Source organism: Colossoma macropomum, unplaced genomic scaffold (genome assembly GCF_904425465.1).
Source record: "Colossoma macropomum unplaced genomic scaffold, Colossoma_macropomum, whole genome shotgun sequence".
Taxonomy (NCBI): domain Eukaryota; kingdom Metazoa; phylum Chordata; class Actinopteri; order Characiformes; family Serrasalmidae; genus Colossoma; species Colossoma macropomum.
This window is the reverse complement of record NW_023494787.1, coordinates 18741506-19029863: the sequence shown is the minus strand read 5'-3', so window position 1 is coordinate 19029863 and position 288358 is coordinate 18741506. Positions and strand designations below refer to the sequence as shown.

Below are 288358 nucleotides of genomic sequence, written 5' to 3'. Positions count from 1 at the left end.
TAATTTATAACACCTTTCTAGGTGCCTAAGAATTTAAAGAGGAAAAACAAAGAACATTAAAATAATGGTAACACTTTTTATGAATGCCCTGTATGTAACACACATTTGTAACACATTATAATGCATTCATAAGGTATTATAAACGTGGCTAGAAGTGTTTATAGAAATTACAATTTCTAGCCATTTATTAAGCATTTTGAATTGTTAACATAATGTATTGTAAATGGTTTTCATGACATTATTTTGTCAGTGCAAAATAAACTCAGTGCCAGGCTATATAGTGCATTATGGCCTGCCTTCTTTTAAATAAACTTCAGTTTATTATTTCTATTTTTTTAATGTTGCGTGAAAAAAAACATTCTATCTATGAATTTGCGTCTTTTTTACTTAGAACTTACAAATACAACATAATTTGACTATAATGCCATCTGTCTGTCAATAATAATCTGCACCAATAAAGACAAGTATACAAATGCTGTCACTTTACTTGAAGCTTGCAAAGACATATTAGAACACAATAAAAATGACCATATGCTGATATTCTATTTCAGATCATCAGGAATCATGTTTGTGCTCATGATTAAGTAGGTCATAATGCGCTATGCAAGCTGGGACTGAGTTTCTTTGTCTCTGACAAAATAATGAGTTATGAACACTACTTGTAATGCATGTTAACAATTTATGATGCATTATAAACATGGCTACAATGCAAACTGCATTCTATAAAAATTTGTAGCCACATTTCTAATGCCTTATAAATGCATTATGATATATTGAGAATGTTCCTAAATTCTTATTGATATAGTATCCATATAATACTATGTACTATGCTATAATAATATTTTATAAAACAATTATATAACTTATAAATTAGTTTCATAGTACTTACCAAATAATTCATACTATTTACAGAATATTTTGTTTTTATTGTCTTATGCCTTAGAATTGCCTAAATGCATTTGATTACACTGCAGCCATATGTGTAACATAACAACTTGAACTGAATTCAGTTGGATTTAATTATAAATCTGAAAATGAATAACTGGATAAGCCTGCAGTGTGAGGGGTTAATACAACCTTTATCCTCATCCTGTCATTTATTCACCCTAAAATACCTGCAGTCTTCAGGCTAAAATAACCAACTCTCCCTAAAATAGACCCCTATCTGCCCTGGGCAGAGACACACATTGGTGGGGGTGGTCACCAGCTTGGAGTCTAGACCCGTTCGGACCGTTTTAGGCAGCAGCTTAATCATCACCGAGAGACACAAATACAGAGTGAGCTGTCGAGTCAGGGAAAGGAGGCAGGGCCTGGGGCCAGCGGGCTGCCAGGAGCCATGCATCAGCACATTATTGGCCAGGTGGAAATAGCCTAGCCACCTGATGCTAGCCCCCTGCAGCGCCAGTCAGGATATTGGGCCACTGCTTGTGCAGTGCTCGAGGAGAAAAACACCCAGAAGTGTTAAGAGGGTCACGGAGACTCCTCTGAAAGTGTGGCCTGAAGCTTAAGCTTAAGCAACGAGCTGCTGAGGCTCTGCTGCCAGCGGAGCGTGTGAGATGAGGTGTTGTGCGTGCTTTTACGTGAGGGCCAAGTAAAGTGAACAAGTGCGAGGACGACTGAGTGCTGCGCTAGCAGAGCTCTATTACAGAAAGCTCATAAATCTGCCCTGCACACAGAAACCTACATACACAAGCATTGACATTACTCAGAGTCCTCTCATATGGAGGCAGTGGTGGTTTAGGAGTGGTTGGGGGGCATACGTGCCAAAACAACTCCTTCTCGAAAGTGTCTTCACACACACACCTACTCTCACATGCAGCCATAGAGCGGCATTGGGTTTCCCTGATGCAGTTCTAGCAAGCATATGTTGCTAGGAGACTCAATTAATCCAGTAAACATTGTGTACAGTTGGTTACTCTATATCATTAACAACTTTACCAACTATTTAGACACCCGCATGCCATGTCATAGCCGTATTACTGTTAAATACTGTACAGTATACAGCTCAACTGAAACTTGAGTTGACTGATTGGAATGAATTTCCTTTTTTGCAGGTGAAAGTGTGGTTCCAGAACAGAAGGATGAAGTGGAAACGAGTGAAAGGGGGGCAGCAGGGAGCCGCAGCACGAGAGAAAGAACTGGTGAATGTGAAGAAAGGAACTCTCTTGCCATCAGAGTTTGCAGGCATGGTGGGACTGCACCACTCCGTCGGCTCCCCAGGCAATGAGGATGACAGTCACGACAGTGACCAGAGCTCTGAGCACGCTCACTTATGACCTTCTGGAAACTTCAAAAGCAAAAACTGAACCCTAGTTTTCCTCAGGAATCACCGTCCTTAGTACGCCAGGGCCCTTAAAAACTAGTCCAGGCCCAACGGTTAAGATTTGTTGTGTTAAACAGATGGTGAGAGAGTCCACTAAACAGAGCTCGATCTCTGCAACATCTCAGCATACAGATTTAACTAAAATAGAGTGGCAAGACTGGGAAACTGGATGAGAACAAAAGACTGTGACATGTTTTCACTTGTGAGCCATAGCTCTGAATTTGGATTTTTTTTGAGGAGATTTTGTAAATAAAATGAAAGAATGTTGTGAACATTCCATAAAAGTGCCTTGAGAAGAAATTTTGCACTGTTTTAATTATTGCCCTAATTAATTGCTACTGTATGTACTCAGAATTACATTGTTGCCGTTGAACATTAACAACATTGAGGATGCAATATGTTACCTGTTGACAACCAAAGAAAGGTCTGTCTGAATCGCAGTGTTGATAAATCCCCCTGCTCATTAAATATAATTATGCAGGTTGTGCTCTTTACACTGAGCTAATTGTGCAGTTTGGTTTGGCTATAAGTGCAATATTATAATTTGACTAAATATCCCAGCTTATCAGAAAGAAACATTTCCACAATAAGCTGAAATTTCTACATTGCATTGCTTAAGGCCTGCCTGCTAACATAAGGGCTGTTTGGGAGAAGAATTGTGGCAAATATGCATAATATGAGAACAGTGGGTTTTATACCAACATTTCTGATCTGTCCCTTTAGATGTGTAGTTCATTTCTTCTTTTCAATCTTATATGTTTACCTTTCGAATAAACAGGTATTGCAGCTCTAACTGTTTCATGTCTCGTACCAGTGACACTAACACATTTACCATCGAAAGAAAAAAAAGTTCATTTTCTTCCTTGTATAGTTCTCTTTCTTGGAAATATTATTAACTCCAAAGAGGATAATATGATGGAAATGTGATGGAAAGCCATGTTGAAAAACTAATATTATGGTTTGGCATTTCTAGGACTACTGTGTGAGTGTGCATCCTAATTTTTGGAGTGGCATTTTGGCAAGCGGCCTGACTTTTCAAAAACGTCCTCAGTCGTATGTGAGCAGCTGGCGATTCGATACCTCCAGAAGTTCTGGACTTATTTGATTTGTGGCTGCGCCGTTCCCCCCGACACACAGGCGAAACCCAGGCTAAGTGGATTTGTTTTCAGTTGTGGTCAAAGCCAGCTATGCATTTTCCTCTGCGCAAGACGTTTTTGATTAGCCGTCCGATTTAGATGTTTGTATATGATATAGTGTGATCAAAGCAAGACACAAAGCCATTCCCTGGAGGAAACAATTCGTGGCTGTAAGAAGTGAATGGGGAAATATATTTATGACCTCTCAAACCTTGCCAAGCACCCAGCTGCAGTGATCATAGCTATGTCTAAACAAAGACATGATGAATATGGGCTGGCAGATGCCGTTCTACACGGACACATCAATAAAAACCTGTGTGAATAAACACAAATCAGGGCAAACATGACTTGGGTATGAGGAATCTACCACAGATCACAAACTACAGCACTAATGCATATAAAAATAAGCGGTGAACAATTTTATGATGTTGTCCGCTGGGAATTTCTTGTTTTACGGAATGTTTCCTAATTGGAAGCAATTAACAGGGATTCCTTTTATAACTTTTACAAAGCAATAAACCTTCTAGTTTTGTTCTCAAGTAGAATATCAATAATGTATAGTGAGACTATGAAAAGTAGAGCAAAAGCACGTTCTCCTTGAACTTGATCGCATTACTGACAAATATTACCCAAGGTGATTATCTTAAAGCAATAAGTTTCAGGGCTTAGTTTTATTTGCGCTATGGTGCTAGGTAATCCCATTTCTTTTCCTATTTCATCTGAGTGATCGTCCAATTTTATACAGTCCCCTCATGCATTTGCAAGCTCTGACTTATCCAAGTTCAGTCGGCCCGTGCCATGCGAGAGGAAGATGAAGCTGCTGTTGTTTTGGAATGCCTCTGGCCCATGTTACTTTTGATCTTGGACGAACCTTCTACCTTGACCCTGGTGGGAACAGCTTTCCTTTAACAGGAAGGGAAATGTTGTCATTTCTCTGTGCCATGCCAAGAACAACAGAGCCAACTGAAGACTTTTCCACATTGAATTTGGGTGTCTGCTTGGCCTCCCGAAGAAATGATTTAAGATAATTTTCAGCGTAGCTGTAGGTGTTGATGGATGGTGTTCGCTGAACTGAGGGACCCAGTGCCACAGCGACTGTTTTGATTTTGGCTGTGGTAGCCCACTGTGCCCCAACACTTTTGAATCCAATGGCTCAGCGCAAGAACAGATCTTTCTTATGTCTTTCATCAACATGGTGCAGATAATGAAACACTGGCGTTTCCAAAATAGACTCAACCCCTTTTGCTCCAGTGAAAGACATGTCTTGAGAATAAAAACGGCCTCAGATATGTCTGCGTAGAGTTTCTCACAGTTTCTACAGACAGTCTGGACCAAGGCCAAGGCATTGTGCATCTGGGAGAAATTACAAAAATGGCTGTCTGTGAGAAATCAACAACTGCTGCATGTTTGTTCAAATAATTGAGCATAACCTGGATATCAGATCACATCACAGGTTCTCAAGCTCAATCACATTCCAGGGCCTTTTTTGAGTAAACGCTACATGTCATGCCTTCAGACAAAACAAATCTTTTGCTGTTTAAGAACCAGTGGCTCTGATACAATAATAAAATGGTTTACCAAGCAACGTTTTTTCAATGTCATAGAATTCTGTTAGATTGCCCTACAAGTGCCTGAGTAAGAGTTTGAATTCATTACGCTCTGGCAGGGATTATTATAGCAACCCAAACAAATCCTACATCCAGCATCCAGTGCGGTTTAATACTGCGGTATCCAAGATTCAGGAATCGTCTAGAGCTCAGGAAATTGTTCCGAATCTTAAGATTATGGCCGGATGATATCGTATGACGAAATGCAGGAAACCACAACCCCTCCAATAAACTGGCAGGGGACCATGAGTGACAGCTGTTTTGTCCATTTAGAGGCTTATTTATTGGTACAACAGCGACTTTTACTACAGTAGATCTGGGCCAAGGATCGAAAGAAAAAGAGCAAAATGTGACTTCACACCTGGAGCACTAAAAAACTAAGTCACGCATATGACCTCTGGAACAAAGGAGAGATGAACGCATTGAAATTAAAATGAAAGTTATAAAATAATTAAGGGATAAAGTACAAGGTTATAAGATTTATCACACTCATACAGCCATGTCAGCAAAACTGTCCAAGCACAGTAACAGTAACCCTATTAAGCAAAGCAAAGTTATTACTTGTGTTGAACATATGTTTATTATTTGAGATAAGGTTTTAATAAGAGCACATAAAAACAGTTATTTGAAGGGCAATTACAAATAAGACAAACTCTCAATGTGCGCCAGACCTTAAGTGTCTGCTTGCATTTTATTTGTGTTTATTGTGTGCGTGTGTGTGTGTGTGTGTGTGTGTGTGTGTGGGTGTGTGTGTGTGTGTGTGTGTTTGGATTTAGAGATATTACAAATCACTCAGCAAAATTAAGACAAATGAGTTAAATACAGCTTTCTCTAAAAATATCAATCACAGTATAGGCTGGGTCTAAACAGATGGAAGCAATTATAAAGGGTTGAAATTAAAGACATAATCTCTGTTTTTGAAAAAAAAAATGCTCATTTATTTTTTTAACATTACTGTGAGCCAGAAATGCAGCGCACCTACTCTATTCAGCTTTTTATCTTAAATCTCAGGGAAGGTATTCGGGACACAGTTGACCACAATAAGGCCTGTGTACAGACCTGTGTAGGGGGTGATGCACTACAGAGTAACACGTTGCAGTAATGTGATTATCTTGTAACACAGTAGTGTAACGCATTACAGTATAACTTTTTATAATCACATTACAGTTACTGACTTATGCTAAGAATTATGCTGCTTGTATTACTCATATGTCTCTAACAAAACAATTCATTTTGCACAATGTGTTTGAAACATAAATTTCCTCTATATAAATTATCAGTGCCTGCCCTTGTATGTAATATGCAGGCATGTGTTACCTGCGTCAGCTGCGTGACATTATTGTGAATGTGGTGAACAATCTGTCAAAGTGTACAATCATGCTAACATGAAACTATAAAGATCCCTGAGCTGAAGGAGACAGATTCCCAGACTGGATTTTCATTCAAAAAGCGCTGTAAGCACTTTACTTTTTTTTTTTTAAGGTGTTACTTTGAGGCAGCTGTTTTTTGGACCATTTATAGAGGCCAGTTTCTAGGTTTTCAAACATCATTAGCCAAATTCATAATTTTATTAAAGCAAATCTGGCTGTGTTTTGTTTTGAGGGAGGAAAAAATGACATTTTTAATGTATGTTTACTTATCTTTCTTATTTATTTCTTTTAAAATATAGAAATGACTTATAAATGTTTCCCTGTACTTTACAGTTGATACAGTTTAGTGTGGGTCTTACAAAGTAACACAGGAAAATAATGAGTAGTGAAAATACTTCCAGAAAGCAATAAGTAAAGTAATCACATTCCAGTTAACGTAAGTGACTAGTAATATGGACTGGGCCAACACTGGCACAGACAGACCCCAGAGAGGGCTTGAGGCCCTGTCATTTTGGTCAGCATGTATAATAACAGTATATTACATTGTCCGAAATCAGCTTTGGCTCAGCTCTGCCGTTCCTCAGTAATACTGTAGTAAGTGGGTTGATCTGGGGTCCAAGAACTTCATTACTCTTGGGTGCCTCCTCTGATGCAGCACTGGCCACATTCAGAGATTTTGCTTTCAATCAACTCTGACCTGCCACAGATGCACACATCACCACAGTGCTGAAAATCCCGCTGATAAAACACAGACAATGGCTTATATTTATCAAACTTCTAACAGTAAGAATGCAGATGCGGGGTCAGAGCACACCTTTTACACACTATTGTTAAAAGGTTTGGAATCCCTTGTCATATTATTCATTGTTGTTACTTTATTTATAATAACATTCATAATGTCAATTTAATTATAATAAAATACACTATAATAGGTATTTTATTTTTTTTATTTAATATGTTGAATAGTTTAGAACATATTAAATGATACAAAATAAAAAAAAATGGAATTCTCTGCTTGCAATCACTTTTGGCAGGTTTTCTGATCATTACTGTTCCTTCATTAGTATTTCTTCTGAATACTAATTTTCTTCCACCTTCCGACTTCTTATAACCTTCTACTGCTCTGTTCATTATTCTGGATTATTCTGGATCTAAAATGCCTCAACAAACATTTTTACAGCTTTGTAGTTTCTTACTAATAATTTGAAATGTGAAGTTGCACAGACTAACATGAACTGACAAGACCTAAACTTAGATCAGCGTTTTTACTCTGAGATGCTTGGTAAATATGAGCCATTATCACTTTAATAAAACCACATTCAGAAATGTGGTGCTAGTTTGGGAAACAATCACATTTAACATCAGCAGTTAGGGATGCTAATAACTGTCTAAGTCAATAAAGAAAAGTGTTTCATTATTGTATGCAAGGCTTGGATTTGACTGCTAGTTGGAGAGTGTAGTAGAAAACAACACTGATTACATTTCATTCACACTGCCCTTTTGTTCTCCTTGAGCTCAACCCCCCAAAATGTCTCTCCATGGGCCCGACCACCAGACTTGGAATGCATGCAACAGCATTATGTAACCAGAACACAAAGAAAGGTGACAGTATTCTGATATATTATTATAGTATATAATTTGTTTATAGAAACAGTATAAAAATAGGATGATAACTAGCAGAACTACATTCAAAGCATTCTTAGACAGCACTCCAATGGTCATCACCACAACCCAAATCTTCACTTTTGTAAGTAGGCTTTGTTTTTCTACCACTTTTATTGGGTTTGCAATGTAATGTTAGTGCCAAAGTGACAATGGCATACATTTACCCTACCATTATGGCAGCTGTGGCTTTTGAAGGCATTTGAAGCTTGTATGAAACTCAAGCACCGTATTCTTTAATTTGTGTGTTGCAGCTTTATAGTATGTTGAATATTGAAGTCTAAGCCTACCTTTATTTAAGGAGCTTGTTTCCTCTCTTTCAGTGATGCACACAAAACCTGTTTCAGTCATTTGGGATTTACCATACTACCAGTTGATCTATGCTATGATAACATGCACAACTTACACTGTACAAACTTTTTATCCATATTTTGCTCCACTTAGGCCATTTCTAGTCAAAGATCAATGATCCTTTGTATGTGACACAATATAAGTTGCTTATGTCTATACTTCTCCGAAGTTCTACGTCACACACTTGGTAAAGAAAAATAACAGGACAGTGCGTAATTTGTTTTATTTTCATTCCAAACTACATAAGCCTTATTTAAACACCTGATTAACTCAATAACAAAATATTTAGTGAAATTTTTAATGGACATAGCACATATGAAGTGTGGACAATGTCACCTTTATTATTGTGTTTTATAAATGCAGTTTTCTTGCTTGTCTTGTGTCGTTGAACTTATTTTTCTCTTTATTCAATTATATGACTTTAAAAAGATAAAAAATCCTAAGATAAAGGAAAGTAATCTAGTTATATTACTTTGAAATAACAATCCTTTATAGATAACATTTTTAATGCTGACCACAACACAAAAATGGTTTTGGGAACCATTGGAACGTGTCCTTTGTTGCTTGTTGTTGAATTTCAAAATCAGCATTTGGTGAATTCCTGTTAAACAGTACTGTTCACAGCAGTCATACAGAATGTTGCCAGAAATTCAAGCTTGACAGAAAACACAAACATCTGTTCTACAAACGCTGTCATTTTCCTCACAGGATCGCAGTCCAAGAGCTGTAGTCTGGATGTGAGAGCACATTAGTCTAAACTATCTGGCACCAGTTGAGTGCTTAATGTTTGAGGATCAAGAGGACAACTTATCATAATCTTTGCTGATTAATCTTATGAGACATAAATCATAGAACTTGAAGCAGAGCATGTTCATTAATCTCTGCAGAGGATGAAGAAACACAAAAGTATGAATGTTCGGCAGGTTTTTCCCCTAACACTGTGCAGATTTTGGTTGTTATCACTCTTGTCCAAATGATTGTCATGTGCAGACTAAGTAAGCTTGTGGCCAAAACCTTCTGTTGCCTTTTCCCCCAGATTTTTCTATGGTCTGATTGAGATGCAGAGCATGTGTAGTCGTTGTTTTTTTGGATTTCCCAATTAACTGTCTGATCCAATTCTATCCTATTTCCCAGCCCACCTGTGTACACATACTGTGGCATTCCTGTCATTCCAAGGCACTCCCAAACACTCCCTATCTCTAGTGTAAGACCACCAGTTTAGCTTAGAGAATTAAAGAGCATTATACAAATTTACTGACACTGATTTAATTCTGGAAGTGTAGCTCAAGTGCAAAGAGAAGTTTCCTACATGTTCTTCATAGAAAAAAAGTTGTGTATTATATAATCATCACATTTTCATTTATATGCACTCCCAAAATGTTGTTCAAGGTCAGAACCTGATTAGCTGCATGATGTAGCTGCAGAAATATTAGCTAAGCTAATATGACGAGTTGTTCTTTGCTGTGTTTCCTCACATTATTCCAAGGTGGGGGAACTCTATACATCTTCACTTATTCTGAACCCTGTTCATTTAACCCTAAGGTCGACTCCAAGTCAAACAGCTGTGGCTACTGTGAGAGCTACAGAAAATATAAGTTACCATGCAATGAGAAATAACAAGTCCAGCTCCTCTGTCTCTGCAGGCGAGGAAATTCATGTGGAAAGGGGAGATCTGTTTTAAGTTGTGCATGGATGGTCTCAGATCCAAAAACACCCCCACTCCCAATAGGCAATAACACCCACATCCTCGCCGGACTGGTGTGGCCATAAGGCTCATGCTTGTGAATTTGCCAATTCAGAGATCAACTGGGCGATGACATTGGTTCCCTGTCCAGTGATGATGAAGTTTGTTCAGAGTTTTCCATAGACTCATTCAAGATGAACTCTCTGCTCAGTGAAGAACATTTTATCAACATTCTGACAACATTGTGTCCTTAGACAGGCCTCTGTCAGAAAGCGTGGCTGGGTTCTGGGATGGATGCCGAGCTGCACACCTGCAGGAGACAGTGGGGGGGGCGGGGGAGCCTCCCAAACTGTACACGCCTGATAGGGGTTTAAAAATGTAATGATAATCTGAAGGTGGTGATCCAAGTGCATTTTCCATTTTGGAATGATAGACTATATAACAGACTATAATAATATTCAATGTAGCCACTTTTGACTATTTTAATAATTATTTTTTTGGACATTTAGGCCAATTTAACTTGAACTTGCTTTTTTTTAAGTCACGTTTTTGTTTCTTGAATAAGGGCATTGAAAAATATTGGCAATAACATAATATTACATAATAACAATTAATTTGATGCCACAGCTATTCACAAATAGGAGTCCAAGAGTAGAAAATGCCTTGTGGGTTGTGCAATGGAAAGAGTCCCAGTTAGTGGGTAAATGGTATATAAAAAAATAAAAAGATGTTATGTATTATGTTCTTAACTGATCTGCAAAACCAAGTTTTCACCAAAAAAGACAAAAATGAAAAAAATACCTTAAGACAGAAGAGGACATATCTGAGCATGTAAGCAGTGAGAAATACTGACCTTACATGGGACCATCTGGGCTTTTCTGTTTTCTCCCTCTTCTTTAGAGTGTTACGTAGTTTTTTTGGGCATGTGAACAGGCTGCAAAGTTACAAAGCCCAAAATACATGCCAAAAGGAGTAACCCTCTCCCACAGAAATCACTTTTCTCAGCTCCCTGAAATGCCTTGCTGGAATTCCAGCCCTTTTCCTGTTACAAGATTGTGCAATCTCATAACACAATCCTCATTTCTTATAAATTGAGCTGATTTTTTATTTTTACAGTATATCTTTGAAGGCAGCTTCTTTGATAAACCTATATCCTCTTGGATCTATATTTGGGCATGGGTCAGATATGTTGAGAATGATCCACAGGGCAGCACATTCTCTCATCAATTTCATAAGCATTACATTTAATACAAATGAAAGTCATAGATGTAATTTGTTCTCCTTTAGTACACAGAGCATGTTTTAATAAATCTGGAGTCAATGTGATGCCGTTTGGTGAGATACTGTACAGAATGCCTGAGAAAGAGTCTGCACAGCATGTTGCCTGGTTTACATAAGCTCCCATCCATGTGGCCTTTCTGAAATTATAGGCCAACAGAAATACAATGTTGACGTCTATTAGTTTCTTGGGGGCTCCAGATTGGAACATACAATGGAGATCTATTTGGCAGCAACCACTAATTTTTCCTTCTCTAAAATGGAAAGACATACAAATAAGGCAGGCATCTAACACCAAGGTCAATGATGAAAAGTTATAATATCTTCGAAAATTACAAAGCAATGTATCTTCTTGGTCTTTCAGTACAGTTAACCTTAGCTGAACTTGGCTTAATTTAATTTAGGGAATCTGGCTAAGCAGCCTCAGTTAAACTACTCTACTAAAAAAAACGTACCATTTTGGGGCTCTTCAGTAAGGAGTGGGTCTGCCTAGCATCAAAGACTTTCCACAATGTAAAGTAGGCATTTTTATATCATCTTACAAATAGATGCACTACAGTGTAATGTCAGGGATATTAAAACTTATGTTTCTCTGACTTGATCCTTCTCTTTGTTTCAGTTGCCCTCTGGATTTCTTGTATAACCAGAAAGAAAAGTCTAGCAACAAGTTCTCTCCAGCTACTTCCCTTCATCACTGAACCACGATCTGAGAAACCCTCAAGATGAAAATGCCCTACAAACATTTTAGATGAATGACTAAAGGAAACCATGATTTATGGAGCCATCCAGATGTTTTAAGGCCAACAGATGTTCAGCTGTGAGCTTTCACAGTGCAGGTCATCCTACCTGTGCCATTGAACAGAAACATCGTAAAAAGCTCAGATGTTAATGATATCACAGTAGGAGGCTGTTCTGGAAGAATGCACTATAGCCCTTTGTTAGTAAGTTCTTGTGTCTGCCTGCATTTAAATGTCTGAAAATCAGATTACTACACCTGGACAACATTGAGTTTATGCCAGAACATGTAAAATTGAGTTTTTCCATTTTCTAGGTTTTTTTTTTTGTTGTTTTACCTTTGTCTAGTTGCATGTTTCATCAAAGGTTGGCTTCTGGATATTTTCTTCTCTTGCTGTTAAGCATTCTAAACCAAATGCATTCTCTAATTTCACAATTTACTACAAATGTACAGCATATAATGCTAAATGCAATGGACACTCACAAAGAGGTTTGAATCTCTGAATGTTAAGCTAATAAATACAAATGTAGGCTTTCCTATAGATAACAAAATATTATAGAAATCTACAGAAAACAGAAATGTTTTTCCTTCATAACTTGACATTCTTAAACTTTGTAAAAAATAAACATATTTTAAAGTACTTCATACCATCATAACTGACTGGTAATCAGATTCTTCCTCTTAGTGTCTTTTTTTTTTCCTGGCACCCAGGTGGTGGAACTTCCTCACTAGTAGGAGTCCCTCTCTGTCTTCAAACACCAACTGAAGATCTATCTTTTTGTCAAGATTTGACATGCTAGCACCAATCTAGCACTTACTAAAATGTCTTGTTGAAATGTCTTGTTAAAATGTCTTGTATACTCTCTTTCTAGGTTTCAGCATCACTTCTTGCAATGCCGGAGTGGGTAATTAGAAGAGTCGTGAGTATTCCTGGCAGTATTTTGGGCCAGTTACTGTGAGTTAATGTATAAATTTAAGCACAAGAATGTTCAGACAAACTATATATGTTACATCCATTTATATGTATATGTGTAGTAATTTAGGAGTTAAACCAGCAGCCCCAATCTCAATTGGTCTTGTACAGTGGATAGAGATTAGATGCAGAAGCAGAAGTTAGCATCTTATTCTCATTTCCCATTCCACCTTAAATTATGTAGCAGTTACATTTAGATATTTGTATGGGCACTGGCATGTATCTGCTGTACTATTTAACTTGGAACAGAAATTCGAATAAGAAGCTAACATCAGCCTCCAGAATATCAAATTTGGTGCACATTTGGTACTGACACAATAGACGGCTCTACAGAGTTGATTATTTATTTATTTATTTATTTTGCATAACCGATGCAGCAATTTTCACATGAATCACATGAGGATGGACAGTAGTGGCAAGAACTGCAAAAGACCAAGGTGTCACCGAGAAGACAAAAATTAAAAAGAAACTTAAGGAGGATGAGGACATATCTGAGCAGATGAACAGTGAGAAATGCTGACCTTAATTATGCTTTTCTGTTTTTTTCCTTTCCTTTAGTGTGCCATATAGTTTTTGGGCAGTTGAACGGTCTGCAAAGAGCCCAAAGTACATGTCAGAGGGAGTATCTCCCACAGAAATCACTTTTTTCAGCTTCCTGAAATGCCTTGCTGGAATTCCAGCCCTTTACCTGTTATGAGAGCAATGTAACACAATCCTTATTGGGTGCCTACCAACAAGCTTGGCACACCTTCACACAATGCACAGTGACTACTGGAGGCCAAGAAGACTTTGTTCAGTTGTTTTTCAGTTTGTTCAGATTTGACTCTGGCTCATACTGATATGGCAGAACTGACGTCATTGTAAGAATAGCCACAGTGGTGTTTACAGCTGCTCAGGAGAGAAAGATCTGACTGCAGACTGCAAGACAGGGGAGGAACGTGCAGCAAGATGCTGCTACTGCTTTTAATCACTCAAACAGTTGACCAATCAGTACAAAGTGAGTGAGCTGACCAATCAGAGCATGCTGGGCTCATCAGGAGGGGGGCTCAAAGACACAGGGCTCTAACACAGCGTGAATACAGATGTACATTATGAGAAACTTAATGTGTCTTTGGAACATTGAAGCATGTAAGTGTAATCTAGTAGACCCCAAAAATAAAATTATGAACATAGAAAATGAGCATAATAGATCCTCTTTAACTTAATTAGCCATAGCATTAGTTTGTAGGATACTGACTGTCATGATTGTGTCATATTTAAGATATGAAGGCAGTGCTGTGTATGTGCATGTTTGGGTTGGGTTTTTCTGTATCATGTAACTCTCAGCCAGAAAAAAGTCCCTGATTTGGACTGTCCACTGAGTGGACAACAAAGCACTTTTGTAAGCATCTGCTAAATGCTGAAAATGTAATTGGATTCCTTCCCACTTCATTTCCATCTTGTCTATTTCTTATTAAAATAACATCCTTTCTGTGTGGTGCAGGTATAACAGAAAGTTTAGTATTACTCTGTGATGTTGTTAGTTTTGCCATTTTACTTTCTTTCTTTGTTAGATCGAGTTATTCATTCTGTTCTGCAGTATTGCAACAGCAAACCCAAGAGGAATTCCCTTCAGGCTTTATTTGTCGTATCGATTCCATGCTTCTGCATAATTTTCCAACTATTTTTGCCCATCATCAGTACAACGTGTCACACAATGGCCTTGGCCTCCTGCTTTTTTCCAACCACTGTGTTCTGACTGTAAATCAACTGCCAGCTGTCAAGCTTGCAAGTACCTTTTTAGATCAGCCAAGAGGAAAGAGATTGTTGTATCAATGCTTTATTGCATTCAGTTTGTTCAATAATAGAGTGCTGTGCAAAAGTCCCCCTTTATTTATTTATTTTTTGGTCAAAATACCCATCATTACAAGTTATGTTACAATATGTTTTAGATTGGGTAGAAGATAATCCACTCGCATAAGAAAGGGGAAAGCAAAAGGAAAATAAGTAAAAGACATTTCAGAGCTGAGTGAATAATATAAATATATATTAAAACCATGAAAGACCTAATACACCATCAAAACTGTCAGCATCAGATATACAGCTCTTAAAGCTTCATTTATTCTTGATTCAGGTCTGAAAAAATCCATGAGCTAGAGTCTCTTACTGTACTATAGCAACATGTACAAACAACATAGATGCATCTAGTTAACGTTTAGCTCCATACCGAACCTTGGATGCAAAGTACTGTGGCATATTAAATGGTTATATTTCAGTAATAAAACTCTAACATATTGGTTGAAGAAACTTTCTTTAGGAGGTTTAGCTGAGGATTTTACCATGCATGAAGGAGAACAGTTTAACAGCATGCAAGCTTGAAGAACTGAAGTGTTTTGAGGGCAGGGGGATGGAGTGGAAAGCGTTAAGTTCAGCTGAACTATAAACAAAGACCATGGTGGATAGAAGCTGAGTGACTGACTCTTTTTTCAAGCTTGCTGCTGGCCCTTTAAGCAGCAGAATGGGGTGGTGGAGCCCCTGGTATGCATCTCTCAGGGCCCAAACTGTAACACATATCAAGAGTGATGACCAGAGAGGCTGTGTTCTAGTGAAATAGTACACAATTGGATTTATTCTTAACTCAATTGTGTACTGTTTCACTGGATGCAAAAGCAAAATTTTTAGTTACTTTTACCAGGAGTTTCTGTAATGTTAATTGCAAAGTGCTGACATGCCAGTTTCTATAGAAAGTACATTATGCAACAGGTGCTAAACTCAATAACAACACACTACTCAGCCATTCCTCTTAGCTCTTAGTTCAACAAATTACAGAAGGTAAATCACTCTGAAATAATTACCAAAAAACTACTGACATTGAAGATTCGTGCTGGATTGAAATCACAGATCTTAATTTACGGTACCTCCCCAGCTAATACAGTTTGAACAGAGCTCAAGATGCAAACAAGTGTACATAACAAAAGTATCAGTAATTTATTAATCAAAGACGCTAACATTTACAAACAAGCAAACACTTCTTAGTGTGCGGTCTTGGTAAAAATCACACAGTCAGATGTGATGGCCTGATCCCTTCTACTCAGAAACACAGGGCACTTTGTCTTCACAAGTGGCGTAATAAAGGAAACCGGAGAGTGGTTTGGCCCCATAAGTCTTAGGTCATGCTGAACCTCATACAGCGCACTCATTCACTCATGTAATAATCCTGTAACACGTCTTCCTGTGGAAGAGGACGAGTGACCCTTAGCCTTGAGACCTGAGGTTCGTTGAAACAAATCATGTTCACAGCCATGGAGAAAAGCTCCATCCCTGCTTTATCAAGAACATGTGGGAATGATAGTGGTCCTCACACCTGTGTGTCTTTGTTTAGTATTGATCTTCTTCTATATAAAAATAAGCAGCCAAGTAGATGCGCCTCATCCACCTTAATCACCCCAAATGCACAAGACTCTCAGTCCGTTTGCATTATTAGACTCAGGAGGAAGCCACATGTGCTAATGGCAGCTCCCCGCACATGTTTTGACTGGTCTTTCATCACCCCTGCTTCCTCCACACACACTGCTGCCGAGGTCTGGCATGTGTTAAACTGTCCGGAACAGAATAGGGGGAAAGTGGGAGACGAAGAATGAAAGAGGGCCAGATAGAGTGGGAGGCAAATGAGGAAAAGAGAAAGTGGAATTACTGGGACCATTTGAATGAAGTGAAAAGCATAAATGGTGTAGGACGAAAGTCACATTCCATATCCTTTCTCCTGGTAATCACCAGTTCATGAAGTTTGATGGAATTTCAGAGAGATTTTCACTTTTTATGTTCTGTGTGGCAGTCAGTGTAGTCAATAACATGACCAAACATGAGATATGTCTTAGTATTTAAATGTTAAGTATTGGCCACTCCTAATCCAATCTGATCGTTGCATTTTCATGACACACACACATGATTTAGGTAAGATATGTTAGGCTGTCCATTAATGTTAAAATAAAATTCTTCATTATTAGTATGTGCATAATATGACATTCTATATGTTTTGCTTTTTGGAATTTTTAATGACCATGTTCAAAATTGGCTTATGATATAATTTGATTGACCTACCTGACATCATATGTTAGAAAAATATATGTACATATATTTGCTCATCTTAAAATATATGAGCAACGTATATGCAATACAAGTAATGCTATAAAATATATCTGTTAAATATATTCAACAGTGCCATTTTCAAATATTTAGGGGTGCAATGATACACAAATTTTATGATATGATAAATACTGCTGTTTTAGCATAATGATTTAATAAATTTTCTATACAGAATAAGAAAAGAATGCTAATATAATGAATGTATCTATTTATTTATTTTTTATTAATACCACCATTTTTTTGATTGATTGATTCTTTTGTTTGTCATATGACATGTCAATGGTAATTATATCAGGTGCATCAAGGTGTAATTCAATTCTGTTGTAGCACAATACATATAAACATATGATATAATAATATACCATAAATGATATACAATACAATATGCAATACACAAATTTGGTATAAGACAATCATGGAAAACTACACAGTATTTTAATCTGGAAACATTATGGACAGACTGTAATGATATGCACTACAACAGACAGCACTGCTTGTTGAAGGGATAACTGGCACAAGTCATTTTCTTAGTAAAGTGAAATTAACAAAAGTGCAAGTTATATTACATGTTGCACACAATGCATTTGGTATGTGTATTATGATAACTTGAAAAATAAAAGTAAACAAAAATTGTGGACTATAAGACTACATCTTAAAATCAAACACACATTCCAAGTTTATTTACGGTCAGATCTTGTGCTTCTGTATAACATGTGGGTCTTGCCTTCTGCCTAATATAAGTGAGAGGGGGGTTTCTAGTCTGGCAAATAGAGGTGGACTCCACAGCTGACTAGCTATTAGAAGCAATAAGCGTCACAGTTACTTGTTTGGCCTGTTCAGAATTGGCACTTGACGGCTGTTTGATTCCTCTGTGGAGTAGCAGCTGCTCAGACTTACATTTTCTCCTCGCACCGTTAACCAACATATTTGAGTGAGTCCTCACAAAAGAGTTAGCTTAGATGAGGGATCAGCAGGGGGTGTTTGATACTTGCACAATACCAGCGCACTGTCACCATTCAGTCTACCTCATTGCCTGTCATTATTGTAAAGTGCAGACATTCATATTTGAGAACTGACAAAATATGAGTGTTGGCCTGTACACAGTTGAACTAAGGCAATAGTTTAGTCACTTGAAGCTGCCCCATCAGATGGGCTAATGCTAAAGCTAACACTGGAGCTACTCAGAGCAATTTAGTATGCTAAGGAGGACTGATCATCTTTCATACAAAGTCTTTTAGCAAACTTTAAAGAAACAGAACAAAGAATGGCATATATTTGAGTTCAAAACTTTTCAGCATCAGGAATTAAATAAAAAACCACACCAGATGTGTATTCCAGGCATTCTATGTTCCTCAGTAACATCTTTCCACCATTTCTTAGCCTAATAATTCTGACTAATTTACTGCCATGGCAGATTTTACTGCAGGATGATGATTTTTTCTTTACTTGATGAAGGAAGTAGTGTTTAGAAACAATTGTGAATGACTGAGAAGATTGTCAATTATAATTTTGCCAACAGTCAATTGACCATGCTCTGCCCACAAATGTGTTATTTCATAGTGACTATTGTGAAGTTGGACAAGTTTTAAAGAATACTGACCAAAATCAAATTTTATCCAATGAATTTAGGTGGGAGTTTTAATACTTTCCTGTTTTAGTTTAAACCAAGGTGGACTATGTTATAGCTAATCCATACTTAGGAAATTAGGAAACAAACAAATTCACCCCATGCTAAAAACTATGCCCAATCTGTCCTCACTGTGTGATCTTTCAGATGCATAGAAAATAAAGAAATAGTTTGAAAGGAGTAACACAGTCTTTGTCCATAAATTGTATGCTAAAATGATTATTTATCATGGGATTTTTGGCAACATTCTGTGATGTTTATCTAACCCTAGTTGCCAGAACACTTGCTCCACAGTCTGCAGAGCATGGATAGACCAATTTGATCATGCTTCATGTAGAATTTTGATCAGGCAGGCTTAACTTTCCAGGTTAAGACAGACAGTCAGAAATGATCCCTTTTTGTGAGAGAAGAAGAATTAGAGCTGGAAGACGAAAGAGTGAAAGAAAATCAGGGAGAGTGTAAGCCTTCCCGTGCAGTTGGATGTTATTGTTTGAAGAACAAACCTGGTGTGGCTGCAGTGGGGCGAGCCCCTGGCGGAGCACAGCTTCATAAATCTGGCCTGTGACTGGAAGTTCCTGGCTGTGCAGGTTGGAGGGCGGACAAAAGCAGCCGAGCGCTCAGGATGTGGAGAGACTGCACTGCAGCCGGACCCAAGGGGCCGTGAAATAACATCAACAGCGGCCCAGGCTCCACACTCTGCAAAGAGTCAGAGAGGTCGTCTGACGTGTGGGCATGTTTGTGTGAAAATGTAAATGACATAGTTATGGTTTATATTGTAGAGAGAATAACAGCAATTTTATTTGATTGCAAAAAATATAATGGATGAATATATATTTGTAGTTTTTCCCATTATGGCAATGTTCTTAATAGCTTAGTATAATTTTGTCACTATAATGTAATTGAATCAAGCAAATAAACAAAATTTTGAAGAACTCTTAGGATCAATGCTCAAAGAAGGAAAATAAGTTTTTAAAGATTCACTTTAACTTAAAAAAAGAAAGTTCCTCTAAACTTCAACAAGTCCTTACCACAAGTGATGGATGGAAGTACTGTTCATATCAGTGGTGTAGCCAGATTTTTATGGTTATAGGATGGGAGGGCCTGACCTGCAGCCGTGCAAATGCTGCCATCAGTGAAATTGTTTTTTAAGGAACATCAAGAATTGGTCATGATAGATAACCTTATGCAATCACTTTTATTGGTTTAAGGTGGAAAAAGGCACAATGATGCAAAAATTTAGCACCTTTGGCTTCATCCTGAACTGCATGATGAATTACATTTTGTGACATCGTCATTGGCTTTTTTCTTTTGGGCAGGCAGAAATCCACAGACCGCCCCACAGCTAAACTCCTGATTCATACTGACTTTTATGTATTATAGTGGTATTATAATAAGAGTCAGGTGGACCAAAATTCAGTGAAAATTAGACCCAGCATACAAAACAGAAAATATTATAAATTATTGTAGACGTTTAGTGAAAATTAGTGTTTTCATAGATTAGTACTTGACACACTTTAAGTTGCATTAGTTATTCATAGCTTTCTCTCTAGGAGAATGTTTTTGCCATGTGAAAACATCCTCTCACAGTCATTTGCAAAAGTTTAACCCCTTAACATTCCAGGCTTACTACATTCTAAGGCTTAGTATTCATTAACTACAGGGACTTCAGTGCAAACTTATAGAGCTTTTCTTAGGTTATAGAAGTGTGTAATAAAACTTTGGGCCCCCCTGACAGGATAATGGCTTGGTAAGAGGTTAAACAACCCCAGGCAAATAATGTTTTGTTAATTTTCTAAGTGAAAATAAATTAATGCATCCACTAAGAGGAACACACTGAAATAAAAAAAATGTCTGCAATTTTCTTTTTGTTACTTATTTTGTAAAATAAATAAATAAATAAATAAACTCAATCATTTTGCACAGGCCACATTTTATGCTTTATTTTATTTTTTTTTACAATATGTTAAATTCAACAAATACAGAGTAATTGTTCACCAAAATGTTCTGAAGTGTGCTTTCTGCAGAGGCTGTGTGTATTTTTATTTTTACAGTAAGACTACCAGTATAAAGGGTTTATAAATGGTTTAAAACTATTTTAGGTCATAAACACCTTAAAACCATTACAATGACTTGTTCTATCTGATGAATATGAAAATGAAGCTGATGGTTTAATGCTAACTTATGGAGAAGATAAAGTAAATAAGAGGTTTGTCAGTATAGATGGACATCGGCTCACTATTTGGCAAGCAACAAGTCACTGTTGCCCTTTGTATTTCTGTTATAACTGCTTATTAATGATGTTGAAGATGGTTATGCCCTGTTTAATAACCATTATTACATGCATTTTAAACCATTTATAAACCCTTTATAAGGGTCTTATTATGAAGAAGTAGCTTTGTGTGTGTACAACTGTATATGGTGGATTATATGGATCAGTAATTGCTTTAATTGCACTACTTTCTGGTTGTTTTCATGTCTGCTTTGGCATTAAAACTGAATCAGATCTGTGACTGGCAGTGCTCTATGCCTGCCTGCTTTGCCACAGAGTAGCAGACTAGACTGCCCTTGTGCTGTTATAGTTTTTCTGCTACTCCTCCAAAACTCGTTGGCAAGTTTAGTAAGGTAAGTGAAACCACGGAATGATCTGAAACTCACCAAGTGAGCGTGCACAGTAAGAACATGATTGTGTTTATTGCAGTAAACTAAACAAAACGATGGTGTGAAAATGTAAGTGCACCATTTTTCTTCTGCCCTCCAGCTGTGGGCTCCATGCCAAAAGCTACAGAGAACCAAATGCAGCTTAGCACCTCACTATTCATCCTATATACAAATGCTGGGTTTATTTATTTTTTAAGCTCTGTGTTATGAGAGCTTTTGATGGGCCATTATACATATTAATAAAGCAAATCTTGATATGCTTTATTCTGGTAATGTGGTAAAACACAGTTTTTTTAGGAGTGCTTTTCTGACTTCCTTTATTCAGGCTTTCCCTGATTTCTCTTTTATAAAAAAGCTTATTCTGTATTTTTGGCGGTGGAGTGGTGGAGACAGCGTGAAGTATTGCGATGACAGAGAACGGTTTGTCCAGTGTCCTGGGGCTTAAGCTGCTGTTTAAGTTGGCACCCAGCATGAAGAGGCTCATGTGCCAAATACCAAAAGCCTTCACACCCCATTGATAACGTGACTGACGGGGCATCCAGTTACTCAGCAGATTGCAAATCAATGGTTCATTTGATACCACTGGTGACTAAATTCTTTATGTGGCACCATGTGATTCCAGTCTTTCCCGCTTGTGAATAGCAATGAGGATTTTGGACATTTGCTGATGTGTAATTCTATACAAGATACCTTCTTCTTCTGACATCCGTCTTGCTTGATGTGGCGGCTGCCCAGCATCCTGAGAGGCAAACATAGCCTGTGTGTTTGGTAATTCAGATTTGCAGGCTTCAGCATTCCTCGCTTGGAGAATCAGCTTCCGTGGCATTCCCTGTGTCCCACTCAGAGTACGGGCTGGAAAACCGGCTGCCAGACGGTGCAGCCACCCGCTGTGCTGGACACGCACTCCACTGAAGCCTAGCCACTCCCACTTCCCTCCAGTGACACCTCACATCAATCTTTCCCCACCATCCCATCCAGAAAGGAGGGGGGAAAAATGTAGAGGATTGACATCAGGCTCAGCGGCCTGCCATTAATGTTAAGACCTTGGCAGCCACATTATTTATATGGCCTATCTAATTAAGGCAATTGTTTAAAAAATTCTGACTTCTGAGGTTTGATTGATGGATGCCGACCTTGCATGATGCTTCTACTACTGAAAAAAAATACACTTCAACAACAGAAAATAATAACACCATTGGGGTTTTGGCTCCATTCATTTTCAAGGCCGGCCAATACATGTATGGCACAGTAAACACATCTGAGAGTTGTTTATCTCCTACAACGCTGATCCTCTCTTTTGGCCTATTCCAGTATCGTTTCTTATGTGTATTTCATTTGGCACATGTTCTGCCTTTGCAGCGATGGTGAAATATTCAATGTCGAAAAGCAAAATTGCTCTACCTCCTATAAACCCAACAGCAATAAATTGCCCCATCCCCCTCTTTTTTAATACATCTTAGCAGTTTGCTTAACTTGTGAATGAGATGACCTTGGAGGTAGTAGCTCTGTATAAAACTAAAGACCTGCCCCTTCTTTGTGGTGGCCAATGCAGCATGATGTGCCAAAACCCATTTGCACAGACAGATGGGTGGTCCGTCATTAGGTCTAGGCCCCACTAAACTTTACAAGCATGTAATTAGTCCCAAGTATGAAGCGAGATGCCAAGGTAATGCATCTTTTACCTCAGCATATGAGCGTGGAGGAAGCAAACTGAAGGCGTTAGGCTGTCTGTGGACCAGCTGTGGGCGACCTATTCTCACAGTAATCCCATCATTCCCTACCGTAATAAAACTCAGTCAGAATAAAGAAAGAGTCTATAAAAAAAGCCTGCATTCACAGCTTCTCCTCCACCCCTCTCAGTAGTTTGGGTTTCCATACAGACGCCACTTTTCTCTTCAAAGAACATGGTGATAAACAAAGGGATGGATTAATCTGAGCTCTAAATTAAGAGCCGTGTTTATGTCCAGTACATAATTAATCAACAGCATCTTTAGTGAGGTTTGAAGGAGTACAAACTGTCTTACAAAGGCCTATGATTTCTTTTCTGAACAAAGATTTATTTGAGTGACAAGAATTACTGAAACATTACCCTCCATATGTCAAGAAGTAGTTCAAATGACCACATATTTGCGAGAGAATCCCTTATATAACCTTAGTTTCAAAATACCTGGGACAGTATGCACAGAAAGCAGTGATTTGTGTGTATATATATATATATATATATATATATATAATTAACCCATGGCCAAAGTTTTATTACACATGAAACACATTCTATGACCTAAGCAACTCAGACAATTTGCACTGTAGTCCATGTAGTTACTGAATAAGCATTAGTATGTAATAAGTCTGGGATTTGAAGCGATTAAGACTGTTCTATGCACAGTGGAAGTCATACATCATCAATATTCAGAAATGCTGCTGACTTCTATAGACAGTGGGCTGATACACAGGGGAAACGTGTATTGTGGTCTGATGAGTCAAACTTTCAGGTTGTTTAAGCAATGAACATCATATTCTTTGGGCCAAAAAAAAACAAAAAAACATCCAGATTGTTGCCAAAAGTCAGGGTCTGTCATGGTAAGAGGGGGATGTATTAGTGCCTATGGCATGAGTAACTTGCACATCTGTGAAGGTATCATTATGCTGAAAGATACACACACATTTTGGGGCAAAATTTTTTGCTTTCCAGACATCCATGCCTATTTAAATATGACAACAGCAAACCACATTCTGCATGTTACAGCATGGCTGAGGAATCAGAGAGTGCGGGTGCTAGACTGGCCTGCATGCAGTCCAGAACTGTCTCCCATTTAAAACACGTGGAGCATTAAGAAGCGCAAAATAACACAATGAAAGCCCTGTATGACTGCACAGCTAAAGACTTGTATAACGGAAGAATGGCAAAAAAATTTTGCTTTTAAACCTGAAAACTGGATCAATTAATAATTTTCCAAATGATTATTAATTGTTGTTAAAAGGAAAGGCAATGTGACACAGTGGTAAACAAACTCCTTTGGACTGTGTTGCAGACATCAACTGGAATGAGCATATATTTACAAAAAAGTAAAACATCAAAAGGTGAAACACCAAATATAAAAGTTTTTTTTTACTGTTTTCAATACAGGTCAAAAAAGAATGTACTAATCACCACTTTCTGTTTCTATTACTATGTCACTGCCCCAACCTTTTTGAAATTGAGGTTTGTAAATCCTGAAAATGAATACCTTCAGGTTTTTAATAGTATTAATCAAGACATTCTTTTTTCACCAGCACATTTATCATTGAATTATTGTAGTTTGTTGAAAATCCCTCTTAAGCCCTAATATGGGGCCTGATGTCCAGCAGACATTCTCCTAACCGCCCAGAGAGGACTTGGGTTTCAGAGAGAGGAGCTGTGATCTCCATAAGCAGCTCAGGAGAAGCCTTAATGGCCGCAGGGATACAATCAGACCTGTGTCTGCTACCCAAACTCAAACAATAAGCCTTTATTGTTACTCTGGGTTGCACAAGTGTACTCTTTCACTTTATGTGGGTGTGCGTGTATTACATGTATCTGTTTTTGCAGTTTACTCCAGTGCCCAGGGAACGAGCCAAAATTTACAGCCATAGGATATTTTTCATCAAATTTATCATAACTCCACTAGCTGAGTGGCTTTATTACTCACAATTTATTCTTTCCTGCCAGTTTGGAGGTGTTTAGGAGTAATGATACCAATGAAAGTGAGATGGTGACACTTTTGTTCCAGTGTCCAGCAAAGGCAAGAACGTTTTTAGACATATTTATACTCAGGCAAAATATCTGGAATTTTTTAGAGGCCATAAACAATTCCTGCTCTAAGAGCAAACCCATACATAGAGTACTGTGCAAAAGGTTAGCCATCTGAGAACATAGAATGAATACAAATAAACAATACATTGTGATTTCATTTGTGTTAGTGTGTTCGCGTAACCATTTCCTCTCCCTTAAGGCCAGTATTTGTGGTTGGGTCTTTCTATCATTGCTGTGGCTAACAGTGTCCCATAACTTCGAAAATCAGCTTAGAATAAGAATAAACCACATAAAGCTAACTTCTGGTTATTCTTTGTTCTTTTCCTAAATTACCAACAAAACTATGATAGATTTTTATTTTAGCGACATTCATGTTGTCCATGAAAAACAGTATCTAATAGCAGTGGCTTAAAGCTGCACTATGTAATATTTTTTGTTAAAAATGAAAGAGTTTGGAGAAAAAAGAACACAATAAAATACAGTATTCATGAGCCACTGCGAATCACTCTGTAAAACCTGAAATAAGCATTTAAAAGTCAGAGGTACCAGGAAGGATTTTGCAGAAGTTTTTCAGACCACACCATATGTATTAACGTCACATGCACAGGCTCAAAAAGAAGGTTCGACTCAATGTTTAGGTCTCAAAATCAACATTATACTGAGGAAGATTTGATGACACTAGTAGATGATTCACTCACATCCTCAGAACACACGTCCTTCACCAAGTTTTGACTGAGTTCGCTTCGAATGCTTTTCAGTCTGATTCAACCAGTTGTTTAACTCTGCTTTTACACATCACCAGATTCTGATCTGACTGACTGATCTGATCTGGAAGTAAACTATTTTATTCTCTTTTGTTGCTATATGAAATTCTACAGTTGGACTAGTTATAAATGTAACTTTTGTTAACGTTAACTTGCCAGAAGTTAACTAACATTGCTAACATTACTAACATCTGAAAAGAGAGCAAAGTATTATGAGCAGCAAAGTTAGTTTAGTTTTCGCAAGTGTTATTTCTTCATTCAATAGTTTTTGAATGAAGAAATGTTAATATGTGTAAATGATCATTATCTGTAACTAAGACGATCAGCTTCCTCTCAGTTTTCGTGTGAAATTAATGCGTTTTAAACTCATAGTACATGTTGATCTGTTTAAACTGAAACCACTGAGAGCTGATTAGAGAGTGTCTGCAAATTACCATTATCAAAGTCCCAACATGACGGACTGGCAATAGAATGGCATCTATTTGTAAATACTGTTGATGAAGGCTCTCGCAATAAGATTGATCTTTTGACTTTAGTATGCTGAGCAACAGAATTTTTAAATATAAGGCAAATCACAGTTTAAAAGTATATTGCATTTGCATGTTGAACTCAGTGAACTGGATCACTCTTCAGTGATTATCTGTGTTTTTTGTTTTTTTTTCCTGGGGAGCTCGATGCTTGATTTCTGAGCTTTGCACCTTTTTCACTGCTCACAAGTGTACGTGTACAAATTTGTCATCTTTATGTTAATGTAAATATTTCCTTAGGTTTCTCCATATAGATTTGGCCATTTTGCTAAATGTGAGATCAGTGATTGTTTTTGTGAGGCACAGTATGTAAATCAAGTATAATCTATTATTCTTCTTCATGAAACAGTGCAGTTTTGCATTTGCAAGTTGAATTGTTAGTTGTAAGTGAAGTTAAATTCTTGGTAAAAACAAATAAAAAGTCTTGTTGAAATAACTTTTAATGATTTTTATCTTGTCTCTATTTGACTATACAAGTTTAAAAAGACAATTAATCCAGAATTCATGGAAAGCAAGCAGATTACATTACTTTACTACATTAATCCAGTATTACAGTAATCCTTTGGGTTAGGTTAAAATTACAATTATGCTCTCACTTTATGTTGATTGTCCACAATAGACCCCTATAGATTATCTACAGATGTTCAAACTGCTAACAAACTATCTGTTGAAACTAAACAGTGTTGGGGTTAGTGTTAGGATTTGGACCAGGGTTAGGGCTAAGACCAGGGTGAGGGTTAGGTTTAGGTATTGGTTTAGGTTGAGGTTAGAGTTAGGATTAGAGCTAGGTTTAGAGTTAAAGATGGTCAGTTTAGTAAATATTTAATTGAAAGTAACTTGAAAGTAAATTAAGGATCTACAAAGCATCTAAAATGGACTATCCAAATAAAATGTTACTATTTTCTAAAAGGTATTTTAATTTAATTTTAAAAGGTATTTTTAAAGTAACCCTCCCAACCCTGTTCAAGTCTCTTCAAAAGGTTCTCCACACTCAAAACAATTTTAAGAACCATCCATTAAAAAGTTCTTTAGGTGCTTCTTCTATGGCATTCATATGGCAAGGTAGAAAACCTTTAGATCCCATTAGGAAACCATCAAACACATTTAGAATCGGCCATTGGTCGCCTGTTAAACCATTAGGATCCTTTATATTGTGATAGGAACCCATTAAAAAGCCAAAACACATCACAAAACCATCAAGAACCAACAGAAACACTTAATGGTTTCTCTGGGTTTTTTTTCAGCAGGGATTTGAAGTGATTGACAGCTGTGGCATTATCTTAAATGGATTACAGGATGTTTAAACACACATATCTTGAGTGTGGTTTCATCACAGAGTCAGGTCTTTTGTATTTGTCATGTTGTTCAGATACTGAATGTATTGCTTCCTCAATCCATGTGACTGATCCAGGTCTTTGCTCAGGAGAGCGTTTGCTTCTTCCTCTTCCTGTCTGCGAGGATTCTCCCTGCACCTCCTGGGGATAGGGAGCTAGTGCTGGTGGTCCAAGAGGACAAGGAAAATATTTGTGTGGTAAGATCAACCATTTCCTGTCTGAATTATCCTCAAGTCTCATCAATCACCATGGCTTTCCAGGCAAAATAACCCCAGTTATAGTCCACACGACTATTGCGTGTGCTTAAAGCAGGTTTATGGCTTTTTGGTGGTCTGGCATGTTGAATTGAACATTCCAGAAGAATTGTGCCGCTGTGCTATAAAAAGATATATATGTTAGGTAATGCATGCAGTGTTTGGATGACATCAGTGTGGTAGCTCTCTGCTACTGACACAATTAGGTGGCATAATCTTAAATTTAATTAAATATGAGGTATGGTATGATAATAAGAACTTGCAACTGCTGTGATTTTCCATTCTAATCTACCTCAAATGAAATGGCACTGGCTTTAATTTTGTTTGTCGCAAGTGAAATTTCACTGTAACCAAGGCTACACTGTGAGAAAATGGTCAAACATAGTTTAGTCAGTACATAATAAAGGCCCCCTAATATTTACTGGAGACAGAGAGGCAGATTTTATTCACATGCATGTATAAATATAAGTGACATTGGCAGCTCTTGGACACAGTAGCTTTTGAGGGAAGCTGTGGGGTGTTTTTCTCACACAAAAGGAAGATAGCTGTAATCCAGCACGATGAAAGCCTGAGAGAGCTTTCAGCAACAGGTTTCTGTTCCAGCGCATTGCTGATGTGTCCTTGACGGAGTGGAAATACCACTGTAAAAACACAGTGCTGGAGAATAGGCAGTCTTCTGAGGTATTAAAATTAGAGCGCTGCTTCCAGACAGTAATTGACTCTCGCGAGTCTGTGCTGCTCTTTGAAAGGGAGAGGTGACTTATTGCTATGCTGTGGTGAACTAAAATAGAATAGAGCTCAAACGACTCGCCTTTGAGGACTTTTTGAAGAGATGGAGTTGACTTTGGGGTGCACGGGTCTCTTTTATGTGTCTCTGTGTGTGTGTCGGTCTGTTGGTGTGTGTGTGTGTGTGTGTGTGTGTGTGTGTGTGTGTGTGTGTGTGTGCGTGTTTTTATACAATTAAAGGACAGAAATGTCCAGACTTTGTAGGAAAATCTGTGAAAAACAGGGTTAACCTACCTTGACATGACCAAGAAAATTGTCCTCACTTTGCAAAATGCTTTTAACAAAAGCTATGCATTTCATTGTTTTAAAACTGAAAGGGCGAAACCATTTCTTTTTGGTTTCTAAGGTTAAGGTAAGGGTTCGGCTTAGAAAACGTTTATTACAGTACTGTGCAAAAGGTTAGACACCATCCCTCATTAATTAAATTTCCAGTATTAAAGTTATCCAATTTTCAGCCATTTCTAAGGATTAGATATAAGATTATTCACTTGCATGAGGAAGGGACAATCAGAGGAAAAAAAGTCAGAAAAGCAGGACTTTCCAAAACTGCACTCTCAGAAAAAAAAAGGTATGAAACTAACACTGGGGCAGTGCCCCTCTTATCACTGGGGTGGTACCCTCAAGGGAACATCTCAGTACCTTTAGTCAGGGAACATAATTGTACCATAATCCTTTGAAATTATATTTTCTAAGTTGTATTGACTCCACACACTCTGTCTCATCTGCAGACTCTTTGTTTTATTGTTCAGTTTTAAAACATTGGGTTACAAATATGTACTTTTCCACTTGGACAAACAAAAATTTTGGACCTTAAAACCACTGTTGTACTTTTGAGGGAACATTTACATTGTTTGAACTTTGATGAATAAAAAAATGTACCTGCACAGAACCTTTATTTCTAACTGTGTGGAAATAAAAATTATATATAAGATTTTGGGACTGCTAACAACCATGCAAGACCTGGTAGATCGTCAAAACTGTGTCAATCAGATAAACAGCATTTGAAACTTTCATTTTTAAGAAAGGAAACTGTCAAGGTTGCTTCAGATTTGAAAAAAATCTATCTTTACACTGTGAGAAGTCAATGCTATGATTCTGAAAGGATGTGTAGCTGATACTGAGAAAAGGACATGGAGAAATAGAAGAAAATTTGCAAATTAAACAAAGAATCTAAAATATCCCTGCAGATTTCTTAAAATTAAAAAGAAGTCACTCAAAAAGAATGGAAGCTGTAATAAAGGCAGGGGGTGGACACACTAAACACTCAAAAAAATCTGATATATTGTGATGTTGAGGCTTTTGTGTATTTTTTGTTACATATACTTGTTATGTTTTCTGCTTTTGTGATAATGAAAAATAAATAACTGGTACTTGTTGCCATTTTAACTGGAAATGTAATAAATGAATGGTGGCTAATAAATGAAGAGCTGCTAATGTGTATTGAGATAACTAAAACAGAAGCCTTATCTCCAAAATTGTAGCTGATCAGGAGAAGGAAAACCCCTTCTTAACTTGTAAGTAACTTGTACACACAACGTGCAAGGAAACTAGTGTTTTGAAATGATGTAAAACATGGAAAAAATTAAGAAGTGTGATTTTAATCAGACAGAAGCAACACATAAAATACACATTAGACACGTGTATGTGTGTGGATAAGCGTGCATCCCTTTCTCTTGTGAAGCCCATTTGACAGTAAAATCTGTTTTTTACTTCACGATTTGTCCCTCCAGCTGCACTCGAGCATTAAGCTGCGTGTTTTACTCGTGTCGTGTGGCAGCGGCTGGACCCGGCTACAGTGACCCCTCATTACTCGTCATTCTCCCTGGCCTACCCATCCACATCTGGAATCAATTACACATGTCTGGCGCTAACGAGATAGGGAGTGCTGATGCGATTCACACGTGAGGCCTGATGCGCCTTTTATTGTTTCAGCCCATCTGTTGCTCGCTCCGTCTCAGGTGATAAAACCCACTGAGAGTTCCTCCCCAAAGGATTTATATGACACTGACGCCCATATACTCATCAAATAATCTTAAGAATATAAAAGATGAATCAAAGATTTAGGATACAGTTTATTGGCACTGATGCCTTTCCCGAAATTACACAGTTTCAGTTCAGGATAATAGCTGTTACTTTATAACAAATGAGCTATATATCAGCGGCCTGAGTAATATGTCAAATTTTCAGACAATGATGATTAAAGGCATGAAACGGGCTTATGACTGTGAAAAAAAATTCTGCACATAGATATAACATTTCTATTTTTTTCAGTTCATACAGCAAATTAAAACCAAAAATGCCCAAAAAGCCAATTAGCAAACCACTGTGTGCCTTTTTTTCAGAGAGGGGCTACTTTGCTTGTTCAGAATCCCAATTCTGCATGCTACGTCACTATGTCACATTCTATAATCATTCTGAAGACAATTCAGTGCATGGACAAGATATAAAGTGTTCAACCAGCTGTGTGGTTTCCCTGTAGTTCTACTCATATTTGTATTTGTTTTATGGTTTGTACTATTAAAATTCAGGAGTTTCCTTAGTTTTTGTCACTCTGCTGTACAATGCTGTAGCTTCAGTTCACATCACACTGATTATAAACTGATTAGCAAAGCTTTTAGCTTACAGTAGCGATGCCCAATGTCCAACAGAAACACTTGCATGTCAGCATACTTATATTAAACGTATGATATTAAGTGATTACAAAACTGAAATGAAAAAATAAATCATTGTTTCAGGAAATGTAGTCAATATAGTCTGAAACTGAATGAATACTAATTAATTTCAGAACAGAAATCATGTTGTTTTTTGAAACTTATCAGTATTTTTTAGTTTCAGGCTTTCAGCCAATTTTTTGGGGGGTGTTTCAATTTTCTCTCCAATTTAGTCAAATCCAATTGCACACACTAAATAGGACTTCCCCAATTACGCGATACTACCAGCACTAGAAGGGTGAAGGCAAACACAAGCTTCCTCAGTGTCATGTGAAGCGCCACTGCATCTTTTTGAACTGCAGCTAACGCAATGTCATTGGACAGCTGAACGCACTTGGAGGAGAACACTAACTATACAGCTAACAGACAACTAGGCTGGCTACTATCACACTTAAGAACTTTTCATCGTGTCCTTACAATGAAAAGCAAGAAAACTTTTTAAATATCAAAAAAATATGTGCTTTCAAATGGAAGTAAATAAATATTTTTTGACCTTGAATTTTGCCCCATTTCCAAAATCAAAGATGTAAGAGGAGAGGTGTAGAATGGGGATTAAACAGTGTGAAACTGTTACAACCCAAAAATCATACAGAACTCCCATCTGCTCCATGGAAACTGCACACTTAAAAATAATGGTTCTTTAAGGGTTCTTTAGTACAGAATTTGATTCTATATAGAACCACGAACACTCAAAGAACCCTTTGCTTGAAAAGGGTTCTATATAGCACCAAAAAGCATTCTTCTATTGTTACGATGTCAAGCTTGTAATAAAAGAAGAACCCTTTTTGGTGCTATATAGAACCCTTTTCAAAAAGGTTCTATATAGAACCTTGTACAGCACATTCTTCATCAATCTGAAGAACACTTTAATCATGCAAAGAACCCTTGATCATGCAAAGGGGTCTTTGAGTGTTCATGTTTTATATAGGACCATTTTCTTTACTGAAGAACCCTGGAAGGAGTATAATTTTAAGTGTGTACTCTGCAAAGTTAGCTGCCAAAGTTATGATGAGGTTTCTATATGTGTATATGTGTGTTTAGCCTATCTATATTCTTTTAGCACTTTTAGCACACTGTTGTGCAGGCTCTGTGACCATCAGTTGTAGATTGGAGACAAAAATGTTCATCTAAAGTGCTAAGCTGTAGCTAAAATGTTTGCTTTTGATACTTAAGTACTTTTCAAAGATGATGCATTTGTATTTTAATTTCCACTTTTATTTGAGTGATATTTTGCCAAGAGAATCTCTATTTCATTCTTGTACAGACGTTGTGCCATTTGTCCACCACTGGAATATAGTGATATAAATGTCCTAATTCCATTCATTTGAACAGTTTTACTCATGTTTGAAACAGGTGAGCAGATAATCTTTTCATATGGTACATATATTTAAATTATTGCTATATATATATATATATATATATATATATATATATATATATATATTGTTCTATAAAGATGTAACATGCCAGATAATTCCTTTTGTTTAGAATTCACACAGTAATATAGTTGGTCACATAAAAAGCCATTTCTATCATTTAAATATTTAAGGTTTTTGCTTAGGAGCACTCAGCCTGAAAGGCAGAGCTTAGTTTGTCAATGGCTTTTCTCAAAGGCACCTCCTATGGCAGTAATGATTTTTCACCCAGCAGCAGTGGAGATTATGTGGGAACCCATTACTTAGAGTGAAAAAATATGTTAACAATATAATATCTGGTCTCTTGATGTGAATGGCCATGGCTTTAGCTTCAAGGAGGGGTTTTTGAAGTTGCTCCAGTCGATTAACTGTGGGTAAGACCAAGGACTTGGAATGGCAGAATGGGACAGCGTTTAATTGCATTCGTTATAAAAGAGCTCAAGTAAAACAGTCTATGGCTATGGCAGCACCTTAAAGCCAGGCCTATATGATATATGTCTGTGGTGTCGCCACTGCTAGGCAGGAGAGTTTTCTCAGTAAAATACCACCAGGTCTGGACCATAAACCTGGGTGACAGACATCTGCTCTGCTTTCTGCTTTCACCCAGTGAGTGGCAGCACTCACAAAGCCCTCACATGAGTATATGTGCTTTAAGAACGTGTGTGTGTATGTGAGTGTGGTGATTGCTCTCTAATGATGTAACACTTGGCCCTGGCTGGGTGGTTTTGAAGGCTGTTCTTGGTATTTCCCTCAGTAATTACCCATTCTCCCCAAGCCCTGATGGAGGCTGGCCCTGACCCACCAGTGAAGTCATTTGAAGCCATTTCAGAGGAAAGCTAATAAAAACCCACCTGCCCAGCAGTCCAAATACTTACTGGGATAGTGACACTGTAGGCTGTTCTGCATTACTAAGGAAATTGATTCTGATTTAGCCGATTTCTTCTATCTGCCTGCCACCCTCCGCTCTGTTCTGTTCACGGCTCAGTTGTTAGATCTGAGGGTTCCAGAGTGAGGGTTCATTCATAATAACTTAACACTGCTTTATGAGGATTTTTCAAGATCTCTAGGGATATTCTGACTAGACTATTCATCATGACTCTTCATTAGATCATCAGTAGCCATTAAGTATTTTTAAAGGTTTAACTGACCCAATGTTTTTGCATAATTGTGAATGTTTGAAATGCAAATTTTATTTGTCTGTCTCTTTCATGTATGTATATATTTACTATATTTCATAGTTTTAACCCTTGTGTGCAGTTGATGTTGTTGTTACTCAGTGGTCTGGTGGACCCACCGCATTAATGTGTTTTTTTTAAATCAATACGGCCATAGAAATTTTAGTAAAAATACCAGATATTTAGAATATCACAAGTGGCCAGTGTAGTGTTCTCCTTTAGCAGCTGTAGCCAGTCAGCAGCCTGTCCATGTTGTCCACCCTCACATACACGCATACATATACAAACACATACACACAGACACACACACACTAACAGCAGGCCATATAGGAGGAGAACAGAGTGAAGGACACAGCACCTCCACACTTTTATTCCTTGCGGGTTCACCCCAACACCACATGTGTAATATAAATGTGTAGGGGGTGTGAAGTCATTGAAAGCGTGTCATTTATATGCTCTTCTCAGAAAATGAGTAAAGGCCAAGCAATCTGGGGTTGAAATAATAATAAATCGCATCATTTTTTCCTTTGATAAACATTGAAAATGGGTCCCACAGACCTGAACACAACACAAGGATTAAATAATTTTTTTTTATTTATTTATTTATTTATTTATTTATTTATTTATTTATTTTCCTTATTATTACTCTTCAATCCCCTTCCTCTCTGTTGTATTTTTTGTGTGATTTTCATTTTGTACCAGGGTACCTCTTAAAGTTAAGCTTTAGGTCTTCCTTATAAATAGATAGATAGATAGATAGATAGATAGATAGATAGATAGATAGATAGATAGATAGATAGACATACTGTTATGCTGTTATCTAATGGTCTACATTGCACTATGCTATGCTACTAGTACAGCTTTACATATAATGTGCACAGTTAATTCACTCAGATCTGTGCTTTTTCACACCACTCACATTTTTATACATTACACTGTCTCTGTCTCGCACTGTTTTGTCCAGCATATGTACTGTATTTTATTTGTTTTTTGGGGCTTTGAGCTTAATTTGCACTTCTATGTACCTATTGCATAGAAATTTAATGTATTGGAATCCAATTTGTGGATTGGTTGACTTTATTTCACCTACCTAACTACATAGGCTTTTATATAAATTACTTGTTTGAGGTCATTTATTAAAAGGTATCAGGAAACACCGTGTAAAACATTGCAAATATTTCTATGATGATAAAGTTAAGCATTACATTACATTTGAATGGAAAAACAAAACAATTAAAATAATGCTTAAAACTGTTTATCAGACATATCTGAGAACTGTCTGGTGGATGGTAGAATAAACGAATAGAAGGACAGATGGACGACAGGCAGACAGATGAGCTAGTTTTCTAAGCTAGCTTTCGGTCAGTTGTTAGCTTTCACTGATGCAAACAGAGAGAGACTGTGGGGGGAAACAGTTTTGTTAATGTTGTTGGTGGGATAAGCCACATCAGCCTTTAGATTGGTAAGAATACTGCTTATGTAAGTGCCACTCAAATTATGACTGCCCATTTTTCACTGACAGAGGAGCATTTTGACAGAATATATTGGCTATTAAGTGAACACTAGTAAGTTATTCACAGCACATACTTTGTTCATGTATACTGTGTTCCCTTAAGATTATCCCTTAAGATTGACCTACGCAGAAAGAGGAACTCAGTTTAGGTAAGGAGCTTTAATATATATTTAGCTTACAAAGAATGTGAAAAAATACATAAAATTGAAACACAGGAAAGTACATGGGAAAAAAATAAACTATTGATAATGAGCTTGTTTTCACACAAAATTATTTCCAGACTTCACATAAATTGGCAGTTGTAAAATTATGATGTTAGTTTAACAAAAAATGCAACTTATTTGTTGCCAAAATACACAGATTGCTCAATATCTCTTCCCACTTCTGCAGTATAAGTGTCATCATGATGGCACAGATCTGTAAGCGAAATCATTCCACTTTTCAGAGTTCGTGCAATATTTATTTGCTTTTGAAATTCAGACTTCTTCCAGTACTGCTCAGGGTCAGTCAATGCTGTCCTCTCATTCACCCTCTGAGCTTAAGTGTGCATTTTTCTCTGGCCATGACCAGGCCTGTTTGCCCTCCAGTAGGTCTCAGGCCTAGCTGTGGGCTCTTACTGCAAGGGGGCATTAAGTGGAGAGGATGTGGTCATGGACAGTCGACTGTGTCGGTGTTGATGTATTAGTCTCTTTAAGCACTAGCAGAAAGTCAAAGGTGAGAGAATGGGGCTTCCTCCTGTGGCCTGCTGGTGGGAGATTCCTCTGTTGCTTGTATGAGTGGCTTCTCTGTGCTAAAGAGCCTTTTCCATATAGTCTTACCTAAAGTCATCCATTACTAGAGAACAGACTAAAGGTCATGGTACACTCACCCAACATTCTCCAATAAACATCAACAATCTAATGCTGGCAGTCAACTTTATACTATTCCAGAAGAAGAACTGACAAGCCAAATAAACCAGTGTGAATAGGGAGAACATTTTATATTAGAGTGAATGAGGAGAACATTGTGGGGGAGAACATTCTAAAACAACATAAATGGGAATGTGATGATGGAAAACAAGAACATGTGATAATATAAAACGAGAACAGCGCGATTAGCAAAAACATTCTAGATTAGTGTAAATAGAATAACATTCTAGAACATTTTAGAACTTTGTAAATAGGATAACATTCTAGAACAGTGTTAATGGGTAGAACACTGAAGAACTATGTTAATGGAGAGGACATTCAAGGCCAGTGCAGATGACAAGAATGGTGTGGATGTGGAAAACATTCTAGAACTGTATAAATGAGGGAGAACATTTTAGAACACTGTGAATGGGAAGAACATTGAGGAACCATGTAAATGAAGAGGACATTCAAGGCCAATGCAGACAACAAGAACATAGTGAATGGGGAAAACATTCTAGAAGTGTGTAAATGGGGGGAAACATTTTAGAACAGTGTGAGTGGAGAAGAACATCCTAGAACAATGAGGGAGAACATTCAAGAGCAGGGGTCTCAAACTATGAGAGGGTCTCATATAGTACATCACATATTTACACAGATTTATCCCTAAATCAGGCCTGAGAACCATTTAAAATTTTTCTGCAGCTTAATATTTACATATTTACACCTGACAGATAGATTTGTATCACCTACCACTGTGGCTGTTTACCTAACACATACAAAAATCAGCTTAGGTTGATATTTACAGTGTTAAAAGCAAAAACAGAGCACTACATACAAGAGGAACCATTCAAAAACCAAAATCTGGAATTTGTATTTCTATTTTTCTGCATCATTTGAAGTTGGCAGCTGTTCTTAACATTGTGCCAAAAACAATACAAATGCTCCAAAATTGACTGGAATAAATCTCTTTATATTAACTTACATTAAAGGTAAATAATATATTTACATTCTCGTGTAAAGTGACCGTTTTGGAGATATTTGTGGTTTTTTTTGTTTTAGTTTTTTGGACAGCGATGATAGATTAAAATTTATACTTTAAATGGGACACTTTTTCCCCTCACATTTTTTCAACGCCCCCGCGCCCCCCCCCACCCCCCAGAGAAGACCACCTAGCTAGAGGCCCCCAGGTAATTTGATTTTAAGACCCTTGTTCTAGAGACTCCGAGTCACACAAATGTACAGCACATAAAACCAATGTTTGTGTTTGCTGGTGTTAGTCAGTAAACATTGGATTGGTGCGCTCTTGTCTTCGCTGATCTAGGAGAAGCTTTCCAAGACTGAGGTGTCTAACCTTTCCCACATGTGCGTGGGCTGTGAATGAACCTCGATCTTCAAGACAGGTCAGGAAGAGCTTTTTTACAGTTCCTTTTCTGATAAATTCACACTGACATTTACTCAGAGTAGCTCTTCCGAAGTGACTAAACCGGATATGGCAAACTGAAAGAGCCGCGTTGTGATTTCCCAGAGAATTTTGGAGAGTTGTCAGGATAGTGAGACAAACAGCTGCACAGTGTGAGGAGTTGCTGCAGGGGGCTCAGGCACAGTGCGCTGGAGAACATGGCTGCTGGGGTGACATGTTGGATGCAGATGCGGACGTCACCAAGTGCGATTTAGAGTGCAAGGCGTGCAATGAAATGGCCTGGTCTTATTCAGAAGTTGTTATATTCAAAGTAAGGGTGTAAATATGTATCATGGGCTGAATTAGCTACTGTTCTGAAACAGTACAATTTGTACGCTGTTTTCTTTATTTTTTCTTTCTTTCTTTTTTTATAGGGAGAAATTTATGGTGAAACATTCTCTTTTCACCCAGTTAGACTACTGTTACTGTGCTTAGCTTCAGTTGCTTTTTAACATAGCCAAGTAGCTTAATACAGTGCTATGTGGACTCATAATTTCTTATTTTGCGTGGTTTCAGTTACAGAATCAGTTTTTTTATTTGTAGTTTTATTTGTTGAGCTTGTGCTGTTCCCAGGTGCATCACTCAGTATTCAAGAAAAAACTGTAGCGATGTGGACTTTTACTGTTTACTATAAAATCAGCGACTGTTTTTACTCTTACTTATTCATAGAGGTATTTACACTTTCACTGAAGTCAATTAAACTGTAATTTCACTTAAGCAGCATTGTTTCCATTCCTGCATCGTTGATTGAATAGCATTTCATTATCTAAGATAAAATCCAGAAAATTTTCTTAAAAACAAAGTGTGTATGTGTAGGTATGTGTGTGTGTACATGCATGTGTGTCTGCCTGTGGGCCAGATGTAGCTCTGTGCTCTCGCTGGCTCTGTAGGCGGTGGGTGTTTCTGAACGTGTCGGCAGCCATATGGACAGAGGAGGTCTGGAAACATCCCATTACAAATCGTACATCAGAGCCTGACAGGCCCCCGCTCGGCCCTGTTTTCTTTTCACTCACGACTGCAGCTGCTCGAGGCCTCTGGACCCTGGCCTCCACCTTAACCCCTCACTGCCCACTAGGGGTGGGAGAAAAGATCGATACAACATCATTTTGTTCAGGTCTGGACAAAGCACACTTCTGTAGTTGAATAAGAATATAAATGCTCTGGGTTAAATATTACTTGAGTAAAATCGCAAGTCTTAGATCTACATTTCTACAGTGCAAAGGTTCTTGCTTGTGAATGTACTTATGATTGTGTGCAAAGGTTTGGGCACCACTGATCAAATGATAAAAAAACTATGAAATATAAAATGTGGCCTGTGTAAAAGTTATGGCACGCTTTATATTATGTTAATTTTTTCCAGTATGTTAAATGTGCCAAATTAATAAAAAATTTGCGCTAAAATTTTAAGAAAAAGGCCATATAAAAGTGTTAAAAGTGTTATTCCTTATAACATGCTTCTTCTCATGTTCTATTGCTTAAATTTATAATATTGCAATAGCTAGTATAACATTGACCATTGGGTTCAACTGTAACATGCAATGTTGCGGATAACAGCACTAAATCAATACTTTCACCAACAACAACATGGCATGGATAAAAGTGTAACAGAGGGTCCAAGATGGATACTTCAACTGTCCATGCTAGGTATGTATTTCCATTTTTATAGATAACATTATCTCATATAATCTCAGAAACCACATAATGTAAGTCCATTTGAGGTATATTGACTCAGTTTGAGGCGATTTAGCCATGCAATTGTGGTGATTCAGCCCTGCAATTCAATGCAAACCCAGTGGCTAAAAGCTTCCATTGTTAGGTAACTCTGGCTAAAACTAAAGACCTCATAACTCTAGCTGCAAAAATAAAGAAGCAAATTTCAGACACCAAACATATCTTGGCTGATCGATTACATTTGAGGTAAAAAGGAAATTGTCTAAACTTGATTTCTTGACTCAGAAGAAAGGAAACCAGTCAGTAAGCAGCATTTCCATTTTCAATTGAGCAGCTTAGTCAGCTCAACTGAGCTTTAATTTATGTCGATTCCATTTTATCCCCTAAGTATATCTACATTTAGCTTTCCTCTTTAGCCTCCTCTTTCCCAACATGAGCTTCCTGTGTTCATCCCGTTCTCCTCCATCACTCCAATAGTCTATGACAAGAATAGTTTTATTGCAAACCTGGGACGCTTTTATAGAATGTAGCCATGTGAAAAAGTATCGCTCTGAAAGACCTGCTCAGTCCTACTTGTTTATTTTTAATACAGGAGGAGCAAAAGTGTTAAATGAATTATGAACAGAGTTGAACGGGAGAGGGAGAATGTGTGGGAACGCTCCGGAGCTCGACGGCCATTGTGGATTAAAGGATCACCACTTTCTGCAAACCACACGGAGCTCCAACCTTAACAGTATCACAATGCTTCTAGAAGCAAAACACAACTAATCCCCTAAAGATGATTCTTCTGGTTCCTGCGTTTAGTCAGCAGAGGCGCGTGAGGTGAAATTCAGACAAACAGCACGGATCATAAAAGATGTCAAATTATTCTGAAGGTGAGCATGCTGAGTTGAGCTTATCTCTCACAGGGGACAGCTTCAGTCCCAGCCAGGAAACAGCAATCTGAACATTTCTGTTTTACCCAAACATAAAGAGATGAAAACTCACCTAGTTCACATAAATGGCTGAACATTATATGGTTTTGAGTTTCTAAGGACAGCATTGTTGAATCTACTTTTGAGACTCTACCACCAAATGCAAACCTTAAAAGAAATAATTTAGCCTATGTAATAAGCCTACTGAACTGCTGAAATCCCAGGTGGAGTTAGTTTTAATTTTCAGTAAGGCTTTGAATGAAACAATCTAAGAATGTGTTGAGGTAGATGTTCTGCAGTTCTCCTAGTCAGGTGACACAGCCAATCAGACTCTCTCTGCAGTGAATGAGAAGCACTGAATCCAGAGGCCTTTACCAAAGACTTGACAACTGGGCTCATTAACCCCTTTTGCATTTAAGTCCCTTGAAGTTTGCATTGAAGTCCCTGTTGTTACTGATTAATAAGCCATAGCATGTAATAAGCCTGGGATTTTAAGGGATTAACAACAGCTGAAGAAATGATGGAATTAAAGGGTGTAAATTTCTGACATCAAAATGATTCATTTTGACTGCATTTATTTATGGAACTATTCTGTGCATCATGAAATCTCAAATTGTATGGTTTGTTATGATTATTTTACAACTCAGTATGGGGGGACATTTTAATGCCTTTGCAAAGCCCTAATTAAGCATTATCAAGCCAGCAGCTGGTAATTAACTAGCTATTCATTATTACTTTGTCAAGCAGTAACCAGGCTGATTAAGCATTTTTATTTGTATAAAGACCCAATTTCAAATATATTGGGACAGTAACAAGTTTACAGGAAAACATGTAAGTGAAAACAGACAGCAATTATTTGCAAATCTTTTGTGATGTGTATTCAATTCAAAACACTACACGGATAAGATATGTAATGTTTCAACTAATTAACTTTATTGTTTTGTGTGTATATATGCTTATTTCTGAATTTGATGCCTGCAACATGTGCCAAAAAAGTTGGGACAGGAGCGGTTTTCCACTGTGTTACATTCTTTATCCTTTTAACAGTGTTCAGTAATTATTTGGAACTGAAGACACCAGTTGTTGTAGTTATGAAAGTGGATTTTTCCCCATTTTTGCTTGATATAACACTTCAGCTGCTCAGCAGTCCAGGTTTCCGTTGCCAAATATTGTGCTTCATAATGAGCCATGCATCAAAAGGGGACAAAACTGAAATTAATGCTCATGTGTCCATTGTTGCAGTGAATGCATGCACTTCAATTTACACATGTGTGTTGTTAAGGAAAATACAAGGACATACAATATTGTGCAAAAGATTGGAATACTTTAACCCTATATAAAACACAAATGAAAGTGTTACAGAAAATTCTTAATTCATCATAGTCATTGCTTAACAATGCAGTATATATATACAGGATGAATCAAGATTCATCGGATTTCAAAGTGATTTATTTCACTTGTAAATCATTACAGAACAATGCAGTAAATTGTAAATGGTTTAAGTGAGCATAAAGTTTATTATGTATTTTTACAACTGGTCACTATGAACCTCCTCCAGCTGTACGGACAACATCAACGCCATAGTCAAATTCATCCCATGCTTGAATGAGCATGTCGGGCGTCACTGTACTTACGGCTCTTTCAATGCGATTTCGGAGATCATCCAGTGTTGTGGAACCAAAGACGAACACTCTGAGCTGTTGGAGGTTCACTGTGGGTCAAAAATCACAGTGCACAGTTATGCCGCATTCACTCTTATTGAAGTGGAAAACACTTAAATAATCTTTTTGAATCACCCTGTATATATATATATATATATATATATATATATATATATATTGATAGATAGCAAGAAATTATGTTTAAGAAGAAAACCCAGAAAAGTTTGTTATGGTGAGAAATGAATCTGTGCTTTATTGTGTAGAAATATAACATTCCAAAAGTAATGCAACTGAATCCCACTTTCAGATTCATTTTTGACAAAGCACCAATGCATTTTACTCTCTGGTTTATATTCTGGATCCCAAAAGCCTCTCAGTTTAAAACTGGTCCAAGATCTGTACCTAGACTGGCAGTTTGATCTCCTTCTTTATCTCCTTCATTATCTCATTTCCTTTCTAGACTATCCTCACAGTTCTGATCTTCACCACTGGAAAGCCATCAGCACTAGCATGAGTTTTATCAGTAGTTCCACCTGCAACGCTGGTGATGTTGGACAGATTCTCCACGATCTCAGTTCCAGCCATTCCAAAGGTTCTGCAATGACATCTGGATCTGATACACTTTTACAATGGAAGTAAAAAGAAGGAATCTGACTATTTGCATGCACACTTCATGGTGGGAGAACGCTTGACTGTAGTAGATTTAGCCTTGTCACGGTCATTCAATAGAAGAAAATATCTCACATGCTTCCCCAAAAATGCGTGATTCTAGATGACAGGTACCACATTCAAATGTACTACCATATTTTGAAAACTTTGAAAAACAAGGTGCCTGAGTGTTTCTCGGAGCAATGCTACAGAGGAACAACTTTTGGTTCCCTTATGAACTTTTTAAGGAAAATTAAAAATTCTAAAGGAATCATATGTAAAAAGCGTGAAGAACCTTTACATTTAAAAGTGTTCATGCTCCCTTGCCTTGGAATCAATCATTTGCAATGAAATGCGGATCTCAGAACAGTTCACGCAAAGATTTGGGTCATCCGAAAATGAGTTCCTGTGCTATCTCCTGCCACACTGCGCACCCTCTGAGATTATGGTAAAACGCAGCCTGCAGCTCATGACAGACGGAGGTTGGAGAGCACCACCATGATAAAAGCCAGAGAGGAGAACTGCACTTCATCTGAGCGAAAGAGGCATGACTTCATGCACAGCCTGTCCCACCACACAACTTCTTATGTTTTTCTATGTAGTTACTTTGTCCCTGCATTACAGCCAACAGTAATATGATTACACTGGCATCAGTGCTATTTACAATGTGTATGTATGACTGAAATCGTCCTTGCAAGTCAGACAAAAAAAGCAAAACAAGAAAATATCCTCCAGACCTACTGCCACCCCTGGTAGGGATGTGCAAAAAGGCTATTAAAATCATTATCTGATATAAAGAAATCTAACTTTTCAGTATGATAAAATATTAAAAGAAAATAGTAATGTCTCATAATTATTGGCACACATAGAAATTCTTATGAACAAAATATAATTGATAAATATTTCCATGGAAACAGAGTAAAGATCAGAGAATACTCCAATGAAATGAGACAAAACACTCTTCATTAATCAGATAATGTCAACAGAAAGTAGAAATACACTTAATTAAACCCAACACCAAAGTCTATGTGGAAGAGGATGCAAACGTATTTCACTCCCACAGGGGATAGTTTAAAAAGCAAAACAGGAGCTGGTTGCATTTTAAGCTCAACGTGCCTCCAAACATGCAATTAGATTCTGCTCTGTCAGAAGGAATCCTCTGCTGTTGTTAAACCACAAATTTAAGCCTCTGGATTTTACCAGATATCACTGAAAATGTGATCGGAATTGGATTCTTTTCACATCAAACCCACCTAGTGATTAGTTATGGTGGTCTGGTGTGTTTGACCATATATGAAGCCTTTTGACAACCAAGAGCAGAGGTGGGTTTGGCATGAAAAGAGGCAAAATCATGCAAAAAATAACCTAATCCCAATAGTGAGGTATGGTAGCATGTTGTTTTGGCAAAGGGAAGGTGCACAAAGTAGTAAATGCAGGGGTGCCAATAATTCTGGCATATTTGCTTTTGAGATTCTTTTTACCTCAGTAAAATGTTAGATTTCTCTCATATATTCTTTGAGAGATTATCTTAATAAATAATAAAAAAAGCATTTTGTCATAATATATTTTTTATAGTTTTTTTTCTTCATCAGTTTATAATTAACACAACAGCTCACTTTTCACACTGTATTATAGTTTTAGTATTTCACAGAGCTGCACAGAATTCTGTAAATAGACACATCCTTAAGTCCAGCAGTATTTAGAAAGTGTAACAGCGCCCCTTTGTGGTCTTTTTTTGTAGTTGTAAGGAGATATTCATAAAGATACAGAGGATCAAAGCTGTAATGAAAATCCCTTCACCTGTTTTAATATATAGGTAAATGCAGCTGCTATGGCAACTGCAACGGTCATTTTCCATCTTACTATGAACCTGTAATTGTGAATGGACATTTTTTTGTTTCATGTTGGCTCTGTTGCTACCACTAGATGGCAGCATTGCATTCCAGTGCAATTGCCTCCTCTCAAACCATAATGGTCAAACTTAGGGCTAGGTAAGGACAGCTAATTCCAAATAAATCTATTCTAGGCATTCACTAATCTGTTATCTCTAGGCAGACATCCACTCTGAGGAGTTGTCACCCTCTCTGCTGTTATCTTGATCAGAACTAAAAAGTTGACCCCTGAAGGCATCGAGAACTGCCACTTTCACTCTAAATCCGGTTTCTTCTTTTCAGAATGGCAGGCCTATTTTTCCACTCCGTAGGCTCTTTGCCCTCTCTACTGAGATTATGCAACCGAAAACTTCTTCAGAGTAGCATGTAAAAATGCACTGTATTGGGAACAAAAACACATTCATTTAGTATTTATGTGCTGGTAGGGCTAAGTGCTTTTTGCATGCTGGGCTGTCCTGGATCAGTACAGAGAGGGGCCCTACATGTGTGCTCCCTGAGGCAAAACTGCATCTTAGAGTTTTCAACCTGCTTCACTGGACACTCATAGCCCTATCAGTGCTTCTGCATTGTGTTTCATTCTGTGGTCAGCTACTGTGTGGGAATGTACAGGATAACAGCCTGGTCTCAGAGGAAAGGGGGTGCTTTATAAGGGTGCATTATAAGTGAGAGAAAGAGAGCAATTTCAGCCCACAGGGAGCCAAGCAACAGTCCGAGCGTGAGAGGCATGGTCAGTGGAGATGGAGGAAATATGTCAATGAAACTGGCATATTGGAGTGATTGCTCATGTTCTGACCTGTGAACATCTTTCATCTTTGACATTGATTTGGACAAAAATCCTTATACCTGACTTTATCCTCAGTTCAAGATATGTTTAGTGTCTAAACTTGCTTCTTTAGTCTTGCACTAGAGCTATGAGGCTAATTTAGCAAACAAGTAGACCAAATGTTTGTTTATAGGCACCAGTTACCATTGCACAAGCTACATTTACCTTTACTCATGTAGCAGGCACTTATCCAGAGCGACTTACAAAATGTGCAAACAGCAAAAGCCAAATTTATACAGTATCTCGACATCCTACAAGAATCTATAATCTAAAAGACAAGAGCCCTATCACAGCTTGATCTAATTAAATAAATAATACAAGACCTTGAGGAGGATAAATTAGGTGCAGCTTGCTTTATGCGTACCTACTAGCCTAAATCATCTCACATATTGTGAGTTGTTAAGTAACTTATAATAGACTTGAATATGTGGCTTCTACCACTATACTGTTAACCCCTTAATAGGCCATGGGCCCACTGGTAGGCCCAAAGTTTTCATTACACAAAACCAGTTTGCATTGAAGTCCATGTAGTTACTGAATAACAAGACTTAGTATGTAATAAGGCTGTGATTTTAAGGGGTTAAACTGAAAAAGGTGCCTTGCACTGCTAAAACAGTTAGCAATCTTGACATCTGAATTTTGTTAGTTTGTCCATTTTTATAGGTAACATTATGTCATACAGTGTTAGAAACCACATAAACAGTGGTCATGATTTCTACAACACAAATATAGCCATTTGTTTATAATCTAAAATGAGCAGGGAACCCACGTGTGTCTTCTGGGTTTTTACCTGTAACACTGACAATGGAAAAAAAGCAGTAAATCTGAAAAACAAAAACTCTTAAAACTATTATAAAACAATGTTTAGACATCAGGCAACATATTTGTAACCATTTCATGCAGTAGCTTTCTGTTAGTTATCTTTTAGAGGCATTTAACTCCTTAGACATCTTGTTCCCATCAGTAGCACTGTGTACAATTTGACTTGATAAGTTTCTCTGGAACAGAGCATTTCATATCACACCCCTCTTAATGACTTTGTTGATATTTTAATGATTTATTCATGCAGATATTTTTAAAAACATGAACTGAACTCAATCTGAGTGTGATGATTTAGGTATGCAGTTATGATAAACGATGCTAAACTGGTGGCTGTAGGCTTCTGTTACTTATTAGCTATGCTTTCTTTGTTTTTCTATTCCTGTTGCATCCACATTAAGCCTGAAGTGCCAGCAACTCCTTTTATTTCCATTTTGGTCCTTCTGGATGATATCATTCACATTTTCTTGGGCACCAAACTCAACTTGGCTAATAAACCGCATTAGAGGTAAGAGGAAAGTTGTGTAAATTTTTGGCCAAATCATCTCCTTAAAACTCCCAGTAGATAAAGTAGTTGGTGGTGATTCTGATATGGCTGGAGCTTGGATTGAACTCAACTCTGCAAGAACCAAGAACTCATTAATTTTGTGATGAACATGCTGAATAATTTAACAGGCTGGCTCTTCTCAGCCCATATTGATTAAAAAAGGGGGTGTTTCTTTCTGCCAATCTATGTTTGTTTTACATGTATTGAAGAATGAGAAATTATTAGATTAGAAAGAATTTGCAAGTATGGGAATTTCTTCTCTTCTCTTCTCTTCTCTTCTCTTCTCTTCTCAGTGCCTGTCTCTGAACCTGAGGCCCTCTGATTTATTTAGACCTTGTATGGGAGGCCACAGCAGGGTGCCTTGCAGGATGGAGCTGGGAAGACAGCCTGAAGTGGGCAGAAAGTGGGAGAGGGGGAAAAAGAGAGGAATTTTGGTCTTAAAGGGCCGCTACCATGGAAAACCAATGTTTCTCCACTTGTCTACTTGTTGAAGTAAAGGAGTTTGATGAACTATGCAAACACTGTAAAACATATATTGAAACTAAGCTGCAAAACATCTCATTTTAAATGCACTGGTTTTGTGATGTCATGGAAACCAACAGATTTACAAAATAATAATAATAATAATAATAATAATAATAATAATAATAACAATATTAATATTAATAATATTAATATTAATAATAATATGTATGTAGTACTTTATTTTTGTTAACCTTACAATGCTTTGGAGAGACATGTAAGCAACACAATGGACAGATAAAAAAACACTATGCTCTAAATGAAAATAACGTCACAATTACAAACAGCAGAAAATGACCCACAGTACTTCAAGGCATATGCTAGCCTAAATAAATTTGTTTTAGATCTGGATTTTAAAGTGCCTAAAAAGCATACACTTAAATCTGTATATTCTTTAGATGCTGTTTCAGAGTTAAAAGCTATATAAGAAAATGATTTTCCACCAACTGAGCCGTAAGTGATCCTAACTGTTTGCAATAAGCCTTTCTCAGCTGAGCGAAGTGGACTGGATGGGCTATAACACTTCAACAGATCAGTAAGATATGCTAGCCATTAACAGCTTTAAACGTCAGAAACAAGACCTTGTAATGACCAGTATATGCGGAACATAACAGGAAGCCAGTGTATACTGAATAAGATGTAGTAATACGCTCAAACTTTCTTTTCTGGCTGAGCACACAGACTATCCTATACAGTTGGAGCCTATTTAAAGAGACAGCCAGTAACATGTTGTGGTAGTCTAATCTAGTAGGTATGAAAGCATGACCAAATGTTTCAGCATGTTGTAGGGTTAGCATGTGTCTTACTTTGGAAGTGTTTCTCAAAGAATAAAACACAGTCTGAGAGATATTACTGGTATGGGACTTCAATGGTAAACTAGCATTCAGTGCAATACCAAGATCCTTATCTGTAGCCTACAAGGCCTACAGCAGTTTAGCTCTGCCCCTTCATGCTGAAGTTGTAAGGAATGTTTCAGGATGGACTGCTTTTTGAATGAGGTACACTACAGGGCAGCCAGTCAGAACAGAAGTCACATACATATATCAGCCTTTAAGGTACAGTAACAAAAGCAGCCTGTTGATTTCTAATTTCTAACTTACTAGCTGCATTTGGCTTACTAGAACCAGCAAAACCAGCCGGGCACAATATGGCTCTCCTAAACCCACTACAAGAGTGAAAAAGCACAAGTAAAGATTTTTGAGATATGTTTGGATCTCCTGAAGGACGAGCCTGCTGGACATATATTTCAGCTTCAAAGAAAGGAATATGCTCTACTGTACTGTTAGAAGTATGTTGGGAGATCATAAGAGTGATGTTGAGAATGTTCTGGCACAGTTGCAGCTAGGACAGAGAGTAAAAGCACAGCTCAAATTGTGGTCCCTTCAGACATTAAAAGTGCTAAAGGTGCACCTAAAAAAGAACAAGCGTCCACACGGGCGATTGCTATTCACTTTACATGCCTCAATTTTCAGAAGGGAGAGAGTAAAAGAGAAGAAGCAGCTTTGATGTCTGTTCTTACTAACACAGAGTGTGCAAGAGCGCTAGGCACATAATGTATTCTCCAAGAAATAGTCTGGGTAAATTTCACCAGAGAGAGAGGAGAGAGACAGAGAGAGAGAGAGAGAGAGAGAGAGAGAGAGAGAGAGAGAGAGAGAGATGTGCTTTGAAATGTGATTCAGTGAGAGTTGGAAGTGCGTGAGGCAGGCATTTTAGAAGAAAACTAATTCCGAGATTTGCAGATTCTCATGGGTGCCTCCAGGGGTTCCCATGATGCATGGTGTTGCACAGTGCACCACAATCTCCCAGTCTTTCTGTGTTCGGCGCACAGTGTGTGCAGAGCTGACTGACAGGAGTTCCCCTGGTGGAGCTCCACTCCGTCTCTGCTCTTCTGCATGCTCAAGCACACATCCAGCAGCCCCCCTCAGTTTGTCTGGGAACGCTCCACCATGTCCTCCACCAACACTCTTTATACTCCATTCCACAGTCCTACAACACCGTACTTGCCAAAAGCCAAAATAGGAATGTGGCAAATGAAGGGAAAAAAGAGAAACAAATCAAATGAACACAATTTTCTCCTTATATCAGTTGAAGTCATTGTGAAATATAAAATCTCAGCCATTTTGGTGTACTTTTCTTTTACAGAAGTGATGTTCACATCGAAAAAACATCCCACCCCACTAAATAATCACGCCCAGCCATACCTTCTCCATCGCAGCTACAGTTTCACAATTTCTCTGATGAACAGGAGTGTGTAAACGAGCGATGTGATGTCACATATCACACAAAGTTTTGTGTTAGTGACTGATTCAGCAATATCTTTTTACTTTTACAGGCTTTCTGTTGGATAACTAGACCCCTATTCTGTCAGCACTGGAGTAAGTTGGCTGTATAGCTCAGCTAACAGACCCCAATAATATTCAGAGAAAAGCTTTAAATCCTTACTGGAGGATCCAAAGGGAAACATCCAAAGAATATGCTACTTAAATGTCTGTTACAAGCTTCAAATGTCATTTATTCTAAAATAATAATTATTAATTACACAATTTAATATTGTGTAATACACAATTACACAATATTAAATGTTACTACCTTGATGCTAACATAGCATTGAAAACCCCAATGTCAGGCTCATGGAAATTAGCCTTATCTTAGTGATGGTAGAATCAAAAGTCAAACATGTATGGTGTCTTTATACGGCTTCACTGTAGCCATTGTTAAGCTCTTCAACATGGCACAGTGACCACACCCTTTACTCATTAATATACAAAATCAACAACCAGGAAATGGTCTTTTTTCACAGAGAAGCAAATGACAGATAAAAAGAATGAAATTATTTCCATTATCAACAGAGCTTCAAGGCTTGTAGCTAACAAGAAACAAATGGAAGCTTGTGACCACCAATTAGATTTGTACAAGCTGTCTCATATGTGAAATAATCTGAAGTAGATGTCCTAATGAGGTTTCTAATACTGAATGACGTACGGTTATTTACATACTGTTAGCCTAGCAGTAGATCACAGATGTCACACAGTGTCAGAAGCCAAATAAGCCAGTTTATTTGACATACATAATGACATGACACAGTCTGAGGCAAGCGCGGGATGATTTAGATACGTAATGTGTACAATGCTAATCGGTGGGGTATAGGATTCTATTATTTCTTAGCAACATTAGCCTTGTAGCTCCAGTGCAAAACTAAAGAAAAACATTTCAGACACCAAACATGTCTTGGCTGATAGACTGCATTCAGTGTAAGAGAAAAATGGTGAAAATTTGATTTTTTTTTTTTGTCCAACTATTGGTTTGTAGACATTCACACTGCAAAGAATATCTGCACAGTGGCAGAATGACCAGTGGACAAAGCTCCAATCTGCTTGTTTTCTACACATTTGGTCACTGTGAGCCTGCAGATTGTTTATGTTATGATGAAAAGATAAGTGTCCATCTAGGGAATCTCTGCTATCGTCCACAGGAATCTTTATAAGCTCCCCTCCATACAAATTCCACTGAGGTACGCACACACATATCCACCTCTGATGGTACCAAGCAGTGCAGATTACTGCTCCATTTGATCCATGGTCAGGGCCAGATTAGTGTCCACTCAGTCAGGCTCGCTGCTGGAGAGTGTTGAAAACCGATACTGGCACGTTCAGAGGGGTTTAACCTCCCGGTCATAAATATGTCATACATTACAGGTCCATAAGCATGATGAAGGGTTATGCAACCTTTAAAGCTTTAAGTGAGCTTTTCATGTCAGGGTAGTAAGAATATTACAGCTTCTAACATGTAATACATAACATAACATATTGTAGTCTGTAGCTAAAGTGCTCGTAACCCAGGACTTTCTAATGTTAGCAGAATATATATATCAAATATACATACATCATGATAGAAAGGGCTTTGCTCAAATCAAAAAAGTGTTTTCAGCATAATGATGATAACCATGCTTCACTTGATGTTGCTCTGTGTTTACTCTCTGTCTGACAGTTGTGTTTATCTTGTTGTTGTACTGAAGCATGAAGCAGTTAGAGCTGAATAATGGTAGAGATTATGGGGTTAAGTGTCTAGGTCAGTGTGCCTGGTTAGAGTCTGAGGAAACACAGGCAGCTGAAAACACCACAGTATTTTCGGTAACACTTTCTATGAATGTCACCTTTGTAAGTATCTATAAACACATTCATAACATGTTATAATGCATTCATAAGACATTATAAACATAGCTATAAATATTTATAAAAATGCATTACACATTATAGCCATGCTTATTATGCATTATGAATTGTTAACATAATACATTATAAGTACTGATCATAACAAATTATAAGAGCTCATAAGTCATATTTGTCCGCTCTAAGTGAAGCGTACTGTACTAAAGCCTCCTCCAGTGTTAAGAGTGAGGCTTCAAGTTGAAGTATTTACTGAAGAATTTACTGGAACACTAAAACATGCACAGTAAAGCACATTACAGGCTTCAAATGTCAGAGTTTAAACTAGTGCTGCCATCAGTGTTTTAACTAATGTGAGAAAGTCAATGTACACCACTGTTAGCTTGGTATTTGTCTTTACTTTACGCTCTCCAAGCTGGGACTGACTTCTTTGGCACTGACATTATAACATGTTATTAACACTATTTATAATGCATTATATTAACGATTCAAAATGTATAATAATGTTTCTGTTGAGTTTTCTCTCAGCTACACAGTGACATCTGACTAAGCATACACTACTGTTCAAAAGTGTGAAATCATGTGAAAATATACATTTAAACACAAAGAAACAAAAGGTGATTTTTTTATATTTTACTCAATATTTCAAGTATTTTAGGAAAAACAAAAAGTTATCAATGGGCCCATATCCTAAATTTAATTTTATTTGTATTTTATTTTCTTCCTTGGGGTCCACTTATAACATTTGGGTGGTTTCAATCACAAAAAATGCTCAAAATTAATTTTTACATGACCATTTTACAACAGGCTATTTTTGTCACTGTGCCATTAAGACAGATTTTTTTTAAAAAAATTTAGATATTGGGGTAAAGACATAAAATGTGGCACGTTCCAATATGTTAAACTTAGCAAATAAATAGAAATTATGCACTAATTTCAGTTTGTTCCCTGTAGAGAGTGTTTTGACTTGTTTTCAATCAACAAAACACATCAGTTGACCAGGGGTGTTTAAACTTTTGCATTCAGCTGCATCTATTATTATACAGTCAAGCTTGACACATACTTTTAAGAAAAATTTGATAGTGTGTCTCTTTAATTTTTCTACCATTTTCATTTATTGTTATAAATGTTTCTATGTTGCTGTCTCCGTTTAGATTAATTAGTAGTCTTAACTTTCATTCACTCATTTTTTTCTTTTATTAGTTACTGACCTTTATCACTTGTCTGTAAAACACTTTGAAAATGGCTCTATAACATTATTATTATTATTATTATTATTAATAATAATAATAATAATAATAATAATAATAATAATAACAATCATAATAACATTGAAGCTTAATATAATTTAAAATTTCTTGGGAACATCAAGAAGGCGTTAAATTATAAGTAATATATTATTATTGTCTATTTATATTTATCTGCCGCATGACTTAATCACCACTTTCAAACGCAAGCTATTCTGGGTTTTATTTTATTAACTTCATCTTTGATGTCGTTCAGCTTTCTCAGTCATTTTAGAATCATCTAAAGCTTCTTATATTCTGGACTCATTCTTTTCATTTTTCCACTTGCACAGAACTACAATAGTGAAATCTATACATACATTTTTCTGTAGATTTTTGTATCAGAGAAAACACTGATTCCAAACTTTTGAACTGCACTTCCAAACCACTGAATAGTAGTGTCCACAGGCAAAGGTTCTGTACACTGAACTCAAACTGACCTTTGCCATTTGCCGAATAAGTCACTGATATCTCAGAACATCAGCAGCAGTATCAGTGTTCCCCATCTAAAGACCAACCAGAGATAAAGGAAAAGTAGCTTTTAGCATTAATGCTTTACATATCAATGCCCTGTTGCAGTATATTTGCATATGGTGTTGACACAGGCATTTAATCACACTGCATACATCTCCATGAATTTACTCTCTATATTTACAGCAGTGTAGAATAACTGGCACAAACTTTGGTTATCAGTGACATTTCTTATGAGACTGCTGTGATGCTATGTGTTAGCTTGTTGCTAATGTCCAATAGAACACTAATGTCCTGCAGTTCATTCTGGGATGAAAGCAGAATGGATATCTGAGTTGGGAAATTATGTAAATTGACTGTACAGGCATTTGTAAAAGTTTGTCTGCCCCTGTTACAATTACTTTTTGTTGATTTTCTAAGTGAAAAAAGAAGACATATTTGTGCACATCTCAATCATAATCATTATTTATTTGATGAATTACACACATTGGTAAACAAACAAACAAACAAATATATAAATAAATAATACTACTGTTTTGCTTACTGTACTATTTTTTGTTCAGTTATACATCAAGACAGAAAAGGTGGTGGACTGTTATAAATGACTTATGCTCTTGCGTGCAATTACACATTTCCACCAGAGAGGTCTCCAAATCCCCAAAACTTACATACTGTAGCGTTAACTGTGTGAAACGGCCCTAAGTGAGGTCATATATGATATGATCTTGCTACCCCTCATTTAAGCACAGTATGGGTCATAAGTGTTGGGATATCTGCATGTAGTGTGAATCTGGACTCTAATAAAGAGTGTTCTCTGTTCCATCTCCTGCTAAAGAGGAGTGAACTAGAACTGTGCAATATATTGTTTGTTAATTTTTATCACAATAGAGGCATTATAAAGGCTAGAATATTAATAAAATACAATATTTCATTGTGTGCTCCTGTGAACAGCCTCAGACATTCCAGATAAGTTACTGTGGGTGTTCTAATTAATCAAGGCGAATCAAGGATTTTTTTACAGCCAAATGATCCAACAAACATACAAAATAGTCAACATAATGCAGGCTACTCTTTGGCTCTGCTGCGACAAGATGCTTTTAATATATTTCAGAGTATGTACATATTTGTTATATCTGTACATTGCAATTGCAGTATGTATTAAGACAATAACACCACAGTATTTTGCCCATATTGTGCATCACCAGACTTCACCATGGGTAACTGGCTAACTGCAGACTATGGCTACTATTACTTCACTGAAAATGATACAGGGCTGCAGCCAGCATGGGTGGCCCTGCAGACGGAGCCTGCTGAGCCCAGTGGGGAGAGTATTTACACACAGTGGTGTAGGCCTGTGGTCTGACGAAAATGTGTTTACACACAATTTAGTCCAGACAAGAGATGCACAACCACACACACCAACACATTCTGATGACTTTCTGTTACAAAGATGTCTCTGGTGTCTGAGTCAGTGATGACATTCCATTTATTATGCTTATCTGAGTCAATAATGACACAGAAGCCTTTCTGTACAGTTATCCGAAGATGAATCAGCATTGTACCATAAATGTTTATATACACATTGTTAAGGATCAAAAGAAGACAGCTACTGCTGTGTTTAAACACAAAGGTTAGTGTTGCTATTTCACCTCACCTCAAAAGCCTTGCCCCTGTATTTTTTATGTGTAGAAAAGAATTTGGTATTCGGTAGAATAGGAGTTGTTGAAGGTTATAAAAGAAGCAATAGCGGTGTTGTTATGACAGAACTAGGTTACTGCTGGAGAAATCCTCCACGCCTTTCCCATTCCCACATTTCCCACAGGAGGGTGGAAGTTGCTGGAAATACTACATGACCGGCAGTAGAGTGATGCTTCAAGAGGGATAACAAAAAGCAGGTTGTTTGGAAGAAAATTCTTCCCACTCAAATTTTTGGTTACTTGAGGCTATTTTCTAACCACACTGTTATTAAGATGAATCAAAGGTGTTGAGTTAGGTAACTGAGTCACTGTTTCCTGGACACAGATTATGCCTGGCTGTAACCTGTCAATGAAATCAATGACGTTTTGATATGCCTGAATTGGGAAATTGCTGGCATATGAAGTAAAAGGTCTGAAATCATTCTATACTTTATGATACAATGTGAACACCAACTCAGCTGATTGATAGACAAACCCATTGATATGCTAGCATTATGCAAAGTGAACATTCCTACATGAAACCCTGCTCGTTAAGGAAATGTTCATGATTATCTGACAAAAAATAGTCATGAATGTCTTCGTGAATTCCTGAATACTCAGTGCTTTATGCAAGTATAAGTTGTCTCAGTGGCTTGTGGCAGGAAAAAAGCCCCAGGGCTGCTAATGGAAGAATGGTGCTTTCATTAATGGCACAATATAAAATAGTTTCTTGCTGGGATGCTCCTGTTTAACAATTCAAATATTTTAATAGCACTGGTTAAAATGTTATTTCGAATTGTGTTATTTATTAATTTTTTTATCAGCCAAAGAAGCAACAGTTGAATGAGTAAATAAATAAATGCACCTGTGCTTAGCTGACTCACATTATGTATGTCATAAAATCACAAAACAGACCGGTTTGTATCACAAAACAGACCGGTTTATATTACATGCTAGAAGCAAAAAATGGTTGATTCAGATTCTGGCAGATTCCAATGCCGCAATCCTATCATTTATACAGCGAGTTAAATAATTAAGTACATTTACATTTAACTGGCATTTGGCATCAACAGCTTCAAGTCTGTACTTTTGACTTTTTCCATTTGTTTCAATATCAAGAAGTGAAAAAAAGGAAAATTGTTTCTGGAAAACATTTTTTTTTTTTGGAGTCATAATAAAATATCACAAATCAACTTCTAATGGTTCAGTTCAGTCTCCATCATCTGAAGTGATCAGCAAACTTAAGCTGCACATTTACCCCCTGCAGGAGAACAGTGACTCATATTGCACTGGGCCATCAGTTAGAGGCCCTTTATTAATACACATATGGCTTCCAGCACTGACAGCAGTAAAACTAAATTCCATGCAGCAGCCTGTGGGGGAGGTACAGGAGGAGGCTTAGGCCACACTTATGGCCGTTCTTCCTGACATCAGGCAGTCTCCAGTGAACGCCCTCACGCTGATCACAGTGGCCTTTGACCTTTAGGCTAATGGACACTGCAGGAGGTCATGGCCCGTGGGGGTATCCTGCCCTATTCTAGTTTATATGAAGGTGGAGCCACTGACACACCTGCCCTCAAGCCATAAGAAAAGATCTAACAGAAAAGGGACGTGACCTTCTGTCACTCTGTCTTCTAATGACTGTAGCGTCATAATTTCCTTTGCTTTTATTGAAAATGCTCTGCAATGCTTATGGGTTTCAAAAGTAGAAGGAAAATCATTTAAACTTCAATAAGAGTACTTTGCTCAGCTGTTTTTGGTTATGTTTACTACAGTGTGCAAAGAATAGAAAGAGACGTATGTTCCTAAACTTCAGCCACAATGTTGGAAACATGATCTTGGTGTACAGCTAGAGTCAAGAGTGTTTTGTTCAAGAGTGGCCTTGTTTAATCTTTTGGCTGTTCACACACAGTGTACTGTACACAAAGTATTTCAATACAGAGACTTCTTCTGGAAAACATTGTTAATCTCTGCTAGAATTAGCAGTTTGTTGTGAGTTTGCTACAGTATCGTACGGTGCACTCACACAAGCAAGAAGTTCAGTTTCATAAAGGAGAGATCCACCAATTTTCAAAATTTCTGAATTATTCAATCATTGAAATGTGAAGTAGCTTATTGTAGAGAAACCTACTGACTTGAATTTCTTGGAAATGGTGGTGATAGGAACCAAGGGTCGCAGCACAAATATAGCCAAATATAACCACTTTCTGTATATGTTTTTAAAAGTAAGGTTAAATTTAATGTTAAAATCTTTTAAAAAGTTTACTATTTTATCTTAAAATGCCCTGCATCTGCAGCTTCGCCAAGAATGCTAAAGGTTGTCTCAAAACAATGTTTCAGGCAACTGGTAGTGTATTCAAAGTCATGTCATGGAATAACTTTCCGTGATGTAGCTTTTAGAGCCATTCAGTTCTTTGGCTGTCTGCTTGCTCTCATCACCTGATTTTGTAAACTTACAATGATTTTATGATTTCACATCAAACCACGATTAACTTTGTTAAAAATTTAATTATGTAGCAACTTTGAAAACTTACTGAAACTCCCCTTTAAATGAAAAGGTTACCTAAAATGGGCCTCCAAGAGCAGGAAATGCAACAATCTAGCCTAGGATCAGACAACGCCTCCAGCTAAGACTGAGCTATTTCAATAACACAAGGACAGAGTTTTCCTTTGATCTGACAAGCAATGTCCCATCAACTATTGTTTTTTCTCCTGTTCTAATGCACTGTTTTTACTTGTTACAGATGTATTGTTTCTTCTCCATCTCTGGTTCGTTGCCTCCTTCTGTTGTTCTTTGTTCCTTTGTTTCCCCTTTTTCATTCCCTGCACCTACAGGCAGTAGGCAGATGTTGAAAACGATGACACATCTTTCTTATCATACCCAAAAGACTGAAGCACTCACAGTTGTGAAAAGTAAGAAACTTGTTGCAACTGAAAAATAAGTCAAGGATAGCTGTGAATCGTCCCAACATACCAAAAGTCTGTGGAACAAGACCTGAATAAATAACCCTGAGAATACCGACGTGTTTCTTCATCAATTGGTTTGATGCTGCCAACCTCATACTTCAAGAACAAACTACAGTATAATGTTAAATCTGCTGAGAAAGTCATCGCCTTTCCTCCACTGAAAATCTGTACAAACCCCGCATAAATAATGATCTAAACAAGATCACTGCCAAGATTTCCTACTGCAGTCAACACTTCCCTGTGGGAAGCCATCACCTGAACAGGCTCCTTGCCTCCTAAGGTAAACCAGTGATATATCAGCAGCCCAAGCTGCCAACTATAACTCCCTGTACTTTCCAGCAGATACTAGAGATGGCACTGATCTGGTATCAGACCATTACAGGGCAGAAAATACTGGACCAGAGATCAAAGCAACAAAAGAATGAAATTGTACTCAGTTTTAATCAGTAACACTTTATTGGTTCCCTGCAGCTTATCCTGCAGTCCTCCTCAAAGACCGCATATAGCTAAAGTCAACGTGCAGTTTTGGGGGCAGTCGTGGGTTGGAGGTTAGGGAACCAGCCTTGTGGCTGGAAGGTCGCTCATTTAATCCCCTGAGTTGACAGGACATGACTGAAGTGCCCTTGAGCAAGGCACCTAACCCTCTCACTGCTCCCCGGGTGGTCTGGATAGGGCTGCCCACCGCTCTGGGCAAGTGTTCTTACTACCCAGTAGTGTGTGTGCATTCACCATTGTGTATATGGGTGTTTCACTGCACAGATGGGTTAAATGCAGAGATGAATTTCCCCGTTGTGGGATCAATAAAGAGTAACTTATTTACTTAGATTTGTGGATGCATTTTAACTCATGCCTGAATATTTTCTTCTCCTCCATGTTAGCCAGACAACTGTAAAACATTCACTCTGATTGATCTTCACTTGTATTTTAAGGATTTTTAGGTAAGAATCTGCTGCTGAGTTCATGCCAGTGCTGTCCTTGCTGAAGGCCATACCAAGGGTTACACAGAGGGCACTTGTGAGTACCCTTGTGAATGGCAAAATGAGAATCAGGAGACCCTACGTGGTCCTCATCAGCATGGACAAATGAGGACAGAAGGACTGAAAATGTGCCATTTGAGACAGGGCTAAACTTTGGGTGATACTAGCGATGGCATTAGCGATCCTGTAGCGTAGTGTTTGAGCAGTTTGAGCATGCTACTTTTAGGTAGCTGAAGTGAAATAGCAAATTTTAAAGTATTTCATAGGTTTTAAAGAAAGAAAATAAATGACCATTGACATGACCATACCATAAACATAACCATACATAACCCTGCCATAAATGCCATGACAGATGTCATACACTGTCATGAGTTATCCATTAATATAACAGTATCAGGTTACTGTTATCATTAATTGTCATGACAGATACTACAGATTTGATGTCATGAATTTGTCACATGCTAATTTAAAGACACATGCCATTATGGCATCTGTCATGACAACTACTGGTAAAAGCAACATGACACTGTTGTATTAATGTACATCATCTGTTACAACAACTCATGACAGCATAGTAAAATGTTACTGAAAAAATCAGATCGGTATTGGTATTGGTAACTATGTTAGTATTGGAAAAGAAACAGTATCATGCATCTACGCAACTCCTAGCATAATCTCAATGGCTCTTTAGACGTGATCTGTAGACAAATCATGATGTTACATAACTGCACATAATTACATACATAAACTACAAAATGCACATTATATTGTACACAATCTAGTCTAGAGCATGCTCTTTAAATTGGATAGACAGCATTATTTTGTATTTTAAGTAAACTCCTTTACAAATTCGATGTAAATGACAAGTACTGGTGAATAAAAGGGCTTTTGATAGTGATAAGCGGATACTTCTGTGATGATGTCAGCAGCTGCCAAGCTGGCGATTGGTCTGAACACACACAAACAGAAGCCTTGAACTGCTCTGCTACACGCAGGCAATAGTGTTTCCATGACAACTGAGGAGGACCACGGATGCAGAGTAGAGCTGCTGGTCCTTTCACTGGTCATCTGCTCTTACTGTATCATGCACACACACTCGCATGCACACACACACACATGTACACACACATATGCACACACACACACGCACACACATACACACTCACACACAAAGTTATTATATGGCCATGGCCCTGCTCACAGACTCTCAAACCAGCTTATCGGGGCTGTACAGCGAAAAGGGGTGGAAGGTGGGGTGGGGAGGGGGTTCCAGAGGCACAATCAGAGGAAGCATGGCTGTGTACTGATTATCTCCCTCTCTGAGCCAGCAGGCTGCTCAGAGCAGAGAGAGGGGGACAGACGTGAGCTCATTACTGCAGCCAGCAGTGAGAAACTGCCTCTAAACTCTTCATCACCTCATCTGCTCCCTCTGCTACTGAAAGGCTAATAAAGAGATCAAAGTGACCTCTGCCACTAGGCATTTATAATGTTTATCAATTGGACTATTAAGCTTGAATTAGACATGCACACAAGAAAATTTAGAATTTTCAAATCAATCACTAGTACTAGCTGCTGTAAGAAAACAAACATCAAAAAATTAAGCAAGGGGGTTGTTAGACTTACAAATTAAAATGTCTGCATTAACTGTAATTTTATGTTGAGAAAGAAATATGCACAGAAAACATCAGCAGCAAGAGGTGCTAATAATTTACTAAACCAAATTTTTTGTTTTGGTTTAAAAAAAAATAGGATTGAAGTGAGACTCAGTGGAGCTCCTAAATACACTTCTAACTCGGGGGCTAATAGTGATTAGACAGCACAGTGGATAATGTTATATAGCTTTGTATGCTAGAAATGAGAGCTCAAATCCCTGCTCAGGCAGTAATGTCAATATTTTAGAGTGTTCTGTGAAAAACTCTTACCAGTACATTTGATTTCCCCTGAACCATGATTAAATTGTTTATGTTGAAAAGAATGTATGTAATATGCTGTGAAATGTATTTTAATTCATGTTTAGGCTCACTCTTTTTCCATTGAGCCCCTTCCCCTCAGAATGTCTGTGCACAGGCCTGGGTTACAAACTACATATGGAATGGAAACGTGTGAAATAATCAAATGATTTCAATCATTAGTTGTTATAAATATTAAAGTATCTCAAAAACCTTAAAACGTTTGGCTTTTCTATTGATCTAATTCTATCGGTCCATTAGTCCATACATGTATAGTTAATAAATCCTCTACAGAGAACGAACCTAAATATGGCATTTTTCTGCTTATTTTTGTGCAGTTTCTATTTATTTATTCCAGTTTATTATTTCTATTTATTTTCTGTAGTCCATCTGTTTCTCTGCATACTTTGTTAGCCCCCTTTGGCCCTGTTCTTCAGTGGTCAGTACCCCCATGGACCCTCTCAGAGCAGGTACTATTTGGGTGGTGGATCATTCACAGCACTGGCACTGCAGTAACACTAACGTGGGGGTGGTGTGTTAGTGTGTGTTGCACTGGTCTGAGTGGATCAGACACAGCAGTGCTGCTGGAGTTTTAAACACCTCAGTGTCACTGCTGGACTGAGAATAGTCCACCAACCAAAATTATCCAGCCAACAGCGTCCTGTGGGCAGTGTCCTGTGACCACTGATGAAGGACTAGAGGATGACCAACACAAACTGTGCAGCAACAGATGAGCTATTGTCTCTCACTTTATATCTAAAAGGTGGACCAACAAGGTAGGAGTGTCTAATAAAATGTACAGTGAGGGGACACAGTGTTTAAAAATTCCAGCAGCACTGCTGTGTCTGATCCACTCGTATCAGTGCAACACATGCTAACTCACCACCACCACGTCAGTGTCACTGCAGTGCTGAGAATGATCCACCTTCCAAATAATATCTGCTCTGTGGTGTTCCTGTAGGGGTCCCGACCATTGAAGAAGGGTAAAAGGGGGCTAACAAAGTATCCAGAGAAACAGATGGACTACAGTCTGTTAATATAGAGCTACAAAGTGCTCCTGTTTGGTTAGTGGAGCTGATCAAATGGACAATGAGTGAAGATACAGAAAGGGTGTTCCTAATAAAGTGCTCAGCGAGTGTCCTGTATTGCTTATAAATAGTGTTGACGTGTTGTCCTTTCACTATGATGTCTGAACACGTTCAAAACGTGACAGCTGTGGAGATACATAGGCTAATGGTGCATGATGACTATTGTAATTCCTTCAGCACTATTTACTCTACTACCATTCTGATACCACCAGTTCTGTTCAACTCAAAGGGAAAAATTGTCACTTGTGCACTTCCTTGTCTACTGGGAAGATTGTTTTTCCCTATACAGATTTGACCTACTTCCAAAGCTCTCCTGCCCACACATCTTTGAGAGGGAGATAAGGAAGAAGAAAGATGGGAAAGAGAGAGAGGGAGAAAGAGAGGGAGAGAGAGAGAGAGGGAGAGAGAGAGATGGAATGGTTCAGTTTTCTCCCCTTCAGCTGTCTCTCAGCAGGAGTTCTAGAGTAGAGGATTCTCTGCCCCACACCCCCTCCCACACCTCACTCACTCACTTGCCCGCTCCCTTCCTCCTTTATTCTTGCTCTTTCAAATACCAGCTTTAAAAACACACACACACACACACACACACACACGCACACGCTCACACACACACACACACACACACACACATGCCCAGAAAAGGGCAGATAAATTATGAATTTACATATTATGAAAGGCTATGACATTAACAGTGGCTGGTGCCTAATTTGTCATATTACTAGACAGAGTATTACACTGCAGTTCAGATCAGCTCTGTCACGTGCTTATTTTAGGCTCTGCTTTTGACCTGTATTTATTATCTGGATGATTTGATGTAGTTTGAAAAGCTAAGTGTGAATTCTCAAATGTGATCAATTGCACGTAGTTGTGCCAAATATGTTTGTGTCTGATATTAGGAGTACATTCATGTAGGTCATGTACTGTAAGCATGTGGACCATACAGTATCTCATCATGTCATATTAAAACCTCCCTTTAACCATTTGAAAACGCCAGCTGTCATTTGCATTCTGTTCACATTTTATGACAAATGGACCAATATAATGGTCCATAATGGGTTCTAAGACAGCTTTAGAATGGCTTAAATCATATTTGGCAAATGCACAGTTTCTTGTTGCTTTAGGAAATTATCTTCTAAAGGTTTTAGGGTTTCCTTTGGAGTTCCACAAGGTCCCATTTTAGGGCTGCTGCTTTTCTCACTGTACATGTTACATCTAGGAAATATGATCAGGAAACATTAGATCATTTATCATGATGGTACTCAATTATACATTTCCGTTCCTTTTGTCATCTTGTGCCTCACTGCATGTCATTCTGTTTATGTTACAACACGTGATCCTACCTTTCAGTATTAGGCCATCAAGTTTTGTACACACTTTTAACCCCCCTAATCTTATTATATACTAAGACTTGTTATTCAGCAGCTACAGGGACTTCAATGCAAACTGGCTGAGCTATTCTTAGGCTATAGAAGTGTGTAATAAAACTTTGGGCCCACCTGTGGTTCCTGGCCATATAAGGTGTTAAGAAACATTTGAAAACACATTAAATGCTTTTACTCAAAAAAGTAGTGCTCACCAACTTTATATTTTCACTCTGGTTAAATTCTAGCAAAGAAAAAAAAAATTGCTTCTCCTATTAAGTTACTGTTTTCAAGGTATGAGGTTTTGTTACAACAAAATTCATAATGAAATCATAGCTATTTTATCACTAGGCAGGTTTTCTCCAGCTCAGTTACACATAAGGCTGTAGGGTTCATATCATCTCAGTCTCTACATAATCTCATGCCAAGTGCACATGCACACACACACATGTGCATACACACACTCACATACAGGCACACACTTCTGGGCCATTTAAGCTCTCTCGCACCCACACAGTCTCACTTTGGCAAAAAGTAGAGCCTTCTTGAAGCAGTTGCTCTAAACACACACACGCCTCAGTATGAAGCTACGACGATCCCTCTTGATCCTCATGCTGTTTGATATCAAGCCTTTCCAATCTCTCCTAGTGTGCATACCAACTTTAACAAACTAGCAATGACACGAGATAAAAGTCATGAAAGACATGTTTGAAAAAGTGAAATTCATGCAGTTTTAACCACAAGCTCTTGGAATCAAAGATACTAATGTACTGTAATGTACTGCACATAGTTTAATGAGTGTGGACTCCTTTAGATAAATGTCAATCAGCTTGGCTACGAGCATTTAATATCATGCGTTTTTGATCTCAAAGCTGCCCTTTTTGTTGTCTAGTCAGCTGTTCTTGTGCACACAATGAACCCTGCACTGATGGACCTTGTTTATCTGTGCCAGTGGAATGTAAATGAGTGTGTATCAGGTGCTGAGCTTTATAGCATGGGTCATAGTCCACTTGTTGCTATTTATAGGATTAAATGTGACATGTTTCTGAAGAGAGCAGTGTGTCAGTGGTATGTGTGAGCTCCTCTCTGGCACTCTGCTGATGAGAGTGAAACAGAGATCCATGGGCATAAGCCATGACCCATATCTGCTGCCCATATTAGAAGAGCCTGGATCGCTGCTCATAAATCTCTGCTTCAGAAGCCTATCTACAGAAATGGGGTAACAGTTCAAATTAGTTGGCTATTAGATTTAGGGTCAGATTTCTGTTAAATGTTGGACTCATGTACTTTATTTACTCTACTTTCTCATCATAACTAGTTTTTTTAAATTTGCTTTGAGTCAATTTGGTTATTGTCATGAGAAAAAAATGAGAAACATTTTAGTATAAGGGAACACTGTAATGATCTCATAATGCTCTTATTAGATTTTATCAAACCACTAGCTGCTAAATAACTGGCTGCCTAATATTATGTTATTAGGGTCATTGACATGACCATTTTTTTCCCAAGTCCATTTTCTTCCCAAAAACTAATTTAATAAATACATGACATGTATAAAACTATTCAATAATATCTATTTTATGTGAAATAATTTTCAGTCCATCCATATAAAATTTATTTTAGTTTTTTTTTGCCTCAAAAGTTAAACACATACTCCATAAAAAATGTCAGGTGGTACAACCGTCCAACTGTACATGTCGATTAAATAAACTAGATAAAAAAGGTAATTTACTTACAAAAATGTCTAAATAAAATAGTTCAGCATGATTTTATGCTCGAAAAATCAAAAACAATAGACTTTTATTTTGACATGCTTTTACGAAAGCAGCACCCATGTACTCTATCATAAAGAAGAGCCTAAGTGCTCTTTAAGTGTTGATGTCATTTTTGAGTCATGTTTAGAATTGTTCGGTTTACTAAGTCAGGTGGTGTGACCTCAGTATAACAACGAACATGTGTAATTATTATGATAATGTTTATTTATTTGAAAAAATGTAAATACAAATTCATGTTCAAGGACATAGGTCTATACAGGTGTGTACATAGATGCCTGTTCAATTTGAAATTAGTCTGAAAAGTCAGGTGGCACAACCAGTCAAACTTAAATGGTGCAACCCGACCAGTACAGTTTTAAATAACTCAAATAGGCAATGAAAAGCTTTGATAACGCTAACTCTATTTAAGATATATGCACATAGACATGAATGTAAACACATATGCATGCATAAAAATGCACATCATGCCCTTTTTTATTAAGTGAAACCCTTATTTATCATAGATCCATTAAGCAATAATTTGAGTGGATTAAACATTTTCCAAAGCACTTTTTAGTTTGTTTATTATACATCATAATATTTTGCATAGCATTTTAAGGGTCAATTTTTATGCACCTATTAAGCCTTATTAAGTGAATATCTGGAATTAACTCATGGTGTCAGTTACTTTTAAATAACTGGCTGCTCATTGCATTGAATGAATTAAGAGCACTTTATTTGTGTTTCATACATTATAATGTGTAATACATTATTATCTTGGTTTTCAGCGTCCCTCGAAAATCTTCCTTTGGCCTCAGCTTTGCCAATAGGAGAGCAGTTTGCATGTCTGGTAGCTTCCTCCAACATGGACAAAAAGCTTTCTATGACCCTGCATGTCTGACACAGAACACTCTGTTTTAAGCTGTGTTCACCACTGAATTCTTTGCAGCCAAAATCTTCACCTACGCTATACATTGCATTGAAAATAATATGTTTGAAAGTGTGACTGTGACTTTTACGCTTTCAATGTGAAAGAAGCTGCATTCAGATGCAGTAGCATATTCCTGTGACAAGAGGGAGTGGAGTGGACCTTTATGAACAGTGCTGTTCATCACACATTACATTAAAAGGGTGGACTAAAGAAACTAGCACTTATTATGCTTCAATCTTGAGGAGAAAAAGTCCACCAGTTTTAATTCTTCATTCTCAGTCCATTTAAACATTAGTAACATTAGTGAGTGCCCTGTACAGTAAAAACAACTTTCTAAGAGACACAGCATCTTATTTCTACATTAAAGTAAACTACTCACCAATCTCCAGTGCTGAGAGGTACCAGTGATAACAACTTTCAGGATGGTACATACATCATTGAATTAACATTTACCTTCAAGCTGTTTTACTCGCATTTCATCATAAAAGCGAATAAAATTATCCTACTGTTCATCCCTGTGTTGACACTTTGATTCAAATTTACCTGCCCTCTTTTTCAGTTAGCTGGTTACCCCGTTAAAAGTAACATGTGACGAGGGGAGCTTTTCTACTAAAACTGAACATTGTTTCATCTTGATCAGGTGGTAAGGCTGTTTGATTGAAATATCGGTGCGTTTAGGAACGCAGCAACGATTCTGGGCGATAGTTTCAGCTATTGTTTACAACACAACTGGAGGTCGTTTAACACTATTATTTATATTTCTACATTAATGAACATGGAAGTGAGAGAATGATCTATTAACCCTAGATTAAGACAGACTGACCTTCTATTCTGAAGTGAAGCTAATATGTATGACCAATCTTTAACATGGAGTCCAAATTGTGCTCCTAGTCACCACCTAACCTGTCTCATCAAACCGTCTTAGCAAAGCACTGGTTGGGATGTCTTTATATCAATAAATGATGTGCAAGAGATTATGATGTACAACACACAAATAAATAATTTTAAAGGGTTTAATTCAGCCTACTTAATAACATGCTCATGAGCAGCCAGTTATTTGGCAGTTTTTGGCATGATAAGGCTTAATAAGAACATACTAATGAACACCTAAAATAGTCTCTTGAGTCTTGAGATAACCAGAACTAACAAGATAACATACACATAGAAGTAGGCATACGTTAAGTTGGTGTTCAGGGCATGTTTCTAGCCGTAGGGTTATGAGATGTTAAGCATGACTTATCAGTACATCACAGTTGGCCTCTACACATTCCAGTCATTATTTTGAGAAAATGTTATTTTTGCAAAATCTCAAATGAATTATGTCATTATCTTAGAAAAACAAAGTTTGTTATCTAAGATCTTGAGAAAATTAGCCTGTTATCTCAGGAAAACAACATTTAATACCATGTGATATTGGCACAAATAGCAGGAGATCATAAAAAAACAAATACAATTAATTTGTTCTCAAGGAAGAACAGAATACATTAAATACATTGTTTCATGGTCGTTTAGGACTTTCTTCTTTCTCTGTGATTTTCAAATTTCGTTGAATATAGTAGAAACTATTAGAAATATTAACTTTTTTTCACAGTAGCCACAAAATGAAATTTCTGCCCCTTTTAGAGGTCACACAGCTGAACTATGCCTTTTTTTCTATAATAACATGGACGGAAATATAGATATAATCACATGGATGGAATATATGATATACAAACTGAAGCAAATTCAATTTTCATCTTCATGGGTGAGTAAGCAAGTCAACATTATAAAAGTGTTTTATTTTTTAAATGTTTGTGTGTGTGTGTGTGTGTGTGTGTGTGTGTGTGTGTGTGTGTGTGTGTGTGTGTGCAACAGTTGTATGATTTTTGATTTGAAAAAGTCCAGTTGTTGTATGATTTTTGATGTGAAAAAGTCCAGTTGTGCTGTCCATTTTGTCTCAGCGCAGCTGCCTTTTCCACCCCTCATTGCTCACTAGCAGCTCAACACGGTAACAGCATTTCACACACAGACATACAACAGTAATCTGATAACAGAGTTTATAGTAAACTAATTCATTTGAATATATTAATGAGAAATATCCTGGTTAATTTTCACACCCTAGCCAGAAGGGCCACTAGGAGGGGCTGCAGTAAGAGGCTACAGCAACATGTTCCTGACTCAGTACATTACAGTAAGTGGTTTCCTGATGTTTTTTTTTTAAAACCTCATGGGACACTGAACACATCTGATAGTAATAAGATCTACATACCCCACCATTATTCATTTACTGCTAGAGGTCATTCAGCTATTGTCCTGCATTCACTCTAGACAGTTGCAGCGAGTTTACTGTGTCCACCTGTCTTTCCTGTCTTCTCCACTGCAGCTCTGTTGACTGTGTGGCCTGGTGGCTTCTGTCTGTTGGCTCTGACCTCGTTTCTACTCAGCTCGTGTTTTCCAAGTGACCTTCAATAAAGGCTCGGTGCTGTCAGTGAGATTTTTGCCTGTGTGCCCGCAGCCATGCGTTGCTTTGACATGTCCACTCCTCTCTGCACACACAAACACACACATATACACATATTTCTGCATCAGTGCAGCCTGCCAACACTCACAGACACACACTCCATCTGTCAGCACAGGAGTTGCATGGCTGTATGCTAGGCCTAGAGCTGCTCCTCAACTGTTTCTTCTTTCTCTCTCTCTCTGTCTTTCTCTCTCTGTTTCTCTCTCTCTCTTTCTCTCTGTCTTTGTAAACACACCCACAAAACAGACAGAGGATGCCCATGAGACACCACTGGGCCTCAATTTAGAACCTACTGCACAACATCCTTCTGCTTACATTTATGTCTTCCCATATGAAAAAGTAATCTCCATTTTAGAGCCTTTCTATTGGTCACTTCATCACTTGAGCACAACAGCTGTCCTTTACATTAATTTGAAAACTTCATGATGAATGGACCAATGCTCCAGAAATGCTCCAAAATGCTATTTTGCAGATATATGTTTTTCGTTTTTGTTTTTGTTTTGTTTTTTTTGGACAGCAATGACATTAAAATATCTTACAATACTTTATTTCTAATTTGGACGATACTGACCACTAGTGCTATCACTTTACTCAATTAAACTCAAACCTCTTTCTTTTTTTAATCACTAAATGTACCTTGTTGATGAATTGGCAATGATTAGTTGGCATGATAATGCATAATTGAAATTCTCCTACTGATCATTTTTAAAATAAGAAATATAGCCTGATGAATATACTCATTTGTAGGCCTTTCTGCCTCATAGTTTATATATATTTTAAGAAATATTCCTAGTTTATCTTTCTTACAATATTATGTGGTCTTTGACAGGCTGTACAGCGTTTGCTGTTGTTCTATTAACCTATTAATATGGATATCTGATATTTTACATTTCCTATGGTCTATGTGTTCTCTGAATTTGCCTGAGCATCACTTCATAACATGTACAAAAGTTTTAAAAATATATTTAGAAAACAATGCTTACGCATTTATGAACACTTTATGAACAAGCCATTAATTGTTAGATGACATGAGATGTTTAATGAAGCGAATGACATCCTATTGACATAAGGGCCCTTAATCTACAGTGATCCATTTATAACACTATTATTAAGCATCATTCCCAAGTAATGGAACTTTAAAGGCAGAAGCTGAGTGAAGAGATCCATATATCAATTCTTTATATTTCTACTTAAGTTAATGTACAAGTGCACTTTCTATTAAAGAGACCTGCAGTGTGCACAATGTTACAAATGGAACAAATGTCCATCACTTTATTACAAGGCCTGTTATGTGAAAATAATGTAATTCGTCTTATACTAGCTTTGATATATCATTATGATGTATCATCTTAAATTATCTTGTGAGTAATGGCTTGCAGTGTTCATAAAAATACATGTATTGTTTTACAAACATGCTATTAAATGCTTATGCATGTGTTATAAAGTACTTCTGTAGGAAACCTTCAAATAAAATGTTACCAAAAATTCTGATAGGTACTGTTTTTAATTCAAGATATAATTGCACAATATTGTCATCATATTAGACCAATCAGAACAATTGTGATGATTTTCCATCTCCTATTAAATGTAGTCTTTGAAATGTTATTCAAAAAAGTACACTCTTTTTAAAAAAAACTGATTACTTGATTACTCATTAAAATAACTGGTAGGTTGCTCAGTTACTGATACAACTGACTAACATATAACAATATATTTCATTTTCATAGAGGTTAAAAGACTAGCAAGTATATAACCTCAGTATTTTCAGAGAACATTGTCACTTTCCAACTTTTTCACCTGCACATTCTCACATACACACACGCACATACACACACACACACACACACACACTCACACACATTTATGCATTCAAGTAGGTCCCTAAAAATGGCTGGCTGGCTCTGGGAGATGTTGACACTGGAAGGTTGCATAACACAAACACACCTGCGGCCGCAGTGTGTTACGTCTGGACGTAATGCCAGAGACACACACATCAGAACAGAAACACACACCTTGGCCCACACAGTCTGAGCTGAGAAAACACTTCTACAGTGATGGGTGCCAAAGAGTGGGCATGACTGCTGAAAAGCAAGTCTTAACAAATCAGAAGATGGTCACACTTAAATCCCCTGAGCACAGCGAGAGGAAACTTAGGGGGCAGTAAATGTGTGATGGGGGCAGAAGTTCAGGCTGGATTAAGACTAAGGCAAGCAGAGAACACATACAATTAAGGAAGTGAGAAACTTTACTTTACACTATTAAAAATAAAGGTGCCACAAGGAGGTATTTGGAGCGATGCCCTGGATGAACTACTTGTGGTTCCCTAAAGAACTTTAGCATGATGTAAAATTCTAGACCAATTGAAGGATTTTCCTAGAACCATATGTCCAAGTTAAGCACCATTTAGAGGTCTATTTTTTAACCCTCTGCAGCACGCATTATGATAGCAATTTTTTAAAAATATTTGATTCTCTTTTCTTGCATAAAGTGGACCTGATTACTATATTCAATAACATTTTAAAATAATAATGTATGCAGGGGTCCTTTTGGTGTATGTTGTCTTGAGGCAATGGGATGAAATGATATAGATACGTGTTCTCTGAAGTGGTGAGACCTGGCTTGTGACTGTGGCTAAATCCATTCTACTGTCATGTAATGTTGCTTCTAGTCAACACACATATTTTTGCAAATTCTCATAACACAAAAATTATATTGAATGTTAAAAAAGAGATTTAAAAGTGTCCACTAAGAAATAGTAAGACCACATACATGCTTTTTATTGACTTACTCAAACTGTTTCCTTTATTGTTGACCCTGTCATTGTCATTATATATGTACAATATTATTGTAAAGTGAGGAAAATGTGTTTGTTGCCATGAGGCAACATCGTGCAATAGAGGGTAAGGAAAGGAAGGAAAAAACAACTATAACTTTAATACACATTAATGTGCACAATTCTATTCTAAGTAATTTTGGATCATTTTTATTGGCCCATTTTATCATAAAATGTAGATGATGTAAAGGGCAGCTGGCAGTTTCTAACTGTATTAATGAAAGGTTATAAAGTTTTGATACAACAGTTTACAACTATATAGTTTAGATTTTCAGTAAACTTTACAACATTACAGATAGGGGATAAACATTTCTGCTGAAGGTGCTCTATGGAGTGGGTGTGTCAGCTCTACCTATTAAGAGACATAGGCTATGTCCACACAGCAGGTAAAAGTGTCCCAAATCCGATTTTTTTTTTCATCGGTGACACAGATGTGTTATCTGTGTAGCAGCGTAAACAGCAAAAAACACATTAAATCTGACATTTTCAATTCCGATTTTAGACGCTTTTATATGCGGTACTGAAATCTGATGCGCATCCGATCTGTGACAGTGTGACTCAGTCTGAACAGCCTAATCTGGATTCATGTGACTTTTATGTCAATCCAACTCAACATTCGTCATAAATTTGCACTGCTGAAACCTCATAAACATTTGGGGTGATGTTTCTGTACTAAAACCTCCATGTTTGAAGAGATTTCTAAACAAATGGCCAAAGGTGGCCATAGTCTGTAGGCTGTAGTCAAAGTACAGTTAAAAGTCTGAAAGCAAAGTTTAAAGAATCCAAGGACATGAACCAAAGAAGTGACTGCGCACTTTTTACAGCGAGCTCAAACACATTGTGGGTGATGAGTTCAGCCGTCAGTCAATGAAGCTTCATGATAGCTCCTGGAATGCTGGCAAATATGAAACTGAAAACTCCAGGAGTGACTGGCATTTGTTGGCAGACATGATTGTTTACCTCTGGATGAGCCACTTGAAGCATTGTTCTTTTGCTCATGCAGGTCAGTTTAGGAGCGTGATCTGTTTAGACTGATGTCGCTTATAGGCCACATTTAAAAGATATTGTGAACAGCCAAACAAAAAAATCAGATTTGGTGAAAAAATTAGATTAGGGCCACTTTTACCTGCTTGGTGAATGTAGACATAAGCAGCTTCTTAGGGCCCCCAGCTGTCAACTTCTGGGTTATTGCTGTATCATTATATTGTCTAACATGCTGGAGTGAGGGAAAAGCAGCAACTTATTTATGTCTTCAAAAAAAAAGAACAACTGAAGCTGAAAAACAGAGAAGGAAATAAAAAGTTATGGTTTACAAAGGTATGATTTCTTGTGTAGTTAACATTATTCTATTTGTTTTGGCGCACAGTTCACAGACACAGTTCATTTTAAAGTAGGTAAAATGCATGTGCATGTGCACTTAAACAGCTTGTAATACTTATTGTTATTAGTTAGTTTCTAATTTTACTGTACCTTAGCTAGCAAGATGGGGGAGCCCAAAAAATTCTGCTTATGGCCCACAAAAGGCTAAAGTGTTCCCTGACTGGAGTTCAAAAGCATCTCAATGGCACTTTTCAATGAATTAAAAAGCCATTGTGTTGTGTGTTGTGTGTTTTGACATGAGCCTTCATCAGGCAGGCAATTCCATACATATATATATACACTTTCTCTCTTTCTTTCTCTCTCTTTCACTCCCCCCTCTCTGTTTATTAACCTATATCCACACGTGCACACATACACAAACCATCCAGATAGAATATAGAATCCCCTGTGTGTGTGTTGTGAGAGAGAGAAAGAATAGTCAGGATAGCGCTGCAGCTCGTCTCCTCCTCAGTCTGATTGTCTTCCTGTCTCCACGCCGCTCTCCTTCCTTCCATTCAGCAAGCTTCTTTCTTCCTCACATGCCAGATTATTGTGTCCTGACAGCAGCTAAATCGCTTAGAGTCCTCTAACGCATTTGTACACGTTCGCTACTGCAGTGTGCGGCTGTCGTCTGCTTAGGCCTCCTGTGGGCTGATCCTGTGTAGTTGTTGTTATGGTGGAAAGTCCCTGCAGAACCCCACCAGCACATAAGCCTATTTCATTTACTCTGGTTCTCCAACTTTTACACTCACTTGTAGCAAGAGCTCTGATCATCTGGTCGTCTGAGTGACTGACAGACTGATTGATAGCATTAAAGATGATTGGATGGATGTGAGATCATTAATCAAAGCTAAGGACACACACTGCTATTGCAAAGTTCGACATCATTTGTACTGATTTTTGTTGTTATTTTTATTCAATATTGCTAACAATAACAGTAATATTTCAAGTTTTTGAGAATAAGAAAATTGCATAACAGTCCTCTGTTTGTAGAAATCAACTTTCTTGTCAAGTGATGTGTCTCAAGATTTGATCTCAGCTTTCTCAGTTATTATAGCATCATCCACAGCTCTGTTCATCAATCAGGACTCAGAAAAATGTTTTTTCTACAGATTGTTTTTCCTACAGATTGTTTGAACCCTATGAAGTTGCAGAATGCCAGCATCATATTAGAATCATTTTATACACGTACAGTCATATGCAAAAGTTAGGACAGTACTGATCAAGCTACATTTTTCTTGATTTTATAAGTGAAAATAAGTTTGTTATGGCACATTTTGTATTTTTATTAATGAAGTTTATATTTTATGTTAATGAAGTTGTAGAGCACAAGCATCATATAAACATGTTTGACTCAATAAATAAATAGAAACTGTGCATTAAAATAGGGAGGGTCTTCAAACTTTTACAAACAAACATATATGCAACAAAACAGTCAGTGCGTTTACATGCACTCGATAATCCAATCACAATTGGATTTCTGCAGTTATCTGATTATTCAAATGGTCATGTGAACAGCATACTCCGATTTCTTAGATCAGAGTAAGGTCCAGAAATACAATTAAGAAATCTGATAAAGAGAGCTGGATTTTAGCTCACTAATCACATTTCTCAGTGCATGTAAACTCTTACTCAGATTTCTTTCTCAGTCTGCACGTGTGTGGAACAGACTGCTGTACCGGGAATAAGCAAGCAAGATGGCAGTGAAACACTTTTGGAGCGACGCTGAAACCAACTTCATACTTGACGAAATCAAAGATTTAAATATTCTTCATCTTCTAGATGATGTATGTTCATATTTTCTGGTAAAGTGGCGTGATGTTTTTAGCCGCGGCATGAAGTTTGAGTTATGTTTACGTCACATCTTCTTCTGTGAGTTTACTGGCTGGTTGCAAAGCAGAAATCCGATCACTGTCTGACTCATGTAGACCTGGAGTCTTCACATTATCTGATTACTCAAGTGCATAGAAATGCATTAATCAGATAGAAATGCCTTAATCGTACTCAGTGATTCTAAACTATTGAATGGTAGTGTATACGTCTCACAATCTCTCTGAATCATTATACAGGTGTTAACCTTATTACTTAGAAACTACTATTAATTATTCAGTAACTATAATTAATCTAGTATGTATGTTATGTAGTTATGCGAGTGAGGAATTGAAATGTGGCCCCACATACAAACATAGAGTTTAAGCACAGTTCATCCGTATCAATGACGCCATGAATTTCAGAGGCATTGCTGTAATAAAATGCATGTGAGGCTGGTCCTGTAGTCATCATGCAAACAGTATCTACCTCAGATTAGGAGCAGGCAGCAGCACAGTGTTGTGTGCATGTTGTTAGACCAGTATTTACCCTACATCTCACCTCTGACTGCTCCAGAAACGTACAGTGTGAAGCATCGTCAGGCAGGTGAGGCAGAGAAGCATGGACTGTAGAGTCTGAGAGATTGATTTCGTCAACTGAGCCTGGCTTAATTTCATTTCCCTGCCATCTCCCCTCTTGCCCTCCATTGCAGAATGCAGTAATGGCCTCCTCCGTGTCAAGGGTAACATGTCATCATCAAAGTACGTGGTGACAAAGCCGCATTGTTGTTGTCAGTCCAAATAACACAGAAATCTGGCTAATGAGGTTGGGGAGGTTTTTGGCTGGGGTTCAATCTGCCACCCAGAGCGCAGACTTTCCAGCACACATCAAAAAGTGTTCCCCAATCTGTCTCATTTTGTGTGGGCAAAGGAAAGCTGAAATGCACCAACTTTTGTTTGATCTATAAAAGGATGACACAGTTACTAGTGTTTTAATTAGGTTTTCCATTTTATTATCGTTTTCTTGCGCTTCCTCTATCTTGAACGCTGTGTTGTTAGGATTAGTGATTGGATAGGATTACCAGCTTAAATTTCTTCATAGTGGTCCGACACTGATATAGGAACTGGGGTGATAAAGTCCAATACAGCCACTTTATTTTCAATCCAAAATGACCAGTGAATCTACACATGTCTTCAGAGTTTTTAATTGTGATGCTGATAATGGTAAAATCATGGTAAATCTGAAAAACACTTTTCTTTGGGCATTAATTTGCCTTAGAATGCCTCGTATGTACCTCTCCTCCATGTTTACATTTAAAAAATAAAGCATCTAAGGCTAAAAGCTTATCTTAAAACTATCTCAAAGCAATGTCTCGGGCACTAGGGATCACATTTATAAACATTTTGTGTAATAACTTTCTGTGAGAGAGCTTTTAGATGCATTAACCACATGGACCCAACAAGACCAGTCCCAAAAAAGACTGGGCCCAAAAAAGTCACCTATTTAAATCTGAGTTACACTGCACGCATGACCCCATTGGTTATAGTTAAATCATTGTATCAATTTCTGGAGGTTTCTGTGTGCTACTATGTTTTCACTATATAAATTATGCACAACAATATGCACAAGGCTTCCTCTCTTATTGGATGCACTGTGTTTTTTTCAAAGCGAGCATGCAAACTCATTCATAGTGCAGATCAGTAAGTGCTTATTACTGATTTATTTAACCAGAGTAATGATTATAAGTGACTGTCATGACTTATATTACTATGTACATTCTTCTTAAATGATAGAAAATTGGAAAAACAAAATCTAATTTTTTTTTTCACTTTCTTAGCTCAAAGTCTTTGCATATCAAAATAAATGCAATACCAGCACTGAGAAATGTATTACTAACAGGAAAGATTACATAAAATCCCACTTTATAAAAGTAGCCACTTTTTGTGTTAAAGGATTAAACACTTCAAACATCTGACTCTCATCACCACCACTGTGAACAATTCTGACTGCGTAAGGTTCTCTAGCATGGAGCATTTCACTTTAAACCACTCTGAAAGACTTTGTTTACATTTTAATGATATAATTATGCAGAAAAAATTGGTGGAATTCCCCCTTAAATGTATGACTGTAATCACCAGGGAAGCGATGGAATTAGCTCAGTATATGTTTGTTTTGCTCTGTTTGTTTGTGTATGTATATGTGCATCTGTATGCATTTCATGTATGCATGTCATTTGTCCCACTTTGAGCTGAATTCGCTGTCATGCCCAGAGCCTGTTTTAGATATCTGCTGCATGTCGGTGTGTTTACCTCATGTTAGCTACATACTGTAGAGCCTGAGCTAGCAGCATGGCTTGAGCAGAAAAGGAAACTGTGGAGCACGCAGAGGATGATGGTGTGGAATGTAGTTCTTTATATGGAAGCAATAAAAGGAAAACAGACAGACTCCTACTACTCAGACCCTACTACAAACCAAAACAAGCCTTTTCTGTCCACTAATTACCAGCTACAACACATTCCTCTGGACAAACAGTGACAAAGCAGCTGAAGCAGCAGTGCTAATAATTAAGGATGAGCGAGATGATGGAGGATTGTTCCTTAAAAAGCCCTTCAGAGCAGCGCAGGCTCAGACAGAACGGGGGTGATGTATTCATCTAAAGATTAACGAGCTGCTGATTTGGTGCAGGCCGGAACAGGAACTCACAGCAGCAGCAGCAGCAGCACTGCCATTAATAGCCAGCAGGTGAAGGCTTCCTTTTTTATATGGGATATTTATGGAGGGGAGTGTCTGACACTAGCTCCAGTTCCAGTCTTTACTATATCCTGCCTCTATCCTAATATGTGTATATAAGTATCTCTAACCCTTTATAGTAGTAAGGGGCTGTGTGTGTGATTTCTCCATGCTGTTGTTGCATTTATTTATGGCTATACATGAGCATGATCTAACAAGGCTGAAAATTTGTATTTTGACCATTTTAAGCAAGCAAATATCATTGATGTCGGATTAAATTTACCAAAATGGTAAATTTCATTCAAATATGCATACAAATGGGCTCTGAATGTCCTCACTCAGAAACACATTTTGCCTCTAACATTAAAGGCAGCATCATACTTCTTTTACATAGTGACAGAAAATACTACACAGATATTCTTGTGGGGCCAGACAGGATCTTGTAATAAGAATAAACGTCTGGGGACAACTTCTTAAACTCTTTGTGCTGGATTGTGGCGATTTTGCCACAAACAAAGATACGCCCTCATAAAACCTGAACCCAAATACTTCTAATCAGTGCTCTTGTAATGTCTGGAAAACAATCAATAACACAAGCAAATCAAGCTAGTTAGCACACTACACCATTAGCTAACAGAACTGTCTCTTGCAAGAAATAATTTATTTAAAAAAAAAATAAATAAAAATAATAATTCATTTGTACTACATGTAATGGGTTCTCTGCACACGCAAAACAAATCTACATATTTCATTGGAGTTTTTCAGAGCACTTATGTTATAGCCATGGGCTAACCAGAGTCTTCTTGTCTATAGGACAGTGTTGATGAGTGCACCTTTGCCCCCTACGTGTCCACTCACATTTCACTCATAATTGGTTGTCCTCAGACATTCTAGTTGCGAGACTAGTGACACTAGCACACAGAAAGCTCTAATTCCACATGCTAAACCATTTTTATGGTGACACTATTTTGAGTGGTCCTTTTTAGATGAAACAAACACTCAATGGACTCTCAGTAACGTCAAAAACAGACGAGGGTTAGGATTAGGTTTTGGGTTGAGGTTAAGGTTAAGGTTAGGATTAGGGCCAAGGTTAGGGTTAGGTTTTGGGTAAGGTTGGGTAAGGCTAGATTTTGAGTAATGGAAGTAACATATTAACAATACATCTACTTAATGTAAGTAATGTATCAACAGAACATCTTTAAGATATTTACTTCAGTGTATTCAGCTGCTTCATTACTGCTACTTCACTGATATGTTGTTGAGGTGTTACTGATAATCTGTTAAGAGTTTATTACTCATCTACAAAGGACCACTCCAAATAAAGTGTTACCCATTTTACTAAGCCAAATGTGGAAATAGCATGTCTCACCTATTCTAGAGGATTTCAGCGAGTTGAAGGAGACTTTAAATGTATCACTAATGATACATTATGTAAGAAAATGTTAATAAGGCCTACAATAAACCTAAATCATTTCGAGGTTTTTTTTTTGTTTGTTTCTGATTATTTTAATGATTATAACAGCTGAACTACCTTCATTGATTCAGTGAAGTTCAATAAATCCAGTCAATATTTATTCCCCACACATTAAAGGTTCTGAATACAACACCCACTAAAAAATAGCAATGTGGATGTTCAAGGCTGCTAAGACCTTAACAGACCAGAACCACTAATGTGAAGAGCTATAATGATCACATATTATGGGCAGATATCTGATCTGTAGGGAGACCTGTCAAACGTGTCTGGCAGTTGGGAGACGACTGCTGACTGCCTTGTAAAATATTTATTATATTTATCCTGCTATTGATCATTTCAAACTTATCTCTGCACTGAAAGATGAACGGGTAGACTTAAAAAAGAAGACGGAACATGCCAAGGGTTTCTATTTTTTATCTGATGAGTAGATGGAGGAATATGTTTTTCTTTAGGTTTCTTGAAGAAAGGCTAATAGCACTGTGCTGTAAACTGTTAAAACTACAGTTAAACACACTGAAACTCACTCTATTGTGACTGACACCTTTCAGAAGTTGTATATGTTTGTTACTCATACCGTTCACTGCAGACAGTGCATAAACTCAGTGCTTATTCCATGTTGTCTGTGAATCAGGTTTGAAAAAGAAGACTGAATTTGTCTGATTTGCTGGATAAGTTTTTGCTGCCCTCAGCTGTGTTGTTTAGAGATGAGTCTGATAACTCTGAGTGAAATAACAGAGTGCGGGAACACAGGAGGCCATCACAAGGTCAACATGAAGCACCAAAGCCACTGTGCTAGTAAATCTTAACCAATTCCAGACTGAAACAATCTTGTGGCGTCAGAGAGATTGCTCTCCTCTTCCCAAAGATACACCAGAGATGTTTACCATTTTCAGAATGTAAGGAATTGCTCAACGTATGACTTTAGTTGTTTTTTTAGTTCAGTTCAACACAATTTCACAAGTTTGGGAGATGTGATGAAGATTGTGCATGAAAAACCAATATGTGAATGTATGGTTCTTTACTTTGATTTAATGGTTTAACTTAAAGCAAACAGACTGTCAAAATTTTATTGCATTTTAATTATTTAACAGAATGTAACACACAGATTACTAGATGTTTGAGGAACGTCTAATACTCTTAGAGACTCAAAATAAACCGAGGTTACTTATGTTTTAAGTTAAAACAAAAGATCCTTACTCCTATGCTGTAGAAAAACATTGCACCTCTGCTAAAATAAAAAATAAAATAAAAGATCTTCCTCATAACACTGTTGGTTCTGTGTTGAGTTGCTAGTGAGCAATGGGGGCTCAGTGGGGGCTGAGAACCCCCTGCTGAGAAAACAGTTCACACATCTCCACAAAGATGGTCGTGCTGAGATAAAATGGACAGCTTAATGCAAAAAAATCGTGTCTCACTGAAAACTGACAAAATAAAAAATAGCATTTAAAGAATATAAATGACTTTTGCTCCTGGTTTTAATCAATTTCATTGTACATTTTCATTGAAATATATTCCATCGACATTATTGAAGAAAAAATTGCACAGTTCAACTGAGTGACCTCCATTTTATCTACTGTAAAAAGAGGTGATGAAGAGGTCATGAAAGTTTATGTATTAGATTTTATGAAGAGATACTGTATATTTATGTAATTTTGGGGCATTTCTGTTAATTCATTCATCATGAAATGTTCGCACAGTGTAAAGTGCAGCTGGTGTTTTTAAATGATGTAAAATTAAAACTGGTAGAATGGTGTTACGAGGTTTTCTCGTGGTAGTACTGATCTGTGCATGTATTACAGACTAATCAGCCATCAGTGTTGCTTGGTCACCACAGCCCTCCCTCTATCCCACACCCAATCTGTGCCTATTTACAGCCTGTAGCTGAGCCCCTGTAAATTAGAATGTGTGTGTGTGTGTGAGAGAGAGAGAGAGAGAGAGAGAGAGAGAGAGAGATCTGAATAATGCAATGCAGATATTTTGAGTATGAAGTTAATTAAAGCTGAATTTCTACCAGGGCGGAGCAGACAGGAACAGATGCAGGCCCAAAACACACAGGCGTTACCTTGTGACAGACAGAGAGGAACTGCATCTAAACTCTTTATTAGGTCACATTTTATCCCCAAGCTTGAATAAACACACACGCACACACACACACACACACACACACACACACACTCACACACACACACACACACACACTCACGCACACACACGAATGCAATGCGAAGTCTATGAAGTGTGAAATGGTTGCGCTCAGAGTAAATATAACTATGTTTTTGCGTCTGTGAACACATGTTGATGTGGGATTTTGGCAGTAATTATTTTAGGCTGAGCATACATTCTTAGGATGGCTTTAAAGGGGGATTTACCCCCACCGAGTTTTGGCTCATTGGAGTGCGATGTGGTTCCGTGTAGAGCTGCAGGGTGCCAGAGAAATGACTCTGTTTTGGGTTTAGGCAGAGTGCGTTCCTCTGCTAAGTCCATGCAGCTGCTAATCTTTACTCAAAAGCTGTAAAGCACACGTTTCTGGAAGGTGTCAACACACACAAAGCTCCAGATGACTCTGTTAGCATGAGATATCAAATTAAAGGGGAAATTTCACTTTAGGTATATTCCCATTCAAATGGGGGCAATTAGTGTGACCATTCTTTTCTGTGTGTAATGCAGACCTCTACTCTATGGCTTTAACTCGTGACAAGGAAAGCTATCAAGACTAAAGTGATACAGCTTTTTCCTGCCTCTGCACAAGCAACATCAAAACCTTAGTAAAGAGCATTATGACACATAAATAAGAAAACTTTCCTGATGTGTCATGTTATGTTTAACCCTTACAGGTCCCAAATGATGTATACATTTTTCTTATACTTTGATTAATTGTCTTATTTAGCTAGCAAATGAGAAATTCAATGGAAAATGAAAAAGAGCAAAATTTATACATACAAAATTATTTTAATTTATATATATATATATATATATAATATATTTTAAAAATCATAAAATTCATTATTTAAAATAATGCTTCAATTTTTTTTTTTTTTGCTTTTTTCAGTGTTGTTTTTAAAAACATGTGTTGGATTTCTTTTAAAGTTGAAAGATTTTTCACCAGTTTCATTTTTATATGACAAAAAATGCCTTTAAAAAATGCCGCCTCATGTTTTTTTACTGAAAAACAAAGAGTTTTAGTTTATAGGCAGAGCCTTAATTTGGCCACATCCCAGCATTTTAGTGCATTAAGTAAGACTACATCCCTGTGCCTCATGGCCACATGGTGAGCAGTTAGATTCCATTGCCTGGAATCAGTGTGTAACAAAAAGAATTATCACCTCAGAAACTCTTCTGCAAGTAAGTAAACTTTTTTTTGTTTTTTTTGTTTTTTTTTTTAATGAAAAATATGATTTTATGTATACAATGTTTCAAAGCTGTGTTTGCCAGTTATGCTTGAGTTTTGAGTTATGCTCAAAATTAGCTGTAACTGTCTTTACCAAAATGAAGTTTGGAAATGTTATGATTGCTTAGTAAGTGAGAAAATGGAACATTCAATCATTTAATAAAATAAACGGAATTAAGGGATAGAAAAAGAAAAGGTATTTTAGTTCAAAGTCCAAGTCAGTTAAAAGTCTGAAATGTGTTTTTAACTCTGATTTTGAACCAACTCAGTAGAATTGTCCATATGTGTCCAAGGCTTTGTTTACATACCTTCTTATGAGTGGATTCAGCTACTTTAAGATGCACACATAGCTGACAAGTATTGTCAATAGAATAGGATGCTCTGGAGCGGCGACACTTGAGCCTATGGTCACCATGCCCAATAACAAGTGTCAACATTCTCTGGAGTGATGGAGCTCCATTCAGTACCCTTGGGGTCAGTTGGAATGGGGTTTGCGATCAAGAACTAATCATCTAACATCAGAATGCAATCCAATTCTCACAGCAATGTTCCAACATCTAGTGTAAAGCCTTCTCCAAAAAGTAGAGGCTGGTACTACAGCAAACTGAGTATACACTGCCTGGTAATAGTCTTTATTTCTGAAGGATGTTGGATGAACAGGTGTCTGTTTTTTTTAGTGCATTTTATTACAGTTTGAATGTAATGAGAAAAGCCATTGTTGTGCTGTGCTTGTTTTGCATAAAGAACAAGATGTTTTATATTTTTCCTTTGAAACAAAATGATGACATCAAAACAAAAAAGGGCCTGCCAATACAGAATATAAATCAAACACAAATGTAATTCATTACATAACTATGTATTTAATTATATAATTACATTCCAATAATCATATAATAACAATCATAACCTTTGACTTCTAAGGGTAAATGTTCTTATGTAACATATCTAGACCGTAGCTACCTTAAAGGCACATAGGTAGAATATATATGTCAAAAATGATAAAATTATGAAATCACCATAAAACGTGCTTTTCTTATCCTTCATCCTCAGACTTGCTCTTCGTACAGCATTGCTCAATGATGAGTGGTTATGCCAAAGCCCATGGCATGAGGCAGAGATGCGCGGTAAACAGCTGCATGTGCCAAAACTTAGTTTGTCTAATGAACCTCAGCGGAGGAATCCACAAAGCTCATTATTCCATCTGCATATCCAGCAGCAAAGCTCATGACAATGAAAATGTTGTCAAAAAATGCTGAGAAGAAAACCTGAATACAAACTCTGGAATACCAATGAGGATTTTACTGCATAGCGAATATTGGTGGGGCACTAAGAAGAGCTGGTTTTATCCCTGGGACTTAAATTTGAATCACAAGAGACCAGGAATTACAAGAGTTTGAGGTTGTTTCTCCAAGTTCAGGTGGGTTAATAGGTCCCTAGCAATGTTTACTAGCTGTGGAAGCAGCGTTATAACAAAAGATGCGATATGCAGTTTTAAGTGCTGCAGAGAAACTTAATGTTAACCTTTACTCCTCCAGATTTTCAGCTATGGTGCCGAAGAGACTTTAAGAAATATTTCAGAATTTTTTCAACCTCTATCTGTAGCACATGGTTGTTGCCATAGATCCTTTTGACATAGTTCTTAGAAAAGAAAGAAACATGTTGACTCAAAACACACTTAAAATGGAAGCCACTGGGAAGCTGCTAAATTCCGTCAGTAAAAATGTATGCAAAACACAACTTTTCATGAAATCTTCAGTTCAAGGTATTTGTATATTAATCTGTTTAATTAATTCTGTCACAGATGGGAGTTGTGTTCCAGAGACAAGTAATATCAATAACAGTTATTTTAGCAATATGTTATTAGCATAGTGGTGTGGATGGAGCTCTTATAGACTCTTGTCTGATCATTGATGGATAGCATAAAACTTTAACTAGAACTTTTTAAACTCGACCTGTATTGCTTGTCAAATTTATTCTACAGTCACATATTTCAAATGCTTCTGGAATTCAGCAACTGCCCAGTTACTTCTATTGTGAGTCATTTTAGAGGCAACAAGTTATGTGTTCTTTTCTGTGTGCTTCAAAATTATCTGTGGTAACACACAGATGTAGTAGATGAGGTTGAAAAGTGTTCCTTTACACTCATAATGACTTTGTGAGGCTGTTATAAAGGCTATCATATGAAATAATAGGGATGGGGAGATGGAAAAAGAGGGCAGTTCTTTCCATATGTTCAGTCCAGCTGGAGCACCATAACCTTGATGAACCTTGACACTCCACGAAGTGGGCTGAGGTAATTCTTCTCCACCCCTCTGCTGATATTGACTCTGAGCAGTCAATCAATCAGCCCATGCCAGACAATCCCAGCCTGAGCTCACGTCACAGCCTGGGAGAATATTTAACCTGAGAGTTTACGCACCTCATGTTTACTACAGGCTAAACTCAGGTTGTATAGACACTGTCAGTTGCACAGTCAGTGTTTGTGACTTAGTGCCCTGGTCACTTTGGCTTGGACACATGGACTCTGTGAATGGGTCACTGGGTTAAAGTTAGGACTTATGAAAGGTAGATTTACACATATGGTGCTGTGCAAAAGTTATAGACCACCCTTCATTTATTTAACCCCTTAAATGGCCAGGGCCCACCGACAGGCCCAAAGTTTATATGCTTCTATAAACTTAGAATAGCTCAAGCAGTTTGCATTGACGTCCCTGTAGTTACTGAATAATAAGCCCTAGTATGTAATTATCCTGGCATTTTAGCAGGTTAAGTTCCAGTCAATATGGCCATTACATTCTGGTAATTCAAGTTGTTTTCATAACATAGACTTTATATTTATTGTATGTGTGAAGGCCACTCCCAACAAAATATATCATGAAAAACACAGCAACCAAATATAAGATCGATTATAATATCATCAAATGTAATGTAAAAATGTTGATATTTAACATGTCATTCTTTTCAGGAGACTTGATTTCAGTTTTTCATAGAAATCTGCATGGATATTTTTCCACACCTCCAAAGTTCAGTCTTAGAATTTGGTTGCATTTTCTGCTTCTCATGATCCAAGTAATCCCAAACACATTCAGCGATGTAGAGGTCTGGACAGGATGGACAGAAACACCCATGAATTGTTTCAGATCTGAAGCAAGAACTTTAAACACTGTTTATCTGATGGTGACAGTTTGGGTGGTCTACCAGTTCTTGCATGTTTGTTAAGAGCCCCATTATCTTTGTATCTGTTAATCATCTATGAACTCTGGTTTTTGAAACTCCTGTTTTTTTTTTCTTTTATTCCTTTCATTATGCAAGTGAATCATCTCCTCAGAAATATCTTCTGAAAAATGAATAACTTGTACTTGATGGCTGTTTTGTACTAGAAATAAAATAAATGAAGGTTGACATTTTCATAGCACTGTAATATTAAATCAGTTTACTTGAGTTAACTCAAAAGTGTGTTTATGTAATGCAACGTACAGAATGTAAGTTTTAGTTCAGCACCTGATTCTGTCGCTGCCCAGGGATCTGTCCATGGACATGTTGTTGCGCTACACAAACAGAGGCTCGTTCCCACAGGTATTGGGTAAGTCTTGAGTGCTGGCCCTGCTCTCCCAAGAGCTCTCACTGCCAAGCCTGTGTTTTTCAGTGTTTCAGCTTACTGTTACATAACCCCCGATATTATCATAGAGCCACCAAGCCTGCATTAAACGCTCTGTATCACACACCTCCCAGGCATGCTTAGGATTCTTTTGAACACACAACCTTGAAAATAAAAGAGGAAAATATACACAGGCAACCATTTTCTGTGTTCTTTTGGAATAAAATGCACAAACAAACCCCCTCTCCCTCCCACTCTCACTCTTTCATCCCTCTCTTATACACAAACAGGCCCCCTGCCCTTCTGTGCTCTTTTAAACTCAACTATACACACCCACACTGGAGGGATCTATGTGTTCCAATGGTAGTGAGTGATGAGGGATCCACCACTGAGGGAGTTGTGGAGTTGCTGGGTTATTGCTGCTGTCCTGTGAGACTGAAGATCTGACATAAGCATACATGCCTCGTACACTCAAACGAATCCTGAGCCCTGTAACGGTTCTGACTGCATGGATCCACATCTTTTAAGCATATTTAATCCTGATATACGATTTAACACATTTAATTGACACCTGTCTGTTTGACATTTTTTGACACTGTTTGACACTGACAGCCAGGTAGGTGGTGAAAAACTTGTTCCTTTTTTAATAGTACTGCACTGCAGGAAAAATACAGTATGAACAGCAGGACTGTTTAAAAAAAGTGTCATATGGCAGTTTAACCTCTATTACACCTGACATTTAGAAGAGCAATTGTTAGCGTGTATACTGAAGTGAGTTACACTGCTACTGTTCTCCCCCATTACTGCCACAAAACTTTGCAACTGTTTCTAACTATCAGTTGATCTGAAAAATCCACAGGTGTTTCTGTCCATCCTTCCACTGTGAGAAGACAACTTAACTGAGTCTGAAAGGATGTGTAGCTGTCAAGAAGCTGTAACCTACTAGTACCTACTAGTCTCAGGATACTAATTTTACTCCAGGTTTAGGCCTAGCTTATCTTCAGGTAACTGTTAAAGGAATAGGCAAAATAATACATTTACACAATTCACCGATTTCAAAAACCTTTATCTTTAGCATCAGGCTACTTGCTAACATCTATAACCAGTGATACAGTTCTAAGAAATAAAGAGAGTATACTATGAACCAGCACACACAACAAAGCACAACATTTTATCAACTTTGCTTATTATATAGGTGCATTTTGTAGTTCTACAATTACAGACTGAAGTCCAACATTTCATCCTATTCTTCAATGGTCAGGAACCCCAAAGGACCACCACAGAGCAGGTATTATTTGAGTGGTGCATCATTCTCAGCACTGCAGTGACACTGACTGTGGTGGTGGTGAGTTAGTGTGTGTTGCGCTGGTACAAGTGGATCAGACACAGCAGTGCTGCTGGAGTTTTTTGCATGGCCAATGTAACTAAGTAACAAAAGCTTATAGCAAATGATTAGTATTGTGCAAACTGCATGCATAAATTATCTCACACTTACTACAAACTCTGTTGAGTAGTTTCAAACAGAAGCTCTAATCAGTGGATATAAGCTTTCATTACTTGTTAGTTAGTCTTGTAGCTCCAATGTAAAACTAAAGAAGCAAACTACTCCATTAAGAGCAAAATAAACCTTTGTTGAGCTGTTTCCTGTCTCCTTCTGTCTCTGTGAGTGCTGACAGGTGAACCAGACCCACAAGCATGATGGGAAATGATGACGCACAGAAGCTCAGTTCTATGGCCCTGAGGGCAGGAAGAGGAAAAGCAGATCACATGCTTTCTCTCTCTCTCTCTGTCTGTCTGTCTCTCTCTCTCTCTCTCTCTCCCTCTCTCTCTGTCCAGACGAGCAGCCCTTTTTTCTCTGCTCACCCAAGAGGGGCCTGCAAGCCCTACCCATGAGCCTTTGCTTGATTCACAGCTGTCTCATTACACAACCGACGGGTTTGGTGTTAGAAGAGTCAAGCAAGGTCATGTGTTCTGAAACAGAGGGAATCAGATAAAAAGCTGGGCAGTTAATTAAAGAAATGCTCCAGAGTTTTTCAACTTAATCTCTGTGTGCTTCATCTATATTTTAACAGTGATTGCCATGGACAAAAAAAATAATAATAACTTAAAAGTCACTTAATACATTGTAAAAATATTTGTCTGTACATTATCTGTAAAGTGTAAACAGATTTTTTCTGTTTCTGCATTTTGCTGTGGCTTTTCTTTATTTCCAAGCATTCATTGCATGCTGGGTAACTTGCTTGTCATCAGTGCTGGGACTTTAGTCTACACCAGCCCACTACAACCACAGTGATCCCACCCCCAACACAAAAACCAAAATCAGAATATCCAGACTCCCCCATATCCAAACAAACTGTGAACTTTCTTTTTTTTCATTTCTTTGTATCTTGTTTAATTAACTCTGTTTGTTATCATGCACACCCCTCTCTCTACGCTTTTTGGAAATAAAAGCGATAAAAGCCAGCTAGATTAGTTAAGTAATGTTAGTTAACAGTGGGCCATTTAGCCTCTGATAAATACTGAATATATCTTGTTAAATGAGTAGAATGTTTTATAAAATATGGCAGATATATAGGAAAAGGCAAATGTGAAAATTAGAATATAAAGAAACACATTTAGTTGTAATTAAGCTGTTTTATTTTTCATTTGAAATGATGGAGATTTTACCTCATGTAATCTGTGCTAATTGTACCACTCTTAATCTCTTAGTCCTCTGTACAGAAAATATAGTATATATTACAACATGTCATCTCGGTGCTAAAGTATAGGTTTGGATGCGTTTGACAGGTGTTTTGTGAACAAATTAACAAGTACAGCTTGTATTGCTGTGATAAAAGTATAAATGCAGGGCCTCAAACTTAGCAGTTGTTAACTGGGCTCTCAGGAAGCAACCTGAGCAACCTTGTAAGATTTTGCGTTGTTTGGCACACACATGTTTGAATCTTGGTGACACCACAACCCAGAAAAAAAACATACAAAAACATCGACGCATTATCAATGATGTTTTCACTGATACTGCTAAATCTGTGGGTTGTCAATAATGGCAGACATTATCAGTCAACTGATAAATGTTGGTTGTAGTGGATGATGCAGAAGATTTTTGTCTTTTGATTTTTGTCATTTGTTTACAGATAAAACTGTAAAATTATGGAATGTTTCACATATATAGTGAAGAATTTATCCTGTAATTGGACTGAAACTGTACTATAATTTAATAAGTTTTTCTGTTGAAGGAGTTATGGAATTCTCTGCAAACTTTCTGAAAAAATCATACAAAATACACTGGTTATTTTTTGCCATCACATTTTCGTTTGTTTACAGATTTTATTTACAGAGCAGACGCCTTTGATCAGTTGCTGAAATCTGTTTATTAATTTTGTTTGAAGTGCATGACTGTACAGTGCTGTGAACAATTATGCCTGGTCCTTTGTGAAAAAGTAATTGCCCCCTTAGCTACTAGATCAACTAGTTAACCAAATTCTATTGACTATTGGGTTTGATTTCACCAGCCACACCCAGGCATGATTACTGCCAGAACTGCTGCATTTAGATCACTTAAATAGAAGCTGTCTCAAAAAGCAGCACATGATACCACATTCTGAAGAGATTCAACTACAGATGCAAAACAAAGTCATTTAAATCTACCAGTCTGGAAGGGTTACAAAGCCATTGCTAAGGCTGTGGGACTCCAGTGAACTACAGTAAGAGCCTTTCTCCACAAATGGAGAAAACTTGGAACAGCAGTGAACATTCCCAGGAGTGGCTGGCCAAAAAAAATTTTACTAAGAGTGCATTGGCGACTCATCCAGGAGGTCACAAAGGAACCCAGACAAACATCTAAAGAACTGTAGGCTTCACTTGCCTCAGTTAAGGTCAGTGTACATTAAGAAAGACAATGGGCAAAAATAGCATCCATGGGACAGCTGCACGGCACAAACCATTGCTGACCAAAATGAACACAAAGGCTCATCTTGCATGTAGATGACCCCCAAGACTTTTGGGATAATATTCTATAGACTGTTGAGTCAAAGGCGGAACTTTTTCAGAAGACATGGGTCCTGTTACGTCTGGTATAAAGCTAACACCGCATTCCACCATAAGAACATTATACCAACAGTCAAACATGGTGGTGGTAGTGCGATGGTCTGAGGCTGCTTTACTTCTGCAGGACCTGGACAACTTACCACAACTAATGGAGCCATGCATTCTGCTCTCTATCAGAAAATCCAGAAGGAAAATGTTCGCCCGTCAGTTTGTGACCTAAAGCTCAAGCACAGTTACGTTATGCAGCACACAAGCAAGTTCACCTCTGAATGGCTCAAAAGAAACAAAATGAAGGTTTTGGAGTGGTTGAGTCAAAGTCCTGATTTGAATCGGATTGAGATGCTGTGGCAAGACCTGAAACCGGCAGTTCATGCTCAAGAAACCTCAAATGTTGCCGAATTAAAACCATTCTGCAAAGATGAGTGGGCCAAAACACCTCCACAGCAATGTGAAGGACTCATTGCAACTTATCGCAAATGTTTGATTGCAGTTCTTACTGCCATGGGTGGCACAACTAGTTATTAGGTTTAGAGGGGCAATTACTTTTTTCACATGAATGATATAGGTTTTGAATACATTTTTATCTTTAATAAATGGAATGATCATTTAAAAGCTGCATTTTGTGCTTACTTTGTCTTCATCTTTGTCTTATATTACAATTAGTTTGATGATCTGAAATATTTAAATGTGACATATTAGCAAAAATAGAAGACATTGGTTGGGGGCAAACAGATCTTAATTGCTGTTTTAACTGAAATTACATCAACTTTTTCAAGTACTGCATTTTAGGAACTCAAACTAGAAAAATGAATGGAAAAACTAACAGCATGTTAAAATAAGACCACACAACAAATGCTTTAATTCACTTTGCCCTTCTGTAATTACATGTAATCACCTTTAGTACACTTCCATTCATCCTTCTATCATTTGGCCTCTCTCCTGCATATTCACTAACACTTCTCTTATCAGTGCTTTTTCCTGCTCTTTCATATTCCATCGTTATGCCTTTTCCTCTTTCGTTCCATTTTCATGCCCTTCCGTTCTCTCTCTCTCTTTCCTGCTCTGCACTTTACTAATCTACGTCTCCCTCCCTTTCCTTTCCTGTCTTTTTTATACCCTTTGACTCTTCTGTTCTCTTTCGTCTCTCACTTTGAAACTTATGAAACTCTTTCTGAGCCCTCTAGCTTAATTCCCATCTGCACTATATCTTTTCTCTACCTCTCTTTCTTTCCTCTTTCTCTTGTTCCTTTTAAGGCTGGGCATTTTTAAAATAACTGAGGCAGTGGTGGTGTGAGAACAATAGCAGGAGAGGAGTTGTTTTCCCTTGTCCTGTGGTCAGAGCAGCTGCCCAGGGCCTTTGGAGCTGCCACATCTGGTGTTATAGTGACTGATGACCAATGACCAGCAAGGATGGGGCTTTTTATTATCATGTTCTGTGCTTTTTTCTTTGGCCAAATCACACTTACTAGGAATCTGGCCTCCACTCTGTAAACATAATGACTTTACACAAATCTGCTCAAGTCATGATTTGATTACTGAACCTGCTGTTCTATCATGTTTTGCTTTTTACAAAGCAAAAGGGTTTCAGCTCAAGGTCTCTGGGAGACTCAGCTTAAAGGAAAACTCCAGCACTCTTCAGCTTAAACTTTGTCTGCCACATCTGGATGTACAGTTAGTCATAATCAATAGTGAAAGTACATGGATCTGCTTTTTTATTGTGTCCCAGTGTTCAAAAGTTAGATAAAATTTTCAAAGGAACAGTTTTGATAAGACATTTTCTCTTATCTCTCCCAAGTTAAAGCACCCATATTTCACATTTTTGCTATATTTTATTTTTCTCTATAAGACTAGTACAACCCCCTTTCCAAAAAAAGTTGGGATGCTGTGCAAAGAATAAATAAAAACAGAATGCAATGGTTGCATATGAAAAAAACATTTAAATCCTATGTTTAATTGAAAAAAGACAACATATCAAATGTTAAAACTGACAAATTATGTTGTATTTTGGAAAATAAATGCCCATTTTGAATTTGATGCCAGCAACACATTTCAAAAAAGTTGGGACAGGGGCAATATGTTGCATCACACCTTCTTTAAGCAACACTCTGTAAGCGTTTGAGAACTGAGGAGATCAACTGCTGTAGTTTTGAAAGTGAAATGTTTTCCGACTCTTGTTTAATACAGGATTTCAGCTACAGCAGTTCAGAGTCTCCTTCGTCCTATTTTTTATTTTATAATGCGTCAATCAGTGGGTGACAGGTCTGGACTGCAGACAGGGCAGTTTAGCATCTGGATTCTTTTACTATGGAGCCCTGCTGTTGTAACATATGCAGAATGTGGTTTTACATTGTCTTGCTGAAATAATCAAGGCCTTCCCTGAAAAAGACGTCATCTGGATGGCAGCATGTGTTGCTCCAAAACCTGTATATATTGTTCATCATTAATGGTGCTTTCACAGATGTGCAAGCCACCCCTGCCATGTGCTCTAATGTACACTGATAACGATAATGGTTCCACTCCTTTTTGGCATGGAGGTTGCGGCATTCATGCTTTCAAAAAACGAATTTCAAATTTTGATTCATCGGACCACAGGACAATTTTACACTTTGCCTCAGTCCATCTTAAAGGAAATCTGGCCCAAGGCAGCAGCATTTCTGTATGCTGTTCAGAAAGAGTTTCTTTTTTGCATGGAAGAAATTTAACTTTCATTTGTGGGTGCAGTGACAAACTGTGTTCACATACACTGGTTTTCAGAAGTGTTCCTGAGCCCATGCAGTCATTTCCACTACAGAATCATGTCAGAAATGGACAGAAATGCAGATTTTTCCAGATTTTCTCATTTTTTATTATGTATCATAGATGATGAGATCCAGAGGTTCTTTGCCATTTTATGTTGAGAAACATTATTCTTGAATTGTTGCTCTATGTACCTGCACAGTCCTTCACAGAGTGCTGAACTCCTACTCATCGTTACCCCTGAAGAATTCAGCCTCTCTGGGATGCTCTTTTTATACCCAGGCAGGTTACTGACCTGTTGCTAATTAACCTAATTGGTTAAAATGTTCCACCAGGTGTTTCTTTTTAGCATTATACAATTTCACAAGTCTTTTGCTCCCCTTCCCCAACTTTTTTGAAATAAGTTGCTGGCATTAAATTCAAAATGGGCATATATAAAACAAGATCAGTTTCAACATGAGTAGCTGTCTTTATACCATTTTCAATTAAATATTGCATTTAAATATTTTGCATGTGGCATTTAAAATACTGAACAGAGATGGACAGACAAAAGCACAATGAACATTTGAGTGCTTTTGAACTATGAAGTCAATAAAAACACTGTGCCAAAATACCTAGTACCACTCTGGAAGAATCAAACTGTGGACAGCAACAAAGAAAGAGAACAAAACCACACTTGCCTACTCAAACGGAAGTACTTAGCTAAACTACAAAATAAAAGAAAAGCTAAACACACTAAACTTCCCTGGCCAATAACCAAAAGCACATGGGACAGTGTCCACCCTCTGACCTATGGAAACTAGACAGACCAGACTCCTACATGGTGCAAATGTATAGCACACCCCTCTTACCTATTTGAACCCCCAAGTGGCACAAATAATCAAGCAGCTCTTGTAAGCTAAAGTTGGGGAGTGTGGAGACAAGTTCTATCACACAAAGTTAGGGAAAATGCAGCTTTATTCATGTATTTATACCTGTTTCATCAGGCTCCAGAAATTCTTCAGGAAAGACACCAAGAATGGCCTTCTCAGCTGCCATAGTGTTCAACACACCACTATTTCCTTTTAAATAAATCTTTTGTTATGTTTTTTTGGGGAAATCTACACATGCAATAATGCATTTAATAAGTTAAAATTAATTAATTATTAGCTTATTCTATTAACCAAACTAGTAATAATAAAATACTTACAACAAACATGTCTTCTGACATCGTCAACTGTTATGTACACCGAGCTGCAGCGGCCACATTTGTAGAGAACTTTATTAGAATCCATTGTCTTTTTAATACAGCGGGGTTTATATACACATCTGATTGGGTATCACCTTTGACACACCCATCAAACAAGAGAAATGTACCTCAAAGTCCGTTGTACACCATTACACACTGTTATGATGAAACATATCATTCAGCCCGGAAACCATAGCAAAACAGTGCACAACATTTTGAGATTGAACATGCCCCAGGAGAGAGTGAGAGAGAGAGAGAGAGAGAGAGAGAGAGAGAGAGAGAGAGAGAGAGAAACAAAATCTATGCTTACATCTAACACCTTAAGTACACGTTACAAATGTTTCAGGAGATATTTCTAAGGAGATTAGATATATGATAATATAACTGCATAAGAAAGGGGAAAGTCAAATAAAAATAGGAGATACAAATTATTAAAAGATTGAGATGTCCTTCCACTGTGAGAAGACAACTCAATGCCAGGGGTCTGAAAGGATGTTCTCAGAACAACGGACTGACCTCCCCAGAGTCCAGACCCAACATCACTGAATGTCTTTCAGATTACTTGGATTGTGAGAAGCAGAAAATACAACCAACTTCTAAGACTGAACTTTGGACGCATGGAAAAATATCCCTGCATATCTTTTGTTAAATATAGCTTTGTTAAATACAAAGGATATACACACTCAAAACACTGAATTAGAAATTATATTTAGCTGTTGAGGATTCTGTATAATTTTCTGTTAAATATATGTTTTTTGCTGTTTTCCTGACTCTGAAAACTTGTACTCAAACTTGTCTGTTTGACTAGAAACTCAATAAGTAATGACTGGTGTCTGACTTTTGCATAACACATCAGCAGATGAGAAAATATGCAAGCCATATATTAAGTATGAGTGCATGAAAAACAGACACCCAGAAACAACAGAACAGAACTACAGTGTAATACATTTCTCAAATCCAGTTTAATTATACTCAGAATCCCTTGTGGTGTTAGGAGATTAGCAGGAGTTAACAGCCGTCCACTCCCTGTTCCAGAACAATTGCAGCGTGGCATGAAGCACAGCCGTTACTCAACTCTACCCCAAATATTATTGTGGTTTGTGATGGTGCCCAGGCCTCCAGAGCGTGTAGCTGCTGCATCTGTGCCAAGAAAGAAAGGACGAACTTGCGTTTGGTATCTTACATCAACACAGGTGGCTCCTGCTGGATCCCAGTCAAGCCTTCTTTAGTGCATGGGACAGGGCACTGCGCACACACACACACAGCGGGAAATGACAGAGGCTTTATGTAACCTGCAAGAAACAGATACAGCATCACTGCTAAGATGTTTGGTTGACTTTTAGCTTCCTTCCTGAGATGGATCCACAGCCAGTCTGTTGTTTGATTGTTTGTCTATTTTATGACTAATTTTCCGTCAATACATTGTGTTACTGTTTATTGCTGCAGCAAGAACAGAAGAGGCCATCAGAACAGGCTTTTTACATATTTGCTCTTTGCACCAAAATATAATGGTACCATATCAGTTGGAAGTTAAATTCTGTTAGTTAATTTTCTCCACAGCTATGAGTTGACAGGTCAAGTCTTCAGTCACGTACAGCATGTGCACCAGAAAAAACAAGATATCTCGGCAAGTGAAAGCATGTTAGACATGCAATATATATACAATTTCTTATTACAAGATAATTGTTATAAAATACTATAAAAGCTATTCAGCCTTTAATACTTGATAGATATAAAATGAGCAAAAATATGAAAAAGTTGAAAAAACTTACAGCATTCTTGTCTTTTATTGCCAGGTAGAAGAGACTTATTTTCTCAAAATCTGGACTTATTATGTCAAGATGATGATAGTATCACACAATAGTGACTTATTATCCTGAAATAATGACTTACTTTCTTGAGGTTTACAACTCATTGTATAATACAGCATAACACAATCTGGAAATGTAATAACTCATTATATAATAACTCATTGTAATTATTTTTTAAATACTAAATCAAAATTTCAAAAAATAAATCATTATTACATGATACTAAGTATTTTGGGAACATAAGTCAATATTTCAAGAAAACAAGTAATTTAAATATACTAAGTCAATATTTTAAGGAAGTCTCTGTTTTGAGATACTAAGTTATTTAATGACAATGAAGATACAAAGAGATACAGAGATACAAAATCATTTAAAGATGTTAAATCAATGTTTCTAGAAAATAAATCATTATTTAAGAATACTAAGTCAATATATATTTTTAAAAGTAACTTCAAGATATTAATTTCAAGATACATCAAGATAAGTCAATATTTCAAGAAAATAAGTAATTATTTCTAGATATGAACTTAATATTTTGACAGACTGCCAGAATCAGAGAAAGAAAAGGTAGTTTTTCTTCTCCTCTACCTAGCAGGAATGGGCCTCCATATTACTGTGATCTGATCATGAAAAATATTAGATATGTATTGCTTATATCTAAGATGTTTTCGCCTGTCATCATATCTTTTTTTCTGCTGTATAAAGCATAGGGCCCTCCCTTTTTCCATTTTTATATACTAATGAGTAAATTAACATCATTTCCTGACTCAAATTGTTCATTTGGTTTGATTTGTGGTGTGTGACTCATAATCATTAGTGTATTTTCTTGGTAAATGGAGGTCTGCAGGCTGAGATTACTGTGCCTCGTTTCCTCATGCCAATCAGAGGCGATAATGAGTGGACGCTCGGTGGCTCTTTCCTACTGAGAGGATAATCCTGTTGGTTCACTCCAGTAAACATCCTCCACACGACACCTACCTGCACACAAACAGAGCTTTCACACATTGACATTACTGACAACTGTCCATCAGTCATCGCCTCGCCCCCTCCAGCCTGCTGCAGAGGATTGAGTGTGAGTGTGGAGCCAAGATGGTGGTGGCTGGCGTCCCTGTGTGTGTTTCCAGTGGTGCTCATTCCGTCTGTCTCCCACTGGATCAAGCCTGATCCCCATGCTGTGTTTTCACACAGGTCTGCCCGAGCGCAATGCCAACAGCGTTGTATAACTCAGACGCTGACAGCAAAACGCTGCGAAGCCTGTGTTTCTCCCAGCTGACTGAGCAGGAGCCATGAGAACCAGGAGTTGTTAAATAATTTCCAGACACAATTGTTGGTAGGGCAGATCAGTGTCATTTTGGAGAAAGCCTGGCATGCCAAAGCTGGAGACGGAGCAGGACAGGACAGTCATTAAAAAGCTCTTAAGCAGAGCACCTTGTACAACATGAGACTGAGTTGTTTGTTTAAGTGTCTGAATGTTTAATAGAGCAGATGACAGGACACAATTTCCCGACTGGGCCTGGCAGAGACTGCCTAGAGTGAGGGCCCATATGGAGAGAGAGAGGTAGCGTAAATATAGGTTACGTAAGATTCGATTGACAGGTGGGGTAATTTCTGAGAAAACATGCACGGATGCTGGTGAAGTTGGGCCAAAAGCATTAGTTACAGCATGGAGATTACATTTCAAGGTCACCATTTTTCCACAGTTTTTTAATCTTATGCCAAGCAAATCCATTACAGTATTGGCCCTCTAACAACTGTTGGATGGTAATAAAATGTAGCAAATCTCTGCCACTGTAATCAGTCGTTGTCTTTACTATTTGTTGGGAAGTAGTGGTAGTATTTCTACAGTATTAAAGGAATTCCAGCATGTCTTTATGTGGTGCATCTATAATGCACTATTTTTTACCACTAACAATAATTTTGACATGTTTCTCTGTATCTAAAAAAGGAACTGAAAACCTACTGACTCCAAATTTGGCAGTTGCTAAATAAATGCTAAATAAGCATTTAGGTGCTACATTTTGGTAGAAAAGGAACTCTTTACTCAAAGGTGTTCATAATTAAGATTTGTATAATTAATTATTTCAGAAATAGCACTAATTCCACATAAAACTTGTGGAATTCATTAACAGCATAGTGGCGTGGGTGGAGGTCACTGTGTTGCTCTTTTGTCAGATCAGATCTAAAAATGTACCCTCTCATTTCAAATTCATGTTATTTAGTCTCAAATTACAAATGTTTATTCACAGAATTAACTGCCTAATGGCTTCTATTATAAGCGAGTTTCGAGTCAGGTTTTTCAGTTATGTACTAAGGACATTTTTCCTCTGGACATTGAAAAACAGAATGGGAACCAACAAGATCAACAGCTCTAGCTCTAGTTCAATTTCTGGTTGTTTGAAAGACAGTCATATAATCATGATTAATTTTTTTTAGGTTTTGGTCACTTTATACATCTAATTTGGCTAATCAGATACCTCGTTTGCTAGTTAGCTTAACTTGGCTCACATTAACTGATGTAATGCATGGTTCTGTACTGCATGCCACAAACATTTCTACTTTTACACAGACTCATTTGTAGAGTCAAGCAAAACTTGTATTTTTCTCTTTCGAGTGGAAACTGAACATTAGCTTTCTTGCACACTAGATATCCTGGTTTCGGATGTTTCTCAGAAGGTTGTATGTACCGGGACTGGGTTGCACCAGTTTTGCATAAGTTCACACTTAAGTTTGTGTGCAAAGTCTTAGCAAAATAGTTGTTATTTACAAACTATCCTTATGCTAAATTTGGTTGCATCACAGATCTTTAAGTCTTAACTAGTTACAACTAACAAATGCACACATCGCTCTAACATAACGATAACATGTTCAGAAGCAATCAGTAAACTCGCTGCCATTGAAGCTGCCATTTTTTCAAGGGGAAATAAATCCAGCCTAGAAGAAAACATTGTGTACAAGTTAAACTGAATAAAACTAATTATCTACAGCCACTGCCTATTTATTCTTTAATATTTCCCATAGACAACCAAATATGCAGCTTTTACATGATGGTTTCTGGCTGACCGACACAACAGCAGCCTCAGTTTAGATGTTTGGGCAGCTGCTGAGTCTCACTGAGCTGGAGCTGTGGGTGTTTAGCTTCTTGTCCAGAGTTTAAACCAGGGCGATGATCAGAGCTGTAAGTAAAATCACAGCATATAGGGTTACAAGTTTTTAGCTTTGTTAACCAAAAAAGTCATGGTTTTTAGCCTATGTTGTGCTTTCTATGTGGTTTCTGACGGTTTCCCCAAACTTACACCTGCTCAGGGGGAGGTGTAAATATTTATTTACTATATATTTTTATTTATTACATATACTTATTAACTACTAGGTTCAACATTAAAACTAGTTTGTGTGATGCAACTTATTTTGATTTAGTAATGCACAAACTTGAACCTCACAACCAGCCTACGCTTGAGCTTACACATAGCTGATGTAACCGGCCACAGATGGTTGACTAGTAAATACGACTTCATTCAAGTGCTTCTTCATAGATACGCCAACTACACGATAAAAGAAAGCATGGAGGTCTAAAGAATACAGTCCTGTTTTTTCTTTGCTGTGTTAAAAAGCACAAAGGTCTATTAGAAGGACGTCAGTTATATTTTTTCACAGTCACTGCAAGTTTAGCATTTTTCACGTGTAAAATGTATAAGGTCACGTTATATATCACATCGCGTAAACTCATGTATTATCTATGGTGTGTCTAAATTAAAGCCATTGCTAGGTAGAGTGCATCCTTGGCAGTGGTCTTGGTAGCAGCAGTCTGCAGGGAAGCCTCCTCTGCTTCTGTAGTGCCAAATAATAGGCCTATCGAGGATTCATAACTGCAGCAGTGTCATAACTGCTGATTCCCGATCTGAGGAGTTTGAACAGTGAGCAAGAGGTGAGGAAGGCAGCTGTTGAGGTAAATAAAAAGAGAGAGAGATAAAAAAAACACACTGAAATTAACCAGAACGTGAAGGCTTAGACATTTTTCTGTTTTCTCTGCTCCTAACTACAAAATCACAACAGAACTTGAAGAGTCACCACACTGATTGGTTAACGTTAGTGAGTTTCCCGTCTGCTGCCACTCCACAGTCAGCTGTGTGCCTTCAAGTTAAGATTTAGCTTTGGCTAGTAACATTTGTCTGCTTTCACCTCTTTTAATTTAATTAAGAGCTTCATTTTGGGTTCAGCTAAAGCTTTGCCTCCCTCTCTGCTTGTCAGCTTTACAAAAATATTAACTCTTTATGTTCTTAAATTAATGTCAGTAAAACTGATATACAGAATCAATGCAAAAAATATAGTTGGTTGTCTATATAATGTCAGGATGCTCATTAATAACATCCTTTACAGCTGTTTATGTGGTAAACTGGTACTAATTTTCATGAACAAATGGGGGCAACATGCATTTAAAATACATTTTATTTCAGAATGGGCTCTGCTTATTTATCATAGTAGCCTGCAAAGAACTCAGGGCTGAGAAGGATACACCAGTGCATCCTCAGAATTTGGACTAAAGAAGGACACATTTCTCAACTGCATTTTTAGGATCCTCCGTGTTCTTTTGAAATGGGACGGTGCTTATGGCATATGCACTGAGAAGTGCAACCTTCAAAAGTCCCACCCCCTTCCCCTCACCCCCACAAATGAGATACAGGGCTAGAATGCCAAGTTTATCTGTTGTAAATATGACTATGTCATATTTAGTGCAATTTTCAAATGGGAAAATATATATTTTCCAGTTTCCAACACCATTCAAACACAGCATTTGCTTAAGACTATTGATCTGGAATAATATAGTGTAATTTTCTACACTCACACAATCACACAAATGCTTACAGTTACACAGAATCATGTGTAGAATCAAATAAAGCATAATTTTTTCTTCAGAGTATGAAAAAATTAGCAAAAGCATTCATTCTATGTATTTCCTGTTAGGTTGAGGTGTTAGTATTAGACAATTCACTAAATTGTGATCTTGTGATCTGTGCCACGAAGTACTGTTAGTACCAGTCTTGATCAGGTAGCAAAAAACATAAAACTGGAACCTGTGGTACTGGACCAGTGACCAAAGAAAAAAGGACAGTTCCAGTTTTCTGATATTGTACTTTGTACAGTGGAAAACTACTAAACATACTGAGTAACACATTCAAATTATTGCCAGTAACAATCGACCACATGCTCTAAATAGGGATGAGGTTAACAATGTGTCTCTGGACATGCTCATATAGAAATTTGACTGTTACAGTGGGGTTAGAGTTTGTTACTAATGTCAGAATTTATCTCTGTATGCAAGAATTTATGAATTGGGAAACTCCCCTCTTCTATCTTCATATCCAGGCACAATGACCCCCCTTCTGCAGTACTGTCCAGCCGTCACAAGACCAAGACAGGAAGCTCAGGACATCTCCACCCTCTGTGCTAACAAAAAGCCTCCCAGACAATGCAGTAGTTCCTGTATCCACTACTAACCCCCAACAACCCCACCCCTTGCTAATGTTCAGGGGTTCTACATTCAGGGAGCTTTCTCTCAAATGATTACACTGACCCTGGCCAACTAGCCTCGTATGCAAAGGTTTGTCATATCCAAACAACTGAGAGTAAGTTAACACATCTACTACAGGGATGGGATAAATATGGTATTTCTATATATAAATATGGACACGCCATAACTTTTTTCTGTGTATTTATTCCCCAACATATTAAATTCATTAACATTAATTAATTTTCATGTAGAAAATCAACAAAATATGTACCTAGACCGGGGCGCCCAAACTATTGCATATGACTGTACATAAACAGAAAGTTTCCACTACTGTTATTACGCTTTAATATCACTCATTTTGGTTTCAATGTCATAGAGTTCAGTGCTATCAGAGCGCTCACTGAACAAAGCTGATCCCACATTAAAGTCACGCAAGCTAAGGATTAGGGCTCATTAAAACCTATCCACTGTTAACGCTTATGCCAATTAATTACACCAGAGCCAGTCAGACATGGTTTTTCACTTTAATGCAGGTTACACAATGAGACTGCAGCTGCCCCATCCAACCAGTGCATAATTCATAAATGCTAACATGTGGTTCAGAAGAATAGACTTTGAATCCAAGTTCCTCTAATCCAGCCTGAAGTTCATTTGGGTCTATTATTAACACGCTCACTCGGAATTAAGCCTGGCAGTTGTTCAGAATCACAGTTTCATTTGACCTTGTTTGAAGGACAGTCAAAGAAGACGATCAAACCGAATACTTCTAAGGTTCCACTGAGAACTGCCTTAAAGTGCGGCACGGCTTTGAACTGTCAGACACACTGAGGAATGCGTTCACACGCATTCTCTCCCTTTCTCTTTTTATTTTTCTTCATTTGCTTCCCCTCTCTCTCTCTCTCTCTGACTCACACACACACACACTCACATGAATACCAAATTCGAAATCAGCCCATCGCTCCCTGCCGTGGTTCTTATGTTGTAGGAGTGAACGCAATGAGAAAGTATCTGCGTTTGAACCCGAACACCCCGCTGAAATCTCTCAGGCCTCCAGAGAGAGCTTTTCAGGAAGTTTAAAGGTAAAGAATACATGCGGCAAGTGTTGAATTTGGAAATGAAGAATACTGTAAATCACTGTGTCATTCACAAGTCACTCTTTCTTGGGTACAGTGGCTGTTTAAAGTTTCAGAAATCTGCCTTGGTGAACTCTGACCTCTAATCAGGGAGCTGAGGAAACAGACAAAGTGGTTACTTCCTGTCCAACATGGCTCAATAGAAAATACCCTTAAGAGGCTTTGAATGCACCAGTTCACCATTTAGCTTCATTCATGAGCAAAGTAAAAGTAACTATCATTGCCATCTGTCTTCTCTACTTTTACACTGCAAAACAGTATATCTGAGCAAGTGAAACCATGTTTTTTATTTAAGGGCCCAAATCTAACATTTGCGAGTGAACATTACTCTTACAAACTACATCAAACTTTTTTATTTTATAGTTGTGAAGAAAATTTGGTGTTCAATGAAATGGGCCCTTTAAATATGGTTCCCTGTGCTCGTTGAAAGACATCTGCGAAGACCATAAAACAAATGACACCTTAATTCAGTCTTTATGCAAAGTATTTTATTCCTCTGTGAAATAGAGTCAATTTCTTGATGTTGATTTTGTATGCAAATCAACACGTTTCTCATTGGCTGTCTCTGTAGAAAGGGTGGGGTAAGGGGTGTGGTCCCTGATCTGTGTTGTAGAGCTCAACAATGGCTCCTGTGGAGCACAGAACAGAGAGACTACATGCATTAAACTTTTTAGGCTTGCTTTCGCTGAGATACAGATACATTCACTAAATCATGGACATGTGCTAGCCAAGCATTCACATATTCTTTATTTTGGACACTACGGTTTGGATGTTGATTCCACCAGTAAAGATTTAAACTCAAAGCCTGTCTTGGAATATTACTATTACCATGAGTGCAAATTAAACAATCACAATCAAGGGGGTCAACTTTTTCTCCAGGGTGTAAAGGTAACCCAGTACAGTGCAGGCATGTGCTTCAGTGAACTGAAGTGAACAATCCTCACAGTATCTTGCTTGTTTAATGTAATGTCTGCAATCTGTAGATGATGATAAATCAAATACACCAGCTCATGGGGTGCGTATGAAACAAGAACTTTTGTAGTCAGCGGTTACCAAAAAAGTATTCTAGTATTCAAAGAGTAGTCAAAGCCACACACTCACACAACACTCGCCTCTTTTTACTAGTAGTTCCTACCTGCCCACTGTCCTCCTGACCTCCTCCTACCTACTGACTGTGATTCTGACCACCCTCTCCTTCCTTAATACAGTAGCACATAGATGTAAAACTCACCATCACCCATATTATCCTACTCAGTATTAAGCTTGCATGACAACCACAGAAAATGAAGACTGCATTATTGTCGTTATGCCCTAATTCTTACAAGTTACAACTTACTCTTTTTTTAGCACCAAAAAAGTGCTGTACATCTCCTCTCCTCCTGCTCACGTTGACTCACAGTGAATTAAATCTAATCTGGGCTCAAGAAAGTAGTCATACATTTGAACTAATACAATTAGTCTGCCTTCAGTACGCATGGAGTTTAACATTGTTCAACTACCCACCCAGGTAAAACCCCTGAATTCCTGAGTGAAAACAAAAGGGATGTCTATTATAAAAGCTATATCAAAAAGGCAAAAGGCTAACTACATAATAACAGCCACACAAAAGACTGTTAAAATGATATAATAAACTCTATGTTGATGTCAAAAAGTATCTCTACAACAACTGTCTCACTGCTCATGACTGAGCACCATCGGTGTTTTCTAACATTAGGTAATATATGACATTTTATATTGCTAATGAAATGCAAAGCCAACACTGGAAATGAAAGTAGTAGTACTAGATAGCTAGATAGCTAGCTCTTTAAATGAACCTACAGTATCTCTACTGGTTTGCGCAGCAACAGCACTGGAGTATAGACTTTAACGAGGATGCGAGCAACTGCAGTGATGGTAGTGATGAAGGCAGACAAGACGTACAGCTAGCATCTAGGTTAAGAAATCATATATTCCACTTTAGGGGTGTCTGAAATCTTATTACAAGGTTCTTCCATGCATGAACATAGGACATATATATTTACAATTACAGGTAAGAAGGATATATAAATGTTTGCCCGCCCACCCCCCAACCTGTTGTTTTTACCACTTTTGGCGGGATCCAAGTCTTAATATGAGGGGGTCAGACTCCCCTCAATACCACTTTAAACCACGTACTATGGCCTGTTAGCTTAACTATGTGCCAAAATTACACTTATGAGCACAGGCCTTAAACATTAATGAGAAAGACTCTGCTAAATCTGTCACTAACATAGACGTTTGATGTTTGTGACATATGATATTACATCTGTTTTGCCCTGTCCTGTTCATTAGAGACATCTATATATGAAATGCAGCTGCGATGGTGTAAGTAGTGTGAGGTCACCACCAGCCACAGGCTTCACCCACCCTTGACCAACCCCCAAAACTCCCTCACCCCCAAATACAATAAAGTTCATACACCAATTTACACTAATAATTTACACAAACGAAGAACGACATTTAAACAAAGTTAATGTCCCTTTTTAGGAGGGCAGGTGGCTACCATGAGCCGCACATGACCATTCGCGTGGCCATGCCTCCCAAGACCTTCGGATGCAGTGCCAGCCAGTAGCTGGTAACTACAGTATGAAGGCTGGGTGAGTGGGCATGGTTATTCAGTGAGGCAGAGCATTTGCTCAATGTGATGCAGCTTCAAGCAACAAATCCTAACAGCTTGTAGAATCACGTGTTCTGTAAAAGAGAAATACAGCAAGAATGGCAAATTTCTTGAATAGTAAATAATAAAATAAATCAATAAATAAATTACTTTTGTAAGTACATAAGTAAGTACATGTGATATGGCAAGGACAAATGCATTGTTTATTATGTAAATTATGTAACTAAATCTAGTTAACATATCTAAAATATTCTCTTCTTAAGGTTGTTGTAAGAATATAATATGATTTTCCATCTTTTAACTTTTTAATTAATTTTATTTATTGAAATTGTCTTATTCTGTTGGTAGATAACATAAGACAATTTCACTAGATATAAATAGCAAAATAATATTATTACAATCCCAAAATGGGAAATATTTAACAAAGATTATATAAAATTATTTCACTTGCCAAGAAATCATTCTTTCCATTGTATTTTTTACCATCTCACAAAAAGAAGTTGGCATACTCTGACACATGGCTTACATATGAGCCTGAGCTGCGGAGTGTTAACCCAAAGTAGTGTTAACCTAAATAAACCCAGAGCAGTTCTCAGAGCCCCATGTAAACTTCAGCAGACCTAGCATGAATTTTCTTACCCACAGATGTGTGCAGTTATTTGAAGTGAACTCTAAACATTAGACAGGTTTAAATGTGCTTAAATCAGAGTCTTATGTAATACCACTGTGAACAAAACAATCCACCATTCTTTAAACTGAAAGCCTGCAACAGTGCTCTATAGGTAACAATGATCTAATGGCCACTTAGCTATAATATGCAATTATAACTAAGTGGTCTTTATGTTCTGTCTATAATAAGTTGCTCTGAAGTACAAAACGAAATAAAAAGGGCTGTAAGTTTCAATGCGCCAGCCCTGTCTGCAGAAATTACCTCGAAAATGGAGTTTGACTCAAATAGAGCTAATTTGAATTTGCTTCAGTATCTTCACTGACAGGCTCTGGAAGCACTTCAAATAATTGGCTAGTCATGTAATGACTATACTCTCTCATTAGCGATCTGATTCTTATATACCGCAACAATAGTTCAAATGACTGTTCAGTAATTTTACAGCTAACTGTACCCCCGTTCTGTTTCCTCCAAGATATTTGAGTCTTAATGAGTTCTGGGGCTGAGAAGTGAGTTTATCTAATTATAAGTGCAGTAGAGATGAGAGCTGTTAACAAAATGGTTTTATGTAACTGTGGAAGGCTTTAGGCCTACAGAAGCCTGCAGAAGGCCTGTGATGTCACGCTCTGGCGCTCGTTCTGAGAGAGCAGGGTGGGATGCATGGTTATTCTCAGGAAACGCTGGGAGGGGTTCTTCACTTATCTTTCACTGCTTTCCCCTCCTCGTTCAGGCCCACCAACCCCGCCCGCCTGTTCACACCATACACACACACACATTCACACCTCACCAGTGCAGCTAGACATCTGAGATAGACTGCCCTCTTCAAACATATGCTAATCTGAAGTTAAGCACGACTGTCTCTTTGGAAAAGACCCAGACAGATTTCACTGAAACCATAGAGGCACCAGCACGTTAACCACTTTCCGAGAGAATTTCAATTGAGTGGCGTAATTTCTTTTCACAATTTTATTTTATTTATTTATTTTTTTAAATGTTGTGGTGAACTACTGCATGCGTCACTATCATTAACATTATTACTAATGGGGAAAGTTGTTAGTGTGTGACACTTTTTGACACGTTTGATCCTCTGAAACTGAAAGAAGTAGCATTACTGAGTCAGGAGATGAAAATGTTAAAATACTGTGTGCGTGCACTCTGTAAAGCATGAAATAATCATTTAAAAGTCAGCAGCGTCGGATCAGATTTTGCAGAATTTTTTGGACCACGTCGTACGCCTGTACGTAATAACATCATACGCACAGGCTCAAAAAGAAGGTCTGACTTGATGTTTAGGCCACAAACACAAAGGACACAAAGGCAAAATAAACATTATATTGATGAAGATATGATGACAATAGTATTAATTAACTTACAAACTCAGAAGAGTTTTGACTGAGTTCTCATTGAATATGCGTTTGTAATGATCAGATTCTGTTCAGTCAGGGGTCAAAAGCACAACCCATGTTACAAAATGTTCTTCCACACGTTGAGTACAATTAGACATTTCCACCAAAGAGGTTTGTAGGGTTACAAAGAAGTAAAATTAGTCTTTGTAAATGTTAGATGGATTAGACTTTGTAAATGTCACATATATGGAAGAGGGATATAAAAATACAGCAGAGAAGCTTTTTAAATAATTTTTAATGTTTCTACTGTAAGAGATTTTTCTTCTGTATTTCTTTACCAGTAACATTGAGTTATAACAACCGCACTCAGTGGGCTTATGGGTGAATACTGCTCTGTTCACTGTTTATTTATTTATTTATCTGCCAACAATAGATACAACTATTAATAGTAGGTATTGGCCAGAGGTTTTTCACCCAACTGGAAGGAGATCCAGGAGTTTGTGTTGGATTTTTATAACACAAATAACAGTTTTGGTTTGAGAATTTCACCCAGATATCAGTCATAAAAATAAAGTTCTTGCATATTACAGGCAAAATGAATCAGTAAGTAGAAGCTTATGTCTTTTTCTTGGAGTAAAAAAATAAAAATGTCACACTTTAACACATGAAAAAATCCAGGGTTCTTCAGCAGAGGTTCTAGGAAGGGCCATTCTGCCTGTGTTTTGTATTTCGTGAAGGAGACTTAAAAGGGCCATATCCTACATTTTTCTTGCATTTTATTTTTTCCCCTTGAGATCCACTCATAACATTTGTGTGGCAAAAATGATCATAATTCATTTTCACATGTCCATTTTCCAACCTCTTTTTATGCTTTAAAATTAAACAGGCTGATTTTGATACTGTGACTGAAATAAGGTAAATTAACTATGTACTGATTGGCTGATCAGCCTCATTCAGAAAGCTCTCAGAGCTGAAACACTACTTATAACTTCAATATGAATGGGGGAAATTAAATCGCTGCAGATCGAATAGGCAAATAGATGCAAAAGAGTTCTCATGACATCACAGGAACAGTTAATCCATAGGAGGCTGTTTTTGCAGCAAAGTTTCCATATATGGACTGGGAAGTGAATGGTACATTTTAAAACTTTAACAGTGTGAAGAAAAAACACTCTTTTGACGATATAGGCCCTTTAAGATTTGTAGAAAGGGGTCTGGTTAAACTATATGACATGGGGGTCATGGTAAAATAGATGGAGAAAGTAGAATAAGTGTCTGACTTTAGCAATATTTACCCTAATATTTTTATTTTGTACTTTTTTAGTACATATTTATTTCCTTCCTTGTTCAATACTTTTATTGTCTTTATCTTCTCATTCTCCTATGCTGTTATCTTTCTATCTATCTATCTATTATAAAGCTTTTAGCTGCATTTCAAGGTATGAATAGTGCAAAATAAATAACATTGTGCCTCATTCACCAACTGTTCTTAAGAAGAATTTTCTTCTTAAAACCCACTCACACATTTTTATGAAGATAGTGAAATTTACCAGTTTTTTCTAATTTGGGATTTATTCTTAGGTAAGAACGGAATCTACGCTCACTCAAGAGCACAAAGGGGTGAACAATTCTGTGGATTAAGGACTTGTCATGACTCTGACATAGACTTTTTCTAAAAAAAAAGATTTAAGAAAAAACTTTAGAAGATATTGGTGAAGGAGGCCTATTTATTATTATTATTATTATTATTATTATTATTATTGTTACTATTATCATCCCAAATCAGGAAATGTTCCTATCCTGGTCACAAAGCATGGAGACTGTTTGTCTCATGCCTCTTCAGACAGACAGGCTCCATACTTCCTACTTCATGTATATCTTCCTATACAACCCACTGATCAAAACAACATGTAGCCAGTAAAGTGGAGGAAACAAACCCCAAAGAGGCTCCTCTGAATGCGCTGGCCAAATTAAACACCAACTTCATTGCCTAGCTGTGCATCGTAGGCACTAGTAATTGCACTCAGCATCTACGGTGAAAAAAAAAGGTTAACATAGCAGATCCGCCCTACATTCCTCTAGAAAGGCCTTAATGACAGTGTGGAGGGCACTTTATGACAGTGAGCAGCCTTTTGACGTGTTTGAAAGGCCCTTTTATGACCAGATGAAGTAGCGAAGTGCCATGCAAAAGGCAGAGCGGTGTGGAGTGAAGGTGGAGGTGGTGTAGCAGGGCACAGCCTGAGACAGCATGTTCTGGGGTGGGACAAGGAGGAACAGGAAGTGTTCTCTGCAGACTAAACTCCACTGTCCCACACAAAGACCTTTAATCCTCGCTTAATTACATCACAAGATCACAAGGAAAGGCCAGGTCCAGGTCAGGGCTCACACTGGTACAGGAAAGGCCAGGGGGGTTGTTGTGGGTGTATGGGTACAGCTAACCTATTAGCCTTAGCGAGGGCCTGATAAACCAGGCTTGTTTTCCTTCCCTCCTAGTCATGGGAACTACTCAGACCTTACGTTAATGGAACAAACCACTGGGCACTGGGCACACGGCCAGCTTCCCGCAGACATGGCACTAATACATGGGGCCTTTATTTTCATGAAAACACAAGGACATGGTAGGTTCTGATTCATTAAAATTCCTCAGCAAATCTACATCGCATGTGAAGTGCAGGTTGTCAGGTGTAATTTTCCAGTGCTGTTTTCAAAATAAATCAAAGCTCACAGTCAAACAGTCAGATCACATTGCTCTCTCCGAAGCCCCGAAGCCATCCACACTTCGTTACCGAGCCTTGACGTTGTTGCCCTACAAAATGCAAAGATGCTGCATTAGGGATTCTCTTTGAAGCGCTTGTAAGGTCTACGTGTAGCGGTGCCAAACAGGACTTGTGTTTTCTGCGGTGTACGCTTCAGCATCTCCCGTAGAGGAAATCCGTTTGCATATTTCCTAAACCATACCACAATTAGAAGCACGCTAATTCCACTTCCATTATCTCTGTAGCCCGGGGATCTAGCTGGCCTACAGGTGCTATATGACCTCATGTCTTCCCTTTCTTTTGTCAGTAAAATTTTTTTTCTTCTTCCATAAACACACTGAACAGGGTAAACAAGTCCAGCAAAGGCCTTTTTCTAATGGGTCCGCTGCTGGAAAGGCCTCCTCTGTTAGCACATCGTTGTTCAAAGAGAAGCTGTGCTTGTCCTAGGACCGGCTGTGCCAGACCCTTTCCAAACACAACACACGGCCCTGTGGGGGCTTCCGCCTAAAGCACCCAGGATCAGACCCTGATAGGCTTCAGATTGCATTGTTTATTACAGTTCTTCATGTTTTCCCAGGACCGAAAGTGAAGAGCTCTACAAGTATTTCATTAATTTAGACTGTACCGTACCTGTACACCTTGTGCTTTTGAGCAGTTTTATGTTTTGCTTTGTTGTCAGAATTAAAGAGTCGCAAAGCACAGCAGGAGTGAAAATATGAGTGTTCCTGAGGAGTTATGTAAAATGACCTAATTCAGAACATATGTGCTTCATGCATATGAATAACATATGTTATGGAACAGAGTATATATGGTGAGAGCTATAGCAGAATTTTTAACTCAGCTCATTAATTCACTTTTTTAATATTCATCAAGCTCTGTTTTCACTTAAACTAGCTGCTAGATGTAAACGTGTGCATATATAGTCATAAGCAAAAGTCTGGGCACACTTGGTAAATGATATGTTTAGTTGATTTACAAAGCGAAAATTAGTTAACACGTTCCCTACAGAGAGCACATTTCTGCACATTTTAATGCACAATTACTGTTTATTCACTGAATTTACTTTTTTGGCGGCTGGGGGGACCTGTGCAAAAGTAATGGCACATTCTATATTTTATGTTTTATTTTTTTCCTCAACATGTTAAACTCTAGACGAATAAATAGTAAGTGTGCACTAAAATATGAAGAACAAAATGCCATATTTGTTTCCTGTATTCAAACTTTTGCACACAACATATGTATTTCATATACGCTCATACAGTGCAAAAGTCAGAGACCACTCTTTTATTTAACTTCCAGTCATAATAGCAATAAAGTACAAGTTATTCATTTTTTCAAGAGATATTTCTAAAGAGATTAGCCATAAAATAATCCAGTTACAAAAGGAGCAGGAAAGTCAAATGAAAATAAGTGGGGGGAAAAGGGAGTTTCTCAAACTCTGAAACTTCTGATTCTGGAAATGATAAGATGATAGAGAGAAAATGGGACTCCTAATAACCGTGCAAGACCTGGTAGATCACCAAAACTGTGACCATCAGATAAACAGTACTTAAAGCTTTCATCTGCGAGAGACAGCAGAATATCAAGCTCCACTCTTTCTTCAGATCTGATGGGTCTGAAAGGATGTGTGGCTGTTAAGCTGTTACTGATGAAAGGAAATAAAAATGTGCAAGAACACCAGAACTGTACATTTGAGATGCAGAGTAAGGCTTTATGGATTGAGGAGTCTAAACTTGTAATTGGGATTACTTGGATCATGGGAGGCAGAAAATACAACCAACTTCTTAGACTGAACTTTGGTTACAGTATAGAAACATATTCCTGCAGCAAGTCTACTGAAAAGAATGGAAAAAGGAGGCAATGGTTGACATACTTAATATTGAAAAAGTGATATATTTAGTTGCTGAGTCTTCTGTATAACTCTGTTAAATATACAGTATGTTTCCTATTTTATTTTTCCCCCGATACTGCTTTGAATAGCCATGTTGACTGAAAATGAAGTACATCAAGGGTGGTCTCTGATATACATCCATATATTCACAAAAATACATGAGCTTACGTACTTTAGAGTGAAGGCATAGAAACAAAAGCAGTGAGGGGTAAAAGTACACAGTGTTGCATCACATGCCTGGGATGGAGCCCATGCAATTCAGTTTGCTATATCATTTGTTTTAAAACAAGGCACTGTGCCATACCTCCACAACACAGAGGAAAAGGCCAATGTTCAATGAGTCACCAGCCCAGTGCCTCCAGTCATTATCAGATTAGGAAATGGGATCATAAATGCCCTATCAGTGTGTTCTGCCGATATGGTTTGGCCCTACAGAGGAAGTTGGTGCACACAATGCACGGTCAAAAGAACTCAAAACATTCCATTTTGTTGAATATAGCTGTTGTTTTATTCAAGGTGTATAAATTTTGACACATAAATATGAACACCCCTCCATCATACACATAGCGAGTGACAAAAACACACACTTGAATGTGGAACAACATAGGACTTATAAAACGCTTCATTTGAAGCAATATGTCACATCTTTTCTTGCCACTCATAAGTTCCATACAAAAATCTGAATGTTACAAGTTTATAGACTACAAAAAAGGATTGCTAAAGTGCATATTGTACAGGGAAGCACACATTGTGTATAGAACTACAAATGACACCCACTTGTTTGTAGGACAGAGAAACTTCAGGATCCTGGGAGAAGTCCTGCTGAGCTGAGTCATTAGCCTAGACACCCCAACCTGTGCTTGCTTATCTGCCCTCACTGGCACTTTCGCTGCCATGCGCAGGACTGTAGGTGTTTTGGCTGGTGAAACACCTTGTTCTCTGAAAATTAAAAACATCTGTGTGTTCCCAAACTAGTGATTCATAAAGCTTATACTGGTTCTCCTTATAACCACACCTCTGTTGTGCAACAATGGTACTATAAAGACTTGGGGAAAAGGCCCATTTTTATCTCAGAAACAAGAGTGACAGATCACCTGAACGTGTACAACTGATATTTCAGAACACTTACAGAAGCGGAACGGGGGCTTTGGTAATCCATCCTTTCACTTCATTAGTTTACACTGTTTTTGAATGGATAATAGAAAATGTTTAACCCTGGAGGTCAAAAGACAGCAAATTAGCCTTCAGTGATCCCTCTTCGATGGGTTTCTGTCCAGTGTTTACCTTCATAAGAATTCAATGAAGTCCACTGAAGTAGCGTGATGTTTTCTATACGTGTATGTCCAATGACGTCACCCGCACAGTCCCAGGACTTTTACCCTCCATTACCAGAGTGACAAATCGATAGTGTTCGCTTGTTGATGAACATACTGTCCAGTATCTTTGAACTGTATTCATCCAGCCCCGTCAGACTGATAAAACTCAGCCGGCATAAATCAATCCACCAGTGCACAGTCATGCAGGCCTAGCGGCCCGTGTCATCAGCAGACCCAGCCCAGAGGCGTGAGAGGACCCTGCTAACCCCCTCTCCCTCTCTCTCTCTCATTCAGACATGCACACCACCCATGCGACAGTTATCTCTTCCTTTTCTGCTGCCTCATCATCTTCCGCCGCTTGGCGATCATGCCATGGAGGCGCTCCAGGCCCTCCTGCAGGCCCTCTCCGATGATGGCACATGCGGGCTGGAGATGCCAGGGTGTGTGGGCACTGAGCTCATTTAGTGCCAGCAACCTCTCTACCTCGCCAAGCGGAAGAGCGCTGCGGAGGTCCTGTTTGTTGGCCACCACCAACACGGGCACGCCCTGGTTCTCCTGCAGCCGCGTGATCTTATGCAGCTCCGTTTTGGCCTCCTCCATGCGCTCGGTGTCCACAGAGTCCACCACAAACACCAGGCCGTCCGCGCAGCGCGTGTAGGACCGCCACAGCGGCCGCAGCTTCTCCTGACCCCCAACGTCCCAAAAGTGGAAGGCCGCAGTCCGGCCTTTACCGCCCAGCGCCACTTTGATCTTCTCCGTGTTGAAGCCCTTGGTTGGGACGGTGTTCACAAACTCATTGAAGCGCAGCCTGTACAATACAGTGGTCTTGCCAGCGCAGTCCAGCCCTAGAATAACAATGTGCAGGGCCTGGAAAGATGGCAAACAGGGGAAGACGGTGTGGGGCTCCGATAATCCGTTCCCCATCTCGTTCTGCCACGCTGGAGAGGATGAAAGCAGAGGGGAAGGCTCAGGAGACTGGGCGCCACTGCTGCTTCACCAAATATTCACAAGGCTTCTCTCATTCCCCCGAGAGGCCACCACTACAACCTGAAACCAGATGAAAAGGGAGCTGATGCAATGAGGCCAGCAGTGAGGCTCTGTAACAAACACACAGTTCATGGCTTTCAGAAACTGCTTCTAAGTGGTCATGGCTTTCTCTTTGTCATTCTAAAAAGCACACAGCTGTAACCTGGCTGGATGTCACCCTACGGCAGTGAGGATGAATGAGGAAGAAATCAGCAGGGAGCTGGTAAAGGTTTCATAGGCTAATGCCTTCTACTGCCAATGGCTGATTCCCATTCAGTTGGAATAAAACCGGTAAATGAATGACAAGAACACATTCGTTTCCGTTCATTGACTTCTATTCATGCCACTTTTTTCGAGATGAATGCTGTGCAGGTTGTTGCATAGCATGGAACACATTAGTTTGGTCACTCTTTAACAAAACCTAAAGCTGCTAAAACAGTGTAGTGCACTGAACAAAAACTGGGGGGCTGGTTTACTGACCGTCTGCGAAAGCAGTTGCTGAGGGGAACACCCTCATAAAATAATAAAGTGAATTTAGTTCTCTAAGTGAACCAGTATTAAATCCACGGTTAAGAGCTTAGAAAAACTCAGAATAGATAGCAGGCGTTTACCAGTAACGTTTAGAGACAGGTGTGTATAAAAACAGAGGCTGACACCCACCTTAGCCGATAATTCCCTCTCCGTGAGACAGGATATTTCATCTGACATAAAGATGAGTGTTTCCAAATCGCTGTATTCTCCCTCAGAGCCTGTGAGACGAGCGCGGCGTTCTCCCCTCTCTCTCCCCGGCTGACTGACACAGCAAAGCCGCTTGCTGCTCATTACAGCACCGCTGGTCCAACCGACGACGAAGCGGAGCTGCTGATTGGTCGATTTCCCCGCACGCTGGCGCGGTTTTGATTGGTGGAGAGTCGCGTCAATCATCTGCCACTGACACGCCCACCGACCACCTGTTCCTTTCACTTGTCGATTTACAGTGTAGATGGAGAGGGGGATGAAATGCTTTAACGATTACTTTTTTTTATTTCATTTCGGTTCGTTTTGTTCGCATATTTTTACTACTGGTCCAGTTAAGCATTTTTCCCAAAAGATAAAAAAAGTACGTTTTGATTACGTACAGCAGATTCGTGAAATCACAGATAATGTTAAGACGAAGCAGCAGAAAATAAAGAAAAACTGTCCACATGGAAGACAAAAATGAGCTAAAACTGCTTTGTTTTCAAGGATCATCCAGAGTGTGGATGGGGCGTGTCTCACTAATCCATCAGCAGCTCCATCTGACCACACTTCTGATGAGCTTGGCTATCACATGGATCGCTCAGCCATTAGCGGCTGTTTCATCTTGAAACGACCGAATAACAGCAGCAGCGGTCGAGACTGTTATAATGACTCCTACAATACACAGTCCTTGAATTACCTTGGTAAGAGTTAAAGTGTTACTGAACGGACTGTCTTCCTCTCACGGCTTAACCTGGAGTGGAAAGGGAAGCTGGAGAGCCATTTTTCACCTCAGCTCTTTTCTTTCCCACTGTCGCCACCATGCGGTTGAGGGCTGCTTGTAGGACAGCAGTTCATTAATGGGTGGATTGTGAGAGTCAGTGACACATGAAAAATGTTCTTGATTAAATCTCTTGGAAAAGTGACACGCCTAACGTTAATCACCATGGATTGTTCAGATAATGTTAATCAGAGATGATTGTTCAGCAAGAAAGAAAGTGACTAAAGGGCACATAGTAGCCTAAAACCAGCCTAAAGTAAAAATATTTTTACTTGAAGAGGAGCTCCGCCGATTTTTCAAAGTTTCTGCACAATTAAGTAGTCAAGATGTAAGCAAAGTCGTTTAGAGTGGTTTGGTGTAAAATTCTCTGTTCTAGAGAGACTTGGCGACTCGCAGCTGTTTTCAGAGATGATCACAGGAACCAGACGTCCACCTTTAAAAGCTTCCTCACAGAAACTTATTACCTGAAATGGTCATGAATGCAGTGCCTGATATCTGAGACATTGTTTTATGGGAAGATTTTGGTACTAAAACATATATTTTTAAATCTATTTGATGGAGGCGTACATGAAGAGATGTAAGGAATAGTTCCCAAAGAAATCTTCTTTTTCAGATATTCGACTATTTTACCATCATCAACATTACATATTAGAACTCAGAAGACATGCAGGTTCACTGGGGTTTTGGATAGTAAATAAATGGCTGCATTTGTGTTGTAGACATGACGCTTGGTTCCTATCACCACCACTGTAAAGAAATCTGAGTCTCTACAATGAACCACTTCACACCAAACCACTCTCAATGACTGTTTGTATTCTAGCGATTTAATTAAACAGTTATTTTGAAAAATCTCCTTTAAATAATGAGTCAAGTAGAAGTAGCAGAGTAGGAGTCCTGCAGTGATACTCTTTTTAATACATCCATGAGCTGAACTGAAGTTTGTTAGGTGCTGTTCTTCTCTTTTGGTTGTTCTTTTTGTTTCAAATAAGATGCTAAAGCTTAAATTAGAGGTGTGAACAACAGGAAAGCATTCCTGGAGCTGAACCAACCCATCAGGGTAAAGTTAAGCTCAATAAAGGGATTAAGAACCAAATGTGAATGACTGAATTGAACATAGGAAAAAGTATATTAGCAGCAGGAACAACCTACCACATTTAAAGTCTTATTTGAGCAAGATTAATATCTACCATTTGCAAACAAATCAGCCAAAATCAGCATCAGTGCAAATGCTACAACTTACCCCGTGGGCAGGGTTAACTGTAACAAACTGAGGGGTTTGTTGTAACAGGCACTAAAATTTTGGTAAAATGATGAAAACACAGTAAATTCAATACATTTCTATGTTGTTTGTTTCCAACCTAAATACATGAAAACATGTGAATTAAAATATAAATGATCAGTGAAAGAGAATGTGTTTATTTCATTTATTTTTTACCACAAAGTAAAAGAGCTAACAGCAGATAGATAGATAGATAGATAGATAGATAGATAGATAGATAGATAGATATTTTTTACATGACATCTATAGTACATTTTTGACTCTTATTGTTTACTTTAGGAGGCTTAGTTGTTACACTGTGTTAAAACTAACCTGACCATGTGTGTGGAGCCTGTTTACAACCACCAAGAGGGAGATTAAAATAACATAGGTGTGAAGTCCATGACTTATATTCAGTAATCAGAAGGTTACTTTTATAGCACAAAAACAGTTTTTAGGGTGAACCTAGAGAAATATCTGTACAATTGCTGTGAAAATGTACAGATGACATTGTTTTGAGAATTAAAGAATATGACCAAAAATAGGTTTTCCTTGAATCTGTTTAACTACGTAATACATCCTTCTCATATGTTACTGCATGTTAGGTGTTTCCTCACTCTCCTCTGCTTTCCTCACAAATGTATTTTAAGTAATTAAAAGTAGTAATTTTCAAATACTCACAAAGGTACAAATCTACCATTTTTTTATTTAAGCACAAGCAACAGAGTAAATGTAACTACTTCCTACCCACAGTCTCACAATAACAGACAATACACATTTTATCAAGCATAAACATTGTATTAGTTGTGCTTTCAGAATGCATACAAAGTAATATAGAGAAAAACACGCATACACATTCAGTAAAAATTTGGAACTTAATAAAAACCGGTATAATAAAAATAAAATGTTTGTATAAATTTCAGAACCAGTTCATAAGATGTCATTTCTGCAATGCATGGTTGGGAGTAAAATCTAATGGATGTCTAAATGAAACTTCAAATATGTTTCAGCTGCAGCATTCTGTTAACAAAGTGTATCTTTATGTAACTAAATGTGCCATATCTATAAGTTGCCAGCTAACTTCCCTGAGTTTCCTGCAGCCATTGGTTGACCTTCAGCATCTTCACTGCGCTTGTCCTGGGTCAGTCTCCCACCTGGAGAAGTCCCACCCCAGGAACCAGCCTGTGAAGGTAGGGGGCTCATGGCCTTGTTTCACAATCACCACAGGTGTTCCCTTGTCCCTTCCTGATGGGTCTGTGTCAATATACGTCTTAGCTGTAGGGGAGTAAATCACTCTGTGAGACATCGTTCACTTTCTTTTCACTTCTAAAATGCTGTGCTTTACTGAGTGGACGGCTGCTAAATGCATATTGTCACTATTGTAACAAAACCTCAGAAATTGAACCTTTATAGGAAAAGGACAAACGTGTTCTTAACTTTCATTTTGTTAATGTAACCGGACTACAATATTTAATGTAATTTTTTACCTTTTCATCATAAATTTTTTCATCATGTGTTCGCATTTTTAATCATTTTTAAAATGTGTAAAAGGTAAAAAATTTGTCATGAAGTTCTGATATGACAGTGATCATATGCATACAGACACAAAAATCGAACTGAAATCCTGCCTATGGGACTCATCTGACATGTGATATTGATGATATTGATATTGATCATCTCATTTTGTTGATGCTTGGAATTTTATTTGAACAGTATGACTTCATACTGACTGCATTATACATTGATTGAGGTTAACAGACTTCTATTATATTATACAAAAAAAAGTTCAAACACCAGACATGTTACAATCAGTCCACTATGTTTGAGGTAAAAGGAAATTTGTGTGAATTAGATTTTTTTTGTGAACCATTCCTTTAAGTGGTCACTACTTGCTGGCCTACTGTAAAAAGATGTAAAATGAAGTGGAATAATTATGATAAGTAACATACAAGATCATATGTTTGGCACATGTTTATTCTTAATATGCTTTTGAATTTATGATCACATTAAGAACAGTAATGGCTTCATGCTCATAGTAATTTACCTCTCTTATGCTTTGAGCCTATTAAGCCTTGGATCTCTTATCTCTATAAGGATCTTAGAATCTAGTGTTTCACTTTGATGTTTTTTACGCTCCATGTTCTTGTTACACTGAAGATAATTGTATTATGTTTTTTTTTTTTGACCTACTATTCACTATGACACTGGGAATGATTTCATCTTTAATGTATTTTAATGTCATTTTGTGCTCATGCTAATGCTGTTAGAGGTCCATTTTGATACTCATAATGAAGTAAACCTATTATCAAGCTTAATGGGGTACATTTTACTGGAAGGGGGTGGTTAATATGAATGTGCCTCTTACCAGATTTTACTGATTCAGTTTTCTCCACTTCGTTGGCATCCTTTCCAATCCAGATAAACACCTAGGAGTTTAAACCACATGTTAATGCACAACAGTCCAGTGTTTTATTCACATCATACACATACCAGATGAAGGGTGTCTATGTTGCGGTATAAATGCCCTGTTTCATTACATTTAGTCGTATTAACTGTATGATTTTTTTTTTTACCTGATCCCAGACGTCCAGTAGCATGACGTCATCCTCTGCTAAGTCATCCTGGGTGAACTCACCCGGCACCTCTTCAATCTGAGGATGAACCGTAAAGACTTAGTTTGTCACATGATCAAATGAAATTATGTATGAGTTATCAGTTATTTCCATAATGCTGATATTTTGTTAAAAACCAGTCGGTGGTAATATTACTGTTAACTACAGTACTGCGCAAAAGTCAGAGACTACACATCATTTATTTAATTTACAGTCAAAATTACCATTAAATACAAGTTAATCCCTTTTCAAGGTCAGGAAGCATGTTTTTAACAGAAAATTACACAGAAGCCTTAACTATTAAATATAGCACTTTTTCAGTATTTAATGTGCCCACCCTTTGCCTTTATCATACATAGACTTGCTTTCAGTTTTTCAAAGAAATCAGAAATTCAGTATTTAATGTTCCCACCCTTTGCCTTTATCATACATAGACTTGCTTTCAGTTTTTCAAAGAAATCAGAAATTCAGTATTTAATGTTCCCACCCTTTGCCTTTATCATACATAGACTTGCTTTCAGTTTTTCAAAGAAATCTGCAGGTATATTGTTCCACATCTCCAAAGTTCAGTCCTAGAAGTTGGTTACATTTCCTGCTTCTCACAATCCAAGTAATCTTTATTACAAGTTCACTCTCATCTGTCCATAAAATCTTACTCTACATCTTAGATCTCAGTCTAAGTTCAGTGTTCTAGTGCAAATTTTTCTTTTTTTGTCTTTTTGTTGTCTCAGTAGCAGCTACACAGCTAAACAAACCCATAGTGTTAAGTTGTTTTCTCACAGTTGAAAGCTTTGAGAACTGTTTATCTGATGGTGACAGTTTTAGTGGTCTTGCACTGTTATTAAAACTCCAGTTTTGAAAACTTCTGTTTTTTTTCACTGATCTCTCCACTTCCTTATGTAAGTGGATTATCTTACATCTAGTCTCTACAGAAATATAATGTACTGAATGGCCGTTTTGACTGGAAAACAAATAAATAAAGGGTGGTCTTTGACTTCTACACAATATTGTACATCTAAAATTTATAATTTATGTAATGCTGCCATGAGATAACACTCACTGCTATTTGTTCATTGCTCTTTGTGATGTTTCAAAAGTGGTATTTCAAAAGGGCTGTTCTTAGTCTGGGTCTCAAAAACTAAAAAGATTTTTTATGTGGAAACAGCCAGATGTCACTAAAATATTGCTATTTGTAGTCCCTGGAGCCAAGGAATAGTGCACTTTCTGTCTAGATCATTGACTTGGCTGGTCATTCATGCAAAGAAAAAGCCCTGAAACATGAAGGAATGAGATGGTTGCACTACCGGCCTGATCGAGCATCACCAGGGAAGATGTCCAGGCTCTGGTGATGTCTACGCATCATAAACTTCAATATGTCATTGCAATCAAGCGTTACGCATGATGCTTGCTGAACATGATGTTTGTCTGCCCAAAGGCTTGTTGTGCACTAAAACAGTGTAACTGTACAAAACATGCTACAATTTCAACACAGCTTATCAGTTACAGAGCAAAAAATGTGTTCTATTTTAAATACTCTTGGGGCTCTCCATACAAATTTGCTGTTAGTCATTGGCTCTTTGTAGTGAGAGCTGAATACTCACAATAAATCTGCCTGTTTTGTTGGAGCAGGCAAACAGGCGAGGAGGATGCATGATGGTTTTGCTCTCCAGCTTCTCTGATGTCTGGTACTCAGTCTTTCCACCCAGAGCTTTCCAGAAATCCTCTGTAAACAAAAAGTTTAATAACGGTCATGTCATTTCACACAAAACGCCCAAGCTTAAAGCCTTGAGGTTGGATACTGTTAGTTAAAGCAAGCCTTTGTAGGTCTTGCGTTGAGTTGCCAGTTAATACACTTAAACACTGTGTACACTTATTTATTAGATATGCCCACCTTGTTGGTATACTTTGCAGTCCCTCTAGGTATTTGCAATCACAAATGCAACCAACACTCACACTATTTGCAAGGGCTCATGCTTTTGGCCCATTACCATTTTGGCATTAAGCATGCTTTACAACTGCTGTAAGAGTCCCATCTTTTGTGCAACATGCTGTGCAGACTGTTTGTCTGATTTTCTGGTGGGCTTGGGGGTGGATGTACATGACATAATTGACTAGCATGCTAGTTATTTTTAGATCTAGACACTTTATTTTAGTCATTTTCATCATCTTTCTTGAATATTTGACTGTAGAAATGTGGTGTTAACATTTGAGTCTGTAGTCTCAATTATGTTCTCGTTTCTCAGAGAAATTCTAAATTTCTTATTTGTTTCTCCCTTATTTTTATCAAATTAACTTAGCTACATTCAAGTTGAAGAAACCTTTAGGCACACAATCATCACAACAATTTAACTGCAAACACAAAAGCGGTGCAAATATTAAGAAAAGCAATTTTAGCCTGCAATGATCACAAAAAAACTGACTGGGTCAGTGTTCATTAGTACATCAGTACACAACAGTGAAGCTGTTCATTGTTCATATAGGCAAAAATGACACAAGGAAACAGGAGTCTGAAGCATTAAAAAGTGACTTTAATAATCTCTTTAACACACTCAGAAAATTCAACGTGCAGTCATTTATCAGTGGTTCTCTGCCTGCAGCGAGAAGTTAAATGTTCAACTGGCTACATAAAAACTATGGGACAAACAGACTGAATTTTATTGACAACTTTAACCTGTTTTTTAGGAAGAGGGAATTTTTAGTTGAGATGGACTGCAACCAACAAAAGCAGTGTCAAATTTCTGGCAGAGAACCTCATTTTCACTATGTGCAACTTATCTACCTCCATTGGTGGGGACACATCAGCACTAATGCCCAATGACTCTGTCATCACTCCAGAGCCACAACATCCTCACCCCCCACTGATAACGCCTTCAAGGAGCCATAACATCCTCCCCCCAGTGAGAATGCCCTGACGGAACTGCACTTATTGGATTAGAGCCATGATGATGTTCGACTTTCCTCCATCTCCACCACTTCTTTACCCCACCTGAACCTCCCACCAGTTATGGAGAAGCTGGTATTGGCTGGGATGAGGCTGTCACTTTTCCTGTCAGCCAGGCCTCAGGTTCAGCAAAAAATCAGCCTAGTCTTTCCTCCACCCTTATCTACTGACACGTGCCCCTCTGCCCATAACCTGCTAATATATTATGATATTTATTTTTCAGTTTCCTTTTTGTTAGTTTTTGTAGAATTGTCAGATGGTGGGGATAGGGCCGCCAGAGATACTTGTGCACAGGGGCTTTATGAGACCATGATCTGTCCCTGGTGGAAAGATCGAGGTAATACCGACTTTGAAAGTGTGAGAGGGCAATTCAGTATATTTAAATATGTCCCTCTTACCTGGCTCCTGTCCCTCTGTGATGCGCTTTGTCCCACACTGCAGTAGCTCGCTCATGTATTTTGCTCCATGCTCCTCTTCCTCACTGGCCCCCTTCCCCACCCACATATACGCCTCCCCCTCAGGCACCTTCAGCAGGTAGGCATCATTGGAGTTCAGACAGGATGCTTTGGCATCAACCTGTGAGAAAGGGGACATGCGAATGCCAACAGAGCTGATAAATGATCTGATGAAGTGCATACTCAAAAAAGATGTGTTAAAAATAACACAGTGTATGCGTCCAGCCAAATACAAAACATTATAATACAACAAGTGTATCCTACACTTTTCTTGTATTTATGTCCCCCCCTGGGGTGCACTTTAATGTTTTGTATGGATTTATGCACCAAAAACTGGCATAATTCATGTTTACATGAGCATTTTATAGCCTCATTTTATCTCTTACAATTAAACAAGCTGTTTTTGTGTGTTTTTTTCTTGTGACACAAAATGAGTGCTACTTATTAACACATCATTTCTGACAGTGTGGAACACTTTGTTACACTGTAGAAGCTCACCTCAGAGATGCGTGTGATTGTGCCCAGATTTCTGCGCACTTGAAAGAGGCGGGTGGAGTCTGGAGGAGCCTGTCCCCCCTCCCTGGATGTTCCATTCTTATACACCACCAGAGGCTTGGCTTTGAACAGGCTTAGCAGATGCGCTGGCTCTTTCCCCTGGGTCACACGCACCTAAATTATGATCATGAGAACCATAATCAATATAGTCATTTTAATTTTAAATTAATTAATCTTTTTTTTTTCACTGCAACTCCAGGTATGACCACAAGATGGCACTGTATTTCAATAAAACTGCAAAACTGGAGTAGATTTGTAATGCTTGTTAATCCAGATTTAAATGTAGGTGTGGTTATATCTGTTAAGTATGAAAATTAATTCCTTAAGAATCTCAGTCTAGTAAGGCAAATATAATTGATAGCCACAATGAAAAATGTAAACCTTATATTTTAAATGGGCGAAAACTAAAGATTAGTATGTTTTTTGTTGTAGTTCAGTATTATTCCCCCAGGCTCATCATGCTGTCATTCTCACTACAATACCCAGCATGCATTGCACAAATACATCATAAGCATTGGGATCCCTGTAGTGTCAATCCTGACTCCTTACGTTACTTTGTGTAAACTTGCTTAGGTCAACAGGTTTTTTCACCCTTTCAGCCAGATTAAATAAGCCAAACTGAGTTAAAGTATCTAGAGAGCCAGCAACCTGCAACTTTAGTTTTTAGACTTTATCTCTAATAATCTGACAAGTAATTTCTAATGCAATGGAGATTATGGGTCTCCATTATAAGATTTTAAGTCAATTACTGCAGTGAAATGGCTGCAATAAGATATCCGCCTTCCTAAGAGTAACATTAGCCTTCCTTCTGGATTCACCAGATAACAAACAAATCTCCCCAGATCAGTTCCTCCCACTCTATTTACTTCTTTAGAAGGGGGTTTTCTAGTTTTTAAAGCTGAAAGTTTATTGGAAAATATAACTATGGTTGTTTAACTATTTATTATTTAAGGCTGGTATGTAGTGTAGCTAAAAGCAATGCAGCAGACTGTCCTTACATATAGCATGTGTGTATTATGTGTAGATCTGAGATAAAGATGCGACCACAAAAGTCACCTGGACAGCGTTTCCGCCAAGCGAGCGGTCCAGTTCCACGGTTAAGAAGGCCGAAGCAGTCAGCTCATCTATTGTGCTGCTGGAGCCCTGCCTAAGGAAAGAGTGTGAGTAAAATTGCTCTTGTAGTGCAACTGAATAAACTCACTGCATTCTTTTTCAAATCATCTCTATCAAATCATTTGAATTCAGTCATACACCCACAAAAGATATGAGACTTCAATGTAAATCTTGTGTGAATCTTACCAGGTGTAGATGACCTGTCCTCTTTTGTATGTATATAAAATAATATAGCAGTCTCCACCATAGAATTGCCCGTAGGTCTTTGGATCAATAGGTACTTTGCTCTCTCCTTTACTGCCCGTCTCTACCCTCCATATCTGACAATAAAACAAGCAAACCATCAGATACACTGCTATTGCTTTTATCATTGATAAATTACACATATAATGCTGATAGGATGCTGACAGAATGGAGGATACATGATTTCTACAATGTCTCTTTTTAGCAACTACAAACCCAGAGCACACTTAATGGAGTCCAACACAGGCCCAGCCCTGTCAGACACTTCAAAGACTGGGCCCTACCATGCCTCAGATCACAAAAAACAATCAGAAAGCATTAAATCAGCCAAAGTCAATAAAGTCAAATGAAAGAGAATGCATTGTATTTTTCCAAATCATTGGTGTTTCGGCTTGGTATACCCAAAACAATTAAATCTGTTGTGCTTAAAACAGGATATATTCCACACTACCCAGCTATTTAAAACTATGGGAACTTTCTTGATGATTGGTACAGGAGACAAGGTTTTATTGGCTTCATCTGTTTGCATACTGGGTGTGTCTTTCCCCTTGTTTTTCCTACCATCTCTGTCTTTCCTTGTAGGCTATGTTCACTGACCGGAAAACTGGCCTAATGAGCCTGATTTGCCACGGAAGGTCTTATGCTGTGACCCACAGTTATGAAATTATGTGCAATAAATGCAACATGATCCAGAAATGAAGCATTGATCTGCAGCATTTATTGCCTTTGTTTTACTTTGTTTTACTATTTTGTCATGACTGATATATATGACTATAGGGTAACTTTAACTGCAGGTGCACTTTTCATCTAGTTTTACATTTGAATTGCTGTTTGTAGGCTTTGGCCTTCTGACATTGATTCTCTCCACTTGTCAGACCAAATTTGCACTCCATATAACATTGCATCACAATGAAACTCAAATTGTGTGTAAATTGCATTTGTGAAGGCACTGTATGATTCTGTGCCAAACAACATGGCATACTACATGGACAAGCGTGAAGCCTTTTTATATTTTTTTCTGAATTTTCAGCACTAGCATGTACCTGAAGCTGTAGTTTCTCAATTAAACGGGTCAGTTAAAATGCCAAATTAAACATATCAGAGGTGGTGTATATTACACAGCTCTTGTTCTGTAAACAGTGATTCCATACCAACCACATCTGTGTGCATAGCAACTAAAAGCCATAGATCTTTCTGTGATTCTGTTTTGCAGGTGTAATAAAATATGGTGTGTACAATCATAGGATCAAATAAACTTTCAGTGGTGAAGATGAGTCGACACAAATGAAGTGTAAGCATGACCAAATGGTGGAGAAGTAAAAAACCAAGGTCCATTTATTGTACAATGATCGTATAATGATGTCCATAACAGTGGAAGGTAAAATAATGGAACCAGCAGCCTAACTTAACAACCAGCAAGCAGCGCAGTCTCACTGGGGCCTAGAGTATGGAGGGGCTCCCTGATATCTTTACTAGACCCTTTATATTGCTATTCATGCAGTTTTACACCTAGAATTCATGGGACGCTACTATAAATATGTTAGCACACTTCAGCCATCAGCCTACATTAGTTGAGACATAGAAATAGTGTGTGGCTTTGTGTACCAAAAAGAGTCATAATTCATTTTTACCTCACCATTTCTCAACCTCTTTATCCCTTAGAAATAAATAGACTGTTTTTGTTACTGTGCCTTTAAATTGATATATTTAAATGAACTCTGGTCTGACTGGCTGCTCTGTATTGTGCCTCATTCAAAAAGCAGTCCAGGCTGAAACATTCCTCATAACTTCAGTGTGAATGGGCGGGGCTAAATGCTGTGGGTTGAATAGCTGGATATATGTAAATGTGTTTGTTTTTCATGACATTACCAAAACAGTGAATCCAAAACTGGCTGTTTTTGCAGCTTAATTTCCATATAGGGACTGTACGGACTATGGTCTGAATGGTACACTTAAGTTATTACATGAAATGCTTATGAATATGCTGCCTGATGCCTGAAACATGGTTTTACGATGGTTTTGCAATAAGATTTTGGCCTAAAATACATTTTTTAAAATCCATCCAGAGATACATGCAAAGTGAAAACTTATTTTTCACATGCACCATTATTTGACCATTATTGAAATCAGATAAAAACTCCAAAGACAGGTTAGGTTAACTGGTGGTTCTGGATAGTAAATAAAAAGGCTATATTTGCATTGTAGACACTGTAACCCTTGGTCCACCATTGTACAGTAAATATGAGTCTGTATGCTTCTCTACAGTCTACTATTTCATATTAAATCCCTCTGAATGACTTCATATCTTAATGTTTGAATTCCCCTTTAATAAACCACCAGAATCATGAATGCACCTCAGCACTACATCACCTAGGCCTCATATCTCTACTACTTTAACCCTATAGGTCCTCTCCAGCACTCCTGTGGCACCTCTGATACAACATCAAGCTATCTCACCTCAGAGGTTTCATGGTATAAGCTTACATTCAGACACTTCTCATATATGCATGTCACATTTCTCCTTTTGAATGATGTGGCAGCATTATTAAAACTAGCATGGCCAGTTTTGTTGATGTTTACTCTGTGGTTGATGAGTTTCCCCGGTAGGTTCGTAAATATCATTCCTAGAGTGTTTTGGTAAAGTTCTTTAGAAATTGTTTGAACTATCCTGTTTGAAAATATGTGAGTAAAACTTTCAAAATAATGACTGTCTTAGTGTCAATGGTTCATGTTTATTCCATTGCAAAAGGACTAAAGAGACTGTTTGGATAAATTAAATTGCCTCTGAGAACTTTAAACTTGAGCCATTAAACCTGAGATCTAATAGTGAGCTTGTACTCTATTCTATCTACGCACCACCAGAACAACACTGTTTGCCCTGGACAATAACGCTGTATCTGTCATTGCCATTTAAATTATCTTTACCTATTCAGTGAACCATCACCCCAGCCCCCTCCACACATACACAAACAGTAGACAGTCCCTCCAGCACCTGTCATGGCTATTGTGCAGCTCACCTGTGTTTCTCCTGTGCCATCATCCACCATGTTGTACTGTGCTGCCATTTGCTGAGACTCATGAAGTTTGGAGGCATCAAATTCAACCTGTTGAATCTTTGCGATCCGCTCGGTCACATAGACCCTGCCCAGACCCTCGCTCTGGTCCTTCTCCTTCCAGTCCTTAAAGAACTGCTTGAAGATGGGGGTCTCCCCTCCCTCTGGAAGGACCTGGATCTGTGTATGACATTGGAGCACTCTGATAATTTCATACGCAATAAATGCATCGTACTGACGACCGAATGCTGTAATGCTTGCTTATACACTGACAAAAAATAAATTATTCTTATTGATTGTTGAAGCCAAGTAAGATATTTTTAAAGGACTGTTAACCTGTGTGTTTGCAGGATAGCCCATCTGTTGGATGAAGCCTTCAGCTGTCTTCATGGCCTCTTTTCTCTCATTGGGGTTTGCATTCCGGCCTGGGTCAGTCGCAAAGTGAGTGCAAAACAGTGGAACAAAGGCAAGAACAATGAGGTCTCAAGCTTGGATTTACCAGTTTACTATTATGTACCATTTGCAAGTTAACTTAAAGGTGAATTCCATCAATTTTTCTAAATTAAATGTTTAATATGTAAACAAAGTGGTTTGATGTGAAATGCTCTCTTCTAAAGAAAATGACCAAGTCAGAATAGTTCACAGTGGTGGTAATAGGAACCAGACATCTGAAGAGTTTAATGTCTCTAAAAGCCACCTATTGAATTATGCAGAAAAAAAATGGGTGGAATTCTCCTTTAACTTCTAAAAATGTGAAAATGCACTCATTTGTAAAAAAAAACAAAAAACTTTTCTGGCTTTACAATGAATATAACAGCAGTAACCACAAGCTAGTGGTGAATGTGAGTTTTTTCAGCATCTACAAACAGTTTTAATGTTTTGCTTCTCAGGAGCCTCAGGGCAAAGCACACATTGTCCTGAGGATTGCTTGGTTAAGCTGGGTGTACCTTTCCACACATAAATCATCTTGCTCTTGCCGTGATCCAAAATGAAACATTCATCAGACAAGAGATGAGTCTGAGAGAAGGGATTCTCCTCTGATACGAGTGACACTTGCATTTTTCCAGTGGCGTCAGATACCTAATGAACAAAATATTTTTAATGTGATTCCACATTGCATTTGCACTTATATATTAATAAGAGCAAGGTTCAAATGTAGTGCAGCTTATGCACTTCCTTACCATGTAAAGTTTCGCCATTTTCCTGTTAGACATATCAGCAACAATGTCATCATTATCATCACCATCTGGTAGGGTTGGCTTATCACCGAGAACCTACAACATTCAAATGACAGTGCAAATGTTAGAAATACATTCTCATATATCTGCACAGACACATCAAGCCAAATCATACATCCCCTAACAACTGGTTCATTATGTACATGCATACAACTGCCAATGGCTAAAAGAGAACACATTAGATTCTCCTGTTCTATATTTTTACTGTACTCTACTGAAGTCTGCTTATAACATTGAACATTTCTGTGGTTTTATGTACTAAAAAAGTCATAATGCATTTTTACACACATTCCAAACTCTCTCCATTTGAGTTAAATGGGCCATATCTGTGACTCTAAGACTGATATATGTAAATGACCTCTGTTCTGAATCGCTGCTCTGTGTTGTGCCTCATTCAAAATCAAAGTCTAGGATGAAATGTACAGTACAAGCAAAATGCACTTCACAAACTTCAGCCTGAAATGTCTGTTACAGTCTGTCTGCAATAACAACACTTCTTATCACTTGTGAATACGCAGGCTAAACTGCTGCAAGGCTTAATGAGAAGTTATACAGTCATATGCAAAAGAACACACTCTGCTCATTTGAATGCACAGTTTCTATTTATATGCCCCGTTTAACATACTAAAAAAACTACATAAAACAATAAAAAAACAGAACAATAACATAATATAATATAATATTTATTTTTTCAATATGTTAAATTCAGCAAATAAACAGTATTTGTGCATTGAAATATGCAGAAGTTTGTTCTCTGTAGAAGATGTCTTAACCAAATCTTTGTAGATGACTCAATGGAAATGTATTCATATTCAAAATAGACTTTTTTTGCAGCTTAGTTTGGTCTAACATGGTTTAACAGTGTTTACATAGTACATCAGATTCTTTCATTTACAAAAAGCAAGGGAAATTCAGTTTTCTATAATATGAGCCCTTTAATGGTCTTTTTCTCCTAACAGCAAGTTTTCTGCTTTTTAACAGTGAGCTGCTCAGCTGGCCTTGGTTTTGACAGGTGCAGGGTTACCTTGGTCAGCTCGCCAGGTTCATGTCCTTCCTCAACAATCACAAGCTGAGCTCTGCCATTTCGCTCATTATCGCGAATACCAGTGGCCACCTGGGCTGCCTTCAGTCGCTCAAACTTGTTGCTCATGGAGCCACACCACTGGTAGATAACCTGGACAGAGAGAGAAAGAGGTAAGGGGTGAGAAGAGAGAGAGAGAAAAAGAGAGTGTCCCAGGCCCTTTCACTGAGTATACAACAGTACTGCTTAACTTTCCCTATTTATTCATTACAACAGTTAATCTCATTTTACCTTCTTCATGTCAAAGGTACCCTCAAAGTGAAGGTCTTTAACAAATGTAACTGTTTATTTGCAGTAGTACAGCTTCTTACAGGGCCTTGGAAACAGCCTTTTCTATCATTCCAGATGAGAAATATTTTAGTGTCTCTTTTTCAGCGACAGCAAAGATAACATGGACATTTATCACAATGAACTTTATTTCCCGTTACAGGCATCATAATGATAATAAGAGAGTTATTCATTCACTCTGAGGGTTCAGTGTATTATGTGTCACAACAATTAAACACAATCTTATAGATAGGATATCAAACTTCTCAATCCTATCTCAAGTGAAGCTACAGTATAAACTATATGCTATGTGTACTCATTAAGGCTAAAGTTCAAATAAATTAGAGCAGAATATCAGGACTTTTTTCTTCTTGCTTTTGGTTTCATCACTGCTTTATGCATTTTGTAAATAAGGATCCTGGGCCTCGCCAAACTTGTCTTGTCCTTTCAGTTTCCTTCGAGTAGTTATGGTTTAGTTGTTTATACATTACTGGCTGTAACTTCACACTAAGCCAAATACCCACACATTCCCTCCCATGGAGCTACAAAGCAAACATTTTATGTGTATGCTCTTCACAGAAGATCCTGTTTGATACTTGGTTACTATAATACTATGGTTGCATGAACACATTCCAAAAGGCAATATGACAATTTCTCATTGGCATTCTGTGGGAAGAAAATTTTTGGACATTTTATTAGGGGTGAAATAATGTATAGTTTATATAGTTGTAATATACACTCAATTTTTGATTGATTCTGATCTCGAAAATAGAGCTGACTATTTTTAGAAGGAAACCATGTGAAAGTGTGTGCATGAAGTGAAGTGCCTGCTGAACGCACCTCGCATTCAACCTATAGCAGATTCAGCCAATGGAAAATCACAGTGCTGCAGCAGGGTCTACCCCCCACTCTTTATCATAACGCTATACGCTGTGTTCTTGGAACATGAAGGCAGCCAAGAACCTCCACAATCGGTAATGAAAGTGGTGTTTTACTTTCTAATTTTCTGCAAACTTTAACATTATTTGATGTTTCTTCAAACTTTAACATTATTTTTAAAAGGTGTTATTCTATGGTTTGTTAGTTTCATTTTTTTAAAAAAATGTCTCTACCTTATAGCTTACGATTACTACTTAGATTTATTTGCAACAATCAATATGTTGTTGACAACATGCAGAGTGTTTTTCTTCTTTCAGTTAGACCCTTGAAGTAAGATAAAGATAAGCATCTGAGCACTCTTGAGATGTCTTGTTATTTTTAGTTCAGGAAGTGCACTAGATTTAAGCATTTATTGGTTGATTACAGAAACCCATAAATGAAATAAGGCTGTTTTAAGATGTATTTTAATGGGAAAATGCACCAAACCTGGCCTTTTCCACCCCTGACTATAACTAAGTTACTGTTTCAGTGTTTTGAAAGTTTAGTGTTTAAATTAAGTGATCAGTGACTTGATTATTGACAATGGCTTCCACTAAACAGCAAATGAGAGACCCTTGGAAAAGACTGGCCTTCTTGTTGATACAGTTTTAAATTTCGATATAGTGTTTTAAACGTTCATTCTTTCAATTTCTAAGTACTGTTATTGAAATTGTTACACCCTTACAATTTATAACAGAAAATGGAATGACTCATATAAAATCCTAGTCTAGGTAAACCATACCATCTCTTATAAAGACGTATATTACGTTACTCTTTTTGTGGGACCTTACCGCGCCCAGGTCCACTATGAAGCAGTCACCCTTGTTGAAGCTGTTCCAGTCCAAAGGCACCTCCGTAGCCCTGACCACTCGCCGGCCCTTGATGTGGAAGAGTCGCTTGGCAGAGAGGTCATTGGTGACCACATGCTGGAACCCTGACGACACACCGCCTGACTAGAGTCAAAAAAAAGAAAGGAAAAAAAAACAAACCTTGTTTTTACTTTCCTGCTTTCCTCTCTGGGCCTCACGTCTCTATGAGTCAAGCCCGTCTGCAAAGCACAAATCTTTGCTTCACAAACAGCAACTCTTTAGATCAGCATCTTGTGTTGGGTTGAATAAATGGAGCATTTTGAGCAGGAAGGCACTTGTTTATTGATCTTGGCCAGTGTCCTCACCTTAGTCCTAAACAGTGAGCCATTATAAGTCAAAGGGCCAGGATAAACAAGGAAACAGTGCTTCATGGCAAATATGATGTTCTAGAAATAAAAATTAGACCGTAATAGCATACTAGCATAAATGTTTGTGTAATGGTCTCATGACAGAAGACACAGTATATGTTAGGGCAGATGACCCAGTGTATGGCAGTGCTGTTCTTTTACCATTAAACAAGTATTTAAAGTTAAAATTAAGCTACATGTTTAAAAAATAAAAGTTTCTAAATGGCTTGAATGTACTGATTGAGGTATAGAAACTAGACCATAAGTGGAAGTTGTTAAAACTTTCTTTAAGTTTCTTCATGCTTTCAAGAATTGGTTCATTATAGAACCATCCATTGTAAAGTTCCAAAAGTGGTCGAGGTTCTTCTTCTAAAGAATCTTTTTGGGCACCTTTATTTTTAAAAGTATAGATCTCTGAAGTTGTGTGTCTTTCTGTAATGGGTGCCATGTCCATATTAGGAACTCTTGGTCTAAGCATGTTTTCTCTATGGGAAAAATGAATGGCATTTTATTTTATGGCTCTCCATGGTAAACAAAAATGTTCTGATATGTTTTGACCTGTTTTTTCCCAACATCTGAATTTTGACGTTGTTTAGCAATCAAAATATAAATAATGCTAAATTCATGTTACAGGCAAGCTAACACTGCTGCACACTGAAATGAGGTCACACGAAAGTAAGTGTACTATTAAACTTCAACACTGTTGTATAAAAACACCACCTACTCAAACTGTCACTGTGAAAGCAACTTAAGTCCTTTCTGCAGACCTCCTAGTGGCCTTTCCACCAGAGGAATGGAAATCGAGTTATCAGATATTCTTATTAATATAATCAAGTAAAATAGTTTAAAATATAATTACAGTATAATTATAGTTCAAAGTATAATTACAATTTGATTAAAATATTTGAAAAATCCTAATTTAATTTAAACATTGATAGCGTAACTGAGGGACCTTCATAACAGCCTGAAACTGCATTATATGGCTGCCATAAAAAGAGTTAAATATCACATTTTACAAAGCGTACTGGTTTGTAAGGGGTATTTTGGTGAGGTTGCCAGTCTTATGATTTAAAAGTAAAGGTCAGAAGCAGAAGTTTATGGCCGGTATGGGTTCATACTTTGTATGTGATCCCTCCTTTGAAGTAGCTGGTGAAAGCAGTGGATTCATAGCCCTGGAGTTCACGGTACTGAACTGGTTTACCCCCCAGATAGTCATCCAGTTGTACAGTAAATATAGCTGCAGCTGTACTTTCATCCTGAGTGCACTCTTTACCTGAACAGAGGCAGAAAAGGCAAGACATACAGTCACGTAAAAAAGTAAGTACACCGCATCAAATGTTTCATTTTTTGACATATGTGGGCATATCAGTGTTTGATCATAGGCTAAACAGTAATGTATAGATAAATGTCAAGTCATACCACAAAATTTGACATTGCAATCATTTTTATGAAAATAAAATAACTGAGATGTCTTCTTAACTGTTGAAAAAGTAAGAACATCCCTGGTTTCAGTAACTGGTATTGCCCCTTGACTGAAACTACTTATGTGGGCGTTTCCTGTACCTATCAGTTTTTTATATCTACTGGGAAAGAATTTTGCTGACTCTTTCATGCAGAATTTTTTCAACTGTGCAATGTTTGAGGGGCTTCTTGCATGTACAGCCCATTTCAAATTTCCTCACAGCATTTTAATGGGATTCAGATCTGGGCTTTGATTAGGCCATTCCACAACCCTCCATTTCTTCCTTTTGAGCCATTCCTTGGTGGATTTATTTGTATGTTTGGAATCATTGTCCTGTGGGAAAGTCTATGCCTTCAGCTTCAACTTTTTTATCGATGGTCTCTCTTTCTCTCCAAGTACTCTCTGGTATGAGTTGATGCTATGACTGCAAGTTGGCCAGGCCCTGACGCAGCAAAACAGCCACAAACCATAACTTTTCCACTACCATGCACTACAGTTAAGCGTGAGGTATGAGGTTCTTCTATTCTAACGTTTTCTAGTACTGTGGCCACACAACTCAATCTTTGACTCGTCTGTCCACAGCACATTGTTCCAGAAATCCTGGTCCTTGCCTAGATATTGATTAGTAAACTTTAGTCTTGTTCTAATGCTTTTTTAGACAGCAAATGCTTCCTCCTGGTGCACCTCCCATGTAGGTGAAATTTGTGCAGTCTTGTTCTGATGGTAGATGTAGGCACTTTGACATCCACAGAGGCAAGAGCTACTTGCAGATCCTGTGAAAAAATTTGGGGGTTCTTTAGTACTTCTTTTAGCATCTTATGGTCTGCTCTTGGGATTATGATTGCAATGGGTTTTAAATCTTCACCACTTGTAGATGATCTTCCAGACAGTGGAAGGATTGATTTCTCATATTTTGGAAACACTTTTTAAACCCTTTCCCAGACTCCTAGGTACCTACAGGCTTCTTTCCAAAGGCCTCAGCTTGTGATCTAAGCATGATGTTACCCCAAACTCCAACAGCAAGGAGCAAAACAGACCAGATATCTGAGGTTTAAATAAATCAAGCTCCTCCAGGATATTCTTGAACAGTGTTCTGATCATTGGGGGCATCTGATTTCAATTTGACACATTTGGAGAAGTGATACTTACTTTTTTCACATATGGAATTTACATTTCTATTTATTTCAATTATATAATGGAGGACATAGGTGTCATTTGTTAAATTATAAACCTTTATCTATGAACACTGTTTAAATGAGATGTCTTTATGTCTAAATATGCTGAAATAGTGTAAACTTTCCACAGGGTGTACTTACTTCTTCACATGACCATACATAGACAATGGCGGTATTCTTATATTTTAGCGTGTGACTATGTTAAAATGAATATTTAATGCTTATTTACTTGATATGGACAGTTATACACAGATGTCTAATGCCATATATTGTAACATGCTATGTATAGTTATTTACAGCAAGCCTTTAATAAAACACTATTCCATAAATGGGTCTGAAAAGAACATTGTTAAGTAGCACTGCACTGTAAAGGGGACGTCCGTTTTCACACTCTAATATAGCTATTAACACCCACTGTGTTAACCATGTTTTACACTCACAGACTCTACTGTAGCATCAACTTTCATGCTTTACAGCCAGTTTTAATGATAAGCTGCAAAGTACACAGAAGCAATGTAGTGAGCTGGCAGTTGCTCTGTAAAAGGCCTTGAAAGTGTTCCTGTCCATTATGTGGCTAGCTGCATTAGGGTAAACACATCCTTAGGATGAGGACATGATAGACAGGAAAGCCATTAAGAGTCCATTTACATCCTTAGTGGTCAATGATTCTTAATGGGGGGGGGGGTTATAGGAAGACTGAGAACACAAATCTGTGACAAAGACAGTGCTATTGACCTCCATTCAAGGTGGTGAGGTTAAGAACAAAATCATCATTTATAGTCAATTTAATTCAATTCTTTTCAAATTGTATCATAACTCAAACCATTTCTTTATGTCAGTATTTCATTGCTGTCATGTCTTTTTTTTTTTTTACACTGTTTTGAAAATATCAGCTGCCCTTTCATTTCATGTAAAATGGGTAAGTAGGAAGCATCCATGTAGCACATTATCATAAAGTAAAGTTCAGTACGTTGTTTCCTTCTTCTGTAAAGTTAATGTTTTGGTCATATTGTTCTGACAGCATTAAATTGTTGGAAAGAATATGTGGGATGAGAACTTTGTTGATTGCATTTTATACATCCTTCACTTGGACCACATACTTCGTAGAATCATACTTCCTCACAAACATCATGAAATCTTCCCACTTCTGCACACAGTAACCTTTGACTTGTCATAAAATATGACATTCAAAGCAAAGTTTAATCAGTATATAAAGTCATGTGTTGTAATAATGTTCTAACTTTAGGCCAAATCGGTCAATAGCAGTATGACAGTGGCAGCAGAGCTTTGAATCACTGATTTATAGTCTTACTAGGGACCGGCCAAGATTGGAATCTGTGGATTTTTGCTCAAAATTTAAAAAAAAACTTGCCTATTTATTGTTTTTATTTCAGGAGATCTGTGCAATTTTATGGGATTTATGGCACTTTATTTAATTCATCTTATTTAAATAGGCAGCTGATTTAAAATTAAACAATTTTAAATGCCAGTTTGCCCCATTAAAGAGCAAATAATGTTGTTTTTATTGCAAGTTTGGCTAACTGAACAGACTGGAATTGTGCTAATTGCTTTGATGATTCATTTATCCCTCGCAATATGAGCTTTAGAATAAAAGGTCTGATCAAAATTGGCCACAAAAGTCAGCCATTGGCCAATTTGGCTGTAAAGAAATCAGAATTAGAATCGGTCATAAAAAAATCCTAACCTGTGCATCTCAACCTCTTAGTATAGGTAGAATTAATTACTGTAAAGACAAGACAAGTTACCCCAACCGTTTCACCCCGACCCTTTAACTTCCCTAACCTGCTGATCAGCTTCGTGCTCTATGTTTTAAAGCCTGTTTTTTGTTTGATAGGTAAATGACATGCCCTAATAAATCATGCTATTACACTTCCACCTGCTAGCCTGGCTATTTAAAGCCTTCCTTATCTGAGCAGTTCTCATCAGAATACAATCAGGGCACTTTGCCAATTCCATTTTGATACCAGTGATTCCACAGGTTTGTCATTCATTTTCCCAAGTTAGCTCAGATTGTTTTAAATAAATGTACACTGTTACGGATGAGTGCAAACATGTAAATACATGTTATACATTTCCACCTTTTACAACATCAACATCATCTGCATAGACATGAATCACCCTCCATACAGATTCTTTCAGCGGCAGTACATCACCCTCTTTTTTAATCTGAAATTATGTAATATTCTGAGTTAAGCCTGTGCCAGACAAATTACTCTTGGTATTTTTTTTTTTTTTATTTTGCTTACCCAGCCAGAAGTGCAGATCATAGAAGCAGACATCCTTTTGTTTAACAGTGCGGAGGACAAGGTAGGCATCCCCCACATAGAAAGCTCCGTGCAGGCTTTCAGGCACTGGAGCCAGCTCCATACGTTCAATCCTCCAGATCTGCAGACCGGTGCACTTACCGGCCTGCTCGAACTCCTTATGGTAGACACCCATGACTGGAGTGGAGTGCGTAACGCTCAGGTGTGCTGAGTGTAGAGTTAAGTAAAACAGACACAGACACAGCTGCTCTGCAACCGGGCAAAACTGAACCAGCAGCAGCAGAGGGCAACAGTCTTATACAGAGAGCAGAGAGCAAGTGGGTGTGTTCAGTAAATCACCAAATAAAAGAACAGAACAGAGAGGCATATGTACAGAGAGAGAGAGAGAGAGAGAGAGAGAGAGAGAGAGAGAGAGAGAGAGAGAGAGAGAAAGAGAGGAAGAGAGAGAGAGAGAGAGAGGAAGAAAGAGAGGAAGAGTTATAGAGAGATAGAGAGAGGAAGAGAGTTAGACAGTCAGAGAGAGAGAGTGCAATTTTCATTCAATTTTATGAATATAATTATTAATTTTATTGTTTATTTTTCTTCTTAAATTCTATTCGTTCTGTACTTGCCACCATTGCACAACATAGACAGTCATGCCGATTAAGCTACTTTGAATTGAACTGAGAGAGAGAGAGAGACCACTACACACACAAACACACACACACACACACACACACACACACACACACACACACACACACACACACATGCAGAGTTACTACGAATGATAAATCACATTTCCATGGAAGGGGAAATGAAACGAAAGGCACAGTTTTCTGTGAGCTGACTGAGTGCTGTGCCCAGGCTACCCATGTTAACAGTTCATCTACTAACGTTGTGTTCATTATTGTGCGATAAATGCAAAATGTAAAAAAAAGATTATACCACATACAATATACAATTATAAGCTGGTGATTCAGTGTTTTTCTCTTTGACAGTATATGATACTCCTATCAGTCAGGAAACAGATGCAGCACACTCTTATGCAAAGCCTGTGGTAATCTAATTTGATCAAACAGGATGCAAAACACTTACTATAAATGCTTATTTATAGATTAGTCAGTGTATATAATTGCACTTCTGGAGAAGAGAAATCTAAGACGTGGATCTGCTGGTGCAGTTTTATTCTCCTCAGCACAGCAAGCAATAACACAGCTTTTAATAATCCCCAAGGCCGACATGACAGCAGGACAAACAGGAATTTTAAGAGGTTTAACTCGAATGCAAAATCTCAGAGTACTGACGTTTAATACTATTCAAATATATCAATTTAGATTCAAATTAGATTCCTAAGCTGTGAATTAACTGATGCATGTGGTTACTTTTTACATTACTGGGTAAGAGACATTTCCCTGTCCCTACCTTAATAGTCATGCCTATTGCTTACATGAGCCTTTAGATTAGTGATGGGATGAACTCACTCAGTGTCTTTAATTTGGGAGTGTTTAAAATTTCTGAATTTTAAAAAGACCGCTAAAAATGAGTTTAGACCAATATATACAGCGATCAGGCATAACCCCCCAGTGGACCCTCACAGAGCAGGTACCATTTGGGTGGTGGGTCATTCTCAGCACTGCAGTAACACTGACATGGAGGTGGTGTGTTAGTGTGCTTTGTGCCTATACGAGTGGATCAGACACAGCAGTACTGTGTCCACTCTCTGCCCACTCTATTAGACACTCCTACCTTGTCAGTCCACCTTGTAGATGTAAAGTCAGAGACGATAGCTCATCTGCTGCTGCACAGTTTGTGTTAGTCATCCTCTAGTCCTTCATCAGTGGTCACAGGATGCTGCCCACATGATGCTGTTGGCTGGATATTTTTGGTTGGTGGACTATTCTCAGTCCAGCAGTGACACTGAGGTGTTTAAAAACTCAAGCAGCACTGCTGTGTCTGATCCACTCAGACCAGCGCAACACACACTAACACACCACCACCAGGGGCCCTGACCACTGAAGAGGTAAAAAGCAGATAACAAAGTATGCAGAGAAACAGATGGACTACAGTCTGTAATTGTAGAACTACAAAGTGCACCTATATAGTAAATGGAGCTGATAAAATGGACAATGAGCATAGAACATCCGTGTACACAGACAGTTAAAAATACTTGCCCACATGCACGTCATACACTGATGTTCAGCAGCGTTTTTTTTAGTGTGTTAGTCCTCTCTGTTCACTTAGGAGGAGGAAAACCACAATAAATACCATTCTAACAAGGCAATGCAAGATTCATAATGAATTAGTTTATTAAGAGAAATTCAGCCATGATTTAGGACCTTGAGGCTATGTTGGGAAATGTTTGGAGATGGAAAAAGCCAACTGTGGATGCTCTGTGGGCAGCAGGGAAGAATGTGTAGGAAGCAGTTCCTTTAAATAAAAAAAGACCTTTAGGAGAGTCTGACAAAGCTGTGTGATGACCTACACAATGCTCATAAACAAGACAGTGTCAAAAAAAGATGTTCTTTTTTTTTATTAATCTTCACTGACGCACCAAATAAATGGAAAAGGAAAAAAAGAAATACACAATAATGGTTTGTATTAATTGGCATTTAGTGGGTCTCTAGTCACAGATGCCACTCCAACTCATCTCAGAATCATTAAGTGGTGCTCCATCAGTCCATAGAACAGTTATATTGCTCAACAGCCACGTTTTATATGCCTAAACCACATTGGGCATGATGATCTTAGTGTGCTTTTGAATGTAAAACACTATATAACCATGAATATGTACAAATAAAGATAAATACAGTAAAATATAACGACTTTTTTTGATAATAGTATCTTGTGAGCTGGTTACAAGTACTTGGTTTCCAGTTTCACCTGGAAGCCCCCATCCTTCACACGGATTTGTCAAATACCATCACAAGGACACCTGATTTGTTAAGGTGTTGATTGAGCCAAATCAGGTATTGAATCATAACTGCATATAATGCTGAACTTTCCACAAAGGGAGGTTTGGAAATGGTTCAATGACACATAAAATTGTCACTAGGTACTCCAACATTATTCTAATATTAGTGTTTTCTGAGCAAATAAATTCTCACTATAAATGTAACCATTTGTAACTGTTCACATACCGGCTAGAAAGGCAAAGCAAAACCCCTATATGACAGTAAAGGACCTACAGAAAGATTTAGCTTACACAGGAGTGGTGGCGAACCTTACCTGCAACCTCATCACAAAAGACAATGTCTGCAGTATGCAGAACAATGTCTAGATAAGCCAAAGGCATCTTGGAAATGAGTACTGTGGACTGATGAAGTAATGAAACCACAATCACCAAAGGTATGTTTGGAGGAAAACAGGAGCAGAATTTAATTTAAAAATAACACCGTGCCAACTGCTTTGAGTTTGTGTGGCAGCCAGTTGTGCAGGAAACATTGCACAGGTAGATGGAACAATGGAATTCTGGAAGCAAACGTCTCAGTCTGTCAAGAAACTGAAGCTGAAAAGAGGCTGATGCAAAACATACTTCAAAACCCACCACAAACTATTTTATGAAATGCAAGCTGAAGCTTTTAGAATGGCCCTCACACTTCCCTGACCTGAACATCATTGAAAATCTGTGGGTAGTAGTGAATTCAGCTTTAAGATGCCTTTATCCTGAAGGTACACACATATCCATAGAAAAGCAATGCCTATAGAATGGGACACTCTGGACCAGCTGCACATGAGCAGTGGAACTGCAGTTTCTAGATTGATGAAGCTCCATCCAATACCTTTGGGATGAGCTGGAGTGGCGTTTGTGATCCAAAACTAACTAATGCTCTTGTGCCTGAATGCAATCAAATACTCACAGCAATATTCCAACATATAGTCTAAAGCCTTCCCAGAGGCTGTTACAATGAGAGAGATGTTTCCATTATGAAAGCAGCTAACAATTAGAGTGCCCTGCAGGCAGTTTATTATTTATTTTTATGTTGTGGCGTCTGACACTTGCTCCACGCTATAGGGGCGTGATATGCAAAGTTTTAGGGTTTGTGTCTACCACAGAGTGATGCAGTATGGCTAGAATTGACCTTCCCAATTATTCCGTCTGTTTTGGTTAGCCTTTTTTGCTTTGTTCAATAAAAGGGCATGTCCTTAAGCAGAAATAATGGCATCCTCTGGTTCTTCTTCACTACCAATGTCACACCATTAAAAAGAATTTGGTCTTCAATGAATGAATTCATCCACACAGCATGGTAAAATGGATTCTTGGTCTGTTCTGAGTTCAGGCTAAACCCACAGCAATCTGGGCTCAGCACTTGTCCAGTAATTCCAAGATTCTTGTGAGTTGATGTTACAGGCTTACTCAGGCTGCTGATCTCAACCAGTAGAAAGTACTGCTTGCATAGATGTTTGCATTTTCTTGGGTCTAGACAGGAGTATGTCAATGAAAGTGTCTTGCAGAGTAAACCCATTCAACGGTGGGAGTCCAGAGTTATGTGTGACACCACACACCAAAACACTCAGCTCTTCAGAAGAACTCCAGCGATCTCGCAGTAATCTCAGTGATTCTCTGGTAGACGCTCAGGAGTAAACAATAATCATATTGTTTACAGAGGCTGATTATCTGCAGTCTCTGGTGAACACTGCACTCCTCCTACTCCTTTCATGAGCCCTATACCTTCCTCTAGTGGTAGAGTACATCAATGGCAGGCAACAGGCCAAATACAGAAGGCAGAACAATATTACTTACCTTCTAACATAAACTACCATTGCTCAGAGCTAATCTGGATGTTCCATGTACAACTTTTAAAGTTTCCTCTGTCAATAAAAGAGACATTTCGCCAGTTAGCCTCAATATGGCCTGCAGAGAGCATCAACAAAATTGAGGCTGAAAGACAAAACTGTTACACGTCCCCCTGAATGCCTATCAATCTGACATGTAACTATCAGTTATAATTCACATAATAATGAATCAAATACTCATAGTTAACTATGCAGGGCCACCCTCATACTGGATCAACTAAATACAAGCAGTTTTAAAATTCTTCAACTTTAAAGGGAGCATTCTACCCAAAATTAAGCATTTACATTTATTATTTGTGCAGTTTTCTGTAACTCAGTATTTTATCCCTTAGCCTCAACAATTTGAAAAAAATTCGCAACTTTTTTTTTCATCCGTTTTCTCTCACAATACACATTATGCAAATACGTCAAATTACCATTGCAAACTTCCTCCATCTCCAAAGACGTAAAAGATATCTTGACTGCTAGTGTAGCCACTGATGTTTATGTGGATGGTAAGAAGTACAGACCCAATATCCAGCCTCCTAGCAATAAAGTTCCCTCTGCATTTACCAGTTGGGGGAAAAACAACCTGCCCTTAAGTCTCCACCCCAAAGCGCATGTAGTTTTCCAAAGGTTCCTCCCACCTTCAAGATACATCAGCAGAATGGGGGTTTCCTCGCCTTTAAACCGGAACATCTCACTCTGCAGTCTACTGCAGGACAGCTGGAGAAGGTGAATAGACATGTTTTCCACAGATGTAGCAATGGTTAATTTTTTCATTTTGGCTGGGGTGTCCTTTTAAGGACATACAACATAAGTGTGGTTTTGTAACTGCTGATGGAACTGTCTCATTGGCTGCTCAGCCTTCAAGGTAATCTTACCGTTTATCGTGATTTTCTGTAGTCTCTAAGTCATCAGGGGTTCAATTACCAAAAACACTGGAGACCAACGTTCATCAGACTGTGATCAAGAAGCACTTTGAACACTCTCTTCTTAAGAAATCCCTTAAGACATACATGATCTTAACACTGCTGTTTCTAGGAACTTGATTCAAATCATGCATTCTGGCTTTTACCCAACCCCAGATTCGGTGACCAGAATACTCTAGATTCTTTAATTTTCTACGAGACTATAACAACTCCAGGCTATGCAGGATGCTGATGTACACACACTGCAAACTTCATGTGTGCCTAAGGCAGGAATGGCAGTTATGTCACCTACATTCTGCCTTAATCTGCTTTAGAACGAGACTACTCCTGAATATAAAGCACAAAGCTTCCATTTTCTTGCCCCAGGGAAAATCATGAAAAACACCCAAATACTGTTTTATCTGCACTGTCTATGAAGACTCAGGACACATGAAAAAATTAAAATTGAACGCAAAAGTCACAACAGGATTTAGACCTTTATTCATGCCAAGAAAATATGTTTCAGATGACCACGTAGCAAAACTATTTATGTGCATGTGTGTCTTTTTACATAAGTTTACTTTTGTCACCTGGAAATATTACATATTTTATTAGATTTCTGAGAACTAAGCTGATGCTAAAACACCTCAAACATACAGCAGTTACAATCTGGAAAACGCCTGTACATTTTCAAACACACCTGGTAAATATAACAAAACCTGCTGGCACACCAAGTACTTTATTATTGAGCTGCTGACAAAAAAGTTTCTTAGCAGTCTTATTCAAAGACCTTTAAGTGGGCAAACAAATTTTATATCTGAACTCAAAGCGAGTCCTCAGTAAATTCAAATCCAATCATACAAAATCACTTCTAAAACACTTTCTTCAACTTAAGGTAAATTATATGAACATGTAGGATTGCACACCTCAAGCCATGTTCTTGTTACAGAATAAACAGTGCCTACTCTCTTATTAGCTTCTATAGTATTTGTTAATAAGTGTCCCCCCACCTTGATTCTTCAAGCAAGATCCCTTTTAAGATCTTTCTCACAAATTTGATTAAAAATGTTAAAAATGCTGTGTTATGCACATCTGGTGTAGTAACAATGTTAAAAAATGCATTATTAAAGTGCTATTACTAAAGTTCTCTCCTGTTTAGTTCAACACATCAGAGCAAAACAAGTAGCTCACTCAAGGAAGAAAACAATGTATATACAGGTGTGTGCAGAAGTTTAAACATCCTGGGTCACATTACTGATTCTGTTGACTTTCTAAGTGAATATGACATCTTCTGCAGGGAAAGAACTTAAACATCTGCTTATTTTACAGTTTCCATTTATTATTTTGTTTATTTATTTAACATGCTGGGGGAAAAATAAATAAATAAATAAACTGTCATAACTTCTGACAGATCACATTTTATTTCATTTTTCCCCAATATGTTAAATACAGCAAATAAACAGTAGTTGTGCATTAAAATGTGCGGAAGTGTGTTCCCTGTAAAGGATGTGTTCATTTATTTTAACTTAGAACAGCAATAAAACATCATTTAACCAGGGGCGCCCAAACTTTTGCATACGACTCCATATGTAATGAACACCACAAAAGGCATAAAGTTTAATTCTTGTGCGGAATGTTTGGTTTCTTTTTCAAAAACCCTTATTTACATTCAGATAAACGCAATTAGTCCCAAATAAACAGTGTTATAATAAGTAGTTTGTTTTCAGGTCATTTTCAACCTCTATTGCACAGCTTAAAAATAGAGGCAAAGAAATGTAATTTGTTTATGAAATGCAGAAAAAACTGAAACTACTTGAAATTGACCCACAGCGCAAACCCTACCCCTCGCTGTTTGTAAAACTGCATGAGGTGAGGGACTGGTACTGACATGAGGTAAACCATTATTCTAATAAATATTTGTACTTATTATATAGAAATAACACCGCAAGAGACATAAAAAAAACATGCATGACCTATAGCTTCAGGTTGCCCTGTCACTGACTACTGTTAACGGATATTAGAAAAGAGTATCAGTAACTCGAGTTATACACACAATTTTAAACAGGGAACCGACAACATCAGTTAGTAGACAAACAAAATTTTTGCATCTAAAGTGATTTTTCTTTTTCAAAATTGATGAAAAAAAAATGTTACAAAATATAGGTATGAGTGGTTCAGTTTGGAGTGGTTTTGTTCCACTGCTACAAGAAGCAGCATTGTCTTGAAAGGTATTTGAAAATAAAGTGCATCGTTTATGATATGAAACCACCCTGATTATTCTTCAGTGGAATATAGTGTAGATCAGTTTGGCCAGAAAGAAGGATACAGTGACTGGGGTATGGAAAGGGGGGATAAATGCAATGGGTTCAAGCCCTAATCTGATTCAGGAGTTCTTAACGTGTACTCATGCAGCGATGTAGTGTTTCCTCCGCAATCCACATACTGGTACATTTCCTGGGAGACCTGTTCAGCATGGCCAAAATATGCTGTGGTCACCGTTACCCTGCAAATAAAGAGCCCAAACATCTCACTTAGCCTTATTATCACCCTTCTACTGATCATCCATGTGCGCTGTAAGAAAACTTTAATGTTGGCATTTGTAATTCATTTCAGAGAATATCCAGTTTGTGAAGGTGCAATACTTACTGCATCATGACCACAATGTTGTGCACTTTGATGGTCTGCAGAGTACAGTAGTCACTGAAAAATAAAACAGCTTGGGATAAAAAAAAAGTCACAAAGTTGTATGTATTTTGGGGTTTGAAAAAGAATCATACTTACTACATATAACTCATTTCATCTGCTATGATGGTGGGCACCATGTAATCAATCTGAAACACATGGAGAGGACAACATCAGCATCCACAGAATCTGAACACTGAATTTGTGAAAAAATGTCAAAAAGGAAATACAATGAGGGGAAAAAAGCATTCAGACACTTTTTGTTTTGCAGAATTAATATACTTCCAGTGGATACATCTGCTTATATCTATTAAGTCTATATCTATTTGACAGATATCATAGTATACACAAATTTGTCTTTTGACTTTGTGGGGTACTTCTCGTTTAACTGAATAAAAATGTATGCATTCATGAGCATAAATAAAAATATGTTTTAAAAAAACACATTTTTTCTGTATGTGGATATGGTGTTCATATGAGCTTCTTACTCCAAACGACAGGCTGAATTACTACCAAATGGTTCTATGTTTGTTTTGCCTGACCAGAGTATATTGTTCCAAAAGAGTTCTGATTTGCTTGTGTGCAAAAATGGGAGCATCATGATAAGGGGCTGCTCATCTGGGATAAGGATGGACATTTCAAGATAACATCCCCAAACGTGTAGCCAAAATTAGACTTGCTTCTTAAAAAAAAAGTGAAGATACTTCTATGGCCTACTAATCTCCTGACTTGAACCCTACTGAAAATTTAAGGAGGATTCTGAAACAGGGTCCTCCATAACCTTGAGGAGTTAAAGAGAGTTTGCCAAGGGGAATGAACCAAAACTGAACCACAATGCTGCAAAAAAATGTAATTATTTCTTACTGTAGACATCTAAAAGCTGCAATTAGCAAAATCAGCTTTGCAAGAAAGTACTAATGTTATTCATTTGTGGTGTCTAAATACTTTTTTCCCTTTACAATTTTTAACCTACTTTTGTTTATGCTTATGAAAACTTACTTTTTTGTTCAAGTACAAAGTCAAAAAACTTTGTGACATGGATACCTTGGGGTACAAAAGTTTTAAACTATAAGTGAGAATGCTTCTATTTTGTATTCCTTTCTAATTTAATAGAAAGATTATTATTACAAATTCTATTATTAGCATAAAAGTCTGAGTGAAAGTGCAATCTTTCAAATTTTAACATGAGTATCTGATATGTCTTTCTTTTGCTTTAATGATGAGCATGAGAATGAGCATGCACTGGAGCTGGCATAGACTTCACAAGTTTGGGCAAAGGACCTCTGATGAGGAGACTGAATCCTTCTGAGAGTTGTGCTTCAATGGAAAAGATAAGACTAAAAAAAAACTGAAAAAACTGATTTTGCTTGAAATTGAGTAGTGGCCTAGAAACAGTGCAGAATCATGAACATTACTTCCTCACCGTACTCATCATAACTTTCCTTTATTTTATTTATTTATTCTTCTATTAGTTCTACAAATTTCCTGTTGTTTATTTCCAAGTTTAAATGAAAAAAAATCCCAGATTTTCAGTACAGTCTCAGACTTTGAGACCCCGCTGTACATACACTGGAAGTCCATTAATAAACAAAAGTGTCTGAATATTTGTTTCCCCTCAGTGTAAGAGTCTTGGAGATATAAAGTGAAAAATGAGACGTTTTGAATTTGGATCACCTCAAAAATGTACACTGTCTAAATCGGTTGTGTTCTCAGTACCATAAAATTAAATAATGCAGGACCTTTATGGTCACAGATAAAAGATCTACCTGCTTCATGTCCAGGGGGCCGATGCTCGTAACGTTACTGATGCGGGATTTTCCAATCACAGTCTTGGAGAACTGCACCTGTGCTGTGATGTTGGCCACATCCACGGAGTAATAGTTGTTGTTAGTAATATTCAGCGAGTTCTATAAAATAAACAACACACTGTTAGAAGATTACATTCAGCTTTATTTCACAGTTATATACAGCTTTTGTTTATGGAAATACAGCTACTGAGCAGTGATCTTGTGGACATGAGACTTAAAAGAATACTCCAGCATTTTTCAACCTAATCTCTATATACAAAATCTTTTTCCTGCTGTATATTTTTCCCACATTTCCCTGCACTTAGAAAAGAACATAAAACCTGTTGACGTGACCTCTATAACAGAAACCAACAGGTAGGTGCTGAAGCAACAGAGGAGATTAGGTTACAAAACAGTAGAGTTTTCCTTTAAGCTGAAAGACTTTCAGAAGCTTACAGTAATATTAAGATATACGATGCGCTTGGTCTGGTCATAGGTGACATAGACAGACTTCACCCCCACATAGTTCACGTCAATAGAGCGGGGAAAAAGGAAGAACACCGCCAACCCGGAGAGCAGCAGGCACACGATCACCGAGGCCGTCACATATAACTTTCTGTGAAACACATGCATTGTCAAGATTAAAGAACTGTCTCCATCTACACTTTAAAGGGTCAGTGTAGTCCCCAACTAGCCTGTGTGGACAACTGACCCAAAATTGCTTAGGTAACATTATAGTTTATGTTTGACAGTGATGTTTATATACAGCAGGAGGCTCTCCTTATAGAGTTTTTTCTTCTGGGATAGAAAATTTTAAACATATCAATATTTGAAGTACAGAGTACCAATAGAGCTCTTACGTTCTCCTTGGTCTCAGCCTCTGGTCACTATATGGAATCAATGCCACCAGCTGATTTTCTTGACCTGCATGAAAACAATCACGCTGCACCAATGACTCACAGTCACATTACCAGCCACATGTATACATTCTTAAAAAAGCTCTTCTAGGGTTCTCTAGTAAAGCATGTTTTTTGTATTATTTAACATGTTTACCTCGTGGGATCCGCCCAGTGCCCTGGCATGTTGGACAGGTGACACTGTCTCTACCAGTGAACTCTACATAGGGGAACTGGGAGACATCACCATTCTTGCTGTCCTCACTCTGCATGGCATTGTACTCAGGTGAAGAGGTCAGGCTGGCATGGCACTCATCGTGGCACGTCTGCTTAGGCAGGTGAGACAGTGTCTTCCCCATGATTACACCTGCAAGCAGGAGGAAACGTCACTAACATCAACTAGAAAATTATATGGCAAACCTGTCAAGATGCACATGGAATTTTCGATGGATTGTTGATTAATGTGTTTATTTTGATGCATCAACTTGTAATTCTCAATACAGCTTATTTTAAAAAGCAAATGTGTGGAGGCATAGAAACAGCATCCAATAACACTGCATTCGAATCATGTAGCAGATAAGATTGACAAGAAAAATCAACAGTTCCTGCTAGAGGCTGTCAATAAGGCAAAATATCAGGGGTGCAGCAATACCATTACTGAGTACTCATCAATTCCGAGCCCAATACAATACTGAGTAATCCACTTAGAATTAGGTAGTTGTTAGTGTAAATGAGTGCACTGTACCTTAACAGTTAAATCACCAAACTCTTATATTGAAGGAGGTGCATTAGTTAGCTTTATTACATTATTTACCTTTGATTGAGTACTGCTGCAGAGAAGAAAAGCAGGTTTTGTTCCTCATCAAAAAAAGCACTTCTGTACAGCTATCAAGTATGTTTTATAGATGTGAACCTCGATCTCTCTCTTTCAACAACAGTCTCTCCAGCACAATGACAGCAGAAATCACATCCAATGCCAACACGTCTAAGAGCTCAATTGTGTATGTTTGGCTGGTTGGTTGGACTGTAACTGAATGTCCACTGAAGTGAGACACACACTGCGCGATTTTAGACATCTTGTTTTTTTGGTGACTCACACTGTACGTTTGAATACTCCATCATGTATGGACAAAAGCTACGACTTACATACTCGCACTGTATGAAAATGCTCGGTCCATGCTATGTGACACGCAGCCCTTACAGACAGCTCTGTCTACTAGGGCTCCATGATGAAACTTATTGTTATCGTTATCGTGATATGACTTACCACGATAAACACATGCTTAGCTCATAACTCAGCTTTAATAGAAATTCAACTCAAAACAGTGTGCAGCAAAGGGGGAAACACGCAGCACACAGGCTAGCTCAAGCTCTACTGTTTTTCTGCTAGCCAGCTGAGCTACTGAAGCTGACTACCTTACGGCCCCATGAGTCCCTCAAAATAAGAGTCCCTGACCAACTAAGAACACAGTACCTAACTACACTCAACCAAAAGCAATAACGTTATTTTTAAACTTAATACAACATGGTGTGTCTGACACCACAATATCTAATAACTAAACAAAAAATAAATAAAATTAAACAAAAATATGTATTTGTTATTGTGTGTCTATGTAAAAATTAACATATTTATTTGGTTTTGTATCTTCTACAGAAGAAGCTGTTGCGGTAATGCTGACTGTTTCTCAGCCCTTCAGTGCACAAAAAATGTGCTTGCAGTTCTGACATAAGAAATTGTTAGTATTTCATTACTTTTTATTTTGCAAAATAGTACATGGTGCTATTTGTTTAAATAGGGGTTTAAAGAGAGATTAGTTAGATTTCTGTTTACACATCCCAAAAAAATACCTGCACTTGCATTACATCCAGCCACAGACACACTATTTTAATAGGAATTTATTGCTTCTCATGTTGTCATCGTGATGTCTGACAGCTTCATCGATATCACATTCTATGTCCACATCGTGCGGCCCTATTGTCTACAGAAAATTTAAAATAAAGCTGTTTCATTTAAAACAACATGCTGCATACCAAGTACTGAGCAAAGAGAAACTGTGCAGCGCTGATAACAATGTGCACTGAAACTAAACCAGGCAGTGATGTACATAGTAGGACGTTTATTAACGTTTATATCTCGCTATTCTATTCAGTCAAACAGAGTAACCAGAGTCTCCACCCATACTGGGGAAGCAGTTGTTATTGTGTGTTTATAACAGGCTAAAATCACACAGTGTAGGTCTGGTGGGAGTGTACTAAAGCGGAATGTTTGAAGTGACCGACGGCTTAGTGTCTGACTTTCACAGAGTCAGCAACACTTCTCTGTGTGAGCAGAGCCTCCTTCACTACCAGCTCGAGTCATTTGTTCATCAGCGCAGCAGCGCACACTCGGCTTACAACACAGCGGGTATCGTAACGGCGTATCAGTGATTTTTAAAAGAGCACGGTATCGACCCGATACCCAATACCAGTATCGGTATCAATGCATCCCTACAAAATATAATATCACAATACTTAAGGAAGTTTTTTACAATACACACTATGTCAGGATACTTATTTTTTCCGACATCTATGTTAGAACAGATGAGCGCTGACTGACCTGCGCGGCTGGTCGTATAACAGTCGGATTTCTCTTCGTAAGCTGATTGGTTTCTCACTGTAGACACAAAATAACACAGCGACTGTACAATAAAGCCTTTTATATGTTTTGCTCGTATGATGTTAACGTTAGCATCGTTTGATCTAGTAAAAAGGAAATCTACTTAACCTAATTAAACTGACGTTAGCTGAGACTAAAAAACACCAGGCGCGCTAGATAAACACGAAGCTCCTTAATCGAATTTTCCCGTTCCACCTTAAAATGGTGCAGCAGTTCCTACTCCATTTAAGGTGGAATTTAAGCTGGCTAGATGTGATCCTCCATTTATGTGGTAACGACAAACACACTATAATGAATGTAAGCATATAAACAGGGAGATAATTGGGAAGATTTAGGCCTAAAAGCTACATGCCAAACACTGTTAGCTATGTTAGCTAATAGCTAGCTAACTACCTAAGTAACTAGCTAGTTTAAAACAGAGAGCTGAGCTATGTGCCATACTTTGTTGTTATTAGCATGCGACAGCTAGCTAGCTAGCTAAGCTAACTGTTAGCCAGTTAGGTTACGGCCAGATGAATAAAACGGCTAGAAATACTTGCTTAGTCGAACAGTACATGTTTTACCCCGTCAGTGTCTCGTTTCTATGCGAAAATGTTTCCGTACCCGGCCCAGGTTATGTTCCCCAGCGGCTTCTCTGATCATGCAGGTCTTGTTTATGTCCCAGAGACAGACATGCGCGACAGGTCAGGAAAAGAGGAGGGACAGTCACGGGCGCCGCCTGGCTACAGCTCCAGTAATAAACCAGTTAGGGTCTCCCGAGCAAAGGAAAATTAATTTATTTTAAAGTACTACACAGTTTCTATCATTGTAATGTCCTGCTGTATAACTTTAAAATGGATATTTCACCACAGTCTTCTTTTTGCCATTCGGCTTTGGAAATTATTACTCATTTATTTTATATCTGCATTTTGTCAAAGGAATTTTGGAAGATAGTTTCCTTATTATCCACGTCTCTGCACAAATTCACTTCTATAAACGAGATGATGGAATGCTAAGTCAAGTAGAATAAATGAGGTTATGACACAGTTATTGGGCAAATTCCGAACACACAAATCCAGAGTCATGGCATCAGTGCCTCATTTCAGGCTATTCTGCAACGACCTGAATTTTTAATGATTCCTTATTACAAATACAATAAAACAAAAAAGCTAAAGAGACATCTCTGCTGTTAAAGGAAATTATTAAAGCGCTGCATTGATTAACATAGATCATATCCGTGTATGAGATACATTTTCTAGTCTAATTTATTAATATTATTATTTATTTACATTTTTCTTATGATTTATCTTTTTTATGATATTTTATTTATCTGTTTTTAATTTTATTTTACTTTGTTATTTATGTGTGGATGTATGCATTGTCCATTTATTTGAATTGGTTCAGTGTAAATCTGTATGCTTTGTTCTTCCAAGATGTAATTGGAGCTATACATTTACCGCCGTATATAAATGTTTAAATAATAATAATAATAATAATAATAATAATAATAAAAAGTTAGGGTAAATATTTTTAGGTTTGATACACTTCTGGAGCTGTTAGTTTGATTCACAGAAAATATCAGTATTTTCAAAATATAGCTTGTAGCTTGTCCTTGTGCAAAATAGTGATCTTATAAAACAGTCCAACGGAGCTATAAACAATACAAGAAACCTGAAGTATGTCTCAATTTTCTCCTTTCTATTTATCAAAAGCAAAATAGTTTTAACACACCCTCTTATCTCTAGTACAAGAACCATGAATAACAGCTAGGCATTATTAAACTTATTTAAATTATTAAACTTAAATTTATGGACGTTTATGAGATAATTAGTTCATAATACTGATTTATTATATCCTCGTTAACATTCTTAAAATCAAACACTTTCAAGGTACACAGTAATAAACAAACACGAAAACAAAGCCTTTTTCAGGTAGAGAGTAAAAACCAGAATCAATATGATCAGTTAGAGACCTGTCTGTCTTTCCAAAACAGCTTTAATAATCACAGTGACGAGGTACCGAGACCTCTTCATAAGATCTCTATGTTGCTGACCGAGCACGTTAGTTGACGGAACGGACAGAAACCACCGCGTATAGCTGAATATTTCAAAATAAAGGCATCCACAGTCACAACAATTATTTATCAAATATTTAAAATATGTAGTACACATTTTATGGAACATATTTAAAAATATATATATTTTTTATGATACAGTTGCATTAAAAATCGAAATGTACTCCAAAAAATCATAGCTAAAAGACGTAAATCAGCAGAGACATTTATTTTAGGAAACGCGTTTAGTGTATGTGAGAGACAAGTTCCTGTTGTCATTCACTCTTTCCCAAAAGCACTTTTTTGACCTTTTATCTTGTGAAGGTTCGTTTGCTGTCTGTTATAAAGAAAAGCTGCAATGGCTTCGTTGTCTTTAAATTCGCTGAGACAGGTGTTGCGGTCCATGGTGGAAAGTCGTGGACATGACCGCGTTTTAAAAAAGGTGAGTGCTCAACCTTATAGAGACGCCTAAAACCGAGACTACGTTCGAGACCGCATACCGCTATATTTTACATACGACAGTAGAGAAAGACTTCTAATTGGGGGAGCGCTAAGCTCTGATTAGTATTATTACTAATTAATAATTAGTAATTCTGGACGCGGCGTTAGGTTCGGCCAGGCACGTCAACAACGCCACCGTCTTGGGACGGTCAACATCGCTGCTGGACCAAAGTCAGTACCGTTACAGAGCGGTAGTTTAAGAAAGCCGCCGATCCCGTAACTGCCTGTAAGCATTTACATAAATGTGAATATTACCTAAGTCAGACACTTCTTTACAGCTTCTTTCTTTTAGTTTTGAAGGTTCGTTTATAGCTAATTGTCGCCATGTTAAACACACATTTAAATAATAAAAAGTAAAAATCATAAAGTATTAAGTAGTAAGGAAGCTCTGATTTAATCATGATGAATAATCATATATAAATAAGCGAGTATTTGTTTAGAAGAGGAGTTTGACCGCACCAACATGGCGGACGGGCAGACTTATCACCTCGGATTGAGAACGACAGACAACGCGGCATGTAAATCAAAATACCTTCATACATCACGTTTGTACGCACAGATCTGTGTAATTACATTTCTACATTAGTAAATTGGCACCAGCAGCAAAATAAGAAGTATTGTAAATCCGTTGCTATGTTAAAGCTTCTCAATTTTATTTAAATCCCAATGGTATTCTTTTTTCTTATTTTCTTTATTCTGTTTATTCTGGGATGTGAAGGCATCCTATTGTTATACTTGTTTGTATATATATGGTTATATGCTTGAAATAAATAAACCAAAAAAAGTCTGTAAATCTGTAACTAAAACCAGCATGAATAGGCGCTGTCACTAGTTTAGCTTTAGTTTATATATATATATATATATATATATATATATATATATACATACACTTCTTATTTTCAAACTTTTTCATTATCATTAGTTTATCTGCATTAATTATTTATATTGTTCATTGTTTTTATTCATATTTTTAGAATTGGCTATTCAAGAATTTTTCATCACATTTTCATTCTTATTATTTCAGTGCTTTTATTTTCTCTATTCTGTTCTCTCTGCATTTTTAGTGTATTAAAATGTGCTATATAAATAAGGTTTATTATAAAAGAATAGTAAAACAATTGTCTGACATTGTTCTCTTTTTGTCAAAAATAAAATGTTGATAAGAATTAAATATAGCCCAAACAAGCAGTAGGAACCAGGTGTGTGTGTTTTTGTGGGGTTTTTTTTTTTAAATAACATGACTACAAACAACAGGTTGAAATTGTGTCAGCTAGTCCTGGTAAGCTGGTCTGCGAGATGAAGGTGGCAGAGGAGCACACAAACCGATTAGGGACGCTGCACGGAGGCCTGACTGCCACTCTGGTTGATGTTATTTCCACAACTGCCATTATGTATAGCGAGAGAGGCGCCCCGGGGGTCAGCGTTGACATGAACATCACGTAAGGCTTTTCCAGCAAAGGAGATGGAAAGTCATCATACCTAAGACTCGTTTTTTAACATATGTATGATGTTTATAAATAAGCATTTAAAGAAATTAATAAACATACTTGACAACCCAACTGCCTCATAGCTAACAGCGCCTGTCTGGTGTTAACAGGTACATGAATGCAGCCAAAGTTGGTGAAGACGTCTTGATCACAGCCCAGGTTTTAAAGGAAGGAAGAACTCTGGCATTCGCTACTGTGGATCTCACGAACAAAGCTACCGGGAAAATAATCGCTCAGGGACGGCACACGAAGCACCTTGGCAGTTGATCATGAATACACCCTGCACAAAGGTCATAAAAACAATGGGACTCTTGTAAAGTTATGCTGCACATACATGAAGTATAATAAAAGCACCACAACAAGATTTCTTAATGTTTGGACTGTATTGGGATATGTTTAGCAGTGTTGTTGTATTTAGAGACAAACAGAATGAGTAAGTCATGAACACAGCAAACTCCTTTCAGATGAACCCATGAGATTTACAGTGGAAGGGATGGTTAGATTTATGCTTTATTATTCAACGAAGTTGGCTTACAGATACCAAGTTCCAAACTCTGAGATTCTAAGTACTCATAAAGGGGGTTCTCAAAGAAGCAAACAAAGTTTAATGATGCATTTAAATTTTCCACAAAATTATTTTGTTAGGTACATGAACTTAAGCATTAGTTTCCCCGCTGAATATCCACCACCGAAGACAAAAATCAGGTATCAGTAGCATGAACGAATAATGCATGAACTGCTTGACTGTTAACATTAACTTTCAGAAAGGCCAAACCCCCAAAAACCCATCCAGAATCCACCCTAAAGACTTCACTTAATGTCCATATCCTCAGATGAAAAGTATGTTTAATACCTCCAACCCATCAGGCATCACTCTTCCAGAAATTACAAAACAATAAAATGAAGAAAGGTACAGGCAAGGAATGACACTCAAAAAAACAAAATGTCCAGCAAAACAGGCAGTTGAAAATGAGAAACAATGTCTACACCAAATAAATGTACCCAAGTATTGTTCATCTAAGACTAAGCAGGCTGTTCGATCATCTGTCACTGATTGTCATTACTCTTAAAACTATCCTTTCCCCCAAAAATTAGAGACAAGTTAACTACCCACTCATGTCACTGGTATCAGAACCAGTGCAACACAAGAGGCCCAAATAAAAGGAACCCCTTGCATTGGTTTGCTTTTTTACTCCCCCAATATACGGAGTTCCTTCTGTGTCTGTTGTTGCTGACAGTGCTGCTCCAAGAGAACAACCACTCAAAAACAATGTTCGTGCAAGTTCAAATAAAAGCAGACAGGTTAAGTGTAGAGTAAATGAATGAACCAACCCAAAACTGGTCGGCTGGAGGGACATAAAAAACAACTAAATTAACCTCAGAATGAAAATGAGTGGTTAACAAAAAGGAGAGTTCCAAGCACAAGTTCAATTCTATTCAACTGAGGGATGTGTATGAGGTCAACTTGCTTCAGTGGCCTTGGGAGGAATCTTCTATGTCTCTCCTAGTCTGGCATGTATGGACGGAGGTGGTCTTCGATATCTCCAACCCCCCAACAGGTCAGCTGATCCTGTGGCAGGTAGAGGCAGAGGCTGCACAACTTGAAAACTGTGGCCTTGGTTTTTGGAGTCTGTAGAGAAACATGCACAAAAGGTGACAATGATAAATCTAAATACACGTTACTGTCTATATGTAAACTAGGTTAAAAGGACCAACCTGCAAGTGCTGTCTGTCCAAGAAAAGAAACACAGACTGATTTGGGTTGTTCATAACCATCCCAGCTTTGTCCTTCCGGCCAACAGCATGCAAAAACTGTTTCTCATAGTCTCCATGGTGAAATTCAAACTTTGCCTTTGAATACAAATAGAACAAAGAAAAACACCAATGATGTATTACCAGTGTTAAAATTATGCTATTTTTTTTAAAGCATGTAACTTCTTTGGCGTGTAGGTTACCTGAACAGGCCTGAATGGTTCATGGTCAGCTCCCTTCCATCTGGAGAACAGAAGACAGACTATCTTCTCAATATCGTTGCGGGGCCAAAGGATGAAGTCCATCTCCTGGGTGCAACCTATTACATCCTTTACATATTTAGAAACCACGGTGAGATCACAGAATTTCAATGATCAGTAGGCAAAACAACTAAATTAGCAAGTTTACATCTAATCTAATTTCAGCAGTCACTACATGGGACTTTTTTCCCCACCAATACAGAAACTCTGTAATGGCAAAGAAATAAAAATACAGAAATAAGTGATTTTCCTTTTACAGTATACGGCATACTTGGTCTTCCTACAACAAAGAGAAATACACTTTGTCGTGCATTTTATCTGAATTGGGCTGTCACCATACAATTCTCCAGTAAATCAAAATAATTAAATGTGAAACATCAATGACATTTTCTTGCTGTCATAAAATGACATGAACTGTTGAATTTCAGTTCTGGACAGGCTTTGCGTGAATTAAAACATTAAGTAGTAGTGTTAAACTACTTCTAATGTGCTAACCTACAAGTAAATGCTATTTTGTTTCAAAGAACATGTCAGTCTGCATCAATTTCTTGCACCGTTCTTTGAAGATAACAGTGGACCTTCTACCACATGAGAAAGATGCAACTGTGAGATTCTTTAGAGTGAACAACAGTTTGATTGGTATAAAAGCACTATCATCCACACAAGATGACTAGAGAGTTAAGCTTGGTAGATCCTTAGTCTGTCTTCTTGGTTAATCCTCACTGTAATATTTCACCCTGCAATACTGGCGTATCAAAAGGCCACAATATGCAAAGGACAGAATTTTTGATTGTGCGCTGAATGTACCCTAGCTAATCTCAAATGTTACCAAAACATGATAATCTTTCATCTTGCATTTAGTCTGTACTGTGCAGCCCTATTGGAGAGTACTAAATTATTCAGGTCAATTCTAAACCAGGACTAAAGCAAAACCAAACTCACCCAAAACGACTTACCCTGCGCATTGACTGGTAGCGAGGGGCATGCAACTGCACAACATCTTTTTGAAGAAGTTCCAATGAACTTTCTAAAGAGTAGCTTGAATCCTTCACTCCTTTGAGGATATTTTCTTCATAGTTGTTGGTCATGACAGGTACCACCTCAGCTACCTCAAAAAGAGCAGACTTCTTTTTCTGCTCAGAAATAAGGAACACTTGATTAGAGCAATGCGTTAGTATACAACAATAGTTCTAATTAATAACATGGTACAAATCAGTGGATATTTCACAAAGCTCAATATTCTAGTGAGTTCAATGATCTGAGCAGTGAATGGCATGCCCAGAAATGTTTCTTAGCTCACTGACTTTTGGCCTACATCTGTATGCAAAGGTTTGAGCATTGCTGGCCAAATTTATTATTTTGTTGATTATTTTTCTAAGTTCTCTTTCTCTTTTTTTAAGTTATTCAAATTTAAAGTAGCTGAACATTAACATAGCCAGAAAATGATATTTTAAAAATAGTCGACTGTAGATGTTTACTTCTTACAATCAAAACCAACAAAGTACATCCACGGATTGGCCAGGAATGCTTAAACTTCTTTAAACCGTATCCTATTTAAGACCATAAACACACATGTAAAAATTGCCCACTGCATTTCACTTCCCACAGGTTCAGGTCTGTGGATACCTCATAAGCCTTTAAATGAATTATTCACTTATTTTTCACAACTTCTATTACTAAAAAGTAACGCAAAACTGTATCTGGGATTTCAGCATGTTAAAGGAGAATGCCACCATTTTTACAAAATTTCAATAATGCAATCACTGAGATGTAAACAAAGATGTTTAGAGTGCTTTGACATGAAAAGGTGGATTTTAGCAAAACGTACTAAGTCAGGTTGTGATCGGGACCAGATATCCAATGCACTTAAAACCTCTAAAAGCTACATCACAGCTAGTTATTATATGAAGCAGTTGCAAATACACCACGTGATGCCTATTTACTATGGCAATTACTTGAGATGATCATAATTATTTAAGCTGACTGCAACAATTTTCCAGTCATTAGATTTCACAATAATTTAAGGCGTACCTGTCTATTAGAAAATATGAATTTGTAATAAAATAAAAGAAAGGAGCAAATACACAGACATCATAAATGAACAAACTGTCTTCGAATCAGATGCTCTAACATTTAGAGGGCAGCACAAAGATTGTTTGTCTGTTAGCTAGCTATGAAGCAAATTCTAATGTGTTTAGCATGCATGCTAGCAGGTTTGTTTTTTTTTGGCTCTTAGATTTTCACTCAGAAAAAAAAATACAGGCTTTACACTTGATTCTATGTAACTGAGATGAATGTATGTGTGGTGTATCAATTCAATTTAGTACTACCAAAAGTTAGCGACTACAAGATGGCTAATAAGCCAATTTGACCATTTAAACAGATGAACAAGAAAAGACGCTTGATTTGTTAGTCACTATTTAACATTATTTATATGACAATCCACCTAAAAAACTCAAGACACACTGAGGTTCACTGATAGTTTTAGTTAAAAAAAAAAATCGCAATATTAGTGCTGTAGAAAAATATTTTCATATCAAACCACTCTGAATAGCTTTGTTTCACCAATTGAAATATGCAATATTTTGGAAAAAACAGCACAATTCTCCTTTAACATAATTAAACTGTGGCCTACAATTTTGTCCAATTCACTCTCTTGCCTAATGAAAGTCTAGAGCCATTAGTCCCATAGAATAGATCCATACAATATCTGGGTATAAATGTACTGTCTGAAAAGCCAATGAACTCAAAGTCTGTAAGAGACTCAGAACAAAAACCAAAACTAGGGGACTATTTCACAAAGTAGGGTTTCTTGGTTAGCCTGCTAAGGCAAAAATGCCTGTGCAACAGAAACAGAGCTGAGGAACATTACTAGTTGTCAGTCCGTAACATTTGGCTTAAGTTAAAAAGGGAATTTCACAGATTTTTCAAAATATCTGCATAATGTAATAGATAGGATGTAAATAAAATCATTTGGAGTGATTTGCTTTGAAATGCTCCATTCTCCAAGTCAGAATTGTTCACAGCAGTGGTGATAGGAGCCACATGCCTGAAGAGACATTATTTTACTAAACTTTTGAAGGATATGACCTAAAACATTTTCAGAAGACCTTCATGGTAAAGGATTACATGCAAGGCGATGTGAGGTTAAATCGCCCCCAAAGACTTTTTCCCCCAGATATCCTACTAATTTACTATGATCAACATCACATAAAAGAACCAGATAACGTGTAGGTTAACTGTTCGTTTTGGATAGTAAATAAAATGGTTATTTTTGCGTTGTAGACCTTGCGACCCCTGGTTCCTATCACCATCACCAAGAAATCCAAGTTGTCAAGTTTCTCTGCAATTAATCATTTCACATCAAGCCACTCTGAACAACTTTGTTTACAACAGAATGACTGAATTATTCAGTTTTTTAAAATCGGTGGAATTCCCCTTTAGTTATCCAGTTTACTGAGAAATTCTGCTTTGTGAAATACTCCCCATCCCTCTCCACCTGCAGTTTAATGTCAATGCTCGAAATGAAATGCGTTCCACTACAGTGCAATGAAGCGGATGAGTCAAGTTATGCAGTTCACCTTTTCCTTAAACACGAAGGCAATGTAGATTTTGAAGTCGAACTGGTCAGCCAAAGATTCCCTTTTCTTCCGTAGCTGGGCACGGAGTCGGTTTCTCGTTTGATTTCTTCGAGATGTTGGGTCTCCCATTGTTATTTAGGAATTGCTTTCTTTATACACTCTTTCCCCTTTCAGTGCCTCCTATGAGCAGGCTACGTTGTTCAAATTGCTTTTGCGTTTTTTAAAACAGTTAAAGAAAAAAAAGATCCGGCACTACCTGTAATATACACTAATTCTAATGAGGAAACAAATCTACCAAAATCAAACCATTTTTTTCACTGAATCAAGTCATTTTGAGATCAGTCTGGGTAGTGCACATGGGGCTCAACAATTTTGAATCGTGTCTGAATATCACACCATGTTTGAGCAACAAGCCGAGCGAACAAGCACAGGCCAGTTTTAGACTATTACTAACTCGCTACTGCTGCAATCCCGAGCTCAACAAACCTCAATTCTGCATTTTATAGATGTAACTGAAACTGGCAAAACAAATGACATGCCGACAGCTTATTACTTTAGGAGATAGAGAAGTAGATCCCTGACTTAAGTTGAACAAATCTGCTACCTTAAGCTAGCTCAGAAAAAAATATTTAGGCTTTACGAGGCCTGACTACTGCGGACTTTGGAGTCTCTTCCACGACACGTCTTGTTTGTGTTCATATTGCATTAAACTGTCTTCAGTAACGCACAAGTGAATGACGGGGGGTAAAGGCGACCATGGCAGAGAAATGTAAGATGCCTGGAGGCGTTGGCACCTGGTACAAGAACACAGAAACTGCTTGACATCCTGGGGTTTAAGGCCGTGAACTCGGCCCACGGTCTGCTGTAGTGTCACCGCTGCTGTGAGTCTCCATTTTTAGGCTCCTTGTGGCTGCTTAGCTAACGAAACTTCTCTCAGCTAAGCTAAGCTGTGCGCTCGCACTCTCCCCTCGCCAACAACACGCCGAGTTCACTTAACGTCAGCTACATTTCAGATCAACTGTAATAGGTCACTGATAGCTTGCTAGCCAACGTCTGCTCAAGGCCTCACCCTTACATTTTCTGCCTTTTTGTTATTGTTGTCTGGTCTCTGTTTCGCTGCCTCTTCTAGCAGAAATGGGAACTGCGTGGTGTGTCTGGTTCAGTTAGCAAAGACAGCTAATGTTAACTAACGTTTACTGTTCCTCAACATCTCGCGGGTTTGCCGTTATCATTTTGTCGATGGATTAACCGCCGTAGCGTTTGCTGTTTCGTTTAAGAAACCACAACTGTGTACCGCTCTCAAATAACAATCTGTAAAAGAAAACACTTTTCTCGTGCAAAAGCTTGGTTGCTGCCCAACTCGTTTCTCTCCGCTGCTGCGTTGTTTTCCTCCGTCGTCACAGACCAACCGACCAAACCACCCATGCCATGTCAAGATAAATGAACAAACCAACTGAAATTCTCCCTTCTTTCGGATAATAAACGACTAGATTTGCTTCTCGGTGGACCCATAATTACAAAATGGTTGTGCAAAATGTCTTTTGAGCTGCTCTTTTGTCGTGTCGTCGGTCTTCCCCGTCTGTCTGTGGAGAAAAACAAACCCGCGTCTCTGAACAAACAACTCAAAATGGCTGGCGGTGAACGTCACGGAGTTGTGAAGAAACGCGGTTGCCAGATCCCCTTTAAATAAACGTTCTTGTTGAGGTAGGTTTAAAAAATGAGGTTTCACTTCGGTGTCGGTTTCAGGCCCTCTCTCGGACTACATGTTTCCAGCAGTGTTTCCCTTCCCTGGTCCTGAGAGGTCCCCCTACTCACACTTGACCCAACCAACAGCGAATGCAGTTTGTTTTTCTCTGCACCTGAGTGGCATCACTAGCTAATGATCAAGTCCTTGAGTTGAGTCAGTTGTGTTATAAGATCTGGGCGATATGGCAAAAATGTAATATCACAACGATTCAGGAAATTCTGTGGTATCTGATAAGTTGGAACAGACAAAGTAGGACCACATTTAAAAATACTATCGAAATCCAGCAATTTGTAATCAGAATTTCACACACTGTGCTGCTCTAAATTCAATTACACAGGGCTAATTATGCTCTTTGTAGGGGTGTAACAATGTATTGTGATATCGCAATGCAAAACTGTGACAATGTGCAGTATGGAGGTGTGACAAGGCATCACAGATAATAGATATTCTGTTATTATGCTGTGTGACTGCATTGTTTAAACACCAGAGTTTGCGAATGATCAGCACCATTCTACACCTCCCTCCAGCACTCTCCTCCTGCCTCCCAGCGTTTGTGTGCTTAGTAAGTTGTGCCAGAACATTATTAAAGTCATTATTTTTCTCAATTCGAATTTTGTTGAAAATATCACGAGAATATCAAATCGTAAACCAGTATTGAGGATCGGCTCGTGGGCTGACTGTATCGTTACACCCCTATCTCTTTGTAATGAAACATGCAGTTGGGCAATCTTTTTTAAGTAGTGGCGATTTCCTCAATATGCTCAGAAAAACATATTGTGACGTAATTTATCACAACAACGATAAATATTGTCACATTGCCCAGCTCTATTACAAGAGCCAGAAAAAAACCGCAGGGCGAGTGCAGTGTTTCAGAGAGCAGGATTTTTCAGTTAACCAGATAACAAAATTGTTCAGTGGGAGGAGAAATGAGGGATGTTCCTATAGGAGGGGAGGGTCCCTATCCTATTGGAGGGTCCCTGAGTCTGTTATCCAGTACAACACTGTTGTAAGCAATTTATTATGTGGCATTCGTCCTTCATGTTACGATGCAAGTCGTGCATTATAATTAAGTGTATTATTTTCCGAATTTTCCGCTGTTATTACACGTGCTTATAAGTAAAAAAAAAAAATACCAGCATGTGCGTCTAGCGCTTCATCAGCTGCACAAAGTCTATTTTAGAGGCACACTCTGGCAACCCCTTGGAAACATCACGTGGTTGACATGTGACGGTAAATATGAGCGTTTTGCTGCTGTTTGTAAGAGCAATGTTGTATAGTACGCTGATCATTTAATCTAATCGTTAGGATCATAAACTGTATCTAATACTCTCCAGTGCCATCACACCCCAATGCATGATTTTATTGCCAAAAAAGGGCCAGACAGACAGTAACAGCGGGTGCGTGCGCATGTTTGTGCTGCTCTTTATACGACACGTCATTGTAGCTGAAACCTTTGAGCAATCTGTCTCTGACATAAGCTACAACAGTAATGTCGCCTGAGGAGAGCAGACCTCCTGCAAAACAACTCGCTTCCTTTTAACCCCTTTTGGTTAATTATTTATAGCGACAGCAGAGGGTATATTCAGATATTTAAACTCTAGATGGTGCATTTAGATATTTAAACTCTAGATGTTTGCTTGTCAGCAAGGCTGAAGTTGGCTTCTTTTTTGCCAGCTTCATGTTCGAATTTACCCGTTCCACCTTAAATGGTGCGGCATTTACATTCTGTCGCCTCAGAAGCGCTAGTAAGTGATGCAGCATTTAAGGTGGAACGGAAAAATCCGAACAAAAAGCTGGCAAGTAAGAAAACTTAAGTCCCGTCGCTTGTCGAGGGTTCAGTAATACAAAAAAAAGTTAGCAGGTTTTTTTCCAGGAAGATAGAAGTACGTTTGAGTCATGCAAACTTTGTTTCAGCTGAAGAAAAAAAAATAACTCAAATGCAGATATGATATCCAGAAATGTACTGATTATGTGGCACTCCTCGCCCTTCATGATGCTATTGCTACGTCAAGTGCTTAACGAATTTCACACAGGTTGTACTCGCTCGTGCTCAGAACTCGAGTCTGCACCATTTACACAGAAGGCAGTGAGAATGAGAACACTGGAGATCACTTGTACATTCTCAGAAACCGCGCAGACGTTAAAGACGTGTGTGATGTTAGTCTCAAAACATGAAAGAAAAAACCCGTTAATGCTCCCTGCCGGATTTCTACAGTCACCCTATAAAAGAGCAGGGGAAACCAAAACAAAGCAGTTGAGATACTCGAGGCGTTTAGAGTGAGAAATCCTCTAGGGGTCTCTGCAGGATTTCAAAGTGGCGCCAAATTCCGGGAGTCACGTGGCCGAGTACAAAGCCCGTACTTAAGCTCGTGGCGCGATTCTCAGTTCATCATAGCGCTGAGCCGTGGGTGTGTCTGGGAGAGTTGAGAGCTTTATTTCGCCACTTTTGTAAGTGTGTTAATATATTTTCACCCTTTTTCAATAATAAGATAAGTGTCCTCGCCGGTTTCTGTGGCCTTGTGTAGCTCGTTGATGTAAGTTAGCAGAAGTGTTTTAACGTTAACCGGATAAGTGTGTGACCTCGGCTTGTTTATCTGTTTAGCTAGCTAACAAAATATCTTACAACGGTTTGCTTCAAGTCAGGTTTCTGTTCGAGTTCTTTCGTTCCACCTTAAGTGGTGCTGCAGTAACATGTAACTCGCCCACCATTAGAGGTGGGCCGGAAAAATCATGTTTTGTTAACGTATGTTGTAACTTACTGCGAATAACGTTCTGCTGCCTGTTCTGGCGTTTATATTCCTGGAGGAGCTGGAGGAGCATATTCTCTCTGTTCTTTAGCTTGTAGCTGACTGTCTGCTGAGAAACGTAGTAGAATAAAGCACTTCATTAGCGCAGTGCTGGGTGGGTAGCTACGTGAAAAATGGGCTTAGAATTCCTCTACGTTTTATTTATTTGCCTCGCTGACTTCTGCTTGAGTTAACTTGATTTTTTTTAAGCCGTTATGTTAAGCAAAGAGATAGCTAACCTACGTCTTCCTTGATCACCAGCTAGCTGTGAAATTAAAGCGCGCTGGTGGCCTGCTGTGGCTTGCTAAGTACCTGGTTGTGGTGGGGGGTTTACTTTAACCTGTGTCGTTGGCCAACTTGTCTGTGCCCGTCTAACCAAGCAATTATTTGAGTAGAGAAGAAACTACTGTGCTTCAGCATTAACCATATAATGTCTGTATCTGCGTTCTGCCTGAACACACAGCTCACATTGCACGACTGAAGCGTTAATTTATCATTAAGTTCAGTCTTTTGGTCACATGGCTCTGCTGACTTCTAAAAAATGGAAAATCCTGATTTTATGGCAGTAAGAATGATGTGTAATCAATATCTAAAGGGGTATGCTCATCCAGTGTACATTTAACTAGATAATCACTTTGGGCCAGGGTTCCCCAGTCCTTGTCCTGGAGACTTTAGCTCCAGCACACCTGGCTCTGATTCACACACTCCTGAAGGCCTTCATTATCTGGATCAGCTGTGTTGCATCAGAGTTGATGCTAAAGTCTGCAGGGTGGTGGATCTCAAGGACCTGGATCACCACATCACCTAAGTGGCAACAGAGCATATGATTTTTGAAAAATCAACACTGCTACCAGACTGATGATTGCTTAGTAATGAATTGATGTGTCAACTTGTAGCTGCTGACCAAGACATTATTCTGATCACCTCATTCAGTTAATGTATGTTAATTGTGTTGAGTTGAGTATGGGTGTAAACAATTTACAAACCATATAATTTAATACAAAATGGTGTCTTGATTCAATACAGCAGAAAAGTCTTGGTGTATTTGAGCATTCAACATTATAAAAGTGCAGCACTTAAAATGTGCTTTAGTGTGCTGAGCTATCGCTCTAATGTTGGCACCAAGTTAAGTCACAATATATCCATAGTGTGCAATACATTATACTGCCGTCTCTAATTTTGAGCTCTCGTTAACTGTCTGCCTTAACATTTCTGTAGGTAGTCTCGAATCAACCATGAGTTCTGCCAGAAAAATGAAGCAAGCAGAGAATCCTTGTGAAAACATAAAGGTGAGTTAAAATTTGACCTGTTTGTCTAGTGCCATTTGAAGTGGAGTCAGGTTGTGAGTTCCTAAAGAACTGAATTGAATGACTCATGTGGTGTTTTGTGAAAGGAAAACAGCTTTTTAGAGTGGACAGCAGGTTATCTATATTGTATGTTTAAAATGGTAACTAAACTAGTCACGTCTCAGAATTCTGTCCTCTTATTAAGTACATCATTTCTAGTTAAATTAATGATTGCCAATACAAGCAGATCTAGTGTTTGAACCTGTTAACTGTGGCGTAGGCTGCCACTGTATTGTTTGAGTGAAAACATTAACCAACTCCTAACTTGTAGTTGGCCATAATGAGCTTTTTGAAGCCAGTTCCCACGGTAATTATTTGTTCAGGAATCTTGCAGTAAGATAATGATTTGAAAGGACCAATCACTACCTGTGGGAATTCGAGGCGTTTGCCCCATGCAACTGATGACTGGCCTGCCCCTTTCCCACGCTTGTTAGGCCTAGAGACACGCAGGGCTGCTCAACTACCAGGCAGATTTCAGTCTTACAATGACAGTTTAAGAAGAATGTAAGTGGAGAAGAGTGAGCCAGGTGAATGCTGTTTGTTATTGTATTCTGGGAGGGGAGTGCAGTTTGACAGTTCAGGCTGTTCCCACGTTTTTTTTTGACTCGCATGGCTTATACTACAAACCACCCCATCTCGTGCCCTCCTTCTTTGGTGTGGGTTTCTTTTTTTGTTTTTTTTTTGTTAAGTTATTTTAATCAAGATTGTTTGCACTCTTACAGAAGTTTTTTGCAGCACAAACATCAGGTGCTTCATCGGGGAGGAGAACACTGCAAGTCCTTCAGCCATCTGCGGTTAATAAGAACCTTGGCAAGATAACTGAGGTACAAACCCCAGAATTACTGTAAACAATCCAGTAAAACTTAATTCAGGCCAGAATACCAAAGGCTTTCCTTTCCCTAATCTCTTTAGACTGGGAAGGCTGTTCCTAAGAGAAAGCTGTGGAGTGCAGACCAGGTGAAGGGCTCAAAGAGGGTTAAAGCTGAAGTGGCAGTAAAAACCACAGACCTAGAAAACGAGAACCAGCCTGAAGGAATCACTCAGGAAGCCTATGAGTTGATGGTCAAAGGTAACTTTACAGATGCTTTAAAATTGTATGGCTTTAAGCTTTCAACCCAAGCAAAACCATGCCTTTGTTTCAGTTATGAGGCTTTGAAAAAGGTAGTCTTCTGATCTGTGTGAAACCTTTTGATTATTTGATGTTAACAGAAGTAGCATTGTGTGAATTTTTGTACAGTAAGACGCTCAGGACTCTACCCAGCCTCTTCACATCAGACCAAGCTATTAACATAAGCTTTCTGCTTTCTTTTAGAAACTCCTTCGTCTGCCTACTGGAAGGAGATAGCAGAAGAGCGGCGTAAAGCACTGTTCAATGTTCTCCAGGAGAATGAGAAGGTGAGTTATTGGTAATATTTAGATCTACAAATCTGTGCAGTGGTGGCTCTCACTTCAGATGTACAAGATTTCTTCTTAACCAGTTTCAGTGGAGGACAAATCAAGCATTGTACTCATCAAATATTTCTCCACTAGCTGCACAAAGAGATAGAAACTAAAGATGAACAGATTGCTCAACTGAAAAGTGAAAATGATGAACTTCAGGAGCTAGCACAGCACGTCCAACACATGGCTGACATGATTGAGGTAAGCACTCAGTTTACATAATACACTATTGCCTAAAGCATGGTTTGTTCTTTTGAAGTAATGTTCATTTTCTGCAGAGGTTAACTGGTAAAAGTCCAGATAATTTGGAGGAGTTGCGAGAGATTGCCTTTGATTCAGTGGATGATGAGGATGCAGAAGACCAGAATGAAGATTATGAAGATGACAGTGCAAATGAAGATGAGGATGAAGAACCAGAGTTGGATGAACAGAATAAAGAACCAATGCCAAAAGCAGAAGATGCCACTGCTTCAGATGCAGAAGAAGCTCCCTCAGATGCAGAACAGCCAAAGTGATTTAAGGTCTTAGCCAGTTGTGAAGAATTGATACCAGCACCAGTGGTGCACTAACTTGGTATGTTTCAATTGCCTGTATGTTTGACTGCCTTTTGAACAAGAGATGTGCAATTACCTTTTGTTTTTAAGTGACATGCCTTTTTTTATATTTAACTCTTTGTAAATACATTTGACTCAACTTTTTATGGCTGTGTAGGTTTGATGCACTCTCTGTACATATGTAAAACTTGGACATGTACATGAATAAAGTGCTGTATTTTTATAAATATTGCCTCACTGTCATTCTATAAAGGTCATGAATATCAAATCTTCTACTTGGGTGACTGACTGCTCATGGGATGAGCAGAACCCTATTAGAGGAGGGTAAAATGCAAAAAATTGTCAACATGGTCACCAAGATTGTGTTTAAGAACCACTGATGCAATGTTTTCCTGTAAGGAATTTTGTAGGTTTGTTGCATTTATTATTTTTAAAAGCTTGTTCCCAAAAAGGGCTTCAGCTCCTACGTCTACCATAGTACAGAAAACAAACTCCAACTAAAGCATTCATCATTCATATTTAGTGTGTGTGGGGTTGGGGGGGTCTCTTTTTTTTTGCAAGTGGGCCTCCTTTTTCTAATTGTACAGTACTGTTATCTGAAATGGCTAGTTTTCAAAAAGTTACCAATGTTATTCCACATGTTTTGATTCTGGACTTAAGTGCATTCCAGTCATTGTGTGGATGTTATTTCATCAGCAGTACATCTGATTTTATTCAGTTAAGTACCACTTGAAATTATTGAATAATAATGCTGGCCTTCCTCTAAAGTCTGGAGAAGATGATGCAAATACACTCAACCACAAACACAATGCATCTGTATTTATGCTAATTTTATCTAATAATAAAACTAAGTTCATTTGTTAAATTGCTTATATACTTGGATAACAAGGCTTTTGCACAGTACTGTGTTGATTTGTCATTCAACATCATGAATCTGATGTAAACCTGCTAGAGTACCCCAGTAAGGTCATGAGCTGCTTCCACTTTCATGGCCATGTGCAGCTCAAAATTCTGGACCTGCTGGCCAGCCAGATCTCACAGTGTGGAACTTTCTTGGGACTCTTCATGGGGACAAAGATCTGAGAAAAGAGTACAAATGTACTTTCATCTGTGATTTCATAGAACAGTTTCCCAGAAGTTTCTAATTCTGTTTATCCTTTGTGATGCAACCAAGGCAACAATGAGAGGTGGAGTTGAGAGGACAAGGCTCAAATTCTAAGCTTCTCAGCATTTGATGACACAACTTCATTATAAAAGAATGAGGAAAATCATGAATGACTAGCTTATACCTAATATGTCCAATAGTCTACTGATGGAAATTAGTGACCTTTGGTCTGAGATGGTATGTATGGAAGCCCATTACTGCCACTTAAAACATAACAGCCATATAGTTTCTCTTAATAAGGAGAAAGTTTCACATAATTATCAGTCATAATGAGACTTGACCAAACACTTGTAAAGGATTAGAACAGATAGCAAAATTGCCCTGATAATTATGCAAAAATAAACTTTATTGCCACTTTCAATAGACAGAGGAAATACTGTAAACTCAAAAGAAAAAAAAATCAAATCGAGAGCTTATTACGGAACAAACATGACAGCAAAAGTTCTGCATTTGTTCAAATCAAAGTGGTTATACACTAAAGCTGTTAAGACAAGCCCTCTACACTGGTAAATAAAATGTATTCGTTTTAAGCAATGAATCATTAATACTAAAATAGTTAACAGGGTTTCAGAAGCTTTAAGTGAAAAACAATGTAAAAATGCGACAAGGTTTTTGCGTTACCTTGGACTTGAATAAAGCATATCAGTGTGCCACTAGTCACTTTAATTATATGTACAAACAACAATTCCCTTGAAAATTAATGTCCAAGTCAAAAAAAAAAAACTGAAAAAGAGAATTCATAGAACAGCCAGGACAAAAACGTCAAAATGTTCATATGCAAATGGACAAAAGGCCTCATTTTAAGATAATTATAGTGATGCAGATTACAAAATTTATCAGACTTATACTGGGTTTGCATCAATTATGGCTTTAGGGATTTGTGTTTTTTTAGGACAGCTGAACAGATTAATATAAACACTAAAAACAGAAATAGTTCAGTTGTGCTTGCTATGCTTGCATGTTATTACTCCAGGGAATAGTCATGTTCTCTCGGTACATTCTCTAAATGTGCTTTTTCACTCACCAGTAGAGGTCAGCCAATCTTTTGGTCTAATTCCCTTCACAATAACAAAAACCTGATTTGTTAAAAGATGTTCTTTGTTTACACAACTGCACATTTATACATTTTGACTTTAAATATGAACACTGGTTGTTAGAAACAGTGAAGGGGAAGCTTCTTGCGAGATTCTTGCTGCAGGACTTCTCACACTGAGGTATGTTAGGGAGAACGCCTTTCAAACATGACAACCAATCAATAAAACAACGTAAACCTTTACAGTAAACCATTAACTTTTAGTGGGATGTGGGGAGAAAGTAGAATCTCAGTGATTACAAATACTGGAGTACGGCATCATATGTTCACATAAATATCTAGCTTGCTTAGTATATTGCAGATACAATCCATTTTTGAGATTTAAAAGAAAAAGACATGACAAGCAACATGTAAAAAATAAATTAAGTTGTGAAAATCAGTTGTCACAGTAAATAATGTGACTCAGTAGTACAGTTACAATAGGCACAGAAGCTAGTTGGATCACAGAGCACTGTACTTCCAGTCTTCATTGAAGTTAAACACCAAATTCACAGTAAATCCATTAACACTTCTCTTAATATACCAAAAAGTGCATTTTAACACACATACACTCAAGCTCTCTTTCACACCCACACTAGTGAACAGCCTTAGCAAGGTCCCAGTCCGTTCTTCACCCTGTCCCCACTCACTGCTGCCCTGCTACCGGGAGTGGACAAAGTACAATAATTCTGTACTTGAGTATTAGTAGATGTCCTCTTGGTAAAATCCTAAAAGTATGAGTAAAAGTACAAATGTTTTAGCTTATAAATGTTCTTAAGTATTAAAAATAAAAGTAATTTGAGTTTTTATAGACCTTGTTTAATAATATTTTGGGTTCTATTCTACGTTCTGTTAAAAACATGTTCATGTCTGCAGCCACACAGGTCTCCCCAACTAAACCTCATCATCAAAATAATATTTATAATAACTCAAAGTACTTTAACTTTTGATACTGAAGTACACTAACAAGCAAGTCTTTTTACTCAGGTAGAATTACAGCTAGAACATCTGTACTTCTACTGTAGTAATATTTTACAAAGAGTGCCTCTACTTTTACTCAAGTACAGAAGTACTGTACTCTGTCCACTTGTGATTACTACCTTATTAATGCAATATATAATCTCTGGAGTAACATCTAAACAACTTGCATCCACAGGCGGTTGTAGCAGGCCACCGTGCTTCCACTACTCACTGTTCCACACAATATTGACCTTTGAAAGGCTAAAGGCAAGCAGGCTGGCTGTCAAGTCCTTTGCTTGTTGTCTCTTCACAAAGCATCCAGAATGGAGTGGTGTGGAGACAAGCTTACGTCTGTCCAGTGATCAACAGTTAGAGCTTACTTACATCATATCACACATACACACATACACTCAGTAACCAGGAGGGTTAAATCAAACGTGTCCCTCAGAATCCCTGAAACTGAACGGCACATACTGGGGGGAGTTGAGTGTTGGGAAAACAAGCAACATAGCTCTCAGGTAGTTCAGGTAGGATATGCCACACAATACGATAATCGATAATCATGTGCTCTATTTACACGCATCTGATAAGTGCAAATTCAGGAATATCATCATATAACTAATACCAACAAATAATTAAACGGTAGTAATAAAGAACGTTATTACTGTAAGATCAATAACATGAATGATCATCATCAATCTAATGAAAGTGATAAAAGTACTGCTGTAACTGATCCGTCCAGAGAGAAATGGCTTCAGAAGTCTCCTAGTGAGGAACCCTGCTTGGGCGGCCTTGTGAGGAACTCACGTGTCCTCAGTGTCTGCAAACTCTCAGCCTAAGAGGATAAACGTCTGGGCTGGAGAGCGCCACAGAGACAGTAATGCTGGGGCTTTCACCCTGCCTTATCCAGCTTCCCTCAGAAGGCAGTGGTGACGGCGTTGCCGCGGCGCGTTCCCAGACGCACCATCTCCCTCGGCACTGTGTCCAACTGCTCATACGCCAGTCGACCTTCTTCACCTGCGCACACATACACTCTCTGATGAGCCAAGTGTTAACATGAGATGTAATTTAAAAAAACACAAAAAGATTCAGTTATCTGTAGGGCTTACTGTATACACATTCCACATGAACACGCTGTGTCATATCAACAATTACCAGTGACAGTAACACGACACTGCACAAAATCTAACATGACAATACATGACTGCATATGACACGTTTATGGCATAGTTATGTCAATGTTGCACAGCAGGGTTCAAGTGAAGTGTTACCATACATTCTTTTCAGATATGAGCTGACAGTGTTATTTCTTTACGCTCTATGACAGGGATGTCCAGTTCCAGAAGGACACAGTCCACCTATTAAACTTGGTAACTGGTGAGTTGAATCACATCTATTTCAGCAAAGGAATCAGACTTCTCTAGACTAAAGTCCTCTGACTAGATTTTAGCATCCCAGTTCTAGGGTTTTCGTAACATTGTTGTCTTATGAAAGCCCCTCAATTCCATCTGAAACACCAGCTGTCCTTTTACTTTGTGTGCACTTTTTTATTGTCAGCACTGCCATATTTTATTAACAGGCAGGCTACAAAGAAATGCCCAGTGTTATAGAAAGAAGTTGTCACTTGTCATTATGTTAGCTATAGCAACGGTAACCTTAACATTACAATACAATTAAGTTCCATGTCTGATCAAACAGACTCAAACATGTGCGATAGGGAGAAAAGCAGCTTTATTGTTATTAATGGTGGTGTTTATGAATATGTGACAATTCAGTTGGTTTAGTGGTATATTAACAGCGAAAAATTGCAAAAACAAACAAACACTTGGATCACAAGTTCTGCATTTTTTGGTGGTGTGAAATGTTGTGGCTAGAAGCACCAAGACATAGTCAATGTTGACCCCAGCTTGTAATAAAATCTTGTTACTTCAATGTAAGTTAAAACTAAGAATGATTTCTCTTCTATAAAGTTATCGTATGGAGACAGCGATGATGTGTAATTCACTTTCTCCATCATCACCAAACAAGCAGACACTGTTAGTCATTAACTTACCAAATGTGAGGAGTGTTTCTATGGCAACATGGCGGAGCTCTTCATCGGCTGAGTCACACAGTGACACGACTGCATTAATGCTCTCCACAGCCTGAGACAGAGAGACAGAAGCCCTGAAATACCGTACAATCTTCAACATAATCACATTATTGCAACTGAAAAGCCTACTAACCACTGTGATTACATCAGTGTGTCCGTCATACTGACCTGCAGGCAGCTTAGGGCAATGCAAGCAGCTCTCTGAGTGTGCAGCCCTGCTTCTGATAAGGCTTGAGTGAAGTAATCCACTGCCTGCCCACACACACATACACACAATGAAACCCTTAGTCCCATACATGTTCTTTAAGGACTACACACATATCTGATGCTCAAAGGCAGCTTGTGAGGAATGAGAGTGATGATCAAAGAACAAACACAAGATAAACCAGCTGATTAAATCAGTAACTCAAGAGAGTCAGACTGATGGTCAACAACACTGTGATGGTCCATAACACTCACCTTTGACCTGAAAGGTGGATGTGAGGCAGCATTAGAGAGGAAGGCAGTGGCCGCCTTGCTGAGGTCAGGGTCATCAGAGGTCAGGAGACTGGCTAGGGCACGCAGGGTATGAGGGCGGGGCTGGAGGAAGGAGACTGACGTCTCCTGCAGCTCCCTCAGAGAGCGTTCTGCATCACCACAGCTCAGACGCTCCGCAAACATAGCTGCACACAACACAACACACATCATTCAGCCTCGTACTGTGCACTTTATGTAAAGACAAAGTTTATACAAAGTTCAAAACATGTTAAAAATACTGGCATCTGTCTTTACTCTTGGGGTGCATTTATACATGTAGTTTGGCTCTCTTGATGACCAAAACAGAAAATGATGAATTGTTGCACACTAACATATTTAACATTTTACACTGACATATTTAACATTTGAACAAAAAGATGTAAACAAACGTCATATGAGTCAAACACCGCAACTGATTCGGCGGATTTTATGACAACCAATAACTGTGAAACCGAACTTTCTGAATCATGCCGTTCAGGGTTCGTTTTAATAGAACTGAACCTGCCAAGTCTGAAATCATCCTTAGTCACAGTCATAGTTATGGCAGTGATAAAAAGCATTCTGTAATATGATGTTCATTTTTATTTACTCGAAGCTTATTGAAACAAGTGTAAAAGTTCTGTCGAAAGTGCAGATTCTAACTTACATTCCATGCCATATTTGCGTAAGTAGAAAAGGAGATATTATAATGCTTTAAATTTAAACAAGTTATTGTGAATATTAGTTGGTAAATAATTTGTTATTATTGGCAATTTTTGTCACTGACACTTATACAACCAGAAAAAACATCATTATTCAGGAAAAAAACATCATTATTTATATTTACATATCAACACTTGACTCAAGTGTTGCAGTGAAATACAATTTATCATGCAGTTAACTATGAAATTTTAATGTAATTATATTTAATTCACCACTGTTCAAGAGCATGTAATTATTTGTCATATACTAATTATTACTCAATAATATGCAAAAGTTTGTGCAACCCTGGTCAAATTACATTTTGTTGATTTTCTATGTAAGAATAAGTTAACACAGCCTCTATAATGAACATGCTTCTGCACATTTTAATGCACATTTACTGTTTATTTGCTAAATTTAACATTAGAATATTGGAAAAAAGAACACATACAATGTGGTCTGGGCAGAAGTTATGGAATATTTATATATATTTTTCCATTATGTTAAACTCAGCAAATAAATAAAACTGTGTACTAAAATGAGCAGAAAATTGCCATATTTAGGTGTGTTCCTGTAGAGAATGACTTAACTTGTTTAAAGTAGCACTATGAAATTTTTTTTGTTAGAACTAAAAAAAGTAGCTGAGTCAAAAAGACAACAGAACATGCTAAAATATGTATTTCCACCAAAGACAACTCCACATCTCGAAATCTTACATACTGCAGCTTTAATTTATTTAATCAATAAAACAAACAAAATCTGGAATTTTAAAACATTTGTATGTTTTTTTATTTAATATTTTAATTCTAAATAGTAGTGTAATTATTTAATGTAAAGATGTGTAGTGCATCAACAATGATAACTCTTTCAAGGCTTAATATGATTGTACGATGATATGTGTGTGTGTGTTTGTGTGTGTGTGTGTGTGTGTGTGTGTGTGTGTGTGTGTGTGTGTGTGTGTGTGTCTTACCCTCTCTGGCCACCTCCAGCAGGTGTTGCTCCATGTCGGTGACGTTGTGCTGGGTGGCGTAGCTGTGGAATTGAAACACTGTCAGCACGTCCTGGGCCAGAGAGGAAAGGGAGGGGCATGTGGAGGAGGCCAGGTCACTCCTGTCCACCATCTCACTCACCACCAGCCTGATCACTGCACACAAACACACACACACACAGAACAGAAGTTACATTAATGACCCGTGTAAGTGAATTAGTGAATAATACTTATCGCCAACCCAGAGCAACCTAAATCTGTCCTACTGTTTATGAGTTATTATGAGTTTTTCTGACCATTATGACCACTACACAGCTAGGTGCAATAGTAAGCACACAAGAAGCAAAAGAACAACTGGTCCTAGTGTATAGTCGAATGTGTGCTGTGATGGCGTGTACCTGAGTCTGCACTGTGTGGGTGAGTCTCCTGCAGTGGCACAGTGAAACTGTGGTGCATGTGTTTGAGCACACGGTCCAGTGTGGTGTGGAAAAGGCCTCCAGATCCAGTGCACTCAGACCACAGAGCCAATAGCGCTGGCCGCTCCACCAGTCCAGGTAGCACTGAGTACACACACACACACTTTTTACAACCATGTAATGATACAGTTGGGTTTGCAATACGATTCTGTGATTAAAAGAGCTTTCTGCATTTAAGGAAAATAGGAAAATGTTTATAGTATTTATAGTAAACACAGATAAACACAAATAAATACAACCTAAAATGTGGCCTGTGCAAAAATTCTAGTACATTTTATATTTAATGTTTTTTTTTTTTTCCTAAAGGGTTAAACTCAGTAAATTGTGCACTAAACGTTGTAAAAATCCCATGTTTAAGTTTGTTTTCTGTAGAGGACGTGTTAGCTTCTTTTCACTTAGAAAATCAACAAAACATGTAATTTGACATGGGGTGTTCAAACTTTCTCTCAGGACTATGATTCGTATGGCTGCAGTGTGTGTGTTCTATCCAGGATTGACAACCTAAGAATCATTCAACTACCAGCTTCGGTGTGGGGGCGCCCTTGGTGGCTAAATTAAATTTCTTTGGGGGCTTGTGCCATTTCAGGTCCCCTTCGAGGGCATGCCACTGTACCACCACCCGAGATCTACCACAGAATGTACCACACACTTACCATCCACTGCGGAGTTGATGCTGCCCAGTCGCTCTATGCTGTTCTCAGTCAGCTCCTCCAGCAAGAGAGTTTGGGTCGAGAGCTTGCGCAGGTGAGTCCTGTGCTGCCATGGGTTTCCTCCTGAGGTCAACAGCTACAACCACACATACAAGAAACATCAGTGTTTTATGTCAACGAACATGAAACATTTGTGCTTAACATGTATACAAAGCCCAATAACAGTGTTGTGACTATAGACATGCAGTGTTTACTTTGGTTACTAGTCAAAGAGAAAAGTTGTAGAGTATGAGGGCATGAAAAATACAAATAGGAACTGAAGCATGTTAAAGCTGTGATGATAGTAGAACTCTGTGGATTGGTCCAGATAAGTTTATGTGTGACTGCAAGCACCTGAATGAGGTGGTTGCAGTATTGGAGGTGAATAACGATGGCCACATCCAGGTTCTCGTTGCCTGTGGTCAGTGGCAGAGGGCTGCCAGCCACACTGTTACCCACTCCTGTGTCCTCTGTCAGGGCTTCACTCAGGTGACCTCGGGCCTCTGGGTGCTGTCCTGACCTGTTAAACACACATGACATATATTCTCACCACAAGAGGGCAGTACAGCATGGTCTATAACACACAGAGTAGTTACACAGGAAAGCAGGCATACATTATGCTATGGAACTGTTCAGTGTCTGTACTGTAATATATTAGAATAAAATACACAGTTCTACAGTTCACTTCTTTAGGAGTTGATTAAGCAGTGTTTCTAAGTGTAGCGTTAGAAGCACCTGAGTAAAGGATACTAAACCTATCTGTGAATACAAAAAATATAGAAACATTTTTAAAAACCTAAGTTTTCTCACTGTTACTTTCCAATTTTTTGGCCCAAAGGTGATTTAAACACCTGAAAGGTGCTTAAAAAAGTGCTGTTGAGTGATGACTAGGGCTGGGTATTGAAATTCAACACTTTACCAGATAAATTATTTCAATACTAAACAGTATTTTGTGTCATTCAAATACAAACTAGCTTAGGTGAAATTTTTGTGAGCCAACACGCATGATTATTCCAAAATCTAGACTACTGACTGGCTGCTTAAATGACCCAATTCAAGTAGCTTACAGTCATTCTAGGTTTGAAACCCATCCACTTTTGGTTTGTTATTTAAAACAGGGTATTGAAAAAAAAAGTATCACTAAGAAATATGTTTCAAAGTCAAACTATCATTATTCGTATCGGTGTCTGAAAAGGTTCTAACAACACCCAGGCCTAGTGCAGATATCACAACAATAGGATACAATGTGTGGGGTGTGGCATTATTCCAAAAACTGTACTGCCACATATACTGTCACAAATATGTCATGATTACCACAAATATTTTCATAGTTTTCAAAATAACGCTGGTAAATGTTTAATAGGCTCTTTTGTATTAAAAACTAAAAATTAAATGCATTCAAAAGGCAGGATAAGTCACGAGGTAGAGGCACTTTATAAGGCTGAAGACACATAGTTCAGATAACATTTTTTTTATAGTTAAATGCTTTCGCAGTCCATAGCCCCCAGGCAAACACTTTCACAGCACCAACACAGAGATCCATAACTGTGGTAGGCTGGAGAAGAGTTACAGCAGGCTTTTCATTTCAGTCACCTGTAGCCACTCTGTTAAACAAACTCCAACACAATAAGACCCACCCTCCTCATATTGCTGCAATATTACACTGAAGAACCAATATGAAAGATAATAAAGACAACATCAATATTCTGATGAACCAGTTTTGTCTCTACTGTTTTTGTGGGAAGGCAGGTGTTAATTAGAGGCAGGTGTCAAATTGAAAAGTGATAGAAAGGTTTTCTGCAATCTCAGCTGTTCAGCAGAGGGCTTACCCGATCCTCTCTGTCTCCATGTCAAAGAACACAGAACGCGGGACTGCAGCAGGATCGTCCCCAGTGTCGTCATCATCAAAATCAGAGGTGTTGAGGAAGTCAAAGCTCTCCAGGGCACTCTCCACGGTCAGGCTGAGACTGGACGAGCGGCTCCTGTGAGCAGGCCCCCGACACTGAGGAGACACAAAAGCATTTAAAGCCTGCCAGCACAGCTCAATAGAAACCTTGCAAGGTGTACACTAGCGGCTCACAGGAGCAGCACCACAAGCTAAAAAAACTATTCCAGACAACACCAGCTAATTACAAGAAAATGCACTCACTACTAATTAAAATGGCTCTCATTAGTACTCATCTCTTCGGCTAATAAACCTTGGACTCCTCAAACGTTTATCTTATAGGGATAATCCTGATGAACCTTTTATGCTTGCTATAATGTTAGTTGTCCGGTACATTAAATGATGTGGCCTCATCATCAGGTCTCAGGAACTATGTTTAAAAAAATTAGCCAACACTGGCACACACTGCCACATTTACTTCTGGGTTGACTAATACACATTATCCCTGATTTATACAACAGTTCAAACCACATAATCTGGTTGAAAACCTTTTATCTATGTTGATACATCCAAGAACAGCTTTTTTTCTACTATGCCTGTTTCATTCTAAGTAACAATGTTTCCTTTACTTCAAATTACAACTTTTTGGCAGTAAAAATGGCCAATTTTCAGTGTAACAATACAACGCTTTGTACTATACAGTTCCATACAAGTCTGTCAATTACATACATACAGGTTTCAAACAATATATTAAGCAGACTGCAGCAAATACAGTCTGTGAATACTGACCCAAATGAACACTGATTATACTGCATTAAGTATAATGAGGGCAGACTATCCTTTTTCTGAAAATGTTGCCTCCCATTTACTTCAAAAATTGAGAGCAGGGAGAAAAGGCACACTCCAGTAAGCACATATAAGCTTATGTCTAACACATCAGCTTGTGGCTTGCGCATTATGAGAAAACATTGTATTTCTATAATGCTAAATGCTCTAGTAAATTGAAAATGGGAAAATTAACGTATTAACGCAGAATGTCAGGCACTCCTTTCTGCTGTATCAAAAATTGAACTGATTCAAGACACGACTGTATCAGATCAATCCAAATTATTAATTTTGTGAATTATTATCTTATGATAACATATATTTGAATCAAATGTTTGAGGCCTCTTTGCTTTACTTGTTTCTTTACTTTGCAAAACTGTTGTGTAAAAGCAATAGAAGGCTTGAAACTGCTGTGGAAGCCTCACCTTAAGCAGGTCCTCCAGTTTCATCACTTCCTGCTCGAGGTCCTGGAGCTCCCTGCAGCGCTGACTCAGGCTCTCCAACCTCAGCAGCAGACTCTGGATGGCCTCCTCCAGGCTGCTCTCCAGGAAGGCCCTGCTGCCCTCTCCAGCCCAGCTCAGGGCTCCAGCCTCAGGCAGGATTTCAGATGAGGTCAGCCTCCTAACTAGCTGTTTCGTCAGACTGCCCTCCTCTCCGTCCAGTTCCACCGGTTTTAGCTCTGAGGCCTCATCAGGTCCTCCAGGCTCCAGGAAAACCACATCCTCGGGCCCCACAGCAGAAAGCTGGCCCTCAGAGGACAGAGAGGGGGCTGTGGAGCCATAGACAGGCCCCTGGCCCTCCCAGTCTCGCTCAGAGTCTGCCTCACTGGCACTGGCTAGACTCACACTGCCGCTTTCCTCCTCTTCTTCACCTCCATCTTCCTCCACAGCCTGATCTGCTGTAGGGGGCAGCTGAGGGTCCACCTCAGGGGGTGTCACTGTGATCTCAGGGTTTGACTGGCCAGGGGCAGGGCTGGAGGTGGAAGTGTCGGAGAAGGTGAAGGAGAGACGCTTGCACTCAGCCACTCCACAACCACCGTTCTCAAAAACATCATCAGGCAGTGCTGACTGCAATGAAGAGCAGAGGAACAGAGTGAACAAAGTAGAAAGACGAGGAATAAATCATAAAATAATTGATCAATTATCAGTCAATTTCAATAAATTATTACTGGCATAAGGAAATCTCTCATCTCTGACATAGTAGCTTTATAGAGCAAGACTATGATGTCAACATATGCAAATGTTAAAACAACCTATAAAGTAGCTTTGGACGATTTCTAGTAGTTATTTTGTCACAAAATATTCAAACAATGCAAAGCTGTATGAGTGAAGCGGCCACTTTGTAAAAAATATATAATAATAATGTAATAATGTGTATCTGGAGATAAATTAAAAATGAACAGTGTGCCATGTGCATGCGCTTTATGATGTGCTGTAATGACATTAGCAATGTAATAACAGAAACAGTTTTTTTTTGTTTTTTTTTTACATGGCAAATAAGGTGAAAGCTTAAATAAATACAACCTCTGTACGACATGATCAATATAGTACGCTTGTGTTGGCAAACTTCCAGCACTTTCACTAGAGCAGGCTTATAACTCCTACAGACATTCATCCATCCATAAACAGCTAAAACAGTTACTTTCTTTTGCTTAATAAAAAGATCATTTGCAAAACAGCATGTTATATTTGCTTAGCCTCAGTGAATTTTGACTTTTTTTTTTGATTGTTTCATTTTCACTGGTTTTCATATTTTGTTTTACATTTTTATTTGTTGTTCATTTGTTATTTCACTGTGATAAAAATAGGCTTGGTGCCTACTGAAGCAGATGCAGCCCCGCTTTTCATGTTGCTCTCTCTGCAGCGTTTTGGCATGGTTTGTTATGGGGCAGCAATTTCTGTTCAGCAGGGAAGCATTTTCATTTCTTACCCAAAGGACAATTTTAATCACAGATCATTTTTATTTTATCATACCTGATTTGGACACATTAAACACAGCTACAGTACTTCAACATTTTCTTTGAAACTTCGTAAACAGGCAAAAACATTTATTAATTATGTTTTATACATATTTTTGAAAGGTTGGGGGGGGGGTGTCTCCTCCATACAATGGTTCCTTCACACTTGAAATATAATAAAGGACAGCTGGCTTTTTCAAACAGAGTAAAACAAAAATGGAATAAAACAAAAATGAAGTTGTGAGATTTCCTTATGACAACAATGATACTTTATGCTAATCACATCTCCTGTCATCACCTGACATCTAAATGATGAAATTCTGTATGCAACAAAAGATAGAAGAGAGGGTGAAACAACAGGATAGGATAAGGGGAGCAACATGGCTGATAAACAGGTGCAATTGCAAATAAAACAAAGACTGCAAACATGGAAAAGGGAAGTGGGAGCTGATACTGCAGATTTTGAAGGCAAGCAAGAACACCAGCACACTCGCACACACAGACACATCTAAAGTAGCGAGGCACACAACCTGACTCACATAGACTTCCAGACTGGACCTGGGGCGTGGCCGCAGCACAGCCAGGTCGCCAAACGAGCGACTGCGCCTGAGCTTCTCTAAAAGAGTGTCCCTGAGTGTGTGCAGGAAAGAGAGGCGGTGGCCCTGCCGAAGCTGAGGCTGCCATGTCTGTGCACCAGCAGTGGACATAAATACACAGTGGGGGAAGGGATGTTGACACAAAGGACCAGGGCAAAGTAGTTAACTTGTGGTAATAAGGCAGAGCAACAGGGACTGGTTACAAAGTACACATTCACACACATATACGTGCAGCAGGCAGCATGGTAAAAACAGGTAGCATCAGGGTGGATAAGACATCAAGGGTATATCAGGCTTGGGGTGATGGGGAAATGAGGTTTCAGGGTTTAATTCAATGGAGTCCAGCAACACCAGACTCCAATAATATACAACGATGAGCCAAAACATTATGATCTAACATGCTGTTGTTCCTCCGCATGGTGCCAAAACAAAGCTGCTGAGTCACGGACTCGACAACACCTCTGAAGGCACCCTGTGGTATCTGGCACCAAGAAAACTGGACTCATCGGACCGGGCTGCTTTCTTCCACTGCTCCAAGATCCAGTTCTGATGCTTGCGTGCCCATCACTTTCGACTGTGGACAGGAGTTAGCATAGGTGCTCTGTCTGGTCTGCAGCTTCACAGCCCCATACACAGCAGGGTGTGATGCACTGCGTGTTGTGGCACATTAAAAAAAAAAACTTGTTACAGTCGGCCTTCTGTCAGTTCGGACCAGACCGGATAGCCTTCACTGCCCTTGAGCATCGATGAGCTTTGGATGCCCAACACCATGTCTCCGGTTCACGGTTTGTCCCTCCACAGACCGCTGTCAGTGGATACTCACCACTGCTGACCGGAAGCACCCAACAAGCCTTGTCATTTCGGAGATGTTCCGATCCAGTCATCTGGCCATACTGATTTGGCTCTTATCTAAGCCACTCAGATCCTCACGCCTCCTCATTTCTCCCACTTCCAACACGTCGACTATGAGAACTGACAGTTCACTTACCGTCTAATATATCCTAGACCTCAACATGCACCGTTGTAACAAGATAATCAACGTTATTTGCTTCATTTGAGAGAGTGGTAATAATGTTTTGACTCAGTGGTGTATTTGCACTGCTGATATAATCCACTTCCAATTTTTTAATATGTATCAGCAGCACAGCTGAAAAAAATACACATTCTAACCAAGGTAGAATAATAATGCATCTAGAAGCAGACAGAATACATACACTTAGTCAGACTAAATTCTGTGTAAACAAATAAAGACTCACAAAGAAGGATGTGTCCTGGAAGGTGGGAGTCTCAGGCGTGCCCTGACTGTACACAGACACTCGTCTCTGCAGGGCTGTGGCTTTGCTCACATTACCAGAGGACAGGGTCAGGTCCTCCACATCAAATGGACTAGAGGGGAAAAACAGACAGTTATAAAAAGGTAGAGAAAAAATCTGACTTAAATACCACTGCTACCACTGTTTTTTAGCTATGTGACATACTATTGTGTTAGAAACCACATAAGAAAATCTATTTAAGATTACTTAACAACTCAATGTAGTTTGAGGTAAGTGTGTGACACTTTAATTATGCATTTTGCATGATTCTAACTGGTAAACATTAGCTTCCGTTACTGGCTCATAGTCTTGTACCCCCAGTGCAAAGAAGCAAACTCTGGACATATTTGTGTTACACAGTGACAGAAAGACTTCTGTTTTTTGAGTACATTTACAAATGATCATTCTGCCCAGCAGGGGGCAGTACACTTCATTTTATTTTAAAGGTATCTGCAAGAACTGAAGCCTCACTTTCAAAGTCTTACAAAACATGAAACAGTGCTACTTACAACCAGGTGACCTCCAGGTTCAGCTTGATGGTGCCCAGGTCATTAACATCCACAGCCACCACCTGAGGCATGGCAGTAAACAGGTCCTTCGTCTCACAGATAACACTGCCCACCAGGACATGAGTGGCAAGCCCCTTCAGCTCTGTCACCTTTGGGATAAGGTCAGTGAAGGTTGGTGTCAAAGTCAGGGATCACGTTCAGGCATGTTAATTAAACTTTAAAAATTAAAAATCTTGATTAGCCACACTAGGCATGTTGGTTAATTTGTTAGTCATACACAGTTTGCTTCTTTAGTTTTGAACTAGAGTTATGAGATACACTAACGACAATTTGCGCAGTGCAACACACTGAGCTGTTAGGTAATCTTAAACAGATTTCCTTATGTGGTTTCTAAAACTGTATGACATACTGTTACATGACCATATAAAAAGCCCTTGCACCCATCTTGAAGCCCATTTTTTCATGGATGGAAGGCTAAACCCCAACTACTACATTTAAAATCGTACACAACTTCGAATGTAAAAAGGCTGGTGATTCTTTTTAAAGTAAAAGTAGCAATAAGCAATTGTTTACTTTCTCTTTTCTAGTCAGGGTATTGCTGATGCTTCATTGGTAACGTGTCGAGAAGTAAATGTAGCACCTTAATGGAGATCAGATCTGTGATAAGAGGCACAAAGATCATCTCCTCTCCATCCCAGCTCTGCCTGGAGTTTGCCTCAATCTTCCCTTTCAGCTTCCACCGCTGCCGTCCGTACCGCATAAAAATCTGAGAGGAGGGAGGGAGAGGAAACAGATTAAAATAAAAGATGACGAGAGAAAGATGTTGAGGTTAAGAAAGCAGAGGCAGGCTCAATCAATGCTCCTTAGCAATTAAGGAGAAAAACCATTTAGCACAAGCACAGAAGAGTGGTCTGGGTTTTATATAGGCTTATAAAACCTGTTTCTCTGAGCTGGAGCAGAGCTGTGCTGCTGGATTAGAGCAGAGAGTGTTGCTAAGGGAACAGTCATTATGGATGTACTTGATGTACTTAGCAGATTCCCAGGCATTTACTATGAGGATTTTGTAATTGGGGAGGTGGGAAATGCATTTACTTGCTAGAATTACATAAATTGCTGCATGAAAGCCCATCAGCATTGAAGTTTTTTAGCATATAACACTATCAGCAGTTTATGTAACTTACTTCGTACTGATCGCCTGGACAAAGCCTTGCAAAGCCAGCCAAACCTGAGGGAGGAGAACATGGCTGTAATAAACAATTCTTTAATTACTGAAATTCTGTCAATTTTTCATTCAATGCACAATAAAGCACTTTTACCTTTCATTTTGATATGGAATTCTCCCAGGAGGTTCTCCAGCTCCCCTTCAAAAGTGCTCATGTTCTAAGAAAAAGAGAGAAAAAAAAGACAGATAAGCTACTGCTGTAGCCTATAGCACCCAGCTGCTAAAGTATATTGCTTGTAAGAGACAGTGAGAGAGTGAGAGTGAGAGTGAGAGAATGAGAGAGAGAGAGAGAGAGAGAGAGAATTTACCTCTGTATATTCTTTGTAGCGGCGGTTGACCTCGGCCAGGCTGTCTCGTGTGCCTTTAGTTGACGGTGAGGCAGTGAAGGCTTGCTTCATCTTACTGGCCCCCTCTCTCAGCCTCCTCTGAATACAGAAACCCTCGTACAACTCATCAACCTGCAAAACATACACAGGATTAGTACTGAGTACTTCAACACACACATACACAAAACAATCTCCCGAAAGGACTGCATTAATGTTGCCTTTGCTGTGCTAGCATAGAGTGCTGCATTCAGCACAGATCAACACAACACAAGTCTCAGAGTGTGCAGCATGACAAAACTACGGCAACACATGCACAAAAACAGTAAGGGTGGGGTTCTGGTATTATTGGTGTATTAAAACAAGTTATTGAAATATACACTGAAATGACTTCTCCACAGGTGCTATACTGTTAGCCATTTGGCTACACTGACATTAAAAGGCTGAAGTGGCAGAATTTTTTTTACCTTAATGTGACACAGGCCTGATTTTTTTCCGAACTGTGTGGACAAACAAATCTGATCTTTTCAAGTCAGATTTGAGCCACTTTCATTCATAGAATGGAATTTGGGATTATGTGGTCATGCCAAGTCATGACCCTTCATTTATTTAATTTTTCGTCAAAAGGACCCATAAGTACAAGTTATTTACCCACAAAACACAATTAAAGAAGATGTCACAGACGCCGCAACAATCAAATATAATATCTTTATTTCAGTGTTTAGTGTGTTCACCCTTTGTCTATATTACAGTTTCCACTTTTTTTCAGGAGACTTGCTTTCAGTTTCTCACAGAAAACTGTAAGGATATTTTAAGTTCAGTCTTAGAAGTTTGTTGCATTTTCTGCTTCTTACAATCCAAGTAATTCCAATAATACATTTTTAACTCATCAGTCCATAAAATCTTACTTTACATCTCAGATGTCCAGTTTTGGTATTTTAGTGCAAATTTTCTTTTTTTGTGCATTTCTTTTTTTTAGTTACAGCTTCTTGACAACTACACATCCTTAGCGTTGCATTGTCTTCTCACAGTAGAAGGATGGACATGAACTCCTGTGGATTTTTTTAGGTCTGAAGCAAGAGTGGAGCTTGATTTTCCTCCTCTCTCTCTCAAAGATGAGCACTTTTATTTTTTAACTCCGGTATTGAAAACTCTTCACTTATTCACACTTATTTTCCTTTCCTTATTTGACTTCCACTTTGCTTATGCAAGTGCATTATCATATACATATATATATAATCTCCTCAGAAATATCTTCTAAAAAATGAGTAACTTGTACTCAATGAGCTATTGTGACTGGACACTAAATAAATGAAGAACGGTCTCTAGACTTTTGGACAGCACCATACATTACACGATATACGATACTCGATATCAGTATAAGCCCACAATTTTCATATTGGTTCATTCCTCATCATGGGGTTTTATACTGTTATGAATTTTGAAAAAGCAACCGTTCAATCCCTATGGGACACACATGCTGAGAGTATAGTCAGACAAATGGACAGAGCCACTGCCAAGCTGATGTGACTGATGAAACATCTCAGCCCCAGAGTCTTTATTACAGAAATACATACTTGGAACATTCTCAAAGAAGCATCAGCAGAGAGAAAGAGAAAGGGAGACGGAGGATGGAAGAAGATGAGGGAGGAAACGAGTAGGAAGAAAAACAGATTGTCAGCGGAATGAGTGCGTAAGATGGGATGAGAGATGACAGAAAAAGGGATGAGAGAGAAAAGGGAATGGGAAATAGACACTGAAGAAGAGAGAGAGCGCAAATAACAAGGCAGCTTTTCCAGCGGCCGAGACAGTGCAGCAGAGCCGTCTCAAACAGCAGATGGCATTTAGCACTCCCTGAGTGACAACACAGCCCTCTGTGTGTGTACAAGTGTATGAGTGTGTGTGTGTGTGTGTGTGTGTGTGTGTATGTGTGTGTGTGTGTGTGTGTGTGTGTGTGTGTGTGTGTGTAGCCATCACATCCTAATCACCCCCCAGGAGAGCTGAAGCAATGGGAGACATAGCCATGGTTATGAGCTCATGTGACTCCGCTGAGAGGCTGAATAGAGACAACTGTATAAATGCACCCATGCACTTCTACAGAAAACATACACAGAACTCAAATCAAAACGAAATATTCACATATTCACAGGCAGAGATGTTAAACATTGATACATTTCTGTTTTCTGATCCAGAACAACGAAAAATGGATTAGAAAACAGGACACTAATCCAGTAGCACTGAATGCACACCCGGAGAGACTTCTCTGGAGTTCAGTTTAGGGATGCACCATGATATGAGGAATTAAATTGGTTTCAGTCAATAATTTCATCTCTATCAGCATCAGAGAGGTGCTTAGACTGAAATTTCAAACAAATATTTGATGACATTTATTGTACACCGGAAGAACTGAAGATTTAGGCAACGCTGGACTACTGTGCTAAAATATTGATGTTTTATTAATTTCATTTATTTTACTGAATTTATAAACCTAAAGAAATGAACATTATATTGCTCTGTAATGCTAATCTATAGATGCAGTCCCAATTTGTACTTTATTTTTAACGTTTACACATCAGCATGGGTAGATAAATACATTAAATATTGGATTGGATATTGACATCGACCCACAATTCCCTATCAGTGCATCCTTAGTTTAGTTGAAACCCCTGGATGGTACAAAATGTAATATTTTTCAAACATATCACAGCATCTTATGAAATTTTAGTTTGTATTAATAAAGCTAATGAACCCATGCTCCTACAGCTACTTCTAATCTATGTTAAAACAAATAAGTCAACTTTACTTGAACACTGCTACATAACACTGACATTACCAGGCCATGGTGTCATGGCAGATGTGAGCTGTTATCCACAGTATGGTTATGTCAGTGTTATGTAGAAGGGTTCAAGTAAATTTTAAAAGGCAGTTTTACAAACTGGCATATTTTGTTTTAAATGGATTTAAAATATTAGGCATTTTAAATATTAGAGAGTGCTGTTCTGATGAGAGCTGGACCCACATTCTGCTGAAGGAAAAATTTCAGGGAGCAGGGTTGGGCAGTCCAGATGAAGTATGTGTGGGTGTATCATCTGTCTGTGTGTATAAATGTGGGTATGTGTCTGGTGGTGGTCCCATCTGCTTAGTTAGAGAAAGACCCACCCAAGTCTAGATTACTCCACAAACACCCAGCCATTCTTGCTGTGGTATGTATGTGGTTGCCTTGGCTTTTCAAAATCCCCCTTTCTCTCTCGCGCCTTGTCTGTTAAAGCTGTGCGTTGGTTGGGCTAACTCAGCATTATTAGGGTTTTTTTTTTTTCCGCGATCACAGTTTGTCCTGTCTGACACAGAAAAGGAGCGTCCTCCCATCATTAAAAGAACATACTGTATTTTTCCAAAAGTCTTGTAATTAGACACGTCTTTTACAAGGACAGTTTAACACAGATTAGACAGAACATATTAACATATAACATATAAACAAATGTATAAAAATGTGCCATGACTTTTGCATAGGCTGTTTTACGTTTTTATGATTTTATGTTTAATGTTTTTTCCAGCAATATGTTACATGTAGCAAATAAACAGTAAGTGTTAATTTATTTTCACTTACAACATGTAATTTGACAAAATGTAATTTGACCAGGGGTGCACAAACTTTTGCATACAACTGTCATTGTCTGACCAATGGATAGGAGCTCCTATATCATGATTTGACTAAAGAAGGTGAAAAAATCCTTAATGTTTAAAGTAAATTATGATAAAACCTTTTAGTACAAGCAAATTCAAAGCATTTCTATTGGTCTGTTTATTTTTTTACACAGTGTAACAGGCAGCTGGCATTTTCAATTTATGTCATGATGAAAAATGATAAAAAAAAAAAGAGATAAAAGGTTTTGTCCTGACAGTGACTATATAAAGAAAACTGCATTATAGTTATTAAGCTCTATTTGAGATAATGTGGTTTCTGACACTATTATCTATAAAAAACACTGTTAGCTTAAAATGACTCTTGTGTAACATGAGTATGATACTACTGACTCAAAAACGCCTTCATATTACACAAGAGTCATCATGCCTCATCACTGGCTGTGCACATGTGCTAGAGGAAACACCAGAATAGGGTGGGGCCTGTGATTGACAGGACTATGGGCAAGTGAGCTCAGCTGCTGGTGCCTGTGTGTGAGACCAGTAAAAATCTTCACCAGCTTGTCTTGCTTTTAGGAGGCTTTGATACACACACAGCGGTACAAAACAAACAGAGTCATTACGCTGCACTGTTCCTCTGCTTTATCTGCTGACACTCTTCCAGCCTTACACTGTTCTGATTAAACATTCATCTCTACTCAAACTGCTCTTTATCTTCTGTGTTGTGCCTGGAGCGACCGTGCTTTGAGGCAGAGCTCACAGCCAATCAGAAAGCCCTGCAGCGCCAGAACTTGGAACAGTGCTGTAAGAGGCCTCAGGTCAGCTTCAGACTCTCTCTTTCTCTTTGTTTCTCTCTCTTTGTCTGTCTCTCTCTAAATAGTTTTTATGCTTCATAAGAGCAGTGCTTTGCATCAATTACACTGTCCTTATCGAAACATATAGGTTTCAAAATATGCTAATTTTTCTTTGTCTGTGGATTAGTACATAGCTGAGGATTAGTATTTACCTGATTAGTTGCTGCATCACACACACACACACACACACACACCAATTGATTACACACCACCAAAAAAAACAAAAACAAACTCGAGTCACTTTAATATACCTGAGCACAATGTGAATGTCAGTGCTTTTATACATGTTTCTGAAACAAATTAGTTTTAATATTACTGAACACTGTGATGAAATGGAAATGCGAGCTGAAGCAACTGAGAGTGCTTTTTGATGGTTAGTCTCTATATCTCTATATCTCTATATAACTCACACCTTGCCTCAGAGTCATGAGGATGTGATATGAGTGTGTTTGTTATGAAACACAAAAAAATGAGACAGCTGGGGAACACGGCCCACACCCAATAAATTTGCATACACATACAAAACACACACACACACACGCACACACAGGCACACTTTCCACTGAGACAGTTTTTGATGTTGGGCTTGTGTCCTTTTTAGTTCACAGCATGGGCCCAGGCACTACTAGACCAGCCCATGTGTGCAAGTAAGCATCTGTTTGGCAACACTTTAGCTTAGCTTGTGTGTGTGCGCAAATGTGCATTGTGGGGGGTCAGATTTGGCCAACCAAGTTAAATATCCAACCCAAATGAAGTGGCTGGACCACATACACAATAGTATCTTGACAAAACAACAGAGATAATATAATAAAAGTGAGACCGCACTGATCGTCAATTTTATGGCCAATTCTAATATCTTTATCGCCAAACTGTTCAATGGCCAAGTTTTTTTTGGCCAACGTTCATTAGCCTTTTGTTTAACCTGAAGCTCAGACTGTGGGGGCTAAAAGAAGATATGAAGCACACTAGCACATTTACAGTACTTTTAATTAGCCAAACCTGCAATATTAACATTATTTACTCCTCAATGAGACAAACTGGCATTTTAAATTTATAAATGAAAAATCAGATGCCTGAAAAAAACCTGAATTAAATAAAGTGCTACATCAGTGCATACAGTTTGACATCTGGTTCTTCAATATGCAAGTGTATAATGTTAGACAGAGGCTCATTTGCATATAAAAACTGAATGTACTATTCAGTTTTTTTTTAATTTCATGACTATTGGAACACATTAAAATTTCCCTAATTCATACATATCTTATTACCTATATTTGTGGAATAACAAACTACTAAACAGAATATTAAGTCTAAAAAAAAGAGGAGAAAATCCTTTTAAGTTATGGGTGCATTATCAGCTGTGCTTATAGGATTTAGGACCACTTCTCCACATCATCCCATTGATACTAGCCCGATTAAACCAAAATTAAGACCTTCCGTTCACCCACATTGAGGGTACTGGTTCTGAGTGACATTGAAAGATCAAAGAACATGGAGGAGTGTGGGAGAGAGAGAAGACTAAGCCAAATAAACAGACTGGTGCTTTGAACCTCAGGATCACCAAGAGGACATCACTGCTATTTTAGGCTAATCTTATAGTGAACCTGAGAGTAAACTGGATTTTACAGGTGTATGTAATGCAATAGATGAGGCAAACTGAGCTCAAGGGCTAAAGTCATATTGCCCAGGAGCTATCTTACAATATCCCACCTCTAATAAGTCCCTCGCTCTCTAAAGCTCACTAGGTTTTGTCACCTACTCCTTCCTCTGGTGCCATTCTCACTTCACGGTTCTGATGGGTGCTCAAATCATCTCCCTCGCAGAGGGTCCCCAGGAGCGATGGGCTTGTTTCTGAGAAACAGTTCCTCTAGGAAAAGTGCAGGGTTATTTTTAACCCTCCTCAGAGGAACACATCACAGCTTTGAGAAGAGATAAAAGGAAAAGAGACTCCTCCCTTTCACCCTCATCTGTTCTTCCTCTTTTCTACCAACCTGCTCAAGACCACCTGTCGCAAGACTTCCTGTTTGCCCTGCCCTATTTCCTGTGAATGGGTGGGACACCTGTGGTTGCAGAACTGATCCAGGCACAAGTGTTTCTGTACAGAGCCTGGACATTTCTCTTATTCTGCAAGTGTGCGACATGTGAATGTACAGATGACCAAGTGCCGACTACAGCTACAGCTGCTGGGCCATTTTCGGACTAGAGCAATGTTCAATGCTCTTTTTTTGTTCCTATCACCACCACTGTGAACAACTCTAAGTTTTCTAGAATCATCCTAGCCCATCCTAGCGATTTAATTATGCATGCATTTAAAAAAGTAAGTGGTACCTTTGGGTATCAAAAAAAATTTAATCCTCATTTTGTTTACTATGTTGCTTTATTTGATACATCATCATGCAACACTAGCTATAACTATGTAATGACAAAACCCAACAAAATGACATGACCAAGTCTGAATAAGGCCCTTCAGCCAGTGCTACTATTAAAGGTCTGCTTGCGATGCCAGTCTGCTGAGCCTGTAGGAGTGTTTTGCAGTGATAGGCATCAGCTGGACACCCACATTACTCTGCCCAGTGGAAGACTCTGTGCTTTATCTGCTAAGTAGAGCAGGCTCTTACATCTAATCAAATAAGCCTATAACACTTGGGACTCTTTTTCTGTGTCGGTATCTAGCATGGTAACGCTAACGGCTGATGAGGAATCAAACCCAACAGAAGGAAGAAAAGAGGAAAAAAGTACGATGTGTTGCACTTTCTAGAGCCAGTGACACTAAGGCCAAATCCCATTTCACCCCTTGCCCCTACCACTTAGCCCTTAGCCCTCTGTTTTGCACGTTCATGTCTAGGGGTAGGGTGTCCCAATTTTTGTGGAGATAGAGGGGTAGGGTGAAGTGTTAGGGCTACGTGGCCCTACAAACAGAGATTTTTCAGAGGCACACTCCAAACGGAGCGTTACGAGAAAAAAAGAAAAACCGGCAAGATGGCTGCGCAAGCGACCAAAGAAACCCACAAATGTGAGTATTTTCTCTGTTAAAAAACTATGATAATTGATTATGATTATGACATTGCTTTATATTAGTTTAATGTCGTTTCAATGTATTGTGGTCGTTTTCTTCATAACAAGCATAAAAAAATCGCTAATAGCATGCTAATGTCTCGGTAGCTAGCTAACTTTCCCGTTCCACCTTAAAAAGCCCATCAGTGCTGACGCCTGAAGCACAAGAATGTAACTGCTGCACCATTTAAGGTGGAACGGGAAAATGTGAACCAGAAGCGGGTGAATAGCTTCAGCTTCGTATCACCAAAGAATTAGCAGTTGGGAGATAACATATAATTGTCTTAAACCCCCTCTTTGAAAGGATACGACGCCCTAAATGTATCTAAAGCCCAGCAGTGAGGTTGCTGAACTTTTCCCTTCTCTGCTATCACTGAAGACGGGCCGGGTCACCTACAGAGCAGCGCTAGTAGCCTGTTAATAAAGTAATAATATATATATATATATATATATATATATATATATATATATATATATATATATATATATATATATATTATTTGAGAGTTGTCCCATTTCTTAGGGCAAGATTTCAACCCCTACAATTAAGTTGTGCCAGGGTATATTATTCCTTCACGAGCCAAATCTTTTTATGCATAAAGCACTTAAAACAAAATGCAGATGGGAATGGGGTGTAAAAGTGTCTCTGCAGACGTTCTCTCGCTTCCGCCACTAGGACACGAGAACACACAAGCTGTCCTCCACACACACTCCCAATGTTCCACCAGAGCAGAACACATGGGACAGAACACACTGCTCTCCAATGTGGATGAGCTCACACAGTCAAAAACACACACACAAGCACGAATATACGCACTTCTACATCCTCATTAAAGCCCCCAACACAGTCGTCAAAGGTCTACCCATCACCACTCTGGAGGATTGCTTTGACCTAGATCCAGAGCCAATCACAAACAATGTAAACCGCTGCCAAGCATTTGGGTAAACAGAACAAAACAGCCCCCTGAATCACCGTAAGGGAGCTGCACAATGTTCTATGCAATCTCCAGGACCATAAACAATGCACAATCGATGATTCAGTTGTCTTTCTGAGACATGTGGACAGCCACCCAGTTCTTTCAGAGTAGCAGAGTAGAAAGGACATAGGGCTAATTTCGAGCTATGAATTGCTCTAGAATGGCTTCAAAAGCTTCCATCTTCAGGTTGCTATGACTACCTCTAGAGCAGAAGTGCTTTCAGGTTGCCAATTAGTGCTCCGCTGTGAAGCGGCCACACACCTTTGTCAGCAGGACACTGTGGAGAGGAAGGCAGCACAGCGGGGCTTGAGAGAAACTGACCAGGGGACTCCGGAAATGAGTCAGGCCAATTACCACAAACAATGATGCGCAACCGCCAATAGCACACAGTCACTGCTCAAAGTCACACAACACTTTAGGTGTCAAACGGTTCAAAACAAAGAGTCTGCACTTCCAGTTCACACAGCTGTGAAGACTACCAGGAGATCGCTTGGCCTTACTAAGAGTTTAAATGTTTTAATCTGGTGCACAGAGTCAGGTGCTTAGCCTCTGTAAAACGGTCCACAGAAACACTAAGGCCCAGCTGCTAGTGCGTGGGATAGCTTTTGGCTGATGTGCTGCTGTGTGTATTGAGTTGGCATGTGAATGATGTACACATGGCCACAAAAACAGTAGGGAAAAGGAGGGAAACGATGAAAAGATGCTTAGCCTCCATAAAATAATCCACACCAAGGCCCAGCTGCTGGTGCGTGGGACTGCACTTGGCTGATGTGCTTCTGTGTATATTGAGCTGGTGTGTGGAGGAAGTGCACATGGCCACAAAAACAGGAGGGAAAAGACAGAGATGAAAAATGTCAAACAGAGGTAGGAGGAAGATAAAAAAGGGTCAACTGGTCCTCACATACTTGTTAACACACAGACGCACCAACACACATGCATAGAACTGTTTCATTTTTCATGTACATAAAGAAGAGGAAATTCAAAGGAAAATAAGTGAAAGCTTCTAAAATTTACTGAGAAAAGGAAATAGACAAAAAAGAACAAAATCTGCAAATTAAACAGCTGGTGTTCTCAGAACCTCAGCATCTCTGAATGAGATACTTGGACCATGAGAAGCATAAAATGCAACCAAATACTAGGGCTGAACTTTACATGTGTGGAAAAATACCCCTGCAGATACCCCTTCTTTGAAAAACTAAAAGAAAGTCTCATGAAAAAAATCTAAGTAGTAATAAAGGTCAAGAGCAGACAAACTAAACACAAAAAAAAACTGACATTATATTAAGTTGTTGAGGCTTCTGTTTTGTTCAGTACAAGTTTTCTGCTTTTTCCCCTGACACTGAAACATGAATAACTTTTTTTTACTTGCTGTTCTGACTGAAAATGAATCAAATTAAAAGTAGTATGTGATTTGCACAGTACTGTATATATCATTTTAACCAGAAAGATTAAATTTGATATGATAAATCCTGACTGAGAAGAACTCTAACATGAATCAAAATGAAAATCTATAAACTACATATTTAATACATGATTTGCACTCACTCTGGGACAGTTCAAAAGGGGATAAAGATAATTAAAGAACTACATAAACAATGAAACAATCACATATTTGTGGGATAATTCTCCAGTAAAGGTGAGTGTGTGTTTTTTTTGTCTGTATGTAAAAACATGAGCACCACCTTATCCCCTGCATCCTGTTAGGCAATCAAGAGCCAATCAATGTAATATTAAAACACTGATAAACACTACTAAATACTGGACCATGGGCACAGTTCATCTGTGCTTAATAAAATATTACAAGAGTAGTCTATAACATGATTACATCATTACTTACCTTACTAATGTGAAACTCTAGCCGTCGCATATATCTCTCAATAGTCTTAATTTGCTGCAAGAACAAAACCAAAGAGAGTATAAGCAGTCACACAAGGATCAAACTGGGTCAAAGTCAAACATTTTTTCCCCAAAGGCAAACACCTGTGGCAATTCACTGTGTTGAAATAACAGGCTGCACCTGCATATCATCTCTGCAAAGCTGCTCATTTTTTGCTTCATCTTACTCTTGCATTTCTGAACTATTTACATTTTGTAATCCCTACATTTAGAGAAGTTTAGAAAAGTGTTTATGATTAACCTCCTCTTACTCACCTTGTCAAGATCGTAGAGCACTCCCTGAGGACAAACACACACACACACACACACACACACACAGATCATCAGTGCACTGTAACCTCTCCAACAGAAGCATTAACTCATGCAAAACACTGACTTTGCTCCAATAATCAGACAATGACAATTAAGTAACTCTTCATGATGACACGACATTTGTACAGCATTTCGAGCCATTAATCAAAGTCTGAACATGCTCCTGGAAGACAAGAACATTAACTCAGAGAAGGGTGGTCACGCTCTGTCTCACCAGTCTCGAGTTCCTCTTCATATCCTTCATGAGAGATGTGAGTTTGTCCAGCTCCACCTGGTGCACTTCCAGATACTCACTGATGCAGAGAGAACAGAGAGCAGAGGCAACGCTGTGAACAATGAGCCATGGCACTCAGTGAAAGGAGGTTATTTCACAAAGCAGTGCTTCAGTGAAGATGGATAATTTAAACCAAAAGTGAGGACTGTCCAAATGAGATGTCCCTTACTTCTTCTTCTTCTACTGAATACATTTTTGTTCCTTAAAAGATCCTTTCAGTTGACTAAAAGAATTTACAGCAAAGTCTGTCTACTCTGCAGCAATCTTAGCAATAGCCTTCAGGCAATTATTTCCTCATACATGACCAGGCTCCTATCGACTTGAATACAAACCTGAAATGGAGAGCCAGGTAAACACTGGATTAAAAACTTCCGATTAAAATCTGACTCCATCTCATTTGTTGTGTTTGGATGAAATTATGAGATTTTTTCATCAACATCTCAACAATGAGGGTGCCTTTTTCCAGTTTGTACTTCTAACATCAAGCCGAATGGGTCTTTTTAGCGAAGGACGAGACTTACGGACGCCATGCTGAGCCATACATGCTGCCCCATTCATATTGCAACCAGTAAACTGTCTTCTGGTCTTGTATAATGTCTCTGTTTAAGGAACCATTTTGTCAATGAGATGGGAGAGTATGAAAAAACTTAAGGAACTAAAACGTAAGGAACCTCATCATTATGTTAAGGTTCTTCAACAATTAGAGTTTTTCTGGCAACACTTTAATCTGGGGCGGCGTTCGTATGGCAACATGATGCATACGTAAGCCTTTTACAACAACTGACATGAACCTACATTAGCATTTACAGAGTCTTCCAACAAGCAACAGCTGCCATAAAAGCTGCTTTAGTCAATTTTGAAGCTTTTCTAAAAATATATAAAGTTATGTCAGTTGTCATGAAAGGCCTTATGAACAAACAGTGCCCTTTAGTGACATTTTTTTTACATTTTTGACAGTTTTTTGACCATTTTTTTTTACTTTACTTTTTTTGCCTTTTTCTTTTTTACATTTTGACTTTGATTTAAGTTAATGGTTAACTATGGGAAATCTCACTTTTTTAAACACCCTGATAATCTGTGCGACAATGACACAGATCAGTGCTCAGTTGTGGTCCTGAAGTACCGCTGCACAGCTCTAACATACCCATATTAAGCTCATAAAGGGGTCATTAATTAACAAATGAGTTAAGTAGGTGAGAGAACATGCCCAGTGTTGGGGTACTTGACCACCAGGACTAACAAAACACGGACAATGACGTTAACCATGCCCCCCTTTATTTGAAGAGCAAATACTGTATTACTGTATAGTACTGATTGGAAGACTTGAATCTGGGTTGCACTCACTCCAGGCCCTGTTTCAGTGCTCCATACACCTCCTCCACTCTCTTGGGCTGTGGCTCATGTGAGCTGCTGCTACTGGACTTGTGCCCAGACAGATGGGGTTTCTTGGGCTTGGAGACGGGCTTCTTCTGCACTGCTGAGTTCCCCATGAACGAGTTACACCTGGAAACACACAAGAGTACACATTCACAATCACAAATGACCTCCATTGTGGGTTTCAGTGCAACTGGACCGACACTTATGATTCGCTTCAGGGAAGAGTGGATCACAAAGCCCTAGTTTATCGCCAGTGAAAATAAAAGCATGTTTTGTTTTAACCATTTCTCACTTACAGCTCAGTGAAAACAAAAATGAGGCTTTGTTGACAGCAAAACAAAAACAACACATCTGACCTATAGACTCAAATGTAAATGTAATTCCTTGCATAAGTATGCAAGTAATCATACAATTGAGTAATTACACCTAAATTGTTTTACAAAATGATAAAAACAACAGAATTTCCAGAGATTAATAGTAATAATAATAATAATAATAATAATAATAATAATGCATTTTATTTATAATGCACCTTTTATTTAGGTGAAAATCTCAAGGTGCTAAATCGTTAATCCTTTATGGACCAGTTTCCCAGATCCAGATTAAGCCTAGACCTAAACTGCAATGCATTTCCAAGGTGATGGACCATTGCCACTGCAAATTAGTCCAAGACCAGGCTTAATCCATGCCTGTGAAACCAGCCCTATATGAATAACCAGTTATGCACAGCTACCTGCTTACAGGAGTGCTCTAAATCACACAACTGACACTCAAGGAAAGGGGCTCTACAGTTGTATTAATGTTCTAAACATCTGAAACTCAAACCACAGAGTAAAGCAGCTGAGTGCATATTAGCCTCCTTCTGCAACAACAGTGATTCACCACATAATAAACTGCTGCATTCCTAAGATGTAAGACTATCTAGGTAGTCAGTTTCACTGCTTGACATGTCTCAATGTGTAACTCACACGCTCACACACACACACACACTGTTGGAAGTTCCACTGCATTGAATCTAGGCCAGTGTGGTGAATGAGCACACACTGTTGCCTAAGGGTCACACATGCACACGTACTACACTATGTCACGTTAAGATAAGAGAGCACTCTGAAGTCATCACTACACTCATAGTCTCTCCCTTATCATCAGATTATAATAGACCTCCACATTATGCACTATTCTGTGATTTAATCTCCTGACACCCTATTCATACACACAGAAAGTTTAGAAAAGTGGGTTAAAATCTGTAGTTCGGAAAGCATTTTATAGCTCTCACTGAACGTCATCTCCAACATATACTGTAATAGAGGCAACAGTTTCATTAAAAAAAGGATAAAGAATTATTAGTTCCCAAATACCTTCCCCTGTAACAGTCTAGCTCTTTATTATCGTTCTACACTGTCTTGTCCTACACTTCTGTATTAGCCTGTGTACCATGCATGTTGCATCAGTGAGAACAAGCTGTTCTGGTGCAATGACAAAGTTGAATTGAATGGAGGTGACCTATCCTTGATCTGCCAAAAAATGCATTTGTTGGTAAAACCTGTTGCAAAAGTTGGACAAGCTGAACAGAACATTGGCAAAAATCTCAATGTACCTAATGAATGAGTTAGATTAGAGGTCTGTTACCTGACCAGTACCTGACAGGGTCCAACAAATCATTGGGTTTCAGGCCGGGTTCTGACAGATTTTTCACATTCGATATCGGGCTTGGGTCAGGCTCAAGTTTGTTTTCTAATGAGTGATATATTTTTTTTGCACTAGATTTGTTTTCACTATGCGCTTGTGCCTACATAAGTTTCGCACATTCTCACATATGTTGTTTCTTTTGCGCTCTTTCCAGAGTTTGAGAAGTGGGTGAACATGCCTCTGAACATAACGAGGAATGAAATTCAACATTACATCAGTCGCAGTGATAAGAAGGATGTGCTGGGCTGATGGAAAGTCACAGCAGATCATTCTTCTTGCTTGTTAAGTTCGCCTGAAGTGTGTTACGCACTTCTACAGTATCAGCAGTAGCGAGAGGAACTTTAGCACAGAAGGGCTAAAAGTTGATCAGGAGGTCGGATGCTGTTCTCTGCCAGGTACAATCAGTAATCCCACAAAAGTATACTGACAATAAATACTGTTAGTGTATTAGCTGGGTAAAATACCAGTTTATCCCAGCATGACATTTTCTGTTGATCAACCTAAGTCTTTAGTAACGCCTTAAAACCGGATCTGCTATAACACATCTTTGTTAGCGCATGTAACGGGGTTCGGGCCAGTTTCAGGTTCCATGTTTAGTATCAGACAGGCCTAACTCAGTCATGTGTACAGGTTGAGTTTTATGCCTGAGCAGACCTCTAGTTTAGACAAACAACATCAAGTTACATTTCCAGTTTGCTACACTACTGAGCTGGACTATTTTGCTTCAAAACTAGTCAGGATGGAAAATATGATATATTTGCCATCATGTCAATTTACTGCAGGCTAAACTAGAAAGGGAGAGATTGTAAACAAAATTTAAGTTGGCTTAACAAAGCCAGCTAATAACACTTTGGAGCAGTTGCAGAACACTGTTGATTTTTTTTTTGGTAACTTTACTGGGTTTAAATAGTAATTCCAGGTAGCTGCTATGGTATTTCAGCTTCTTGTTAGGGCATTGCTTGGCCGTTGCGTCACTAAAATGTTGCTAGGCCATTGCTATGTTATTTTAAGTGGCTGCACAGGTACTGTTAGGTGGTTGCTATGTCATCCCAGTGGGCTGCAAAGCCATGGCTTTGCTATCCCAGGTGGTTCCTAAGGTGTTGCTAGGCCATTGTTATGGTATCCCAGGTGGCTGCTAGAATATTTGTTGCTAGCTTACTTGTATGATGGTGATATAAGAGGAGTGTCCAAAAACATTTGGCTACAAAGTAGTAGTGGAATAAGCACTATATAACGGATGTTAAGCAACCTCCCGTTCACTTCTATGGAGTGGATTGTGTTTGAACTCTGTATAGACACTATACATCAAATCAGTTAAAGAAGCATATGCAACCTATTCAGATATAGCGTCTATGATCTTGCAGAGTTTCATGGTTCTAGCTCAAAAAATGTAGAAGAAGTAGCATTGCCAAGTTTTGTGTAAAGAATAATAAGAAAAAATAACAGTACGTTTGTGAGCAAATAGCATAAATAGCATTCTAAATTAATGCCACATTATTATTACATTCTTAAAAAAAACTGAGCTGGGTGTTAAAATTTCTCATCAGGTTGAATGGGATTCTGCTAATGGTCTATAAAGCTTGCCTAACTTCATAACACTGGCTTCAAAAGGGCAGCATGGATAGGTTAACTGAATTCCACTGGCTTGTGGTGACTGTATGTTGTATGGATTATCTGTGTAGTTGTTAGTGCTTGTGACAGGCAGGTGTCCTCACCGTGAGCGTCTCTCCTGCAAGGTACTGAAGCCTGCGAACGACTGGCTGCGGATGATTCCATTGGGCCCTCCAGGAGAGTGGGTGCCTGCTGCCATGATCTCTGGGAAGCGGGAAGACACTCCTGTAGGGAGGCACAAAGGATGATGGATGAGAGGAAGGTCTCTGCTACAGGTAAAAGTAGTGTATAATAGTGAGTTACCATAACGTCAATTCTGAACTACAGTGGAATGCCTCTGACAGGAATAAATGTAAATCGATAATTAGATGGAAGATTTCAAATACATTATAGTCGTTACTAAGACTCTGGAATCTGGCCAACTTTGGCTGTCACTGAACGCATGCCAAAATCCCATTTAAACGCAGTGAAAAGCAAGAGATGAGTCATTTAATCCCCTGTGCAAATGCAGGCGGAAAATAGCAGCGCGGAGAAAGAGGGCCCCATACGGTGCGCATTGAAAGGTTCCTAGAAAAGGCTTAATGCCACCTGAGCCCACTTCAGCTAAAGTGACAGTGAAAATGCAGGCAAAAAGAGCCAGTTTGCAGACTGTACTCCTTTAACATTACTCATTTCAATTAAATTCAGCAACACAAAGAAAGCTGAATTTAAATCACCTTCAGACAACAAATTTGTTACGATGGCTGCTCTGGTTGTAGGCTGTTACCTCATCCATTGCATCACAGCACAGCAGGATGATGACAGTGGTAGCAAGCTCCTGACTGGGAGGCAACGAGGCTGGAAAGTTCAGCGATGCGAGAGGGAGTACGAGACACACTCACTCGCTCTGACACTGCATCAGCATGGCCTGTAGCTCTCAGCCCTACTAACCAGCCTCAGATATAGGCCACAGTCAAATATGGGTTACGCTGTTTATGAGTATTACCGTGGACATGCACGCTAGTCTCTGAGCACAAACCATTCAATGTGGGGTTTTCTCATTGTTGCTGTTTCTGTAGAAACGATGTACATCTATTACACAAAGATACACAGCATGAAAGAAAAGGCGGGTCACAGAGTTCAGTCACTATCACTAAGCATCGGGGTGCAATAATGTGATGCAATGAAGGGGGAGATGCCACTACACAGATTTTAGACTGGAATTTATAAAAAAGCTTTGCATATTGTTATTCTCTGTTTTCCTTACATCTGTGAATTTCATGCATGTTTAAAAATAATTCCATACCATACCAAATTAATCTAACTGAATTGTGTACAAATGTGATATTTTATGATGCACTGAATTGTGTTCTAAAGAATCATAATTAAATAGAACAATTGCAAGGTCTTAGATTTACAAGGCCCATATATGTATATTATGTAAAGCAATGTCTTGTTTTAGACCCTTAATGGAACGGTTCTGCGAAAAATCTAATGCACACAATTTTAGTCATTTTAGATGTAGTCGATCAGCCAAGACATGCTTGGTGTTCAAATTTTGATTCTTTAGTTTAGTGCTGCAGCTACAAGGCTAACATTGCTAACCAGCAGCAGATGTCAATGGTCACTCGAATAGTTTCCATGAATACATCTACAAAACTCTCTCAAATGGTTTCCAGGCACTCGTTGAGGTCATGCAAACTTGTTAATGTGACACAATGTTCACTTCACGTTCACGGGTGTCACACGGACAAATGGACACTAGATTACACTCACAAATTCTGGTGTTTATATTTAGAAAATGATGTTTCTATTTAGAAAACATACACTATATGGCCAAAGGTATGTGGACACCTGACCATTAAATCTATAAGAGCTTGTTGGACATCCTATTCCAAAACCATGGGCATGAATATGGAGTTTGCCCCTTTATAACATCCTCCACTCATCTAGGAAGGTTTTCTACAAGATTTTGGAGTGCGTCCTCTGGAATTTGTGCTCATTCAGTCAAAAGAGCATGTGTGAGGTCAGGCATTGATGTTAGACAAGAAGGCCTGGCTTGCAATCGACGTTCCAGATCATTCCAAAAGTGTTTAGTGGGGTTGAGGTCAGGGTCCTGTGCAGGCCACTGGAGTTCCTCCATACACTCTTCAAATCATGTCTTTATGGATCTCACTTTGTGCACAGCGGCACAGTCATGCTGGAACAGGAAAAGGGCTTCCCCAAACTTTTGCCACAAATTCTGAAGAATATAATTGTAAAAAAATAACTTTATATACTGTAGCATTAACATTATGCTTCAATGGAACTAAGGGACTGAGCACAACCCTGCTAAACAGTCCCAGACCATTAACCCTCCTTCACCAAACTTTACTGTTGGAGTCATGCATTCCAGCAAAACTAGCATTCTGGTTTTGTCCCTATCTGTAGGGTATGTTGTGGTGGAGATGAGGTTCTTGCAGTTGTGTTGAGCTCAGTCGGTGCTGAGTACTGGAGAACAAGCTGAGCGTAACCATACACGCCGCCTGGGTCTCCAGACGGAGAACAGTGCAATGGATATGTCACTGTTCAAAAAGAGCAACATAAAAGCAACACGGTTCTATCAGAAAGACAGGATCTTGTTTTGCAAAAGGAAGACAAAAGTCTCTCTTTTGACCCAAAATGGGTTATTTATAGATAAGACTTCAGTGAAGACCATTCTGAATGCTGCATTTTGACTAATCAGACCATTGCTTTTCAAATAAGAACTCCTAAAATAAATACAAAGCTATACTGTAGATGTCTGGAACTGAACTCTGTCCTAAAATAGTAGCTTAAAATAGTATCTTTACAAACAGTACTAAATGCTTGACAGTTGTGAGAGACTACATTTTCAAGACACTGGGATATGGGAGAATTAAGGAAATCTCAGGCCATTTCCAAGTGATTATGGTGTATTAAGACAGAAAATGTTACCCATTATTCGCATTATGGGGAACAAAAACGTCTGCTATTATTCTACAGTTACTGAAAGCCTGCTCAATGGACTGGACTAGAAGGTCAGTGTTCATTAGACAGACCCCCAGACTGAAGGCTAAACTTCAGATAACTCATTTTAGACTACACATTCTTTCCACCTCATTTGTTTTGCACAAGACATATATTATTCTGTATAAACATACATCCAAGACCACATGCTGTTACATAACGAACAGTCTACCAAGCAAAGAACTGTGCTATAGAATCAATTAACTGATGGTCATTATTTAATGTATCCAGGGTTTACTGATGCTCTACTACAGTTCCTTAGTGCATGGTCACATCATACCACACAGCATTCTTCTAAAACCAACTGAGACCCTTTGCTAAGGAATCTGTTGCTTCTTTCAGCACAATTAATGTCCCACTTTCCAACTCCTCATGCGTTTCAAGAGGACAAAGCTGCAGTTAGGCCCCCAGTGCATGCTTGGATAGCCGCTGAATGGAGGTGCCACTCTCTCCACTGAGGCCTGCCCATCTCAGCTCAAAATCATCCCTGAAAACACAGCTAAGGAGGAATACGTCATCCCCTGCTCTCTGGGCACAACGCTCATCAGCATTCAGACTACAGTGGCCTGGCACAGGGGTCAAAGCCCCCTCTGAAGACAGGGCAAGGGAAAGAGAAAGAAGAGATGAGCAGACAGAATGTTCTTTGCCAATAGTGAGAGGGATTCACTAAATGTTTTATTATCAGGTCCATATGCATGAGGCATGTTGAGGGTGTGAGGGGGTCCCAAAGCAGGGGACAATCACCACATTAAAACACTTCCAGACGAGTTTTGAGCAATCAAGACATTCACAAAACTTGATAGCATTGGGCAAATAGAAGAGATGAGGGGTGCATGATCAAAATCAGCCTATCAAAATTTTTGCTCCAAACAAGCAATTGGCCAATTTATTTATTTTTTATTTTGCTGATCTACTATCCTTTGTGACGTGAAATTACATGGGTCAATTAAGTTCATTCATGCTATATTTACATGCTGCTATATCTAAATGCACATAAATAGGCAACTTCGTTTTCATTTATGAATATAAAAAGTGTCAGTTTAAGATATTTCTGTTGCAATTTTGGCTAATAAGCACTCAAAAGTGTGATATCGCTAATGTTAATATCTTCATTTACTCCACAAAATATCCGCTTTTTAAAAAAATTAGATAAAAAAATATAAATATGAGTGGCTGTAAAGAAATCGGCCATAAACCTTCATTATCGGTGATATTTAGGTTTGCAATAATAAAGTCAATGAATTCACGTTTTTTTCTGTGTAGCCATAATGAGAAGTAACACAACTGTGACATTTCTTGCTTTGATTGGGCTGTTTTTACTGCTTTTCTTACAATTACACCAAAGAAAACCTTACCTATATAAACCTTACAAGTTAACCAGGTAGGAAACAGATTTGTAGAAAGAAAATTTATCTTTTAAAAATGATTTATTTTTGTTTGTATTTTGACAAACTGAACCATCCAAAAATAAATTTACATCCAGATCAGATATATTGCCCAACACTATGATCTGACAAACATAAAAAAATTAAACCAAAATAATGCAAAATGATGTCAAGTGTTCACCTGTGTGTTACTAATATAATTTGAAGGTGTTGCAACTATAAGACGTGGGGATGCATGGTCATGGTGATATTAGAATCATATCAGTATTAAAAAAATTAGCAGCATTGAACAGACACGTACATTTGTAATCTGACAGAAATAAATGTTATATTTCTCCTTAGTACTAATCCAGGTAATATATATACATATATACTATATACATATATATATATATATATATATATATATATATATATATATATATATATATATATATATATATATCACAATGTGGTATTTTGTCCCGCTTGTATATGTGAGATTTGCCCTCTGTCCATCCATCACCTCACATAAGAAGCATGAATTCAACAGCCTGAATAACTTAGCACGCACTCCACCCCACCACACCACACATACACAAACACCAAGATATAAGAGAAAAGTGGAAGCAGATCACATCATGCAAACCAGAATCTTGTAACATACATTACCAGATACTGAAATTGCCTCTTGCATTCTACTTTTGTATTGGAAACCTCAGATTTTCTAGGAAAGCAAGCATCAGTCTTACATCCTTCCATTCAGCTCAGTACAATTAATTTTACTTCATGGTTGGAAATTAAACCTTGGTGAGAAAGTCAAAAGTGTGAGTGACCAAAAAAACGTAAGGAAGAGACCTTGACAAGAAGCAAGAGTCAAAAAACAGGAAGCTATCATCTGCCGGCTGGAACTGGGTAGAAGGGTTTAGAGAAGTTCCCTATTTCAATTTATAAACATGCAGATTTACTTCTTCTCAGCATGAGCTCGCAAAAGCTTTACATGCATGCACCCTGCCCCCCACCCCGCCCAAACGTGGGTACAGGAACTCAGTGACCGCTGTGGTGCGTATCTGTGAAGAGCGTTGAACTCAGCCCACAGTGTGTTAACAGCAGTCTAAACCCTGATGCTTGCATAAACGATGTTCCCCATAGCAACAGAACACAATACAGAGCATGTGGAGTAAAACAACTTTGCTATTATGGCCTCTGTGCAGAGCCCATCGCCTCCAACTCCATTCAGCTCTGAGGCTCTGTTGTCCACTGCCTGGCTCTACTACAGGCTGTGCTAGGTAGGAGGGTTCTTTAGCTCTGGGCCTCTAAGGCTGCTCTTTGTGTTTCATCTCTCATCTCTGCTATCTCCGCACTGGCCAGCACAATGCGGTGACCTCACCACTGTCCCACCATGCCATTTCAAATGGGTGAAGTGGAAGTAGATGCACTATGACTGTCATAATTAATTGATTAAACTCGATTTAAAAAATAACTTAAATGTACCTTCTTAACAAATCTGCAGTAATAGTTGCCATTTATTTTTTATGATGATGTATATTTTAAAGAGGCCATATCATATGTGTCTCTTGTATTTTATTTTTGTCTTTGAAGTCTGCTTAATATATTTGGGTGGGTGTATATACCAAAAATAGTAATTATTCACTACAAAATGGCCTTTTTATCTCTTGAAATTAAATAGTTTGTTTTTGTTATTGTGCCTTCAAGACGCATATGGAATCTGCACTGACTGGCTGTCCTGTATTGTGCTTCATTCAAAAAGCAGTCCAGGCTGATACATTCCTTATAACTTCAAGGTGAACACGTGGGGCAAAACTGCTCTAGGCTTAATAGGAAGATATATGTAAATGCTTTGGGTTGTGTGACATCACAAAAACAGCAAATTTAAAGTGGCCTGTTCTTGCGGCTTAACTTACATACATGGACATATGCACTAGAAAGAGAATGGTATGTTTTGAAACTTCAACAATGTTTCCAAACTACATAAAGTTCTGGGAGGGAAATTTGATTTTCAGTTAAATAGGCCCTTTGAAAACAGTAAGAAACAGAGCATAATAGACACACTAATTTACATGCATTTTTGCCACATCATCTTTTATATGATTTATAAGTATTATAGAGTCTTTGAAAGACTTTCTTTTACTGTTTTTATACAATACTCCATTATTAATATAATCAATAGTGACAGCTCTTGCAAGCAAACTGTTCTATTCTAGTTTTCAGCAGTAGAATCTGTTGGCTGCAGTACTGATCAGGGATAGCGAGAGTGGGCTGTAATCTTTGGCTGTCGCTACTGACCTGCTGACCAACGAAAAGAGAAGCTGCAAAACAGCAGGGACATGATAGAGCAGAACTAAATCTGTGGGGTAGACATAATAACAGTAAGCACCCAGATTTCATTTCTGCCCTGAAAAGATTCTCTTTATGCGATTGCACAAGCTTTGGAAACTGGAAGCCCAACACAGGTTACACAGGCCTGAACGGAGGTTTCGGTTATTTTTGCCAAAGCTGTTTAATTATATGCAGATCATTTGCATTCTTTTTCTCAGATGCATAAGGCCAGCATTGACCTAAAAGCATAATAAACAAAGTTTCAGTAGAGAAGGTACTTTTTAATAAAGCTTTGATTCTACTGCATGTCTGAGAAATCTGATACACCAGACTAGGTGTGAACATATGATTTTTTATTATTGTGACAAATTACATCACATTATGCTTTTCTAAGTAGATGTAGACATCAGCAATACTTAACGAACACTGATTAACTAAATGTTATTTAAAAGAGAGCATAATTAGTCCTGTTTATTTAGATTTAGTGCAGTGTGTATAACACTGAATAAAAATCAGTGTCATAGTTCTTGATAGTATTTTAGAAATGCGGTACTGAACACTAGTGCTTTTTTGTCTATTCCAACTCACCAAACCTTCATCATACTAAATATCATGATACAAATCTTCATGTCTTCAGGTGTTGTGATATGTTTTTTGCAATATCACCCACCTTTATACCAGACTGTACAGTACAGCAGAGAGCTGTAAGTATGGGGGGGGGGCGGCCTGGCACTAACAGCAAAAATAAGAGCTGAACTGGAACTCTGTGTAAGTTCATAGCCAACACTAAGAAGTTTTGTTTTGAATGGTGCAAGACCTTATTCTGCTTATTCGAGTAAAAACGCATACAGAGTGCACAACAACAGTAGAGAGAATCAAACAATTAACACCATGGGTGCCCAAATACAAGACACAATAGGTCTTATGAACAGTCACTGAGCTGTGCTCAGGGGAGATCTGCTGCACATAAGTGCAAGCCTTTGCCAATACAGCTGGACATGTTATATTTAGGAAAGAAAAAGGACACACATACCAGTTAATTGGGCAACGTGACATTGCAGAGCATTAAGCATTCCCTTCTGGGCATATTCAGACATTCTGCTGCATGGTCACAAAACACAACAGTTTGAAAGTGGCCAAAAGTGAATTTGAGGTTTGTAATGGCCTTTAACTTCATTGACCAGCACAGTCATGTGAGAGTGGAGATTTTTGGGCCTTACAGCTCTAGCTCCTTGAAATGAGTATAGAAATGCATTAAAATATATACACTGTCCGTAGTGTAAACTCTAATTGTGCAACAAAATGTCCAGGGATGCAATGATATGAGAATTCTGGGCCAATGCCGATATCTAATTGTTTTGATGTACATCTGCCGATGTGATAAGTTGCAAAATATAGAAATTGGAACCAAATTCTTACAAAACACAGTTATTTCTGTATGGCAACACATTAAAACTAATAAAATGTTGAAATGTTAGCATAGTAACTTAGTGTAATCTTAGTCTAAACATTCCACTCTTCTGGAACAAAATAAATAGAGCCTGACCGATATAGGATTTTTGAGGCCGATACCGATTTCGATATTTGAGGATTTAAAAATCTGATATATGATATCTGATATATCGGCTGATATTCTTTTTTTCTTCAGAAATACATGAACAAATGTGTGTAGTTCTTTAAGAGCGCTCACCAAGATAACATGACATAATGCAGTTAAAAAAAATTGCAACTACACCAAAAATCCTTTGTGAGACATGAATAACACCTCACAGCATATCAGGGCGCTCTGTGCTCTAACAAAATGGTGCCATTACAACACACACTACACGTTTGAAAGAGAAGCTAGATAACTTAGTTTGGCAACTGAGTCATGTTAGATACTTGTTTATCTCATGTTAATTTATGTATCCCTTTAGTATTTTCTAATGCACCAACTGTAACTACAGACACTTGAGTCACAGATATCTTTACCATAGCTTCATTTAGGCACAAGGCTGAAGCTGGGTTCCTATTGGTCAGCTTCATGCTCAAATTTTCCCATTCCACCTTAAATGGTAGAGCAGTTACATTCTTTCACCTGAGGAATGTAAGTGATGGACAAACTATCCATCAACAACACTCATAACATGGCTGAAGGATCTGTCTTCTGCCTCTCAGTTTCTTTTTTAACTATCATCTGCAACTAGCTCAAACCGGCCAATATGAGCTCGTTCGGGCTGTAGTAATAAAGGCATCAGTTTGAAATGTTGGTCAAATCTAAACATCTGTCCGATGCCAATAATTTTCTTAAGCATTTATCTGCTTTATCTGATACCAATATCATTCCAATATTATCGTGTATCCCTAAAAAGATAATTGTAACATCTATAGGCACTTCAATAAGAGTAGACCACAAATACTTCCTTAGGCTATTTTTGTATGATGCGAAGAAACTGCAAAGCACTACAGTAAAGAAAAATTATCAAATTTAGACTTGACAGAAGCCAACAGGCTAAAATGCTGGTAATAACACACATCAAATGTGGGAAAATGCTGTTTCTGTGTAATTTCATCATAATTTGATCATATTTTTGTAGGCTCATCTTGCCATCCTTTTCAGAGGTCAACATAAGCTTAAGATCTTCCCCATTACTTGGCTTGGAACTACCCATACTAAATTATTTCCAACACTAAATAACAAAATATGGGTCAGCTGTCACATTCACATGTCCTCACATTCCTAAAACTTTAAGCATTTGAGTTTCAAAACAATGTGCCCAGTTACAACACACCCCAATCCAGTCCCTTTACAGCAGTGGCTCTCATCAGGGCACCCCAGACAATCCACATTTTAGCTCTATCCCAATGTTGTGAGATCAAACACAGCAAAAATGTGGACCATCTGGGGGACCCTGAGGACCCAGTTTGAGAACCACTGCTTTACAGCACACATGCAAAACCAACACATGCAAATATAACACTTCCTTAACATCCAACATGAAACAGAACATCTAGCATTAGTATGTCAAATGTCTACATATGATCTTTGTACACGCTCAGAAAAAAAGGCACAAAACTGTCAGTGGGGTGGTACCCTCAAGGGAACATCTCAGTACCTTTAGTCCAACAACATAATAGTACCATAACCCACTGAAATCATATTTTATAAGTTGTATTGACTCCACACACCCCGTCTCGTCTCCAGGCTTTTTATTTTATTGTTCTGTTTTAAAACTTTAGCTTATAAAAAGGTAGAAATACATACTTTTCCATTGGGGGGGGACTTATTTAAGGTACACAATTGGACCTTAAAACCACTGTTGAACCTTTGAGGGTACATTTACAACTCGCTCTTGGCTGGTCTTCCAATGCAGGCCATCAGGCCTCTGCAACTCATCCAGAATGCAGCAGCAAGACTCATCTTCAATCTCCCAAAGTTCAGCCACGTCACCCCACTGCTGTGCTCCCTTCACTGGCTTCCTGTAGCTGCACGCATCAGATTTAAAACCCTTACGCTTGCCTACAAAGGCAAAAATGGACCAGCCCCTCCCTACTTGATGGCAATGGTCAAATCTCGAACTGTACCACGAGCCCTTCGAGCTTCGAGTATAGCTCGGCTTGACCCGCCATCCTTCAAGGCGCGTGGAAGGCAAGCATCTAGACTGTTCTCTGTGCTGGCACCCAGGTGGTGGAACGAACTCCCACTGGCTGTCCGTACAGCAGAGCCTCTCGCTATCTTCAAACGCAGACTGAAGACACACCTGTTAATACAGCACTTAAATGAGCACTAAATTAAGTATTGATTGTAATGTATTGTACAGCACTTATGTATTGTATTGCACTGTTCTGTGTTTAATTCTGTCCCTTTTTCACTAGGTGTCAATGACCTTCTGATTCTAGCAGTATCTGATCTTAGGACTGGCTTTCTCTCTAACCTATTGGTAGCTAGCGAAGATTCTTTCTCTGGATAGACAAAGCACTTTTTGTAAGTCGCTCTGGATAAGAGCGTCTGCTAAATGATGTAAATGTAAATGTAAATGTTTGTACCTTAAGGAACGAAAAATGTACCTGCACAGAACCTTTATTTCTAACAGTGTATGAGAAACAGAAGGAGATGTGTGGTCCCATTACTCTGACATGGAGATGTCCAGTACATGAACCATAGGTGTGGGAGTCATGCTCTGTGGCCCAGAATCTGGAAACATTAGCAGTTAAAGCTACATCTACACCTGGACAGACAAGGACAAACTGTGACCATTAAACGGTCTTCGCTGGGGGTGTTCAGGTGCAAGACTATAGTGCGTATTTGTGTTGGATTAAAAATTACAAACAGGGATGCACCGATGTGGGAACTGGGGGCCAATGTCGATATCCGATATTTTTCATGTAAATAGCTGCCGATCCCAATACAGATGTAGAGATTACCTTAATCTACTTTGATGAGCATTATAGAAAAATGTAACATATTGTAACATTACACATTGTACATTTGTAACACCATTTCTAGAGGGTTGCAAATGCATGAATAAAAATATTTTAGCACAGTAGACAAGCGTTGCCTAAACATTCTGCTGTTCCAGAGTACAATGAACACATCATCAAATATAGGCTTGAAATATCAGTCAAATCAATGTCAATATTTTATTTTTAGGCAAATATCTGCCAAAACCAAAACGATTCTGATGTCATTGTGCATCCCTAGTTACAAACACATAAATGTTAACACATTTATGTGTTTGTACACATTAACCAAAACCTACAGTACGTGTATTTTGACCATGCCATTCAAATCTGGCCATCATGGAAACATGTTTGCTTCAAAGCTCAGCGAGAGACCGTACAAAGCCAACCACTACAATGTTATCTAAGGGTGAGTGTAAGCTGCTGATATGAGTGGTTAAATGTCATGCCACTTCCTATTGCCACCATAACTGAACCCACTGAGTGAGAAAGAGCGACAGACCCAGAGAGAGAGAGAGAGAGAGAGAGAGATGGGGTATGCAAGGCTGGGGTGTGTGGGATATATAATGTCACACTCTTAAAAACATGCAAGGACTTTGTAGAAGTCTGAGCATGTTGGAAATGCCAGTGAGCTGAAGGGGACGTGGCTGACTGTTCATTATTAAAATGCCACGAAATGATAACCTTTATAGTCTAGCCGTGCTCCCTAAACCCACTCACTCCAGCACTTTCACTGTGGTCAAGGCAGACACAGCAGGTTTAATCCAGTTACACAGTTAAACAAAGGCAAAGAGCAGTAACTATGCCAACAGTGAAACATAAAAAAAAGCTTCAAAGTTCTGTTGTTGTTCAGCCCCAAAAATAAAACTGAATACTACACACATATCAGTCAATTATTAAGTGTTTCTCTACATCGACCATGACATTGAATTTGGCTTACGACCCTAAAACGCAGATATTGTACTTTGCAAGACCATAAACACATATCAGGGTAATTCAAAGGCCTTGGTCTGAGTATGGATTTTGTAATTGCTGCTGTTTTCACACTTTGTTTTCTAATACATTTTTATACAATTTTCTGTCTCATACTGTCTTGTTTATTGTATTGTGTTGTATTGTTGGGCTTTGAGCCTAGCAGTGCACTGTTGTGTTTTTCACTGTTTCTCCACTAGACAATACAGTACCAATTCAAATTCAACATAGTACTAATCCAAATCCAGAAATATCTGTATCCTGGATGAGTACCTGTGTCTGTTTCCCATCACTTCGCAATACCTGTAAAAACAGGCACGTTTTTTAAGGTTGTGTGGTAGTTACATGATTTCTCACACAACGCTTGTGATATTAGTAAATACAAACTTCAGCAACAATAAAGGACCTTAAAGTTATTTACTCAGCATTTGGTTTTATGTGAACAGTCAGACAGTGATTCTGGCTAGCAAGCATTTTAGAGAAATGGCAGCTGTCTGACTTCAGTGACGCCGTGTGGCATATCTGTGGTGGTAACGTTTTACCAATCAACGGTCTGCACTATTTCTAGCTCCGCCTATGCGCCACAGCTCAGTAAACATGGTACCTCGGCAAGAAGGGTAAGTAAATGCATGATCACATTGCTATATTGATAGATATGACTGTCAAATAAACAGCAGAAACTCTTTTAAATAACAAATATTGTAGCGCTTGGGGTGGAGCTTTCCTTGCAGTTTCTGTCAATTACCTCTAGTTTATCTTATGTTTCCATTAGTTTCATTCATTAATGCGTGTTATAACATCATTGTCATGCCAAAGGTTATGTTTAGATACATTTTACAAGTTTGTAATTTTAACAACGATGGTGCTTTGTATTTTAGATTTACCTGCTTAGCCTTTACTGATGTCACACAGTTAAAGAGGGAGAGATTGTTATTGGATTCCCCTTTTAAGGTTTTGCCCTATCAAAACAGTCGGGAATTCTGAGTGATATTTTTACTAATAATAATCAACCCATTGGATTGTCGACATTCAGTTCAATATTATCAGCCAACTGATCGGCCTCGAATTAGCACTGCACCGTCTTGTTTAATTGCACTGTGTATGGCCTGTTCATTTCCACCACGTGTCCCTGTAAACACAGGCCATGTGTGCGTGTTGCACCAAGGCCCTGGAAGAACTTCTGTACATGCACTTGTATTGATGACAAATTTATTCTTGACCTTGAAAACAGAAAATATTTTTTTCCCCCTCACAAGACAAAGCTGACCCTCGGATACCCAAATTTGGTCATAACGCAATGTCAACTAAAACTGCAAAGCTACATTTCCTCTTTGTACTGCAGGATGGTGGACAGAGCATTCCAGAAAGACCTAGCATGTTATATTTTCAAGAGGAAAACTGGGATCTGTGTGTTCTGTGAGAAACATGCTGGAGGACGATGGGTTTAAAGTGGGGCACGGATCCATATGTGACAGAGACCAGAGATGACGTGCATAACATGTAGCTGCTGGCTTGGCACTGGGCATAATGTGGAAGACCAATATTTTTAGAACGCACTGGAAAGAGCGGCATGTGTGTGGGGGTCGACATTCCTGCATGCAGGGTGTGTGAGGCAGTGGGAAAACACAGCAAACGCAGCTGTTGAGACCATCTGAACTACACACACCTCTAAAAACTCCGCCCACCTCAGCGGCCGTAATGAGATGGAAAAGCCTGAAGCTTTTGATGAAGTTCTACGTAATTCTCTCAATTTATATTCACGCTCATTCTCCTAGAGTGTTAGCCTGGGGTCAGGCGCTCTACTTCACCTTTGTTCAGTGCAGGAAATCACAAAACCACCGGCTTACAGAGGATAATTCAGTGTCAACTGGCTCAGTGACAAGAACTAGGCCTAGAGAAAGAAATAGCTAGAGAAAGAGCGAGCGAACGTCAAATGAAGAAAGAAGTGAAGCTACACTCAGCCCCAGATGCCTGCTGCAGAAGCTAAAAACGCTCCGAGGAACAGTTGTCCTTAAATCCTCTGCTCGCTTTTTGAATCCAACACTTGATCTGCATTTCCATATTTCAGTAGGCTCGCAATGCAAATGATTATTTGTCAAGCCACTGAGCCCAGTTTGACTCGAATTGGGTTTGACTGAATTCAGAGCTGGGTTAATAAGCCCTATTCGCTCAGCACTGAACCATCTGAACCATGCCACATACATAAGCCCCCCTTATGGTTCATGGTGCAAGCAATGCTTCCTGCTTTGAAGTGCAGGAAATTAACTGCATTAACTATGCAGGTAAAAGTTAAAAACTGGGGCTAAAACCACATTGATTAGCCTTGTGGGAAATTTATTTTATATATTAAAATTATCTTATTATTATTATGGGATGTCCACTTTTTAATAAGAAATATTTTTAACAACTAAAAGAAATTTAAAATATTTTTCTTGTGCCACATAGTAATAATACAACTGAACAATATATAGATAAACTTTGGAAAATATTAGAGTCACTCACACTTCAATGCCAGCTGTTCCACAGCTTGTTGCATGGACAAGGCCCCAAGACAGCACTGTTGTCTGATGCAGCCAACCACGTTAGGTGGCTTCTCAGGTGGTACAAGAAGAAACTGGCCATTCTTTCATATCTGCTGCCTCAAAAGTTACGTGGACTACTTCACGGATGGACTACAAAGTGGGAGGCGATCAAAGGTCTGCTGCATTCAGCATAATCAGAAATATGACAAACATCCAGAACTCTGCCATTTAGCTAAATGCAAAAATGTTAGCGTGGTACGCACTGTTTGTAGGTTCTGTTATCTGCTTTTATTTGTGACTTACCAGGGTAACTGCTATGACAGAACTTACAGAACTTCAACCAGTATATCATCCACTACTAAAAAGAATTGTAACACTTATATCTGTAGGGTTACAAATGTACCAAAATAAATAACTCTCAGACATTTCAGCACACTTGCCCAATGTCATGAAACATTCTGTCCTTTTGATGCAAAAAGGTTAAGTCAGTTTGAAATATTGGTCAAATCTAAACATCTGTCTGATGCTGTTTTTTAAGCTAATATTACAGATACCAATATGATTGTAATGATTCTAATCATGCATTTCTACCAGCTACTTATATATATATATATATATATAGAATTGTTGACAAAATGAACAATGTGCAGAAGCATTAGAAAAACAGAATAACTGAATAAGCTCACAAGTGCACATTTCTGAATGTTATGCATTACACAGATAACAGTACTTTACATAAAAAAAGTGAATTCAAATCTGACACTGTAACTTCAGGGAGCATCATAGTCTTAGTGTAAAGCATACCATTCCATTAAAAGACGGAACAAAAAGTTAAAACTAAGCAAGTTTAGTGTGTTACTTTCTATTTCAGGTCATTTCAGGAAGCAAAGTATGTGGTGTCCCAGTCATTGTTCATTGCATGGCCTATGGAGTTCAGTGCGCTCCCCATCCCTCTCCAGCTGTTCTACTACAGCTGTGCATCACATTCCCCCAGAGGGGCACAGCACAATGTCTCCTTAAATGCCATCATGGCAAATGTGCCTTTTAAAGCAGATTACGCATCACAGTAGGCAGGCGTCAATAGAAAATTCATCAGTCACATAAAGATGTTGAACTTGACAACATCATCTCAATTTCATCTTTCAACCAATAGGGTTTCAGACAGAAATTCAATGAACCAATCAGCTTCATGTACAGCTATTCACTGCTGTTAAACCACAGATGGGAAAAATAAACACCCAGCTTATCAGATTACGTCTGAGAGATAAGCACTATAAATGTTTCCTACTGAGGGTCTATGAGTGCAGCAGTGGGGGCAAAGGTATAGGGGACACTAGAAGGGTCTTCACAGCATCTAAACGGACTGTTAGTCAGGGGGATTATGGAGCACCCCCTCCCACTGAGCAGTGCTGCTGTAAACAGAGATCATCTGCCCAGTGAGAAAGGAAAAATAAGAAGATACCATCAGGGTTAATTCATTCTCATCCCAACACCAGCCCTCTAATCACTACAGTAACACAGTGACAATCCTCAAAGTAAGTGTTTAGCCTTGTCCAGCCCAGGTCTCACTGAGTTCTGCATTAATCACTGATTTTAAACAGACACAAGACACTAAATAATTGTAAACAATGAAAAATGAGCTATTTCAAAACACTGAGGAGTGGTTTAACTCTTATCTACAGCCAACAAAATGATGTCAGTGTCCAGAACAGTCCATTGTACTTGCTGTACCGATCATGAAATTTTACATACAAAGGCACTTCTGATCTCTTTACAGCTAAAGCAAACGATTTGTGGCCAGTTAAACTAGATTTAGTGCAGCATAGTATGTGAAACATTAAAGTGCCCATATCACATTAAACCCAATGATGCAGAACATATTTAAAGTTTCAAAACATACCGTTCATTCCCAATCAACCATATATGGAAATTATACTGAGAAAACAGTTTGTGTTGAATTCACTGTTTCTGTGGTGTCACAAAAACCAACATATTTACATATACCATCCATATCTTCATTTTTGTTGTTTTTCTTCTTTTGATATAATTTGAAAGCGCCAGCTGCCCTTTACAGAGCGTCAAAATTTCATGACAAATGAAACAATAGAAATTGTTCAAAATTACTTGGAAGAATATCTTATTACATTAACATGCATTAAAAAAGTTAGGAAGGTTTTTTCCTTCTCCTGTAAAGTTACAAGGTTTTCTTCCAACAGCAACGACATCCACCTATTCAGCCTACAGCAGTTTAACCCCACCCAGTCAAGCTGAAGTTATAAGGACTGTTTCAGGCCAGGCTGCTTTTTAAATGAGGCACAACACAGGGGAGCCAACCAAAACAAAGATAATTTCGATATATATATATATAGAGCTAAAGAGAGGCTGGAAAATGGTCATGTAAGTGGATGAAGAATATAAACAATTTAAATAAAGCAGCTTTTGACAGTATTTTTTTAAATGTAGAAAACAAAAAACATGCTCACATTAGAAGCATTAAAAGGCAGTAATCTCACTATTTAATCTCAGCTATGAAGTAGCAGGGCATGTGCTATCTATGGAAGTTGTCTCAAGGAAACCCACACATGCATTAATAAACCACTCTAATGATTCATAACTCATCATTCAACAAGCAGGCATACAAGTCAGTGATCCAAACAACACAACAGAACAACATAAAGTGCTGTGAGATTTGCTTTAACAGGCAGACAAAACCATAGCTGATCCTGTGTTCTACAGTGTCTGACACTACAGCAACACAGTAACACAACACAACACTGACCTGTAATCCACTGAGATTATTTAATTTGGCATTTCTGGCGGTGACGTCGAACAAACCACCAAGCACCAATAATGACCACAGGAGAGTTCACTACAAAAAAACCTGATGTGTTCTTTCAACCTTTTCTCTCTCTCTTCCAGGAAATCCCAGATCTCTATCTTTTTCCCCACCCCCACTTTTCCCCTGCCTCTATCTCTCCTGAAATACCCCTCCTCACACCCTCAGGGCCGGGCTTTCCGACTGGGATTTGTCCAGACAAGTGCAGCAGAGACACTGAGGCAGCTTCAACACAGATAACCCTGACACTACTCTGTCATAAATCACTCTCCCACTCCCCATTTTAAAGCACACAGGACACAGCTGTGCGGTGCTGTTTAATAGAAAAAAAGAAAAAAACCTTACCTTGGCTCACTGTGACTGAATGTGGGTGAAAGTTGTATATGGAACATATGGACACAAGCCCACATGGCAGGATCACTAAAGGCTGAGGGCCTGTACTGCAAGAGCATTGCTGACCACCATGAGTAAGACATGCCCAGCTCAATGACCATCAGCTGTGAAAACTCAGGACATACATTTCAAAAGAAAGTTGAGAATGGTGAATACTCTAAGGTGAATCTCTAGGCACTTCACAGTTTGATTTGGCTTCAACTCATAGTGCAAAACTGTGATTACAAAAGGATTCTTTATGTCTTTATATCTTGAGTTTTTGAGTTTTATAGCCTACTATATGATTTTTTTCTCATTATTATCCACACTCACAAACACTCTCAGCTTGGTTGAACATGAACATAGCCTACACATGGGGCACATGTCTGTAGGCCTACAAGGGTTCCATTTTTTAACCATTAACCAACGATCAGCAGGCGATTAAACGGCAAGTCTCAAATCAAGGACACACCCTATCAAAATATCAATCATCAAACTAATTTTGTTCTGAATCTGATTGGCCGAGCCACTGTAAAATACTTAATGTACAGACACTTATCAACTGAATGCTGTATTATTGCACCAAAATATAAAGAAATGTTCCTTGTATGGACCGTGGATAGCCACACTGATAAGATGGGGCTAGTCATAAGAATGTACATGGGATAAACAGCCCAAAACCATACATAAAAAAACTTTGTTCAAAGAGGCTGAAGAGGCTGAGAGGCTGAAACTATTCTTGAGCATCTGACAAAAAAATTAAAAACTGATGAAATGACTGGAATATATAAGAATGCGCTACTGAAGGTTCTATATTCTGAAGTTCTATACTGATATTACTCATTACCAGCCCAAATTAAAATGGGCATAAATGCCATAACCGGGGCTGGCTTTGCCTCAGTGTATCACAGTAGTTCTAGAAAGCCTTCTCCTCTACCACATCCTTCTCTATGGTTTTACACACCCATGTGTGATTTCCTTACACCGCCATGCATCACACTTTCTCTCACAGACCGTGAACAACACAGTTGTCTTATCACTTGAGAATGTTTGGTTTTTATATGATACGTTGTTGTAGGTAAGCTATTGTCTTTTCAAAAATTAGACCCAAATACCACTACCTTCAAATTCAAAATGTTCCTCGACTTAAATGACAAACCCACCTATTCAAATAGACACGGTTGTTTAGGGAAAAAAAATATTGCATTTCTCCAAAGGATAGCACTGGTTTATTTGTCAGTTAATGGTTGATCAGTTGATTTACATTCCTAAGGGACACATTTTATATTTCACAGTCTAACAGGTTTAAACTAAAAAAAACTAAACAGTTCAACTGCATTTTTATCTGATCTTTTTGATCTTTTTATCAAAAATGCTTTGTATGGTTTTTCAACAAACACTGATGCATAGGCCTGTGTAAAATGTTTGGGCATCAATGCAAAATCTTTCAAGAGAGAATCTCATTGCATCTAAGAATCGATTATTCTTCCCACTGGGACACACACAGCCTCAGGTTTCACTGCGCTCTGCCGTCAACACTGATTTTAAGCACAAATCAGACAGTATACAATGCCAAATTAGCTCATTCACTACCTCAACAAGTGATTTAACTCTTATCTAGAGAATGATGTCAGCGCCCATAAATGCCACATTGTACCAAAAGTTGTACTGCACTGAAACAACAAACAGAATACCGCCTGACTCCATTCATTCCTACCCACTGGCTCAGCAGATCTTCATCAGAGTGACTAACCTCTGAATTTTTGCTCAGAAATGTCAAACAGAGAACAGCTGACAAAATTTGATCTAATGAGAGGTACATCACATTGGACTGCCCAACAAAGTAGATGAGACAAGAGAAAGGAAAATCAAAAGCAAGAGTACAAGATGGGGAAATGGGAGAAGAGGAGAAAAAGAAGAGGGAGTCTCATACAGAAAAAAAAAGGAAAGAGGAACTGAAAAACAGAGCTCTGGGTAAAAGTAATCTGTCTCTGTCAGTGAACATGTTGGCAGCTTTAGGCCTTGGCATCTCCTCTCCATACCCTACTGTCCAAACACTTCCCATCAAATATCTTTCAGAGGTAAACCTCTCTGGGAAACGGAGCACACCAATAACAAGCAAACGCATCACACAACTCTGCAGAATCAAACCAAACCAACCTCGATACACGTTCTCTCTTCCAACCACAACTTGTTTTTTTAACAACAAAAACACAAATACAGTAGGAGCTATAGCTCTCCACAGAATCACTGTAATCTCTGTGATTATACAAAGCACCCAGACATACAGAGACACTAACTTCACATGCAGCTCGCCTGTGTTTGAAACTGTCCGGCACTCAGAGAAACACTTACAATGAGTAATTTGTCAATTTATAAATCAAAAAATGTGCCGAGTGAATTTTTCTTACAACTTAACAAAAACCTTCTTTTAATCTTCTATTCAATAGATTAATTCCAGTAAATTTAACAAAGAGCAAATTATGTTAAGTTTATGGTGTATCTAACATCCTATCTACTCTGAAACACACTATATAGTAGAGCTGGGTGATGCGACAATATTTATCATCAATGAAAATCATAATATGCCACAATATGCTTTTCTGATTGTATTGTGAATATCATCAATATTTAAAAACAACTTAACAACTGCATGCTTGATTACAAAGAGAGCATCATTTGTCCCGTTTAACTGGATTTAGTGTAGTGTGAAAATTGTTGAATGCTAATAGGTGAATTCATAGGTTTTAATAGTTTCTTTTTTTTAATGTGAGCTTACTTTGTTTGTTGTAACATATCAGACGTCAGAAAAAAAAATATTGTGACATATCGTGTACCGTAAAAAAAACTTCTTAAAGTATCGTGATATGACATTTTGCCATATCACCCACCTCTACTATATAGCTTAAAACCACAAAGTCTCTGCTCCAATATGTATTGTCTCTACTGTAACACTGTAATGTTTGTGCGTCTTGAATACAAAAGGTGGTCGCGTCTTTATACTGAGGGGTCTCACTAACTCCCCCTCAAAGCGTTTCTCAGATTCTGAGAGAGGAGGAAGGGATGGAGAAGAACCCGTGTGACCAAACTAACCAAACCCCCCTGGAAGGACTGAAACGAAAGAGCGAGGAGAAAAACAGCGCTAATAAAAGCGAAAGCTGAGTTCATGCTAATTCTTCACAGCAAAATAAAGTAATGAAATCGACATTTCGAAAAGAAAAACATGGCCAAACACAGCTACTTTGCCTCTGTCAGGTCTCTCGCTACCTCGGACCAAGAAATGACACAAACAAGGGCATCTAACTTACACCGTCCAGCCTCCTCTGACAGGAGGGAAAAACTCCTGAAAAACCGTTAAAAACATTCAGCCAAGTCCGTCCGAGCCCAGCTAGCGTTAACGTTACGTTAGCTCTTTTAAACACAAACTCTAAACGGGGACATCTACTCACCGCCGCTGCAAAGAGAGAAAACTCAGTCCAAGTAAATCCCGTTCACTCGAACTGTCGCTGATCCACTCACCCCAAACCGCTGAGGCGCCTTCATCAAAACATTCACAGCTTGGAGACTCGACGCTTCTAAACGCTACAGCACCGAGTAAATGATAGCATAGCATCCAAACGCATGTGTCCTCCCGTGTAGGTTTGTTAGTGGGCAACGCCCCCTGAGCATCAGCGGACGAATGAGCAGCCAGAACGGCAACAGTGGGCGGAGTCTACCGGTGCCCTTATTTAAATATTTACCCTAAACCCATACTGCTGCTGTAGTCCAGCTTTACCTCACACTGGACTGTATTTGTAGCTTGAAGCTGTGGAGCTCCGTGTTATTGTGGTATTTACTCAGCTGTCATGGGGTCCACATTTACAGCCAGCCTCTAACAAAGGCTGTACCAGCACTGTGTGCACCAAAATAACTTAGGGTGCCTGAAGGCTACATGGAACCTTCCTCTCAAGTGGAAAAGAATGCAAGTTACCTACCTCTGACCAGCTTTAACATGGAGACAACAGTGGCAGTTGTTCAGAGCAAATTTACTACATTCCACTTCTTAAAATATTGAAGGTGAATAATTGTGTGATTGCATTAAAGGTGTGACCCTGGCCACAGCAAAGTCCATTCAAGATGTTTATATGCCAAGTAGTAGAAATTATGGTGTGTTGAAAAAATTAATAAATAAATAATATTACAGCTTTGTTTATTGGTTGGTCAGTGAGTTAGGTATCTATCGACATGGTAACCCTGCTGAAAAAGAGCCATTAGAACCCATAAGGATTAAAACCTAATGGTTTTGCTTTCTAGTGGTAATTGGCTTAATGGTTTCCAACAGAAACCACTAGTTTCCTGTAGAACACCTTTATGCATTTAGAATCAACCACTGGTCACCTGTTAAACCATTAGGATCCTTTACACCGATATCAACCCATTAAAAAGCCAAAACACATTACAAAACCGTCAGGAACCAACAGAAACACGAAGGTTTCTATGGGGTTTTTTTTTCAGCGAGGAAATGACCTCTGTAACCAGATATGGTGACCAAAGTTTCACTAATAAAGCACCTATTACATGTAAAGATTAATTTTCCTTACCATTTTAAATAAAAGAGTTTGATGTAGTATGTAAATGTAAAAGATATGAAACATACCATCCACTCCACAGTCCGTACATATATAAAAACTAAGCTGCTAAAACAGCTCATTTTAATTTCTTTTTTTGTGATGTCACTAAAATTAGCACATTCACATACACTATATGGACAAATCTATTGGGACACCAATATTACACCCACAGGACTTTTTATGACACCACATTCTAAATCCATAGGCATTATTATTGAGTTGGTCCCACCTTTGCAGCTATAACAGCTTCCACTGTTCTGGGAAGCTTTCTACAAGATTTTTGGTGTGTCTGCGGGAAGTTTTGCCCATTCATCCAGAAGGGCATTTGTGAGGTCAGACACTGATGTTGGGCAAGAGGGCCTGGCTCGCAATCTCTGTTCTAGATCATCCCAAAGGTGTTCAACTGGGTTAAGGTCAGGGCTCTGTGCAGGCCTGTCAAGTTCTTCCACACCAAAATCACCCAGCCATGCCTTTATGGACCTTGCTTTGTGCACTGGGGCACAGTCATGCTGGAACAGAAAAGGGCCTTCCCCAAACTGTTCCCACAAAGTTGGAAGCATAGACTTTGTACCAATGTCTTGGTATGCTGAAGCAAAAAGATTTTCCTCCATTGGAACTAAGGGGCCTAGACAAACCCCTGAAAAACAACCCCATAGCATTATCCATCCTCTACCAAACTGTATGCTTGGCACAATGCAGTCAGGGAGGTAACATCCTCCTGGCATTCGCCAAACCCAAACTCGTCCATCAGACTGCCAGATAGAGGAACGTGGTTCATCACTCCAGAGTCCAATGGCAGCCTAGACTGCTTTCTGAATGATGCACAATACAGGGCTATCAGAATAGGTCATTTACACATATCAGTCTTAAAGTCACAGTATCAGAAACAGACTGCTTAATTCTAAGGCATAAAGAAAGGTTGGAAAATGGTCACAGTGGATCTCAGAGGAAAAAAAAGAATATAAGTCCTTCATAGACACCCTGAAACACCAATTGCAGTCCATGAGCCCCATACGATGGCAAAGAGCTATACAAACAGGCCAATTACCATTAGTAACATAGCTTATAAATGCAATTAGCAAACTTACATGTACACTGGATGTTAGCTGAAGCAGTATGGAAAGATTCTGGACTGTTATATGGCCAGTGTGAAAGGGGCTGGGACACCATCAGAATGTCTATGAACAGATACAGTAACAAATACTGACTGATATTTCTCTTGTTCTCTTGTCTATCTCTTTCACGTACAAAGACGCACAGACGCATGAACACACTTCAAAGTCAAAACATCTCCTGCAGGTAGAGTAAACCCACATCAGAGGCACTCTACTTCAAGGTGAAATCAGTGCAAGCACATTAAACTTTGAGCACCTGGGTGTTCCACTGCACTGTAACCCCACTTACTCCACTCACTGAAGCTGTAACTTCATTTTGCTCCTACCGGTGACCTCATTGTGGCTAAGGCTGACCTGAGTACAAAAGTATGCCTTCTAATTGATGTGTTGTACGTCAGTCCACAAGCCTGAGTGAATCTGTGTAGGCAGCCTTGGGCAGTGCAGCACAGACACCTCCACACGCCTCCTCTCTCAGCTGCTCTGAAGCTCATCCTGTAATTATGGCTGTCATCAGCAGCCCCCGACCAGCAGCTATATTTACTGGAGCTCTGCACAAACAGCAATCACGCTTAAAAAGAGCCTTGTACAACAGCGGAGTTTTACAGCCTCACCGGACCTTCAAAACTGTTCTCCAATTAGGAGCCTTAATCCAAGAGAAAAAGCCTTTTAATGTCTGAATTCACAGAAACAGCCCTGGACCTGCAAGAGACAGTGTAAAACCCAACTTTAATAGAATTCTGACATGTCGTCAAAGATCTTTCACACTGAGATGGTTCCTCTTCACTAGAAAGAAACTAGTAGACTCATAGGGGTGGTAATTTCACTCACACTTCTATTTACTTGTATTTTCTCATCCAAAATACATGTGAATTGTCTGTCCATATATGTGATATGTTAAGGGCGAAAAATAATAAATTAACATAAAGTGCCTAAGGCAAGATGTTTGGACCACCACAACCCACCAGAACAACTTTGATGCACCTTTGCATTGATTCTACAAGTCTCTGGAATTGTACTGGAGACCACCAGTGGTTCTACCACCAGATACCCTTAATTGATAATTTGATAATGGTGATTTCTCCCAAATTCTCTGAATCTCTCAATGATATTATGTGCCGTAGATGATAAAATGCCCATGTTCTTTACTGTTTTATGCTGAGAAGCATTATTCTTGAATTGTTACACAACGTGCCCACACAAAGTCTGTCACAGAGTGCTGAACATCTGCCCATCTTTACTTCTGAAAGGTTCAGCCTATCTGGGATGATCTCTTTACACCAATCATGTTACAGACCTGTTTTGAATTAACCTAATTAATTGTGAGATGTTCGACCAGGTTTTTTTTTGAAGTACGCAACTTTACCAGTCTTTTCTTGCCCCTGTCCCAATGTTTTTGAAAGACGTTGCTGGCAAAAAGTTCAAAATGGGCATATATTTTTTAAAAAACAGTAAAATGTATCGACTTTACCATTTGACATGTCATCTTTGTACTGTTTTCAGTTAAATCTAGGGTTTAATTGATTTGCACATTATTGTATTCTGTTTTACTTGCATTTTGCACAGCATCCCAACTTTTTTGGAATCGGGGCTGTAAATGCATGTCACTTTAGTCACTGTTTCTATTGAAACATTAACCAGGTGAGCAGTCTCTGTGACTGAAGCTCCTGCCATTCATGCCCCAATAATGAACCCTCTTTCAAAGTCACTTAGATCATTTCCACTAAGCCACCTTGACCCAAAATCAAGGTCAAATGGGCCCGTCTGTATGTACCTACTTTTATTCATAACCACAATAAATGTGTAATACACTTAGCACAAAATTCTAAATAGAAAATATATACACATGTACTGCACAACCTGATGCACAATTACTGTTTATTTTGCTGAATTTAACAGTTGTGCAAACATATGGCACATTTTTTTATATTTTATTTTTCCCAACATGTTAAACTCAGAAAATAAATAAAAATGTGTTGTACAATTTATCACCATATTATCACCATTTGCCCACATGTCAACTCCATGCTGGTAATTGAGTTACATATGGTGCATACAAAGAGTTAAGCAAGAAAAATATGGGTTTCTCTCTGTCTCCTTTTAGTAGAATACTTATGTACATTCCTGTAAACACCTGAAAATGAAAACTCATACAAAACACACCATAAATGCCATCAAAGCAATGTTCAAGAAAAACAACACTTGTCTCTAAGACAAAGATGCCACAAAATAGCCAGCCTTTAGCTTAATAATAGTTTTGAACACATGGTATATGGTTAACAGGTTTAAGCAGGAATCAATTAACATGACTTCCCAGAGTTTTACCTATTTAACCTTTACCTGGGGTTTAGAGTGGGAGTCCATTTTAATGAAGCAGTCATTTTTAATTGAGCAGTAAATTTTGAATCCTGCTCCCCTAACTTAAATGATTATTACATTACACAAAAACATGTCGTGCAATAAAGTCTAAAGTGATAAGATCGGCAAACCACAAAGTTTTGCCTGGCACTATTCACAACGGAAAGTCTCCATAAAACATAAATCCAGTGACATAAGTTTCATAATAAGACATCTGAAACTGTATGAAATCATGCCTTTACCCAAAGGACGTGTATATTTTCTCTGGCAGCACATTTAGAGAGTTAGTCAGGCTTGCATGGTTAGATTATAGGCTGTCATGCCCTAAAGCTCATCTCCTGTCTTTGGTCTATAATGACAGACTGAGCTGCAGGTAGCAGTGAAGGCCGCCCACCGCACGCAGCTGCCTGCTCCCGGCCTGCCAGGTGTTCTCTCTGAATTCATCTATGTGGAATGAACTGTTGGATCAGTCTTTATGTGTGGTCGATAATATTAAAGGTGAAAGCCAGAATACATGAAGCTGGTCTGGGTCAATGCGAGAGGACTGCATATTCTATCACAATCACTGAAAATGAATCCATGGTTTGTTTTGTTTTTATCCAGAGGTTTCACGGCCAGTGAGGAAACAGCACTGTTTGAGTACACCAGCATTTGGCCTCCACATTGTTTCTTTTTCCCCGCTGTTCAGAAAATGAAGAAAATAATCACAGCCTCATATTTGTGGAAAGCACAACTCGTCAGGGCTAAAGTAGGTCAATGGTTACCTCTGTCATGAGGCGGTGAGACAAAAGTGCCACGCAGTCCCCATGGCCCACATGCACTAATGGTGGCTCTCTTGGGTGACGAGAGAATGCTGCACTGCAAAAAATGATATCTTGGCAAGTGCAAGCATCTTCAATGTTGACAATATATGTAATATTTGTCCTATTTCTCATATATAAGAACATTATACCTTTAAATATAATATATATAAAATTCAACTACTGCGCCCATTGCTGACACAGGCGTTAAACTGAGCACAAAGGTTATATAATCTGTGTTCTCTGGAGTGACGGAGCTACCTTTGGGAGGAGTTGGAGTGATCCAGATCTAGTCATCCAACATCAGTACCTGACCTCACTAATGCTCGTTTGGCAGCATGTAATCAAATCCTCACAGCAATGTTCCAACACCTGGTCTAAAGCCTTTCCAAAAGAGTAGAGGCTGTTACTGCAGCAAAGGAGTGGTGAACTCTCTATTAATACCCTGAAGATTTTATTTATGTAATTTTTGTTTTTCAGATAAAATCATCTTACTGCACTGGCAGGAAATTGTAAACATTATTTCTTAAATTGAGCAAAATTATCTGCCAGAACAGTAAATAAAAGTCATTTAATACAATTTCTTGAAATAAGCAAAATCTAATATTTACCACTATTTCTTATTTTTTTTTACTTATGTTGTTATACACCACAAGAACTGCATCTATATATATATATATATAAATAAATAAACAAATAAATATATATATATATATATATATATATATATATGTACTTTACTTATGATGTGTGTGTGTGTATAACATCATGGGTAAAGAAATATATATAAATTTTCACTTGCCAAGATGCAGTTCATGTGGTCATGGAAGGCTCCCTGTCCTGCACAATTTACTGTTTTTCTGCTGTAACATACCCACTTCAACTCAGGGAGTGCTTGCTAATGAGTTGATTAGTTGAATCACATGTGTTACACTATATACTACACTATACAGAAATGGACTTCTAATGGTGGTGTATTAGTTTTGGACTGCTATTTAATATGCTAGTGAGTAGTTTTGGATGCAGCCTAATATTCCAGGACCAGGAGCCACTATTATAGGTCCCTGGTCATATGATCAGCTAAATCCCTTGCACAGCCATCTTTTGAAAATACATTTACATTTACTAAACATATTTTGCCAGGGGACTACAGTAGGAGCAGCTAAAGCCTGCCTGCTTAGCCTCTCAATAGCCTAAAATGCACAGTATGTATATAGATGTCTATAGATATATTCTACTACAGTACGCGTTGTGCAGACTTAAATCATTTAGATTCTGGTGAATTATTTCCCACTTACCCATGATAAATCAACGAAAAAATGTCACTTAGCTTGAGCACTCATCAGAACTCTCTCCCTTTCGATCTCCCTTCAATTTATCTCTTTTTCTTTCTTTCTTTCTTTCTTTCTTTCTTTCTTTCTTTCTTTCTTTCTTTCCCTCTTCCACTGTCTCTGTCTCTCCTCTCTTTCTCTCTCTGCTCTCCCTCTCTTTTTCAGTCTCTCTCCTCTCTTTTTCTCTCTCTCTGTCTCTCCTCCCCCACTCTGTCTCTATTTCTCTCTTACATCTTTCCCTCTCCTCCGTCCTGAGGCATCACAGTGTTCTGGTTGCCTGGAGGACTGAGTTCTGAGCTGGCGTGACCAGGCCACGACTGAAGACATGCAAACACAAACTCGCCTCCAGCATCACATACTGTCACGCTCGGCCTGTATATGCGTGCGCTCTAGAAAATGACCCTCCAAAACATGAACGCAGACTCAAAGACTATCATCTGCATACACATAATAAGCCTGAGAAAAAAGGGAAGAGTTTGTCTTTCATGTTTATGAAGCTGGGGGTGAAACTGGGGAAAGAGAGAACAGAAGCTGGGAGTGAAACTAGGGAAAGAGAACCGAGAGACCAGCCTATTGCTTCAGGTTACATAAAATGTTTACTTGGAAAAAAAAAACGTGGAAGGAGCAATTAGTGCCCACTTTATGCGAAGGCTCGGCTTATGTCAATACAGATTATAAGCACCCCTCCACCACACAGTGGTAACCACTCTAAAATCATTAACGTTCTGACACACTCTGGCTGGCACAGCAATGAAGCAGCTGCACTGGATCATCTGCCCTAATTTACTTTGTAAAATTCCTCAAACAAGCCAAAGTCTCAGACAGTGGTGAAGTCTGAGGATATCAGGGGCCAGTTGTACTGACCACAGGGCTTTAATTGTCCAGAGGCAAGGGCATCACTGTTATTCATCTGTGGCTATGGATGCACCACATAATGTGATGACTGAGCGTATTGTACAGCCATAAGGCTCAATGAGCCTATGTTAGTTCAGAGCCATTGCTTATCCAAGGGCTTACAGATAGCATCACTAGCATAACTGGCTCGCTGGCCTACACCAGTAAATCTCCTCTTCCATCCACACCACTATAAGTCACAGATCACTCGATCAGGCAGTCGTGCTGTGAAACCAGACGCCTGTTCAGCAAAGCTCTGCATAGACCCCTGAGAGGATACAGTTCCCTCAGCATTAACACGAGATGGACCCACACCAAGGAGCAGCAGAATAGTTGAGTTTGTGAAACCCGATATTGCTTTTTGCATGCTCCTCTGATGGTTCGATTGAATGTGCCACCCATGGCCACAGCTGAATAGAGAATGAGTATGAAATCTGTGGTTTCTTTAACTCATCCATCAGATCCAGCACAGGTTTAAATCTCTGACCTCATAACAATTAGATTCAATTAGGATTTGTTAAAGAACTTTTCAAAGCATTTTGGAATTCCAAATTTAACCATGATTCGTGTCAGTTCTATTATTTTGGTCTAGTTCAGAATTAGAATTCAGAATTTGAAATTTAGCCAGAGAATTTTTGTTTTGGCCAAAAAACATAAGAATACATACTTTATTAAATATCAATTTACTTAATTTTCCAAATCGATGCAGTTGAACATCTGTGTATTTTGTATGGGGAGGTGTTACCCAATTTTCATCCAATATTCAATCACACTAGCTAAGTCTCTGTCTTCACACAATGGTACTAACCAGAGATGTTATAAAGTGAGGAGACAGGTTACTGGTTGGAAAAGTTGGTAGAGAAAGCTCATAACGTGATGTCTGTTTAAAGGGAAAGTCCGGCTCTTAATAAAAAGAGTCAATCTGCTTGCTGCTGAAGTTATGAGTGGGAAAAGCTCTCCTCAGTTGTAGAGATCTGCACCAGCTAGAACAACTACAAGAAAAAAACATGTTTTTTGTGCATTATTGAGACAAACGCTACAAACTATTTAAAAGATTTTTTCAGATTTTTTCAGTGATTTCACATATTTTTATCATAGTAATTTGGCCCCCATTGTTGAGTTTTTAGGTGTCTAACCATTCAAAGAGACAGAAGTCTGATCTGGAAGTATCTGCCCAGCAGCGTTGCCAAGATGGTTGCAGAGTGGACAGACTTTGCACCAAGCTGGGAGAGAGAGGAGCGAGGGCTAATGTGATTCCGGTTAGCCCCAGTGAGCTAACTAGTTAACCATGCAAACTTTGCAATGCAAAACTTTTTTTGCAAAGTTTGTACATAACGTACATAAAACTTGTGTATAATTACTTTGTCTGGCTATGAACTTTGATGTAGAGCAAAGTAGAGAGTGGCTTTATTTTTGTTGTTATTAGCAATTTAGCCTTTAGCATACTAATTAACAAGGTAGCAGAGTAAAGTGATGAAGTTGTAGTCAAATATAAAAGACTGAGTTTGTGACCTAAAGCTCAGAAAATTGAACGTTATGATTTTGAAACATTAAGCATTTCACTGCTATGGCTGACAGCTTTGTCTTCCATTTTTCTGGTTTGAAAAGGAAAACACACCAAATTGCAGTGATTTCTGGTCAAGATCTGCAGCTGAATGTGACACTTGTGACACTTGGGTTCCATCGATTCCTCACTCCTTCAAGGGCACATCTACCAAACTTCATGTGTAATTAATGGGATGGTCCTCAAAAGAGAATTCTATTGATTTTTCAAAATTTTTGCATAATTACATTATTAAGATGCAAACAAAGTGTTTCAGAGTAGTTCATGTAAAATGAATGTTACCAGATGAAATTTGGACTAAAATGTGTTTAAAAAAAAAAAACATGTTTAAAAAAAATAATGGTGGAGAGGTACATACAGGAGGTAAATTGCAGGACATTCTAAGAAAGTGTCTATTGTTGGATTTATCGCTACGCTACCATTATCAGCATTACATATTAAAACTTTATTGGTCATTTTGGATAATAAATAAAAAGGCTGTTTGTGATGTAGACATTGCGACCTCCAGTTCAATCAACACCACTGTAAATAAATCTGAGGGGTTTCACTATAATGAACTATTTCACATCAAACTTTCGGAATTACTTTATTTACAATTCAATGATTGAATTATGCAAAAAAAATTTTTGAAAATGGTGGAATTTCCCTTTAAGATAGTGTCAGGGATGTTCCCAGAGGGAAATGGTGAGCCCAAGTGGACGAGGGCATGTTAAAACTGGTACTGAAATGAGCGGTCAACCTTTCTATCCCACAGTTCAGTGCGATAGTGACTTTCTAACATGTTGTTTCAGAAATATCAGAAAGAAATTAGCATTGAGAGAATGTCCATATTTACAGCTTGCACACAGCAAAACCACAAATTGCAGGTGGGACAGACTGTGTAATTGCGCTTGGAAAAATCGAGGAGCGAGTAGAGAGGTGGCATTCAGAGTAGAGAGAGGCTTTCAATTAAATGTGCCCATGTGAAAAGTCAGCCTATGAAAGGGTAGAATTGTTTAAATTAGCAGATTAATAAACCCAGTGACAACTGATGAAAGTGAGGAGCATCTCACAGTGTCAACTGAGGGAGTAGCTGAGGAAAATATGCAAGGAAAGGAAACAAGGATACACACTAAAATATATGATATGCACTCATGGATTGCTGTGGCATCATCGGAAATCTACACATTTTTCACACATCTAAGATCCAGACAGCTTCACTTGACGAGGATGGCAGCTCAAGCCAAACATTTCATATACAACTGTAGTCAGCAGCCCTCACTTTACCCAGGCTTGTGTTAGTGTCTTCCTCTTTTGTGACTGATACACTGCATCAATACAGAAAGAGAGCACTGACAAGTGACACTGAGATATAATCAACACAGAGTTTTTCCTAATACTTAATACAAGTGCTAGGATTGTCTGAGGCAGAACAGGTGATGGAATAAATAGAGATGAGGCCTGGAGCTGCTAAAGATGTGATGATAACTATCTGTGTCAGTAACTTCAGCAATGTGGAGATGGCTTCTTTCACAGCTTTGGTACGTCACAATTCTCCAGCACAGGTCAGCACAGTGTGCAAAATACTTGGCATATTGCAGTGCAAGTTGTGAACAGGAATGAGGCAACAGAATTCATGCTCCAGCTTGCTTGTAGCAAAATATAGTGTTTTGATTTACAGGCTGCCCACCTTGTGGCAAGAGACTAGTTTCAAACAGCAGAAAAGGAGATTGCTTGAATTCCTTGATTCAAATATGCACACCATTTACACATTAATGAAATGTATTACATCAACTCAATTTTGTCTGTGGAAATCAGTGAGGAACTCTCAGGGCTTTCTATGCCTTCATTTCTGAAGAATATCAGTGATCTTTAGTTATTTTTTTTATTTAACAGAATCACCATGCCCATTGTGTTTAAATTCTTCAAGTATTGTAATAATACAAATTGTGAAGCCTTGATTAGAAAATAAAGAGTTAAAAAACAGAAAATGGTCAGGTTATGATTTTTTCCCCATCACCATATCTAGGTAGATATAGCCAAGCTAGCTCTCTAACTGGTTTAGCCTTCAGGAGCTGGACAGAAAGCCTTACATGTTAGATCAACCACCAATATAATTAGTGGAAAGTGGAATCAACCAATCGTATTTTGATTTCCAGTGGGGTGGGACCGATTCTACAAGAAAAATATCATTCTAGGCTCTCTGAAGGTTCTAGATACTTCACTGACTGTGAATATAAGCAGTATGCTAAGCAGTTTCGGGCAGCTGTTAGAAATGGGAAACAGCAGAGGCAGCTTTGCCAGCGCGCTCTGCTTTTTTAAATTGCAACATACAAGGGAAATATATATGTTAACATCTGTTGAAACTTTCAAATAAAACATATAGAATGTCTTTTACAAGCTTTAAATGTATTTGTTTAATCTAAAATGGCAAAAATGTCCATCTGCGCAAGCATTACCTTAGAGCTAACATAGTATTAGGATTCCTATAATGGTGCTAGCATAAATCAGCTTTATCGTAGAGTTTTGACATTTATGGCCCACATTCAAGGCTCCAATAGTCAAATTGGAGCGCTGAAATGATGTACATGCTTGAATCAAGTAAATTCAGTGCATTGCTTTTTCTCAGTGTAGGGTCTGGGTTAATATAAGACCTGCATTATGTGTAAAAACATAGTTCAGGATAGGGATAGGGACTTTCCCTCACAGTGAGGATCTTCAAGTGACCCGTATGACCCACTTTCTCTCCCCCGCCATAAGATCAGCTGGGTGACCAAAGTTCACGTTCCAGATCGTCCCCCTTCAAGCCTTCTGGCAGGGTCTCCTCTGGACCAAGGAACAAGCTTTCTACTTTCCTCGGGAACCGCAGGCAGCCTCGTGCAAAAAACCCTCTGAATAACTCATGAAGTGCCCACAAATAGGAGTCAAAGGCCTCCATTGTGTGTACTTTTCACACAATAAAGTTGCCTTAAAGCCTTCCTCCTTTTTTACTTGGCAAGATTGAATTAGGTTAATGAAAAAAGTTTCTGAAAGCTGCACTCTTAAAGTTTGCAGGGGGAGAGAGAGAGACTGAGCTGAGTTCAGTGGGACTGGGTGGCTGGCAGGCTGTTGATTATTTAAGGAAGCGCGAGAAAGTCTCAGGAGCCAGTTCCTCAGGTTTGAGCAGGAGGAGAAAACGTGTCCCAGAGGACGCTGCAGATATGACTGTGAACTGTACACTTGTGTCTTGGATTTACATACATGCCTAAACAGGCTGAAAAACTTTAAACTGGCATAGAGGTATTTCAACATTGCATTCAGACTGTCAGTGATCTACAGAGGAAGTCTAATCACATAGTATCAGAACATGTAGCTGGTCTATAGTGTCTTCAGTTAGCCTCATAGCTGACAAACATTTCTATACTCTTAAAAATGAAGGCACCTAAAGGAACTTCGGTTTTAAAAATATTATTGTGTTACTGCATTCTGTCTATTAGTGACTTTTACTTTGACACAACACTGATTAAAAGTATAATGTAGGGGTTGGATGGGGTGATTGCTGCTCTTCCATGCTCCATCTGTTATTTTGTTAGTTTGCCCTTTTAAAGTTAGTGAAGTCCATTGCCTCAATACTGAGTTTAAGATTGCTCCACTTGTGCAAAGACCTTGACCACCTACAACGTCCATGCCTTGCAATAAGAATAAACCACAGGAAGTTGATCACTGTGTGTTCTTTATTCTGTTGTTAAATTACCCAACAACTAGTGATTTTTAGTCACGTTGTGCATGGAAAACAGCATGTAACAGCACTGACTTTAGAGATCCTGTATCATTTTTATGTTTTTTTTTTACATTGTAAATTTACATTTGCATTGATTTTGTCCTGTTTTAACCCTTTAAATAGACAGGGCCCGTTTCACATGTCTATAACCTAAGAATAGCTCAGCCAGTTTGCACTGAAGTCCCTGTAGTTACTGAATAAGAAGCCTTAGTATGTAATAATCCTGGGATTTTACGGGGTTAAAAATATTTTCAACATATAAATGTCATTTATTTTGATAATAAATCTTGTCCCAAGACTTTTGATTAAGTAGGGTTACTGAAACATAAATTGTCATTTTAAAGAAATAATAAGTTATTTTTAAATCATTGCTCTTCTGAATATCTTGAAGGAAGAAAGATTAACTCTGAGAAGTCCATAGTTAGCAAAATCAATAGATAAATTTAGCTAAAACACTGACAGCTTCGTTTGTCCCAAAAATATTGTTTCAGACGTGTTACTCATCAAACATTAAGCAATTTTAAAATTGAAGTAAATTACAATATGAATGCACTATTTGTCATTTTTGACATGTGACTTTGAAACTAAAATGACAACGAACTATATTTTAGAAAAGCCTATATTATAATCATTCTGTCAGTGTGTCACAGAGTTATAACTTTATTGACGTTGTTCAATACGACAGGTCAGGATCAGGGTAAAGTGAGACTGGACGATGCCTGAGACCTTGGCACACCTATTCTTTGCATAGCTAGCCTATAAAGACTGACATGTCTGTAGAAGTGGACTTCCAGAAATACACTTTCACCAAGCTTATGCTCCCCCTGACACATCTCTCTCTCTCTCTCTCTCACACACACACACACTCTCAGTCTTTTCCATATTGTATGGCTGAATGGAGAGTTGGGTCATTGGGTTCCACTGAGCAGTGGACACACAAGATGATGACAGTTTCTACATTTGACGAACTGTAATGAAAGAGTTAAAGTTTACTGAAGCGTCGACAGAGATGAGACGCCACTGATTCATTACTTTAACAGTGAGCCAAATCATTTGCAAAACATATGAAACATTGTGTATTGCAAAGCCAAAGCATTGCACAACATCATGCCTTAGATGTTCATGTGTGATGAGTTTCCATTTCACAACTCTTTCTGTAATTCTTGGCACTGTACCATTCCATGACCTTGCAGGAACTATGAAAATGAAACTGAGAACACTTAAACGGTTCAGATGACACAGTGTTTGATACTACATTATTCCCAGTTTGAGGGTGATTTAGCAAATTATTTGGAACACTAATTGTGTCTGCAACCCACACAAACTCTGCATTTCTCCCAGTGGAGCAGTATGTGTGCATTTCTATCCTGCATAGTGAAGAGCAGATAGAGAAGCTCATTTGAACTGCCTCATCTGCCTCATGGCCATATTTCCATGCTACATGCTCATGCACATAGTGACAAATTAGCATTTTATTCATCTAGATAAATAGGTCATCCAAAGCATTGGGAGGCAAAGCAAAGTTCTTTTCTATGTAGCGCTACGCACATTGTTGTACTTCACAGCATGCAGTACGGCATTAGATGACAACATAAACCATAGTTTGATGTATTTAAGTTCATGTTGATGGCAACAAGAAGTGATGCTAATAATACCGCACATCATCCACCAGTGCTCTTTGCTTGTTTTTAGGCAGTGGGGAATTACACAAGTACACCCACACAACACATTCTGCATTCTGCAGATGACCAACCATGATGAGCAAAGCTACAAGCAGCAAAATAACTCCTGCACATATGAAAATGAGCATTTACACTCTTAAAATAAAAGTTCCTAAATGGTTCTTAGCTTGGATGCATGGATCTAGGACAGGGGTGCACAAATGTTTTGTCAGTGGGTGCAAAGTGGAATGTTTATGGGGACAAAAAGACAAAACAGAGACAAAAAGACAAAAAAGTATACAGATGAAGAAGGTAGGTAGGTTTTTAAAATGTATTTTATAACATTGCTCTATATTTTGTTAAAGACTGCAAAAATACAATAAAAATAAATAAAATAAGAATTTATATATGATAGAGTTATATATAGTGTAAAAACATGGTAGGGGTACAAGGTTGAACCTTTGCATTCCGTTGACTGTCTTTAAACCTCAAAAGGTTCTTCACACTCAATACATCTCATTAACAAAAACAGTTCTTGGAAGACCCAACCATTGAAAGGTTCTTTAAGGAACCAAAAGTGCTTTGTCTATAGCATCCCTCCATAGAACCTTTATTTTTAAGAATATAAATGCAAAAATCACATCAATCTTCCTTTGAGAAGGCAAAAAGATTTAGACCTAATCTCATACATGTTCTGAAGCCCTTTCAGTCCTATTCCCCTCAGCTAAACCTGTTGAGATCAAAAGCACTTGATATCTTTTATTCTTCCACAAGAGTGCCCATTGTCCCCTAAACTACTGTCCTCACATTGCCACCCTTTTACTGTGTCACCCCACCCACAATGCCATGACCCTACCATCGAAGAAGACATCCTCCGCCTCCTCGCGCATCAGTTCATTCAGGTCATCCTCCGTGATTTCGCACAAGGCCATCCCTTCTTCCCCGCTCTCTGTTTTTTCCCCTTCAGTTAAGCTGCCCTCCTGAGTGATGGAGTCCGCTACAAAACTCAATCTGCGTTCGGATGCTCTTCCTCGGGCCGCTCTGAAGCTGGATGTCAGCTGGAGCCTGAGCAGGGACTGCGCTTCTGCTCACTGCACAAGGGCGATTGTGAGTGAGTGCGAAATAGAGAGGGAGCCCACACCACCCAGGCCAGCTTTCATCAACAGGATGATTTCATAATCTCCTGTGCAAGTGTTGAGAAGTGGAGAAGCACACTCTGAACGGGTGTGTGTGGGTGAGGTGTGTGTTGTTGTGTTGAGAATATGGCAAATGTGGCGTGTGCAGTGCAAGGCAGGATGGAGGCTAAAAACTCTGGTGACTAAAGAGCTAAACCAGCATGTTAGCCTCAGCAGGGGTGAGGTGAGAGGTGTTGAAGTGGCCTGTGTTTAACCAACTCTTGCTGTGAGCTGACAGAGCACTCTTGTTTATGGCTGGGCCTAGGTCTGCATGAAAATGGCTAAAATTTCATTCATGACATTTTGCTTAACACTTTAGGGCTGCCGTGAAGACGTGGCTATTTCTATCATTTAACCTACACCTTTCCTTTAAAAGCATGCCGTCTCAGTGCTGTTGTTGCATTTAATGCATGTTATTGATATGTAAGCTATATAAGCTATATTTTTGAACAAGTAAACATATAAATAGGAGTATAAGTCATACACTAGTAGTGTTTTATCATTACTCTAATTAACCCTTGTGTGGTGTTCAGGTCTGTGGAACCATTTTCAATGTTTACCAGAAGAAAAAATGATGCGATTTATTATTATTTCAACCTCAGATTCCTTGGACTTTGCTCATTTTCTGTGAAGAACATACAAAATAACACATTTTGAATAACGTAACACTGTTCACCCCCAACACATTTATATTACACATGTGGTGTTGGGGTGAACCCGCATGGAATAAAAGTGTGAAGGTGCTGTGTCTCTTCATTCTGTTCTCCTCCTACATGGCTTGTTGTTAGGTTGTGTGTGTCTGTGTGTGTATGTGTTTGTATATGTGTGTGTGTCTGTGTGTGTATGTGTTTGTATATGTTTGTGTGTGTGTGTGTGTGTGTGTGTGTGTGTGTGAGGGTGGACAACATGGACAGGCTGCTGACTGTCTACAGCTGCTAAAGGAGAACACTATGCTGGACACTTGTGATATTTTAAACATCTGGTAAACATCAAAAGTTGAAATCTAACTCTGACTTATTTAACTCAAGCTAAGTTCATAAATATCCATCCAATTATGTTTAATTAACTGAGGAATACAAAAATTGTGATGACAATTCAAATCCGATTAATTGTGCAGCCCTATTTGGGCCACATCCTTGTCCCTGAGCCTCATGACTTTAGAATACATGTCTATGTGATAATTTGCTTTGGGTTTGGGTAAAAATAATCTGTCCTAGTGCAACTTTAATTAACTCTCTGCACACAGGAAGCACTGTGGTAGCTTGCTACGGGCCCAGACCCACTCCCACCCCAGCTGGTGGAGGGTATTAGTCAGTGCCTCGCTGAATTCAAACACAGTGAACAATGACGTATACCGATCCACTGAGACGGGCTGAAATAGTAACTAGGCTGCAGTGGTTTGATTTAACTTGTACATTCTACATTCTTCCTCTTCAATTTTTTGTGCACCTCCCTTAAACCCCAACGGAATAGACCTAACAGCAATCTCATTAGCGGAGGGGCCAGTTCAGACAGCCACAGCCATATAACAGCAATTATGCACCCTTGGACCCACGTAAAAGACGCTCCAAATAGGGGAATAAAAATAGAGCCAGTCAGCGGTCACATTTTTGGGGAAACTTTGATAACTGTGTTCCCACACATGTACGTATGTGTAATACACCAATAAACCCTCTATGCACAGTGGAGCAGAGTGGAGAGTACTGCACTGTGTGTCCAGATACACACTCTAGTTAGGTTCAGGCTGGCTTTTGGCCCTGCACTGTAGTATTTGGGCGGTACCACAGAGGCCTATGTGCATGAATAATGGAGGACAGGAGGGTAACAGGAGCCCTAAGGCAGCCGGGAAGAACCACAAATGTAGATTAAAGATAACCTACAGCAAAATAAGTATCTTCTAACATTTGTGATAAAGGCCTGGTTCTCCAGTCTGAATGTTAGTGAAATAAAGATTTCAAGAACAATTTCAAAAGGTATCGGAAAAATTTTTTAAAAATTATTATTAAAATAGTTCATTAAAATGTATATCTATGTATGACTATTGGTTCTGAGTCTCTCATTTGCTGTCTTAGTAAAGTGCAAGGGGAGGGGGTGGGGCTTAGAACCTGTAAATATGTTTTTTTACATGTCTAGTAAATGTAAAATGCAAGGCAGAGTTAATAGTTAGTGTAATTGGCTTCTTAGTATATCAGCATGGCCTAGTCAAGTTATTTTCAATTGTATGAGAATAGTATAATGTAACGCTTTGCCTATATTGAAGAATCCTTCTCTTTTATCATATACACAAGTTTATAGTTCTTCTATTGAGTTGGTGGTCCAAGGTGCCCTGGTCCTAACCAGCAAGAGGGTCTAACTTTTGCTATATAGCAATATATATACAGATATGTTTTAATGTTACGTATTATGTCTGTCTTTTTTAATTATGCCCTCCCTAAGAAGGAACAATACAAAAATGATATCACTCTACCTACTCATATACTTTGCAAGGCAGAAGCCGAAAAAAGGAATTTTTTATCTTTGAGTCGTACAGTGCATTAAAGTATATACATATTTATAGTGTTTTATGTCACAATAAATGCATGAGCAGGGTCTCTGCTGTCTCTTGTGTTTCTGAGAGTGCTAATTATGTGAACTATTACTCACAGAACCAGTGAGAGTAAGCAACTCGCTCACACACCTGCTATTACTAACACATCCCACCCACAACAGGCTGCCCAGGACAACAGCACTGCATTCCACATCAGCAAGCAAACCACTGAACATTTCAACCTTGCCATATCAAAACCTCACAAAATGTTTTTATTTATTTATTTTTTTAATACTATTTAAATACCAATACAATACTAATACCTATAAAAAGGTTCAGAATTACTTGAAATAAAAGCTTGTTATATTCACCTACATTAAAGCACTACAGGTGAACAGAATCATTCACAATGTCACAATGACTTTTTCGCAGTTTATTACTGATATGCTTATAGGCAATGAGAAGCAAGTCAAATGTGACAAATGATTGATGGGACCAAAATTGTTTCTACCTGTAGCTTCTTGCCTTAAAGTTAAGAATGTGTTTTTCCTTCTACTATAAAGTTTCCATTTTAGAAGTACAAGGTTTTGTTAGGACAGTGATGATTTACACTTTCATAACAAAAACAGGCAGGGAAGGAGCGGTCACATGTTGTCCTGAGATTAAAACGTGAACACCTTGCACAGCAGGAGGAAAGACACGGACCACTTCATCAGCCCTCCTTTCCACACATAAATACCAAACCGAAAACTTCACCTGTTCCATTTTTCCTCCACTCTCAGCCCTGAGTCACAACAACAAAGCACAAAGCTCCCCAGGGGGCCGGCCTCCTTCCATTAAATGACCACACCAGTCCTCACAAACAGACTGCCCTCACTAAAATCTCGCTCACCAACAAACAAACACACTGGTGTTCTCAGCAATGCTCCCCGAGCAACGTATTGGCACTGTCCTTCCTGGCACTCTCTCACACAATGGACTTTCCAGTCAGACAAGAAGGCTCTCGGCATCCTACGTTCTGCACACTGCAACAATACAGGTCACTGTTCGGGCACAACTGCACTGCCTGGCCGCCTCTGAATGTCGTAGTAGCATTCATAGTAGAACATGATGTGTTGCCTTTCATTTGTGCTGAGAGATTGTTGGAGGAAAAGAACATGGAAGAATCTGTCCTTTTTTGTTCTTGGTTTGGAAAAACTTTTAAAAGAGAATTCACTGATTTTTCAAAACATCTGAATCAATCAATTGTTGAGACGTAAGCAAAGTCATTCAGAGATGTCTGATGTGAAACGGCTCATTGTAGAGAAACTTACCAAGTTGGATTTACAGTGGTGGTGATAGAAACCAGGAAGCCTGATGTCTATGACCAAAACATAGCCATTTGACTTACCGTGCATTACAACCAGTGAGCCTTATGTCTTCTTTTTTGTAATGTAAAATGTGAAGTTGATGCTGGAAAAAAGTGTTAATTTGAAAACAATTATTTTCTTTGGGTACTATTTTGCATATGACACCCTGCATGTACCTCCCTGGTATTAATGTACTTAAAGTTTTAGGCACCAGTAAGCATGTATTCATAACCTTTCTGTAACAACTTTCTGTGAAGTAGCATTTTTTGATGTATGGTTATAGCTACCACTGGGATTCCGACTCGGTATGTCTCTCTACAATGACATTTTAAAAAGCAACAGAATTCCATTTCAATTCACTTTATATGGAGGGTTTATTATTATTATTATTATTATTATTATTAATAATTAATTAATTAATTAATGTGTTTCTTCGCCCTGACATATTTTTTATTACACCCTTACATCTCATTTACAAAATTGCTTCTTCAAGTCTCCATCCACTGAAAGATTCCTTAGGGAACCAGAAAAGGTTCTTCTATGGTATCACCTCAAAGAACCCTTATTGAAACTTTAGTTTAGCGAGATTCTGGACGGAGTATTTGCTGAGTAAAGTTGGTCATGATGTGGGCAGTTTGCCTCTTCATTGCTGCTTCGTCTCTTGAGCTTTCTGTCTTCTTTGAACCAACAATGGAAGACAACTGTGTGAAGTGTGAAATTTTGAAATTGTTCTGGGTTGCCAGGGAAACAATAACGAGGGCATGGTGGTGCAACTCTGGCAGGCTTGCATGTATTATCTGGTATAAGATTTGCATTCATAAGATTTGCAAAGATTTTACACAAGGCCAACTGTACACTCACCGTCCACTTTATGATCTGCACCTACCTTATAGGTCTTTATATCTCCATTTCTGTCAATCTTTCTGCATCACTGGAATACGGCTGCTTTACTTTGTGTAAAAATTCCATGATATATGGACCAATAGAAATGCTCTAAAACAAAACCTTCTTCCAATAACTTACATTAAGACCATTTTTGCTTTCTCCTGTAAAGTTACTATTTTTAAGACATTTGTTTTTCTTTGGACAGTGACAATAAGGGCACAAAAAGAAACTGCAGCCCATCTGTTGCTGCAAAATTTGTCAGCCATCCTTTACCCCATTTATTATTGTTCAGTTTTAGATGACAGGACCACTGTTGACCAGATCATATATTGGGTGGGGGGCCATTGTCAGCACAGCAGTGACATTGACATGGTTGTGACAAGGTAGTGGCTGGGCTGCTTGGCTGGAAGTGGTCAACCACCCCTAAGTATCCCGCCAAGAATGGCTCTGTGGTAAAAATGTGACCATTGAAAGGTCTGTCAGTGTACGAGATACAGTCTGTGCACCAGTAAGGTGGAGCTAAAGCGGTAGGGGATTTCCAATGAAGTGGGTGGTGAGAGTATATGGTTCCTGGTAATCCACTCCATCAATCCTTCCAGGCTAGTTACAGCATATTCTACTCAGATAAAATGTGCTATAGATACTCAGGAGATTCTTATTGAGTTTGCAAGCAAAAGATTGAGCTTTATAAAAGATGAACAGAGAAATGGAATATTAATCTTACCCAAACATCATAAGCAAACATGACATTTAGCATTTTAGCTATGAGTTCAGAGTATAGTCTGAGTGATGTGTGAACATTTTCACCAAAATGAAGACTAACAGCTAGCCTAGACAAGTACCACTACATGGAATAGGAAATTACAGTTTCTGCTAGTACTGTAGGCTGCGGTCTATTGAGTGCACTTGTGTTGTAACAGAAGCACTTAGCTAGTCCCTACAAATTCTGGCTGCCACTGCTGGTTTGTTCCAAAACGTTTGTATGCCAGCACCTGTTTACTTCACAGACTGTTTTTGAGTTGTGCTGCATCTGCTAGCTGAAAGAGGACAAGGTGACTGCAACGTGACAAACAGCTGTTAGTCTAAAGGATGATAAACAGCACGCCGCAGCAGGCCCACAGCAGCTTTCACTCTGACTTCTGCTTTCAGCTCACAGACTGTTTTTCATATCCCTCAGGAGTTTACTGGGATAAGGAGTGACTAATCAAGACGGCTGCATAGGAAGACAGAAGTACATTTTAAAAACACTCTACAGATTACAGTTGGCTTATTAGACACTGTTTAGTTGCATAGACTCAATACTTCAATATGTTCATTTTACTGTTAAATGAATTATTATTATTATATCACGAGTAAAAATTATAACAAATAAAGCAATGAATATTTTATTGCTCAATTTACAACATAAAACCAGATATAAAGCAAATATAAACACAACTCCACAGTGACCGGGCAGGGCAGTGGGTGGGTACTCTGTGGTAGACCACAGCATCTGCTCCTACACCAGCAGGTGATCAGAGAAAAGAGAAGTAAATGCAACAGAGAAAAGGAAGAACAGAGTAAGACTGGTATACAGTGTATATCTCAAGTCTAAATTGGCTAAGCATAGGGTGTGGCTCAGTGATGCTAAAAGTTCAGTCTTACCCCACTTCCTGCAAAAAAGCACTGAAGTGTGGCCTAAAGTACGTGCTGTGGTAACAGTGTAACTGGCGGTGTAACTGTGGGAAAAAACATACGCACAGTGCGTGTACCCACTTCAGTAGGACATCATTACACCAGTGTAGATCCCTGATTTCATCTCTGCTTCTCTGATTTACACCCTGAGGGTGGTATTAGGGGAGAGTGTGTATTATTCGCTGTTTATAAAACAAATAGTTCTTTAAAAAATCTGATTGGCTGTGCCACAAAAACTTCGTTACCATTTTAATTCTGTATTATCGCTCCCAGCTATAACAACAATTGTGGTGTTCATAGAATAATTACCATAGCATAATGTTAGCAAAGTGTATTGCCTGATAGAAGAATTGTTCAGTTTGACTGCTATTAACAATATATTGCTTTATTTTCTGTGTGTATATACAGGTACAAGAAACAGAGCTTGATAGAGAGAGTCATATTTCACCATTAGCCCCTTTTCACAGTATCCATAAAATTTTCCACCTGTACTATGCAGACTTTTACTTCAGTGATGCTGATGGAATATTGTTGTCTTCATTGGTGAGCAAGCAGGTCAACATTTACAAAAGTTTTTATATCGTGTTTAAATGCTGTTTTTTTTATTGTGACAGTTGCACATTTTATATCAAGAAAGCTGCAGTTTTCTTGACCAGTGGTGGACCCTGATTACTAGAGCTAGGCCTTCAGTTTGGATTTTAAATGTCAAAACCAGGTCAAAAAATTCTACACCAATGCTTATTTCTGCTGGCAACTGTATGGGATTGTAGAGGTATGTTAGCACTAAACTAACAGTGATGCACAAGCATTTTTTGGCAGACATTTGTAACAGACATATTGGCATATATTTTACCTTGTAGCAGCTTCACAGTGACTCAGATCCCTGACAAAGAGCTGCTGCTGTTTTAGCCTGACTGAAATGCATTGGTCAGCCACTCATATTCACAGTTAGTGACATATCTAGGACTTCCACAAAAACCTAGCGTGGCATTTTTTTTACAAAATTGTATCCACCCACTCTAAATCAGAGCATGGATGGTTGATTCCACTGTCGCTTCCTAATTATATTGGTGGTTAATCTGACAATGGGAGGGCTCACTTGGCTATATCTACCTAGATACTACAGAGCAAAGAAATGCTGATTCGATAATTCAGGATTATCCAACCAAAGCTTAACAATGAAAAAATAATTACAACAATACTTGAAAAGTTTAAATCCTACAAGTTTAATGATTGTTTTAAACAAAAATAAACCAAAATTACACACTTATGTTTTTTTCCAAAGAAATCATTAGGCTTTCTCTTAAGGCCTAGAAGGCCTTGAGCGTTCCCCACAGCAGAAAGTTCTCTCCTCTTTCTCGCTATTGCTCGCTAGCAGCTCAACACAGAGTCATAACATTTCACACACAGAGTGTCCAAGGGAATCTTTCATGGGGAAATAATTTTATTTAATCATATTACTAATATTAATAAATTAGTCGATTTCCATTACACCCTCTGGGCTGGCCACTAGGGGGCCTGGAAAAAGAGGCTGTTCAGTCTAAACTTAGGCTTAATCTGGGTCAGGAAAATTAGCTCATAGACAGTACATTTTCACCTTTTGACTAAATAGGCACAACTAAATGTACAGAATAACCACAACATATAAATTTGAGGCCAGATGAAAAATATGCAACATTATACTCTTCTTCATCATAAGCTAGGCTAAAATACCTTCTTCACCATAAGGCAGGTTCTGTCCGCTCTCTCTCACTCAGAGTTTATGCTAAGCGTGTTGGAAACAGTCTGCTCCTGGTTTTCTTGGGAAACTGTGGCTTAACTTCAAGTGAGGGATTCTCATATGGCGTTCCAGAACTTCAGACAAGAGGCTGTTTTCCGGTCTATCTACATGAGAATGTGCCTCCTACCCCCCACTCATTCAGCACAGCCAACCCGGGCAGCTTGGCATTCTCCAATGGGCCCACATGTGTGCTGCTTTCAAAACACCCAGGAGCCTGGGGAACACCATAGTGTCCTCTGTCAACAGGAATTTCACGCCCAATCCCATTAGCATGGATCGGTGAGCCATCAAAACCCTGAGACCCCCTCACAAATTACTTTATCATAGTCATCAAGGCTCATGGTATAGTGGTGTTGTGGTGGGAAAGGTTCACGGTCACACTGTTATAGGAATCTTTATAGCTATATGGCATATGGCTTGTACTAATCAGCATTAGATATGCAGTATGGCTTTCTGAAAAGTCCTGTCACCAAACTGCTATTTTGGGTTTATCGCTTGTTTGCTTTATGATTTATGAGCTCTAGATTGTATGTAATGCGCACAGAAGCTGTTTTGTAGCATGGCCTGCGGGCTGTTGTTGAGGATCAGGATTATTTGGAGGCTCTGCTGGCGTGACTCACTCGTGACTCTGTCTGTTCTCAGAACCGACACAGACTGAGAACCTACCACAGCTTTTTAAAGAATAAGTTCACTAGGAAAATTGGACAAAAAAGTATGTCATGTAGATAAAAACAGCTGTAGCAGCCATCTTGGACTATGTGAAGTCTGACTTTTGTCCATATTTTGGTCCTTTTTATAGATAAAAGTATATCAAAACCACATAGGCAAGTCTACTTTAGTCTAAGAACAATTCAACATGCATTTAGGCACGTGTGTGATGATTTTGACATGCAGTTTGCACAATGCTTATTGCTCCAGTACTGCATGTGAGCAACAGAAGCCTCCTAGATAAAGTGCAAAACTATGTCTTGGCTGATCAGCTACCCATATGAAAAAAAATGTATGGACAGACATTTTTGTGTGTTTGAAATACCTGTCAAATACATTGCGTGAGAAATATTAGACATAGAAATGTACCATACAAAAATAAATGTAAATGCAGTTATGATTTGGTATCTTGTTTACTTGAAATACATTTTGTGTGAGTGCTGTCTTACAGTACAATGCAAAACACAAAAGTCAGTACCATTTAGTTGCCTTATATCTGTAACCTTGATAAAAACTATACATAACTGTTTAAATATAACGTATAATACAAATAAATCGCTGTTGTCGGAAGAAAACCTTGTATCTCCATTTTTTTGCAGTTTTTGACATAATTTGAAAATGCATGTTGCCCTTTACATTGTGTGTAAATTTATTGATGAATGGACCAAAAGAAACGGCCCAAAATTGGAAAAAAAGTCTGGTTTGACTTACATTAAAAGTAAAGTAGGTTTTTCCTTCTCACATAAAGTTACCATTTTGGAGATACAAGGTTTTCTTCCAACAACAGCAAAATGCAGTTTAAAAACATACTGAACAAATTTTTTGGCCATTTTTATGCATTGCAAAAATATTTTTGATAAATACATTTGGAATATACTTTTTTCCTTATGGGATCATTTGTGGTAAGAAGGGTGATCTGGAAAAACTGGGGGTAGAAACACGGTTTATTTACTAAATATCACTTTCTGTAACTATGTAATTATCAGTTCGAACTTACCGGAAGCTCTCCGTTATCTGCTACACTCTGCCCTGCACCTTCCTGTTTACAGCAAGTGTTTCATGGCCTGATAGCAGTTTAAGCCGATTCACACATCTCACGAAATATTTCCATCTCTTGCAACACCGTATACACCACCACAAGAACAATGACATGTGCTAAATGACCATGGAAATATTTAACCACACAAGATCTTCACACGTTAATGCATTTTAAATACATGCAGTAAACAAGATAATAAGGCTTTCTTTGGCGCGTGCCACTGTCTGTTCTGCTGGTGCTGGGAGGGCACAGTTGAAAGAATCCTCTTGCGGCTCTGCTGTTGAAGGCACAATCCTGTCATTTCCAGCCAAGGCCACAGAGGCTTACTGACAATGAGATCAAAGTCTTCAAAGCACACCAGAAAAAAGTGAGAGAGCTGCTGTGGAAGAAGCTGCTGCTGCCTGAGAGCGTATTACAGAGGCTTTGTCTGGGGCAAAGTGTAAATGGACTATTTTACTTGTAGAATCCTGGATTGCTGTAATCAGGCCTACTTCTCATAATGGTCCTCCTGCAACACAGGCACAAAACATACCTAAACTCCCCGACTGACTCACATGTAAAATAATGGCCTATCATTGTCTGAAGAAAGTGTTTTCTCTCCAAGACAAACAAGAAATGAGTGGAATAGAGAGGAAGAGAAAGGAAAATAAAGGCAGAGAGAAAGAAGTGGGCAGTGCAGCAAAGAGCGAGGGAGTGAGGGTGAATCACCGCAACTCTCTGCTCGCACTGGTGCTCTCTGCTGCACGCTGACGGTCCTGCTTTAGCATAGGAGAGGCGTGTTGCCATGGAGGGGGAAGATGTTCTGCCTGCAAAAGCCCATTACAAATCAGGTTAAAGAACTAAATAGAGAGCAAAGAGAGAGAGAGGGAGAGAGGGAGAGAGGGAGAGAGAGAGAGAGAGAGAGAGAGAGAGGGAGAGAGGAAGAGAGGGAGAGAGGGAGAGAGAGAGAGAAAGAAAGTGTTGCAGGAGGGAAGGGAAGAGAGAGAGAAACAAAGAGAGAGAGAGAAAGAAAGAGACCAAGAAAATCTGAGAGAAGAAGAGAGGGGGAGGGAAAGAGGGAGGAAGAGAGACAGAGAGAAACAGCGAGAGAGAGAGAAAATTGAAAGAAAGTGAGAGAAAGACAGAGGGAGAGAAAAATGAGTGAGAGCAAGACAAAAATGAGAGCGAGAGAGAGAGAGAGAGAGAGAGAGAGAGAGAGAGAGAGAGAGAAGGGGCACAAGAAAGAGAGAGAAGCAAAAAGAGAGAAAGTGAGACAGACAGAGAGAAAAAGGAGCAAGAAAGAGGGAGAGAAAATGCGAGAGAGGAAGAGAGGGAGAGAGAGAGAGAGAGACAGAGAGAAAGAAAGTGTTGAGGGAGGGAGGGGAAGAGAAAGAAAGAAACAAAGAGAGAGAGAGAGAAAGAAAGAGACCAAGAAAATCTGAGAGAAGAAGAGAGGGGGAGGGAAAGAGGGAGGAAGAGAGACAGAGAGAAACAGCGAGAGAGAGAGAAAATTGAAAGAAAGAGAGAAAGACAGAGGGAGAGAAAAATGAATGAGAGCAAGACAAAAATGAGAGCAAGAGAGAGAGAGAGAGAGAGAGAGAGAGAGAGAGAGAGAGAAGGGGCACAAGAAAGAGAGAGAAGCAAAAAGAGAGAAAGTGAGACAGACAGAGAGAAAAAGGAGCAAGAAAGAGGGAGAGAAAATGAGAGACAGAAAGAGAGAGAGAGACGGGGACAATGTAGCCAATCAAAAAAGAAGAAATTATACACTGAATCACAAAATATGCACGATATATTCAGTTCATAAGTGAGTCAGTGTTTGTTCAACACTATGCATGTAAATCAGAGTGAAAATAGTGATGAAAACCGACCTGGTGAATAATGTCTATTCTGAAAACTGCTAGAAACAGAAACTATGAACTATGAAGTGGCTCCCACAGGCAATTCTACTACACAGAAACATGAAAAACACATTGTATTCTGCTCAAACACTCCTAAAAGAATATTCACTAAAACTGCTCTGATCTGGAGTGTAATGCCAAGCAGTGATGCTGTGGTCAGTATAATCCTACATGAAAAGATCTGTAAGAGCATTCAGGGATGTCAAGCACAATTCATACCAACTCTCAGTTTGAAATTATAGCTATGACCAGTGTAAACTCTATGAGGTAGGGTCAAGAGGTTTTGCTTTATTACAGTAATTCAGATTTTATCATCCAGCTAGAAAACTACCCACAGGGTGTGTCATGCTTTGAGGCCTGTGAAAGTCTGTGAGAATGGAAAAAACTTTAAAATAGCAAGTATTGCAAAGTTTCCTCATTTCTTGTTCAGTTTTCCTGAAGCTCATCAAGCGCAACCTTTACATTACAAAACATCATTCTTTCGAAACTCAGAGAAGCAGTATCCGATGAGTTATGGGCTTTACGTTACATTTCAGCACTAGAAATCCTTAATAATAAATAAACGAAAGCATGAATGAATGAATTGAAATCAGCTTAGCCATAATTTCTTCACTTTATTCAATGTTCATCACTTCTCAAGTTTCTTGAGAGGGTTTTTACAAAATAATACTTATGTAACATCATTCCATTGCTTCCTAAAGGAAGGGAATTCCACTGATTTATCAAACTTTCTGCATTATTAAATCACTGGGATGTAAACAAAGTCATTCAGAGTAGTTCAATGTGACGTGCCGTTTTAGAGAAATTTCTATATCCAGAATTGTTCACAGCTGTGGTGATAGGAACCAGACACCTGTATAAGCTACCTCACACACATTTATTACATTATGAATACAATGCTTGATGCCTGAGACATTGTTTTGTGATAGTTTTGTGATAAATTTTCCAGATTTATCACTATTTTGTTTTGGATAGTAAATGAAATAGCTATGTTTGTGTTGTAGACCTCTGGTTCCTATCACCACCACTGTAAAGAGAAATCCAAGTCAGGAAGTTTGAACCATCTCATATCAAAATCCTGTGAATGACTTTGTTTACATCTTAACAATTTATTTTCACAGAATTTTTGAAAATGCTCCTTTAAAAGGGCCTGTGTTCAGGGGCATGCTGACAAGCTAGAATGTATGTGTATGTGCTATATTGTGTCTTTATCACTGAAGTGTGGGAGTATGAGTGTGTGTAGGGGCAGCAGTGCGATTCGGGCACTTGTGTAGGCGCTTTCTGACTGAGAACTCCATTGAAGCCTCCTAGTGGTCAGAGCTGAAAACAGCACTGCCATGCCATCCATTAAACAAAAAGTATATAAGATGATATAAATTGAGTATGAAAAACTTAACTCAGTGCTAATGTGTAATGAAACAGATCCTAAATAATAAAACTGAATTCTAGGTCCACTTTTTAAACACAAATTCAAATGCACTGTTCTCAGCTCTTTGGCAGTGGCACTGGGTCTGTGGGTGGACAGCTGCAGTCTCCCCACTGTTTTAGAAGGCGATGCTGTCGAGGCACTGATTGGAGCTGTAATGAGCCGCTGCTTGATTGCAGACAGACACGGCGCATTGCCAGCTAAGAATAGCACCTCTTCCTGTCCTGTCAGTCTGCTCAGGGAAGTGCAGGGTTATCACAAGAGAAACGGAGCTATTCCAGGAATCTAACATCATGCTTTGTTGCTTTGTGACGGTGGAAACAGAAGTACTACAGAAGATGCTGCTGACTAAATCAGGGAGAACAATCAGCACCAAACCAGCTGACTATATATAACCCCTCAAACCTGGGGGGGGGGTATATGGGCCCACACCTCAGTTCCTCACTCTTATAACTGCATAATTTATATATTAGTTGCATAGTAGTTACCATCTGCTGCATGTATAGCATAAAGTTCGTTAACACAGACACTTATCTAAACTCTGCATTCAGGAAAGAACAGAAAGCATATTGACTAGAAATAATCTTATAGTAGACACCAATGACCATGTGCTGAAGCAGGTGTCCGCTGACTGCTATTACAAGAGTGTGTGGAGTCAATGTGCTTTCTATTCTTTTCTAAATACAGAGATGCCCATTGGAATACCCTCTGAAAGTTCCGCATATGTTTATTATTGTTGCTACGTCGGTCAAACTTTCACCTCAGGCTTTGTCGAACTTTTAGCAATTGTACCAACAAACTAAAATATTCAGTTGTATAAAAGAAAATTTGCACAGAAATGCAACATATGTATCCAGGCCAATTTAAAGCTAACAAAAAAGGATTCTGGAAACTTAACGTTAAAGCGGTAGATTTTCATGGTTGATAAGTGAGAGGTTTGAGCTAAGAAAGCTGCCCCTTCAGATGAGCTAATGCTAAAGCTAACAACAGAGCTAGTCAGAGATGCTGAGGAGGGCTTGTCGTCTTTTACACAAGTTTGTTAGCAAACAAATGAATCGATACAAAGACTGGCATGTGTATGAGTGCATTATTATTTTGATCATAAATGTGAGTGCTGTACAGTCCTGTTTAATCTGGTGTATCAAGCTTATCAGACTGTCAGCAGCTAAGACAAGAAATACTAGTTAGCTAACTGATTATAACATCAAATGTTATTGTTAGACATTGTATTAAAATGATTTTGAGCAAATACAGTAAGCCAAGTAAAGCTCTGTTTACCCTAGAACTAGTATTATTACGCCCATTAATATTATAGTGTCCAGGCAAAAAAAGAAGTAGAAAGAAACACTTTGCAAGCAGGCAAATGCTCTTTTGTTGAACAGGTAGCAAGAAAGAACTGCCACCCAGAGCTGTTTAAGTGACCAGGATAACAGACAGGACACTGTTAGCCATATGACTTTACTCTATGGTAAACACTAACCCACACAAACTACCCCACAGCCCAACACAGATCAACACCAGCAACATATGTGCCCTTCAAGAAGCCAACAACAACTTAAGCATTAAATGTCTCTCCTTAGTGGGAGCACAGCACCTCCCAAGAGCCTCTTCGCATGGCCACTTTGCATGGCCACACCTTCCGTGCTGCCATAGGACAGCCAGTGGGGGGACGCCACAAGAGTTTTGACAATGAGCTGTGACTTTTTAGCTTCAGGAAATAAATAAAAACAATACCTTCATCAAGATGATCAAGGGATCATACATTCCTCGGCAACAGCATTCCACTATTTCTTCGTCTACTAATTCTGACTAATTTACTGCTACCGCCGTTCTCACTGCAGGTTTGTGCTCAGGTGTTCTGTAGAGCTTTTCCTTTACTTGACAAAGGAAGTAGCATTTAGAGGTGACTGTGATTGGCTGAGAGGTGTGTTAATCATAATTATTGTTTGTGGTAAGTATTGGTACTGGGCATATGTGGACAGAGATTATTTTGACTTTAAGATTAATAACTGAATAACAGGGAAACAAATTCAAGGGCTTAAGTGATTATGACTGAGCTTTACACTAACAGAGTTGAAACATGAAATTAGACAAGTGGTAGTGATCAACCTGCTCTAATTCAGGCCTATTGAAAGCCTTTTAAAGTGACTCCCTCTCAGGGGTCAACCACGGAGGAAATCAATTTCAAGCACACCCGACAAATCACTCCAATCAGACGTTGCTTTGAGGTGAACCTTGCTGCAGGGCTAAAAGCATACAAATGCCTCTTGTGCCATCTGTACTGTGATCAATACAGCACCTTTATCTCTCAGGCCAGGTCTTGGGAGGAAAGTGAAGTTCAAAGCTTAAGCCTGAGTGCATTTTTTAGACACCGCAGAGTGAAGCCATTCTCATCTTAAATCAGGCAGTGGCTCTCAGAGTCAGACTGACTCCTGATGTCTCATAAGCCTCTTCCCTATTCCTAATCACTTCTTCACCCACCCCCTGCGCTCTTCTTCAAAGGCGGATGAAGCCCCGGGTGAGTCTGGCTGTAAAAGGGCAGACGGGCCAGGCTGCAGACAGAACCCAGGCCCTGGTACAGTTGGAAGCTTTTTTTGGCCTCATCTCTCACTCAAAGCTCCTTCGTCGTGTGGGGAGGATCAAGGCGGACCCCCCTGCACGGCGCTGCCTTTTGTTTGGCTGGTGAAAACACGTCTATGCCTCATCTGCGAGGGAGACAACCCAGATCTACTCGTCAGAGAGATGAAAGAGGTCTTTGAAATTAAATAAGCCCCCAAGCGCTGGTGGCCATTTTGGAAGAGGGCTGTGTGTATACATCTGTATGTGCGTGCATCTCATCCTTCAAAACACTGGTGCTCCAAACAATTATTTTTAATACAAGAGGCGAGGAATTCAATTTATATTGTGTTTAGTCACGGCCCACAGACAGAGCTCTGCCTACTCTTAGACACAAAGACACAAAGCCTTTGTGTCTGTACAGCAGCTGCATGATTAGATCAGCCACTATTCAAATGATTAACTGTACGTGTGAAGAGATGCATATTCAGCCTCAGACTCTGCCCAATAAACACAGAATTATTAGTTTACAGAAGGGGAATTCCACAGATTTTTCCAAATCTCTGCATAATTAAATGGCTAAGATGTAAACAAACTCATTCAGAGTGGTTTGATGTGAAATACACCATTCTAGGGAAACTTATACAGAGTCAGAACTGTTCACAGCTGATATGAACCAAACATCGGACGTATTTAATGCTTGTTTAATGCACTGAATGATGCAGCGTTTTATGACAGCTTTGAAATAAGATTTTTGCCTAAAATGTATGTTTTATCCTGGTAGAGATGTGGTTTAAGGCAAAACAGAACCTTACCACTATTTTACCATTTTCAGCATTACATATAAAGACTCAGAAGACATGTTATTTTGGAAAATAAATAAAATGGCTATATTTGTACTGTGAACAAAGTGATTCCTGGTTCCCATTACCACTACTGTATAGCAATCCAACTCAGCAAGTTTCTCCATAATGAGCCACTTCACATCACATCACTCAGAATGATTGTTTACATCTAAATGACTGAAATATCCAGATAAAAAAATCAGTGGAATTACCCTTTAAAAACACTCATCTTGTACACTCACTGGACATTTTATCAGAAATACCAGTAGGTTAATTTCATTACTTTTTATTCAATAGCTTGTATGCATGCTTATATTTAAACTCTGCAAATATTACAGTACTGCTCTTACATCATTGTTAAATTTTGGTTGAAAACAAAAGGGTAAAATTCTTGAAACGCTCTAACTGTTCAATAAGGATTTTTGGGCGTCTAGCAGTAGCTGAGCTGTGTTCTCTAACTGTACACTGACAAGGTGCACAAATTAGGTATTTCTAATAAATCAGATATATATTTCTTACAGTATACTGTAAGAAATGCAACACATGTGCTAAAAGTTCATAAATGCAAAAAAAAGAACCAGAAACTTAGGCTTCAAACTCAATATGGTCACCATCCTGTCTCAAAATATGGTCAAAAAGCACCCCTTGCCCACTGTGTTCAAAATTAATAGAGTTCACTACATCTTTGATGCATAAAACATGAGCTTGTGGAAGGAGAAACATATGGTGAGTAACTGAAAGCAACTGTTTTGCTTTAGACACACGAGGCATTCAGCTGAAGCTGATGATACATGGTCAACATTCTCGGTGGGGTTATCAAGGGGGTTCTGACGAGGTGAGATTTTTCGCCTGGGCCATGAAGTTAAAAAACACTGCAGTCATTAATTAGCCATGTCGAGAGCTTCTGGGGCTGCTGCTGTCACTGGCTATTTAAAATAGCATTCGGCTGATGAGCTACTGCTAAATCTTTTGTGTCACACGTGAAAAAGGATTTCATCTCTCTCTCTCTCTCTCTCTCTCTCTCTCTCTCTCTCTCTCTCTCTCTCTCTCTCTCTCTCTTAGTTAGAGTGGGTGGATGGTGACAATGCAGGCAGGCAGGCTGCAGTCCTACCCAGTAGTGACATGGCAGTGGAAAGATTTAGTGGTAAGGCCAAATCAGCATCTCATGTCCCAGTTAATACACTTCTGATTAATTTCACAGGGTTGTGTGTGTCCGGTGCCAGACTCAGACTGCTTCACCCCACACTATTAGGGCTCTGGAGTCTGGACATGGAGAGAGTGAGAGTGAGAGTGAGAGAGAGAGTGAGAGAGAGAGAGAGAGAGAGAGAGAGAGAGAGAGAGAGAGAGCACTTCCAACTAGATCACGTATATTAAAGTTAGCCTTTTAATTCTTCAACAAAATCCATCACTCAGACAATAATTATATTCATAAGATTAAATAATAAATTCACTGCTCAGAGATCTATTATTGCTTAATCTCAGAAAGTAAGATTATATTAAAACTATACAGTATGTTGTTGCTGTCAGAGGGGATCCTCAGAGCCTTCTAGGACTTCAGAGAAGGTCTAAATATTGCTGTAATGGTAGTACTCTCATGTCTGAGTACTCTCACTCTCATGTCTTTAAGTTTTGGTTGGAAGAAAAGAGTTAAATTCTTTAAATGCATAAGAGAAAATTGTCCAATCAGGAATTTCCCCCTGTGGTATCTGGTGTAGATACACACTAGCGAGCTCTCCCATTGGTTAGACCTTCAGGATCTGAACAGGAGGCCTTACATGTCAGGTTAACTGGCAACATAGAAAAGAACTCACAATGGAATCACCAGCCAAGTTTTCATTTAAAATGGGTCGGAATTTTGTGAGAAAAATGTTGTTCTATGTCTTCTGGAAGCCGGAGATACATCACTGGCTGAATACGAGCTGCAGCCTAAGCAGGTTTCAGTTAGTTTTTAGAAACAGAAAATAGTAGCAGCTCTATGCAAAAGCTCTTTACTGAAGGAGTCACTGTAAAACTGCTACATATTAGTTTATGTCTGTTGCAAGCTTGAGAGTCTTTAACAAGCTTTCAAAATGTCCTGGTTCAATTTGGTAAAACAGCCAAAAAATGTGTATGTGTATCACCGTTCCCCTAACACTAACATACTATTTGAAAGCTCAAAAGCCCATATGGTGAGGAGCCTCATTCACCAACTGTTCTTAAGAAGAAATTTCTTTTTAAAACCCACTTCTGCAGTTTTCACAAAGATTTTGATATTCATCAATGTTTTCTTATTTCTTATATCTTAGGTAAGAACAGAATCTACACACACGCGAGCAAAAAGTTGCGAACACATTTAAGAACACGTCATAAATCTGACATACACTTTTTCTTAGGACCTTTCTCAGGAACAAATTTAAGAAAAAAACTTACAGCTTACATATCTCTAGCCAACAGTCTCTCTCTCTCTCTCTCTCTCTCTCTCTCTGATGCACACACATACATTACTTACACACAGTCTCTAGACTTTTCTCATCATGCTGCCTGCTGACAAGCTTGGAACAACAGAGGCCAAATTAAAAAGTAATCATGATCACAAATCAGAGTTTCTCTGTGTCAGCAAAACTGCTTTGTAGACCTCTGTAAAAAGTGCTAGCCTTTTACAGCTAACATAACATCTGTCCAACCTCCAGCACTTGAATCAATGGTTTAGCCAAAAATCTAATTTATACTACAGATGTAGACGATCAGATAAGATATATATATATATATATATATATATATATATATATATATATTCCAGCAGCACTGGTGTGTCTGATCCACTCGTACAGTGTTACTGCAGTGCTGAGAAAGATCCACCACCCAAATAGTCCCTGCTCTGTGAGGGTCCATGGGGGTCCTGACCACAGAAGAACAGGGTAAAAGGGGGCTAACAAAGTATGCAGAGAAACAGATGGACTACAGTCTGTAATTATAGAACTACAAAGTGCACCTATATAGTAAGTGGAGCTTATAAAATGGACAATGAGCGTAGAAACAAGGACATACAATGGTCATAATGTTATGCCTGATCGGTGTGTGTATGTATATATATATATATATATATAATTTATTTATTTATTTATTTTTTCCATATTTACCGCTAGTTTATCGTTATCAACATTACATATAAAAACATATGTAGGTGTACATTCACTGGTTGTTTTGGATTTATAAAGTGGTTATAGTTGCAATGTCCACAATGCACAATTTCACAATTAACCACTCTGAATGACATGATTGAATTATGAAGAAATTTTACAAATCACTGAAATCCCCCTTTAACATCACGCAAACTACATGCCTAAGTCATTATACCCTTGCCTCAAATCAAGTGACATAGACTTGCTATAGACTATATGGTTTCTGACACTGTACGGCATACTGTTAACTATATAACTATATAAAAAAAAGGTCTCAAAATGTCTCAAAATGCCTGCTACTACTGTTTGTTTGCTATATAACATACTTTTTTTAACAGGTAATAATATGTTTTTATAGACGACAGTAAGTCATACAGTGTGATGGTTAAGGGACGCAGTCTGCATGATGTTAACTGGTGGCTATAAGCACTACTACAATAGCCTCCAAACCCCAAAGCTGCAAAAGCACTTCGGCAAACTTCAGACACCAAACAAGTCTTGGTTGATGTACCATTTAAGGACATGAAGTAAGGCCATAAAATTAAACTTCAATGCTTCTGCCGACACATATCCTCTAAGCCCGTTTAAAACACCCGGGACAAAGCCAGGACTACAGCACGAACTGATAAGTGGATTTGAGAAGTGAACAGAAGTAATCAAGCCTGTTGAACACAAACCTGATCCTGTCCAATAAGCCCTGATGCCATTCCAATTAAACTTTCACAGAATCCCCTCTGCACCAGGGACTGATTGAATAACTTGAACAGTGAGCTGAAACTGACTGAAGTCATTAAGGGATAAGCTGCTCTCTCTACGTCCCACTTCAGCTCGTCTTGTTCACTGTATGTTCCTTGGTCTTGTTTCTGCTTGTATAACTGGTTCAAACCAGGTCCATCAGCTCAGAAGCTGCACTGAGACATGGACACGAAAGCTCTCTCAACAGGATATAACAGCAGTCAGTGCAGCCCAGATGCATTTCCTGTCTGCACTTGCTGTGGGTCTAAATTCCTGGCACTGGCCTGGACTGGCTGAGGGCCGCTCTGATTGGCTGTGAGCTGCGAGGACATTGTGGAACAGATGCTGGGCCACCTCATCACATCACCAATCAGCAAAGCTGGCTGACGGCCAATCGTCACGCAGCATGAGTCGGCGTGTGAGCAACACCTGATCCCACACACTTGTGCTGTTTACTGCCCCACAGAAATAGATACTCCAGAGCATATAACACACCAGTTCCCCACCCTCTTGAAGACTTCAGCCTTATGTTGGAATATGTGACGTCAGCATGATAAGAACAATGCAGAGACTTTGATTAAAATGCCATGATTCAGCCAAAATGTACACAATTTTCCCCCCTATTCCAAATGTCATATATTATCAAGACATGGTGTCTGACGTTTGCTCCCTTTTGGAGTTTTGGAGATACTAATGTAACTAATGTAGTAATGGAAGTTTATATCCCTGCAGTTTAGCACTGTAGAAACTACATATCTAAATAATATCACATTTTCCTTAAACGGTGTTGAGTTGTAAACTTGCTTGTGGTTTTGACACTGTGTGACATACTATTTTCAACAAAACGGACAAATCTATGTCACACAGCTAACAGTAGTAGCCAACTTTGTCTTTATTTTTGTCCATTTTTATACATAACAATATGCCAAACAGTGTCAGACACCACAAAAGCAGGTCTGTTTGAGACTTTTTAACTACTTGATGCAATTTGAGGCATGAAGTTTGCACAATGCTAATAGATAGCTACACTCTCATAAAAAAGGTCAAACTGTCACTGGGGTGGTACCCTCAAGGGTACATCCAGTTCCTTTAGTCGGAGAACAAAATTGTACCATAATCCATTGAAATTATATTTTATTACATTTTGAAATTATAAATTTTTATTGATTCCACACACCCCGACTCGTCTCCAGACTCTTTATTTTATTGTTCTGTTTTAAAACTTTAGGTTATGAAAAGGTACTAATATGTACTTTTCTACTGGGAAAAAAATAGGGTACACAATTGGACCTTAAAACCACTGTTGTACCTTTGAGGGAACATTTGCATTGTTTGTATCTTGATGAATGAAAAATGTACCAGCGCAGAACCTTTATTTCTATAAATCTGTATAAGCTTCCATCACCTACTGGCTTCATCAGCTTTGTAGCTCCATTGCATTGAAAAAGTAAACTTCAGACACCAAACACAACTTGGCTAATCATTGACATTTGGGGTGAGGGGGAAAACAGTGAATCATAAAGAATCCATCCCAGCAGGCTCTGTATATAAACTGATTCAGTGTTTCATACACAAGCGCTCTAACAATGGCACTGATGCATAACAGTTATCTCCCACAGAGAGCCATCTACAGGCCATTTCCACATCCCATCAGGCAGGACACAGTGAAGACTAAGGAGTCCACTCATCCTTCTTCAGTTCATTATAGAGAATGAATAGAGAGGAAATGGAAAGGAAATCTTTAGGCTTTCTATTTAGCTCTTCTTTCGCATACAGCAACACAAACACGTCACACTCACTGTTGAACTCCCGGTGACGGGCCCGGGCCCTCCATGGCTGGTTGCGGATCCAGTGGAGCCGTCGAGGCAGGTCCATGGCCTCGCGCCAGACTGTGTCCACAGGAAGTCATCCAGGAATGTCAGCCCAAACACGTCCACTTTTTTCCCACTGGTGAGTTCATCCTACGGGGACTGCTGGTCCCTGTCTGGGTCTCCTGTAGGTCCTTGGCTGGTCCTCTGAACCGGCTCTTTACACTGCAATACTGGCTGTAGCTGTGTGTCTCCTGTCTCCTCTGGTCTGTTTGTGTTACCTCAGCTCTATATTTTATGCATGAGTCAGGGGAAACTAACTCCCTCTGCAGCTCAGTCAACCACAGGCCGCACCGAGGCTGCACCAGCTCAGAGAGCAGCACCTATTCACGGCCAGCACCTGAGAGCAGAAACACGTACGCACACACACAGCGTCTCACACTGAAACACAATGCCTCTCATCTGCTGGAAGGAGAACACTGGCAGCCAACCAGGAAACACATTCACACAAACAGAATCCTACAGTCACTTGGAGTAACCCAGAAGAATTCCTTAGTGAAGCTGTCTTTTAAGAACTTATAAAACTTCAGGAAAACAACACTTTTACCATTTCTCCTTACTCCAAATGTACTCACTCAGCCATGAAATATGTGCTCATGTGGTGTCTGACACAGTATGGCAGACAACTATCTATAAAAATAGAGATTATACATCATATGATACCGTGCAAAAGTCTGAGACCACCCTTCATTTATTTAATTTCCAAACAGCCATCAAGTACAAGCTATTAATTTTTCAGGAGCTGGACCTTGTAGACCATCAAAACTGTCACTACCAGATAAACAGTACTTAAGGCTTTCATCTTTGAGAAAACTCCACTCTTGCTTCAGATCTGAAAAAATCCACAGGTGTTTCTGTCCATCCTTCCACCGTGAGAAGACTCAATACTGAGACTGAAAGGATGTGTAGCTCTCAAGAAACTGTTACCGAGAAAAGAAAACAGACAAAAAAGGGAAATTTGCAAGTCAACCTGCTAAAAATGCAACCAATTTCTAACACTGAACTTCAGAGGTGTGGAAAAATGCCCCTTTCAGATTTTCTTTGAAAAGAATGAAAGCTGCAATAAAGGCAAATAGCAGGCACACTAAATTCTGAAAGATTTACATTTAGTTGTTAAAGCTTTTGTTCAATTTTTAAATGTTTTCCGCTTTTCTCCTGGCACAAAAAATAACGATAACGAAATAATAATAAAAAATAATAATACAAGTTTTGACTAGAAATTAAATGTAACATAGTCTTTTGTATTTCACCTTAAGAGTAGAAGCAGCCAAAGCCTGAGTGATGTCCCTTCTTTGTCCATGTTAACAGATAATGGCATGCCATTGTGTCAGAACCCGCATGAGCAAGTCTATTTGAGGTTACTTAACATGTGTGTGATGATTCAGATTTACAGTTTGTATGATACTAAATGGTGAAGCATAAGCTTCCATGTCTTGTTTGCTACGTTGTAGTTCCAGTGCAAAGCCAAAGAAGCAAAGCTCAGACACACGTATTGGCTGAGCTGAGGTAAGAGGACAATTGTGCAAATCTGACTTTGCCAAACTTTACCTTTAATATTACAAGTCTATCTATAGATCTTGGAGCAGGGAAAACAACACATTCATATACAAACAAGTGATTAAATCTAAATCCTACCATATGGCCTCGTGTTTTGTGCTTTGACAAAAGGCATTAGAAGCTACTCACAAGCCTAAAAAAAAAGTATTTGAGGCACCAGTATATCGTCCCATGTTCGGGAGAGTCACTGGTCTATTCATGATAATCATAAATCAAACCGACTTGATAACAAGTGCAAACTATCTTTGCAGCAAATGGCTTATCACTCATTCCAGGGATTGTGAAGGGCTTGAAAGCATTTTATTGCACAGCAGCACCCTCCAGAGGATTTGTCCATTCACTACACTGAAAAATAAGCAAATAAGCAATTTTTCCCCCAGCATATTTATTATTATTTGGGACATACACATCTGCATCAAAAATAAATACAAATTCAGTCACAAACAACTGGTATCAAGAGAAATGCTGAGACTTCATGCAAAACTGAACAAACTCAGAATGTGGACATGGTAAGAGAGACTTCTCAAAGTGAACATTTGATTGCACACAAGTCACAGCAATTACTACCGAACACCACAATGGAGCAGGGTGAAACCAGCATTGGGTGATCTGTGCATGATGGTAAACATCATTTTACAGCATAACCTTTATATTGAACAATCAAATAATTTGTACGTACACCATAAAAAATACCAAAATTTGGTCATATCAACTTTACAGAAGGCACGTTATAACTATACAGTACTTGAGCGCAGTGTTAAGTTTAGAGGACAAGTGAAAACCACAGATAGGATTTCACAAAGTCTCAAAGTCTCTCACTGAATAAACATAGGCTTAAAGTACTGAAAATGTGACAGCAGAATGTGGTGGTGGTTTACAAGGTCTATGCTGAGAATTGGGATGAAGGACAAAGTGGTAATTCAGTCTTTTCAAACCACCACTGTACCTGAACCACTTTCAAAAGAAGACCTAAGCCATTTGGACAACAAGCCTGTAAGTATTACAACATAAAAAACTGAACATGAACAAAAGCTAGTCTAGAATATATTCTTCATTTAGTAAAACCTACAGTAAAGCATTATGAGGAGGCTTTTTTAAACATTTTAACATGTTAACAAGGTTCTATACTTGAATTAAACAAGATTTCTTAAGCCAGCCACTATACGTGCCCAGGTCCCTTTTTGTTCTATTCTAGCTCTAGTTGTTTTTACCATTACATCTACAATCAGAATCAAGCTTCCCAGATAAAAATAAAATCGTGAATGTGAATGTATTTAAATAAAAATATGGCTTTGGTCAAAGGTTCTCAAACCAGTTCTCTGGGCACCCCTCAGACGAAACAATACATTTTTTTTTGGTTTGCTAGAAACTGAAACAATATAAATGTAGCCTGGTCGAGGGGCCCCGACGACTAGGCTGAGAACCACAGCCAGACCGCACAACTTGGTCTGTGAAAGCTGCTGCTGTGCAGAGCAGCACACCTGGCTTTAATGTTCAGATGTTCCCTCATGATCCTGAACGGACAAGTACAGAAAAGATAGATCTCCATGACCAACACTGTGCCTCAAGCTCTGGTCAATGTGCTGATAGCATGAAAATGGTATGAAATACGAGAGATTTAAGTACCAACGGTAAAACAACCAAATGATTTATGCAAATGATGCTGATATTAAGCAGTGTAAAAACAGTGCTTTATTAATTAGAACATCCTATCTGAACTGGAAAAAAGTTCTTAAGTGGAATAACCACTGGTTCTGTTATATAGTTTAAGCCTAGCACTAAGAGATCACTGTCTTCATGGCACTTGAAACCTTCTACAAAGTTTATATCTCTACATAGCAGAGATGCCGGGCAGCACAATTCGGTTGCATTCGATGCTCGTGCGTCAACAGAACAATATGACACCACTGTGTGACATTAACATTGCCATCCCTCAAAAAAAAAAGTGTCTAATAATAAAAAGGGAACCCTCAATAACACAGGAAACATTGAGCATATTTCCAACTCAAAGCAAACTAAATAAAATAGTCCCAGAAAATTATAATAAACATTCTTATAGGCAATTTCAAAGTAACATCTGTACCAAGAAATGGCTATTTCACAGAGAAAACAGGTCACTAACCACTAATAACATAACAGAAAAAATTAAACATTTGGTGTATAAGCATTATAATATAGGGGTGCACGGCTGGAATTGGCCACGATTAGAATCTGACGTTTTTTTTCTGCAAACAAGCAATCGGCTACTCTATTATTCTGATTTCAAAACTGATTTATGTTTTATGACGGAAATAACATGAGGCAGGTAAGTGCACTTGAATAATTATGCATAACTCATTGTGCTAAATGGCCAGTTGCCTCTTATGTATCATTTATTTGATTCATGTTATTTAATACAGGCAATTCATGTTTAAGATGCAAGTTTTGTAAAAATGCTAGGGAAAAAGTTTTCCCTAGTAAAGAGCAAATAAATGTTATTTATATTGTGACTTTGGCCAACAGAAAGTACTGAAAATGTGCTGGTGTATTTTGTGTATTCATTTAGTCATTTAGTTAGTTAAAGATAAAAAGTTCAAAGATATGGACCAATTAAGAGAGCTCTATAAACACCAAATGGGGAACAAAAAAAAGCTTATGACAAAGCAACTGCTCACTGAGTCTACTGCCTCTGTGTGTCAGTAATCCTTGATTATCCCATGCCAATGTTCTCCCAGGAATGGTAAACAGTATATGAAAGGCTCCCTTAAGACCACAACATTTACCAGATCCCATTTAAGCCTCACTGGCAGTCACTCACAACATGACTTATCCTTGTACCTGCGGTGGAGTGTGCGTGTTCAGCCCCAGCCTGTACCTGGTCTCAGTACTCATTCTCAGCTCAATTCTTTCCACACTCACTGAGACTGGAAGCTAATACAGGATCCACTGGACAGTGTTTCCTTCAATCACCTAAAACATGTGAGAAGTTCAGATAAAATCCTCAAAAAACAATCCTCTGGTTCCTTGAATTGGCTGGAGTGGATCAGGAGCAGGGAAAGAGTTTTTAAAATCAGTTCATGTTTATTCAGTTTTTTCCCCTTCAGGTGGATTGTCAAGGTCAAGGTCTTGGTCTGCTACACAGCAGAAACACAGCTTCTGGGTGTACAATGAGAACATATCTGAATAAGGAGGAGAAATACAAGAAAGATTTGGTTACTCAGGGTCATTAGGGTAATGCTAATTTCTCCTAGCAACCTGAAGGGATTTCTAATAATGAGACAACATTAACATTTTTATCCCTTCTACACTGAACACAAACATCAAAAACTTGTACCGAAGACATTTCAATATGTTTTAAGTTTGCAACAGACATTAACATACAGATGTACCAGTTTTACAGTGACTTCAGTAGAGAGCTCTGGTGTAGAGCTGACACTGTTTTCTATTTGGTTATGTTATGCCCATATTCACAGTCAGTGAGATATATATTTAAATTTTTTATATTGCAATTTTTTCCCCTAACAAAATTGGTTCAACCTGTTTTAAATTAAAAATGAGATCGGTTGACTGCTGTTTGTTCCTAAATATGATGGTAGTTAATCTAATGTGTCAGGCCTTCGGTACAGCTCCTGAAGTCCTAATCAATAGGAGAGCTCACTTGGCTATGTGTGTCAAGATACCACAGAACATTTGGACAAGATTTTCACCGATACCACAATTAGCAATTATCCATTAACCATTAAGTCTTGTTCGGAAACTAGTTATTAATTAAATTAAAGCATTACTACAACAATATTTTTTGTATTGCATTTTTTAATGCCAGGAAAACATTAGCCCTTCTCTAAATGTCTAGAAGGCCCTGAGGGTCCCCCACTGCTGATATTAAATGCAATTCATCCCAGCCTTAGCATGACTCACCAAGCATTTCCCCCAGGAAGGCTGGTCTGGAGCTGGGAGGCAGGTACACACAGATGAAGTAGAATGGAACTCCAGAGAGAGCCACAAGAATGCCCACCAGAGAGTTTAGAAAGTCACTGTACAGCGGTACCACCACCAGGAACACGCTGCATAAACAGTACACTATGGGGAAGAACAGACTCAGCTACACACACACACACACACACACACACACACACACACACAGTCTACATTATTAACTGTAAATCTGCACACATTGCTGGTATTTACAGTGTACACTATGCCCAAAAGTATCCAGATTCAGTGAAATGAAACACTCTGGAGCAGTCACTTATTAACCTAAGGTCATTATGCACAATGCCAAGTGTCTGCTAAAGGGGTATAAAGCCATGGCCCTTCAAGATGCACGGAAGACAAGCATCAAGACTCTGCTTGATCCTAGCCCCCAGGTGGTGGAATGAACTTCCTTTGGCTGTCTGAACAGCAGAATCCCTCACTATCTTCAAACACCGACTGAAGACCAGTTTCTTGGCAAGCTTTTTAAATGAACGCTAATTTAGCACTTACTGAAATGTCCTGTACTGAACTTATGCTGTGTCTTCTGTTCTGTCCTGTACTGAACTTATGCTGTGTCTTCTGCATACTGCAATTTCTTTTTCTAGGCATCATCACTGACTTTCTGGCAGTGTCTTAGTTCAAGGGTAGTTTGGACTCCAACCTACTTGTATTAGCTAGCACACATTCTCTGAGTGGTCAAGAAAGCACTTTTATAACCCACTTTGAATAAGAGCGTCTGCTAAATGGTATAAATGTAAATGGCCACAGAGCAGGGGAACTGTGTACTCTGGAGTGAAGAAGCTCCATCCAATACCTTTGGGATCAGTTGGAGTGGCATTCATGATCTAGAACTAATCATCCAACATCACTACCTGACCTCACTAATGCTCTTGTGGCTGAATGCATTCTAATCTTCACAGCAACGTTCTAACATCTAGTGTAATTCCTTCCCAGAAGAATAGACCGCAGCAAAGGGGGAACAAACTTCCTATCAATACCATTTCAGAAGAAACACTGAACAAACAGGTGTATACAAACTTACACACATATATATATATATATATATATATATAAATAAGTGTAACATGTCATGCATATCATATTTGTGCATTGAATATTACACACACTATTCACAGTATACCTATTCTATGAGTGATAAAGTGACACTGGCTATTGTATGTGTGGTATTTCTGTTGATCTCAACAATTCCTTGTTCACTACTTTTCAGTGAATAAAGATTCTGATCCTGACACAGAGGAACCGAGCTTCACCTTGACAGGGCGTGGCATCTCAGGAGCCGTTATGCGCAGGTAGATCAGACTGCCAATGGACAGGCCAATGAAGAGCCAGTAATTAAAGCTGAAGTAATTAATGAGCCGGAACACGTCTCTCTCACAAAGGAAAAGCAAAGCCATGCCACCCTGGAGAACACACAAACACACATGCAGATCTGTGTTGAAGAATGTGGTTTCTGCTGGGAAAATGCTACAAATGAACATAAAAAGGCATTTAAAAAGAAAGACAAATCTTACGACAGACACTCACATTGAACAACAAAGCTGGGATAGGTGTGTAGCGCTTAACATGGATCATGGAGAGAAAGTTCGGTAAATGTCCCTCCCTTGATCCAACAAAGAACAACCTAACAAAAACAAAAAAACAAAACAAAGCGAAAACAGTTTAGCAGTTTTGAATGGACATTTACGAGATCACTAGCTCACAGTAGGGCTAAGTGTTACCAACTAGCTCACAATACAATACTCACAATATGCCACGATTCAGTATGTCACAATGAATTACACCATCACAACTGGATGATGATGGTTAACACTCATCTTTCCTCTTGTCATATCTTGATCATGGCAAATCCATAGTAAATGTTAAGTCAAATATTGAAGCTACAAAAGAAGCCCTAAGAGACTTTTGTAGACTGCCATCTATAGGTATGATGTAGATATTATACCAATTAAACTACAGTAATGATTGTGAACACACAATCTGTTTTTTTTCCACTAAATAGACCCCAAAATGAATGACAAATAATTATACCGTTTTACATTCTTTTAAAAAGGTCCTAAATCTTTACCCTCCCCGTCTCTCTCTCTCAGTACACCTTCATTTTTCTGAGACACTCTTATCAAGAGCTGTACTATGATGGACAGATGTTATGATAGGAATCTTGCCTGTCTCCCTGGTCTCCTGTGTGCAGGGCGGAGCCATTAGCTACTGTACTTTGTGGCAGCTTAATATATCACGTTATGGGTTCAGGTTTCCTTTTGCTAATGAGGCTTAATACGATGCTTGTCAGTCAAGGAAAGGTGGTTGAACCGCAGTCATCAGAAAACTCAACTTCCTGCACAGAACTTGCCTCAATGCATATTAAATAGATATATTCATGCGTATTAAGATTACCATTGTATTCACGTTGCCTAATTTTGTATCTACAAAACCTTGCAAATAAATAATAAACATTCAATACATTGGGCAGCCAGCCCTGTTCGTAATTCATGTTAGCCTTGATTTCCAGGCAACTTAATCATCTAAATGCAACTTGTAATTTCAATTATTATATTTAAGAGAAACACAGACAGGGTGGTATGGGGACTCACTTCTCAGCTGCTTGGGCTTGCTGTACATTTGTTCTAGTTACATGCACTGCAGTTGGGCACTGACCTGGAGGCAGCAATGATGGAAGAGTTGAGACCTCCGTAGCAGGAAATGGCCACAGCCAAGGGGATCAGCCAGCGGGCAAAGCCAAGTACACTATCAGCAAATGTCTGCGCACCAAAAAATATGCACACTGTTTATACTCCATAGGCACTGATCACTCACACGCCAGAGATATTAACAGCAAAATGACTGCATTCATCAAAGCATGTCAATAAAAGACTTTTGTTTGCCTCATTGTCAATTTTGCTTTTGCGTGTTTGCTCATCTTTAATAAACACAATGATTTCAATAAAGAATCTCTATAGTAAAGTTATTTAGAGAAAAGAAAAAAAAATATATATATGTATATATATATATATATATATATATATATATAATTACTAAAATGTTTAATTGCATTCATTTCTGTGTCATACAGTCACACAGACAGCCCATTACCAGGCAACAGAGCATGTCCTGTTGTGGAATAATGTTGCAGAATCCCTAGAGAGAGACTGATGCCTGAGGCTTCCTCTACTTAACCAGATCAGTTGAACAGCAGAGGAGTAACAGTAAAATCCAAATTACACCGAGCAGATGCTGCCTATTATGGGCTTTATGACTTGCTGGAGCTGAGGAGTTAAACTACAAGGACAGCATGTGTATGGATTTGTTTGTGCCTAAACAAGATTAAAGCAGCACACTAACAGGTGAATCAATCAATTTCCCCAGAAGTAAGAGATTACGTATACTATGTAACTCCTGTTAGTTAACTGCTCATATGAGCTTCAATCTGTATCAGTTCCAGAACACCATACTCACCACAGCCACAGCTTCACTATCCAGCACAGTCGACATATCCATTACTGTGTAATAGGCCACATTGGTCAAGAGGTAGATCACAGTGACAATGGGCATGGAGATCGCTATGGACAGTGGTAGATTCCTAGTGAAAAATGAAACAAAACAAAACGAGAGATATACTCATATGGACCTCCAGCATCAAAAATAAAGAATCAATCTTTCACTTAGACCACGGCACACTGACCCAACATTCCCCAACAAACCCCTACATCCCAATGTTGGCAAAAGGGCTTTAGAACGTTTAGAAAAAGAACCAACAAGCCAAATGAAGCAGCATGAATGGGAGGAACATCCTAGAACAGTGGTCCTTATTAGTTTCATAAGGTCAAATCTGATCACAAAATCAGTGCGCACAAATTTCACCAACAGTTTTATTATTAATCAATTTTATCTATGGCATATCTGTACGATCAAACTCTGGTAGATGTGAGTGTCAGGTTTGGGTTGTAATGGACTGTAATCGACAGTAAGAAAGGCAGTAAGTAGATAACAGGAACATTATAAATGGAGTGATAAATGGAGGGTGATTACTAGCTGGAGTACATTACTAGTCACATTTTTCCGATGCCAAAAGATAGGAAATACATAAGTTTCACGAATAAACACAAAGTAGTTTGTATGTCATTAAAGGGTTTGTTGGGCCTTTTGTGTCAGTGTGCTTTAAGCTTTAGACAATGCACTTATGATCAAAACTTATTTGAGGCTATATTCCCACCTCTCTGGATTTTTGATCTCCTCAGTTATGAAGTTGAGAGTGTCCCAACCAGAGTAAGAGTACAGAGCAGCATACAAGGCCAAAGCCATGTCCCCAGCGTTCAGATTAGAGTTCGCAAAAGAGTCATTGAAGTTTTCCGTCTTACCTGCAACAGCATGATATTCATATTGTGACACTCATTTACAGAAAACATGAACTAACCTACCACTTTTTACAGTTTAAGTTAATCTCAGTTAAAACAAAGTGTTTAAAATAATTCAGTTGCACAAAGTACTGAAAGTTTGATTCTTAGTACCACAAATAGGCAAACAACTCAATATTTTCAATTACTTATTTAATAAGCAAGGACCAGGTTAATATTGTATTTTGCCTACATTTGAAGTATCTTGTATTGATAAACAGAAATTAAAAAACAGACATGTTAATTTAGCAGTAAAAGAATTATAATTATCTGTGTTTGACCCAATAAACACTATCAAAATTCTGATGTTGTGACAGTGATATATTCCTACCTTGGGCCAGCACCACCAGCCCGGCAATGATGATGACAATGAGAGCCAAGACTTTCGCCACAGTAGAAATGACTTGCAGGATGGCCCCCCATTTCACTTTCATACAGTTCACGAAGGTCAGAAGAGCTGCAGAGAGAGATAGTAAATGAGAGAGAGAATGAGAGAGAGAAATGATCATATGATCACCATTATTGCCTGTGCATGAAAACATAAATCACAGTTGTGGCCCAATGTACTTTTATTACAACAGCAATAAAGCATGCTGTGTGCTGGAAACTATTACCCAACAAAAACTGGGATTTGACACACATTTGAATGAGTCATGACTTTGGCCACTCTCTTCTTTGCGATAGATCAGTGAGCTCCTTGCTTGCACCAGAATACTGACTGGTTATGAACTGTCAGGTGTCATTCTAGAATATGAACATCATTAAAGTTTCAATGTTTTCAACATGTAGCACTGGCGCTAAAGTATTATTCAGAAGGCTTTAGCTTTCCAAAGACAGCTAATGTCATTTTACCACATTTTTCCCACGTCATCTGTAATGTTTATGACTAATTCACATGCGATAAGCAACCTCAGTATTATAGAATGGGAGTGAAAACACACCAAAAACATTTAATTTAGATGTTAATTCTTTTACCCCAACCATCCACCTGGCCATCATAAGTTAACGTAATGTGTCATTAGCTTGGGAACGTACAGCTAACAGTCATTGCCACATAAAATCAAACTTGCTTACTCTTACCCATCTGTGTTGTGCAAAATGAAGACTGTGACTTTCCACTTTCAACTGATTTCTTTGTGCTGCTAAAATGCACACAAGTTTAGCTGTCCAGAGTAAAACTGTATGCAGAGGTGTTAGCTAGTTTAGAGCCCGGTGATAACCGTTCTAGTGCTTTTAAATTAATCAATATATTCCCCATCTTCTCAATGTGAATTTTAATACTGAATCTTCAACACTAATTTCAGTATATAACCTCATTACAGGCATGAGACGTGGCGCTCACTACACCTCATTCCAATCTAATTTGCTCAGTGAAACTTGCACCTCATTTGCATAAAGCCTTCTGCATTATGGCAGTGGTATCTTATTTCCTTGCCATGCCAGTATAAGCCCTTCTTCGGACATGGAAGCTGCCTTTAAATTTAGTGAATGGTAGTTCCTCGTTGGCTAAGTAATATGCAGTATAAAACGTAATGATCAGGACAGCTTCTTCATTTGATCTGTGAATACTGACCTGCTGAATAAATGCCACTGTGAGGACTGCAGGCTCAAGGCTGACAAATCAGTGCCTACACTTTTTCATAATGCAACTTCACTGTCTCAGGCTTAAAATCAGCAGCCACAGAGTTAAATTTAGGCATGCCAGTAGTGCCTTGGCAAAAAGTGTGGGCACAAGTTTTACAAAACACATAGCACATGACTTTCCTAGCTTTATCGTACCGCCATGTACACACTGAGCCAGTCCTGAAGGCATATCTCTTTTTAGCTTTCTTCTTATCTGGCTCACTCAGCTAGAGTTATTGGTGGATTTGAGCGTTTGGGAGACTCACTTTCAGGGATATGGTTCATTTTACCTTTTGCCAGTTTTTTAGCCCACTGATCTCCTTTCACATTCTTTCTGGACAATGTTATTATGGGGAATGATACGGTTACTAGGAATTATTTTAGTTGCATGACCAGTTCTGTATGGAGAAACCTTGCTGGACTTACAGGTTGCACTAGTACAGGTACAGGTGCATGCAATTGTGAGCACTAATTCTAATGTTAAAGACAGCACACAGGACTAGAAAGTGAATCAACAGTAATCCTACTGTTGTGTCTGTACTTACATATAATGAAATATATAAATCAAAATCTCAAATCAGTCTAGATACAAAATTGAGTTTCCACAAACTGATGCCAGAAATAATGTGTCCTGTACATATGAAGCATTAAAGTGATTAAACATTGCTAATGAGGATTTGATGCAATTTCTTATTGGCCAGATAAACCAGGTAAATGTTATTTGTAGACTTCACTAATAGACTAAAGTGATTTTCACGCAGCAGCAGACATGACTGCCTCAGCGGAGAGCTATTTCCCAATCTGTAATGTCCTTGGCTGCTGGACACAAAGGGTATGTCAAACAAGGTAGAGGTTTTTCAAAATCTGCACTGCAAAGCAAAGCTGTAAAACAGTGACCTTTAACTAGAAACATGTCTTCAGTTACTCAGACACAGATGTAACCATTTTCTTACACTGAAAAGTTGTAACCATCACCAACACTGAAAAAAACTACAGTTGACAGTGAAACAGCCCAATTGCCTGGGGACAAGGACTGCCTGATGCTTCATACTTTGACATAGCTAGCTTTGAACTTGACATACAGCTTTTCTAAAATTCCCTTCAATCTGAACAAACTGTTCGCACTGTCAGATTTTCAGTTATAAGCAAACCAAATGCTATGATCAACCTTGATTTTATGCGTGTCTCCCGGAGGTGTTGCCATAGTCTACTGAAGGTCAGATTACCAAGCTGAGCCCAAGATGAAGGCATACCAACAGTGCAAACCATTCCTATCAAGTTACATACACAGTTTACTTATGGACACGCTGTTCGGTATGGGCAGTTAGAATTACAAAGGTCAGTAATTACAAAGACTTGGCAGAGATAATGCAAAGACAAAGAGGCTTACACATGAAGTTACCAGGAAACTGCAGCAGCCTGTTTAGATGATATCTCATGTCAGCAGTAGTGATAGCACATTCCAGAGCTAACTAGCGATAGCATACTCCACAGACCACTTTTCATTCACTTTCTCAACTGAAAAAAAAAGATACAATAGGGTGGCGTCTCGATTCGATACATTCTCTTTTCGATATTTTGCTTTATGGTTATGTGTCCATTTTCAGTTTATTAGAGCATTCAACAACATAAAAATACAATATTTTATAATAATGCACTAGCCATGTGCTAATATGTGCCTACAAGGAGTGTGTATGTGCGTGCTTTTCACCCTGTTCTTGATTTTGAGGTAAACAGGAAGAGATGGGTAAGACAGGAGAGTCTGTCCTCATTGTGGGCTTTTTTAAATTTTCATTATACTTTATGCAATATAATCAGTATTAAACTGAGTATTTTGTTTGTTGCAGTCTGTTGAATGTACTGTTAAATACCTCCATGTATTGAATTAAGTCTCGTACTGAAAGATAGAAAACAATACCTGTAATGTAAGAAAGGTAAATAGATAAAATTTCTCTGAACATATGATACAAGTCAAGCACTGTAATGCTCTGCTCATTAATAGGTCTGTAACATAGTTTTCCAAAATTACGCTGTACTATATAACATTTATATGATGCAGAAAATTCCAAGCCATGGCTGTTATTTCAACAGTTTGCTGTATACTACAGGAAGCACAAGGGGCGGTATGGATTCCACTGTTTCACTAAAGCATAAAAAAAGAAACAGTATTGCAGATGGAACCTTGATGGTAGCGATGTGACGGGGGAACTGAGAGTACACAGCAAAGGGCTTAATTAGATCAGTTAATTAAATAATAGTTAACAGATTAACCAATTATAGAAATAATTAGTTACAGTCCTACTCACAAGTACACCAGGGTCAGCTCAGAGGTAACAGAGGTAACCACTGGCCATAGTTAAGCTTTTTTTGTGTGCAGTGGCATCTCTGCCCTTCAGTATGGTGTGCGTCTGCATGGCAGGTGGAGAAGACAGGAAATGAACACAAAACTTTTGAAATAAGAATGCAGCTCTTTTTCTTTGGAAAAAGTATGAAATGGCAACACTACAGAGGGCTGTGAAGACCATTCTGAAAGCTTCAGCTTGAGCTTCTTGTAGCACTTTATGGTGGATTTTGAGCAAAGTGTTTTGTTTTATAAGAGTCTCTTTTCAGCCTTAGTTTCTTGACAGACAGTCACATTTGCTTACAGAATCTGATATTCCAGATGTTAAACGGAATCCATTCTTCCATCTCATTGGGCAATGATTCTTGTGCTGCTGGCTGCAACACAACCCCAAAGCATAAAATATCCACCCCTGTGCCACTCAGGCATCAGCTACACCTTCTTGAAAGTCCTTTGCTAGGATGCATCAGTACCGATACTGGTATTGAGCCGATATTGTGTTCATTTACTCATAAAAATTCACCAGTACCAACATTCAGACACCACTATAGTAATCTATAATACACTCAGCGCTGTTAATGATAAAACATTGAAACTGTTAATTAATTAAACTCCATCAGTCCCACAAAGGAATTATATTCAAAATGTATAAGGTCTTGATGGTAAAGAAATTAAATTTGACAGAATACGGAGATCGTTTTTGGATAGAGTAGCAGTACTGGGAAGTATATTTAATTTAGACTTGCCCTGTGAGTTTGAGTTATCGTTCCTGGGGATGCTAAATTTTCCACATAATGAGTTTGGACAAATATTTATGGGGCATTCTATTAATTGCAAGTAAAAAGGAAGCCTAACAAGAAGGTTTTCTCTAACAAATTTTTTTTTAATTATCATTATCCTTTTTTTTGAACAGGCAGATGCCCAGGCTCTAATATGTACAGTTGCTTGTTTTTAAGAATGTGAAAAGGAGAGGGGAGGAGAACCTTTAAGCACTGTAAAAGGAAGGGGAGCGGTACAGGTCATAAGGCGTATGAAAAAATATATAATAAACGGCACTGTGTTTTGTCATTGCTTGCTGCTAAATATTTCTCCTTGGGGAAAAAAAATCCTTTTGTAGTTCGGTTTCCGACTTATGTTTAATGTAAAAGGAATTATGTGGCTCCATCGATGCAACCAGATTTTGATTTCAAAATCTATTGGAGCATAATAGAGTTCATGATGCCATGTATCTAACAAGGTTTTCATGGCCTTTGGAGGAAAAACAGCCCTAAAACATCACAGATCCTCCAACACACTTAACAGTGGATATAAGGGTACACAAGAGGTCTGCATGGGTTTTATTATTAATACCCACCTGCTTCAACAACCAGTCGCCCAACCAGTCTGCTCGCAAAATTTAGCGTCTGTCATGCCAAGCCATGCCCAGCCGCACCCACCCCACCACGCTTTTTGGGATATGCCTGTGGTCCTCATCCCCTCCTGCCTGCGTTTGCTGTAATCTGCTCCACTGGTTGTACGGCATGTCTTCACAACCCCCACAACACAGTGGAACAGCCTCTAGACCCATCATACCCCCACAAATAAATGTTGCAATTATGCAAAACAGAGGTAAATATTAAGTGTATGCTTAGGCTAAACAAACCATATGAACTCACACATGGCACCAAACAATGAGCGGACATCATTGTCAACACATACAAGAATGCAGCAGTGAACTCAAGCAAAAGACCAAAAAAAATAAATAAATAAAAACATAAAAAAAACCCACACAGCGAGGCAACTTGGCTTCATTACTTTTCATCTGTATCAGCATTTTATCTGTGTCAGCTCATTACTCTATGAGATGTCTACAAGTCAGCCGAAATTAAATCAAAGCCAAAACAGAGGCTTAGACATGCCACAACACAGGTTAAAAAGCCAAAACAACGATGTTGGTGGTGGGACATTTTGTGCATACCTTATTTATTGAATGTTATATGACCATGTGTTTTGCTGCTTGCGACTACTACTGATATGTTTCTCTCCACCGCAGTGCAGCTTGTTTGTTGCTTGCCTATCTGCTTCTACAAGCAGCCAATAACTCTCCAAACCTGCCCCACCCAGTCAGCCATAATTCATTACCCCACCCCCTCCCCCGCTTGAGACCACTGTTTGCCCACAATGATAAAAATATTATTTCTTTCTCTCTCTCATACATATATGACTATGACTTACTCAATAGCTAATATTGAAACTGTACATTCTTCTGTATGTTTTTCAAGAACAGAGAACTTACCAATGATGAGCGCTGCAATGAGGCGTACTGCTGCATACGGAGCAATGCAGTTGGGGTAGAAGGGCTGAACCAGGTAGCTGGAGAAGGTAAGAGCAATAACTGCCTGGCAAGCTGGTTCTACAATAATGAGTGAAGTCCACAGACGAATAAAAGCCAGGAAGCCTCCAAAGGACTCTAGAATGTAGGCATAGCTGGCGCCTGACTTGCGGATGGTGGTGCCGAGTTCAGCATAACAGAGGGCACCAAACACAGAGAAAATGCCACCAATAGCCCAAACCACTAGTGACAAGCCAAAGGAGCCTGTATGCCATAGTACACCTTTTGGTGATACAAAAATGCCTGAGCCAATCATATTCCCCACGATGAGGCAGACGCCATGCAGCAGAGAGATCTCCTGTTTCAGACGCACGGAGCTGGTGGAGGTTGCGTCTACAGCCTTCTCCATGATTTCACACAGACTGAAAAAACTTGACTGGAAAAACAGGTACAGACAGAACAAGACTACAAAGGCAGCACCACAGCACTCTCAGTTGTGGACCATCTTCTGCTAGAATCAAATCTGTAAAATAAGAAAAGAGCAACAATCAGCAACACTTATCAACAAACCTTGATCTTTCCTCACAAAAGGTAACGCACACCTTGATGTGTGTGTGTGTGTGTGTGTGTGTGTGTGTGTGTGTGTGTGTGTGTGTGCGTGTGTGCGTGTGTGCGTGTGTGCGTATTGGGGGGGTGAGCATTAACATTTCCACCAGAGAGGTCTCCAAACAGTGTACATAGTGTAGCTTTAATTTAATTACATTTTTAATCATATATGGGGATTCTTAAACTTTTGGGGTTGTCTGGAGGCAAAATACAGGTTGAAAATAAAAGCTGCACAAAATTTTGAAAGTTCAGGACTTTTTTAATTGTAATTTAGCAAAAAATTCCAATTCTTGTAATTATTTGTATTAATAAAAGATTACATAAAGATACATTAGCTAGCCTATTTTTTTCAAAACAACATTTGATTTTCAGACAGTATTTTGGGTCTTCTGCCATAGCGTTCACAACTATTAAGAGAGACACAGTTTTCGCACAAGTCATGGTGCTTTATTTTCCAGCTGTTGTTAGCCACAGCTACGCTGTGCATAAGCAGAGTTTTCTTTCTCTAACAGCTTGTTTGCTACCCAGCTTACGTCTCCTGTCTCAATGCTCACGCACACACAGGGCGGCTTCTCTTCCTGCCCTCTACAATAAGAGTCCTTAGCAAAATAAACCCAGTGAATAAATACTGAAGAATCCCAACGTAATACTAACAAACATTTCTTGAACATGTTACAATATCATTTAGTGTCAAGTACTGTGATACTACACATGGCATCTGTATCAAAATCAAAATACTGGTGTCATGGCAACCCTTGTCTGCAGAGCATAACACTGGTTCCAACATGCAGCCCGTCACAACAGTTGTGTTTTTGTACTTTGCCTGAAAAGGAAATTAATGGATTTCATTTTTTTGGTCTTTTTTTAATTCTTATTTGTTTTTACTTTTAAAGGAGAAAGATGAGTTCGATATTAGGTTAAGCTGACAAGACAATTATTAACATATCAGCAATAAGTCAATAAGTCAGCATCCGCACCCACGTGGTTTGAAGATTACAAACTATCCACATTAGAACACACTCAGCTTAAGTGTAGAGGACCAAAACGTTACTAGGAGCAAAGATATCTTGTCTTCTCAGTGGAGTCAAGAGTCAGAAGTGAGGTTTCAAAATTTAAAAAAAGCCTCGCTGTACACAAGCAGGGAGCACCTGCACCATCAATGGTTTAGCGGAACTTCACACGAATCAGCGTGAGATCTCCCATGTGCTCGGTTTAGTACTTAGTCTAACATAGACTCCTGCGTTTAAATCTGACGGCCACTCGACAACTCGATACGAGGGTGAAGTTGGCTCCCTATTCGTCAACCTGAGGCGCCAGAATTGTAGCTGCTGCAGCATTTACGGTGGAACGGGGTAATTCATACAAAAAGCCGGGGAATAAGAAGCTGGTTCAGCCTGGTAAACTCGATCAAGGAATAATAATAATAATAATAATAATAATAATAATAACAACAACAACAACCATCAACAACAACTTCCAAGAAATAATTATCAAGAGTGACATTACAGCGATATGGTGTTTTATTAAATCACCATCTGCTTCCCCTTTTCCCAAAACTAGCAACCATGCAAGCCTGACTCGCTCTTACATCAACCTTGCAGCCAGCTCCACATAGCTGCATCCGGAAGAATGTGCTTTACGCTCTTTACGCACCAATAGCACACTACGTGCCAGAAGCATCCTCAAAACACACTTCAAGCCAAAGTAGAGTAACTTCATTAAAAATCATCCCTCGTAGATATTATCGAGTCTATCTCCAAGTCACCCCTCTCATCACGAGTGAAAGCAGTCTGACAGGCTGACTGGCTAACAGACTAGTCGGTCTTAACCCAGCTAGCTAGCTAGTTAACCTAACACAGTAACGTTAACTTAGTCGGCTGCTCTCCACGTTGAAAACCTTATCGACAACTCTCTAAACTCAGACGAAAAGAACATGGTTTAACCTCCTAGTCCGATGTTTGAAACTAATTCAGAACTCTAGCTATTGCTAAAAGATGTCCAAAGCAACAGAGCCTCTGGTTTCTCCCCTCCAGATGGTGAAACGAGTCTCTCAAGTTCCTCTCGTTAGCCGGTAGTTAGCCAGCTAGCTAACGTTTGTAACGCTGTCCAGCAGTAACCTTAGTAACGTTATTACAGGCGGCTGTGTTAAAACATAAAACAATAAGGGTAACGATAAAGGTAAGATTAAAAGCTAAATAAGAACAGAACTGGCAGGAAACTGGTGAAAAAAAAACAACAAACTGTGGTGACCAAATTAGCCAACAACAGGCAAAACAACTCCCTCATGCATAAGATATATCAAGATCTCACCTGCGTGACAGGCTGAAGGATAAGGGTGGTGGTGAGGGGGGGTGTCCGGGTGCTGGTGATGACTGTAATGATGGTGATGGACGGCAATGTGCTGTCCACGTGTGCTGCCCGTCGGAAACAGAAGCTGCTAGCTGAAGTCACTGTGCTTTAAATGCGGCAGCGCGGTCCTGCTCTGCTCTTCCCGCCCCTACAGGGAAATCAGCTACGTAGCTCTGCGGTCAGCTGGAAGAGAGCCAGTGATGTGGAGGACAACACTGCACTGTAGGCCTGGATTTAAAGGGGAATGGAATCAATTCTGACACATTTCTGAATAATTCAGCCCTTGAGATGTAAACAGAGTAATTCAGAGAGGGTGGATGTGAAGTGGTTCACTGCAGAGAAACTTAGAGACTTTGATTTCTTTACATCATGATAGGAACCGGGAGTCAGAATGTCTACAACACAAATACAGCCATTTATTTACTGTCCAAAGCCACCAGTGAACCTACATGTGTTTTTATATCTTAGGCTGATGGTGGTAAAATAGTTATAAATCTGAAAAAATAAGTTTCTTTGGGGACTATTTTGCCTTACAAAGAGGCTTTGCAGAAATAGAGTCCGGGTGCTGAACTGGCCTGCCTGTAGTCTAGACCTTTCACCAATAGAAAACATTTGGCACATCATGAAATGAAAAATCCAGCAAAGAAGGACTGTTCAGCAGCTAGAACCCTACATCTGACAAAACTCCAGTAATTGGTCTCCTCACTTCCCAGACATTTACAGACTGTTAAAAGAAGAGGGGATGTTACACAATGGTAGACGTGGCCCTGTCCCAACTTTTTTGAGATGAGTTGCTGCCATCAAGTTCTAAATGAGTTAATGTTTTTCATGAAATGGTAAAATGTTCCCACTTTCAACGTCTGATATGTGTTCTATGTTCTATTGTGAATAAAATATGGGTCTATAAGATTTGCAAATCATTGCATGCTGTTTTATTAACATTTATTTACATTTTGCACAGCGTCCCAACTTTTTTTTGGATTTGGGGTTTTATATTTCTATATATACAGTGTGCAAAGTACCCCCTTGTAATCGGGAGGGCACTGTGTTCCACTATGGGCTGAACACATCAGTCTTACTTGGTATTATGGAATAAAAATGAACAATTTAGATCACTGCAGCATACTAGAAGCATAACATCATACATGTGTATGCTGCTCATTCAGCAAACAAAAACAACGCTAAAAATAACGCATCCTCTACAGAGAACAAAGTGAAATATGGGGTGCACTTTTAGTGCAGAGTTTAAAATACTGAAAAAAAACCTATGAAATATAAAATGTGATATAACTTTTGTACAGGCCACATTTATCCTTTATTTACCCAATATATTAAATTGAGCAAATAAACACTTCCTTATACTTTGTTTATGCTTAATGTCATTAATGTATGTATATCCTAAATCAGAGCCATATAAACAGTGCAGTATCAATTAAGCTGTGTTCCCATATGCTGACACTGTATCTACTCAAACTAGGCCTGTAATTGCCTTCAAGTATATATCTTATGTTAGGTCTTGCAGGGCCTTCTCACCCCTTTCATAACTAATCTCTCACCCCGTACTATGTTTTCATATCTATCTATATCTATTTATTCTATATATATTACTACCACCTTGTGGTGGAAAATATAGCTGCAGTGCAGATGGAACAAAAACACAAGATACAGTAACTATGACCACTGAACGTGGTTCCAGTCAAACTTCTAGTACCATTTAGCAAACTTCAGGTGCTCAAATTTATGCTTAAAGGAAAGAAAATACTTTTTTTTGGTGGTCTTTCAAATTATTTTTTAGCTTGGAAATGATATCTACTTGTAGTTTTGGAGACTTGCCATTGCCTGATTCATGGAGGCCATTGCACCTTTGTCTCAATTCGTGTGGGATCAAATCTTCCTAATGTCAATGAATAACTAGGGGAACAGGAAGTCATGGATGACTGTTTGCACAAGTCTTGACTTTTTGTACCCATTTTTATTAAGGGTGCCAATTATTATGGAACAATTTATGCACAGAATTTCACGTCATGCATTTAAAAGAAGTCACATAGCATGTCTCAAGGCCTTATAGTATGATTTACATAATATTTGATTGCTGTGTGTTAATTAGGAATACATTATTTTTACTTGTATCAATTTAAACTGTATCATGATGCTTTACGTTACTTGTGTTACTGATGTTTGATAGATATCAGGGGCTGTGGCTACATTCACATGCTGCTGATCACTTTATGGCCAGCTTTGCTCAGACCATACAACCTTTATTATTCATGCTGCAGACACTGCTTCCTTCATTATTCATGGTACACATGCCTATAGCCTGTGCATTTTTTATTGGTAGCTTGACTGGAAGTATAGGTGCATTATTGATAAACCCTGGCTGAATCTAAAAAGACTGTGTCCTGTCATTTATTGTTTTATTTTGTATTTATATTTAAAGATATGTCAGTGGATTTGTGAGTATCTACTGTATTTTGTATATCACTGTATGTGACGTGAATAATAGTGTCGAAACAAGAACAAGATCCTGAGAAATAGTGTAGATCCATATCAGCCAGGAAGCCAAAGTTAATATGAAAGAACGTGCAAGATATTCCAGGTTGCCGGTCAGGTACACTGCTGTACAGTTATTGATGACAGATAATGAAAACAGGAAACTCAAATACATTATAAGTGATGGCCAGTCAGATACACATAATGAGTAATGCATCATCTGTCATCTTAGGTGACCTTATTTTCTACAGTACTGTGCAAAAGTCAGAGACCACCCTTTAATTTTTTACATTTCCAGTCAAAACAGCCATTATGTACAAGTTATTAATTTGTCAGTAAGAGGGAAAAATGCAGAAAACATATTGTTGCTGTATAAAAAAAATACCATATATCTCAATTTTTTCCGTTTTTATTTTTCTACTTATAATTTTATTTTTCTACATCGAACGTAGCAGCTGTCCTTTATATTGTATGAAAATTGCATGAGTAGACCAATAGAAATGCTCCAAAATTACATTAACTTGTATTAAGAGTTAAAACGTGCTTTTTTCCTCCTGTAAAGTTACTAACACAATATGATTTCATTTTTTTTCTTATTTTATTACAACCCCATTCACAAAAAAGTTGGGACACTGTGCAAAATGTAAACAAAAACAAAATGCAATGATGTGCAAATCATTTAAACCCTATATTTCATTGAAAATAGTACAAAGACAACTCAAAAAAGCAACAAAAGACTAGTAAAGACTAGTAAAGTTGCATCCCAGAGAGGCTGAGGCTTTCAGAAGTAAAGATGAGGAGGGGTTCACCACTCTGTGAAAGACTGCACGATCAAAAAGTGCAACAATTCAAGAATAATGTTTCTCAACGTAAAACAGCAAAGAACTTTTGTTTTTCATCTACGGTATGTAATATCTTTAAAAGATTCAGAGAATCTCTGTTTGCAAGGGACAAGGCCAAAAACTAATATTTGCTAGCCATGCTCTTTGGGCCCTCAGACAGCATTGCATTAAAAACAGACATGATTCTGTAGTGGAAATCACTGCATGGGCTCAGAAACACTTCTGAAAACCACTGTGAAAACATCTTCGTTGCAAGTTAAAATTCTGAAACACAAGGAAGAAACTGTACATAAACTGTACATAAAACATAAACCATAAATCCAGAAACGCTGCCACCTTCTCTGGGCCCAAGCTCATTTAAGATGGACTGAGAGGAAGTGTCCTGTGGTCTGACAAATCAACATTTGAAATTATTTTTTGGAAATCTTGGACACTGTGTCCTCCGGGCTAAAGACCACTTAGCTTGTTATCAATGCACAGTTCAAAAGCCAGTATTCATGATGGTATAGGGGTGCATTAGTACACATGGCATGGGTGACGTGCACATCTGTGAAGGCACCATTAATGCTGAACGATATATACATGTTTTGGCAACATATGCTGACACCCAGACGACGTCTTTTTCAGGGAAGGCCTTGCTTATTTCAGCAAGACAATGACAAACCACCTTCTGCATGTATTACAACAGCATTGCTCTGTATTAAAAGAGTCCAGGCACTAAAGTGACCTGCCTGAAGTCCAGACCTGTTACCACTGAAAACATTTGGTGCATTATGAAATGAAAAATATGACAAAGGGGAACCTGAACTGTTGAGCAGCTGAAATCCTGTATCAAACAAGAATGGGAAAACATTTCACTTTCAAAACTACAGCAATTGGTCTCCTCAGTTCCCAAATGCTTACAGAGTGTATTTTGAGTGGTAAACATGTCCCCGTCCCAACTTTTTTGAAACATATTGTTGGCATCAAATTGAAAATGGGCGTATATTTTTCAAAAAACATTTTGAAAAAAATTTCGCAGTTTCAACATTTGATATTTTGTTTTTGTACAATTTTCAATGACATATAAGGTTTAATGATTTGCACATCATTGCATTTTGATTTTATTTACATTTTGCTGTGTGTACATTTTTTGGAAACGTGGTTGTATTTTTTCTTCAGTATTTAGTGTTTCCGTTCTGTACCTTTATTACTGCTTCAGTTCTTTTCATGAGACTTCTTTTTAGTTTTCCAAAGAAATCTGCAGGAATATTTTTCCACACCTCCGAAGTTCAGTTTTGGAAGTTGCATTTTCTGCTTCTCACAATCCAAATAATCCCAGTTACAAAGTTAGACTCATCAGTGCATAAAATCTTATTTCTTATTTCAGATGTCCAGCTTTGGTGTTCTGGTGTAAATGTTCCTTTTTGTCTTTTTCCTTTTCTCAGTAGCAGCTTTTTGACAGCGACACATTCTTTCAGACCCATAGTGTTGAGTCTTCTCACAATGGAAGCATGGACAGAAACACCTGTGGATTTTTTTTAGATCTGAAGCAAGAGTGGCGCTTGATTTTCACTTTTTCATTTCTCTTTTTTTATGCAAGCTTGGATTATCTTATATCTAACCTCCTCAGTATATCTCCTAAAAATGCAGGAGATATACAGTTCTGTATATTTAATTTACAATCATTTACAATTGTGTTTCCAGGAAACGATTTCTTGTGTATTAAGATGAGCAGGTCATTATTCCTACACAGGCTAAACCATTTATAAGGGGGAAGCTCTTTTTGGGCGCCTTTTGCAGTCCTTGATGTGAATCCGCCAGTATGATGGAACAGTGGGCACCAATTACCCAAGCTACTTTTGTACATATGAAACGAGTCTGTGAAGCCCCCACAGCATCACACATGCATATTATGCTAAAAAACACTTTGTGCTGTGTTGCTGGATTGGATGTTTTTCCACCCACTTGGGTTATTTTTAATGACAGTTGGCTGGGAAAAGTGGTGTTATTTCATCGCTCAACTTTTTGAGTCAGGTTTGGATGGTTAAACATTCTACATAATGTCAGGACAGGATAGCAATCTTCTAGAAATTCTCAGTTTCAGCTAAATATTATGAATGTGATCACGTTTATAAAGTTTAAAACAATTTAACAAACATCAATTTGTAACAACTGAAGCTGTGTATTAAATCATTTAAAGCTCCACCGTGGAAAATATTTGTAAAGTTGAGAGAAGTAGCATTACTAAGAACAGGTGCGTGCTGCTGCGAGTCACCCTGTAAAGACTGAAATAGTAATATAAAAGTCAAAGGTGTCAGATCAGACTTTGAGAGAGTTTTTCGGACCACGTCATTATGCCACGTCTTTATGTATTAGCATTACAGACTCAAAAAGAAGGTCCAGCTCAATATTTAGGTCTCAGATGCGAAATCAACATTATACTCATGAAGTTATGCTAATGGTAGAGAATTCACTTATATCCTCGGAAAATACGTCCTTCGCCAAATATGTCCTTTGTCCTTTTGACAGAGCTCTCTTTGAATATTCTTTCAGTGGGCTCACAATCATCCTATTCATCTGCTCATGATATAAGTGGTTATATCATGTGATATTTCAGGTTAATGGTGATTTTACTTTTTGCTTTCCTTATTTCCTTATTATTTACCTTACACTACTTATATACATGGGAAATTATGATTGTATTTAACATCCGTGTGCAGAGCTAAACAGCAGGTTTCTAATTGGCAAGCACTGCTGTATTCATAACGTTAGTTACAAGTGGAACAGTTGTTCTGTGAGTCACTGACACCAACTAAGTAACACAGTGATGGGACGCGTAGCACAGAAAGTAATACGAGTATCCTTCTCACATGGACAAGGTCCTCTAGGAATCTTCTCATTGATTCTGAGTGGCTAAGAACTTTGGGGGTCATCTGAGTGGGAGGATGTGCAGAGTGATGACTAAGAAACTGCTAGACACACACACACGCATCAGTGAGTCACCTTTCAACACTGCCCACATAGTCTCAGGCATAGTGACAAGACACACAACCCAGTGAACACCACTGGATGGACCTGCAGACCATATAAATTATCTATAGCTCCCGATGTGACAGCCTTTGTTTTCAACAGAGGATCTTTTTTATACCCATGCCCATTACTTTTTATTTGTTTATGCCAAGGAAGCGTACAAATAATTCATCCATCTGACAAATGTCACCAGGCAAGTCTACATAAGACTTTAATGCCCAGACTGGGCATAGCCTGCTTTCCATGATGGAAGTTAGCTCAAACACTGTTTAACATACAGAAGGGGCAAGTCCTGCAGGATAAATCTCAGATTAGTCAACAGCATGATGCCAGAGCCATCGGGACTCCGGCTACAGTCATAGCAGAGTTACAGCAAGCACATGCAGATTTCCCACACATTTAGCAACCACCAGTGGAAAGGTGGCTTTCACAGAGATCCACTGGAAGCTTGCTTGAGATAGAATTTGAAGGGTGAACCATGCAAAAAGCCTAATACGTCCCACAGCAGACTCACATCCAGTGATTGACCCCACACACACATAGCAGCCTTGCGGGAACTGTAGGAGAAAGAAGAATGACACCAGTCAGAAAACAGTTTCCAGTGACAAGGATATATACATGTATACATGATTGCTGACTCACAGTGGAAACACAAGTCGCAACTGAAGGCAAGTGTGGTGCATATGCCACACTGAACTCCCAAGCACACTGAACTCCAATGTTGGGTCAGTAGGCCTTTTTTAGTATTCTAAACTTGCTTTAGTCAAAAGCTCCCCTAGCTGATGTTTTAAGTACTGCATCTAAGTCACTTTTGCAAAATACAGTTTAAGTTGAGCTTATTCAGACAAAACGCAGTGAATGTGGTCGCCTCTTTCTAAGCTGAAATTGCTTACATTGTAGTTGGATTTTTTTACTCAATTTAGTCTGTGGTTGCAGAAATTGTAATTCCACTTCTTAATGGTTGATCATATAGTTGGTGAATTCTCATTGCCCTCTCTGTGTACATGCAAACTGTGCGATGCTGAAGGTTAGCTTGAAGTTTGGAATGTGTTAGTGTGCTACAAATTAAGAACTGAACATCTCCTTCAGTTTAGACTTTGTATCTCAGTTGTTTCATCCTGAGACTAGCGAAGGGATAACGTGACAGTGGACCATTATTTATGACCTTAAATTTAGAGGCCAGCACACTTTTAAGGGATCAATGTGAGGTGAGGAGTTTGCCCTTATATGGGATTCCTTCTTTCTCATTTATTAGTCATATATGTTAACACTCTCTTGTTTATTTATATCACAATTAGGTATTACCAAAGAATTTAACTTCTTTGTACTCTGTTGACCAATAAAATGGACAAAGGGCTCTATGGAGAACTCTTTTTGGGAACTATTTAATACTCTATGATCCTTATTTCAGGTGGAGATCTCTGGGTTTTTACCAGGAGCTTCTCCTGAGACTCTTAAATAAACATATTACTTTGGAGATTTAGAGACTTGGTTGTTTAACCGATTTCTTGTGTTTAAATAGTTCGCAGTCACAGGCAACAACTCCCCTTATCACACAGTGCCCCTAGCCCAGGCAGAGGGGCAGGGGTGAAGGCTCCCTCCTCTGATTCTTCTGACTGTGATCCTGGAGCTGAGGCATCTCTGGGATTTGAACTCAGGGTCTCTTGTTTTCCAAATATCAAGCAGTTAGACAGTCGTGCCACTCTGAAACCATGAAATATAGAATGAAATATTCAATAACGCAATTAAATTACACTTTCCTCTAGTTAATTTATTCATTTGCACATGTAACTGTTCTTTA

The 288358-nt window shown here is 38.6% G+C and overlaps 9 protein-coding genes and 1 long non-coding RNA gene across 16 annotated transcripts in view; 4 read left to right on the top strand and 6 right to left on the bottom strand.

Moving 5' to 3' along the window:
- The window catches only part of meox2b (mesenchyme homeobox 2b), a 9217-nt gene extending 6670 nt beyond the window's left edge, over positions 1 to 2547 (top strand). The window contains exon 3 of the mRNA XM_036565655.1: positions 2055 to 2547. Coding sequence (XP_036421548.1) covers positions 2055 to 2276 — 222 coding nt within the window. The 3' untranslated portion in view covers positions 2277 to 2547. The remainder of the gene's footprint in view (positions 1 to 2054) is intronic.
- A 109634-nt stretch (positions 2548 to 112181) lies between these two features.
- Positions 112182 to 114892, bottom strand: arl4ab (ADP-ribosylation factor-like 4ab). Of its 2 annotated transcripts, none has more exons than XM_036566346.1 (2): positions 114700 to 114892; positions 112182 to 114110 (listed from the first exon to the last, which is right to left on the bottom strand). In XM_036566346.1, the coding sequence occupies exon 2, from the start codon at positions 113935 to 113937 to the stop codon at positions 113332 to 113334; it is 606 nt and encodes a 201-aa protein (XP_036422239.1). In that variant the 5' UTR covers positions 113938 to 114110; positions 114700 to 114892; the 3' UTR covers positions 112182 to 113331. The 2 variants fall into 2 exon arrangements, with proteins under 2 accessions (XP_036422239.1, XP_036422238.1); XM_036566345.1 differs by having other exon boundaries at positions 112182 to 114060; positions 114700 to 114876.
- A 2309-nt stretch (positions 114893 to 117201) lies between these two features.
- On the bottom strand, positions 117202 to 137708 carry scin (scinderin). Its single transcript, XM_036566344.1, has 16 exons — positions 137392 to 137708; positions 133606 to 133760; positions 132063 to 132224; positions 130030 to 130179; positions 128949 to 129041; positions 128715 to 128847; positions 128104 to 128192; positions 127732 to 127947; positions 124658 to 124791; positions 124415 to 124505; positions 123302 to 123472; positions 122747 to 122924; positions 121009 to 121130; positions 119369 to 119446; positions 119161 to 119221; positions 117202 to 118070 (listed from the first exon to the last, which is right to left on the bottom strand). Exons 1-16 carry the CDS (start codon positions 137582 to 137584, stop codon positions 117919 to 117921), a joined length of 2178 nt encoding a protein of 725 aa, XP_036422237.1. The 5' UTR covers positions 137585 to 137708; the 3' UTR covers positions 117202 to 117918.
- Positions 137709 to 143553: 5845 nt separating this feature from the next.
- On the bottom strand, positions 143554 to 151802 carry tmem106bb (transmembrane protein 106Bb). 4 transcript variants are annotated; one of them, XM_036566336.1, is made up of 9 exons: positions 151700 to 151792; positions 151037 to 151093; positions 148598 to 148807; positions 148405 to 148468; positions 148001 to 148160; positions 147524 to 147664; positions 145857 to 145906; positions 145722 to 145775; positions 143554 to 145578 (listed from the first exon to the last, which is right to left on the bottom strand). In XM_036566336.1, exons 3-9 carry the CDS (start codon positions 148797 to 148799, stop codon positions 145449 to 145451), a joined length of 801 nt encoding a protein of 266 aa, XP_036422229.1. In that variant the 5' UTR covers positions 148800 to 148807; positions 151037 to 151093; positions 151700 to 151792; the 3' UTR covers positions 143554 to 145448. The 4 variants fall into 4 exon arrangements, with proteins under 4 accessions (XP_036422229.1, XP_036422230.1, XP_036422231.1 ...); XM_036566337.1 differs by having other exon boundaries at positions 151660 to 151784; XM_036566338.1 differs by lacking the exon at positions 151037 to 151093 and having other exon boundaries at positions 151700 to 151802.
- A 1572-nt stretch (positions 151803 to 153374) lies between these two features.
- On the top strand, positions 153375 to 155488 carry acot13 (acyl-CoA thioesterase 13). Its single transcript, XM_036566343.1, has 3 exons — positions 153375 to 153570; positions 154884 to 155068; positions 155227 to 155488. The coding sequence occupies exons 1-3, from the start codon at positions 153487 to 153489 to the stop codon at positions 155381 to 155383; spliced, it is 426 nt and encodes a 141-aa protein (XP_036422236.1). The 5' UTR covers positions 153375 to 153486; the 3' UTR covers positions 155384 to 155488.
- A 456-nt stretch (positions 155489 to 155944) lies between these two features.
- Positions 155945 to 162513, bottom strand: cunh6orf62 (chromosome unknown C6orf62 homolog). The gene is made up of 5 exons (XM_036566342.1): positions 160710 to 162513; positions 158085 to 158261; positions 157072 to 157197; positions 156833 to 156967; positions 155945 to 156746 (listed from the first exon to the last, which is right to left on the bottom strand). Exons 1-5 carry the CDS (start codon positions 160836 to 160838, stop codon positions 156621 to 156623), a joined length of 693 nt encoding a protein of 230 aa, XP_036422235.1. The 5' UTR covers positions 160839 to 162513; the 3' UTR covers positions 155945 to 156620.
- A 2242-nt stretch (positions 162514 to 164755) lies between these two features.
- On the top strand, positions 164756 to 168803 carry gmnn (geminin DNA replication inhibitor). The gene is made up of 7 exons (XM_036566341.1): positions 164756 to 164904; positions 166461 to 166531; positions 167311 to 167412; positions 167501 to 167657; positions 167901 to 167983; positions 168119 to 168229; positions 168307 to 168803. The coding sequence occupies exons 2-7, from the start codon at positions 166478 to 166480 to the stop codon at positions 168541 to 168543; spliced, it is 744 nt and encodes a 247-aa protein (XP_036422234.1). The 5' UTR covers positions 164756 to 164904; positions 166461 to 166477; the 3' UTR covers positions 168544 to 168803.
- Positions 168804 to 170464: 1661 nt separating this feature from the next.
- On the bottom strand, positions 170465 to 238554 carry ripor2 (RHO family interacting cell polarization regulator 2). Of its 3 annotated transcripts, none has more exons than XM_036566332.1 (22): positions 238315 to 238554; positions 201642 to 201762; positions 198205 to 198363; positions 196801 to 196879; positions 196530 to 196553; positions 196216 to 196269; positions 185837 to 185986; positions 185623 to 185686; positions 185488 to 185531; positions 184947 to 185072; positions 184307 to 184455; positions 183741 to 183870; positions 180357 to 180998; positions 179051 to 179223; positions 177576 to 177741; positions 177186 to 177318; positions 176455 to 176616; positions 176039 to 176212; positions 174331 to 174533; positions 174040 to 174123; positions 173833 to 173923; positions 170465 to 172796 (listed from the first exon to the last, which is right to left on the bottom strand). In XM_036566332.1, the coding sequence occupies exons 1-22, from the start codon at positions 238388 to 238390 to the stop codon at positions 172696 to 172698; spliced, it is 3105 nt and encodes a 1034-aa protein (XP_036422225.1). In that variant the 5' UTR covers positions 238391 to 238554; the 3' UTR covers positions 170465 to 172695. The 3 variants fall into 3 exon arrangements, with proteins under 3 accessions (XP_036422225.1, XP_036422227.1, XP_036422226.1); XM_036566334.1 differs by lacking the exon at positions 238315 to 238554 and adding an exon at positions 222909 to 222998; XM_036566333.1 differs by lacking the exon at positions 238315 to 238554 and adding an exon at positions 222839 to 222995.
- Positions 238555 to 263141: 24587 nt separating this feature from the next.
- LOC118805504 lies at positions 263142 to 269065 on the top strand. The gene is made up of 3 exons (XR_005007055.1): positions 263142 to 263613; positions 267529 to 267600; positions 267803 to 269065. It is a non-coding gene; the product is annotated as an uncharacterized LOC118805504 (long non-coding RNA).
- On the bottom strand, positions 265203 to 280352 carry si:dkeyp-120h9.1 (uncharacterized protein LOC566469 homolog). Its single transcript, XM_036566331.1, has 10 exons — positions 280175 to 280352; positions 277223 to 277781; positions 271315 to 271440; positions 270803 to 270947; positions 270046 to 270169; positions 269248 to 269351; positions 268120 to 268216; positions 267846 to 267995; positions 266518 to 266701; positions 265203 to 265778 (listed from the first exon to the last, which is right to left on the bottom strand). The coding sequence occupies exons 2-10, from the start codon at positions 277665 to 277667 to the stop codon at positions 265681 to 265683; spliced, it is 1473 nt and encodes a 490-aa protein (XP_036422224.1). The 5' UTR covers positions 277668 to 277781; positions 280175 to 280352; the 3' UTR covers positions 265203 to 265680.
- Positions 280353 to 288358: the final 8006 nt, after the last annotated feature.

What these genes read in the sequence shown, in the direction of transcription:
- arl4ab (XM_036566346.1), bottom strand. Translation starts at nt 113,937, where the DNA reads ATGGGGAACGGATTATCGGAGCCCCACACCGTCTTCCCCTGTTTGCCA.
- scin (XM_036566344.1), bottom strand. Translation starts at nt 137,584, where the DNA reads ATGGGTGTCTACCATAAGGAGTTCGAGCAGGCCGGTAAGTGCACCGGT. An exon ending in AACCTGGCGAGCTGACCAAG is followed by an intron (nt 129,042 to 130,029) that starts GTAACCCTGCAC and finishes TGAATGTTGTAG; the next exon opens with GTTCTCGGTGATAAGCCAAC. An exon ending in TACTGGACGTCTGGGATCAG is followed by an intron (nt 119,222 to 119,368) that starts GTAAAAAAAAAA and finishes TTAAACTCCTAG; the next exon opens with GTGTTTATCTGGATTGGAAA.
- tmem106bb (XM_036566338.1), bottom strand. Translation starts at nt 148,799, where the DNA reads ATGGGGAAGACACTGTCTCACCTGCCTAAGCAGACGTGCCACGATGAG. An exon ending in GCCCCCTGGACATGAAGCAG is followed by an intron (nt 145,907 to 147,523) that starts GTAGATCTTTTA and finishes CATGTGTTTCAG; the next exon opens with ATTGATTACATGGTGCCCAC. An exon ending in GATGAAATGAGTTATATGTA is followed by an intron (nt 145,776 to 145,856) that starts GTAAGTATGATT and finishes TTTATTTTTCAG; the next exon opens with TGACTACTGTACTCTGCAGA.
- acot13 (XM_036566343.1), top strand. Translation starts at nt 153,487, where the DNA reads ATGGCTTCGTTGTCTTTAAATTCGCTGAGACAGGTGTTGCGGTCCATG. An exon ending in ATGACCGCGTTTTAAAAAAG is followed by an intron (nt 153,571 to 154,883) that starts GTGAGTGCTCAA and finishes TACAAACAACAG; the next exon opens with GTTGAAATTGTGTCAGCTAG. An exon ending in AGCGTTGACATGAACATCAC is followed by an intron (nt 155,069 to 155,226) that starts GTAAGGCTTTTC and finishes TGGTGTTAACAG; the next exon opens with GTACATGAATGCAGCCAAAG.
- cunh6orf62 (XM_036566342.1), bottom strand. Translation starts at nt 160,838, where the DNA reads ATGGGAGACCCAACATCTCGAAGAAATCAAACGAGAAACCGACTCCGT. An exon ending in GCTACCAGTCAATGCGCAGG is followed by an intron (nt 157,198 to 158,084) that starts GTAAGTCGTTTT and finishes AAATATGTAAAG; the next exon opens with GATGTAATAGGTTGCACCCA. An exon ending in AACCATTCAGGCCTGTTCAG is followed by an intron (nt 156,968 to 157,071) that starts GTAACCTACACG and finishes TTGTATTCAAAG; the next exon opens with GCAAAGTTTGAATTTCACCA.
- gmnn (XM_036566341.1), top strand. Translation starts at nt 166,478, where the DNA reads ATGAGTTCTGCCAGAAAAATGAAGCAAGCAGAGAATCCTTGTGAAAAC. An exon ending in TTCTCCAGGAGAATGAGAAG is followed by an intron (nt 167,984 to 168,118) that starts GTGAGTTATTGG and finishes TTTCTCCACTAG; the next exon opens with CTGCACAAAGAGATAGAAAC. An exon ending in ACATGGCTGACATGATTGAG is followed by an intron (nt 168,230 to 168,306) that starts GTAAGCACTCAG and finishes CATTTTCTGCAG; the next exon opens with AGGTTAACTGGTAAAAGTCC.
- ripor2 (XM_036566332.1), bottom strand. Translation starts at nt 238,390, where the DNA reads ATGGCCTTGTGCGAAATCACGGAGGATGACCTGAATGAACTGATGCGC. An exon ending in GCTACAAAGAATATACAGAG is followed by an intron (nt 185,687 to 185,836) that starts GTAAATTCTCTC and finishes TCTTTTTCTTAG; the next exon opens with AACATGAGCACTTTTGAAGG. An exon ending in CATCAACTCCGCAGTGGATG is followed by an intron (nt 176,617 to 177,185) that starts GTAAGTGTGTGG and finishes GTGTGTACTCAG; the next exon opens with TGCTACCTGGACTGGTGGAG.
- si:dkeyp-120h9.1 (XM_036566331.1), bottom strand. Translation starts at nt 277,667, where the DNA reads ATGGAGAAGGCTGTAGACGCAACCTCCACCAGCTCCGTGCGTCTGAAA. An exon ending in GCTGGTGGTGCTGGCCCAAG is followed by an intron (nt 270,948 to 271,314) that starts GTAGGAATATAT and finishes ATGCTGTTGCAG; the next exon opens with GTAAGACGGAAAACTTCAAT. An exon ending in CTTCCTGGGGGAAATGCTTG is followed by an intron (nt 265,779 to 266,517) that starts GTGAGTCATGCT and finishes CTCCTTATTCAG; the next exon opens with ATATGTTCTCATTGTACACC.